This window comes from Myotis nattereri (assembly GCF_964212035.1).
Source record: "Myotis nattereri genome assembly, chromosome: 17".
NCBI lineage: Eukaryota > Metazoa > Chordata > Mammalia > Chiroptera > Vespertilionidae > Myotis > Myotis nattereri.
Window position 1 is genome coordinate 25,231,859 of NC_138092.1, and position 234,423 is coordinate 25,466,281.

At 40.0% G+C, this 234,423-nt stretch overlaps 3 protein-coding genes across 4 annotated transcripts; 1 reads left to right on the forward strand and 2 right to left on the reverse strand.

Moving 5' to 3' along the window:
* Positions 1–8,669: 8,669 nt before the first annotated feature.
* Positions 8,670–64,907, reverse strand: TAF2 (TATA-box binding protein associated factor 2). Its single transcript, XM_081110999.1, has 23 exons — positions 64,771–64,907; positions 63,083–63,314; positions 59,703–59,887; positions 54,249–54,362; positions 52,753–52,852; positions 50,621–50,706; positions 47,999–48,134; positions 46,772–46,926; positions 46,010–46,124; positions 45,556–45,665; positions 43,863–43,928; positions 41,063–41,315; positions 40,627–40,767; positions 37,438–37,548; positions 35,107–35,300; positions 34,172–34,311; positions 32,829–32,898; positions 28,973–29,082; positions 21,772–22,001; positions 20,358–20,513; positions 19,771–19,876; positions 19,014–19,133; positions 8,670–10,120 (listed from the first exon to the last, which is right to left on the reverse strand). The coding sequence occupies exons 1-23, from the start codon at positions 64,821–64,823 to the stop codon at positions 9,828–9,830; spliced, it is 3,276 nt and encodes a 1,091-aa protein (XP_080967125.1). The 5' UTR covers positions 64,824–64,907; the 3' UTR covers positions 8,670–9,827.
* A 19,010-nt stretch (positions 64,908–83,917) lies between these two features.
* Positions 83,918–99,042, reverse strand: DSCC1 (DNA replication and sister chromatid cohesion 1). Its single transcript, XM_081111667.1, has 9 exons — positions 98,855–99,042; positions 95,421–95,589; positions 94,227–94,361; positions 91,269–91,359; positions 89,497–89,635; positions 88,981–89,033; positions 88,582–88,736; positions 86,373–86,521; positions 83,918–84,410 (listed from the first exon to the last, which is right to left on the reverse strand). The coding sequence occupies exons 1-9, from the start codon at positions 99,034–99,036 to the stop codon at positions 84,302–84,304; spliced, it is 1,182 nt and encodes a 393-aa protein (XP_080967793.1). The 5' UTR covers positions 99,037–99,042; the 3' UTR covers positions 83,918–84,301.
* Positions 99,043–108,919: 9,877 nt separating this feature from the next.
* On the forward strand, positions 108,920–234,215 carry DEPTOR (DEP domain containing MTOR interacting protein). 2 transcript variants are annotated; one of them, XR_013997093.1, is made up of 10 exons: positions 108,920–109,252; positions 147,333–147,511; positions 148,560–148,683; positions 171,356–171,534; positions 201,646–201,828; positions 203,757–203,891; positions 206,188–206,258; positions 208,352–208,456; positions 217,554–217,715; positions 232,572–233,936. XR_013997093.1 is itself a non-coding variant. In XM_081111509.1 (9 exons), exons 1-9 carry the CDS (start codon positions 109,134–109,136, stop codon positions 232,698–232,700), a joined length of 1,224 nt encoding a protein of 407 aa, XP_080967635.1. In that variant the 5' UTR covers positions 108,934–109,133; the 3' UTR covers positions 232,701–234,215. The 2 variants fall into 2 exon arrangements, 1 of the variants encoding a protein (XP_080967635.1); XM_081111509.1 differs by lacking the exon at positions 217,554–217,715 and having other exon boundaries at positions 108,934–109,252; positions 232,572–234,215.
* Positions 234,216–234,423: the final 208 nt, after the last annotated feature.

Sequence of the window (234,423 nt, forward strand, 5' to 3'; positions counted from 1 at the left end):
TCTGAGAAGCTCTCCCTGACTGAGATCTCCTGCCATGCTTCCTGCCCACGTTGCCTGTGCGGTGCCCTCCTCCTCATCACAGAATGCCCAGGCTTCTGTCTAATACAATACTCAATACACTGCATCGAAATTCCTTGTTTCTAGGACAACCTGTCCCTTGAAATGACAATTTCCTTGAGGACAAGGGACTGTCCTCTCTTAATCACGCTTACATCTTCCTATCTCTGGGTGTATAGTAATGATTATATTAAACCTCGTCTTGCAAATATATACACACAACTTTTTATCACCACCTCGTGGTAGAGGGTCTAAATTACTCTTCCATTTTCTTTGGGATATATCACTCAAGTAAATGAAGTCCCCTTGGAAATGGAAACCATAAAACTAAAGTAATAAATGGAAGTACAACTACTGCTCAGCTGACTCAATTAGAATAAAATTCTCAAAAACAGTAAGTGTTGAAAGGTTTCTAAGAAAAAAGCACCCCTAAATAGCAAACCAATGTCTTCAATTTTAAATCAGTTGCAACAAAGATCAAATCACTGGAATATGCTTTAGTAGATAAAGCTTGATTTATAATGATACAATTTATATTGTATCAAAGGATTTTTTTAAAAAAATTCTGGTTCATGTTTATATAAAAATGGTTTGCGGTTGCAAACTTCCAGCAGTAAACTTTCTCTCCTTGCGGTGAAAAGCAAGGTCAGGCACAATAGCAGTCTAAGCCAGCAATGATTCCAAATGGCTGCATTTTGGCATCAAAAATAAGAGACCTGGGGAGGGACAGTAGCCCCTGGCCTTCTCAGCTTGCCTCTCCTGGTTGAAATCTTCAGCCTCTGAGTCAGCTGGGGAGGGCCCGTTATTCTCAGACTGCCATGCATGTGGCAGAGCCTCCACCCTATGAGGGAGGCCGGATGGAGGAGAGAATACCCAAGCTTTTGGCTGCACTCACTAGGGACTTCCCCTCTGTCACTTAAAGTAGGAGAGGGGATTAGGAATGTTGTTGACCTGTTTTTTTTTTAAATATATTTTTATTGATTTCAGAGAGGAAGGGAGAGGGAGAGAGAGATCGATCAATGATGAGAGAGAATCATTGATTAGCTGCCTCCTGCATTGTTCCAAAAATCACAAGGTAAGTGGTAATGAACTCAGGCTCTATGTCAGCCTTGTGGGGTCTGAATTCCAGTTCCACTGATAGCTAGCTGTATAAATCAGGCAAATTATTTAACATCTCTGGCCCTCAGTTTCCTCATCTGGCGACTGGAGATAACTATGATATTTCCTGTAGCAGTCAGGAAGGTATAACAACTGCAAGTATATCTGACCCCGGTGGCTTTAAACTAAGGGTTTTTTCTTCTACATAATGGAAAGTCTCATAAATGTATCCACACATGTTGGTTTAGCATTTCAACGATGCCAGGGCTGGTATCTGTTATTCTTTCAGCATTTTCTTCAGGAGCACAAGATGGCTGCTGCAGTTCCAGATATCACATCAGTGTTTCAGGTAAAAAGACAACAGAAGAGGGTTATCAGCCACAGGGGTCCTCTTGATCAGGAAAGATGAGGCAGAACCCCAGAAGATTCCTGCCTATGTCCCCATAGTCAGAACTCTGTCATATGTGGCCACTTGAGCTACAAGGAAGCTTGAAAATATGTAGGAGACACATTTTTGTCCACACAAAATTGAGATTTATAAGCAAGGGAGCGGAAAGTGAATGTTAGAGGGTGAGCACCTAAGCTGTCCTTACCACACTGGAAGAATTGAGAGAATCCGTGCTAAGCTCTTAACACAGTCTGGATGCCCACTGTTTTCTTGTTCACTGGAGAGGTTAAAGCGTTTACCCCAACTCACACCATTTCTATACAAGAGATGAGGTTCAAGGGCAGCCTTGGACTCTAACGCCTAAGCAGTAACAATGTAAAGGGTCTAGAGGACAACTGGGTAGATAAGGGGTCCCACTGGTCCTGAATCGCTTTTTGTATTCTATGTAAGATTCACACTTCCCCTTTCATAGACATGCTGAGAGGTACGCCTCAGCTGGACCCATGCGGGGAGCAGTGGAAAAAGTGAGAAGCAGCCAGCTCTTCTGTTCAGGCTTCGGATCACCTGGCAATCACCTAAGAGGCAGCACAACGACATCTGTATTTAACAGAAAACTCTGTATTTCCTGGAAAAGTAGCTGTGGAACTCAACTGTTTGACTAAGCATGGAAACCAAATGATGGTCTCCTCAGATAATGGCTGGCTCCTCTCGGAATGGACAACAACCGCAGGAGAGTCAAAACCTGATGTGTGAAGGGACCCCTCGAAGAGAGACAGTCAATAGATGTTAGGAGCTTCTGCCAGGAAAACAGACATCTCTATTTTGCAGTTGAAAACATTTACCATTGCTAATTAAAACCACAACACGTAAAGGATAATGTCTCCCCTCCCACATGAAAGGACTTGGCTCCATATTTGCAAGGTGGAAGGAACATGTAAGGTCTGGTGACCTCATACATAATAACTCTATGCATGTAATTACTGTGCACAGGGGGTCTGGGGAGCAGATTTTTAATCAATGCCAGGACCAGTCTGTAGTACATTAATGGAAAATGTAGAACACATGGTTCCAAGTCTGGTTGCTCAACCATAAAATGAGCAGGGGATTACCGCCTTGAGTTCCCCCCACAGGGTGAGAGAGCAGAAGACACATTCCATGAAGACACCAGCTATGCTGACAAAGGACTGATGGCAGTGCTTGCCAGACCTGGGGAATTCAAGACTTCTCAACTTTGACCTTGCCAAGGTCAGAGTTAAAATGACAGTCATAACAACCAACCAACCAACCAACCAACCACCTACCAATGTCATTATTTCAAAACAGGACTTTTGAACACCAAGCAACCATAGTAGCCATATATGTTCTCAAAGTAAAAGGAATGAGCTTTAAATGGAATGAGCTTTTTTAAACTCCTCTCCTTTATCCGAATTGTGTTTGTTTGCTATGCAGAGATTAACATTCAGGAGTCACAGTGTCAATCCTAGCCTCGCTCTATCGGTCCTAGATAGACTTTTTGGACATTGGACCTCAAGGACAGGGGGCTCTTCTATAGCATTACAGGCAGGACCCAGGAGTTTCAGGATGTGGGCAACTACCAATCTCCACTAGAAATTTTTAGAGTGTATCTGTACGTAATTGGAGCAGAGAAGTTGGCAAGCTGTCCCCACTCACCTCATGGCCTGCCTTAAAGTATCTCAATAGTTTAGATTCAAGTTGCTATTATTGCTACTCATGTATTCATTTTAAGTCTACTACTGGAACCTAAACACCTTGAAGGCAGGGGCCTTAAACTGTCCTTGGAATCTCGCACTAGGGATATCTCCTGTCTCAGTGAGAGCTTGAAGAGTGTGCAGTCTGTCAAAACTCTAAAAGCCAAGCCTAGTGGCTGATGAACATCACTGTGAGCTGGTCTGGGAATGAGATGGGTCTATCCAAAGAGATTAGAAAAAATAGTGTACAGTCCATTGAAAATTTTCACCCTCATATATCTAACTTCATAATGTCTTATGCACATGCTCTGAGCATACATGGATGGTCTGAGACTGAAATATACGTTCTTTTTAGAAAATGCAAATAAACCAATCAAGGCTGTCTATATTTAAAAGCTGAAATAAAGAGTTTATAACCTAGATTTTCTTCCTCAAAGTGCAACCTTCTCTACATATTTACTGTGTAGTGGTAACAGAATAATCACAGGAGTCTGGAAACTGGCAAGAAAACTTTGAGACAATCTTATCCAGTCTTCTCATTTTTCAAAGAAATAGCCCCAGTGAGGTTGGGTGATTGATTCACTAGACACCTGTGAAATTGGGACAGAGAACCCAGGTTTACTGATTCCCAGAACTGTGATCTCTCCACAATATTATGTATTCTGTGGCTGATAAAATCACCTTCTGCTTTTATATTCAATTCAATAAAAACAGAGCCTGTAAGTGCCAACAGTGACTTGCAATGACACTAGATGGTTAACGGAGAATAAGCATCATAAACAGGATAACAGGATGACCTCCACCCTCACTTAGTGGCTCATAATCAAATGGGAAGGACTTCTCACACCCAAGCAACATGTTTTGGGGGTAAAAGTTTATCTTGAGGAATCATAAAAATTTTCTACCTTTTCAACCCGCTCAATTTGCCGAGTCCTTTCCTTCTGTACTATACTTGGAATATCTAACATTACACAGAATATCTGGTACAGGTAGCTAGATATACCTGTTGAAAAAGCAAAGTGCTCTAGAGACTGGTCCTTGATGTCTGAGAGTAGGAAAATGAAATACTATACTTTGTGCAATTCTCCTTTGTACAAACTCCTGCACATCAGTCTATACCAGCCGTGGGCAAACTACGGCCCGCGGGCCGGATTAGGCCCGTTTGAAATGAATAAAACTAAAAAAAAAAAAAAAAGACCGAACCCTTTTATGTAATGATGTTTACTTTGAATTTATATTAGTTCACACAAACACTCCATCCATGCTTTTGTTCCAGCCCTCCGGTCCAGTCTAAGAACCCATTGTGGCCCTCGAGTCAAAAAGTTTGCCCACCCCTGGTCTATACGCTGGCATGCAAACGTGTAACTGTTACACCATCCAATTATGTCACTTAATGACAGGCTCACAGATAGAGGGCAGGCTAACAGTTGTTGGCAGGGGCTGGGGTAGCTGGGTGAGATGGGGAAGGGAGAGGAGGGATTAAAGAAAAAAGAAAAAACTCATGGACACAGACAACAGCATGGTGATTGCGGGAGGTGAAGGGGGGTAGGATAAAAGGTGATGGACAGAGACTTGACTTGGGGTGCGAACACACAGTACAGTGTACAGATGATGTGTTGTAGAATTCTGCATCTGAAACCTGTATAATTCTGTTAACAGTGTCACCCCAATAAATTCAATAAAAAGGGAAGAAAAAAAGAATGTCACTTAAGTGAATGCACATCAGTATTACTCTAATTAATGTTCCAAGCAAAGGCCATCACAGTAAAACACTGAAGGACACCACCTGATGAATCCCGTGGGCACTGTGAGTGAGACATGAGAAAAGAGAAAGCACCAGTTCTCAGTGGTGTGACTTTGAGGACAGGGACTGCCTGTCTTATTGACAATATTATCATATAATAATTTAGGCTACAACAATGATCAAAATATACTCATAGCTGAGAAGGATTACAATTCTATTAGCATATTTCCTTCTCAGCAAGTATGTCCTACACCCAGTTTTCCCTACTGTTAACATGTTACATTCTCACAGGACATGAACAGACCTAAGAAAACATTGGTCCATTAACTAAGCTCCAGCATGGATCTGGATTTCCCTCGTTTTTTCACTAATGTCCTTTTTCAGTTGCTGGATTAAATCCAGGAAAACCCATGTTTCCTTCATCTCCTCTGGCCTGTGATGGTCCCTCAGTCATTCCTTAATTTTCATCAATTTAATAGTATTGAGGAATATTTTGCAGAATATCCCTCAGTTTGGGTTTGCCTGGTGTTTTTTCTCATGATTAGACTGGGTAGGCTGGGATTGTGGTTATTTATAACTACAGAGGTGCCCTTTGCATCTTGTCATATGGAGCAGGACATGATATTAACAGAACTTCTCACTGGTGATGTTTCCCATGGTCACTTGGTTAAGGCAGTGTCTGTCTTCCTGAACTGTGAAGTTACTATTTCCCCCTTCCCATACGCTCTTCTTTAGAAGTCATTTAGTCCAGCCTACACTCAAAGGCAGGGATGCCAGAGGTCAAGAGCTTTGAGAGACAATTCTGCTTGGGCTGCAGCACACTTGATAGGGAGAAAGTTCACTTGTTTACAGTAAAAAGTTGGAACAGTAGTGATGGGTTAGAACAGTGATGGCAAACCTATGACACGCGTGTCAGAGGTGACACACGAACTCATTTTTTTGGTCGATTTTTGTTAAATGGCATTTAAATATATAAAATAAATATCAAAAATATAAGTCTTTGTTTTACTATGGTTGCAAATATCAAGAAATTCCTATATGTGACACGGACCAGAGTTAAGGTTTTTCAAAATGCTGACACACCGAGCTCAAAAGGTTCGCCATCACTGGGTTAGCAGATGGGAAAACTAATTTGCTTTCTAGCTATTTACCACACAAAGATTTCAATGTAAGAATGGTACTTCGATCAAAGTATCTTTTTACATTTACAAGACATGGGTAGTAAATTCTCTCTTTAAGAATTGTCCAAAAGAAATAAGGAGAACAAGAAACAAAAATTGTAAACTTCAAATTCTAAGAAATTTGAAACTCAAACCCTCAGCACACATGGAAGGGTTGCCAAGTGCAGAGAGGAGAGGTGCAGGAAGATGTTGAGAGGAGATGCCATCCCTGCAGCTACCCGGCACACTCAGCAAGAGAAGGAAGTCAGACAAAAGACGAAATTAGAAAATTAAATGTACAAAAATTAGGAAAGAGGTAGTAAAATTACCATCGTTAGCAGATGTGATTATTTTCAAGTAAAACCCAAGAAATGCATTAACTATATTGTAAGCAATGAGAATTGAGTCAGGTAGCTGTAATGGTTAATTTTATATATCAGCTTGGCTGGTCAAGAGATGCCCAGATAGCTGGTTAGACTTTATTTCTGGGTGTGTCTGTGGGGGTGTTCCAAGGAAGACATTAGCATTTGGACTAGTGAACTCAGTAAAACCAGATGGCCCTCCCCATGCCTGAATAGAAAAACATGGAGGAAGGCTAAATTCCCTCTGCACCTGACTGTAGGAGAGCTGGGACATCAATCTTCTGCTTCAGTCTTGGTTCTCAGACCTGCAGAACCAGACTGAAATCTATTCTGTGGGCTCTTGCCCTCAGGCCTTTGGATTACACCACTAGCTTTCCTGGGTCTCTAGCTTGTAGAGAGCAGATTGTAGACCTTTTCAGCCATCATAATCACGTGAATCAATACTCTGTAACAAAGATGTGTGTTTCTGTTTTTCTGGGAACCCTGATTAATGGAGTAGCTAAGTACAAAATCAGCTTAAAGGAATATACATAATATTATAATGAAAAAAACACCATTTACAGAATGCCAAACCAAAAAATAAATCACCTTATAATGTAACTAAAAAGAAATACTATATTGATAGTAACATCAACAACACATTAGCCATTGATTTAACACACAACCAATACCTACTACAAAAACTTCAAGAAGATAGAAAAACTAATTCTAATATTTATATAAAAAAATAAACCCAGAAAAATGAAAAGTTATAGGGATGGGAAACTGATCAGTGGAAGTCAGGAACTGGGTGGTGAGAGAGTTGACTACACGGAGGGAATTCTGGAGTGGTGGTTGGATATACAAGTCCAAGTATTTGTCAAAACCCATAGAAATGTACAGCATAAGAAATGAGTATTACTGTATATAAATCAATAAGTCAACCAGAAAAAGAAAATAACCCACAAGAATAACCAAAAAAATTGACAAAGAGATTAGGGGAAGCTAGCTCTACCGTATCTGGTAGTTACAGTAATCTAAACAGTGTGGCATTGGCAGTTGAGCACACAGATCCATGAAACCAGCTACAAAGTCCAGAAATGGGCCCAACTATATTGGAAAATTTAGTACATAACATTAGAAATCTAGAGAAAAAAAGATGTTTTAAATACATAGTATTGGGTTATTGGGTAGCATTCTAGAAGGGGGGAAGAAAGTACTCTACCATCTGTCAAAATAAACTCCATACGAATTCCAGTTGAATAAAGGATATAAACCTAAAACATAAAACTTTTAAAATGGAAAAAATGGGAGAATTCTTTTATAATTATGCATTGAAGAAGACATTTGTTAGTATACTGGCACAAAATATGGTAGTCATAAAAGATAAACTACAAAAATAAAAAATTTCTCCAAGTATCATTTGCTTTAAAAATGTATATACCATATAGACTTACTCTGGAAAGATGTGTGTAATACCGGCAACAGTGACTGCCTCTGGGAAATGACAGTAGAGAGACTGACACCAGAACTTTGATTATGCATAATTACCTATTTCAAAAATATTGTTTGCTCCTAGTCATAAACATAACTGAAAGCTCACAATAAAAAAAAGTTGCTCATAAGAAACATACAATATGCTATTTAGAAATAACATAGTGCCCAATACAGTACTCAATACATAAGAGGTGCTTAAATTATGTAGGTAGCTATTATTTGTCACTGTGTTCCTACAATACAAATTATTTTGAAATGTATCATTACTATTTTCAAAGTTGGGAATCCCATATATGGTATCACTGCACACTGTAATATTCCATTTTTCCAAGAATAATTTCAATAGTCAACAAGTAATTAATTGGAATCTTTAAATCACTGCCATTTAGGTCCTTCGATGCCTGATCACATTCCCTTTTACTTAACACTCCTGGCCAACTTGTGCTGGTTTTCAATTCCTGAGCATGCCCTTGCTTTCTTCCATACTTTTGAAAATACTGTTTCTTCTGTTCAGAGAACTGTACCCCATCTCTGCCTACCAAAATCATTCTTCCTAAAAGGGCCAGTGCAAATTCCACCTATCCACGAAGCTCTACACAAACTTTGTGGGCAGGTATTCCATGTACACAGACAGAAAGGAAACAAAAGATATAAAAAGATACAAAGGCAGAATGATCCATTTAAAAAGTCATTTATTAAACAAGTTAAATACAAATAAAAGTATATTGAAACGTCTAACTATTGGATCCCTTTGAAATATCTATTCTGGGAAGAAGTATCTTCCAAACTTCTTAAGGGAAAGGATAAAAATATAACCCATATTAAAAATTTTTAAACAATAAAGTACATGGTAAATTCAGAAATAAAAACAAAAACATACAAACTATTGAAGTATGAAACCAAAATGTTCATGTCTTTTAAATGCCTGTGTATACTCACATGAAGACCAAACTGTCTATGTCCAAGTTAGTAAACAGTCTATCGATACCATTTTAACGTATCATAGCTTGTGTCACAGAGAAATAACTTTAGAATGTGTTGGGTGTGTAAATTGTTCACATTTAGCAAATATATTCTATGTATGGACATATTCACTTATACTTAATGAAAAAAGTAACATAATTTAAACATCTTGATTTAAGAACTGGATCTGATGGTTCTGTTAAATTCCAACATCATAATTGCCAAATGCATTATCAAAAGAGTTTTTAAATTTTTTTTCCTTTTTTTTTTTTTTTTCTTTGTAAAGCTGCTTCCAAAAATTTCAGGACTTTTGGGCAAAAGAAAATACCATGTAGTCTTGTTTATAAATTCTGATGCTTTGGCTCTACGGTTAACACACAAAAAAAAAAACATGCAATAGAGAGACTCCTATAGAAAAGCTTCTGTTTGCTTCAGTAGTTCCAAACGGTGTTATGTAATCTGTCACTGGAAACAGTGGTTCCACCACAGACTTGGCAGTAGCTTCTGTTTAAAACTTTGCTCGATAACATCCATCAAAGGCTTTCAAACATACTTTCTGGCAGCACGCATGGAGTCCGTAGTGTGAATGGGGACTGCCAGTGGGTACGAGGGCCTGTATGAAAAAGCGTTTGCTCTGTGTGTGTGTGTGTGTGTATGTGAGCACGCGCTAAGGAGGTAATGGGATGAAATGGTTTATTCAGAACATAAACACATTTTCCTTATCACATCCCAACTGTGTAAATAATAGAAATCAAATATTTAGAATTTAAATGGATTCTGAATTTCTCTGAGAGGCAATTTTTTTCCTTTTATCGTTCTTTACAGAGGCCAGAGATTCAGTTATACCTCTTGCGGACAGAGGCAAAGGTCTCAGTCGGAGAGAGAAGGAGAGCGAATAGACCTGCCGCTGGCAGGGCTGGAGAAGGTGAAAGGCTCCTTGTCCTTCTCTTTGCTCTCATGCTTGTGCTTGTGCTTATGCTTATGTTTGTGCTTCTTCTTCTTCTTCTTGTGCTCATGGTGGTGGTGGTGATGGTGGTCACTGTGTTTGGAGGACGTCGATTCCTTAGAAAACACCGAGAGTGGGGCTGTTGCAACCGGATGCATACTCATCTCCAGAGGTGACTGCTCTTTACCTTCAAGATTAAAAACACCCAAATGAATTCCTGTTGGTAACAAGGAAAGTGAAACGAAAGTAAGAGGGAGTATAGAAGAGAGGGATTCCTAAGTGTTTATTACTTTCATGGGAATAATTAGGAACAGAAGTATCCAAATAATTACACACAAACAAGTTTTCAGCATCGTGGCCAGGAAGTTGAATAGTTCAACTCCTGTAGTCTATACAAATTATGACATATAGCAATGTGTTACCAATCAATCTTCTAAAAATTAATATTTACTATTTTAAAGTACTATGAAGAGATAATAATGATTACACTGTTATAGGTTAAGACCCACACTGGTCAATGAAAACATAGCTCCTTTAACTACAGCTGTGCCCTAAGCTATTGGAGGTGGGGGGTGGTAGTGCTGTGTCTATGACATCGGGAGAACCACTTATATACACCTACCACATTATACTAAGTTACTGACAACAACATCCCCCAAAGCCCCAAATTTCTACAGTTCAGTAAGTTAATTTCTAGGAATGAATAGGCAAAGTGAACTCTTTAAGTATTTTCAGCATCCTTAGCTTAAGAAACCCAGAAAAGGTAGGGAGTGTATAAAGAGGATGTGTCTACTTGAAGATAAGAGTCTTGTGATTAAAAACAAAACACAACCTGAGAATCAGGAGACCTGTGCTCCAGAGCAGGCTCTGCTGTTAACCTTCAGCATGTTTATCCTTCTCTATCTCACCTAAAAAATGGATCAAATGTCTTTAAAACTTCTTTCCATTTCTACATTCTATCAGTCTAGGAATCAACAGTAGTTTTCAGACTCCAGTGTCCAAAAATTGCTTCCTCCAGGCCAGATACTCCTTGGGCCAAGCCCTAAGGAAAATTCTTTCTGTGTTATTCTAGGGTAATGTTACTGCTTACATGCAGCCAACTAAGAAAAAAGCCTAAGAATCATCTCAGATCCCCTCCCTTTGAGATCTAGTTGGCTGCCAAGTCTTGTTGATTCTCACAGTGTCTCTTAAATCTGCCCACTAACCTTGTCTGCAAGTGTATTAATTCCGACCACCGCACCTCACCTGGATTACACAGTACTAGTCTAGCCTCCTATTACCTAGTTTCTTGGCCTACAGTGTCTTATACTCAGATCCATACTTGACAAAGCTGCACAGCCATGGTTCTCAGCCTGGGCACTGTTGCCCCAAGGGGTTATTTGGCAATGACTGGACACATTTTGGTTGTTACCACTGGGATGGGTTTGGGGGAGGAAGTGTGACTGGCATCCTGTGGGTAGAGGCTAAGGATCCTGTCAAACAGCATACAATGCACAGGACAGCCCCTACAACAAAGAAATCTCATGGCCCAAATGCCAGTGGTGATCAGGTTGGGAGAACCGGTTACATAGAGAGCTTCCTAAAAACAAAGCTGATCATAATTATCTGCTGAAAAGCTCAGTTCTAGCGACAGAATAAAAGGCAAAGTCCTTGAACTCCAGTGAAACAGTTTCTGAAAAAATATTTGTTTATCCAAACTAAAAAACTAGGCTTCTCACTAAAATGGACCGAAATGCAGTCATTTATTTTCTTTTTCTTTTTTTTTTTAATATATTTTATTGATTTTTTACAGAGAGGAAGGGAGAGAGAGAGTTAGAAACATCGATGAGAGAGAGACATCGATCAGCTGCCTCCTGCACATCTCCTACTGGGGATGTGCCCGCAACCCAGGTACATGCCCTTGACCGGAATCGAACCTGGGACCCTTCAGTCCGCAGGCTGACGCTCTATCCACTGAGCCAAACCGGTTTCGGCTATTTTCTTTTTTAAAAGATAAGTTCGCAGCACTAACTCTGATTTCGGTCCCAATCTATTGTTTTTTAAAAAAATAAAAAAAAAAATAGGCATCACCACAGACATTTTCTAAAATCACTTTCAGCTCTAATTTTGTTTACAGTTTATAATGTGTCCTGAACTTCCCTTTCCAGCCTTATCAGCCGCTGTTCCTTTCTGTACACTCTAAGGTAGGCCTTCCACAACTCCATGTATTTGTAAATGTTCCTCCCTGGGCTTCGAACGCCTTTCCCTTATTTCTTGTTTAACTTGCACATTCATTTAACCAATATCAGGAATGAACCTGACAGACCAAGTCTTCTTGGAGCTGACAAATAGCAAAGAAGAAAGGGAATAACCACACCTGAGTAGTAAAAAGACCAAACATAGAGCAGGAGCAGAACAAGGGGCTTAAATTAGTTGGGGGTGGAAGTTGGAGGAAATCAGAGGCAAAATTCTCAACCGAGTAATGTTTAAGCTAACATACAGGAAGGGAAATGGAAAGAGAAAACATTTTAGGTTCTTTGATACTTTAAAATTCAGCTCAAATGTTATTGCTTTGGAAGCTTTCCCCAAAATGCCCCCCATCCTAATTAGTTCTTTTATATTCCCACAACATAACACAGATGAGAAGCTTAAGGCACAGAGGAATTAAATAATTTGCCCAAGGTTGTACTGGCAGATCTGAGCTACAAAACCAGAGCCTGACACTAGAGTCCGTGCTCTTAAGCATTCTGCATGTTGCATAGCGCACATGTAGCACATCCTTTATCTTTGGTCTCTTTCGTTAGACTCATCACTTCTTGAGGACAGAGAGCCTGTCTCTTTAATTTTTGTATCCCGGTGTGTCAACATCTAGCAGCCACCTCCTCACCCCTGCTGAAGTTTACTAAACAAATGAATATAACAGAATTATATAACTGTTGTGTTTCTTTTTAAATAAAATGTCAGATGAACTTAGTCCGACTAAATGCAACTGAAGGTAACTAAATTTGAAGGCAGAGGGATAAAGCACAGAAACTGTGACAGATCCTCCAACTGGTGTTGACTACTGCACTTCCTTTGTGTCTGGCACTGTTCCAATTTTTAGAGCAAGTGAACAAGTCAGATAAAGTTCCTGATACCACAACATGACATTTTTTATATTCATAAGTTTTTAGTAAAGCTAACACTGATTATATTGCAAAAGCTACATAAAGAGATTACTTAAATATCGAAGTTTGGGGATCTGTATCCTTTGTAATAATTGATATACAAATATTCTTCAGAAAAAGAAAAAAATTTGAGAGATATCTGATTCACAGTATCAGCGAAATATGCCACTATATCAGTGATTTTCATCCGGTATGCTGCAGCATACTTGGTGTGCCACAAGAATTTTAAAAACATGCAGTACCTGACTATTTATTTAGTCAGGGGCATGTTTTCCCTTATACTGTCAAATAAAAAAATGACAACAGCCAACACAACAATAGCCATCCAGTGTGAATGAATCAAAATTATACAGGTTTTTTCAGATCAGCAAAAAATAGAATATAATTTTTGGTGTGCTAAGAATTTTAGTTATTAGTTTATGTATGCCATGAGATGAAAGAGGTTGAAAATCGCTGCACTTTATGATTTTAATTTAGACTTTAAATGAATTACATGAATATGGTCACAATTCTGTAAATGCAGTATAAGTAAGTAGTTGCATATCAAACGGAATACAGTCAGGTGATGAGGAGTATAATAAGAAACATGAAAACCTCATGAGTAAATTCCTTTAGCACCTATCTCATTATTTAGTCAGTCTCTATTAACAGACTTTGCAGCTTTCCAATTGGCTGTCTGCAATACTGGGAGTCTGTGGTCTTTTCTGCACTGAGGGAAGTCTCATCATGTAATCCTAAACACTTGCCAAGTTACTTGGGTTGCAGAAAAACTAATAGTTATATTGGAAAATGCACTTCCCAGCAGAGGCAACTGCCCAATGGACAACTGAGTGTATGTGAGTGTACACTTTTCCAAGGCATACTTATAACCACTTCAAAAGTACAGATTTCTTGTCTAAGGGCCTTATACTTTGCATTAAAAATATAATGATTAATTATAAATCTTAAATTTCTCTTGATTTGTATTAAGTCTTATTATGAAGACAATGGAGTAGCTAGATCCAAGGATAAAGGTGTTGGGAACCAGGGCTCCTAAGTACAAATGGCTGATCGCAGGTCTGGGTAGATAATTCACAAGATGAATATGAAACACCTAGTACAACAGCAAGGAAGTCAAAGCCTTCTCAATGGACTCAACTTAAGAGGCTCTCACTGTCCAAAGATGGGGCAATCTGAGTACTGATAATGGACCGGAACTGACTGATCCCCACACTGAAGGGGGCTAGACAGCCAATTCACTGTTTTGAAAATTAAGCAAATAAATAGAGAGAATCAAGCATTTATCTTATTCCTAAATGACCTACACTACTGGGAAATAAGAGACGAGGAGGAATATAGCTTTATAAGAATAATCCAGTTTCTAAGTAACAATGGAAAGATCAATTAGAACATCACCATCTACAACCCTCAGAGTTAATGAATCTAAGCCTTGGACCTCATAAAAAAGTCAGACAGATACTGCATGCTTACAGATTGAAGAACACACCACCACCTATAAACCTGAATCCAGTTAAACTTCTAGATACAAATATAAATGTACAGGAAACACAGAGGACTCTAACATGTTAATTATACCAGAGGTACATACAATGAGCAAAATACAGACTTAAAAATACAGATTAAAAACCTGGTTTCTGGTCAACTGAAAATCTTAAATTTAAAAAGATGTAAAGGGCAATTCAGCCAATTGCAATGTGCAGACCTTATGTGAATGCAGTTTCAAACAAATTAATTGTTAAAAATAAAATAATGGCAGCTATGAATCAATTAAAATTTAAACAGTGACTAATTAGTAATACAAAAACTCAATTTTTTAAAGCATAAGACTATTACTGTGACTATGGCTTTTTAAAATGCTTATCTTTTAGAGATACATACTAAATTATTTAAAATATGTGGGATTTGTTTCAAAATAACTCAGAAGGGTGGAAATGGGTAAGGGTATGGATTAAATAAGACTGACCATGAGCTGATCACTGTTGAAGCTGAGTAATGAATTCCTGGGGTTCACTATATGCATCTGACTACTTCAGTTTTCCGTACAAAGCGTTTTTTTAAAAAGGAGAAGTTAAGGCAATTTGGCTTTATCCAAGAAAACATTACTCTTCGATTGAAATAGTTCATTTCCAGAAATTTATCCCACAAATGTGCAAAGACATATTCTAATATTTATCAGACTAGTATATGTAACAACAGCACGTCTGATAAAACTAATGTTACTCTTATCACTACCATCAACATTTACATTTTTATTTAACCTTTAGCTCTTAAGTTTCATTTATTATAGACAATATATTTTTTGTTTACTTAATCTCTATCTTTCCTAATTTTTACCAGGGCTAATCCAACATGATAAGAAAATGCAATTTCCTTCCTATGTGGAATTGTATATATAACAGTCAGATTTGGGACACATATGAGATTACTTTCACTAGTATAAGAAGGTCATCTATAGAATTCCTACTGAAAAAAATGCATACAGTACCACTCCTACCACACACATTTTCACACATTATTTCAGGCATTTATAAAATGGCTGGGAACTTGAAGTCCACCCAAAGCTGAGCACCACTCATTTTTAAGTTAATGAATGCCCTTTTAGTGACTTGAAATATATGTCTCTATTGTAAAATAGCAGATATATCAGAAAAAGGAGATATCTATATCTATCTATCTATAAAATTTACATTATGGTTTTCTACTTCATGTTATACAGAAAGAACCAAACAGATGTTCAGTTTTGTTATTCTACCCAACATAACCTCTTTCTTAGAGACCAAATAAAATGCATTATGGGTAAGAGTTTGCTGCAGTCAATTTAACAAATGCAAAACAAACAGAAAACCTAATGTGGAAGCTTTTCAGCCCATCACAAAAGTGCTGGTAACAGACAGTGAATAACCTGCTAATTCTATTCAATTCATTCACATTAGATATATGTTTATATTTAACACAAAACCTGCAGTTTCTATTAGGAGAATTGTAAAGTCTGTTCTTTGGTTTCTTTAGATCACTGTAAAAAAATACAGAATTATGTCATTATAATTTAAGAAAAAGACCAAAGTCTGTTTTTCATATTAGAGTTTCAAAAGCAAGAACTGTAGGGCTCTCAGCTTTTTGATTTTTTTGTTTCAAAGGGTTTCATGCATCAGAATAGTGCTTTGCTAACTTATGCCAGAAGGAATCACATAATGCAGCAGCCCTAACTAGGAACTCTCTTCTCCTTCCCCACAGAAACCACTAGGGTTTCCCTTGGCTCCTGCTCCCGTCCCTCCTCTCTGCTTCCATCACAGCAATGCCTGCCGCAGACCAGGCTGCAGTGGTGGGAGAGAGGGCCTGGTATGCATAACTAGTCACCATGGGAACCATAAACCTATTTTTACAAATCCCATTCCTGACCTTAGGAGAGAGGGAACAGTATAAAGTAACGAAGGTATTGAAAATACCCCTGCTGCTGCTTCTTTCTTACCCCAAATGGCTTAACCTCCCACATATGTATCACCCCACCCCTAAAATATTATTCTCACTATCATATGCAAGGAAAGAAAATTGGGGAAAAGGTTAAACCATGACCTTTCCTCTAAACCAGTGGTTCTCAACCTGTGCGTTGCGACCCCTTTGGCGACCCTTTCACAGGGGTTGCCTAAGACCATCCTGCATATCAGATATTTACATTACGATTCATAACAGTAGCAACATTACAGTTATGAAGTAGCAACGAAAATAATTTTATGGTTGGGTCACAACATGAGGAACTGTATTTAAAGGGCCAGAAGGTTGAGAACCACTGCTCTAAACAGTTTCCAGTTCTTCTTTATCTGACCTAAACCCCCATTCTCTTTCCCTCCTCCCACATAACATCTGCAACACATTGCAGTTCTCAGTTACCATCTGGCTGGCTCTGAAGGACCTAAACAGGGGTCCCAAACTGAAAAGCCTCGGCCCTGAGGAGACAGCATAAATGAGCACAGACTTCCAGGTGCAAACAAATGGAATCGGTGTAATAGCACATCCCTGCCTGAGAGGGCCTCTCAGTTCTTCACGAGGAGCTGGAAACCCAGATTTTTATGTGCAATCTCTTCATTTTCAGTCAACTACAAAAAACCTTATAAGACTTCTGGAGATCAAATAAAAGTTGCCTCAGCTGAGTGAACTGAGTAAGGCCCCCAAACCCATTTGTGAACTTGAGGATCCCTAGAGACTTAAGAACACAGCTTCCCTTACCACTGTGTTCTATGCCTCCTTTTCTGAACCCCCACTCCCAATCCCAGGCCAAGATCAGAAAAGGAGACCCCTGGCTCCCGCGGGGGGCGGGGCGGGGGAGGAGGGTGCAGGAAGAGGGAAGTTCCTGTTTCACTGCCAGCTTTACTAGGTTAGGTTAAAGGTGTGCTTCTGACATTCCAAAAGGTGGAGCTGAAAGTGCCCCTTCTCTCAGAAACACTGTTACACACAGTGCTGAGGTTCCATACGTCTGTTCTTCAGGTATAAGTTAAAAGGGTTTTTGTTGGGTAGTTTGGGAAAGTTATGTATCAAATATAATAATGTATCTATAGGAAAACTGTATTTAGATCCCCAAATAAATACATGTAGAAATAAACCTTTGGAACACTATCATTTTTAAAATGATACGACTTACTCATTGGTCATAGGGCACTGAACAGCATAAATGTTTGAAGAAATTACAAAGGCACATTAAAGACTATATTCAAAATTAAGTTCTATCGATCAGTCTATATGTAATATGCTGGTATACAAGAGATTTGAAACTAAGTTTTATAATTTTTAAAAATGCAGAAAATTTTTCATGTCTAGTAAAATTTTAGTAAGTATAATGATAATAAAGCAAACTTACATCAAAATAACAACAACAACAAATCCCCTAAAAAGCCAAGAGAATACAAAACTAGCAAGGGTCAAAAAATGTCAAAATCCCCTTGTGCTAAAGTCTCCAACTGGTTTCCTTCTGAAATATATTTTATGAACCTACCACAATGAATGCATAAAGCACACAAAGAGATATAAGCACCCAACAGCCTGGGGTCACAATACCAAAATATTTTGAGGTGTTGCTTTTGTTTGAAGTCTCCCCTTAATCACAGTTGGTTTCCTACGCTCCTCAAATCAATAAACAGTAACTCTTTTGTTTATATCATAAAAGCAGAGTTTATATAAGCAAACCCATCCCTTGAAATTTTAAAGCCAGATTAATGACTTTTGGAAAAACTATTAATTAAAAGTGATTTTGCTTATGTATCTAGTTTTTCACTCTCTGTTCCTCCAAAACTTGAAGACTGGACTTTTTCAGCAGTTTTGACTGTTTACTCTTATTTGGATTATAATCTTCTCTTTGCAAGAAACAGAAGAACAGGGTAAGCAGAAGACAATGTAAAATAGTACAATAGTTAATAAACATATCTGAACTAAATTACCTTTCATAAACTTAAGCCCAATTAGTATGAAATAATTTAAAAGTCAAAACATGTGAGTTCTCTAGGCATAGCATTAAGGGTCTCATTACTGAAGCAATTGTAAAACTTTCAGGGGCAAGGAGAGAGGAGAAGTAAGTGGTTGATTTGTGTATTTTATGAAAGTACAGAGGTACAGATTTGATGATTTGTACTGAAGCTGGAATTTTCATATTATAATATTCTTAAAAAAAGCACTAAAAGAGCAAAATGTTAACTTTAAATGACATGAAATTATTTCCCTCCTTCCTTTCTACTTTTCTGATATTTCTGAGTCTTACAAAATAGTAGTACATTCATTTATGTTAGATACTATAAATTCAATGTGTTGCAAGAAAAGCAAGTCCTCAGATCTATATTTTTTATGTATTTTGAAGTTAATAACGAAATTTTATGTTGTATACCTGAAACAAATGTAATATTTAATGCAAAAAAAGAAAAAAAGACACTTTATGAAATTTATAGATTTGTTCTTAAGCAAGAAAAACAATGATTTCACCTGTTCCCTTCCGTGCAAGTTCCATCCCCCACTGGGGCTTTGTGACAGGTGTGCCATCACCCCCTGGTGAATGCTGGGGCATTAAAGCCCGCGAGCTAGCTGGCCGATATTTAGAGAGCCCTAAAATGGCAAAGGAGAAGGAGAAGATGAATTAATCCCTTTGTTTCCCCAAAGAAAGAAAGAAAGAAAAAAGCATGGCAGGTTTTTATAAGCTAGCCTTTAAACCAGAAGCAATTTAACAGAAGACTCTAAAAATAAAAATAATACATTTTTGCCCTGCCGGTGTGGCTCAGTGGCTGAGCATTGACCCATGAACCAAGAAGTCAAGATTTGATTCCTGGTCAGGGCACATGCCTAGACTGCAGACTCAATCCCCAATTTAGAGCATGCAGGAGGCAGCCAATCAATGATTCTCTCTCATCACTGTGCTTCTATCTCTCTCTCCCTCTCCCTTCCTCTCTGAAATCAATAAAAATATATTAAAGATATATGTATATTTTTAAGTAAAAATAAATAAATAACAAATCTAGAAGTATAAGCATGCCAAATATTAAAAAAAATGAAATGGAAAAAGAAGACTTTTTGTATTTATTCTTTTACTCATGTGTTAAATCTGATACAATCTAATATTTCATTTTATACTGGCTACTTTCAAGCTTTACAGTTGTTCACTTGAAGATAAAGCAACACACCCTAGAACAGTGGTAACTTGTGAACTCTCTCGATCGGCTCAGTAACTGCAATACACTAATCTTACCTGGAGTAGACGGCCTTTCAAGCATGTTCAAATGATGAGAAATGAATGCCTGGCTGTCATGAACAGTATCCATATCAATCTCCTCTTCGTCTTGAGAACTTGAAAACTAAAACACACACATGGAACAAAAGAGAAAAAGGGCCATTATATCACTTTATGTTTGGATCTTAGCTCTTAGGAAAAGTAGCAGAGAGGTCACAGGATATACCCCCAAATAATCTTAAAAGGAAAAGTAGGCTCTTTTTCTCAAAACGTATAAGAGAGAGAAAAGATTATGTGGTCCAGCCTCCAAAAGGAGCTGAATGGAAATTACTGGAAATTTAACAGCAACTAAAATCTATTCCTATGTTATGGGAGAGTAGTGAGCTGAGGTAGATCGTGCACACATAGTTCCTCCCCAAACAGAGAAGAAGTATGTGACAACAGAAATTAAATAATCGGTTGAAATGTTTTAGAGATGGACACTTGGGTTCTTTTATAATTCAGTCTGTCCCATCTGTTCCTAAGGAAAAACCAAGTATTCATAAAGATTTATAAGAAGGTGAATATCCTACACTGTTAATACAGGTTTAACCTGTATTTCTTACTCTGATTTTGAGTTTGACTTTACTGCTATCCTCATTCTTCTCCAGTATTTGACCAGGTTCTAGTGGGGACCCCAGTGGTGTATCAGACTTCCTCTTCACTCCCTGCTGATGAGCTGATATATTACATGATGCTTCCTTGGCAAGATGATCAACTTCCTGCGGCAATATTTAAGATCAAAATTAGTTTCTGAAGACAAGTAGCTCATATTATAGCTGAAAACTAATAGCTATTGCAACCATGCAGATTAGAGCATGCCCAGTGCCTGTAAGTTATCAGCAATGGGCTTAAAATAAATTTCATCTTTTCTTGTCTGCTAGTTTTTTTGGGGAAGAAATAAGTTATTTAAGTGAACTTTCAGAGTTTTCCCAAAAGAATATATCTTTTGGTGTCATTTTCTCCTCTTATCCTAAAGAGTCAAAGTATGAATGTGGATAAATTAACATATATGTGCAAGAATTATAAACATATTCATTTCCATAGATTTATAACTATTCAGATCTGAAAGAGCTCTTTAATGAGACTTAGCCCTATGTCTTACTTTTTCATAACCCAAACTCTAGGATATATTTTAAATTTACAATAAGTAAAATTGTATTTAAGAAAATCTCGGTGATAAGTAATTTGAAATGACTAGTTCTAACGGGCATAGACAGAATCTGAATGTTAAAGTGCCAAAACACCAGTAGGGAATTGCTAGGCAAGTAATCTGGTCTAAATATTGGTGAAAAATGAAGTTTGAAGTATTGGGAACATTTTATCATCAATAAGAAAATCATTTCTGAAAAATGTCCTTTAAATTATAGTAAAATGGTTGATACGTATCCTAAAGGTCTTTCTACAAAATTCTGGTAATTTTATAATACATAGCTAGAAATAAAACTTTGCAAAAGGCAAGCATAATATATATAAAATTTTAAAATGTAATGCATAATCTCCTCCCAAATCAGATTACTCATTTCCGTGATCATTTATTATCTTTCTACTTATTTAATTCAAGAAGCTTTTCATTTGCCAGGCACTCATTATGTTTAGAACTATGCTAGGTATTACACAGAGTAGGGAAAAAAAAGTCAGGGCCCCTTGTGTTCAGTGTTCCATACCATATATGGACAAGAAGGTTAACATATAACAGGCTAAATATTCATGTCAATTTTCTACTACTCAACGAAGAAATTGTATGCTCATTATAAACAATCATTATGTCATCATAAAAGGAGTAAAGGGACTGGCAGCACTATGTAGTTGTCAGTAGCACTTTGTAAACTACACAGTGCTAAATGAATGCCAGCAGTTTCTCAAAAGGTACAAAAAAACTGTCTGAGGCTTTAAAACTTGCCAGTTCAAAAGAAACAATTCTCTTCTCTAGAGAGCTCAATATAATAAAATTACATCTGTAACACATGCAATTCTTACAGGGTTCTGAAATCCAACTAGCTGTGTGTGGCTACTTGGATTAACTGCAGTTTCTTGGTTGCCTGTGATGACCTCTGGAATTATGGTTGGATTCAAGACAGCTTTTTTCTCTTTTAGATTAAGAACCAACCCAAGCTCTGGCAAGGGTAAGCAGGAAGGTCTACTGAGGCCAAAAAGTGTGAAGTACAAGTCCACAGCACCACACCGTAGCCTCCAGTCATGTGAAGTACCTAAAAAGTAAATAAAGAAAGAAAAATATACACATTTAACTGTACATTTTTATCTGTTCCAGAACTTATGCAGAGGGATGAAAGGATTATCATGCTTAAAAAGAACCATCCCTTGAGCTAGGCCCCACTGGCAAACCCTATACCCTAAAGATGCATCTTATCCTAACACGGATACTTATAAATTGTTACAGGAACAATCAATGTTTGTGAATGAACGAGTGAATGTTATAATTGGAAAAGTGTTTTTATCGTCACACCATTCTTCTTTACAAAATGAATTTTTAAAAAGTATTGTTTTCTGCCTTTAAATTTTCTTCCATATTCGTTCATCCTCTGTTCATCTTGTCTGATTTTCTTCTTTAATAATCTGTTAGAAAGACAGTGCACCATGAGCCTTCATGAACCCTAGCATTTGAAACATATTTTTTTAAATATATTTTATTGATTTTTTACAGAGAGGAAGGGAGAGAGAGAGAAACATCGATGAGAGAGAAACATCGATCAGCTGCCTCCTGCACATCTCCTACTGGGGATGTGCCCGCAACCAAGGTACATGCCCTTGACCGGAATCAAACCTGGGACCTTTCAGTCCGCAGGCCGACGCTCTATCCACTGAGCCAAACCGGTTTCAGCGAAACATATTCTCCTAACTCTCAAATTTATTATGTTCAGGTTTTAAATATAAGAAACCCGACAACTACTTGAAATAACATAATTCTAAAATTGGACTTATTGTAGAGGAAAATATTTTGCTAAACACCTTTATATTAGTGTTGCTATACTAGGTGTTTGTTTTAAAAAAATAAATAATAGCAATAATAATAACAATACTAAGCAAACCCCAGAGGTGGCTACAGATAGTACAACATGTATGGAGGAGAAGACTGCCTGAGTAGAAATTCAGCTTAAAGTAGCTGAGAGACTAGAGGCAAGTTCTTTCAATTCCTCCAGAATAGGGGTTTGATCTCAGATTGGCCCAAATCAATGACAGGCCAGATACCAGAGTTCTTTCTCACTTTCCTTTTTTTCCCCCCAGTAGAGCACTCCAGGTAGGTACTGCCATCAAATAGAACTGGCTAAGATAAAAATTGCACCTAGGGTTAGGTAATTTATATGGTTTCCAGGCCAAATTTAAAATGATCTAGAGAATTTAAAACAAGTGAGAAGAAGAAATATATAAATTCTTCCAGATAAGAAAATAAACCTTATAAATATTAAAATTAGACTGTGGTTTTAAAAGAGTAGCATAATATTTAAAAAGAAGAAACAAAAAAGAAAGAAGCATTTACAGCAAATTTTGGACAGCATAAATATTAAGCTTTGTGATTTTCAAGAACAAATATTAGAATAAGAAAATAAATTATAATCGACTAGTGATTCTGATGAGATTTATTCTAGTAGATAAGTAAATATTATATTAACTAGAAGCCCGTTGCATGAAGATTCGCGCAATAGGCCTTCCTTCCCCTGGCTGCCGGCACCGGTTTTCCTCCAGCACCCGGGACCCAGGCCTTTGGTCCAACCGCAGCGGAGGCTTGGCTTCTCCCCTCCGGCCACAGCGAGAAGCCAAGCCTCTTTAGTCTTAAGTCTTCACTCCGGCCAGAGCCTTCAGTCTTCACTCCGCACCCGTGTATGCAAATTAACTGGCATCTTTGTTGGGTTAATTTGCATAGTCGCTCTGATTGGCTGGTGGGCGTAGCGGAGTGACACCAATTTGCATGTTTCTTTTATTAGTGTAGATTATATGCAAAGGTAATCCATACAAAAGGAATTATAATTTTATGGAGTTCATACTACACTACACTGTGCTGAGGACTCTGCATGCCACACTGCTGCCTGTGAAGGAGCTACCGTGAATCCCATCTGAGACATCTTCATTCTGACATTGTGTTTAAAGGTAGCAGAAACATAGCATAGCACTGTTAGAAGCAAAAAAAAGGTAGGAGGATAAGGTTTTTATGCCCTAAAAACTATAAAAAAAAAAAACCCAAAAAACACAGAAATGGGAAGAACAGTACAAAATGAAAGAATTTACACTGGAAATCCATTCCCTTCTCTGGAATATGCATATCTGGACACCTTACTGGCCTGGCATTGCTTCATTTTTGTAGGCCTTCATTATTATTCTCCTCAAAGCATCAGAATCGTGGGCCTTTCACACAGAGGATGGAGGGGCTCAACCTCTAAGACAGTGGTTCTCAACCTTCCTAATGCCCGCAGCCCTTTAATACAGTTGTGGTGACCCCCAATTTCACTGTTACAAATTGAACATAATTAAAGCATAGTGATTAATCACAAAAACAATATGTAATTATATGTGTTTCCCGATGGTCTTAGGTGACCCCTGTGAAAGGGTCGTTTGACCCCCAAAGGGGTCGCGACCCACAGGTTGAGAACCGCTGCTCTAAAAGAAGGGAGGGATCCTGACAGAGCAGCTAGCCCTGTGTCTATATATCCGTGGGTGTAGCAAGAAAAGGAGTAAATCTTAGGCACTGTATCAGTTAGAAAAACAAGAATGGTTTAGGGTACATTTGTAATGGAAGAAAACCCTGAAGAACAATATCACCTTATTATTTATCTCTGCTGCCATCCTGACCATTTTGTTACAGATGTCATTGAAACCAGTTAAACAACTGAATTATTTTAATTTAAAAAACTATTATTTTAATTTTTAAAAGCAAATGGAAATGTATTTTCATAAGCTAGGATGTTCAGTTTTGTGTTTTAAAGTCAGATTAAGGATAATTAGGCAGCATAGCGAAGGCTGCTAAATTTCACTAAACCACTACACTACAGCTTTTTACTTTTTTTTATATGATTCTACTCTTTCTTTTTTTTTTTTTTTTTTTTTTGAGAGGAAGGGAGATAGGCAGGAGCATCGATGAGAGAGAGAAACATCGATCGGCTGCCTCCATCTCCTACTGGGGATCAAGCCCACAACCTGGGAATGTGCCCTGATCGGGAATCGTACTAGTAACCTCTTAGTTCATAGGTTGAAGCTCAACCACTGAGCCACATTGGCTGGGCTATGGTTTTTACTTTTTATTTCTATGTGGGCTTTTTGGTTTGGGTTTACCTTTAGTTTGTATGGAGGAATGAACATTATTGTTTTGTTTCTGAGGGAGTTCCAGATGGTGTGTTTTCCTTCAAATAATTGACTTATAAATATTAAAATTTAAGGCTACAAGAGAGCTAAAAAATGGAATAGTGGTGCTTCTGTTAAAATTACAACAAAAAAAAAGATAAAAGATAAAAAATCAGAACTGCCCTATATTTCAAAACCATGGAATAAAATCTTAAAATGGTTGTCATTATAGTGGAATTTAAGTTGAACAGCATAGTGGGAAAAATCACTTCTGCATAATTCCAGTTAGCTGTGTGATCTTGGGCAAGTCAATTGCCTGGGCCCTAAATGAGAGCAATTAATTTAGCTGGTCATTAGATCCTCCAAGATCTAAAATGCTAGGATTCCAAATCAATCAATTCCACTAGACCCGTGGTCAGCAAACTGCAGCTCGCGAGCCACTTGCAGCTCTTTGGCCCCTTGAGTGCGGCTCTTCCTAAGCCTTAGGAGTACCCTAATTAAGTTAATAACAATGTACCTACCTATATAGTTTAAGTTTAAAAAATTTGGCTCGAGAAACTAAGATGGCGGCATAGATAAACACCGGGAAATAGTCGCCTCCCACAACAATTGAAAATTAGCCCAAAGGACGGAGCAAACATCGTCCAAAACAACAGGAAGGCTGGCTGAGTGTAATTTCTACAACTAGAAGAAAAGAAAAGCACGCTGAGAGCCAGAGGAGCTGCGGAGGCTGAGTGCAGAGGTATGCGGCGGCTCGCGCGCGCGCGGAAAGGGGGTGGCACCTGAGGACGCGGCTGTCTTTTTGAATCACAAGCTCCCGACTGCTCTGATCTCCGGTTCCGGGAAGTCTCTGGGGACCCAGGTCTCATACGGGGAGAGGCTGCTCTCTCAGGCGGCAGCGGGCGAACTTGGGGGCAGATTTCCCTCGGAGGTGCTTGCAGCCATTGCCGGGACACTGAGACGCGTGACTCCGGGCGCGGAGAATCAGCCATTGCTTCTTTCTACGCCCTTTGACTCCCTGAGACCCCGCCCCACCCGGGCTGCGGCAGAGGCTTTTGCATGTGAATGCCCCAGAACTTTGCAACCTGATAATTACCTAACTGCAGCCGGGCCAGCCAGACCCGGAACTTCCAAGAGAAGGCCCAAGGCCCCGCAGCGGCTTGCATTGCTTCACAGCTGAGCCTCTTCGTAGTTCCTGCTGTGTGGCCTCAGGCAGGGGCTGAATTAGCACCTCCTTAGAACCAGGAGCCACTGTACCCAGTGGTCAGAGGGGGTCCATTCTCCCACTTCAGACACAGCTGCTTCCCACAGCCAATTGGCCTGGAGGTCAATTCCTCCCAGTGATCCTACAACAAGCGAGGCACCAACAGTGCACCAAGAGTGTCCACCCCAGGTAACTGGGGAGGCTGAGCCACTGGGCCCTACAGGACACCTGGCGCGCAGGGCCACTCTATCAACACAGGGAAGCAGCCAAAATGCGGAGACAAAGAAACAGGTCACAATTGGCAGAAACGGAGGAGGCCAGACGACTGGATATAGAGTTCAAAGCCACGTTTATAAGGTTTGTCAAGAATTTTATGGAAACCGCCGATAAATTTAATGAATCCCTCAAGGAGTATGGTGAGACCATGGAGGTCATGAAAAAGGACCAATTAGAAATTATGCATACACTGACTGAAATAAAGAATACTTTACAGAGCTCCAACAGCAGACAAGAGGATCCCAAGAATCAAGTCAAAGATTTGAAATGCAAAGAAACAAAAAATACCCAACCGAAAAAGAAAAAAGAAAAGAGATTCAAAAAATATGAAGATAGTGTAAGGAACCTCTGGGACAACTTCAAGCGTACCAACATCAGAATTATAGGGGTACCAGAAGGAGAGAGAGGGCAAGATATTGAAAACCTTTTTGAAGAAATAATGACAGAAAACTTCCCCCACCTGGTGAAAGAAATGGACTTACAAGTCCAGGAAGCGCAGAGAACCCCAAACAAAAGGAATCCAAAGAGGACCACACCAAGACACATCATAATTAAATTGCCAAGAGCAAAAGATAAAGAGAGAATCTTAAAAGCAGCAAGAGAAAGACAGTCAGTTACCTACAAGGGAGTACCCATCCGACTGTCAGCTGATTTCTCAACAGAAACCATGCAGGCCAGAAGAGAGTGGCAAGAAATATTCAAAGAGATGAATAGCAAGAACCTGCAACCAAGATTACTTTATCCAGCAAAGCTATCATTCAGAATGGAAGGTGAGATAAAGAGCTTCACGGATAAGAATAAGCTAAAGGAGTTCATCACCACCAAACCAGCATTATATGAAAAGCTGAAAGGTATTCTTTAAGAAGAGGAAGAAGAAAAAGGAACTCTTACCATTTGCCACAGCATGGATGGAACTGGAGAGCGGATAAATACCACAAGATCTCACTTATTTGTGGAATATAATGAACAACATAAACTGATGAACAAGGACTGATCCAGAGACGGAGAGGCATTGATTGGACTGTCGGGCCTTGGAGGGAAGGTAGGGGAGGGTGGGGGCAAGGGGGAAAGATCAACCAAAGGACTTATATGCAAGCATATAGGCCTAACCAATGGACACGGACAACGGGGGGGTGAGGGGGTGAGCGGGGAGAGGGGGGGTAGAGGGTACACATATGTAATATCTTAATCAATAAAAAATATTAAAAAAAAAAAAATTTGGCTCTTAAAATAAATTTCAGTCATGGTACTGTTGATATTTGGCTCTGTTGACTAATGAGTTTGCTGACCACTGCGCTAGACAGAGGCCTTGGAACAGCTGCCAATGTCTGTGACAGCATTTTGAAGACCCTCTCACCCCAATCACTGACATGGCAAGGAATGCTCATCTATGAATATAAAAGGCTAATATGCAAATTGTCCACTTGGGAGTTTGACCAGGAGAGCGGGAGTTCTATCGCTCGCTATGACATGCACTGACCACCAAGGGGCAGCGTGGAAAATAGCAGGCTACCTGTGGCGATGGCAGGGCACTGAGGGAGCGAGGGGAGGAGGGGGAGGGGAAGCCAGGCCTAAGGACCCTACCCTATATGAATTTCGTGCACAGGCCTCTAGTATATTGATAAAACAGTCATCACTTTCTTAATGCATCCATTCTGTCTTCATTGGCAGTGAAACTTGGAGACCAACCCTGCTTACCTGGAATACAACAGCACTCAAGAAGAAAGGAGGAAACCCAGTACTGATGTTCTCTATTCAAATCAGAAATAATATGAAGACAAACCACTAAGTAGCAAATCCAGTCCTAAAAAAGATCATCTCTTCGTTTTCTGAAGTAATTGCTATTAAAGCCTATCAAGTGAAAAAGCTGCTAAGAAGAAAGTTCACTTTGAAAGTCACTTTTTCAAGACATTTTTTCAATAATGTCCTTATAGATAGAAGCTTGAAAACGTGTACGAAGTGGGAACAAAGGGCAGTTCTGTCCCATCTTTCTGTCCATCTTACACTAAGTAAAAAACAGCAAATTTCATTTTTATTTGTATGTGTATACATATGTAATTTCCTAAGAATAAAGGGAAAAGACTTATTTTCAACCCTTTGTAACCTTATGAAATAAAAACAACAATAATACTTTGCAGGTTAATATTTAAAGCTCTTTAAACATCTGAGACACTTTCCCATAAATTAATATTTTTGTTTCTTCAATTACCCTTTGGGGCAAAGTGAGTAAATATATCCTTAGCAAACCTTATCACATCCACCACTGTGAAGGTAGATGTGTTAAGTAACCTACCTAAAAAAAAAAAAAAAAGAAAGAAAAGAAAAGAAAAAAGTATTGAAAACCTGTTATAAAATGAAAATAATCCAGTCATAATTTTGTTTTTTTGAAAGCTACTATTTTCTTACCTGAATTCATAAGTTTCCAAAGTTGATCTACCAGGGCTTCATTGCATAAGGGAGACTCCATGTTCTTAGTAAATGGTGGGTTCTTAGTCAACATGTGTAGAATCTTATGTCTGGAGGAAAAAAAATAAAATTTTGCCTATCATTAAATTAAAAAATTTGAAAATTACCTGCAGTTCCTTCTTCCTATTTTATCATCTCCCTTCTTTAGATCTAGCTTTGTGCCTGAGTTTCATTTCAAAAGGTGTATATTACTATATACCTTTTATACTGTTTTTTGTTTTTTCCCCCTCTAAATTCTGGTGGGTTTTCTTTCTAAAATTGCCTTACTGTACAATGAGATCTTCTAAAACCTGACTCTGTGTATTCTTAACCAATCATTCCCTGCTTGCTTCTAAAATGAATGTATTACTCTCCTTAGAAAAGTTTTAAGAAAAAACTGATCAGAAAATATAAAAATCTTAAAATGGAACAAAAAAAAATCACATATAGGCCAAGAAGTCTACATTTGAGATAATACAAATGAATATAAACTTTGTTAATATAGTTTCTTTGTCAAGCATGGAAATGTGCAGAAGCATTTCAAATATGGAGATTGCAAAACGTTTCCTCAAAATAAGCTGAGATTTAGAAGAGACAGTTATAATAACAAAGATCCATACAGATGGCAACAGTTATACTCTGCTATTGGGAGTTTTTACCTGAACATATGGAGTCTTCTGAAAAACACCATAAAAAGAAGATAGAGAAAGAAAAGAAGCAAGGAGGCTTTGACAGTAATTTAACATTTAGTGAAGGGATAAAAGCCAGGCCTATGACGAGGTCTGAGAAATTCAAACCTCAGAGTAATGGCATGCTTGGATATAATGGAGGAAAAAAGAAACTGAGGTTATATTTTTTATTGATGCTAGCAAAACTTTAAAAAAGGTGGTGAACCTGGGAAATTTTTATATTTAATTGTTGGTGGAAAGATATCAAATCAGATTAGTACTTGAGAAAGAGATGGGAGAAAAATGGACTAGTAAGTTGTAATTAAGTCACTTAATCCCTTTCGGATTCAATTTTATGTCTGTAAAACCGAAATATGTGGACTCTCACTGTTAACATCCTTTTGTGCTTTGAAATTTTAAGACCATATGAAAGACTACTGAAAGGCTATGAGAACAAATAAAACTTTATGGTATTTATGCAGATCAGTGAACTCTTTAAAGCCATGCCAAAGAATTGTAAAGGGTACTCTGGGGATAACTTTGAAATTATTACTAAAAGAGCAGTAATGATTAATATATGCATTACTTTTAACAATTAAATGTTTATTTAAATACTCAAAAGGAGATAAAATTTAAGGAAAGACAATGAGAATCTTATGTTTAATTTTTGCAGAGATTAAATATCAAAACTCACCATATGTTTCAGACATCTGGAACAAACCAGAAGCAAATCCTAAGAAAGTCATGGGTTTATGTCATATTGACAGCAGCCAAAACATCTTATTATTTCCCTAGACAATTGAACAGTTTTTTGGTGGGCTAGTCAAATACCATTGTCAATCACTATCTATAGAAATGGAGTCAAACCAAAACCAAAAAAATATTCAAAAACTCCCATGAAAAAAAGCATAGGATGTACGTCCCTTGAATTGATACACTGTGATCATATGCATGCTTGATTCCAAAATGAGAAGATAATTCCATGTCATTTTTAAAAATAGCCTACTTAACCTAATGCAATATAACTAATAGATACTATGTTATTTGTCAATTACACCTCAATAGAGAAAGAAAAAAAGAAAAAGAAAAGATGGAACAAAGAAAAAAAGACTTGAGTTCCTATTGAAAGTATAAAATGCAGAGAAATAAAAATAGAGATAGATGTCCCAACACACCAAAAAGTACACATAAAGTAATTGCTGTGTTAACACTTATTGCCATTAAATATTTTTAAAGATGTGTTGAGTTTTTTAATTGATTTTAGAGAGAGGGGAAGGAAGAGGGGTAGGGAGATAGAAACATTGATGACAGAGAAACATTGATCACCTGCCTCCTGCAAGCCCTCTACTGGGGACCGAGCAACCCTGGCACATGCCCCGACCGGGAATCAAACTGGCAACCTCTTGGTTCATGGGTCAAAGCTCAACCACTGAGCCATCCTGGCTGGACAACATGTTGAATTTTTTAAACTATGAGTAAACTATGGGTTAGATGATTTTAAGTAAAGCCTATTGGTGCTCTAAGTGAACCACATGAATTAAAAAGAAAACATGTCAAAAATAATCATGAAATATATCCTTAAAGAGATTTTCATCTCAGATTATAAATATTAGAGCTCTTGAAATTTGAATGATATTAACAGTTCTACAACAGTATTTCAAAAGCAATTATTTAGACTGTACAGCATATAATTCAGAAATATAAAAATTTCAAATATTACAGAATTCAAAACCTGCTTAAAATGGTTTTCAAAACACAATTCTAAGATCTCAGAAATATGAATCTTTAAAAAAATATATTTTTATTTATTTCAGAGAGGAATGGAGAGGGAGAGAGAGATAGAAACATCAATGATGAGAATCATTGATCGGCTGCCTCCTGCACGCCCTCTACTGGGGATCAAACCAGCAACCCAGGCATGTGCCCTTGACTGGAATCAAACCCAGAACCTTTTAGTCCGCAGGCTGATACTCTATCCACTGAGCAAACCGGCTAGGGCAGAAATATGCATTTTAATGTTAGTTCTATTGATGTGTATTGAAAACAAATGAATACATGGTAAGTTTCATTTATTCTGTATTTATACTTTCTGTTCCTACCTGCTATCAGTAGGATATAAACTTTCAAATGCATGAGCTCTTCCAGATAAGAGATATAGGCAGGTCTTTTGCATATCATCTTTTATATAAATATGTATTTTAGAATGAATGATTATAAGATTTTTGTCCATGTAACCTTTATCCTTATTATATAACAATCACAAGACAAATTATTTAAAATACAATTTAGATCACAAATGAAGAACTATAAAATATTAACAGCAAAACTTTGTATAAAGAAGATTTACATAATAAGCATCATTTAAAACACTTAAATATAAGGTGACTTATGTGAATACCTCATGCCCAGATACATTTCAGTGAGGTTAGAAGGCAGAGTTTGTTTGACTTTTTAGAAGAAAATAACTACCTGCCAACTGGTGTGTAAAGTTGAGCCACACAATTAATATCTAGCTCTATGTTCTTGTTTCCAGTTGGAATGGCTACAACCTAAGTGACTTTCCAGCTGCCAAAATTTATTTTATGAAATCATGTTAAAATGAATAAAAATTTTTAAGTGTTTTATATGTGCAAAGAAAGACAAAAATGATTTTAAAAAATCCTATTTGATTAAACCATAAACATCCTACTTTGCAAAAGAAAGCAGAAAAGAAGATTAGAAGGAAATACAAAAACACACATAATCACGCCTACTTAGGAAAAATTAAGATTTTATATGCGATAGAAAAGAACAAATGGAATATACCAAAAGGTTGCTCTTAATTATTTTTAAAGTAAGTTCAGCCAATCAGTAGAGGTTTCATAATTTTGGGTACATAAGGGATCCTCTAGATGCACTACAAAAGCTTTCCTTTAAGTTACAATAGAAATCATATGTAAAGTTACAGAAAATGAGTTTTATTTATTAACAACGTATTTTTAAACGTCTTCTCAAAGCCACATCAAATTAATAAATTTAGAAAGGGCGTGATAAAAGCCTAACATATTCCTATGTTTTCAAAAATAACAAAGACTTTTGCATGTATAATCTTCTGAAATTATTCAATTTACTTTAGGACTTTAAAAAATAATTATAGCACAAAAACTAACCTTACATAGGGTACAGGGTCATTCTGAATCATATTAAGGAGCCACTGCAGTTCTTCATAACTCCTGTCCACTGAAAATAAAAATAAATATATTTGTTGCAATTATAACCAATTAAACAAGTGACAGGCAAGGAGTTCACACTTAGTATTAGGACTCTTCCTTGGCTGGATTTAAATCAGAGTCAAAAGCTGCAGACAACTTCTTTACATTTTTTCCCCATGTAATAGACCACTTCATAAATTTTATAAGTATTGTGCTCTATGCAGCCAAAACATAAAACAGGACCAAGTGTATATTTTTCACTATAGCTCAAATCAATGGCAAATACAACATAAAGCAAATTAAAATTTATTGAGCCCTAAATTATAATTTAGTGAGCCCTAAACTCTAAATGGACAGAATGTACTTAAATAAAATTGTGTTTCTAGAAGCGTAAATCAAATTATAGAGAAGTCTGATACTCAATGGTATCTCAACTATATTATTTTTTTAAATACTGAACTGTTTTTGCCCAAGTGGTTTCTTTCATCTAAGACTAAAGAGCAGCCTTAACTTTTCAACATCACATAAAAAGTAATTACAAAAAAAAGTGCTGTAACTATATTAACCAATAAAATAACTCATTAGCTATTCCCATTCACCTTTCCAACAAGTTTTGCTATTATGACTTGAAAAGCTTTATTTTAATCATTTTATTTCTAATAGTTTCCATTTTCAAATGATCTTCAATTCATGGATCACCTTTAGACACCTCTCAATAGCTTAGTTCAATTTCACTGACACCCTATCACAGTATTCTATTACTTCTTGGATTATTTCTTTTCTGCCACCTGCTCCTTTCTTCATGACTTACATTTCATTTCTTTATATTTCTCCTCTGCATTTCTGAAAATGTTTTGACTCTGTAGTTTTCTCTTAATTATTTTTGGCCTTATTTTCCCCCAACTTTATAAGCCTTGCTTAATCCCTGTACTGAAGCTCCTGATGATGTCTCTTGCTCTACTTTCAGATACAAATCTGAGATAGGAGCATGATGTCTTCTTGAATCCTTATATAGTTAAAAATTTACAAAAATCTCCTATTTCTTAAAATAACTCATAATTAAAAATATAAGAATGGTATACTGACTTCTTAAGACCAAAGATATCTACTTATAATTTTATTCTTTTCCCTCACTTACTAATTCTTATAAGAATTCTACATTGACCACAAAATCAGTGAATTAAGAATTCAAAGTTAAAACTGTATTTTACATAATAAGAAAACCACAATATCTACAACTGACTTTAAATAGTAAACATTTCTTTCTAAAATGATATGAACAAATATTTCTAAAGCATTACCTTTAGTATAATCAACAACTGCTTCCAGAGCTGCTATCCTAATGTCCACAAAGTGGCCATATTCTGCGTAGGATTTAAAAAGAGTTGGATCGCTCGGAACATGACCATTCTTCTGAAGCACTCGTATGGCTCTCAAACAACTAGGAAAATAGTATTTACAGTGAAATTCTTTTGTTAAAGTAGTCTGAATCAAATTTGTTTGCTAGGCATTAGAAATTTATCTGTAACAGTGAACTAAAAAAATTGACCTGATTTGAATCCACCTTTTAATTACATAACATTAAGTTTTTGCAACAATCATAACAATTTTAAACATCTAAATCCTATGAAAGGAAAATAAATTTTAAAACTTATTTGTAAATCCAATTTCAGGTATTAATATACTTATTATTTTCACCATAAGTTTTAGTAGTTTTATAGTTTAATAAATAATAAATGTGAAAGGTTAAATTGTTCACAATATTTGAAACAGTGAATCAACTCTTTTTAGCAAACTCCTAAGGAAATAGAGCTTTTTGATAATTACATACAAAAAAGTTGAAAAAAGCAAAAAGTTATCTTAAAAGAGTCTAATAGAAAAATGCTTATATTATATCCAATGAGATAAAATATTTTGCAGACATAAAAAATAATGCTTTTGAAGAATTCCTGATGACATGAGAAAGTATTTATGATATAAACAGAATGCAAAAATTATATATACAATATATGTCCAGTAATTAAACATTTATATTGTTACAAGAGGAAAAAAATTAGAAGGCTACTCTCCAAAACAGTATAGTAATAATTTATCTGTGGATGATAGAACCATAGGATTTTAATCTTCTCCTTTATCTTTACTGTATTTCCCAGTTTTCTATAATGAAAATAAATTTGCTTGTAATTATAAAACAAGTAACTTTAAAGAATAAAGAAAATGTAAAGAATCATCATACCTCACAGTGATGGTGTGTCTATAACTTGGAAGAAGTTTTTCCATATTCAAAAACCTGGTGATTTCTTCAAGAATGAGTCGCACATCTGGATTTAAATTATCTAAAGTTCGAACTTCATTATTCACACTGACTGCAGGTGTAACAGAGTTGGCAAGGGCATCAATCATTTCTGCACGATAATAGTTATCTGAAAACTAAGCCAAAAAAATTATTATATAAAGATAAAATTCACGCTTCTATTAAAAAATTAATAAAATAAAATATTTACAACCTAAGACCATAATTTATCTAAAAACATAAATTGGTAAGTACTCAACTCTGTGTTTTGCACAGAGTCACACATAGAAAAAAAAGAGTGATTCATAACTAGTAATATAGTAGTTAACACAATAAATACTTACTATATGAAAGGCACTCTTAGAGTAACCTAGCCAGATTTCTCGAAAAGGAAAACCAAAGACCATAAATCCTGCTGGTAATGCAGAGCTTCAAGTCAGCTCCTTGGTGCTTTCCTCTCACATATAAACATGTAACCAAAGATCACCAGCTATTTCAGAAAAGTATCAACATAAAAAAGACCAGAACAAACAAAGGGGAAAGCGCAACTTGAAGGAAATAGAGTATTCAAGGGGGAAAAAACATGCAGGTGGAAAAAAAATCCTAAACTATCATTAATATTGTCTGAGAAATAACCAAAGAGATGCCTCCCAATAGTAAAACATTTTAAAAAGAAATATGCAGAGAATCAGGTTCAAAATTAAACTGAAATATTAAGTTTTTTTAAAAAACTAAAGTTTTTGAGCAGAAGTAAACTGAGAAAAAATAGGAAGGAAAGCATAAGGAAATTGGAGGGTTGGTGTAGAAGACATAGCACAGGAATAATAGGAGTTTCTAGCAAAAACACAGAAAATGGAAGAGGAAACCATAAAAAAAGCTAATTCCTAAACCCATATCGCAGTCAATTCTCAGAGAAACAATTTACTGAAAGGCAATCTGGGTGTGACTTGATTTAAACTCAGGAAATCAGATACTCTAGCCTGGGAATCTCAACATGGAGCAAGTGAGTTAATTCTACCACAAACTGCCAGGGACAGAAGAGGAATACCTACCCCCTTTTGACTTACATTGCGGAGGCAGAAACTCACATGGTTACACATGACAATAGAGTCCCTAAAGCCAAAGCCGGTTTGGCTCAGCGGACAGAGCGTCAGCCTGCGGACTGAAAGGTCCCAGGTTCGATTCCGGTCAAGGGCATGTACCTGGGTTGCAGGCACTTCCCCAGTGGGGGATGTGCAGGAAGCAGCTGATCGATGTTTCTCTCTCATCGATGTTTCTAACTCTCTATCTCTCTCCCTTCCTCTCTGTAAAAAATCAATAAAATATATTAAAAAAAAAAAAATAGAGTCCCTAAAGAGTCCTATGTTCAGATACTGAGCAGAAAAAAGAATATGGCACACAACAACAAACAAACAGAACCAAGTGTACACTATGGGAAAAGTTTTGTTTTCAAACCACTTACAGATTGTTTTCTTCAAGTATTTTTATAGTTTCATTGTTACCTCTGGGAACTCCTTTGCCCACAAAGCCCATTTATTTAACCACTATTTCTGACTTAAGTGTTTAGATCACAGAATGAACCCACAAATTAAAAATGAGGAGGGGGGTGTAGGTAAAGCAGGAAAACCAAAAGACTTTAAATTTATCCCTCAGACCCAGGTGATCGGTGTTTCTCTCTCATCAATGTTTCTAACTCTCTATCCCTCTCCCTTCCTTTCTGTAAAAAATCAATACAATATATTTTTAAAAAATAATAAAAATAAATAAATTTATCCCTCAGACCACATCCAATTCTCACAGATACTAGAATCCTAATTGGACAAGCTAGATTATCTGGTAACAAGTAAGGTGAAATAACTTGAACCATCATGGCATCCAGTAGCTTTTTGATAAATAAATGAATAAACACACATGATGGTTTTTAAAAAATCAAATTATCAATGAACAAATTATCCCAAAAGGGAACTGTTTTCTAGTAAAATAAAAAAGGAGCAAAAATAAAGTTGGGCTGTCAGACTTTACCAAAACAAGTTTTAAATGGCTCTCCAAAATCTGAGGCACTGCTATATCCACATTACAACAGGTATGAGGAACATTTAAAAACCAACTAATCTTGGTTTTCATCCACTGGTTATTATAATAAATCATGTTTACATGCTTCTAATGCTAGAAATTTCAAGTACCAGGGAGTCAAAAATGATTTCACAGTCTAAATATTTCTTTAAAAACAAAATATCACTGGATAGTTTCATAATAATCATTAAGATTCCTTACCTTATTTTTTCTGTTGTCATTGTACTTGATTAAGTCTAAAATAAACGTTAAGACTTCTTTGGGACAAAGGTTGTGAACATCTCTCAATAGAGCCATTGCAACTGGCATAGTCTACAAAAATAATATTTTTAAGTATTATAACTCAATTCATTACTATAATTTATTGAATTCAGTGCATGTTAAAAAAAGGGCTATTTTAGTGCAGACACAGGTTTCTGGATGGAGCCTAAACCCCCCGTAACTCCCAGCCCTTCCCACTAAGAACATGTGCCAAACATTCTAACAAAAGAGCTGAGCAGGAACCAAGGGTGCTGAGAACTGGATGCACTCTCTAGCCCATATGCCTCTGTCTTCATTTGTCAGAGGAAATATACATCATGTAAATGATATACTCAGCTCTGGGTTTTACAGTCGAAAAGGTATGGGTTTTAACATTAGATAAACCATTGTTCAACTCCTACTCTACTGCCTACTAAGATGGGTTATTTTAGCGAGTTGCTTACTAAAAAGCCTCACAACCACACAACTATTTTCAGGATTAAATGAAATAGTGACTGAGGCATATAGTTCAATCATCAGTCTGAGAAGACATTGATTCTCCAATACTACCCCATCTCAGCTTAAGGAAAAAGGTAAATTATCTGAAATCCAGCCTAACATTCTCCTTCTCAAATTTTCACAGGCAACTTTTCTAAGAAGGTGGAAGCCTGGCTCACACAGTAAAAATAAATAAATCAATAATAAAATAAAATAACTGGATGCCACCGACTTCTCTAATCATACCACTATAGGCTTTCCCCAAACTGTCCTGAATCTGTTTTACTGACGAAATTCACTATAAATAATATATTATGACTTCCACTCTTAGCAGGTCTCTCAATGTTTCCAAGTAATCCTTTTACTTTTCCCTCTATTATATATATAACTAGGGGACCGGTGCACGAAATTCGTGCACTGGGTGTGTGTGTGTGGGGGGGGGGGCGAGTGTCCCTCAGCCCAGCCTGCCCCCTCTCACATACTGGGAGCCCTCAGGCGTTGACCCCCATCACCCTCCAATCGCCTGATCGGCCCCTTGCCCAGGCCTGACGCCTCCGCCAGAGGTGTCAGGCTTGGACAGGGGACCCCCATCTTCCCCCGATCACTGGCTCTGGCCCCCGCCCAGGCCTGAGGCCTCTGGCCCAGGAATCATGCCTGGGCAGGGGACCCCCATCTCCCTCTGATCGCTTGCTCCACCCCCCGCCCAAGCCTGACGCCTCTGACCCAGGCTTCAGGCCTGGGCAAGGGGACCATCATATCCCCCCAATCCCCGGCTCCGCCCCCCACCTAGGCCTGATGCCTCAGCCAGAGGAGGTGACCCTCATCACCCTCCGATCACCAATCACCAGATCGGCCCCTTGACCAGGCCTGAGGCCTCCGGCAGAGGTGTCAGGCCTGGGCAGGGGACCCCCAGCTCCCCGCGGTTGCAGGCTCCGCCCCTGCCCAGGCCTAACGCCTCTGGCCTAGGCGTCCGGCCCAGGCAGCGGGGACCTGCAGTGGCAGCGGGGGACGCCGCAATCGTGGGCTTCGCTTTAGTCCCAGGCAAGGGACCCCTAGCTCCTGGGACTGCCAGCTTCGACCGTGCCCAGCTCCCATCGCTGGCTCCACCCCTACTTCCTGCTATCACTGGCCAGGGCGGCAAAGGCGCCTGATTCTCTGATCATGGCTGGGGGGCAGGGCAAAGGCGGCCCCAGGGCTGCCTTTGCCCTGCCCCCCAGCTCTTAGCTCCCCCCTGGGTTTCAGATCACTGTCAGTGGCAGGGGGCTTCTTCCTGATTTCCCTTTCGCCTCCCTACATTGTGCCTACATATGCAAATTAGCCGCCATCTTGTTGGCAGTTAACTGCCAATCTTAGTTGGCAGTTAATTTGCATATAGCCCTGATTAGCCAATGAAAACGGTATCGCCGTACACCAATTACCATTTTTCTCTTTTATTAGTGTAGATGCTTAACATCTCCTTCAACAGCTATCATTTCACCTACTTTTCAAAAAATATTTTTTAAAGATATGTTTTTATTGATTTCAGAAACAGGCAGAGGGAGGGAGAGAGAGAGACAGAAACATCAATGATGAGAATCATTGATCGGCTACCTCCTGCACATCCCCAACTAGGGATTGAGTCAGATAGGGAAACGAACTGTGACTCCTTAATTCATGGTTGGCAATCAACCACTGAACCATACCGGCCTGGCTCATTTCACTTACTTTTAATCTGCTTTCCACCTGCCTCAGAAAAGAGGGAGCTTCTTACCTTTTCTTAAATTAACCTCCCAACTGTGTCCCACACCTTAACACCTTCAGAATTCTCTGCATCTCTCTAGTATTTACTGGCTCCCACTGAATATTTCATCCCTCTATCCAAAATAAACCAAACCCATAAGTAATGTCCTTTACTCAGGCCTGCTTTATCCTCAACATGTCTCCATTCTCATACTCTTCACCCCCAAACCAAGAAAGATTTTTCTATTTCAATTTCACTTTTCCTTCTAGTCCAATCTAGTTCATCTAATCTCTGCCTTCATTATTAAATTACTCAAAAAATTTTACAAATGACTTCCAAATTGCCCAAATGTTGACCACTCTGCCATCCTCACATTCCCTCCCAAAACAGTGACTCCATCACATCCCCACTTTCTAAATTATCATTTATAAAAGACTTACTGTGTGATAAATATAATCTAAAACATTTTATATGCTTGATATTAATTAATTCTAAAAAAGATAAATTTTACAATTGAGTAGACTGAGGCTTAGAGGGTTAAGGAACTTGTCCACAGGCAAACTGTCAGTGAGTAACAGGGCTGGGACTGACGCTAGTGTGGTGTGCTGCTTGTCTCTTACTCAGATATACTGTCCACATCCTAGGGATTACCCATTCCTCCAACCTCAACGTAACCAGCCCCAAATTCAAACTATCCATTTCTATTTATTTTAGTATTAATGTGGATTTTGAGTTACTTTCCACCGCTCATAAAATCAATGAGCAATCACTTAATTAAAATTTTGGAAAAAATTTTAGAAACAAAAAGAACAAAGGCAAAACCTTTTAGAATAAAGTAAACACATCTATTATTTGAATAGTCTCCAAGTTAAACTGAGATATACAGATAGTGGCATAAAACAATCATAGGAAATTTGGAAAGTAAACTGTACCTTTTGTAGAAAATAACTTTGAAAGCTCATAAAGTTGTTTGTTTTCACAATGTTTGGACAAGTTTTACAACAAAACATTCTAGTAAAGAGTGACTTCATGGCTGGTGGTCCTGTCCATGTGCTCACCATTGAATTTGCAATCTGCAAATAATTAGAAAACAAAGTAATTTCCATCACCACAGCAAACATATTTTTAAATAAATAAAACAGCTTTCCAAAAGTTAGCAATGCAATTGATTTAGTTTTTAATAACTTCAATTCTTAGAAATTTAATACATTTTAGCCTTCCATTATCATTTCTAAGAAAATACACAAACTTACCCCCCAAATTCTTATGTACACACCAACCACTGATCCACACTGGCCAGGGCAGAGTTCTATTTTTTTTCATATGCAGTATTCAATCTTGTTTTCTTTCTACTGTATGTAATCTCACCTTCGCAAGGCAGAAGCAAGCTGACATTCTTACTCGGTAGAAACACTGCTCTTGTTCTAGAATGTCAGTGAGGGCAAGCCGCGATGCTGGTGTGGGGAACTTTTCCAAGGCCAAGATGGACTCTTGCTGTGCAACCACATCCCTCTCGTAGCGGAGCTGGTACTGCCACATGAAATCCGCTTGCTCAAATTCTACTTTCCTCAGGACTGACATATCGGGGTCTATCCTTATCCACAGCAAAGGGGAATCAGCACTGAAAGAAAATACAACTTTCCTTTTTATTTACTTTTTAATTTTACATATTCATAAAATAGAAACAAAGCGTTTATTAATCAGATTCTCTTCTACATGCAGTATTCAAGTCTTCCTGGAGTTTAATGTATCCATTTTTTAAAAATCACATTGACAGCTTTCCCATTATGTTTAACTTCAACACAATGTCTATCTATACCAATCATGTTGAAAAGATCTCCAAGGATAGTAAGACAGTTAGCTGTCACAAAGAAATCCATCTGAAATTATTAATTTGGGACTTTGATTTGTGATTACATAATGTAAAAAGGGGAATAAGAACAAGTTTTTTCATTTCACTTCCTGTCACCAAATAATTGACTATGGCTTTAAGGGCCACCCCTTACTAGAAATCAATCTGTGACTAAGAAATGAATTATTTTACTAAGTTATTTGTTTAACTTTTAGTATTTTATTTTTTTAAAATGCTAGACTCATAATCACCTTTTTCAAACAGTAAGTTATAAAGTCATAGTTTGGAAATGCATCCAATACCACTGATTGCTTACTATAGCCAAGGCATGTGATACGGAAAAAATATAAAAACAGTATATAAACAGCAGTGATATTTGGCAACCAAGTTAGTAAATAACTGATGTTTTATAAAAAAATATGCAGGCACAATATGGATGGACAAAAAGTTTAAAATTTTAAAATAATGATATTTAAATTGTGTTTTGCAAGCACACAGATCCTTAAAGTACCCTGAAGCCTTGTCCAAAGACATAGAATCAATACCACCTGAGAACTCATTAAGAATGTAAACACTCAGAACCCACTAGCACAGCAGCGCTCAGTCAGAAACTGCATTTCCAGAAGATCCCCAGAAGTGTTGACATGCATGTTATAGCTTGAGAAGCACTGGTCTCAAGGCCAGCAAGAGAGCAAGGAAGCTGCCTAAACCAAGACTGTGCCCACCTCACCACCACCCTGTATCTCCCCAGGTTAGATTTACTTTTCCCTCTTTCATTATTTTTTTAATTTTATTTTTAAAATTAAATTTATTGGGATAACATCCTATCTAATAAAAGACAAAAAGGGTAATTAACCGTACCTCGGCTATGCTTCCCATTGGCTAATCAGGGTGATATGCAAATTAACTGCCAACCAAGATGGCGGCCGGCAGCCACGCAGCTGAAGCGAACATGAGGCTTGCTTGCTCCAGTGATGGAGGAAGCCAAGATTCCCTGCCTGCCGCGGCCCGGCTCTGAGCCCGAAACTGTTTCAATTATAGACGCTAAACAAACCCCAGATACCTGCTTTCAGCCAGCCTCGGCCTCAGAGCTGGGAGCACCAGTGACAGCAACAATGTTTCAATTATAGAAGGTAAATAAATCCCAGAATAAAAAAGAAAAAGAAAAAAGGAGAGGCTGGGAGCTTCAGTCGCTGGCCAGCCTGAAAACGGCCCTCAGCCCTTCACCCAAACTGGCCAGGCACCCCAGTGGGGATCCCCACCCTAAAGTGGGTGTGGCCAGTCTGAAAACAGCCCTCAGCCCCTCACCCAGGCTGGCCAGGCACACCAGCGGGGACCCCAACCCTGATTCGGGACACCTTTAAGGGCAAACCAGCCGGCCCCCACCCATGCACCAGGCCTCTATCCTATACAGTAAAACGGTAATATGCAAACTGACCCTAACAGCAGAAAGACTGGGAATAACTGGTCACTATGACACACACTGACCACCAGGGGGAAGACATTCAATGCAGGAGCTGCCCTCTGGTGGTCAGTGTGCTCCCACATGGGGGAGCTTTGCTCAGCCACAAGCCAGGCTGATGGCTGCCAGTATAGAGGTGGTGGTGGGAGCCTCTCCCGCCTCCTCAGCAGCGCTAAGAATATCCGACTGCAGTTTAGGCCTGCTCCCCGCTGGCAAGTGGACATCCCCCGAGGGCTGCCGAGCTGCCAGAGGGATGTCTGATTGTCATCTTAGGCCCAATCTCCCAGGGAGCAGGCCTAAACCAGCAGGTGGTCATCCCCCAAGGGGTCCCAGACTGCGAGAGGGCACAGGCCAGCCTGAGGGACCCCCCCAACCCCCAAGTGCACAAATTTTTGTGCACCGGGCCTCTAGTTGGTTAATAACATAAGTTTCACTACCTAGTCTAATCTCCTTCTTGACCCCCTTTACCCTCTTCATCCTCGTCCCCTCTAGTAATGACCATATTGATTGTGTCTATGAGTTTGTTTTGTTTGTTCACTTGTTACTTTTTGTTTTATATCTCATGAGTAAAATCATATGATTCTTGTCCTTTTTCACCTGACTTATTTCACTTAGCATGATACTCTCAAGATCCTTCCATATTGACACAAATGGCAATATTTCATCTTTTTTTATGGCTGAGAAGTATCCCACTGTATATGATTTTACCTAAGATTTGTTTTAGCATAAGGTTCCATTGCCTTTCAAAAGTTTTCAAAGCACTAGTTTCAGGACATTTATATACTTTAAAATGTATATAACAAGACAAATGAGAATGCAGAAAATATATCCTTAAACTTAAGTAACTAACTTACTCCATTGCAGAAAGATCCATATCAACTTCCTCTCCATTCATCAGTGGAATTTTCTTCTTCTTATTCCTACATTTAAGAAAAATTAAGTTTGAAATTGTGACATTTCCAGTTCTGAGAAGAGATAAAGAACAGCCGAAAATCAAGGATTTCATGGAACATTGAAAGATAGCCTAAGGAAGAAGGAATAGGAAATGTAATGGAATTTAATCACAACAAAACTGATTTTAAAGCTGAAGGAATGAAGTAAATGAAATTGAGATGTCACTGTGATTAAAGTTTAATGAAAAGAAGAAATATAATTAAATGTCAAATTTAAACATATTCCCAAGAACTGGCAGCTACAGTTTTATGTAGAAAAGATAAGAAAGCTATCAATAAAGAAATCCTTTGTTTAAAATTTTTTTGAAAAAAAGAAAGAAAAGAAAATGCAGTACTGGCTGGTGTGGTTTAGTTGGTTGAGTGCCATCCCATGCACCGCAAGGTCAGTTGATTCCCCTTTAGGGCACATGCCCAGGTTGTGGGTTCAATCTCCAGTGGAGATGTGTATGGGAGGCAACTGATCGATGTCAAAGGTAGAGAGCATAGGAGGGCCTGGCCAGTATAGCTCAATGATTGAGCATTGACCTATGAACCAGGAGGTCATAATTCAATTCCCAGTCAGGGTACATGCCTGGGTTGTGGGCTCGATCCTCTGGCATGCAAGAGGCAGCAGATCAATGTTTTTCTCTCATCATTGATATCTCTCTCTCTCTCTCTCTCTCTCTCTCTCTCTCTCTCTCTCTCTCTCTCTCTCTTCCTCTCTGAAATAAAAAAAAAAAAACACATTTTTTTAAAAAGGGGGAAATTTCCCTTTGAACTAAGAAAGAATTTTCAGAGAAAGAATAATTACAGATTCAAGGAAATGATTGGGGGAAATTCCTGAATCAAGTTCCCTGAAAGCTGTCAAAATCAACTGACACGCTCACGTCTGAGATGACCTAAATGTAGACATGAGTATAGACTTCTGTTCCTGGAATTTTGATATTACTACACATTACTACAGCAAAGCACAAAAGTATGCTCATCTTTCACTGTTCAGAGTACATGCTACTGGCCGAGTTTAAAAAAAATAAAGAAAAATACATTAAATAAAACATGAACTGCTGGACATCTCTAAGTAAACTGGTATTGTGCCTTTGAGACAGTAAGATTGTTCTGTAAGGGCATGGTGATGCAGGGACAGGGGAGAAAGCCACATGGTGTAGACGATGTAGGGGCTTTCATGACATATGTATTCAGCTCCTTCCCTTTTACCCAATGATCATTTCCCCAATATTTCCTCTAGATATTAATCCATTGAAACTAATAAAAATAAAACTAAGCAATTTATCTTGAATTTTTCCTTGCTCCAAAAACTCAAACTTCTATTCCACATCCTCCTGTCCCTACAAAAATAAGGATTCTCAAACCTAAATTGGAAAATTAATTATTTAATTCTAAGGTAAAAAAATGTTGTCAAAAAGAAAAAGCAAATAAAGAATGTTTGGTAATACTAACTTGAATTAAAATGGCGGAGGGGGGGGGGGAGATACTAGATAACATGTTCTCTACCTAAAAAATATGTACACATTAGGATTTTTATTTTGGCATTTTAATCTGTGAAACTTACAATTTAATTATAAACTTCAACTTATAAGTATGATTCAATGCCTACCTTCTGCTTTTGGAATGGCAGGGTATATCATGTTTAAGGCTGTTTTCTTCAATTTGCAATGTATGATTGAAGGATCCATCTAACTCCTGCACTGTCACTTTAAGTGGTCCCTTTAAATTAAAGAAACATAATGTTCATAGATAGTGCTAGAAAAATACCAATATGTACTCTTACATGTGTAGGTATATGTATCAAAATATAAAATAATACTATCCAAGATATGTATCTGAAGACCAAGAAAAGCAATTAGTGCCAGAGGGGAGAATTTGTATCCCCTGAAATCTCCATTTGTAATCTGTCTTCCATTCAGCAACACTTGGTTTTTGATCAATTTCATTCTTTGTAAACAAAATCACATTATGAAACTTCGAATCAGATCCCCACTCAAAAGCCCTTCCTATATTGTAACTGGGGAGGAAGTAATACAAAAAGTAATTTTAGAAAAAAAACTTACCACATATTTCTGAGTTCCAGGTGATGTATAATCTTGTTTTATTTCCAATTCCAAGACATTTCGTTTTCTATTAAATGCAAAACTTCCATAAAATTTTACCACACCACTCTGGTCTCTGAAGAATCGTGAAGGAATTTTTGCATACTGAAATGAATATGTACTAAACAAATTATTCACTGTGGTAATAATTTTCAAATGCATTACCACCAGTTCAAAGCTTGAGAGCATGCTTCATTGTAAAGCAGGTGGTAAAGTATTCAGAATTCTTGTGGAAAATGTTTCCCCAGATTTAAACAGAATTTCTGAAACATTAAGAAATTTGTGTTTTGAAAGAAGTAAAACCACTCTACTGGGTTGCTAATATAATCAATGAGAAAATGTAAAAACTAAAAAGTTCCAAGATACTACTCAGGTTGTGCCAACTTCTAACCATATCCATAAGTCACCAGAACATTGCATCTTACAAGTAACTGTACAGTCCTGTCTGAATAATTTACCTCCCCTCCCATCAAGCCTGTTGCTGTACTCACACTAAAAACTACTTCAAAATATACCAAATTTTACAAATAGTACAGATGTGTGTATGAGAGAGAGAGAGAGGTATGATTTATAGTTCTTGGTTATTTTTACTATTCTTTAGAAATATAGTTTTTATCTCTCCTTTCATCCCCCAAATCCCTCCTCTTCCTCCCTACCCTCACACATACAATCTTCTCCCCCTGCCCCCACCACCACTTGTTGAACTGCTATTTAAAAGGATACACCCACTGCTTTATTAAAGGCTGAATGTCTTTGCCAGAGACATTCGAGATGGATTTCAAAAACCCAAACGTGGAAACCAACATTTGACTCCACATATGGGACTGGAACTTCTGAGATGAAGCAGTACTAGCCAAACTTAGCAGTTTATTGAAAACCTGTAAGGATAAAAGTATCATTTAGTAACATAATATACATTGCTTTCAATTATCTACGAAACCACTTTGCAACAGAACTTTATTACAGTCAATTATAGAAGACAGCAATTTCACATCTTACTTTATAAATTGTTCTAGTTAAAGACTACCAATAGAAATTATGCAAAGAATTAAACAGCCAGAATAAAAACCATTTTTCTTTTAAATAAAATTGAATTTTAATGTCTTGGCCAACACTGAATATTGTTTTTAAGATTTATAATAATATATAATATCTATAATTTGTTATGCTATGAGCTTTACATAGAAACTAAACATTACTTAAGAAGTTGAGAACACTCAAAAGGTTTTATAGTACTCCAAAAAGCTAAATGGCTCTTGATGGACCACCTTTCATTTAATATCTGTGTTCTTTACTCTAAAGGCAAGCTGAAGAACAGAAGCCTTAAAGAAACTTAATTTTAGGGCAAACTTTAAAAGTTTTTTTAAAAAGTTTACTAAAAAGTTATTTTTTACTTACCTCTAAGAATGTTATTAATGAGGAAAAAATACAGTTTTTTCCTCATTATAATACATCTGGTCTCTACTTCCTCAACTACTATCTATATAATAGAGGAATATGCAAATTAGTCTGGAAGCCGTAATATCACGACCGGACAGCAGGGACCTGAGGCTTTATGGCACCTGGCCAGGGTGAGGGACCTCAGGCTGTGCCCCTTGCCCGGCGGGGCTTGACGGTGGACCTCAGGCTGCACCCCCACCCCAGCACCAGGCCGGGAGACCTCAGGCCGTGGGGCTTATACAAAACCATATGTATAAATTGGTTTTACTTTCATCCTCACATTCTAATTTTATCTTAGCAAAATCCTGCACTAAGTGTGAAGTATTGATACCCATTCTATATCTGAGGAAACAAACAAAAAGCATAGGTCTAAGTGGGCTAACAGCTAACAACTAATAGAACTCCACCTCATAAACCCAGATACCCTGACCCTATTTACAGAATAGTATTCATATTATACACATACAGATCTTTCTTTATAATTGGTCAATTCTTAACTTTAATACTTACTTGTAGCATAAATTCCATACTGATCCTATTTTCAATCAATCTCATTACAAGGTGAGCTTTACACTGGAACATAGTGTAGTACTCCCAAGACAGCGTATGTGGATGCTTTATTGAAAAGTATAGATGGGATGCCGGACTAAACAAATAAACAGATTTACTTAACAATTTTAAATATTTAGTAAACAGTACATTTCATGGCCACATCAAGATAATAAACATAAAACTTGGGAATACCTTAGTATGAGAGCAACAAAGACTAGGATACATACACTCACAAAAAAATTTTAAGCCCAGCCTGTGTGGCTCATGGTTGAGTGTCCACCTATGATCCATGAGCTAAGGGTTTGATTCCTGGTCAGGGCACATGCCCGGGTTATGGGCTCAATCCCATGCAGGAGGCAGCCGATCAATGATTCTCTCTCATCACTGATGTTTCTGTCTCTCTTTCCTTCTCCCTCCCTCTCTGAAATCAATAAAAAATATTTTTAAAAATTCAAGATGAACTGCATATCTAAAACAAAAACAATTATAAAAGTACTAAAATAAAAAAAAGGAAAACATTTATTTCCGTAATTTAGGGGTGGAAAAAATCTTAGATAGATAGATAGATAGATAGATAGATAGATAGATAGATAGATAGACAGATATAGATATAGATATATTTACTGATTTCAGAGAGAAGTGAGAGATAGAAACATCAATGATGACAGAAAATTATTGATCAGCTGCCTCCTGCACACCCCACATGGGATCAAGCCTACAAACCAGTAAATGCCCTGACCAGGAATCGAACCATGACCTCCTGGTTCATAGGTTGATGCTCAACCACTGAGCCACGCCAGCCGGGTGGGGAAAAATCTTCCAAAAAACATAAAATCCAGAGGACAGTAAGACCAGATTGACTAAGTAAAAATTTAAGAGATCAGGAGTAAATTAAAAGAAAGGTACAGTCTAGTAGAATTATTGAATACTATTTTGTAAATGTCATATATACATAAATAAAGGCAAAAAAATCAAAGGCTTCAAATATATCTGAAAGACAATATAGCAAATTTATAATCGTGGTTAATCTCCACGGAGAGGTTTTGTAGGAGTGAGGGGTGATAAAAAAAACGGGGGTGGGGGGGGTGGCTAAAAAGGATCTTTATGTTTTATGTTTTACTCCACATACTTTTACACTGTCCTGTTTTATATTTCTTAAAAGAGAATGTATTCATGTGCTGCTTTTATATACACATTTTTAAAATTAAACATACAACAAGAACTAAATAAATGGGCAAAACCAAGGTATTTTCACACAATGGGAATGCTCTAATTATATACTGGGAAACAGCCATATGGCAGGCAGCCAAGAGAAGAAAGTGAAAGAATTAATGAGTGAATGTGCACTATGTATAAAGATTTATAAAGATTTATCTCAAATAATTTCACAACCAACATGGTTAAGACAGATTATGAATCATCACTGTCACTTTACACATTAAAACACACACACACACTTTCTCTGCAACAATATGCAAAATTTTCTTAGATCACCAACAATGATAAAAAAAAAATCCAAGTTTGTCTTACTTCAAAATTTCTATGCTTTTCCACTGACTTAATCTTGTCTCAGTGACCATAACATAAAAGGGTTCCTGGTTATACAATTTCAAGTTTCTTAACTTTTGTTGTGTTTTCAGGCACTTGGGCAGTTTGGTTAATTCTATGGGCCCCATATAAGAAACGAGTTCAAAATGCACAAAATAAAATTTACAGAATTATAAAGAAAACCAATTATAGTGAAATGATCAAAATATAAAAAAATTATGATATACCAATATGTGAGTGAGCTTATCAATGCATTAAATAATAAGATCTAGCAGAGGTCTACTCTAGTAATTTTGAGTTATAAGTGCAAAGAATATCTCAAATTAGCGACTAACAATTATAATGTGACAGGAAAATATCTTGTAGGCAAAGTCACAGCATTGTCTGTTGCCTACCTTCATAATTAAAGAAAATGTAAAATTTCACTTTATGGTTAGTGAAAATATTTAAAAATTCCCATCCAATTCAATTCAAATAATTATTAGTGTTTCCATTATTTTAAAACTTCTATGAAAACAGTATGCTATAGCCCTAACTGGTTTGGCTCCGTGGATAGAGCGTCGGCCTACGGACTAAGGGGTCCCAGGTTCGATTCCGATCAAGGGCATGTACCTTGGTTGCGGGCACATCCTCAGTGGGGAGTGTGCAGGAGGCAGCTGAATTGATGTTTCTCTCTCATCAATGTTTCTGACTTTCTATTCCTCTCCCTTCCTCTCTGTAAAAAATCAATAAAATATATTAAAACAAAACAAAACAGTATGCTATAGTAGCAATAGAAAATTAACATGGAAAAAAAGAAAAGCATTACATTTTTAAGTCTGTTTTAAATGTTTAAATCCATTTGTAGCCATCATATGCAATAAAAATAGTAATGAAAAGAGTAATGTGGTTACCAGGGTTTGTGGCCTCAATATTATTACCTGTTAATATTACCCTTTGGTCTCTGTGGGCCTAAACACCCATACAAATGATCATCAAAGAGTGATCCCATAAAAGAAGTTTTATAATATCATATCTGAACAATAAACATACTTATCCTTCTCTTTTCCTCCACCAAATATGGGATGTAGTAAAACTCCACCAGTTTTCAGCTCATACGCCACGATTTTGTCCAGCTCCTAAAAAAAATATGAAAATCGGAGCCAGTGAAAATTTTTTTACATATAAATTTAAAATTGAACTGTGATTTCTCATTTTCTGGAATTAGAATGTAAATTTCTTAAATAAACTAAATGAATTTGAAAAGTAATTTATGTTCTTATAAAAAAAGCAAATTATACCACTGGCTAAAAGACAGCACCTAAAAGCCTTGTCTACTTTGTGACTTTAGAGCTGGCCAGTATCCTGGTAACTTTCCTAATGGCTCTTCCCAACCTTTCTAGCTGGTTTTCCAAGTTTACGTCTTCCTTCTCTGTATTTGGCTTTGATGGAGAATTTAGGAAAGTAAAAACAAATGGGGATAAAATGATGTCAGGAATCAACATTTTAAAACACATTGTCTTCTCTAATATGACATACATCAAAGTAAAAAAATAAAAGCTTAAGTGAAAAAAGGACAACATAACTGTGCTAGCAATTCATAACTAGTTAAATAATATACAAGCAGAATCGAGAAGTGGTAAAAATCATAATGAAGTGGTTAAAAGCCAGGTCTAAATCCTGGCTCTACTACTTACTAGCTGTGTAACTTTGGCCAAATAACTTAACCTCTCTGTGCCTCAGTTTCCTCATCTATAAAATGGGGATAATAACAGAGTAGTTAGGAATATTAAGATGGCTAACATTTATAAAATGCTTATAACAGTGCCCAAAACATGGTAAGTGCTGCATGTCATTTCCCCTTCATTAGTTTCTGAAATGAAGAAAGGACTCTTCAGTTCTAGATGCAGGAATTCTTCTATAGTTCTAAATGTCTGAAATCTTTTACAATTACCTTTTGGCTTACTTAAGTTCTAGTTGGGGTGATGAAGATAGATAAAATGAGAAAAGGGGGGAAATGAAGGGCTCTATTTAATAAGAATATTAAAGGCTAATCTTCTTCCACCTTAGAAGAAATAAGCTAAGCATGATATGATTTAAATGTATATTTACATGAGTGGGCTAGGGGTCCTCAAACTTTTTAAACAGGGGGCCAGTTCACTATCCCTCAGACCATTGGAGGGCCGGACCATAGTTTAAAAAAAAAAACTATGAACAAATTCCTATGCACACTGCACATATCTTATTTTGAAGGAAAAAAACCAAAACGGGAACAAATACAATATTGTATTTGCATGTGGGCCACGGGCCGTAGTTTGAGGACCCCTGGGCTAGGCAAAATACTAGTACAGTTGATTTTTGTCTTTTGGGCCAAATCTTTAAATTACAGGAAAAAGACTAACAATGACAGGAGCATAAATGCACTGAAGGGCTAGCCAGCATATAATAAGCACTTACTATGTATAAGGCACCATGCATGTTACATGTATGATGTCTCATATTCCCCACCCATGGGGTAGATACTAATACTACTCTCCTTATACAGATGAGGCTTGGAAAGATTAACCAAAGTAACAAAGCTTGTAAATGTATGAGGCCAACTGCAAAGCAATCTGACTCCAGAACCTGGACTCTAAGTCTAAACAAATTTAGGAAGCAGAGAGATACATTAAAAATGACTATTATGAGAATTTGAAATATATCTGATAACTAACTTGTTTAAGGAGCTTAAATATTCTCTTCCTTAGGAAAAAAAGTTTTTAGAGGCCAACACTGATGATGGAAATGGGATAAAATAGACCATTAGTCTTTCGCATTATAGTCATTCTCAGTTTACTGGAAAAAAATTAGAGACTTTTGAATGACAATAAGTATTTTACAATTATTTTTCTAAAAATGGAAATGTGTCTGGCCAGTGTGGCTCAATAGTTGAGCACTGACCCATGCACCAGGAGGTCGCCGATTCCTGGTCAGAGCACATGCCTAGGTTGTAGGCTCGATCCCCAGCAGGGGATGTACAGGATGTTTCTCTCATTCATATTTCTTTATCGGTCTCCAACTCCCTTTCTTTTTCTCTAAAATCAATAAAAATAAAATAAAATAAAAAATAAAGGACATGCAACTTTGAAATCATGAAAACATGTCTTACTGACTTGTAAGTGGATAATGGATCTAGGTATTTTTACCTCTTTAATCCAATGGCGGTATTCATTAACTCCAAAAGTTTTTTTCATCCAAAGTCCATAAATATAGCCTGAAATTCCCTTCAGTACCCATTCATCAGACCTAAGCAAAAAGTAAAAATATGAACTTTTAATCATAGAAATTCTTCAGATAAAACAGAAGATTACAGGTATAGTGTATACTTCTCTGCCTTCTTAAAGAAAATGAAAGTTATTAATAAATTATTTGTTTTTTTCCACTTCCAGCTGAGTTCTACTTGACCATTCCTTGTGTCTTTTCACATCTGGCTTCACCTTTAACTGCAGGACTGCTGCAGTCTTAGTTCAAGTACAATGTGCCTATGTGTGTTCTCTGGCAGTGCTGCTTCCCTCTCGCCCAACTCTGTCCACACAGTCAGCCTCTAAAATAACAGCCGCATTCAGTTATTAGCAACCCATGCATAATTATCGATGGGATTCCAAGACCTGAAGTTTAATTACTTAATTTTTTAGTTTCTCAAGAGGAAAGGCAATTGATATAATTCATTCATTTATTCATTCATTTGTTCATTCAAACATTTGGTTTACCATGTTCCAGGCTCTATTCTTTAGTGAAACTATGTAATTTCAGAAAGTCAAGAGGCTTTACCCTCTGCCCTCTCTTCTCCAACAAGGGGGGGAAAAATAATATTTATAGCACAGAATGGTCACTTATGAATTACAATCTTTTTTTTTTTAATATATTTTATTGATTTTTTTACAGAGAGAAAGGGAGAGAGATAGAGAGTTAGAAACATCGATGAGAGAGAGACATCGATCAGCTGCCTCCTGCACACCTCCTACTGGGGATGTGCCCGCAACCCAGGTACATGCCCTTGACCGGAATCGAACCTGGGACCTTTCAGTCCGCAGGCCGACGCTCTATCCACTGAGCCAAACTGGTTTTGGCATGAATTACAATCTTAAGGGAGTTTCCTGTGTTTCTTCAAATGCATCTTAAATTAATCAAAAAGAAAATAAAAACTGGTGTCTCTTACATCATTCAAATAAATTAGCACAGAGCTAGGCACCAGCAGGAAAATTCCTGCATCACTATCACTATTGTAGAAGACCGTTATTTTGCCTTAAAAATTATCTTGAACATTACCAATTGCACTGAGTACTGACATTAGAATTCTAACTATAGATTGCTGTTCATTCAATTCCCTTTATCTATTCATTCAGTTTAAGAAATTGTTGCTATCAAAATTCTTGCCTTATTCTTATCGCAAATTGCAAAACTAATTATACTGAATTCATGACCAAAAATTTAGGAAATAAATTTACATTCATTCTTTTTCTTTAAATATATATATATATATATAGATAGATAGATAGAGAGAGAGAGAGAGAGAGAGAGAGAATACTGTCTTTTAACTACTGCAGTTAGCACAAAGGTGAGTTTACATTGCAAGAAAATAAAATAAAAACAAAATTTCTTGATTCTTCTGCTCAGTATTGTAAACTTTGATATTACTCACCAAGACATTCTGGATATGAAACATCCAAAAAACTGCTGGGCCAAGGACTGTGCTAAACACCTTCTAGTCAAAGGTGTCTCATCAATAATCATGGCACTGTGTAACAGATTTGTGCTGGAATTTTAAAAAGATAACTATTTATAACCAGGAAAAAAACAATTATTGAGTCAAAATAAGATAATCCCACATCTAATCTAATAAAAGAAAAACATGCAAATTGACTGCACCTCCGCTATGCCCAAGCCACGCCCACCAGCCAATCAGAGCGACTATATGCAAATTAACCCAATCAAGATGGCGGCCGGCAGCCATGGAGCTGGAGCAAGCAGGAGGCTTGGTTGCCCCGGTGATGAAGGAAACCAAGCTTCCTGCCTGCCCTGGCCAGCTGTGGCCTCCACTCAAGGCAACAAAGTTTCAATTATCTATAATAATAAAAGCATAATATGCTAATTAAACAGGACATCCTTCTGGACGTCCTTCTGGGATGAAGCCGGGGCTGCAGCTGCTGGATTGAGGCAGCCACGGCGGCTGTGAGGGAGGTATCTAGGCAGCCTCTCCCACCCTGCCCCTGTGGCAGCAATGAAGGGATCCAGGCAGCTGCCCATGGCTGCAATGGAGGGATCCAGGCAGCTGCCTATGGCTGAGATGGAGTGATTCAAGCAACCGCCCCCAGCTGCAAGGGAGGATCGAGGCAGTTGCCTCACCGAGGGAGGGACTGAGGCAGCCATGGCTGCGAAGGCCTACTCTTGCACGAATTTCGTGCATCGGGCCTCTAGTAGAAGATAAATAAATCCCAGATACCTGCTTCCAGCCAGCCTCCACTGGGAGCTTGGGTGGATGGGGGCCGTGGCCAGCCTGCACACAGCCATCAGCCCTTCACCCAGGCTGGCCAGGCACCCCAGCAAGATCCCCCTCCCTGAAGGGGGTGTGGCCAGCCTGAAAATGGCTCTCAGCCCCTTACCCAGGCTGGCCAGGCACTCCAGCGGGGACCCCCACCCTGAAGGGTGTGTGGCCAGTCTGAAAACAGCCCTCAGCCCCTCACCCAGGCTGGCCAGGCACCCCAGCAGGACCCCCACCCTGATTCAGGACACTCTTCAGGGCAAACCAGCCGGCCCCCACCCATGCACCAGGTCTCTATACTATATAGTAAAAGGGTAATATGCAAATTGACCCTAACAGCAGAACGACTGGGAATGACTGGTCACTATGACACACACTGACCACCAGGGGGAAGACGCTCAATGCAGGAGCTGCCCCCTGGTGGTCAGTGTGCTCCCACAGGGGAGCTCTGCTCAGCCACAAGCCAGGCTGACAGCTGCCAGTACAGCAGTGGTGGTGGGATCCTCTCCCGCCTCCGCAGCAGCACTAAGGATGTCTGACTGCAGCTTAGGCCTGCTCCCCGCTGGCAAGTGGACATCCCCCGAGGGCTCCCGGGCTGCCAGAGGGATGTCTGTCTGTCAGCTTAGGCGTGATCCCCTGGGGAGCGGGCCTAAGCCAGCAGGTTGTCATCCCCCGAGGGGTCCCAGACTGCGAGAGGGCACAGGCCGGGCTGAAGGACCACCTCCCCCGCGAGCGCACAAATTTTTGTGTACCGAGCCTCTACTTTAAAATAATAGAATTGAAGTTAGGCAAAAAAGAGAAAAATCAGAATAGTCTCCCAAAGAGCTTTCGCATTTTTTCGAAATATAGCTGAAATCCATAATCTTGATGTGTTTTGCTTAAAGCAAAGACTACAATGTTTCCCACTGAGTTCCATGAAAAGCATATATACCTTTTGCAGGGGTAAAGGGAAGGGAAGCATATGTTAATAAAAAAACTAATCCTCCTATGAAGGGCTCTTGTAATATTTTCCAAGTAATAACTATTAATTTTTTGTGCTCTATTATTTACTTTCATATACACTGACCCATAGGAACCTTCTAACAACCCTCTGGAAAATGCAAGGGCAGTATTATTATCCCCTTTTTGTTTTTTACTTTATTTTTAATATTTTTATTGATTTCAGAGGGAGAGAGAGGTAGAAACATCAATGATGAGAGAGAATCACTGATTGGCTGCTTCCTGCATGCCCCCTACTGGAGACTGAGCCTGCAACCCAGGCATGTGCCCTTGACCAGAATCAAAACCAGGACCCTTTAGTCCGCAGGCCAACACTCTATCCACTGAGCCAAACCAGCAAGGGCAGTGGTCGGCAAACTACGGCTCGTGAGCCATATGCAGTTCTTTGGCTCCTTGAGTGTGACCACAAAGTTTCAATCGCACTGTATGTGCGCACCCACACGTGGTATTTTGTGGAAGAGCCACACTCAAGGGGCCGCAATTTGCCGACCACTGAGCTAGGGCAAACCCCTTTATAGAGATGAGAAAATTTAGGTCCAGATAGGGTAAAATGATTGACCTTGACACACAAAACTTCTAAATTTAAAACTTTTCAAAGAATGAAACAGAGAAGGGAGAGAGGTAAAGAGAATACAAAAGGAAAGAAAATAAAGTTCTCTTTTCCTTTTTTCTTACAAAATAATTTCTGAAAATATAAATGAATTTTGAATAGTGCTAAGAAAAATCTCTCACTAGTTATTCACAAAATAACTTAAATGATTTTTAACTGCATAAGCAGAAAAGACTTTCAAAAAATAAGTAAGATATTCCCTCTTCTGTAATAATTTCAAGATTATGTGCCTATAGAATAAAACAAAATATTTAAAGCCAGAAAAAAAATCTGCCATTTTCAAGAATTAAACATCTATAAGTGCACTGAAGTTAAATGAGAAATTTAGGACACTTTTATTTCCTTCTTTGCCTTTCCTTCATCTTAAATTTTTGTCAAATAATTATACATTTTAAGATTTACTTTTTTCTCTTAAAGAATTACTTTTTTCTCTTAAAGACATTTGCATTTTGTTTCATAATCATGTTCCAAAAAATGATTTAAACATTAACTGTTCTTTTTTTTTTTTTTTTGACATTAACTATTCTTTACTGGCTTAATTATTTACCAATGGTAGTAAATAGGCATTAACTATTCTTTAATAATTAATGGTTGTTCCTTTTGTACCCTCTTCCATTTTTGGTTTCTTCCTTTAGACTCATCTCAATTGACTGATGGACCTTTGGGGGCATTGTTTGTCAGGCTGATTATGTGAGTTCTTACATGTCGAGAAGGTCTTTCTCTTAACCCATCTATACTAATAAAAGGGTTATATGCTAATTAGACCGGACATCTTCCAGACATCCATCCGAACAGAGCCACAGTGGCAGGGGCCAAGGCAGAGGTGGTTAGGGGTGACCAGGCTGACAGGGGAGGGCAGTTAGGGGTGACCAGGCTGGCAGGGGAGGGAAGTTAGGGGCAACCAGAACAGCAGGGGAGGGCGGTTAGGGGCAACCAGGCCAGCAGGCATAGGCGGTTAAGGGTGACCAGGCCAGCAGGCAGAGGTGGTTAAGAGCAACCAGGCAGGTAGGGGAGCAGTTAGGGGCGGTCAGGCAGGCAGGCAGGTGAGTGGTTAGGAACCAGCGGTCCGGGATTGTGAGAGGGGTCCCAGAATAGAGAGGGTGCAGGCCGGGCTGAGGGACCACCCCCCACCTCCAATGCACGAATTTCGTGCACCGGCCTCTAGTATATGAATAGTATGGTAACTATGTACAGAATTCTTTGTAATTATTGCTCCTAAAAATTCAATAGGCATTGCTTCATTGTAGAATTTAGTTACATAAATAAAGTTTGGGAAAAGTCCACTTTTTTCTTTGTGTGTAACTTGTTTCCTTCCTATTTAGATATTGAAATGTTTTTCCTTTATCCTTGAAACTTGAGATTTCATAAAGATGTACAGTCCCTTTATATTCATTTTATCCCTTAAATCTGATGGCTTGCAGTTTCCTTCATGTCAGAGAAATGTTCTTCTATTATTTTTTTGATTTTAAAAGTAGATTACAGAAAATAGTTAAACAAAATCTTTAACTAGAATCTTTAAAAAAAAATTTCGTTCGGTTTTATTGAGATAGAACTGACATACAGCACTGTATAAGTTTAAAGTGTATAGCATAATGACTTGATTTACATAATTCCAAAATGATTATCACAATAACTTTAGTTAAAATTTATTACCTGGTAGATAGGGTTACAAGAAAAAAAAAAGAGAGAGAGAGAAAAGTTATTTTCCTTGTGATAAGAACTTTTAATATTTACTACCTTCACAACTTTCAAGTACACATTACATCCTCAATACTTACTTATCTTATAACAGAAAGTTTATACCTTTTAACCACCTTTATCCAATGCCCCCACTTCCCACCCCACCACTGATAACCACAAGCTTGATGTCTTTTTCCATAAGTTTTATTTTGTTATAGATTCCACATCTAAGTGAAATTATACAGCCTTTGTCTTTCTCTGGCTTAACTAGAAACTTTAAATGAGTATATAAAATGTTCATTAGTGGTTGGCTCATAATGGGCTCAGTAAATATATGTAGAGTGAGTAATGAATGAATGAATCTTTTTGCTCCTTCTCTTTTTGTGCTCATCTTCTTCCTGTTAAACAAATGTTGTATCACTTATATTCTCTGTCTCTTATGTTTTCCCTCATCTCTCTAGCCTTTTCCTCTGATATCTAATAGAAATTTTCAAGCTAGTTTTCGAATATCATTTGGTTTTATGCTATTCATGGCTTATACTTTCTACATTTTTAATAGTGATTTTTCATATAAAAGGAATTTTTATAATTGAAATGTCATACATTCTTTTCTCATACATGCAATAAAAATTGTAGAAACTGCCCAGCTCCCAGCTCAGTGGTTGAGCATCGACCTATGAACCAGGAGGTCAGGGTTCGATTCCTGATCAGGGCACATGCCCGGGTTGCAGGCTTGATCCCCAGTGTGGGGCATGTAGGAGGCAGCTGATCAATGATATTCTCTCATCATTGAGGTTTCTATCTCTCTATTCCTTTCCTTTCCTCTTTGAAATCAATAAATATATATTTTTGCCCTAGCCAGCTTGGCTCAGTGGATATAGCGTCAACCTGAGGACTGAAGGGTCTCGGGTTTGATTCCGGTCAAGGGTATACGCCTGGGTTGCAAGCTTGATCCCCAGTAGGGGGAGTGCAGGAGGCAGCCAATCAATGATTCTCTCATCATTGATGTTTCTATCTCTCTCTCCCTCTCCCTTCCTCTCTGAAATCAAGAAAAATATATTTAAAAATAAATAAATAATTATTTTTAACAATTGTAGAAACTAAAAAAATATATGTAAAACATTATTATCAGTTAATTCTGGATGAAAACAGTATGAGTCTTTTGGGTTATTCTAAAAGTTTTCTTTATGCTTTTTTATGTTAATTTTAAAAACACTAGATTTTTCTACAAAGCCAATCATGTCTAAATTAAAGAAAAAATACAGAACACATCTTAAAATTGATCATATAATAAATAACTATTTCAAATTTAAAGAAATACCAACCTAAAAATGCTCATAGAAGCATAAGCAGCCACTTCAACATAAGCCTCATCGATGAATACAGTCTTAAAGCAGGAGTATGGGTATCGACATGTAAGAATTTCTTCATAAAATTCAAAAACTTCATGAAGATATGATGTGGTATGTTTAAGCAATGGAAGAAGTTGGGGTAAACAAAAATGAGTGACCTGAAAATAAAAGCAAGAAAGAATATCCTAAATAAGCTAATTTTATATTTTAAATTTCCTAAATATGTCAATTGTAGATAAACTAGAGGCCTGGTGCACAAATTTGTGCATGGAGTGGGGGGGGGGGGGGGGGGGAGACTGTGGGAGGTTGGCCAGCTGGGGGAAAGGGACTGCGGGAGGTTGGCTGCTGGCCCCAAGGAGGGAGCTGGCCCTTGGCCCCTCTGGGAAAGGGGCCGCGTCCGTCGTCACCCACCCCTGCTTCCCTGTCCCAGTCCAGCCTGAAGACCCCAACAGGTTGGGAGAGGAGGCAATGGTTGCCAGGCGTGGAAGGAACAGATGCTAGACACTGATGTCACCACCGGTGCCCTGCCACCGTGTGGTTCCCTGCCTCCCCCTCTCCTTCTTCCCTCGCAACTGTGCCACTGTGGCAAGCAGGCAGCCCCCAGGGAAGAAAGAGGACAGAGGACGGGAGCGAGACAAACCCTTGTGTCGAGGGCTGACTTTCAATAGATTGCAGCGAGGGAGCTGCTCTGCTATGTATGAAATCCTGACCCAGAAGTACGTCTCTACGAATGGTTTAGCACCAGGGGCCAATGGGGGCTGGCCAGCCAGGGGGAGGGGCCGTGGGAGGTTGGCTGTGGGAGCGCACTGACCACCAGGGGGCAGCTCCTGTGCTGAGCGTCTGCCCCCTGGTGGTCAGTGCATGTCATAGCGACTGGTCGACCAGTTGTTTTGGTCGTTCATTTGTAACAGTCACTTAGGCTTTTATATATATATAGATGTTCATACAGGTCCTTTTTTCTTTTTTACAAATTCATGGTACTGAAAGAAAATGCTTGTGTGAAATTAGAGATTACTTTTACTATATGTATAAAATATTTATTGTACTTAAAAATCAAATTCATGATGGATTATAAGTCTATAAAATGCTTAGAACGAATGAAAATAAAACTTTGTTTTTAAATTAAGTAAAAAATTCTCCTGCATACAAAACAAAAAAGATATGCATTTCAAAGACTTACAGATCTACCAGTAATTCAGAAATACCTAACCCAGTCAACACTGGACATGTCATAGTATTATCTTAATAATTAATAGTCAATGTTAATCATACTATCTTTACTGCCCATAGAATGTCCTCCTCGACTATCTCAACTACATATTGAAAGCTGCAGGGAGCTTATTGCTTGCTAGGAAATAAGAAATGCCTGCAATAGAAATTCTGTTTTCCTTATTAGGCTACATCACACCTTGGACATGACACACAAATATCACATTCCATCTTGTCTCAATTTATGATTCTGTGCCAAATGAATGGCATCAACAGTGACAGAGATCACCCTTGATAGAATGAGCTGGCAATGTTTCAGGCAGGAGACTGAATATAAGCTAATCTTTTTGAATTGGACAAAAGTCTGATAGGTAAGGAGAGGAAAAGAGGACATTCCAGACAGTGTCAGAAATAGGGTATGATTAGGAAAATCTAAGTAAACTATCTATATTGAATAAAACAAACACAAATAGGAATGTATTAGAAAAAAGCTAGAAATGAATATTAAGGTCAAATTTTAGAAGATCTTGAAAGCCATGCTAACAAGTTCTGATTATTGCAGGAATGTGGAGGTAAAGAAAGTTTCAACGTGTGATAAAAATTATTCTTCTGATAGCATTATAAAAAAATAGAGTAGAGACTACCATAATAATGAGGGATGAATATCCATATATTATTAATGGACAGGGCCCAAAATGCATCCTGATCAACACTCCTATTGGTACACAAACAAAAAAAAATACTACTCACCAAAAAAAGAATTCACTTTCAGACAAATCTACATGATAGCAAAGCTACTGATATTGAGGCAAAAATTAAAACTATTTGAGCCTAGCTGGTATGGCTCAGTGGTTGAGCATCAACCCTTGAACCAGGAGGTCAGGGTTCGATTCCTAGTAGGGGGCATGCAGGAGGCAGCCGATCAATGATTCTCTCTCATCATTGATGTTTCTCTCCCCCTTTCCCTTCCTCTCTCTGAAATCAATAACACACACACACACACACACACACACACACACACAAACTATTTGAGATAAAAAGACTAAGACGTGAGCTCTAAGTATTTGAGAAAAATACCTGACTGTCATTTTCCTTTCTCTCATCCAATGGCTCAGCGTGAGAAAAAATTCTTCCAAAATACAAAGTAGGTACTAATCAAATGTTGATTTTAAAGTTGATCATTTACCAACGATAATAAAATTCATTGCCAATCTAATCAGCAAATACGCTTTTAAGAGACATTGTCAAGACAGTTTTTAAAAGTAAAACTATTCCCAAAATATTTTGAATATTTTCCATGAGTGATTTCAAAAATCCTGTGAATTTCAGAAAAGCAAACAAGAGCAGAGCAAGGAGCTAACAGTCTAATTCTAATTGCCCCCATTTTTGCTCACATAACTCAAGAAATGCTATTGAGATATACATGGTCACAGTATAAGCCTTATATTAAAAATAATAACTAAAATTAAAAACATAAAGAACTAATAGATTTTGGATTTTGGTAAATAATAGGTTCATTCAAATGTTACTTTAAAAGTGTACTGTAGCCAGAGGATCAACAGCCAGTGAATTACTTTCTAACTACAAGCAGTCTCATGCTTGGGGAGACCTAAAAGCACTATTTGGCCTCTCAATTGACAAATGATTTGTTACAAAATATGGGATGGGGGAAAACTGGAAGAAGCCTTCATGAGTTTGTTGAGCAGAATTCTAACCCTGTCTCATCCTTTTCTCTTTTCCTCTGTATACTGAAGTGAGAACCAAATCTTGCTCTTTAATTTTGAATTGCAATTTTTCAGGTCCAGAGATGTTTATAACATGCATAAACATATGCCAAACAAAAAGATGACATTATTAATGCGCATAATTAGTTACCAAAATTAGCCTATATACTCTAATCAATATATAATTGAAGCTCTTTTGAATGTGAAGACCTCTGTTGGAAAAAATCTGAAACTTTATTATGACAATATTTTGAAAGGAATTCACATCATTAAATATATATCAGACAAGTAAACCTTTTCTCTAGAATGATATTCTTGACAGTTAAAAGAAGAGTTAAGAAAAACTTAATATTTCATTTATATCCTTCTTTTTCTCAAGAGTGAAAGGGCAAAAGGGGAGAAAGGAGCAAGAAGCCATACCTCATGCATATATGGATCTACAAGTATTTCAAAAGGTCCAATGGCCAAGGCGATATTTGATGCAGCTGTTGGAATGGTAAGCATGTAATGGAAGGTCTTCTTCCTCATATCATGGGTATACACTGTCTCCACCAAATCACCATTGGAAACAGCCACCATCGCAGCATCTACTGTAAATTCTAATTTCCATGTACATAATTCAGAGTATGAGTCAACACATGGGAACCAAAATCTAGAAAAAAGATCAACAATATAAGAAATATGTTGAAAGTGTAACCAAAATTGCTTTACCCACGTATAAATTACTTTTACAATTCATAGAATAACTACAATAAGCAACTGTAGCTATTTGAATACTGAAGTTTTTTTTTACTGTGTAATGTGGAAGAATTTTATTAAAGACAGAAACTTGTCTCCAAATATTATCTGCCAATATTAAGTAAATGTATCTTGTGGTACCTTCAGTTTAAACCCTAATAAGAGGTAAGCAATTCTCAGTTTGCAATTTTAAAAATGAAAATAAATTTCGTTTGTATATTCATATAAGTTAGTTTTGATGTAGCACTCATTTCCAGAAACTAAAAATACTGATAATAAATTTTTAAAAATACAATTAATATTCAGAATCTATTTCACAAGTTAGAAAATCGCTTTTGTGGAGTATGTGATGCACTGTATAAATTCAAACAGGGCTGGTAAAGCCATACATAAATTTCTAGATGACTTTCTATCAATTCAGGTCAGGTTTTATTATGTGCCAGGGTCTATAAGTAGCACTGAAACACAAAGAAATATAAGATATCATCCCTGGTTTTGAGGAGTTAATAACCTCAGAAGAAAATGCATACCATAAACTAGTATTTCAACAACATGTAGTGAACTACAGAACTACAATTACAATTACACACAATCAAACTAAATCTCACTATCATAGTGTTCAACAAAAAAAGCCAGATATAAAGAACATAATGCATATGCTTCCATGTATATCAAGTTCAAAAACAGGTGTAATTAATCGTGGTATTTTAGAAATCAGAACAGTGATTACCCTTCGGCAGGAGAATTTCAGGTAGGGAAGCAGTGAATGGAAATGGGTGGGAAAGAGACTCCGAGATGCTGGTAATGTTCTTTTTCTTGATGTGAGTGTGGATTACATAGGTTTGTTCACCTGGGCAAATTTATTGAACTTTTTATATACAACTTGTGTAATTTTTTGTTTACTTCAATATATAGTTAAAAAATAAAAGACTTTCCAAAACTGTTTTGGTTCAGTGGATAGAGCGTCGGCCTGCGGACTGAAGGGTCCCAGGTTCGATTCCGGTCAAGGGCATGTGCCTGGGTTGCGGGGACATCCCCAGTAGGAGATGTGCGGGAGGCAGCTGATCGATGTTTCTCTCTCATTGATGTTTCTAGCTCTCTGTCTCTCTCCCTTCCTCTCTGTAAAAGATCAATAAAATATATTTTAAAAAAAGTAATAATAAAAAAAATAAAAGACCTGAGATTATTTTAGAACAATATACTTACAAATGAGAGAGAAGACATATTGAGAAGGAATGACTAATAGAACAAGAAAGAGGTAGAAGAGATTGGGGGAATCAAGCTGGTACTTCTCATTTTATTCTAAAAACATGTATTGTATTTACATTGAAAATGAAATTAACTAAAATATATAAGAATGAGTAATCTACCTTGTGGAATTCTGATACCCACAAGAGAAAACATGAGCACCTCTCTCTGCCATACTTCCCTCTACACTGGGTACCACAAAATGAAGACCTCCTTTTGGCTGATCCAAAGAAAAATTGATGTGTATCTTTAGGACCTTTAATTCTGCAACAAATAAATACACACATGCATTGATACATAAATATGTAAATTAGTGGTCTATGTAATAAGAGCAAACTTACACTGAACATAAAAAGGCTCATGAAAAACCACACTCCTTAACCAAGTTCAGGTTTCACCATCTCTCCACCTAGGTTAAATCCATAGCCTGCCTTCACAGGTGTCCTTGGCTCCATTCAATTCTAGTCACTGCTGTGTTCTTGGAAATGTAGCTTTGGCTATGCCATGTCCTCATGTCAACATTCCTGGAAATGCTACACTGCCTAAAGAAAAAAATTCACAACTCCCACATCGGACGCTTAAGTCCTCCTCTTCTAGATCCAATTGAAGACATACTTTTCAGGTTAAATATATGGTGATGGAAGATTTGACTCTGGGTGCTGGGCATACAATGCAACATACAGATGATATATCATAGAACTGTACACTTGAAACCTATGTAATTTTATTAACTAATGTCAGCCTAATAAATTTAATAAAAGTTAAAATACATAGAAACCCCCCGCAAAAATTTAAAAAAAAAAAAATACAAAAAGCAGGCAAAAAAGAAAAAAAAGTTTGTTCTATTATTACATTTCCCCACAGATAGTTAACCATAGTTGACTTTGGGAGTAGATGAAGAAATGAAGGGTAGGGTAGATGGGAAAGCTTACCCAAGAATTTACATTATGCATTATTTATTATGTGGTTTTTTTTGTCTCACTTGATTTCTACAAAATGTGTTGCTTTCATATTAAGTTTAAAAGTTGTTTCTTTTAATTTCCCCAAAACATTATAACCATATGCACTATCCCCAATCTCTGAAAATACAATGATGACTTTCCAAGTCTGTACCCTAAATTAAGCAAAACTCTCCCCTCAAAATAATCCCCACACACAAAAAAACTAGCAATATGCAAAATCAAAACAAAATGTGTTTTACTTCCTTATCATGTTTAATTTTTATAAGGCCAAATAAAGGTAGGCAAAAAGTTATATATAATAATTATAATGGCTATAAATATATTCAAGAAAATAAAAATTTAGAAATAAAACTATGCTCAAAAGTATGCAGAGTGGGTGTCATAAACCCTATGTTCTAGCCTTGACTCTACTATTACTTAATGACCTTCAGCAGGTCACTTACTCTCTTTCAACTTCAGATGACTCTTCTGTAAAAGGAATGATGATTTTTTAGGATTCTTCCTGCTATAAAATGCTAAAATCCTAAACTGATTTGATATTGTGTGGAATCTCAAATCTCGACAAACTGTTCCAGTCATCTGATTCTTTTTTCTAACTTTCACTTTAAAAACAACAGTGAAATTAGTTGATTTCTGTCACACCCCTTCATTGCTATTTTCCTGTTAGCCTGTGATCCTTAAGGGAAAAAAAAGATTCCAACTTGCGATTATTTAAATTTATAATTTTGACATTGTTTTCATGTCAAGGTTCTAGTCACTGAACCTAACATGATTGTACTGCACAGTCAATATCATCTTGGTATTTTACCATCAACGTGTTTCCATAACTCTGATGGAACCTTAATGCAAAGTTCTCCATTTCCTGCATCAGGATCCACAGCACTCACCGCAGCTGCATAAGCATTGGAAAAATAATTGAGATTTCTCCTGGGGGCAAAAAAAAAAAAGGAATTTTAACAATACGCCATATAGTTCACCAAGCATTTTTTTAAATATTTGACAGCATTTGTTTGTAAGCATTATATAGTCTTAAATAATTCATAAGAACGCTTTTTAGCCATGTAACTATTACTCTACTCACCAAGACAAAAACTACTGAACTACAAATTCAGTGACACATACAGTCCACTCACCAATGCTATATGATTATGATTATCACATTATCCAATAATTCTGGAATGCCAAAGCCAATACACTTTCCTGATATAAATGTAGAGAATACCAGTATATGTAGAATTTAAGAAATAATTATTCTTTATCAATCTGGTAAAAATTTGAATAGATTAAACAGGCCTTATAATCTGACAGGTATTTAAGTGATTAAAACATATGAGGGAGCCCAGTTGGTTTGGGTCAGTGGATAGAGCGTTGGCATGGGGACTGAAAGGTCCTGGTTCAATTCTGGTCAAGGGCACAATATTTTTTAAAAAATCAAACCACCTGATGGTCTTGATACACAAAACATATGAGGATGGAAATCAACTCCTCAAAATGTAATACTGCTCCTCATCACTCCCCAGTGGATGACAATGTAAGCTTAATGAGTAAGGAGAACTCTGGGCTGGTTCACTGTTATATCCCCTGTATGCCAGGGGTACTTGATAAGTTTATTTGTCCAACGGTTACTTGATTTTACCTCCCACTGGATGAAAACAATACACAGAAATCTTGTGGAAATATGAAAACATTGTTCTCATCTGATTTTCTAATTTTATTCCATAAAAAAAACTTACATGTACACATATTACACTTCCTCCCTGAAATCACTTAAAGGAATATGGAAGAAATGGAAAAAAGGCAGACAATGAATAGCAAGAGCAAGAAAACAAGATGAAAGGGCAACACCATGAGCCATATTCTCCCTGTCACCTTTATGTGTCTCACCTGCTATTAGATGAATGCATAAGGTAAAGTTAGTGGCATTTTCACTAGTTTGGTAAATTTTTAATCTACAAAATGATTACAAGGAAAAGCCATTAAAGAAAACATTCAGTTATACATTCTTAACTTGACAGAGGCCATTCTTCCCCCATCTTCACTTCTCTACTAACTAGGAAAGATGTAGTATTAACTATGCTTTTAACAAGTACATAACTTAAAGCTCTGGAATTAAACAGACTGCTCAATAATTTTAATAATTTCTATTAGATAAATATATAAAATAAAAGGTGTAAAAACTCCAGGATCACAACAAAAACTCGGTTCTCACATACTACCCATTCTTAAAATTATCAGACAGTAAAAGTAACTTTCTTCTTTGGTATGCAACTCTATAAATATTTTTTTAAAATATGTTTGTTTTTTTAAAAATATATTTTATTGATCTTTTACAGAGAGGAAGGGAGAGAAACATCGATGAGAGAGAAACATCGATCAGCTGCCTCCTGCACATCTCCTACTAGGGATGTGCCCGCAATTAAGGTACATACCCTTGACCGGAATCGAACCTGGGACCTTTCAGTCCGCAGGCCGACGCTCTATCCACTGAGCCAAACTGGTTTTGGCAAAATATGTTTTTATTGATTTTAGAGAGATAGAAACATTAATGCATCAACACTGATCGGCTACCTCCTGCACCCCCGCAACCTGGGCATGTGCCCTGACCAGGAATCGAACTGTGGACCTCTTGATGAATAGGACTACGTTCAACCAACTGAGCTACCCTGGCCGGGCTACAACTCTATACATTTTAACACATGTGTAACTATCACCACAATCAGGATAGAGAACAGCTTCATCATCCCAAAAGGTCTCTCTTGTGCTATGCCTTGTGTAAAAAAAATGGAACAACAGCCCAGCCAGCGTGGCTCAGTGATTAAGGGTTGACCTATGAACCAGGTGGTCAGGGTTTGATTCCTGGTCAGGGCACATGCCTGGGTTGTGGGCTTGATCCCCAGTGTGGGGTGTGCAGGAGGTAGCCGATCAATGATTCTCTCTTATCAGTGATGTTTCTCTCTCTCCCTCTCCCTTCCTCTCTGAAATCAATAAATATTTATAGATTTTTTTAAGTTTTTTTTTTTTTTTAATGAAACAACAGAATGTAACCTCTTGAGGCTGGCTTGTCCCACTCATTATGTTTCTGAAATTCGAGAAAAGTGTTACATGTATCTCCACTGTTGCTTTTTACATTGAATAGTATTCCACTGAATAGATTGTGCCACAGATTCTTTATTCATTCACCCACTGAAAGGCATCTGGGTTGTTTCCAGCTTGTGGCTATCACAAATAAAGCTGTTATTAACAAATGAGTATCAGTTTCTCTGTGACTTTAATTTTCATTTCAGGAGTACAAATACCCAGGAGTGGGGCTCCAGAGTGATATGGTAAACATACGTTAAGTTTATAAGAATCTGCCGAACTGTGTTCCTCTGTGTTCCCATCAGCAGAATATGAAACTGCCAGTTGCTCCTCATCTTTGCCAGCACTTACTTAATGTAACATCTAATTTTAAAGACTACTTAATACATCTATAGATTACAATTTATTTTCAATAAGATTTCAAAAATAAGAAATTTGAAAGACAGTTAAAGAACTTGTAATTTCCCCATTATCTGTGAAATGCAAAATTAAAAAATAATTGTTACACAAAATGCCAAATTTAAATATCACATATTAGGCTGCTCAGTTTCTTTATGGGAAATTATTCTCTTAATGTCCTCATTTCTTCAGAAAAGGTAAAGTGATCCAAATAAAATGGTGAGTCATTAGAAATGAAATCTAATAGGAAGTCAGTTATAAGAAATACTTTTCTCATGTTTTGGATTTCAGTGTTTGCTTTCATAATAAGAATCAAATGTTTTCTTTCATAATAACCTCATAAAAGCCAAAAACTACAAGGCAAGATTATAATAAATGTTTTCAATTTTCAGAATAATGACTACAAAATATTAATGTGCTCTTGCCCTATAATCAGCCCACCCCACCCCACCAACTCCCAGTCCTCGTCAAGGAAATAAAGTGAAAGATGAGTAATGCTGTAGGGGATACTGAAAAACTGGAAAATTAAGGTGATGGAATCCTATATAATAAAGAGCTAATATGCTAATTAGATCGAACAGCAGAATGACCATCCAGACGACCTTCCGGATGATCTTCTGGACGAAGCCAGGGCTGTGAGGGCCCAGGCAGCCGGGGCTGCGAGAGTGGAGTCCCTTGCATGAATTTCGTGCATTAGGCTTGTAGTCTATTATAATCACTCACATTATATTAAAATAACCTGTTAATTCTTTGTCAAATAAAGAACGTGTGCTTCTTAAAACTATAGGTGCAGTCCTGGCCGGTTTGCTCAGAGGTTAGAGCATTGGCCCACAAACCAAAGAGTGTCAGGTTCGATTCCTGGTCAAGGGCATGTACCTGGGTTGCAGGCTCGATCCCCAGGCCTGGTTGGGGTTTGTCCGGGAGGCAACCAATCAATGTATCTCTCTCACATCCATGTTTCTCTCTCTCTCTTTCTCTCTCCCTCTCTCTCTCTCTCTCTCCCCTCCTTCTCTTTTACTCTCTCTAAAAACCAATGGAAAAAATATCCTCAGGTGAGGATTAATAACATAAACTATAGGTGCAGATTTTGCAAGCCTTAAGATTCAATTATTTTTCTTTTTTTAAAATATTTCATGGAAGCACAATTTACATCAGAAAAGTATATATACTCTAAGTATATAGCTCGATGAACTTTCACAAAACCAAAGCCAGTATACAGAACAAGAACAGAACTTTGCAAGCCTCTAGAAGCCGTCATTCTTATTACCGTTTAGAATTCCAATAGTGTGAGAATACACCAGAATCTACTATTCTACCATTGATGCATCTTTAAGTAATTTCCACTGTTGACTATTATAAATGTTGCTGTGAATGTTGCTGTGTGAATTTGTTGGTGAACACATGAACATGCTTCTACTGGGTGTATGCCTAGGAGTGAGACTGTCAATCATAGAGTATGCATATATTCAAACTCAATTTACTTTTCTACTAGCAGTCTTTGAGAGTTTTAATTACTCTACATCTGTGTCAACACTCAAATTTTTTCCTTGCCTTTAGTTTTGACAGTTTACATACAGGGGGAAAAAATGCCAGCCAACAGAAATTGATTGTTGAAACTTTGAAAAGTTGAGACCTTTCAAGCAAAATAAAAAAGGTCTTCTCAAAGTGGCAATGCCTATCTAGGAAAGGAAAAGAAACACAGATGAAGGAAAGAAGTCAGCTACTGTAGGCTACCTATCTATAGAAACAGGTTATCTGACACAAAGTCTACATTTATTTTATTCTAAGAAGAAATACAGAAAAAGCAGGAAAAAAAAGAAAGAAAAGAAAAAGAACACACCAAAGAGTCCTACCACCTATGGAGGCAAACTATAATCTATCTATAATACATAAGGTTCAAACACAAAATATATTTGAAGAAACTTCAAGTGTTGCAATTATTTTATTTTTCTAGCAGACAATAAGCTGGGGGTGGGGTGGGGAGGGGGCGAGAAAAAGAGAGAAAAGCCTTAAAGATGTTACATAAGCCATTGGGTTTTTAGTTGCTAACAACTTATGGGTAAGTTAACATTCAGTTGGTTAAAATAGGCAGAAATGCCTTTTAGTCTCTATGTTTCCCTTTCTTACAATCCTCCTATAGTTCAAAGGTGCTGAATCTCAACCAAGGTAAGTAAGCACATTCTTTCCATTAAAAATATGAGGGCCTGGCATCTCAACTTTAAAACAAATAAGAAAATGTGATGAAGTAGTATATTACTTCTTTGAAAGTTAGGACATTCTTGTATGTATTAAAGATCACATTTACCACCAATAATTTTAAATATAATTTTCAATTTCAAAACTGTCATATATTTTTTTTAACTATAGTGGAAATTTTATTGGCTTATTGAAAAAAGTAAGTGATTTCAGAAACAGGAAAGATTACAGAAGTATCTAAGGATATGCTAATTACCTTACCTATCTGCCTTTCCAAAAGTCCCCTTCAAAAATGTCACCCATGGGAATATTTTTCATATCTAATTGCAAAAAAAAAAAAAAAAAAAAGCAGCAATATTTCTTCTGGATAACTGGTATGTTTCTGTCTTGTATCTTATGAATCTTACAAGTAATAAATAATAGTGTTTATAAGTCATAGTGCTTCCCTCTCTGGGATGATAATCAGAAATATCAAAACCAAATCTAGCTTTCCTTGAGGAATTGTGCAGTAACTTAATAATGTATACATACCATCCTATATTTTTTTATCCTACAACCAAATAAAAAAAAAAAGTCTACAGGCTAATTTCATTAGGAACTTAAAAAAAACTATTGTCTAATAAAATTCTAAAAGGAATCTGAAATCTCTTATGAACAGTCAGAGAACAGACATTAGCAAAAATAATTAATGTCATCTTTCTTAAAAGGTATTCAAGCCCTAGCCAGTTTGGCTCAGTGGATAGAGCGTCGGCCTGCGGCCTGAAGGGTCCCAGGTTTGATTCCGGCCAAGGGCACATGCCTGGGTTGCAGGCTCGATCCCCAGTGGGGGGCGTGCAGGAGGCAGCTGATCAATGATTCTCTCTCATTATTAATGTTTGTATCTCTCCCTCTTCTTTTCTCTCTGAAATCAATAAAGAAATATATATATATATATATATATATATATATATATATATTTTTTTTTTTTTTAAAAAGGTACTCAAGCTCTGGCTGGTATGGCTCAGTTGGTTGGAGCCTCATTCCATGCACTGAAGGGTCATGGGTTGATTCCTGGTCAGGGCACATATCCAGATTGATGTTTCTCTCACATTGACGTTTCTGTTTCTCTCTCTAAAAAACATATCCTCAGGTGAGGATTTTTAAAAAAGCAATCACGATTCTAGAGCTAGGGAGCATCTGAGATCTTGTTTCCCAGGATACAGTTAGTTTGGCTCAAACAAACTCTTATAAAAATTTTTATAAAAAATTCTAGAGCTAGGCAGAAAAACAGATGTAGTAAGCAAAGATTTATTAAGTGACCATGACTGAGCTCTGGCTCTTGCTGAAAAGAAAATTTTAGGTATATTCTATCTTCCCCAAATTCCTAACCTTGGAAAAAAATTCTCCTTCATGACTTCCTTCTCTTTACTTATAACACTAAAATTCATGAGGCACCTTCCCTATCACTAGGGGAAATTTTTAAGGGATATCAACACCTCACAATAACCATAGCAAAGTAAAGCTTGCTCCCTCAACATATTTGGAGTCATTGTTCTTGTCATTGTAATGCCACAGGTTATCTTCTTTGAGACCTGACTGGCAGATGGAGAGGCTTCTTAACCCTGTCATCAAATTCAGAGTTCTAGGCTCGACAGGGTAGCACTTTGGCCTCTGGCAAGGCAATGGCTCATCCACTTGCCCTGTTACAGCTGCCTTTTCCATTCACTAGTTTCCATATATAGTTACTACTCCAAAGGCAGATGGCTTTTTTCTGGGGAAAAGAGGATGCAGATGATTTTGTAGTAAGTCCTTTTATGTCAGTTCTACAAGTATGGCTGTAAAAGCAATGTAATTTCAACAACCGATCACTGTTATGAAATGGGAAGGCACAGGAGCAATTCAGAGATCCCCTGAATTTTCCCAGTACCATTTTCTCTTCTCTTCTCTGAGTTAGAAAGATTCTAAACCAGTGATTACTTGGATCACAAGTATCTAGAGATAAACTTCCTTTCTCAACCCTCCCAATCCCTTTAGATCAGTGGTTCCGAACATGGGGCACACGCCCGAATTTGATTTTTAAGGGGGGCAATTCAAGAATGAGTTATTAACAGTGAATTTTTAGCTTTTCTTGTGGTTCTAGGGGCCTCATATACAGTATACAAATATATATTGTGACATATTTATGCATTTCAGTTCTCTATTATATGTTCTGAAACTTTACTTGCGATTTTTTCATATCACTTCACATTATTTTTTAAAAACAATTTCTTAGTGATTTCTTCCTCAGTACCTCAACTGTCCTTTCATTCTTTTATATTTCTTTTTCATGGAAGCCATGTTCTTTGGAAGCTTATTTAGACCAAGTTAATGGCCTTTTAGGCTTCTTCCACGTGAATAGTTTACATATATATATATATATATATATATATATATATATATATTTTATTGATTTTTTACAGAGAAGAAGGGAGAGGGATAGAGTTAGAAACATCGATGAGAGAGAAACATCGATCAGCTGCCTCCTGCACATCTCCTACTGGGGATGTGCCCGCAACCCAGGTACATGCCCTTGACCGGAATCGAACCTGGGACCTTTCAGTCCACAGGCCGACGCTCTATCCACTGAGCCAAACCGGTTTCGGCAAATTTTTTAAACTGAATGTGCAGAGTGGTAAAAGCAACAGAAATTATAATTAGGAAAAAAGCAAACAAGCCTAGGAACCAGAGTCTAATAATAATCTTGGAAAACTAAACTGAAAAAATTAATCAAATCATGTGAAAAAAAGGACTGTTAGAAATAGCAACTTTTATAGTGTATAACTTACTGTTTTGATTCATTGTGACAAACTTCCAATGTCGGATCATTATAAATAAAAGCAGCTTCTAAATCATTGATCCTTACTCGGTATATTCTACACTGCTTGCTGTTCAACTTGATTCTATTCAAGTTTGCAACTGTGGGAAATATAGTCAGTTCCACAAATCCCTGTAAAGATAAATAATAATAATTTCATTATAATTAAGATTGGTATGCTTTAGAACATATTTCTCTGATTTCACACAGTACACTCCATAATCCCAAATAGCTATATATAGTACATACAAGTGCTCTCCAACTGTCTTCATTTCAAACATGTCCTAGTGCAGTGATGGTGAACCTATGACACGCGTGTCAGAGGTGACACGTGAACTCATTTTTTTGGTTGATTTTTCTTTGTTAAATAGCATTTAAATACATAAAATAAATATCAAAAATATAAGTCTCTGTTTTACTATGGTTGCAAAGATAAAAAAATTTCTATATGTGACATGGCACCAGAGTTAAGTTAGGGTTTTTCAAAATGCTGACACGCCGAGTTCAAAAGGTTCGCCATCACTGTCCTAGTGACTGAGTGGAAATAAATTATGTATGCTTTATCATCCTGGTGGTTCACATTCACTACCAGTGAATATTAAACCATCTGCTAGGAAAAAGTAAAAGGACTCACTACTCTCAAATGTAATAATTTCTAATCAGACTGGAACCCAAACAGAAAGGAAGGAAAAAAGAATGACAGAGCAGAAAGAAAATCAAAACCATGTCAGTGAGTGAAAAAATCTTCCCCCCCTCCCCAAATAAGATAAAAAAAAACTACATCAATGAAGCTAACAAGTATGAGTCACTACTAATGAGAGATAAATCAGAAATGTGAAGAGGCAAGAGCTACAAGGGACACTCAGAAAAGTAGGGGAAATCTGTTGCTGCCTCTTAGAGCAGCAGATACTTCAAGATGCTGGATGAGTTCCAACCAAGGAGACCCAGAGACCATACACATGTAGTTCTACCATGTTAGCTGTGTGGTGAGCAATCTATCTGAAAAACGTACCTAAGACATGAGAGACAGCTAAATACACTGACTGACCACCACCCTCTTGTGTTCAAATGGGAAAGACAGACCAATGAAACATGGAATATCTGTCCAGTAAGTTAGATATCTTAGGGTTGAACACTGATGTTCTCAAACACAAAATATGGGAGGGCATATAACAGTAACATTTCAGGGGCTGCAAAGTGAAGAGAAAAATCTCAAAGGCTGCAACAGGAATAGCTAAAATGAAATGTAGGCAATAAACATAGAAGGCTAGATTATAACAATTATAATGGCTACTGTTTAATGAGCACCACTATACACCAGATATTATACTACTTTTCTATGTTTTAATTCCAATAACAACTTTAAAAGATAAGGACTATGTTATACATTTACAGATAACAGTTTAGAAATTATATTAACAAATGGAAAATTAAGATTCAAATCCACTTCTAAATGATTCCAACTGATTTCCATCCATTATGCCATGTCTCAGTGTAAAGCTTTTAAAATACATGCAAGAATTTTTAGATAACATCCAACCCAACTGCTCAAAAACCTAGAGATCCAGTAGCTTTTTCCCCTCCTTCCAAAATAAGAGAAAAGCCATACATCCTTAACTAAACCATCTGGACAGACCTACGAGAAAGCCAATGAGAACAGAAAGAGCAAATGCAAAAACAGTGTTGATGAAGTCTCTGTGTTTAAAGGTGATTTTAGAGTATGTAGTAAATGAGCAAGGGGAGTACAGTGTCACTGTCAAATTAAATGTACATGTTCTGGAGACAGACTGCCTGCATTCAAATCCCAGCTCCACTACTAATCTTGGGCTAAGTTACTCTAGCTCTCTGTGCCTCAGTTTCCTCATCTGTAAAACAAGAATAATGACACTACCTACCTTTTAGTGTTATGACAATGGAGCAATTTAATACATAAAAAGCACTTAAAATCATAGCTGGCATCTAATGTATGCCTAATAAATGTTTTTATTATTCTTTTTTTACTTCTTTTCCTTTGTGTTTATGCCACACAAGTTATATTATCCTCCCAAATTCCCCAACATTCACTGAAGGTTCAGACTCTCCCTTTCTAACCCAGCTCTGCCATCACTCTAAGTTACCTGACTGAAGGTATATCTGATCCATTGAGTAACAGCTTCAAAATTCCTTTACTTCAATTCCTATGACCTTCACTTCCATGAAGGGACAACAATCAAGATCACACTCTTGAAGACACCTCATCGCTGCTCAGAATGCCTACAATTTCTATCCTTTGCCCTTAATACTTCTCTCCTAGTCTTCCTGTTCAGCCACATTAAATTCTCCTGCTCCTCAATCTCCTCCAGTTTCTCACTACAATCCTTTTAGAGCTACTTTCTTCTTCATTCTCCCAAGATTCTTAACTTCAACCCCTCTTCCACCATCCATCAATTATCTTCCCGCTCTGTTACATGTACCTATCATTCCCTCCTGCTTAAGAATTCTTCTACTAGTGGTGATTCTCCGTAGTATCTTCAGAAATCCTGCTCTAGCTGAACCGGTTTGGCTCAGTGGCTAGAGCGTCGGCCTGCGGACTCAGGGGCCCCAGGTTCGATTCCCGTCAAGGGCATGTACCTTGGTTGCGGGCACATCCACACTGGGGGGGGGGGGGGGGGGGGGGGCGTGTGTGCAGGAGGCAGCTGATCGATCTCTCTCATCGATGTTTCTGGCTCTCTATCCCTCTCCCTTCTTCTCTGTAAAAAAATCAATAAAATATTTAAAAAAAAAAGAAGAAAGAAATCCTGCTCTATTAATTACCCTCTCCTACAACTGCAATCTCCCCTTGATATAGAATTTTTCCCCCTGCCTACAAACATGTTAAAATGTCATATATCTTGCTTTTAAAATCTTGAAATCTATGTCAAGCTCAAATGAATTAATTTTTGCCCTTTTCCTAGGGTTATTATATCTTGTTTCTGAACTGACACGAATCCCTGGATTCCCAGACCATACTCTATTAGTCAGACTAGAAGTCTTTGCAGGTCAAGTATTAAAGTCATGGCTCAAGTCTATCTCAGAGTAGGACTAGTGCTTATTTTCCCAGTCCCAGAACATACAGTACATACTTCAGTACTCGGCAAATCCTATATTCATTCTCTGACCAAGGAATGAAGATTACAATAGGACTAAAACCACCAATGGACCACCTGTTTCACTTCCCTAAGACAGCAAATCAAAGCAACTAAACATGCCTGGGGAACTGCAGAGATTACTGACCAGATATTTGAAAGATGCCGACTACGTCTTCATTTAACTCAATTATTGGCCAGTACAAGTCAAGTAGGTTTTGGAGAATGATAATGAAGTATCACAAACTTGCCAACCTTGTTTGCAGATGGAGAATTTTTACTACAGGAAATCAGCACAGCTGATTTGGTAACTAGTGGTGCAGCTAATTATCAAGCAAATGCTCCCCCACCCCCAATTCTTAAAAAAAAAATCAGAGGCAAGTTGCCTCCAAGATAGAAGAAGCCCTTCACTGTCACCTAGCAATTAATGTCAACTCTCCTTCTCAGTCAAGCATACTCCAAAAGTCCCTTAATTGCCGGATAGCCCATGGAGAGCTACACTGCTTTTTAACAACATTATGCTAACTGGACCTGGTGAGAAAGAAATAACAAGTTTTCTAAATGCCTTAATAAAAAAATACAGATGGCAGAGGGTAAGAGTTAAATCACGTGAAAGTTCAGGGACTTGTCACATCAATGAAGCTTCTAAGGTTCCAGTGGTCTGAGGCATATAAAAATAGACCTAAAGTGAAGAGAAGTTGCTTCATTTTACACTGCCCACTAAGGGGGAAAAAAGAGGCATGAAACTTGGTGGGTTTCTTCAGATTCTGGGCATACTGCTTACTAGATAACCAATAAGGCTTACAGAGGGGTCCAAAGTAAGAAAGGGTTCAAGCAGGCTGTGGCTCAAGCTGCCCTGCCACCTGCGCCTTATGACTCAGCATATCCAATGGTACTGGAAATGTCCATACCAGATAGACATCTAGCTTCCAATAGAATGATGGCGCACATTCCAGGGAGTATGGGCATGACCTCTTCTGCCAACAACTATTTTCCATTTGCAAAGCAACTACTGGTTTACTACTAGACCCTGCAGCAGAGACTGAACACATGACCGTGGGACTCCGAAAGACTACGTTACCTGAAAGGACCATCATGAACTGAGTACAGTATGAAGCTCTGAAGAATAAAACTGGACATGTGCAGCAGCTTTCCACTTTTAAACGGAAACAACACATCTGGACTAGGTCAAGCAGATTTATAAAGCACAAAAAAACAGCATGAACATGTGACTCAGAATCCAATGGGACTTGCTCCCACTGCTTCTCCACCTCTCCCTCATTCCACACCTATAGCCTCATAGAGTTCCCCATGTTCAAGCAAAATAGGACAAAGCACAAATCTGAACTATAAATAATTCTAGCACCACTGAAGTGTGACCCTGAAAGACAATGCAAGAAAATCCTACAGTGGAAAGAACATTGAGAAAAAAAAAATATCTGGTTGTACATTCTTTGTAGCAGCAGAGATGACCTCAAGTACACGTCTACACTGATCCACAGGCAGTTAGATACTCATGGGTTGGCTGGCTGGTCGGGGACTTGTAAAGCACAAGATTAAAACACTGAAAATTAGAAAATGGTGTGAGAAGTTAAGTATAAGAATACATTTCTTAGGCTAGGGATAACAAGAAAATATTCATGTTGTTATCACATAAATGACCATCAGAGGGCACCCACTGCAGAAGGAGCCCTCAAAAATCAACTGGCAAGATCATCTATCCAGTAGATGTCACAGACACTTTCCCTGCCCACCTTGCTCAATATACACAGCGGTCATGGTGGCAAGAATGGAGGCTGTGCATGGGTCTAATGACATGGTCTTCCTCCCATCAAGGCACTGCTGAGTGCCACCTCCCAGTAGCAGAAGATGACATTAAACTTCTAATATGGGACTTTCCCAGAAAGGACCAGTCACTTGGTAGAAAAATAACATTAGAGAGTACATATCATACATGGGGGACAGTGATTTGTCCTTACAAGAACAGACATGTATTCTAGATTTTCCTTCCCTAACTACAATATACAATTGACCCTTAAACAACTCAGGGGTTAGGGGCACCAACCATCCACAGTCAAAAATCCATGTATCACTTAAGTCAGCCATCTGCATCTGCAGATTTCCAGCTGCAGATGAAAAATACAGTTGACCCCTGAACAACAAGCCAGTCCACTTATACACAGAAACCCACATGAGTGGACCCACACAGTTTAAACCTGTGTTTCAATAACCCGTACATATTTCCAATCAAGTGTATAGGGAAGTGTGGCAATGGACTCTTTAAACACACAAAATGTATTGGTTTTGTGCTATGCCCTACCATTCAGATGCAGCTGGCATGATCAATTACTAAAGGCTCAGTTATAGCAACAATTGAAAGGCCTCCAATAGGATGCTAGTGGACAATATACAGGGTCACTTCTCTACAGCTCAAAGAGAGCTGGGAACCAAGGGGTAAAGCGAGAGTGACTATTTTCACTATTGCACCAAAAAGGCCACTGAAAGGGTTTTTGCTTCCCGTCCTTGTGACCTTAGGTTCAATGTTTTCAGAGGTCCTAGTGGTCAAGGGAGCAATGCAACCACCAGGGCACATAGTCATGGTTCCCATTAAACTGGAAGCTGAGACTGTCCCTTGACCACTTCAGGCTCCTTATACCACTGAACCAAGAGGCAGAGAAAGAGGTCACTGTACTGGCTGGAATGACTAATCCCAATGATCAAACAGGAATTGAGGTTCTGCTATACCAGTGATGGCGAACCTATGACACGCGTGTCAGAGGTGACACACGAACTCATTTTTTTTGGTTGATTTTTCTTTGTTAAATGGCATTTAAATATATAAAATAAATATCAAAAATATAAGTCTTTGTTTTACTATGGTTGCAAATATCAAAAAATTTCTATATGTGACACGGCACCAGAGTTAAGTTAGGGTTTTTCAAAATGCTGACACGCCAAGCTCAAAAGGTTCGCCATCACTGTGCTATACAATAGGACAAAAATTACATGTGGAATCCAGGGCATTCACCAGATTGCGTCTAAGCTCTCACTTGGCCATCCTAGTCAATGGAAAACTACAACAGCTCAAACACAGAGCAAGCAAGGATGCAGATCCTACAGGAATGAACGTCTAGATCAGACCAAAAGAAATGCTAGCAAAAGGAAAGGGGGAAATGGAATGGGTGGAGGAATAAGGAAATTGTGTATATCAACTTTCGCCTTGACACCAGTGAGAGAAAGCAAGACTGTAGCAATTCAGTTCTACATTCTACCCAGTTTTCTTTCCACTACCTAGATTAGTTCAGGAACCTCTTAACTAGACTCCCTAATTCTTGTATCCTCTCTGCCCAATTCATACAACACAACACATCTAAAGTATCCTTCCATAAGGTATAAGGTAAATAATCATATGCAAGGAACATTGAAAAAGAAATTCCTTAAATGAGGAAATTGGACCTAATGAATCTTTAAGGATTCTTCTAAATCCAAGATTCTATGATTCTTAGTAAAATATGACATTTTAAAAATCTATACAGCTCACCTCAAGTAAGTTGGAGAGGAAAGTTCATGCCATACCTCAAAGAAAACCAACTCTCACTACATTTTTGGTCTATTTAATACAGGTTCCCCTGAGAGAGTAAATTAAGTTCTTGGGTTGTCAAGGACTTTCCTAGAATGGAAACGTATTCGAAATCTATACATCTAAATGCGGGCGGGGGGGGCACTAGATTTCAAACACCTTATCTAAAATTTCATTAGCCACCGATGTCACATAAACCAGGTCAGCCAAGAAACAAAAAATAAAACTGGGCCCTGGCTGGTTTTGCTCAGTGGGTAGAGCATTGGACTGGGGACTGGAAGGTCCCGGGGTTTGATTCCGTCAAGGGCACATGCTCAATCCCCCAGTAGGGGGCGTGCAGGAGGCAGCCGATCAATGATACTCTCACCAATGTTTCTCTCTCTCCCTCTCTGAAATCAATAAAATGTATTTTTAAAAAAACAAACCCAAAAACTGGCCTCTTAGTAGCCAAGTTAAGCCAGTGTGTGCTCTGGTGGATTTTTTACTGCTTACAATTGTTGACAATGTACTTACCACAACAGATTTTCTCTGGAAGTTTATGTTGTTGATGCAGACGACCTGATGGGTTGTATATTAAAAAAAAAATACAAAAATATTTCTATTATTAAAATGAAGCATAATTCTATCTAAGTATAAGCAAAGACTATGCCCTAAGCAGCTCAAAAATCACTTTATCTTTCATTTTAAAATACTACAAATTTGGGTAACTTGCTTTTCAATTTAGCAACAGCCATGAAAATAAACTTCTTCGGACAAATACAGTTTTGCATTTTAAGAAAAGAAGGTTTATTAACCTGCAGGGGGCATTAAATCTGTTGAATTGCACTGTCGGGCAAAGCGTTTCGCCCTACAAATGGCATTTCCGTCGCAGAGAGTGGGTTCTCGTTTCCCACTAGGTTTCCCAAGCCCGGGTCAGTTTCACGCAAAACCCAAAACAGAACGGATGAGAGCCAAACCCCGAAGAGGAAAGGGCGATGGAAAAAATACTTATAATTTATACGGCCTTGGGCTTTCAAAGCCCTTGTCTCCTTTCTTCCTGTTCATTCTGGCGGGCTCCAAGCCGGTGGGCGGCATGAAGCGATCCCGCGGAGCTGGGCTGCCCGGCTTCCCCGAGGGCGGCGGGCATCACCCGGCGCCGGCCCCGCCGCTCCCGCTCCCCGCAGTCACGCCCCCGGCCGGGCTCCCGGGCGCCCACGGCCGGCCCCGCCGCCTCCGCCTCCAACTCGCTCCCCAACGTAGGATCCCTTCAGCCGCCCTCGCCAAGCTCGGGTCATGGAGATGCTGCTCTCAGCCACCGCTCAACACCACCGCCACTCGACATCCTGCCTGTCACCTGTGACCTCCGACGTCAGCGGAAATGCGACGGCGCCGGAAGTGTTGGTGAGTCTCGGGCGGGGCTTGCGCGTTACTGGCGGGTTCCGTATTTGCCATTCAGTGTCTATGTAGTGAATGAGAGCTGCTTAAGTTTAGGAAAGCGAACGCAAGTAGCTGTGGTGTGAGCTGAGAAGAGCAGGAAGGAAAAGAAGCGGCATTTAAATGTTAGCGGAGCGAAGGTCTGGCGCATGCGCATTGAGAAGTGGGGCGGGGGGCAGGTGTGAGATGAGCCCGGGGACTAGGAACTGGGGAGTCACTGACACCAGGAGGGCTGTGCCTCTGGTTTGCTGTGTGAACAGACACCATCAACTCACTGGGCCCCTGGAGATTAAGTTGTTATAAAACATGTAATTCGACCCGTGATACGCTGACTCAAATTCCAGAGCACTGCTGACTCCGTATTTTAAAAAATAGAACAGAAGATCCACACAGATGCAGAAAAACTTGTTGAAAGACAGGCAAGATGCTGTTGAAGCATCGCATCTATATTTCATGTGCATGAGAATAAAAACTTTGTAAATTTAAACAACAGTTAAATCTTGGTTGTGAAATACCCATTAATATTATTTTTAACCTTGGACCAGACTTAACTTTGGCCTATCCCCTCCAACTGTCCCCATGGTAAGTTCATTAGTTAAGATGAATTTGAAATTTGGTCTAAACAAAAGCAAATTAGGGAAGTAAAGCTATAAAAAAAAATTTGTCAAGCATTCCAAAACCAACTAGATACTGTAGTTTTCTAGTGAGTATTGCCTGTGTGAGTTTCTCCCTTACAGGATTGTTGGCAGAGGTGAGAAGACACTGGGTGTTAGACCAATGGGGTCAGACCAGACCTGGGTTCAGCAACCTCCAGACTTGAGTTCTGGCTAGGAAAGAATTCAGTCAAGACTCAAAACTCTAAGAGAGCATTTATTTAGAACTTCACAGAGGTAGGAGTAATTTGTAAAAGAAATGGACTTGGGAAACAAGTTATAGAGGCAAACGATGGGCCCTTGGAGCTTAGAAGTGCGGAAGGTAAAGGTGATGCACCTGAGGGGAGGGGGAAAGGGAAGACGCCCATTCTCCAGGAGCGGGGAGGGAGCTGGGTCCTCTGTCCTGAGGACTTTAAGGGTGGAGATTTTAGCGGAGGCCCCAAGGGAAGATCTCAGTAGAATATTCAGCAGTTTCCCGGGTGTGTCCTTTCTGGGTAGGGGTCTCCACTGATTGGTCTAAGCCAGCGCAGGGGGTCATTATTCAATGCAACTGGTCCTGAGGTAGCCTCTATTGTCTAGTTTTGCTGCTTTTCTGGGCCTGGAGTTGAAATACAACTGAGGCCTAGATGTTATCTCCAGGGAGGAAAGGTCAGGGGGTCTCAACTAATGACCAGCGATATGCTAGGGGAGGAAAAATCACCTTGGGGACAAGTACCTACCCTACAACTGTCCATTGCTAGGAACCTGGGTGATCTTCTGTCCCTGGCCTATCATCCTTGCTCTGCTCATGTCTGTCTACCTGCCTACCACAGGATTATAAACTGCTGTATTATTATTCTTCACATCGAATTGAGGATCATATCCATTTCATCCCATTGCAGCTAGACAAATGGAGGAGCAATTATCAAGTCAATTTCATCAATGAAAATGAGTAATGTAGATAACTGATAGCATTTAGTGACTTCCTGTTTTGGTGGGAGGTTGAAACTAGATGGGAACCCACTTGCTTGAGAAGTGGCATTTAAGTGCATAAATAATTCTCTTGGCTATTTAGTTCTCCAAAAAAATTTAAATTTATTAATGATTACAATGTCAAATCCTAATGAAAGAAATACAATATTAAATATTTAAAAAGCAAATATTTTCAATAAATAAAACCAAATGAACTATAGAGATATACTAAACATAAGAAATAACACTTTCTTATTTATACTATGTACCTAATACAAACATAACTTGAAAGACAGGAATAGCCTATTACATTTAAGAAAAAAGAAGAGCAGTAGTTTCAAAATGCTTAAGATGAAAAGAAAAATGCCTTGTAGTACAAGGTTTTTAAAAGTCTGAAATACAAATGCATAAAAGCATATTTTTCCTATAATAACCAGCAACTTTATAAAGGAACTTTAGTTGCAAAGAAAAGACTGTTGTTCTTTTAAGAAATGGGTCTTCTTGAGTTATAAACTTTAACACCATTTTGCATCGAAGATCGAGAATATTTAGTGAGTAATGCACCTATGGTTTGCTTCTCTCCACACAAATCTCTGTAGGAACAATAAATAAATAAATAAATAAATAAATAAATAAATAAATAAATAGCATAAATATTTTAGGGGACATAATATTCACAGTACTATTTATTTATATCTTTCTCTCCTAAATCTCTTAGGGTATGTGTGTGTAGGAGAGACAGGGTAGGGACCAGCTACTAAGCCTTAATTGACCAGGTGCATTGAATGTATTATCTTCAAACTGCACAAGATGAGTATGAGTAATGTATTATTTAACCCCATACTAGATATGAGGAAACTGAGGCTCAGGAAGTAAAGGACAATCCACATTTTGCAGCCTGCTCTCTATGTCTTCAAAGTTTTTGTTTTCCATTTTATCACACAACCTCCAAGTAGAAATACAAGCAAGCAATATGATACAGTGGGGTCTAGACTCAGAGAACCTGGATACTAGGCTACCTGTGTGAGCTTGTCAAGGTTACCTGCCCTCCCTGAACTTTAGCTTCCTCTTCTGTACCCCAAAAAAGAGAATATTAGGACGGACACATAATGAGGAAAGGAAAGAATAGGAAGAGAGCAAGAGTTAGATCACGTAGGGCCTTGAAAACCATGGAAAGAAGTAGTGATTTAATTCTAAGCATTATGGGAAGCCACTAAGAGAGTTTCAATTAGTGGAAAAGTATAATCCATCTAAGTTTTAAATAATGGAGGCAACGAGTGATGATTATGGAAAGTAGGTGTTGAGTTCATGGAGCATTCATTATACTATACAGTATATTCACAAAAAGTGAAAAAGAGGGAGAAGGTAAGGGGGCAAAATAGAAGTAGGGAGACCAATTCAGAGTCACGTACAAGATGACCCATCAGGATTTGCTCATAGCGTGAACCAAGAGGGGAGAGAAGAAAAAGACAAAGTTGATTCCTAGACTTTTTGCTTGAGTAACTGGGACTAATGGTAGTGCTATTAACTGAGATAAGGAAGATGGGATTAGGACAAGGGGGTATCAACAGTTCTGTTATGAGCATGTTAGGTTTGAAATTCCTATTAGATATTCAAGTGGAAATGTTAATTAGGCAGCTTGATGTAAGTACCACTTGCCAGGCCCCATTGTGTATTTCTCTCCAGGAAATTTTAGCTGCCCGGGTGAAGGCACAGAGCAAGCAGAAAGTTGGGTTTAATCTTTGTATATTTTTGCCCGGGAGATATGAGAAGACAGAGAGAAGGGACCAAAGGAGTGGAGGGTATAGAATAATAGTTGGAGAAATTGACCAGGGAATCCAATCTGGGTGAAAAGAGAGGACCTAAGAGGTGAGACACAGCGAAGAGGGGGAAATGTTAGTGGCTTCTGGGCTAACTTGTTCTTCTGCAATCGGGCTTCTACAAGATGTTAAAGCAAGGCCGCAGGAAAGGTAACAGGTGTCACTCAGAGATGGGTATATAGTCTGACTACCTCTAAGAGCCGCAATTTTGCAGGGAGGAGGGCAGAAAAGTGATTTCAGAAGAAGTAGTAAGTGCCCGGCTGGTGTGGCTCAGTGGTTGAACATCAACCTATGAACCAGGAGGTCAGGGTTCAATTCCCGTTCAGGGCACATGCCCAGGTTGTGGACTCCACAGTAGGGGGCATGCAGGAGGCAGCCAATCAATGATTCTCTTTCATCATTGATGTTTCTATCTCTCTCTCCCTCTCCCTTCTTCTCTGAATCAATAAAAAATATTAATATATATGTGTGTGTGTGTGTGTGTATATATATATATATATATATATATATATATATATATATGAATTAATAAGGAAGAAAGATAACACATACCCTACCTTCAGGATCAGTGGTTATGAGGATAATATAGAAGACAGCCTCCACTTGAGAAAGGAAGCAGTGTCCTTGGGAAATACTCAAAAATAAAAGTGTTCTAATAAAAATCCAAAACACTATGCCACTCTTTATTAAAAGAACAGCCCTCAAAATTGATATTTAATTTAATAAAGTACTTACTGAATATATGGAGCAATATCTTCTTCTGTCCATTTCTCCCTTAGAGAGAATAGACTATTAAAACGTTCCTGATTATCTTCAGGTAAATCATCTACTTTTAGCAAAAATATGATTTCTGGTCTTGACTGTCTATCCACCAAGGCCAAACCCTATGAAGAAATGAGAAAAAGAGTAAAGCAATGGTCTAATGTTTAAATACAGCTTATTCTTTTATGTTTAGGTTTAGCTTAGTCCAGGGCATTTAAAATGTCAGCTACATGAAACACAAGCTGCTGAAACCTAATAATTTTTTTTTTTCATAGAAATGCTTCTTTAAAAAAAAAAAGAAAGAAAAAAAAATGCTTCTTTAAATTTTGACTTCTTTGACTTCTCCTTTTTCCTCTGTAACCTGGCTTCTACCACACCAATTTATAAAGACAGCTCTAGTTCAAGGTTATCCGTAACCAGTCATTGCCACTGGGCCCTTGGATTCATCACATTAGCTGTTTTCTTTGTTAATGTTGATTATTCCTTCCTCTTTGAATCTTTATCTCTGACATCACCATCTCATTATTTCCCTCCTAACTTGATGTCACAGTTCCTTGGGCCTCTATCCTGTCCCTCTACTCATCTCACTGTCAGTTCTGTATAACCTCAACTAAACCATGATTTCAACGACCGATTACTTGCTAATACCTGTAAGATTTATCTGCAATTCAAATGTCTCTTCGACTGAGCACCTGATCTGTATATACAAACCTATATATGAACTTACAGTATCTGTCACCTAAACCTGCTCTAGTCTCACTGTCCTAGGAAGCCAAGAAACCGAGGCATCACCTTAGATTCCATTATTCGAACTCCACACCTAAGTGGTCACTATCCTATAGGTTTTAAGCCCTCAACATTTCTCTATCCATTCTGTATCACTTATTTCTTTAGCTAGTACTGTCTTAGGAATATTTAAGTGTTGAGAGCCTGGATAGTCTCCTTTTCATCATCTAGCCAACCTTCATCCATCCATCCATCCATCTATCCATCTATGCATCCATCTTCATTACCGTCATAGTGTTCTTTCCAAAAGGCAAAACTCATCAGGTTACTTTCCTTGCTACTATACTGAATGAGCCCAAATACTTTCTAGATAGTTTAGGACGTTGATGGCACCTCAGGATCTAGCACAGTGCCTAAGACTTAAAAGGACTTCTGCAAATATTGAGCAAACCCTTTCTCTTATTTTACAAATACTTATTGAGTATACACTACATGCCAAGCAGGATGCTAAATATTGGCAAGCAACAGTGAACAAAATTCTATCAAAGTGGAGGTGGGCAGCCACATAATTAACACTTTTAAAGCAAAGTGATAAGTGCCATGAAGGAAAAATACAGGGTGTTATGGAAGAGTAAAAGAGAGGCATTTTTTTTTAGCGTGAAGGAAGGCCTCTTTGATGAAGTTACTCAAAGATGAGTAGGAGGTAGCCAGATGATATTAGGGAGATCATTCTGGAACAAAAAGCCTTGAGTGACAGCCCTAAGCTAGAAGCCAGCTTGATGATCTTGAAAATTTGAAAGAACACTGGGTATGTATTGAGTAGGACAGAAATTATGAAGGGGAGATTATGGAAGGCCTTGTAGGCCAAAATATGAATTCTGGATTTTATATCTCAAGTGCATTGGGCAACCATTAAAGTGATTTAAGCAAGACATTCATCTAATCTGACTGGCATTTTTTTAAAGGTCATTCCAGTAGCACCACAGAGAATGGACCGGAGCAGGGCAAAATTAAAAGTATGGAAGGCCTGGTTAGGGATATTACTGTTATTTATAGCCAAATGAATATGATAGTTTGAGCTAAGATGGTGCTGGTGGAAACTGAGAAAAACCAATGGAGTGGGAATCAGGATTAACTATTTATGGGCCTGAGGGATTTCATCGAGGTGATACTGTTCTAGAACTAGATTGTGGTGATGGCTGTGTAACTCACTAAATTTACCCAAAACCCTTTTTAAAGAAATAAATTTTGTGATATGTAAATTATACTTCAATAAAGTGTTGGGTTTGGGGTTTTTTTTTAAGAGGATTTTGTGATAGACTGAGAGTATAGTATACACTTAACGGGTAGCTAGGAAAATAAATTGGTTCCAGATTCAGTGCCAACATAAATTTCGTTTCACCTAGTAACTAATGATGATCTGTTGTCATGGTAGCCATCATCATCGCTAGCTCACCTTAAGCTGCTCAAGCCTGGTTATCATTCCTTCAGGGACGCTCTGCTGCCACACTTCCTGAAACTCGGCGAGGTTGAACTTCACTGCATTCTGAAGTAGCATTTGTGCTGTTGCTCTACAGATTTTATCAGCGCTCAAGTCAAAATATATTTCACCTGGGGAAAATAAAGAACTAAACTTCACCTTAAGAAAAGGCTTCCAATGCTTTCATATTATCTTCACCATGTGATACACTCCTATTGTTTCTTTTTCCTCCATGAAATCCCCAGAAGGAATTCTACACAACTCACCTCCCATGATCCATGGAGTCCTTATTTTGGACAGAAACACACCTCAGGAAAGCATACCAATTTTAACATACAAGATTTTATACCCATTAAAATACTTTTCAAATCTTACCTTCCTCTGTATATCTTCTTCCATAACACTTAAGACAGTGTTCAATCATTTCTCTGAAAAATTTAAAACACTCATTTGAAAAGTTATCACATTTTTATACATTATATTTTATATACCACTGTTAACTAGAAACTAAGATATACATTTGTGATTTGAAATAGTAAAAGTGATTTTAGCTGCCAAGTAAAACTTTACATTAGGAACTAACTAATATATACTAGGAAGCTACTATGTACCAGATCCCATGCTAACTATTTTTACATGAATTATATGAGCACAATTCTATTATAAAATAGTTAGCATCATTATTTATTTGTATTTTTAATGCAAAAATAACATAATGCACATTTATTCACCCCAGTAATCAAAATTCCAAGCCCTTCTTGGTTGTGTAATTTTTAAATTTCTATAAACTATCAAAATATAAGTAGTCTATGCCCTGGGTTTAGTTCCACCCTGGAAAATAATTTCCTTCACTTTAAGGAAATCTGGTGTGACAGGGATTAAAATACTTACTCTGGCTCTAATGGTCCAAGTTCCTGAAGGCATATATTCAAAGGAACTTTAGTAAAAGACCATGATTCAGAATCCACAAGCTGAGTTACATGATTGAGAAGTTTCATCTCATAATCAAATTCAAGAATCCTCCAATAACCTACAAATTCAAAGTTATATTTCTCAAAGAACATATTAAGCAAATTAACTGGCTAATAAACTGATAAAGTAGCAGCATGCTCTTGCCCACCACAAAAAAAAAAGAGACACTAAAAGTCTTTACTTTAAAAAAAAAAGTCTTCACTTTCCTAATAAACAATACTTCATTTTATGCTTTCCTCACATTACAAATTGTGGTTTTTAAAGAGTAGTTCAAATATGACTAACACTGATATTTTTTTCAAGTGCTTTAATATTCAAATCAATATCTCACAATAATCTTGTTGTTCTAAATGGACGTGGCTGGTATAGTCATTTCATTAGAATGTCATACTAATGAGGTGAAGGCCATGGGCTCGCTCTCCCACACCACAACCTCCACTGGGGGCACTGCCATGGGCATCACTCTCACCACAGCTAGCCTGCAAGGGGGTTCTCACGCTCAAAAGGAAGTCTAGCTCATTCCAGAGACAACAGACTCAGAGGTACAATGTGGACCAGTGGCAAAATAAAGGCTGGGCATCAAGATACCTTCCCCTAGTCCCATGAAAAATGAAAAGCCATCTTATAATTGAAGGCACTACCATCACCCATGGAGAAACAAATCAAGTACACATCCACCACTTGCAAAGGAGAATGTTGCTATTCTTAATCTGAAACATAAAGGCAACATTAAAAATGGAGTTGTGATGTAACACTGAGAAAGAAAGCATTTCCCATGCTTAGGACCCAGTGAGCCAAGTGTTTCTAGTTCTCAAGTCATGCGCAGTTGCTTTACTCAGCAGAATCTGCCACACATTCAAGTTAAGGTTTCACAAAAGTTCATCTTGCTTGAAAGATTGTGAGCAAATTGAATAGTGAATCTATCAACCCGTGCCGATTTCCTCCTTCTTCACACATGAGTTAAGCTGCTTCTCTGGGCTAGCTTAAAAGGGCTGACAAATGCACATAAACGCCTACTCTTACTGCAGGCCCAGACGCTGGGGGAAAAAACTCCAACTGCAGACCGGAAACCAGTCAAAACACTTAAGGAAGATACTACTGGGCTTCTTCCTCAACCCCTGAGACCAACACACACTATTCTATCTTTTACATAGGTTTACTATAAAACCATTTCTATTCAAAAACATGTTACATGTTATCACAAAAAGAAACAAAGTCTTATCTTCCAAGCAATTTGGAAATACAATGAGGTTATTAAATTAATTCCGAACCAGGAATTCAAGTTCAAGTTCACCTGGGTTCTATGCCTTATCACTAACTCAATAGGTAGCCCTGGCCAAGTTAGTTTCCCTTAAAAATAGGCCTTAGTTCCTCCACCTAAGAAACTAAGAAAAACAAAGAAGGGATTAGACTACCTGATACCTAAGACCTTTCTTAAGCTAACATGGTTCTCCTACCTCTTAATCCAAAGCAAAAGGTTAAAGTACTGGTCATGGACTGACCTCTTCATGTAAAGAAAATCACATGTATTCTCTACCCATTCCCCAAAATACAAATATCATCATCTGTGAGCCTCCAAAAAGAATAAACAAAATATAATAGGGTGAAGATGTCCAAAAACTTGTCTCTTTTTCTCTTATAGGATGCTCAATTCCATCATCATTATTAATAACAATGATAAGTAAAGCTACCTCCAATCTCACAGGCATTTAGAACTTGTAATTGGGCCATTATTTCTTCCTCACTTGCCTGAATTTGGTCAAGCAAATCTTCAGTTGTATACTGAAACAAGAGAAAACGAACAAACAACATTTTAAGACCTTTGAATAATATTTTTTAAGATTCTTGAATTTGGGAGAATACATAAAGTAGATTAAGGCAATATTTAAACACTAGCTCAATTCTTTTGTTAATGTGTAATGATGACTACACAAAATCAGTAGATATCTTTTAAAATATATATTTTTTATTGATTTTTTACAGAGAGGAAGGGAGAGGAATAGAGAGTTAGAAACATCGATGAGAGAGAAACATCGATCAGCTGCCTCCTGCACACCCCCTACTGGGGATGTGCCCACAACCAAGGTACATGCCCTTGACTGGAATCGAACCTGGGACCCTTCAGTCCTAAGGTCGACACTCTATCCACTGAGTCAAACCGGTCAGGGCATCAGTAGATATCTTAGAAGAAAGCATAAGTGATGTTGGATTTAATAATGGTTTCTTAGATAGGACACCAAAACACAAGCAACAAAAGGAAAAATAGATAAATTGGACGTCATCAAAATGAAAAATTTTTATACTCTGTTCTTTAAAACATCATCAACACAAAAGGACAACTATTGCATGATTCCACTTACATGGGATAGTCAGAGTAGTCAAATTCATAGAAACAGTAAGTAAAATGTTGGTCACGAGAGGCTGGGTGGCAGGGGAATCTAGGGATTTAGTGTATAATAGGTATAGAATTTCAGCTTGGGGAAAATAAAAAATTTCTGTAGATGGATGGTGGTGATGGTCACAAAATAAGGTGAATATACTTAATGCCACAGAACTAACCACATAAGATTAAAATGGTAAATGTTATGTTATGTATATTTACAATTCTTAAAAAAATCAAGAAAGTGAAAAAACAACCCACAGAATAGGGGAAAATATTTGCATATCATCTATCTGGTAGGAACTTGCATTTAGACTGTATAATGAACTCTCCTACAATTTAGGAACAAAAAGACAAATAACCCGATTAAAAATTGGACAAAGGAGTTCCTAAATAGACATTCTCCAAAAATATATAGTCAATAAGCACATGAAAAAAATGCTCAAAATCATTAGTCATTAGGGGAATGCACATCAAAACCACAATGATACCATTTCAAACCCACTAGCATGGGTATTAAAAAGACAGAAAAAAAACAAGTTTTGTCAAAGATCTGAAGGAATTGGAACCCTCATATGATGGGAATGTAAAATGGTGCAGCCACTGTCTGGCAGTTCTTCGAAAGATTATGCAGAATAAGCACATGACCCGTTAATTCTACTCTTAGATATATACCCAAGAGAAATGAAAACATAGTGGCTCAGTTGATTGAGCATTCTCCTGTGCATCTAAAGGTTGCCAGTTTGATTTCCATTCAAAGCACATACCTAGGTTTCAGGTTCCATCCCCAGTCAGGGAGCCTAGGGAAAGCAACCAATCCATGTCTCTCTGTTTGCTGCCCCCGCCCCCCGCCCCACTTCCTCTAAGCATGGCCTCTGATGGATTATTTAAAAAAAAAAAATGTTTAGAAAACTTAAGTGCAACAGAAACTTGTATATGAGTGCACACAGCACAGCAGTGTTGCTAATCTCAATTAAAAATGCCCATCGCCCTAATCGGTTTGGCTCAGTGGATAGAGCATCGGCCTGCGGACTGAAGGGTCCCGGGTTCGATTCCGGTCAAGGGCATGTACCTTGGTTGCGGGCACATCCCCAGTAGGGAGTGTGCAGGAAGCAGCCAATCGATGTTTCTCTCTCATCGATGTTTCTAACTCTCTATCCCTCTCCCTTCCTCTTTGTAAAAAACCAATAAAATATTTAAAAAAATTTTTTAAAAAAATGCCCATCAACTGATGAATGGATGGATGAAATGTGGATATAGCCATAAAGTAGGGTAATATTCAGCAATAAAAAGGAATTAACTACTGATACATGCTATAATATGAATGAAACTTGAAAACATCATGCTAAGTCAAACAAGAAGCCAATCAGAGAAGGCCACAAATGATATAATTCCATTCATGTGAAATGTCCAGAAGAGGCAAATCAATAGAAATAGAAAGTAGATTAGTGGTGGCCTAGGGCTGAGGTGGAAGAGGGAAACTGGGAAAAATAGAATTGGAAGGTAATAGCTGAAGGGTACAAGGTTTCTTTTGAGGCTGATGAAAATTTTCTAAATTTCATCAGGGTGATGATTGCACACCACTGTAAATATACTAAAAAACATTGAATTATATATACACTTTAAAAATAAGTGAATTGTTTGGTATATGAGTTATATCTAAATAAAGGTGTAACCCCCCCCTCCCCCCCAAAAAAAAATCAATGGAGAAAAAGAGAACTTCTAATACAAATATGGTCTTCAGAATACCAGTAGAGTTCTATAATTTTGAATTACATTAAAAACTCTTAAAAACATTTTTACTTGGTTTATATTTTTCCATATTTCCAAGAATTAGTCAATTTTGACATTAGAGTAAGAATACTTTTCATAATGTATTACAATACTTATCATAATGTCTTTTCTAAAGAGCCCCTAATTATAACTTTCAATTAAATAAAAATTAATCTAACTTGTAAAAAACTATTTTTGCATAGTTAGGAATATGAGCTTTCAGCCAGGTAAATGTCACATATGTAGAATTTGCTTTAAAATACTCCAGAAAAAGGAAAACAAGGTAGGAGGAAGCAGGGGATAGAAAAAAGCAAGACTGACAAAATATTGTTAAATGTTCAACTGAGTGATGAATACACGGTACTCTTTCTGCTTCTGGGTAGGTCTGAAATTTTCATAATATAAAGTTTAAAATGTAAAAATGTCACCAGTAAGTACCTGTAATTATAGTTCTATTTTTTTAATTCCAAATAAAAAGTGAAAATAATAGTCTTACTTTTGAGCAATTGGAATCCTTTTCCTTTTGACTGTCAGGTCCTTCATAGGTATTTGCCATTAAAAGTCTCTTTAGCTTCTTTAATTTAGGTCTACATCTTCTTAGTTCCCAATAATTATTAGAAAAACCAAAGATCTAAAAATTATAAATACATTATAACTTTTTAGGGTTCATTCTAAAAGAAAAGTCTCAAACAATTTCAACCCACCCATCTGCCCTCAATAAGAAGCAAAGGGAAATGGTTGTTCTGCTTTCTGTTGGGAAGGCATCGATCCAGCACCTCAAACAGGTGGATAGGCATCTTCAGGAATCTTTTCAAACCCCATTTCAGAAGCTACTGCCAACACAGTGAGAACCAATAATTGAGCTCCGTATCTCACGTGTACTTTGGAAACCAGAGTATGCCCAGAGAAGAATAACCAGAAAGGTGACAATTTTACAAACAAAATAGAAACAACTGAAAATGAATACTTTTAGACTTAACAACAGAAAATAAAGAAGAGACATTAGCATAGTCTTCAAATAATGAAGAAACGTTAAAGAGGAGAGGGAACCTTTGTTCTGTGTTATTCATGATGTCAAAATTAAGCCGACGATAAGGGAGAAAAACTTCAAGAACGCTGTACTATTTAGAATTGCAGCTAGCTCCTTATTGGACTGGTGAACCAGTGAGAGACCTACCACTCAAGGAAATCCAGTTGATAGAGGCTAAATGATGCATAAAGAACTGTTATTCCTCTCTGTATCGCCAGAACCTGCCTGGCGTCTAACACTTAGCAGGGGCCCAATAAGTGTTTCACATGAGAGGAGAAAAGGCTGAAGTGGATCATCTCCAGGTGCCTTCCAATTCTAAAATGGAAGGTCAGGGGATGTTTCTGCTCTCGAATTAGTTCAAAGTGTGATTGACAAGACAAGGCCCAGGGCCTGATGTTTGCTGCTGAATTTAATGCCTTCAAAAGAGGAGTGTAAGGACTAAAACAGAAAGACAGATGTCATCCATAGCCCACAAACTGGCAAACAAAGACAACTTCACAAGACAACAAAAACAATGCTGAGAGCTTTCAAATATCATTAGAGAACTTTTCAGAGTTCCTGTGGTTATACATTACATATCTAAAGTTTTTAATTAAAGGCAAGATTAGACATGTGTTGTCACTCTCATACTTTATATAATCAGGAGACAAACTACAGTACCTCGGTGTGAATAATGTTACAGCGGGTTTCTTCCATCTTCAGCTGGTCTGGAGTTTTACAACCAGGAATTAAAAGCAACATATTGGAAGTATCTGCTATCTTCAAGTCATAGGTCTTGTCTTTACTGCACAGCACAGCCTGTTCATCTTTATCACCACGAATCACCATACTACAGGAAAATGGAAAAAGAAAATGCATGATTTATTGATATGCCAATGGACATCTTCATTATAAACTGTTCCCCGAATCCTCTAGGCCAGTGGTCGGCAAACTGCGGCTCTTTGGCCCCTTGAGTGTGGCTCTTCCACAAAATACCACGTGCAGGCGTGCACGTACAGTGCGATTGAAACTTCGTGGCCCATGCGCAGAAGTCGGTATTTTGTGGAAGAGCCACACTTAAGGGGCCAAAGAGCCGCATGTGGCTCGTGAGCCGCAGTTTTCCGACCATTGCTCTAGGCTGACAGAATTCAAAATTTGTCATGATGCTCCCATAGGCCTCACACAATGATGGGCTCCACAGAGCAAGAACTGGGCCAACTGAGAGCCAGCAGGGCAGCAGGTGCCTCACTAGGGAAAAATAACATGGGCAAGAAAAAGCCAAAGAGGCCACATGTTGCCCTAGCTGGTTTGACTCAGTGGCTAGAGCGGCAGCCTGTGGACTCAAGGGTCCCAGGTTTGATTCCAGTCAAGGGCACATGTCTAGGTTGTGGGCTCAATCCCGAGTAGGAGGCGTGCAGGAGGCAGCCGATCAATGATTCTTTCTCATCATTGATGTTTCTATCTCTCTCCCTCTCCCTTCCTCTCTGAAATCAATAAAAATATATTTTTAAAAAGGAGGCCAAAAAATATATATGTAAAAAATTTTTTAAAAAAGGAGGCCTAATGTCTCCATATGGCATCATTGTGCAAACTAAGGGAAGAGCAAAAGACAAAGCATCCAGAAGCTTCAGTCAAGATGTTACAATTTTCTAAAACATGCGCAAGCAGTACTCCTCAAACTTATGTAGGAGTATCTTTGGGAATCCTGCTAAAAAGCAGATGGGGATTCAATAGGTCTGGGGATGGGACCTAGAACTCTGCATTTGTAACAAGCTCCCAGATGATGTCCACGCTGCTGGTCCCGGATCCCATCCAAGAGTGGTCCTTCTTGTTTTGTTCCAAACAATCAAAGGGGCACATCTTGGCCTAGCCATCAGCTATGTCACAAAGAAATTGGGACCCTGTGAAAAGAAGGCTACGATGCTGAATACAAAATATGAAGATATGTTTACAAACTGGTCTAAATAAAGTCTCTGATAAAGGGTCACAGGTAGAAAAAAGCAGCAGGAAGGGAGAGGGAAAGGATAAAAGTGAGGAGGAGGAAAAAGAAAGACCAAACACAAAGATGCTGAAATGGCAACAAGAGAATTGGTTCTAGCAGGGTTCCTCGTCTGTAAAGCATTTAACCCTCCTGCATACAATCCACTTCTTTTAAAGAATTTAAAAACCTGAAATAGAAGCCTGTATAAATATTTTTAAACTAAGCCTCTGTTTAAGTGAAAAGAATAAAAGGTTTCTATAGCCTCCTGGTGCTAATAACATTTAATACTCCCAAGTACCTATTCTGTTTATTTCTACACTAGAGGCCCAGTGCATGAATTCGTGCATGGGTGGGGTCCGGTCAGTGGATCAGTGGATCGGCCTGCAGACCAAAGGGTCCCTGATCGGGGTGTTGGGGGCCGGGTTGACCGTGGAGGGGGAGGGGGATTGGGGCCTGGATCAGGCTGGTTGGCTGCCGCAGTGCGTGTCATAGCCACCAGTCCTTCTGGTCATTCTGGTTATTCACAGTTCCAGTCGCTGGGCTCTTATATATATGGATTGCACTAGCCCTGCTTTGTAATATTTTGTTTAGAACTATTTCCCCCCCCCCCTCACATGCACACACAAATTTTAAAATCCACATTTTCAGGTTTCTGTTTTTCTGGGTTTTGCCAGGTAGGTTAATTATAACTGGGCAAAGAGAAGGTCCTTACATCTGAAGTCCTTTCTCAAATCCCTGCCAACTCAGTGGGGATGAAAACACATGAGTGAAGTTCTCCATCAGGTCCCTTAAAGAAACTTAGTGGCCAGCATCTGGAGACTGTCCATCTATACTAATCTATAATAATAAAAGCATAATATGCTAATTAGACCAGACAGCTGAACAACCTTCCGGACATCCCTCCTGACAACCTCCTGGACGAAGCTAGGACTGCGAGGGCCGAGCCCCTTGCATGAATTTCATGCATCGGCCTCTAGTTTAACTATAATATTGCTTGATGGGTGAAGCATGAGAACTGAAGGACAGCTAAAGGATTCAATTTAAAGGAACCTACAAGAGAACAAACTAATATAATAAAATACAGGTATTGGAGGAACCTATAATGCAGAAGAGATTCAAGCCACAGCTTGTAATCCTAACTTGCAGGAGTTGGGACTGCACAAAATTGAGCGATAAAGAAAGAAAAAAGGGATTAAAAAAAAAACTAAAGAAAAAGGCCCTAGCTGATTGGCTCAGTGGATCCGCCTGCAGACCAAAGAGTCCCGGGTTCGATTCTGGTCAAGGGCATTTAAGTTGGTTGCAGGCTCCTCCCTGGCCCTGATCAGGGCTGATGAAGGAGGCAATATCCTTGTGTCTCTTTCACATCAATATTTCTCTCTGTCTTTCCCTCTCTCTTCCACTTTTTCTAAAAATCAATGGAAAAATATCCTTGGGTGAGGATTAAAAAGAAAAAAGAAAAAAAACTAAAGGAAAAGAATAATTCTCTAGACTTCTCCTTTAAAAAAAAATTTATCGATTTCAGAGAGGAAGGGAAAGGGAGAGAGAGATAGAAACATCAGTGATGAGAGAATCATTGATCGGCTGCCTTCTGCATGCCTCCTACTGGGAATCGAGCCTGCAACCCAGGCATGTGCCCTGACCTGACCTTCTGGTTCATGGTCGATGCTCAACCACTGAGCGACACCAGCCGGGCTGTTAAAATGGCTTTAGATGTATTCCCTACAGTCCCACCTATTGTCTGAATAAAATATATATAAGTAGAAGGGAGGAAGAACTCTATAGACATTAGCTATTACCATCAGATTTCAAGGTAGAATGTCCAAAGGTTCTCTGCAGTCCCTGGCATCACAGTTAATATTGTCAAAACCTCACTTAGGTTCTACATGTTTCCTGGGCTGTTTCCGCTGACACAGGCCTGCAAGAGCAGCTGGAGCAGTCCTATGGGTCACACCATCCAGCTCACTGCACGGCCTAGCAGTGGCGTGGAACCCTAGGGAAAAGACAGCGAGCTGGGGATCCGGCCACCAATCTGCTGTGAGCCCTCCCCCCCCCCACCCCCCCCGCAAATAAATGCACCTCCCTGGCCAAGATCCCCATCAGAGAAAATCAGAAGGAGGCGCGGCGCCCGGCTCACCTGCACCCCGCCTCCAGCTGCTGGCACAGCGCGGGCTCCAGCTCCAGGAGGCAGAAGTCCCCTGCGGCGGCCGCGCTGGCCCCCGGGCCGAAGCCCAGGCACTGCACGGCGGGCAGCAGCTCCGCGGGGTTCAGCTTGGCGATCTGCAGCGTCGCGTCCACCTCGTCGCGGGTCCTCCTCATGGCTGCGCGGGGTTGGGAGGCCGCAGGCTTAGAAACTAGAACTAAATCTCCCGAGCTGCCGCGACTCGGAAATTTACACGGAACCAAGCTGTTTCTAAAGCGCGCCAAAGTGGCTGGGGGCGTGCTTCCGGGGCGGAGCGCGCTGCGGGCGCATCCCCGGGGAGGTCCCAAAGCCGCTGCGTGCGTGAGCCCGGCTGCTGCCAGGTCTCTGCTGGGCGAGCCCGCGATGTTGCAAAGAAACACTTTAGTTTTTCCGGGGTCATCTCTGTGGAAGCTTTGGCGGCAGAGCTGCGACCCCGCGGCGTGCCACGCGGAACCCTTACCCACCCCTCCCGATGCCCCCTCTTATTTACCGACAATACTCCGTTTCCTCCCCTGCAAAATAGTCTCATCTTCTGCTAGTGGTGGGCCTTGAAATAGCACTTTGCACGCATAATTTCATGAACCACAATCCTGTAAAATGGGCCCTCAGTCATCCCGTTTTGCAAATGAGGGAGCAAGCTCCTTGCCTGTGGTTGTACAGCCAAGAGGTGGCAAAGTCTGCTTCCAGCCCAGGCTATGGCTCTAAAACCATCCTGCTGGGTTTGGTGCAAACCCTGTGGACGAGGAGCTAGGCCCTGGTGGAATTTATTTGGATCTGGGGACCTTCATATCATATCTAGGAGACACCATCCGTTGGTTGAGTACCTAGTCTGTGCTGGATGGCAAGTTGGGACCAGTGTCAAGAGGAAGCCAACATTTCTGGGAGTCAGAAGGCCCTGCATTTGCCTGCAGTAGACAGGCAAACTCACCCTGTAAGATGTGTAAACCTCCCACTATGTGTTCTCTAAGGCAAGATCTTACAGTAACCCGAATACAAACTTTTAAGAGAAGAGCTCATCATCCTATACAGTAAAAGGCTAATAAGCAAATAGATCGAATGGCGGAATGACCAGTTGCTATGGCGCACACTGACCACCAGGGAGCAGATCTGGGCTCATGGCTGGCAAGCACAGGGGCGGCAGTGCTAAGGACCCCTCAGGGAATGTCTGCCTGCCTGCTTAGGCCTGTCCCCTAAGCCAGCAGGCGGACATCCCCCGAGGGGTCCTGGACTGTGAGAGAGTGCAGGCAAGCTGAGGGACCCCCCTTCCAGTGCACAAATGTCGTGCACCAGGCCTCTAGTATGCATATAAGTTCCCCGATTAATCTCTCCTCCACATCCCCAAACCCCCACAGCACCCACATCCCCACCTTCCCTCTGAAATTCCTCAGTCTGTTCCATGGTTCTATGTCTCTGTATCTATTTTGTTCATCCATTTATTTTGTTCATTAGTTTCCACATATGAGTGAGATGTGATACTTATCTTTCTCTGACTGGCTTATTTCACTTAGCACAATATTCTCCAGGTCCATCCATGCTATTGCAAATGGTAAGAGTTCATTCTTTTTTTACTGCCACATAGTATTCCATTGTGTAAATGTACCACAGCTTTTTTATCCACTCATCTGCTGATGGGCACTTGGGCTGTTTCCAAATCTTAGCTACTGTAAATTGTGCAGATATGCTTTTATTGTTTCTAAGACTGTAAAGCTATAAAGTTTACTAGGATATGATTTAGGTCATCATTAAGCAGAGCACCCAGCATATAATGGATCTTCATATATATGTTTGCTGAACAATTGAATGAATGAATTGTAATAAAGTTTACTTCTAAGAAGGGGAGTGGAAGAGGACATCAAAAGAGATTTTTGATTTATCTTTAATGTATAGGTTTTAACCCTGAGCATATTCATGCATTAAATGTGTAATTAAACACATTAAAAATATTTTCCTCAGTATTACAAAACCCAATGTTCAGACAAACAACTTCAAATGCACAGATGATAAATCATTCATGAATAGAGTAGAGAGAGAAAGGGAGGGAAAAGGGAGAAAGCAAGAGTTGCTCATTTTATTTTGTGGCACATATTTAAGGGAAACAAGAGTAAAAGGAGACCGGTAAGAGCCCAAATGAATGATGAAGGTGGCTGGGTATGAGAAATAATTTTTTAAATAGAATGGGCAACAGTGGCTATTTGATTCGGCATGAGGATTAGGAGAGGGGAAAGAGGCAATGATGAATTCTAGATTCCTGTATGGGCATTTCCTGCCATGTACAACATAGTATAAGAAGGATAGGAACAGATTGGGGTGAGATGGAATGAGTTCTGGTTTTGATATGTGGAGATGGAGAGGCCATGGGAATATACAGGTGAGGACATGCCTTGGACTTCGATCTAGAGATGATGCAGGTTTTCTGGGGCTCCAAGGACCTGAGGGTCTGTGACCCGCTGTGGGTTCTTGACTTCTCACAGGAAAGAATTCAAATATGAGCCAGCATAGAGTTTAAAGTGAAAGTGAGTTTATTAGTGAAGCAGTGAGACTGAGAACAGGCCACTCCACAGACAGAGTAGCCCCCTTTAGCGGAATTTGCTTCCTTTATTGAGGTTCATTTAATCAAGAGTAGAGTATTCAATAAAGGGAAGGAATATGCAGGATATGCCTGGGAAAGAGGCAGTGATTTCGCAGAGGAGCTCTGCAGGCCATTTTGTGTCCTTATATGGGCTTTTCATTTCTGATCATGGCTGAGAGGGGTGTGTCATTTAGCATGCTAATATATTAAGTGGGTGTATAATGAGGCTAGGGGTTACCATGAGGTGAAATCAGTCACCACGTTGGATTGAACTTCTGGTTTTAGGTTATAAATTGGTGTTCTGGGGGTGGTCTTACTTCTTGATAGTTCCAGTAGCTTTTATTGATTGCAGCTGTTCTGCCACAGACCCTATCTCAGAGCTTGGAATTTGAATAAAGGTGTGGCCAGGAACTAGAAGATAAAGCTTTTATTTTATTTTTAACATTTTCACATTCCTAGAAAATCCTTTTTCTTTTTCTTTTTTGTTAATTCTCACTAGAGGATATTTTTTTCCATTAATTTTAGAAAGAGTAGAAGGGATGGGGAGAGACAGAGAGAAAGAAACATCCATGTGAGAGACACATTCATTGGTTGCCTCCTGCATGCACATCGAATCCTAGACCCTCCCAACCACTGTGCCAAACCGGCTGAGGCTACAGATAAAGGTTTTAAATGCTTGTATAGGGTAGTAATAATTGTGCCTATGAATGAGATCACCCAGGAAGAGGATGAGGTACAACTGAACACTGGGCTGAAAATGAAGGTTTACCAACATTTGAGGTGGGAGGAAAAATAGAATAAAGTAGCGTCTTGGAAACTATATTACCTTATGTTTACATAAATTACTCTGGATAAAGAAGTTCTGATTTACAAGATTTATTTAATTCTATGGGAAATAAGTTAAATTCTAACTTCCTTTGTTAAATAAGCCTTAAAGGCGTTGCTTACAAAACAAGCAGAATTTTCTCCACTAGATGGTGGTATTGTTTTGTTTCACAGAAACACTGCCCTAGAAAAGTGAAGGAATATCAAATATTTACTGAACTTCGTACCCTATATATATTATCTCATCCAATCCCTACAATAGTATAAGTCAGATCATGACAATCTTTGTTCAAAATCCCCCAGTGGATTCATATCTTTAGAGTAAAAAGAAAAGTCCTTACTAAGGCCCTTAAAACCTTATACAATCTCTATTATAAATCCCTCCCCCACATTCTCTAAATTCATTGGCTACACTTCTGCCTCAAGGCTCTTCTGTTTTTAAAACAACCTGATTGAGATATAAATTAAGTAAAATAAACTGCACCTATTTAAAGGGTATAATTTAATGACTTGACAAATGCAGAACATTCTCATTGAGGCAGGATAGGGAGAAGCCAGGAAAATTCCTTGGCAGGTGGAATGGGGAAACAGACAGATAGCTTATTCAAACTGGCTTCAGGCAGCACCCTACTCACCTGCCTTCTATACCCTTGCATGGCCACTCCCTTAAGCATCAAGCCCTCAGCACAATGAGGTTCTGATCAGCATCAAATAATCTTAGGAACAAAGCCTTTGATCTGTTGACCCCAGACACAGATCTGTTGACCTCAAACTACAAATAATATCTAGGCCTTGTGTTTCAGATCCAGGCCCAGAAAAGCAGCAAAACCGGATGAAGCGATGCTGTGGTTGACCTCAGGACCAGATGCATTTACCAATGACTAGCGCCAACCAATCAGTAGGGACCACACCCTGACTCAATACACTCATTTTGGTGAATCAGCGTATTAAAGGACACACCTGTAAAGCTGATGAATATTCTATTGAGATCCTACCTTGAGGCTCCCCTAAAATTCTAGCCTTTAGGAAACTGATAAAAACCCTAAGACAATGGACACTGCACATGCTCTCCCTGAAGCATGCCCCTGCCTTCTTTCTCCTAAGCTCTAAAGTTCCCACAAGACTTAAAACCAGGGGAGCAGTGGGCAGCTCCAACTTGTCACTGGCTAACCCCCCTGAACCTGGCTCCAAGGTCTCTTCTTTGCCCCTGTAACTTGATTCCTGAGACCACATAGGCCAGCTGTCTCACTTCTGCCTCTGAGACTTTCTTTCTGAGCAGTCCACTTGAATCTTCTCTTCCGGTGTATTTTTGCTTTGTATGTTAAGTAAACTTCTTCTTGTGTTACAGTTATTGGCTCTGAATTCTTTCTTTGCCACACTCAAGAAATGAGAGCCAACATCAGCAGTTACACTCATCACCCCAGAAAGTTTTCTTATGTCCCTTAGAAAAAGAAGGAATATTTATTAAATATAAACTGCTAGGTACTTTGGGTTTGCTTTACTTTTTTTTCTAGTTTTTTTTTAATCGTTGATTTTAGGCCTTTCTTCTTTTCTAATATAAACAGTTAAAACTATAAATAAATTGCCAAAACCGGTTTGTCTCGGTGGATAGAGCATCGGCCTGCGGACTGAAGGGTCCCGGGTTCGATTCCGGTCGGGGGCATGTGCCTTGGTTGTGGGCACATCCCCAGTGGGAGGTGTGCGGGAGGCGGCTGATCGATGTTTCTCTCTCATCGGTGTTTCTGACTCTCTATCCCTCTCCCTTCCTCTCTGTAAAAAATCAATAAAAATATATTTAAAAAACAAACAACAACAACAAAAATCTTCCTCTAATCTCTGTTTTAGTGGTATCCCACAAATTTTGCAACATTATCTTTAATTATCACCCGTTTGAAATATTTCCTAATTCTGTTTGTAATTACTTTTCCCCCTGAGTTGTTTAGGAGTGAGTTGTATTTCCAGATATTTGTGATTTCCTAGGTTGTTTCTGAGGGGCAGTAGAGTGTATCATCCAAAAATATGACTCTTTCGGATATTAATTATTTTAAGCTGATTACTTTTAAGAAACAAAATACTCAGAAAGAACCTTTGATCTTCCCCCTAAAAAGAATTTAGATAAAGGATGAGGACCTGCTTAATGAAGGGAGATATCATAGATAACTATCCAGGGGTGAGCAAACTTTTTGACTCGAGGGCCACAATGGGTTCTTAAACTGGACCTGAGGGCCGGGAACAAAAGCATGGATGGAGTGTTTGTGTGAACTAATATAAATTCAAAGTAAACATCATTACATAAAAGGGTACGGCCTTTTTTTTTTTTTAGTTTTATTTATTTCAAACTGGCCGGATCCGGCCCGCAGGGCGTAGTTTGCCCAAGGCTGGCTTAACCTGAACTAGTGTGTGATAAACAGGGAGGAACCTAGCAAAGCCTTTTATCAAAGTCTTCTCTGTGTCCCATTGTTTCAAAATGACCCAACAAACATTTGTTTACTAAACTTTAACTCTTTACTCATCTCCTTTTTAATTGACTTCCTTTTGAAGTCCTAGACCCCTATCGTCCCCCTCTTTAGTTCAGAATGACAGATATACCTCATTATGCTTCACTTTCTGGTGAATTTTAATGTGAAGTCCTTGTGATTTTCTCCTGTTAATACGCCTTATTTGACCAGCCAGCAGAACAAAGAGGAAATGGGCAAAGTTCTCCTATCATTGCTTTGTTTGTTATTTTTTAGAAATTTATTAATTATTAGAGAGAGACAGGAAGAGAAGGAGAGAGAGAGGGGGAAAAAACATTGATTTGTTATGCAGTCATCATTGGTTGAATCTTGTATGTGTTCTGACCTGGGATCCAACCTGAAACCTAGGCATGTGCCCTGGCTGGGAATTGAACCCAAGACCCTTTAACGTATGGGCCAACACTCCATCCAAATGAACCACATCAGCCAGGGCAGCTTTGTGTGTTATTTTATTTTATTTGTTTTTTATTGTATGTGTGCGTGTGTGTGTGATTTTAAAATTTCATTTTTATTTTATTTTGCTAGTATCAGTCTTTAATGGATTGAATACACACACACACATGCACACACACACACACGCACACACACACACATATACTCCTGGTCCCTCCCCACCAAAGTTTGAGAAGCACTGGTTCCAGAGCACAGAAACTGCCAGAAGGCATGAAGGAGATAAGTCAGGTGAGCTGGAAGAGAAGGCATACATTTAATAGTTTCTACCTGTAACAAGTGCACTCATTAAGTGGTACTTAATAATCTCAGCAACCCCATGGGATTGGTGGTATAGTCCCTTTATTTAAAATATTTTTTTATTGATTTCAGAGAGGAAGGGAGGAGAGAGAAAGAGAGAGAAACATTAATGATGAGAGAGAGAGAGAGTCATTGATCAGCTGCCTCCTGCACGTCTGCCACCAGGGATCAAGCCCGCAACCCAGGGCATGTGCCCTTGACCGGAATTGAGCCTGGGACCCTTCAGTCTGCAGGCTGGCGCTCTATCCACTGAGCAAAAGTGGCTAGAGCCGTGGTATAGTCTTGACTTTACAAAGGAGGACAAAAAAAACTCAGAGAAGATAATGAACTCGCCCCAATGGAGCCAGGAATCAAACCGGGCTGTCCTTGAATTTTCAGTCCCTCTAAGATCTTCACATTGGATCAATTGTCCTGTCAGTGTCCTTCTCTTGTCTATCAATACCTATGATCATAGTTCATTCTGGGACCAGCTGTTCCAGAGCCCACGGTCCTGCATTGCTTCTCACATGTCCTCAGCAGTCAGTTCACTCATCTTTTACTAAGAAAAAGAGTCTGTTTTCTAACCCAATGGAGCATGGTGTGTCTCATATGTCAAAAAGAAAGGTTAAAACAATATCAGCAACCACTTCCCCATTTCCCATACACACACACACACACACACACACACATAAAGTTTGCAAACATGTAAAATAAGTTCTGCTCTCTCCCTCTCACTGGAGTAATCAGGTATTTTCCTGACTTGAATTGCTTTCCCTTTTGTTAATGTGCTTTTAAAAAAATAATAGTTTATTTTTATCATAAACTTTTATGATGAGTTTTCTTTATCAAAAACTTTTTCTCAGAAACTATTAATCAAGAAAGCATTTTACAAGACATTTTTTATTTTTATTTTTCAAATAAAGAAAGATGCCCGAATTCAAATGAAAACACGAGTAGATTTAAAAGGGAGAAAAAAATCAAAGATATTCATGATAGTGATATGATTTACAATGGGAGGCAGAGCTTTTGGATAAAACAAAGTGTTGCTTGAACAATGAATACTCAGACATGTGTACCAATTTAATGCCTCTTCATTCTGCAATTTCAAAAAGCTTAAAATCATTAAATTAAATAGAGATTTAGTGGGGCCAGGTCTTCTCTTTTCTTCATTTTGAAGGACTAATAATTAAAAAATTAATTAGAGGTAACTTGAGAAAAAAGGTTTTGTCTAGCATCATAAAGAGAACAGCTATTGAACATGTTTAGTATACATGAAAACTTTACATAATGTTATTTAATTTAAGCCACATAACATCCCAAAAGGTAGGAATTTTTTTTATCCTGCTTAATTGATAGGAAATAGAGGTCCAGGGGAGTTAAGTAACTAGCATAAGGCTTCGAAGTTAGTAATGACGAGATCAGAAGAGAAACTGCATGTGTGAGTGTGAAGCCCATGCAAACTCTTGATATTCTATTTTACAGGATTAAAATATAAGCAAAAAACAGCTGTTAAACTCATTAACTCTGGGATGTCTACTTTGTTAAATTACTTTATTTGATGCAGAATGAGGCTCTTAGAATCACATTCACTGGGAACTTTTTCTCACTTTGTTTACATGTTTGCATTGGACTATTTAAAAAGTTAAGAAATGTAGATAATTTCTTTTGGCAAAAGAGTTGCCTAATACTCATTGTTGAATTCAGGAGGCAATTGGACAATTGTTCTTCTTCTGCAGTGTGGTTGAGGATGGGAATCTACAGAAGTAGGGTTTGAGGGCTGTGCAACTTTTTAGGTGTGATATTTAGGCAAACTAGTTCATCTTTCTATGCCTAAGCCTTTCCTTTGTAAATTGACATTATAAATACCTAACTCTCAGGCTTTTTGTGAGAACAAATTAAATAATATAAACAAAGTGCTTAGCACCATATAAAGCACAGAATAAATGTTCAATGAATTGTTGCAAATTTTAAGTTAATTTAAGTAGTGATCTTGCAACATGTTGGAAAAGGCTTTAGTGATCTTTAAAAACAAAATGCTAATAACAAAACCAAACAATAAAAGCAGTAAGCTTTCAACACAAGAGTACAAATACTTGAATAGCAGAACTGATATAAAATATACCAAAGAAGAGCAGTTGATTTTTAGCAGCCCTCTCATTTTCATTTTTATCTTGTAGACTTCTACTACATATAGGCAACTGAGAGATCATGTTTTGCAAGATATTGCTAATTTAAAAAAATAGTTTCACATTTATTTGTTGTAAGGGTGCAGAGATTTGTATTTATGCAAATACTGTAACAAACTGCACAAACCTTCAATACACAGATAGTCTTTTACTACAACAATGACTGCTGCCATTACCATTACTCGGGTTTTCCTGTAGACCAGGCTCTGACCCTGCATGAGATATGAAAACAGGACGCTTGGCATTAGTCAAAGTTCCTTCCCTATTCCCTGAAAGGTTGACAATACCATTAAATCCCTATTTTAAGAGGCAATCTTTTTTTTAAAAAAAATATTTTTAATTGATTTTATAGAGGAAGAGGAAGGGAGGGAAGATAGAAACATCAATGATGAGAGAGAATCATTGATCGGTTGCCTCCTGCATGCTCCACAATGGGGATAGAGCCTGCAACCCGGGCATATGGCCTTGACCGGAATCGAAGCTGGGACACTTCAATCCGCAGGCCTACTCTCTATCCACTGAGGCAAACCAGCTAGGACTAAGAGGCAATCTTTTAAGCACACAACTTTGAAGCCAGAATGTCCTGGGTTTGATTCTTATTTCCTGCACTTAGCTGCTAGCCTTGGACAAGTTTCTCGATTTCTCTGAGCCTGCTTCCGGATATAAAATGAAGACAATATCCATTTTATGGCTTTTTTTGCATTAATTAAGGAAGGTAACAATTACCTGAAGCATCTTTAATGCAGCACCTCTCAACAAGTGGTACCCACAATTGTTTTTGTTTTGTAAAAGAGGAAACTGAGAATTATTTGTAGGCGTGGAGCTGGATCCCAGATCTGTCTGATTCTTAGGTCCAGCGTTCTTTATTGATTACAACATAAGATAAGTAAATTGTCTTTGATAAAGGGGATTAGGGCGAAAAAATACTTAATTTCTCCATGCCCTGCAGTGACCTGTAGATTCTTTATCGTTCACTATTTAGCTATACTGTTAATTTTTTTTTTCTTTTTAGCAATTTGGGGCATGGAAAGTATAGTCAAAATACCTTCACACTTGTTTAGTAACCTCCCAGCCTGTCCTCAGGGTCCCACAGCAGAAGCTCACCTAATTCAACCCTCACCAGTGCACAAAACGCACCAACAGTGCTCCGCCTAGATGTTTATATTTTCCTCTCTCGGCCACGCCCCCCGACCACGCGGGGCTCCGGCCACGCCCCCAAGCTGGAGTTCCAGGAACAGACTTGCCTAGCACCTCAGCCTGCCCACAGGGATTCCCTTTCCAGCCAATCGCACGTGAGCAACGGGATTGCCCCTAACAAATATGGCGGGCGAGGCCTCGCTGAGGGCAGACTGATTTAACACCCAAACCCGGCGGCCAGCGAAGACAGTGGTAGCGACGCGGCCCCGAGCATGGAGGGCGGCAGCGCGGGCAGCGGCGGCAGCGACAGCAGCCCCAGCGGGAGTGGCGGGGCGCAGCAGAGGGAGCTGGAGCGCATGGCTGAGGTCCTGGTCACCGGGGAGCAACTACGGTAAGGCGTGGGGCAGTGCCGGTGGGCTCGCGGGGGCAGTGCCAACCTGTGCCCGCAGCAGTCCCGCGCGCACGCGCCGTGGCTCGTGGCTTGTGACTCGCGTGGGGCTCCGGCGCGGCTGCGGGCGCGTGGATCGTCCCGCGTGGCGCCCTGCGGCACCGGCACCGGGTTCTAGAGGCGGACGCAGGCGAGCGGGTGGTGCGCCCTGCGCCCTCAGACGCGCTGTTGCCCACTGCGCGCGCTCCCTCTTCCCAGCCTCCTGGGCGCTGCCAGGCCTCCCGGTTGACAGCCGGTACCCAATCCGCCTAGAGAGCCAGAGGGGTCAATGTGGGGCCCCCCAGCGGCCCCAGCCCCATCTCTTCACTCCTAGGAAAAAGGAACCTGTCCAACGATCGTCTCCATTTAAGGTTTTCTTTTTTTGCTGGCAAGTCTTGCTTCACTTCCCCGAGCCTCAGCATTTCGTCTGTAAAATGGAGCTGATCACGGCGACTCTCTTGAAAGGTGGTGTGAGGGTTAAACTGAGAACATTTTTGAGAGACTGTACCTATCCTGAAGTAGGCAAGTCCTCCTCAGCCGTCATTTAGGTCCGCAAGGGGGCGTGGAGACACCTTGTCCCGCTGCCCTGCTGCGGAGTCAGCTCCCCCAGCGCGCACATTTTGGGCTGCTGAGTCCATTGGCCTGGCTGCTGCAAGAACTAGGATTTGAAGGGTCTCACCCAGGACAGGCAGTTTCCCCCCAGAACTAACCCCACCTTACCATTCCCATCTCATCCTGGACCTTCTTCTTGGATGCATGTTTGAGAATTGCACTTATGGTCTGACCGGTTCTGCAGCTGCCCTTCTTGGGGTCATAAATCAGTTTGCTGGGGAAAAAAACCCTGGTTCTGCAGCATTTGAGCCACAAGTTGCCTGCCGGTCTCTAGCCCCGGGGGAACGACGCGCACACTGGTTCCTTCTAGTTCTTGATTTGAATCTCCAGGCTCCTTATGGTTTTCTAAATGCTGGGTTTCAGATTTGAAGGAGAGAAAATCTTGCAGAGATTCCTAAGGTTTGGAAATCACCCTGCTTGCAGCACTTAGATTGAGGAAGTAAATATTGGAAGTCAGAATTGAGTTTAACGTTACAAAAACTGCCCATTTCTATTCCTTGATGTTTTTTTAATGTATAGCCAAATCGAAGTGAACAAAACCTTGTTTCCCTTCATCAAGAATATTTCTCCTGGAAAAATTAAAACACAGTAAAGATTTTATAATTCAATCTGAAACTACATAGTCTTTTTAAAGTCCTCAATTGGATACATGTACTTTCCTTTAAAATAATAAATTGCAAAAAAATAAAGAAAAGAAAATGATAAATTGCATGGTGCCTGCCTTCATCCAATACTTACTTTGACCTTCAAAATGTAGCTTAAATGCTCCTTTCTGGAGGGTCCCCAGAAGTCTTTACTCCCATCCTCCCTAGCACCACTCCATACTACAGCAGGTAGGAGGGCCATGCTTAGCATGTTGGTAAGAAGATAGAGGGTTCTCTCTCACTCAAGAGTTAGACTGGGTTTGAATTTTGCTCTGCTACTTCTTAGCCAAGAGACAGCATTTTGTTTTGATAATGACTTTAAGCCAGTGTGAGTCCTGGGTTTGCCACTTACTAGAGTGGGATCCTGGACCAGTTTCTTAACTAAGAATGATGAGTAATAATGGAACCTACCTCATAGTGCTGTTTGGGGATTAGATAAATTAGTGCTTAGAACAGTGCCTGGTACATATGTAGTAAGCACCTGAACTGCATTAACTATTATAGCTCTGCAACCGTGGACAAGTTAATTTACTTCTTTGAAACTCTTTCCTCCTCTGAAATGGTAATGAAGGTAAGTACTTCTTGGACTTGTGAGAATTTGCCCCTGGGCTCCAAGTATTAATGAACATTCAACAAATGGTTGCTGGAATTAATTAGTATTATTAGTCTCTGTGTGTCACCACATATGACTTCCAGCCAAACAAGGTCTGGCAGGGAGGACTGGGTGGTGGTGAAGATCGCAGGTATAGAAACAGGCTGCCTAGGCTCTTATTCTGCCTCTGCCTTTTACTAGTGACTTTGGGACAATGTACTTCACTTCTCCATGCCTCAATTTCCACTCCTTTTGCAAGAATTTTGTGGGGATTAAATGAGATGCTATATATAAAAGGCTTAGTAAATGTTAGCTATTTATAGTCATTGCTTTTTCAAAAATCTCACCTGAAGATATAGTTTCACTGATTTTTTTTTTTTTTTTTTTTTAGAGCAAGTGGAAGTGGGTGGAGAGAGAGAGCAAAAGAGAGAGATAAACATCAGTGTGAGAGAGAAACATCCATAGGTTGCCTCCTGTATGCGCCCTGACTGGGCATGGAACCTCAACCTAGGTATGTGCCCTGCCCTGGAATTGTCCTGCAACCTTTTGGTGTATGGGATAACGTTCCAACCAACTGAGCCACCTGACCAGGCCTATAGTCATTGCTTTTTAAAATCTCATCTTAGTACTGTGCCTGGAACATAATAATTACTCAATAAACATTTGAATGACTAGTGTGTGTAATTAAATATACTACTGTAAATACAGTTAATATTATATCCAGCCCAGCTGGCATGGCTCAGTGGTTGAGCGTGGACCTATGAACCAGGAGGTCACGGTTCAGTCCCTGGTCAGGGCACATGCCGGGGTTTCAGGCTCAATCCCCAGTGCGGGGCGTGCAAGAGGCAGCCGATCAATGGTTCTCTGTCATCATTGATGTTTTTATCTCTCCCTCTCCCTTCCTCTCTGAAATCCAGAATTTAGGGATTTAAGTGGCCTTTGGCCCTGGCTTCTTGCCTCATAAAGGAGTGGGCATGCAGCCATCCTTGCTGTCACTGTCACACTTGATGTTACGCCCCTGGCTGCTCTCTCACCGTCTGATTGTGGGGACTTTGTGATGTGCAGCTTTCCGACCTCAAATTGCTTCACACATACACAAATTCTTCTTTGCCTTTTTGCTTATTCATTACTCTCTGTGTCACCAAAGATGAGGTAAATGAAGATAAGAAAAGAGGAAACTAAGGGATTTGAAATACAACTAGTTTGAAATACAAACTATTGGGATTTGAAATACAACAATTGGTTTCCTCTCTGGCCAGTGTGGCTCGGTTGGAGCATCATTCTCTACAAGAGAAGGTGGTGGATTTGATTCCTAGTCAGAGCACATGCCCAATTTGTGGGTTCGATCCCTGGTTGGGCACATGTGGGAGGCAACTGATCAATGTTTTCCACATCAATGTTTCTCTTTCTTTCTCTCTGAAGTCAATAAAAAGTTGGCTTCCAGGCCCAGCTCTGTGAGTTTTATTTATTTAATATTTATGTATGTATGTACATATTATTTTTAATTATCTTTCTGGGGGACAAGTCAATTAGGCATTCTGAGTCTTAGTGCTCTTACCTGAAGAATGGGAATAATGATATCCTCCCATATAAGGTTTGTGGTATTGGATCCAATGGAATATAACATGGAAAGGAACATAGCGAAATAAATCAATACACTGATTAGTTGTTATGATTATTATAAGCTCCATAGGTGAAATGAGGACTGTCCACACTCCTGACCCTTTGGATAGAGCAGGTGGTTGCCCGAGGACATGCAATCAAGTAACAGACTTAAAATCATTTCCTGCTTCCTTTCCCAGCCTGACCAAGGGCTTCTTTCCTAATTTCTTCATGCTTCCCCTTGTCTAAAATGCTGTCTTCCTCACCCAATGTATTTTCATGTTTTTACATCTAAAAAATGCATTTGGATACCACTTCACATTGCCAGGATGGCGATAATAAAAAAACACAAAAACACATAATAATAAGTGTTGGCAAGGATATGGGGAAATTGGAACCCTTGTACAGTGCTGGTGGGAAGGTAAAATGATGCAACCACTTTGAAAAATAGCCTGGAATTTTCTTAAAGATTAAACACGGAGTTACAACATGACTCAGAAGTTTTACTCATATATATATATATATATTCAAGAGAAATGAAAATCTGCATAAAAATTTGTAAACAAATTTTCACAGCAGCATCTATATATGTAAAAGCCTAAGTGACCAAATGACCGGTTGACTGATTGTTATGATGCGCACTGACCACCAGGGGACAGAGGCTCAATGCACAGGATTGGCCTCTCTCCTGTCTGGATTGGGCCTGCAGGGATGGAGCCTGTGGAGATTTGGCCTGCAGGGATCAGGCTCCTCCTGTTTGGATCAGGCCTGTGGGGATTGGCCAAAACCGGCTATTCGAACATCCCGAGGGGTCCCAGATTGCGAGAGGATGCAGGCCAGGTCAAGGGACCCTACCCTGTGCACCAGGCCTCTGGTTGTACATAATAGCCAATCATAGAAATAACTCAAATGTCCATCAATTGATGAATGGATAAACAATGTGTGGTATATCCACTCAATGAGATAGCTTCTATACTAATAAAAGGGTAATATGCTAATTAGACCAGGGGAGACCTTCTGGGAGACATTCTGGATGTCCTTCTGGACAAAGTCATGGTGGCAGGGCTGAGGCAGAGGTGGTTAGGGACTATCAGGCCAGGAGGGGAGGGCAGTTGGGGGTGAGCAGGCCTGCAAGCAGGTAAGCAGTTAGAAGCCAGTGGTCCCAGATTGCGAGAGGGATGTCCGACTGCCAGTTTAGGGATCAGGCCTAAACCGGCAGTTGGACATCTCCTGAAGGGCTCCAGATTGGAGAGGGTGCAGGCTGGGCTGAGGGACACCACCCCCCCCCGCCCCCCCCCCCCCCCACACACACAAATTTTGTCACCAGGCCACTAGTCCAATATAATAAAAGGGTAATATGCAAATTGTCCCCTCTACCAGGAGTTCCACTAGGAGTTCGACCAGGGGGTGGGGCCCCCAGGCCAACTGTCCATACCCCCTCCCCCCAGCCGGCCCTGCCCATGATCCCACCATCTGTGCATGAATTTGTGCACCAGGCCTCTAGTTTGACAATAAAAAAAGTGCTGATATAATGCTACAACATGGAGGCCCTTGAAAACATTATGCTAAATGAAAGGACTTAGACACAAAAGGACACATACCATTTATATGGAACTTTCAGATCAGGTGAATCTATAGAGATAAAAAGTGGTTGCCTGTGGCAGTAGGAGGGTGATGGAGAATGATTGCTAATGGGTAATAGAATTTCTTTTTAGAATGATGAAAGTTCTAAGCTTGATTGAGGTGATGATTTACATCACTGTGGATATACTTAAAACCATCGAAATATCACATTAAATTGATGGAGTGTGTGGTATGTGAATTATATCTCAATGAAACTATTACAAAAATGCATTTGGGTAACACATTAGAGTGATGAAAGCTAAAATATTTAAACTTGTTAAATAACCTTTTTGTTTTCTTTTTTGATTGGCCAAAGAATGCAGTGATATTTATCATTAATTCAGTAACGCATTATTACCACACCAGAAGGGACTAACATTTTACATATATATTTTTACAGTATTATCCTTGATACAAAACAAAGTTACCACAAATAGTTAAGAAAACCTTCTCAGAACATTCTTAATTTGAAAACCATATATAAATCCTTCGTATTAGTGGGATTTTATACTATGACTTTTCAAATCATTAGTTTTTTTTATATTTTATGTAGAAATCTTTTCTCTGGAAATTTGCCCATGCAATCATAAGATTCTAAGTATGACATCCAAAATCCACCTCTTGTTTATTCTATAAGCTAGTCTTGAAGATATTTGACAAGAAAGTAATTTATAATAGAGCAGTTAGATAAAGAAGCCCAACAATATCACTGTTCTTTTTGTGCTAATGGTAAGCATGATAATAACTATAACACTTATATGGCATTTATTACCTGCCAAGGACTCTTGTAACTGTGTATCTATCTATCTATCTATCTATCTATCTATCTATCTATCTATCTATCATCTATCTATCTTTAATTCTTCTAGCAACTTTTATTGCCATCATTTTACAGATGAGAAAACTGAGGAATGGAGCATTTAAACTAACTAGCCATAGGTTATTCAGCCAGAAAGTGATAGAGCTGGGAGTCCCTGCTTATCAGCAGCACGCTAGACTGCAATTTAATGGTGTCCTCAACTAGTGATTTAAAGGATTACAAATGTAATGGCAAGACAGATGTAAAACAGAATTATACAACTATCACATTCTACTGTGACAACTCTTGCAAACAAACAAGCAGGCAAATGTTTTTTTTTCCATTCTGTTGGGAAAAATAGAATTTGTTCCTAGAAGGGTTTATGTTTTGACAAGATAGAATGGCCACTTTACTCACTATTAGCCAGGTCTTCCTTGTCATGTGGTTTTGAAAACTTAATTGATCTATATATTCCTTCTCATTTTGTAATCATTATAATGGGAAGATAAATTGCAGTTCACTATTTTGCCAGCTGTGAAGTGGGAAAGAATATTAAGAATGTAATGAGGAATGCTTAATTAAGAGAAAATGTTTCAAGCATTTCAGTTATTGCAGAGCTATCTAGTCTAAATATGCTAACTGCCACAATCTCATCCAATCACTAGAGCTGGTTCCCTAAAAGCAATTTACTAAGCAAAGAGTTTTAGCTAAGTTGTAGGAAATTGCAGTTCCTTCAGATGGTTAGATTTTTTGTTATAACAGACTGCCTTTCCAGACTCTTACAGCCATGCTAGTGCCTTTTTCATAGAAACTCATTGAATAAATGTTGAGTTGCTTTTCAGAGTTTGCTTTGCATGTGTTAATGCAGTATGCAGATAAAAGGTAAAAGCCAACTCATTGAACCAAAGACCAAGCTACAATAAAATAAATCTAAGATGCGGAATTTAGAGCATACAGAATAGAAAGAAAGAGAAGCAGTTCATTTTACTGCACTTTGAATTTTAGGAGCTTTAGGTTGGCATAGAGCAGTGGTTCTCAATCTTCTGGCCCTTTAAATACAGTTCCTCATGTTGTGACCCAACCATAAAATTATTTTTGTTGCTGTTTCATAACTGTAATGTTGCTACTGTTAGGAATCGTAATGTAAATATCTGATATGCAGGATGGTCTTAGGTGACCCCTGTGAAAGGGTCGTTCAATCGCCAAAAGGGTCGCGACCCACAGGTTGAGAACCGCTGGCATAGAGAATGTCTTAGGGGACAGCCCCTACTGGTGACTTTTAATATGAAAGCTCAGCTCTACCAGACTCTGTAACTGCCTAGAAATAGCAGGAAATATCTGGAAAGCTACTGCCCAGAGCAATCACTGAAATCTGAGGATCGAAATGGAAGGAATACACCTTATTCTTCTAAACAGGAGAGAATGTCTATTCTGGAGTCGGGAAATTACTGCCTGTTCAGATTAAAGCGGAGGGGGGGGCGGGGGGAGGGGGGGGGACGGGGCGCTTTAGAAAATGGACAGTCACTGTATTTGGAGTCAATGCAGAGAAGTCTGGTGTAGAGTGTTGAATTGCCTTTGAACTAGAGGCTTTTCCAACATACATACCTGCTCCTGTGCCTATCTATTCTGTTTTGCAAATTGGAATTGAGGCCAGCGAGCACAGTTCTGGCACAGAGCAAGCCCACAGTGGATTCTTGTTAGCTGGAGAGAGAGCATGTGGAAGTGCTTTGTCTCTTGCAAAAAACATTATGCAAATGGAAGACAGTAAGTGCTCAATAAATGACTGTTTATACCCATATGCACTTATTCTTATGTAAAGTCATCACACTTTTCTTTATTCCTCTCATTATCTACCAAGGAGGGTAGGGCTCCGTATCTGAGATCCTTGTTCCACTATTTATCAGCCTTAACCAGACTTGGAAGCCTATGTCAGTGATTGTTTTCATGGGTTATTAGGTACTTGGAGAACAACATTGGAGAGAGGGTGGGGACAGAGGGCTTAGTGGGTCAGACAGCATGCTTGCAAGCAGCTGTTCCCAGTGGCACTGCCAGGAGGGGCAATAGGAGCTATTTTCATCAGGGCTGTCTGGGATGGTGCCATCCTGGAAGAGTTCAGAGAGAATACCAACTACTCAGGTCTGCCGAGAGTCATTATTTTTTTTCCGGGGATTTGAAAATATTTTTTAGGTTGGATAGGAGAAGTGAGATGAAGAGAGAGAACACACCGGCAGTGTGGGACAAGATAGTGTTTCCTATGTACGGTTTTCAGATCCTCAGCTTGTGCTAGGGTGTGGCAAGAGGGGACAAATGCCAGGGCCCCCAGCTCAGGGAAGCCCATGGCAGCTGCAGAGGAGGAGATAGTTAGCAGCTAGTGTCATCGGGAAAGGCTCAAAGTTTGCCACTTTTAAGCCTCAGCTGCTACTTGTGGTTCTATTATTGCTGTTTGATTTTTTTTTTGTGCTTGTTTATTTGTTTCAATCCTGCTGCAAATACATTAAAGGGTCATTTTTTTTTAATGTTAAAGAAAGATTTAGCATGTTCTTCCACAATATTAGGACCTACAGATTCTGGTTCTGATATTTGCCCAGAGATTCCAAGCCATGGCTCAATATCAATTGAGGTCTTGGCCTTATTTAGTTCATCCAGCTCTGGGGGGCTCTCCGTTGGGTGGCAAAATTACCACGTATTACAGCTACAGAGAACTGAACCGTGTGTTTTGTGACAGATCAGGCAGGATTCAGAAGAACCAGTTTTAGCCCAGAATGCTCATTAGCTACTCTGATCTTGATTTAAGGTAAGGTAAACAAATTGACATTCTGATGTACAATCTTTCATTAAGAAAGTCTCATTTCATGCTGTCCTAGTTTCATTAGGCTTAGGTTAGTTGCTGCATTTTTATTATCTGTGAAGTTTGGCCATTTTCTAACAACTTGTGAAATTCTGGAAGAATACACTATGAGTGGCATCTTGGCAGAAAAAGCAAGGAGGATTTGGAAGAAGGTAGTGTAGAGATATATACGCAATTATGGGCTGGTCAAGAACAACCAATATATGAAAAGACAAATTTATAAAGCAAATATATTAAGAAAGGATCGTTTTTTTTCCATGTTGAAAAAAATTTAGTATGTATTTTATTGAAAACCTTGGGTTAATTTGCTATTTAAAGTGCAATTCTCGCCCAGTCGTTGTGGCTCAGTGGATTGAGTGTCCATCCATGGACCAAGAGGTTCCTGGGAGTCCCCAGTTTGATTCTCAGTCTTCAATGGATAAATTTTAATAATGGATTAGACATAGCCAAAAAGAGAATTAGTGAATCAGAAGGTAGAACAGAAAAATATCTAGGCTGAAACATTGCTCGGGGTGGGCTTAATCCCCAGTAGGCTGTGTGTACAGCCCATTGATGTTTCTATATCTCTCTCTCCCTCTCTCTTCCTCTCTATCTAACCTTAATAAAAACATATTTAAAAAAGTAATTCTATTTATAAATTTTGCACACTATTTTCAGGCACATATATTGAGTCCAGAATAGCATGAATTTCTTGAATTGTAGAAATTCTGTTTTGCTTCCCAATTCCTTTCCTCTTCCACAGGAGGAAGGAGAATGGAGTAAACTTAGGTCCTGTCTTCATTGAATGTATTTCTTTTTAATTCTACTTACCCTTGCTTTTTAACTTTTCCATTAAAAAAAGTGACTTTCACAGAATATATTCCCTGAAAAAAAGCAAGTGTTTATTCCTTGTGGTGATATATGGCTATTTTACATTGAGGTATAAAGTGCCCCTTGTATCATCTTTAGTTAAGCAGTAATAAGGTTGATGAAATATAACTTTATCAGCCTTGGCTGGGTAGCTCAGTTGGTTAGAGCATCATTCCAATATGGCAAGGTTGTGGTTTTGATTCCCAGTAAGGGCACATACAAGAATAAACCAATGAATGCATGGCTAGATGGAACAACAAACTCATGTTTCTCTCTCTCTGAAAAAGTACTAAAATAAAATAAAATAGATCTTTACCAAAGCTCCTACTTAATGTACTACTTTCTTCTTTTTTAAAAATAAGAGTTGATTTGAGCCTAACTGACATATTCCAGGGAGGAATATCTCAAATGCTCCTCTATTTTCTTCTTAAGAACTGACATAACAAAGTTTAGATCTGAGGTGTTAAGACAATAATCTAATGCATGCCCATGACTCATTTTCCTTCACAGTTGTTAGATTTTATCTTATTAATGACTGGCTTGTAGAATCCAACCATCAAACATAACAATAGATGTAACCTAAGTCATCATGAAAGAGGATGAATAGGCCTTGGCTGCCATGATAAAGAACATTTATCCTGATGCCATATTTATCAGAGCCATAAGTTACCACAAAGTATTTAAGGATATCCATATACAAGGAATAAGAGTGAACTCGTGCTTTTTCCTCCAACATTTTACTATGAAAAGTTTAAAGGATTTTATAGTGATCAGTCATCCGCCAATAGATTCCACAATTATCATATTACCATGCTTGCTCTAGATATCCTTATAGCCCTTCTTCTATTCACTTATCAGGTCATCTTATTATTTTTTCTTTTTTAGGCATTTGAAGTAAATTGCAGACAATAATAAACTTCTAAAACCATTAACATACAGCCCAGCCAGTGTGGCTCAGTAGTTGAGTGTCAACCCCTGAACCAAGAGGTCACTGGTTCGATTCCTGGTCAGGGCACATGCCCGGGTTGCAGGCTCAATCCCCAGTGGGGGGCATGCAGGAGGCAGCTAATTTATGATGTTTCTCTCTCCTCAATGTTTCTCTCTATCCCTCTCCCTTCCTCTTTCCCTACAATCAATACAAAAATTAAAAGCTTTAACATACAGTTTACTAGTTTGTATTCACTTATTTGTTAATGGTTCTTTAAGAGATAAAACTTATGTACAATGAAATGCACCATTTGGTGAGTATTGACAAAGATATACATCTATGAAACCAAAACCCCTATCTGGATATCTTTGAATGCTTTGGGGTCAAGAAACAGAAAATCAACCTAAACAACTTGACCCCCATATTTGAAATCCAGGAGACTCATTCTTGGTAGTTCTGTTGGGTCTCTCTCATATAGCTCCTTTATGTATCAGCTCTTTCTTTGGTTGGCTTCATCCTTAAGCCTGTGATGGAATAGGAACTTTAGGCCTCACGTGGCCCATAATAATGTCCAGGGGAAGAGAGGGAACATTTCCACCTAGGATCTCAAACAGAATTCCTAAAATTCGTGCTCAGGTAACATGCCTGCTCATGAACCAATGAGATTATGGCTAGGGAAGTGGATTACACAAGCCAAATAGGCATCTCCCCGCAAAACACACACATTCTCTATTTCTGTCTCTACCTCTATCTCTCAAGGATCATTCTACAGTTCACACATTCCATTTCTACCATTTCCAGAAATTTTTTGCTTGCTCATATAATTTTCTTTTACTTTGAGAAAGGGGAAAAAAATCCATTAGTATAGGTTGTTTTGAGAAAATGAATAGTGTAACATATTATAAAATACTCCAATAAAAACAAAAATCATTTATTCCTCTGCAAGTGTGAAATTTTGGTGCAGGAAGTCAAAACTGTGAGTCTTAAATTCTTTTTCACACAACTATACATCAACTTACTTTACAAGAATTTCTTTAAACAAACCTTATTTTAGGTGGGTGCTACCATTTTTCATTTGCTCATCTCATAATCATGGAGTGTCTATTATATGTAAAGCATTACAGTACTGGCTATGAGTGACACAAAGTGAAATATGAGAAACTTCTTCCTCTTGAGGAGACCAAACTATATTCTATCCAGCGTGTGTGCAAAGTAGAATTCATGACCTAAAACCACATTATATTAAAGACAGCCATTCTGTTTATCAGTAAGGAAAAAACTAAAAGCTGGAGAGAAATGGCCATGTATTTTGCAAGTTGTCTTAAAGTCATGATAGCATTTATTTTTAAATGTTATGTGTTTGGAAAGAGAACACAAAAATCACATTTTTTCCTATATAGGCGAGAGAAGCGACTCTTCCAGATAGAATAACCAAATGATACCATGTACATATATTCTTACACTTTTTCTGAAACAATACTGTCTCCTTAGAACTATGATAGTCTACTTATTTTGTCATATTCCCTTGCCTTCTTTTCCTTTTCAGAAATCAGCGGAAGTGTTGCAAAGCTGAAGGAAAGGTGGGATTTATGTTTTGAAGCCAAAAGGTGACTCAGCAGTGGCATGAGGAGCTCCGCCACCCTGCATATTCCCTGCAGGGGCCTTCTCAGTGCTGCTTCACTAGTTCTATAATCAATCCCTCCCCCCTCCTTGATGCTAGACACTGGCTTGGGTGCTGGGAACAGGAGGAGGACCTTTATTTCAAAGACTGCCTTCTGTGATTACTTGTATCTCTCTGAGTTTCAAGACCACACTTTTGACCTTCTGTGGATCAGGGACTTTACAGTCACTTTCCTGGTTCAAGATTTCCAAAACTGTTAAGATAAACCATCTGCAAAATAATGAAAAGAATGTAAATTTTTAAATAGCATATCTGGGCTTGCTCAAGGCAAGAGTCCTTTGTTCACTTCTATTTGTCCAGAGGCAACATTAATTTCATAAAGGTATGGGTACCTCAAAGGAGTGGGTGCCAAGGTGGGGAAGGGCAAATATATTACATGTATCTCATGTCTCATATATCCTTGTATAACATTTTATTTTAAAATTTACAAAATAGCCCTGACCGGTTTGGCTCAGTGGATAGAGCGTTGGCCTGCGGACCAAAAGGTCTCAGGCTCGATTCCAGTCAAGGGCATGTACCTTGGTTGCAGGCATATCCCCAGTGGGGGGTGTGCAGGAGGCAGCTGATTGATGTTTCTCTCTCATTGATGTTTCTAACTCTCTATCCCTCACCCTTCCTCTCTGTAAAAAAATCAATAAAATATATATTTAAAAAAATAAAAAAAATAAAATTACAAAATATATACAATATAGTTCAATAAATTCATATGTTCATAATTCAATAAATATAAACATTGAGAGACATTGAAAAGAAATTATTGAAAATCTACAGCTGGGAAGTGTTGAAGGTGCTGTCAGGCATTATAGCTAAGAAGGATACTTAGAAAAGGAGGCTATGCTTCTAGAAAAATGGAAGACGGCTGCCTCAGAAACCCCCGCAAGACAAGAGGGCTCAATGACAAAAGTGGGACACAGGCCATATACCCAGGATAACAACTGTGAATCCATGAGGTGACAAACAGCCTACAGTGTGGGAAACTGGTCAGAAGTGGGCCCTCCAGTGCTGGGTTGCTACTCCTCTCTAATGAGCTTGTGGTTCAATACAGAGATCTTCTTATAACTTGTAGAGACACTGGGGACAACAGAGTTAGAGATGATAATCATCGCAGAGGAGGGTGATCAAGGCATATATTTTTATATGTGGGTTGTAAAGATGTACAGTTGGGCAATTCAGTAATAAAATAATAATAAATAGTGAAGTGTTAGGTCCTGTTCTGTGCATTTACATGTATTTTATTTTATTGAGTCCTGATAATGGTAGAAACTAAGGCATATAGAGTGGTTTAAGTAATAAAGGGGATTCCTTGGCTTATGTAATATTACATTTAAGAACTAGGTAGAAACCTCGTGGATTCATAGTTCTTATCCTAAGTATATGGCCTGTGTCCCTCTTTTGTCATTAAGCTCTCTTGTCCTGCCAGGAGTTTCTGAGGCAGCCATCTTCCATTATACTAGAAGCATGAAGTTTGATCAGGATTCCAGGTCTATTTCCCTTAAGTTCTCTTGATTCTCTCCTTTTCTGTGCATTAGCTTTGCCTTCACAAAGGCTTCCTTTGTAGTTATATTTCATAACTACCAGCATCAATCAAGACTGAAGAGAGTCCAGCTGGCATGCTCAATGATTGGGCATCGACCTATGAATGAGGAGGTCACAGTTAGATTCCTGGTCAGGGCACATGCCGGGGTTGGGGGCTTGATCCCCAGTAGGGGGTGTGCAGGAGGCAGCCAATCAATGGTTCTTTCTCATCATTGATGCTTCTATCTCTCTCTTCCTCTCCCTCTCTGAAATCAATAAAAAAATAAAATAAAATAAAAAGACTGAAGAGAAAGGGCTGGCTGCCATCAATGATCAACAAACATCTTGAACTTTCATGTTTTTGGACTATCTTTACTCCCAGACTCACAAGATATGAAAGCAGAGCAGTCCTTCACTAGTTGTCTTGGGCTTACCCATCTGCAATGTTGTGGCAAGGAGGATGGCATTACCCTGACTGTCTTAGGTCAGTCAGCATCCCTTTGTGGATAGAGGTGGGACTGTAGCTGCTACTATGGAGAAGTGTTCATTGAGTGCTGAGGACAAGCACCATGTCCTCCACAAAAAGATAATTTGGGCTCAGTGATGAGAAACCATTGAAAGTTTTTTGAGCAGGGCACGATGGGATTAAGGCAATCTTTTAGGAGAAATAAAATTGGGAGGGGGAGCTTATACAGAGAAGAAAGTACCCACAGAAAAACCACAAGAAAGATACAACTTGGAAAAGGTTAGGAGACATTGGCATACATGTGGGACTCTGCTGTTTTCAATGTGATTTTCCCTGTAAACCTCCCCACCATGCCTATCACCTATTCAGCACCCATATGCACCCTCCCTTAACTCTCACCCCCCACTGCCCTCTGATTTGGGAGTTATGCCCTGAATACCAGGATTCAGGATTTGCTCAGTAATAGAAATAAAATAGAACTCTCAACTAAAATGGCAAGTGGCTCAGGCTCAAATGGCGAGGAATGCTTTTTGTATTACTTGGGTTTTGATGTCTTTCCAAGGAACACCTCCACTCAGATATCGTCCCAGCCAAAGCTGGAAAAAAGTTATCTCTGTGTTGAAACAAAGCTGTTTTAGGGATAATTAAGATGCAGACCTTCTGGGAATGTTAGCAGATGTTCTTTACTTACATAATGCAACTAAGAAAGGTCTTTCAGGTCATGTGTTCTGTTTTATTGACTTCCTCCTTCCCTTCTGCAAAAATTGGAAATGGGAGCTGCTTTGATTTTCAAGGAGGCAGGTTTTTCTCTACTGTTAATAAGAATTATGCTTGCCCAGCCAGTGTGGCTCAGTGGTTGAGTGTCGGCCTGTGGGCCAGGAGGTCGAGGCTCAATTCCTGGTCAGGGCACATGCCCAGCTGCAGGCTGGAGCCCCAGGGGGCTGGGGGAGGGGGTGCAGGATGCAGCCGATCAATGATTCTCTCTTATCATTGATGTTTTTCTCTCTCCATTCCTCTCTGAAATAAAAAAAAATATGTATTAAAAAATAATTAAACTTATATCTCAGTGCACCTTCATGAGTTTAGTTTTCTATTCTTTGAAATGGGTGACGTGTACAAATGTATCAGATTGTTTGTACGCAAGTACTGACAAGGAACTGTGATGTAAAAAGTGTGATTTTTCTGATGTCTGTGTTGAGTACAAAAGGGAGAAGCTCCAGTTAAACCCATTGAGAAGCATCTGTGAAATCGAAGAAGCCGGGCTTGGAGCCAACACTTCTGTCTACATGTTTGCTGTTTGCTGACTTTGCATTAATGTGGGCTTTAAGCCAAGAAGAGCGGTTCGATCACTCAAGAGTTTCTTATAACTTACAATCACATCTTTCCAGGGAAGGGTGTAGGGTTTAGGGCCAGGGATTCCTTAGAAAACACCCTTCCAATGCACCAGGATTGGTTGAGCCACTTAGTTTATCATGGGACAAAATGATTCAATGAATTACATGCTTAATTAACAGGCGGGAATCTCTTTGTCCTCCCCTTTAGCTTCACATTGGGTGCTTGTTTTGCTGTTAGATAATTTCATATTCGAAAGGGGAACATGGAGGAGGGGAAGTTGGTTTGGCTACACGTCAGCAGTTCTGGAGAATGTTTACTCAGGGAGGAGTTTGAAAACTGTGAGAATTTGGGGATTATCAGGACATTTTCACTTCTTTCATGTTGTTCCCACCCTACCAAAGCTGACCTAGCCCCTGCCAGAGAAAACTTCTAGAGGCCAGGACTCAAGCCATTCCTCAGTCCGTATGTGTGGTGGTGGGGAAGGCCACAGCAGGCATACTTAAGAATCTAATCTACATTTGGGGAAATCATTGCAATTCTTATTGGTTGCTTATGTGAAAAGAAATTTTAATATGAAATTTAGCCTAGCAGTCCTTAGATAAAATACGACAGGGTTTTTTTGGTTTTGTTTTTGTTTTTAACTTTGTAGTCAAAAATTCTAACCTTGATAAAGCATTGGAACTGTTGTTTAGTTTCTTTGTCTGGGGAGTCCTGGGAAAGGGCCTTCCAGGAGATTTTTTTGTACACTATCTTTAAAGAAAAACACTTACTTGTAGTCTATTTGTTCGAAGGTTAGATTTGAGAAATTTAGTTAGTCTCTTAAAACTGCATTTATTAGAATTCTTCAGTATTGCGCCATGAGGCCTTGAGAACCCTATCTTATCTATGTGACCTGAAGTGCCGCCCATGGCAGAAGGATTGTTAAACTGAAGCATGTGGTTCTCACAGAGAAAATGTTTTCTTCTAAACATTTTTAAAAGATAGCACCTCTTTTCTATTTGCGCCTCTTCAAGGGTTCAAAATGGGAAGAATGCTTCCCATGCTAGTGTGGGCTCAACGGGGCTCAGCCCTGAGCCCCTATGTCTGTTTGATAATTCTCTTGGGGGAGGGTCAAGGTGATTGCAGGCCTGTCTCCCCTTCAGACTTTTAGGAATGGGAGATATAAGCAAAAGGGGACACCTTCTAAAAGGGAGGTCCAGCTCTGGTTGCCAAACTTATTCTAGTGACTTAAAAGAATGGGTGCTCCTCCCACTTGGCACCTTCCTCTCCTTTGTACAGACTTCCATCAGGGCCTCTGCAATGCTTTCCCTTTTTGTCCCTGTGGGTGTGAGTGGGGTAAAGGTAAATTGAAATACCAGGTTTTATGGCCTGGCTTAAGGAACACCTTTAATGGGGACCCATAAATACAAAGGGTCAGCAAGAAGGACCCATGGTCCTGTATCCTCTCATTATTCTACAAAGAGTTGGGCAGAAGCCCAAAGCTGCCAGACCCTGTCCCCCTGCTAATCGGCCTTCTATAGGGCAGTATGAGGATGGCCTCATCTCTGGTCACAAATAATGTGAACTTGGGCACTGAAAGGACTGAGCTGGGAAATGCCAGGTGTGTAGCACCTGGAGACTTTGGGGCCTTGTTTGAAATCACAGCTGCTCCTGCTTGGGGAAGGGAGCCATGAATCCTAGGGGAAGCTGGGTTTGGGTACAGCCCCTCCTGCTGGGGAAAGGCTGGGCTTCCAGTCCCAGGCAGCTCACTGCCTGGCAAGTCAAGCTGGGTCACATCCACAAATCCTGTGTGTGCCCCCCACAGTGGGCAGGTCTGCACACTCTCTAAGGTGAGGTACGGGCTTATTCATTCTTAGGTCTGGAGCTTCCCTGCCTAAAATCCCGGAAGAGGCAGTCCATCTTTCAACGCTCTAAGTGCATTTTGACTCACCCTGAAGTTTTGAAATGAGGACTTTAAACTTTACCTTATTTGATAAATGAGGGTGTTTAATTCAAAGGTTAAACTAGGTTAAGTCTTTTAACCTCTGACTCTGTTTTTAATTGCTTAACACTGAGCTTTCATTATTCTTTGGCAATAGACTGTAAGTTTTATTACTATGCTCTTTATTGTGATATTCATTGGTTTGGTGTTACTCTGATTTTCTTTTAGCCTTCTCAATAAATAATAACAATAATATAATAATAATTAGTGTTTATTGATACTATTGGATATTATTGACAATAACCAGTATTATTACTAGTATGCCAAGTAGTGCGAGGAGCATTTTACATGAATTGTATCATTTAATTCTCAAATAAGTATCATTAGTCCCATTTTGAAGATGGGGACACAAAGGATTAGACTAGAGAGTTTAAGAAACTTGCCCAACCAAATGGAAGAGTTGGGCTTTGCAGTTCCACAATGTCCCATTAAAATCATGCTCTTAGAGTTTACAGGTTGAGGACACAGCTGGGCTCAGCCCTGAGCCATGGGTGCCTGGGGTCAGAGGTGAGAATGCCTCTGCTACCGTGGACATGGAGCCTAGGAAGACTTGTCACTGAATATTCGTGTCCATGTTGAGCAAAATTTAAACTTTCTCACATAATAATATATCAACTACATACATCAAAATGATGAATAGCAACATTAATATATATAAGAATTAATTAAGAAATACTTAAAAGCTACAAAAACTGGGCTTAGTTGGGTGAAAAATTAGCTATTTGTACTATTTCATATACCTAATCAGTAGGAAGCATTCTGTGTATATATATACAGGAAATGTGTCAGATTAGCTTTTGTGTGTCTTTTTTTGTTGTTGCTGCAAAGAGCTTTGTTGTTTCATTTGGCCCAATGCATGGGAGAGGGCTTCAGGGTAGTTAAAGAATAGCTAGTAGTTTCAGGGAGAGGCTCAGGAAAAAGCCAGACACCAGGGGGATGAAGAGGGGTCCCTCAAAGGCCTCTGGGCTCTAAAGGCTTCTAGTTCTGCTTGAGGGTGAGCCTTTCAAAGAGATACTCGCCCAGCCCAGCCTGGGGGCCGCCAGCCTGCAGAGGTGAGTCAGGTGATCACCCATCTTCTTGATGAGTTTCACCTCCTCACCCAGGAAGTGGTTCTCCAGGAAGTCACAGAGCTGAGGGTCTGTGCAGGTAGAACCAGGGCCTGCAGCTCCACAAGGGCCTGGTTCAGGTTCCTCTCCAAGGCCAGGGCGGCTTCCATGGTGCCCTGAGTTTTGCCCACTCTTCTTAGGGAGGCTTCAGCACACCCTGGAAGAGAATGCGGCCACTGCACTTGCTATGCAACTTTAAGAGATGCTTAGCGCCCTTTTCTCCACCAACTTGTGGAAGAAGTGACCCACGTCCTCGAGAACCATGTCGTCGCGGTGGAAATAGAAGCCCAGAGAGAGGTAGGAGTAGGAGAGTGGCAGATGCAGGCTGGCCAGGCGTTTCCCATAGCCTCCACCTCGGTGGAATAATTCTGACGAATTAGAGAGCTCATGGTTGTTTGACAATAAGGAGTTAAGGTAGAAACAAACAAACAAACAGTGCTTTGCTGGTCCCGGAGATGGTTCTGAAGGTGGTGACTGGATAAGACGAAGGAGAGTAGCCAGAGGCTGGAGGAAGGGGCATCCCTGGGTCTGTGCTGTCCAAACACTGTTGTAGCAAGAGACAGATCTGGGACCGCCAAGGGCACTGCCTGTGTGTCTTCATTGAAGATAATAATAATAATAATAATAATAAATACTCTTCACCCATGGACTTTCATTAACTAAAACTATTAGGATTTCTGGACTGTGAGCACAGCTGTTACATCTTAAGCTCTAGGAAACTTTCTTGTTGTTGCTTCTCAGTGACATGAAACTGTAGGAAAATGTGTATTGCCAGAATTATGTTTTATACATAAAGAGTAAGTTAGTCAGTAAACTCTCATTCCATAAACATGAAAAAATGTTCTAAATATTATCGGTACATTGTAGATGAGGAGTTTTTCAAGGTATTGCTCAATTTCTGGTTAGAGCTAGAAGAAATGTTTTACTTGGTTAACTGTAGATTCTTACTATAGACTGTAATATAGAGCTTTTGACTCATTGTTCTCAAAGAGTGTACGTTGAAATAACAAATAAGCACTGGATATTCAGTTCAAGACCCTCTTACTTCCTCTATAGGAGTGGATAAGGCAATAATTGTATAATTATAGCTGAACTTTTCACACTAAACCTTGAAATTTCATGGAAAATAGGTCCTGTAATTTAGGTGTTGATTTTAGGATTAGGAGAATTCAGAATTCTAAGGGTTGGGGAATCTTGGATTCAAGACAGTAAATAGATCAACATGGCTCAGTTACCATTCTGGAAGCACTTTTTCTTCAGTTATGAGAGTGTCCACATTTATTTTTTAAGTTGAAAATATGAATTTTAAAATGACATATGAGAATCAATTATGTATGTTGGGAATAGGCAAAAACTATGGCTGGTGGGCTGTATCTGGCCCACTACTTGTTTTTATAAAAAAAGTTTTATTGGAACACAGCCATGCCCACTCATTGACCTATGGTCTATGGCTGCTTTCATGCAAAAACAGCAGAGTTAAGTAGTTCCACCCAAGACTCTATGGCCTACAAAGTCAAAAATATTTGCTATGTGGTCCTTTTCAGAAAAAGTTTGCCAACTTTTGATGTATAGGAGAGAAAGAGAGAGAGGGGAGGGAGGAATGGAGAGAGATTTGTTTGTGCAGGGTTATATTAAGGAATACCTACAAGAAATTGATGACATTCTTCTAAAGATGAATAGTTGGCAAATTTATAAATTGATTTTGAGAAGCTTTGGTGTTATTATTATTTCTATTTTAAAAGACAACTTTAGAAAACAAGTTTAGAAATATTCTAATTTTGATCAAGGGTAAAGTCTTATAAGTCATATTATCCTTTAATTTCTCTCTGTCCTATGATATAAAGCTTTCTTCATTATGTCACACGTTGAGCAGCTGCTTGTGTGTGTTTATGTTTTCAGTCTTCTTTGCATCACTAGACAAGAAATTACACCAAAAATCTGTTATTACTTAGCTGGTTTGCACTTTAATCATGCACATGGGAGTCTCTTCCCACCTCTATGAATTCTTGCTCTTAGTCTCAGGAACTGAATGAAGCCTGAAGAAGGAATTACCTACTGTTTTTATTCATTACCATGTCTTTTTTTTTTTCTTTTTAAGGGAAAAGTTGTCTATCAGATGGACTAAGAAAGCTGCATGCATTCAAGACACTTAACATGGGCTTATAGAAGTTAACGCTTTAAATCTGTGTAAGAATCTGTGTATGTTTAAATTGTTAGTCAAGAATGTTAGTTCAGGAACATTTGAGATCTTGCTCCCTGGCATATGTTGTCAGTTTGGCTCAAATAAACTCATAAAAATAATTTAAAAAAAAAAGAATCTCAGTTCAATAAAATATCCGCTTTCAGAGACAAGTCTGTTATTGGCAATTAGAATGGCCTTTGCTTTGTAAAACCTTTTCTTTTGGCAAAATCACAAGTCTGTTATGAAACAACCAACATTTGTATTCCCTGAGTCACAATATAGCTCAAAGAGACTTGCTAGCCTACTTCAAGGTCTTGCAGGCATCATTATCTAGAAGCTCTGCAAGTCTCTGAGAATTTCTTGCCTAATTTTAATTCCTTCTAGCATTCCCTGATTCAGAGGTACACCTGTGTTTTCTAAGCTTCTTTTTCAGCCTTTCCTTGATTTTGTAAGAGCCTGTAGGTCCTTTCAGTGAAAACCCCTTTTGCTTAAATCAGCCAGAATTAGTTTTGTTTCTTTTTTAAAAAAATATTTTTATTGATTTCAGAGAGGAAGGGAGAGGGAGAGTTAGAAACATCAATGATGAGAGAGAATCATCAATCGGCTCCCTCCTGCACGCCCCCTACTGGGGACCGAGCCCACAACCTCAATCAGAATCGAACTAGGGACCCTTTGGTTCACAGGCCAACGCTCTATCCACTGAGCCAAACCAGCTAGGGCTTTGTTTCTTATTAGTACCAGGAATTTGGTATATAAATATTCGGTGACAAAAATTAGATACCTGTTACACTCTTTTCGTTCCTAAAACACAGACTCTGAGTTATTTATAAAAAATTGTTGCCTGTTACAAAGTGTAAAAAAAAAAAAGGGCCAATTCTGGCTTGGTATGGCATAATCATCTTATGATCCCTCACATTTGTCTGAGCTTTAATACATAAAAAACATTGGCCTTGTAACCAGTTGTTGTATAGAGGGCTGTGTGTTATTTATATAACTCTCATGGTCTCTCCACTGTTCTAGGAAAAGGGTATTAATGCTTGTTGACTGATCCCATATGGAAAATGAAATTGCTTTTAGTTTCCAAGAAATTAAATTTTATTTGTCCCTTTCCTCCTTTAAAAATAGGAAAAGTGAGGTTTGGGGAATTGGTCTTCTCTGTGCTTTGGAGTTTGCATTGGGAGTAAGATGCAGAGAGTGTCCTATTTAATTGATTTCATGTGGTGGTTTGCAGTTTTACATCTCTTCATGGACAAGGATACTTACCCAGTTCTATCATGAGTTAGTTAACATTTTTTTTTTGTCTTTTTGAAGTTTAGTCTGTCACTTCGGTGTGCTGTTTAAATTGCTAAATATTTAGGTACAGACATTAAAATCCCACTTTAGAGTCAGCTAATTACATAATCGCAGGTAAGATGACACATGAGCATATTAATATTTTTAGCTTTCACAGATGCTATTAGGAAGATATGTAATTACAGCCTCATGGAGTTTCAACAACTGTTAGTTGATGGCCTAGATGCCTTCAGAAAAAATGGGAGGAGGTCAAACTGTGAGGCTTTGGTCTGTAAAACCACAGTTACTTCCTAGGTGAGATGAATATATAAGAAAGTTCCATTATTTCTATAGTCATTTTCCTTTCTTCTATCTTAGTTCTGTGATCAGTATTTGAGTTGCAAATTATGATCACCAGTTAATATTTAAACAACATCTTGTCTTTTAGAGATTTTCTATGTATTATTCTATTGATTCTTATCATTTCAGTGATCCTTAGCCTGTGATCTAAGAGGAATCAGTGATTATTTTGATTCCCAGTATAGAGCTGAAGTGCTTTCCTAAAGTTCTCTGATACTTTTTTGGTTCATTGTTATGTTCCCAGTGTTCAGGTCAAGATGGGTACATAGTGGACATGTAATAAAAATTTGCCAAGTGGCAAAAGAAATGCAGCTCAGTGACAGAGGAAATAGCCTGGCCAGGGACACACAGTTTCTAAGTGATGGAAGCAGAGGTCAGATTTAGGATTTTTGATTCCAAATCCCACACTCAGCTCTGTAGCGCTGATACCCCAACGGGGGCAGCTGAGATAAAGAAATACATTTGAATTCTTTAAATGCAGATCTCTTAACTTGGATGAGGGATTATTTTAGAGCTAAAGTTAAATTCTACAATTCTGAAGTGTTTAAATGGAATTTTTAAAAATATATGAAATTGGAGAGGAAATCTTGAGGGCCAAGTCAGTTTGGAGTTCACGCTGAATCATCACATTTCAGAGGTTTAGATATGAAAGCTTCTTTGCATGTTGAAGACAAGGAAAGTAAAGTTTACCAAGGTGCATAGTCCATGAGGATGGTCTATGTTGCTTGGCACCAGGCTTATACACACTAGGTGTTCAGTTAATATTTGTTGACCGGGTGAGGTCCAGGCTACTAAAGTAGTTGCTCCAAGTTACACCTTAGTAAAGGTCTTCCTTAAGGGTTCATACCACACTGATCAACATACTGGTATTCGTGGGGTGTCCTTTGTGCCCCCATCTGTCACTTGTGTAAGTGAGCTTCTGGGGGTGCCATGGGAACAAGAATTTCCTGAGGCCTCGATGAAAGGATGAGGTCTAATGGAAAGCATTTTTGAAGAGGTAGCAGTAAGGGAGTTCCCCTCCAAAGTCCCATCTCCCTCTGTCCCACCATGGAAAAAGTCCCATTTTGTCTTCAGCAGGCGTAAGATCAAAGCTACTGCCCAGAGTTTCTGCTCCATATTTGCATAGTCCAGTCCAGCATCTGGCTAGCTTAGCTTGTATTCCCAGCTGCAGTCCATTGTGTGTGATGAGCCATGCAGCTTTTAGGACCACAGGTTAGTGTAGGCCAAGGAGCAAGCTAGTGCAAGGAAGCAGGAGCAAAGCAAGAGGAATGAGAGGAAGAATTTCTGTCTGCCAATTGTAATTGTGAGCTTAACCAATGATTTTGTGCACTTGCATTGGCTTCACCCTTCTAGCCAATGATCTTTGTTTCCCAGGCTAGACTGACAGGCAAGCACCTTCTGTACCATCACCCTCATGTCACTGTGCATGCGTTCATCTCCTTTTGTTGAAACCCTTCCCCCTGTGATCTGCGGGGAATGGACCAGTGGTTCCCTGGGAGTATGAAGTTGCAGCTTCCTGGTGAAGCTGCCCAGATGCTTATACTGTTTGACCTTTCCTTTGCTTTCTTCCTATTATTAATACTCATAACTGGCTAGTTACAATGGTAATAACACTGTCTCCATGTCATCGACATAATCAAGTTGTTGATCTCAGGCTGAAGGGACCTTAGTGGTAATCTAATCCAGCCCTTTAAATGACTCTTGCTTGGCCATTTGACTTGGTACCAGAGCAAGAATAGAACTGACAGTCTTGTTTCCTCCCTACTTTCTACTTCCTCATGCCAACTCTGAAAGTATTTATGAGGACTCAACATGATCTCTTCCTCTGGAGACCAAATGGCCCTGGAGTAGGTAGTGTATATACAGCTGAGACAGGCCATGAGGCTCCTAACTCAGCCCTGCTCTCCTTTCCCTCTCAATCTCACAGGCATTGTCACAGACTATTCTACCCAAATACAGCATATCTCTGCATTTCTGACTTGTTCTTCCCAGATTTAGCAGTACTTGGTCTCCATCTCTAATGCAAGATTGAAACTGGCCAGCCTGCACTGGTGAATTTAAAATGTATACTTTCTTATATCCCAGCTCTAAATTTTCTACTTAACTGGATGTTTAGGGTTATACTTCAATACCTTGAGCATGAACACTCTTCCCCACCCCAAAAGCATCTCAGGCCTGCTACAAGGACAGACAGGAGGAAGTGAAACACACTCTGATTGCTCATGTGCAGCTTGTGTCTTTGAGTCAATTGCCATTGGAAAGAGAAAATTGTGCATACATTTCTTACTTAAACTGTGAGTGTCTCCTATGTGCCAGACACCAATGCTAGAACAATAGGTAGACCACAGGAACCCTTCCCTCAGGGAACTCACAGACAGAGATTCCAGCCAGCTAGTTCCAGGAATGGAAATGTGGACAATTACACAATGTGATAATTTCTGCGATAGAAGGATGTAGAAGGTGCAGTAGGAGCACCAGGTGGAACTGATTGACTCTGTCTTGGGGAGAGGGATAATGAAGACTTCTTTGGACAGGTGACAGCTAAGCTGGGCTTTGAAAGAGTTGACTCAGGGTACAGTGCAGGAGAGGGGAGGTGCATTAAAGGCAGAGAAAATAAGTAGAAAGACCTGAAGATGTGAAACATTATGGTGTGTTCAGGAAAGTCCACATAATCCTTCAGTTCATTGGTTTTTCAAATTGTTCTGCTTGTCCATCCTTATTTATAAACGTATTTTGAGCATAGATGCTCCCCATCATAAGCACATTAATTTAACAGTTGTACACATGCACTACTATGCTGATGCATTATAGACATTATAGACACACACAAATAGAAATTTTAAAATCACTTTTGCCTGGCCAGCATGGCTTAGTGGTTGAGTGTTGACCTATGAGGAGGTCATAGGTCAGGGCACATGCATAAGTTTTGGGCTTGATCCCCAGTGTGGGCATGCAGGAGGTAGCCGATCAATGATTCTCTCTCATCATTGATGTTTCTATCTCACTCCTTCTCCCTTCCACTCTGAAATCAATACAAATATATTAAAAAAATAAATTTTAAAATCTCTTTAAAGGTGAGATAAAATTAATGTAGACATTCTGACTTTTCTGGTTGCACCCTGAAGGATGGTCTTTGGCCCCCTCCTCTGTAAGCCGCTCTCTAGACTCTAAGCCCCCATGAGGGAGACCAGGTGGCTGTGTCAGATTCACTGCTGTGTGCCCCTGGTTAGCACAGTGTCTGGCATTACTAGACACCTGATAAATGTTTGTTGGCTTGAGTTGGTTTCCAGTGTTGTCAGAGAGTTAGCCTAAAGTGATGAGCTGGTGACAAGTGTTTCTCAGTTTTATTGAGGGAAGACTTTTGTAGATTTTCCCAGGGGTTAAGCAGAACACCAGAGCTTTGAGTGTAAGCTCTGACTCGCACTCTTTGTCTTGGGATGGGGGCAAGTCCTTCACATAATTTCTCTGTGTTTCATGAGGGCATTCGCGCTGTTCAACAGGGCAGTAATATTCCTGCACGTCACATGGTGCTCGTGGCAAGTGACTAATAAAAGTGATATTGTGAAGCACTTGGCACTGGTGAAAGGCCTATCAAAATGGTAAATAGCCCTTGTATAAGCAGCTGGAGAGAATGAGGCCATTCTTCCTCCCACCATGGCTCTTACTGGGAGTGATAACAACATCAAAAGCATATTTTTCTGTTGGACTTTTTGAATCCAGGGGTCTATGATGTTGTGGCAACAGAACTGTCCTTTCCACATGGCAGCAAACAGTGCCTTGCAATTAATAGATGGATTTGAACATGATTTAAGGCAGTGTATGTGAACTTGTTTTAAAGTGCAATTAACATTTGCTTATAGATTAGTTAAGCTTATAAACCTTCAGGTATATATAGAGGACAGATTTCTTCCACAAATTTCAGAGAAACTAGGAGATATATACATATATATGTCATTTTTAAAATCTTTTTCTCTCAGAATAACTTTGTATACATAGGCCTGCTGATAATATTTTATCTTTAGTTACTCAGCCTGCAAATATTTGTAGAGAGCCCATGGGGCCAGCTTTTGTTTGTATTAAGCGAGATAGCAAGAAATAAACAGCATGCCCTGGCCCATGTGGCTCAGTTGGTTAGGCGTTGCCCAGTGCACCTATGGGTTGCTGGTTCCATTCCAAGTCAGAGCACATGCCCAGATTGCGGACTCAAACCCCAGTGGGGGGGCATGCAGGAAGCAGCCGATCTACATCGATGTTTCTCTCTCTCTCTCTCTCCCTCTCCCTTTCTCTTTACAATCAATATAAACATTTTTAAAAAGCGAAATAAACAGCATGATTTGTGCCCTCAGGACGATGACTTTCAGGTGGAAAATAGAATGAGAATCCATGGATAAATGGAGGGCAATTGAACAAAACATTTCAAAGACCCTTGGAGAACTGAAGCAGTGGTTGTAGAAAAGAGAAATCCTTGTGACCTAGAAAAGAAGGAGATGGCTTCCTGGGGAGGTGGGACAGGAGAAAAGATGGAAGTCGAAGGGAGGAAGGATGGATTCCTGGGGGTGCGGGGGGGGGGGGGGGGGGGAGATAGCAGGAGCAAAGGCACAGAGATGGGGTAGACAGAGGAGCTGTGCCTGCTTGTTGAGAGCTGGGCCTAGGGTTGGGACCAGGGGTCAACACCCTTGATAAGGGGAGAGGCAGAGTGAGGAAGCTTTTATTGCTGCACAGAGGACCCAGAGCCTGTGGCACATCAAAATGAAAAGAGAGCCTCTGGATGTCCTTACAGAGGAGAGTGAGTTTTGTGCCAGGTATATATTGGAAGAGTGGAGATCCAGAGGCTAAAGGAGGAGACACTAGACTTGAGTGGTTGAGAGTTGAAGGCAAATCAAGGGAAATTTCCAAGGGGTCAACAACAGAACTTGCTGACAACTTAAATGTAGGGGATGAAAGAAATTGAGTACAAAAAAGAGCTTCTGTCAGCACTGTACGGAGTGCTGGGAATACAAAAGAACTGAACCCTAATTCCTCTCTTTAAGGAGTTCTTAGTTCAAGGTGGCTGAGAATGTTATCTGGCTGGCTGGAATATTTGAGGAATCATTCCTAGAAACCAGATGTTTGGGAAGAGAAACTAGTTAAGTAGGGAATAATGATAAGAGAATGTGTGGGGGGAGGCAGTTGGATAGATTTGTTGTTTAACATATTATGGAGATTTTGACTGGGTGTGTATGTGTCTCCTGTACAGATAGAAGACAACATTTTTATTTTGAAAAAACAATACCCATTTCAGTTGCATGGTCCTCAAGCTACAAAAACTGGTTCACCAGGATCAGTTACTTAAGCTATGCCTGGTATGCATTTGGGGCTCAATAGATGTATATCGGTTGAGAAATCTTTTACCAGCTTCTTAGCTGGAAGCAGCCACCACTCTAGCTGCAGATGTCACTGAGAACACTTTTGAGGGCTCTCGAAATATTTTTAAACACTGAGAAATCTTGTTTTTTTCTCATGTTCCAGACCTGTACGCCCAAACCTCTGGCAGCTTCAGCATCTGTCCTAAGCTGAAAATAGATGATTGTAACCCTACACGGTATTTGTACAGCATGCTTAGCACAAGATTCTCTTTGATATATTTGTACTCATTCGGGAGCCCAAAGGAAATGAAATTTGCTGTTTCGCGCTCCCTGGCGCTGTGGTTTGTGGCAGATCTTTTCAGTACAAAATGTGCCTTAGAAACAGCCTATTCTGTTTTGATCTCTGAGTAAGGGTTTACCCTGGAGGCTCTTCAGGGTGTCCATAAAAACAGAGAAGTTATAGAGTTGAAAGAGATTTTAGAGATAAATCTGGTCAGCTTCCTCATTTTCCAGATTAGAAACTCAGGTCCTAATTGGACAAGAGCCCTCACTCGGGCCATGTTACCTAGACAGAAACTTCAAGAACTAGAGTTCAGGTGGCCTGATTCCTTCCAGAGACAACCCAGTACCGGGCTTCTGTTGGCCAACCAGCCTGGGATGAAGTGATGAAGTGAAGTCCACTTTCTCATCCCGGTTTATGCTTTGGGCATCCTTTCCCACCAGTGGGACCAATGCTTTCCTCTTCTTTCCTTCCTCTTAATCAAATGAGAACAGATTTAATAGCATCCTTTATACTTGCTGCTGAACTGATTATATTTAATACACATGAGCTTGTCACCTATTTCTCAGCTAAGACCTGTCTTAAAAAGAGCCAGTGTGGCTCAGTGGTTCAGCATAGATCTATGAACCAGGAGATCATGGTTCGATTCCCGGTCAGGGAATATGCCCGAGTTGCGGGCTTGATCCCCAGTGTGGGGTATACAGTAGGCAGCCGATCAATGATTCTCTCTCATCATTGATATTTCTTTCTCTCTCTCTCTCTCTCTCTCTCTCTCTCTCTCTCTCTCTCTCTCCCTTTCTCTCTGAAATCAATAAAAAAATATTTTTTTAAAAAGACTTGTATGACTTCTTATTGGATGGAAAGCTGTGCTCCTGCTCTGGGAGAGTGAGCAGATGGGGATACATTTAAAGAAGAAAAGGCCCTAAAAATCACACGCCAAGTCTGGCTGGAAGTTAGTTCACTTGTCAGCTTTGTAGGGTTTTTGCAAGCGTGGGCCATAGACTCACAGGTTCCTGAGGCCCCGGGAGGGCACTATAGTGTCTGGAAACTTACTCCCTGAGAGTAAGCCTCACCTTGACCACACCCTGACCCACAAAGGTCTGCTTGATCAGCACACACCTGATGGGCCGCTCTCCTCCTGCCTCCTCCCACCACCCTTTTCTTCTTTTTACTCCATAACACACTGCGGGTTCTGTCTCACTGCAACCCAGTGGTTTGCAAAGTGTGCTCCCTAAGGAGCCACAGCAGCATCCCTAGGCATTTGTTAGGAATGCACATCACTGGGCCCAGCCATGAATGGTCTAACACGCCCTCCGGGTGATCTTCCTGCTGGCTGTCTTTGCGCATCACTGCTCTCACTTCTCTAACTTGAATCTCTGCCTCCGGCTACAGATCACCTGGCATGTATTTTTCATATTCCATCATTTTAGTTATCATTTCATGATCTTCTGTACTTCATCTTCCTCTCTATACTTTTTCCCCTTTGTCTAAAAATTAGCTCTGAGATGTTTTTCTCAGGGAAGACGTTTTTAGTTTCCAACACTGGATTGCGGTGTCTTTCTCAAGACCTTAGTACCGCCTGGATGTTACCGGCAGTGACTTGCTAGGCTGTTGCAGCGTCCAGGCCAGATCTGTCGTCAGCGGGCCACTCCTCGATTAACTGCTAGATTAGCAGCAGCCTCTGTTCCCAGGTTGCCCCACGGTGGAGTTCAGCAGACGGTCCAGCCAGAGTGAGGAGGCCAAGGTTGATGTTCTGGCGGGGAGAAGTGGGCAAGTCCCCTAACTTCTCCAAGCCTTGGTTTTCCCGTGTGCAAAACAGTGATGTCAGGGAGGGCATGAACTACCGATCCTGAAGTTAAAACTAGATATTCCAGTTAAAATGTTCAGTGATCGTAGTCATCTGTTTGGCTCTAGCAGCTCCCGCAGGAAGCAAGGACTCAGGAGTGTTTCCAGGCAGAGACTTGAGCGTTCTCTCACCTTCCATTCTCTCTGCTTGTACCTGCCACTCCCCCTCAGGGCCCTGGTGCTTATCCTTTAACAAAAGGGAGCAGCCGAGTCTGTCCGGAAGTTGCCAGCCCACCCTGTTGTTCCTGATTCACTTCCAGAAACATTAAGCAAATTTAGTGCAAAATCCTGTATCCGTGCTGGAAAACAACTCAACAACTGAGGACTGCATTGTTCTACAAAGTAACTGAAATGGCTGTTTTGTGGCTTCTTGATGGTGCGTCTATCAAAACCTCACAAGGAAATATGTTACATAACAATGACAGCAGTAAGAGTTGACATTGAGAGCTTATCATCTGCTAGGCACTTTACATAGTTTTCCATTCAATGCTCCCACTATAAGACATATGTTATCATTCCCATTTTGTAGATGACAAGATCGAGGCACTGAGAAGTTGAATGCTTTGTCCAAAGTTACACAGCGAATAATGGATGGAACTTGAATGTGAACTCAGGCTCCACAGCTCTTCTAGGACTGACTGATGAATAGTGAATGAGGAAGGCAGGAAGTTAATGTGCTAACTAATGCCTCTGAGTTCCTATTCCTCCCTGAGAGCTATACTCTCTTATCCCCCACTTGTGGCCACCTGAACAGGGACATAAAGGGAGGGACAGAATATATGTCCCAGTTTGAGAACCACCGTTCTCAGTGAAGAGCAAACGCCTGTGTGTTGGGAGGAAGGAGTCAGGACACAGCATCCTGGATTACAGAGGGGCAGGATGTGGTGTGGGGGCCGAGGCTGGAAACAGCAGCCAAGCTGTAAGAGCCCTGCCCAGGCCTTTACCGGGACAGCAAGAACCTTTATGTACCTGTGCTGAGTCACTGTGTCCTCGGTGAGTTCCACGAACCATGCCGGGCTTGTTCCTGCACCTGTAAAACGGCAATTAGAGGCCTGCTACTCCTGGGTGTGGCGTGTAAACAAATAATGACTTGTTTGAAAAAAAAAAAAAAGATTCTGGAGTTTCTTGGAAAGGTGCTGTGCAAGCAGGGAGAGCACCGTTCTTCTGAGTCTCAGAGGACGAGATCAGAGCTGGAGATGTCGATACATTGCTCTGTGTTCCTTTAGAGCAGGAGACCTCTGAGGGGAAAGGCCCACGTGAAAGAATGCAGTGAAAATCTCAGGTCTAATGAGATAAGGAAGGCTGCCTTAGGGACCTTCCTGTCTCGGCCCTATCCTTACCCTTATCTCCGGGATGAGATGAAAGAGTTATTTATTTATTTAAAATTTTAAAATTACAGCTGACATACACTATTAGTTTCAGGCGTTCCACATAGTGATTAGACATTTCTATACCTTACAAAGTGATCACCCTGGTAAGTTCTGGCACCACACATAGTTATGAGGCATGAGAGATTAGTGAGGGGTTCCCGGACTCTTCTATTCGCATCCCATTAAAAAGTATTTGTTATTTGTCTCGTGTGGACTGATGCTGCCTCCCTGGGATGGTGTCACTCATTAGGCCCATCCTCTGTCTCCCAGGAGTGTCATCCTCAATTAGTGCCAACATGAAGACAATATGATGACTGCTTTGGTAGACACTTCTGCGCACCCTGTTGGTATTTGCATTGGCAGCAGGATCTGTGTGGTGTGTAGATTGCATACATTTTTACTTTACCATGGCACCCTAGCATAACTGAAATAGTGTTTCCTTCTTAGCCTGTCTGAGCAGAAAATAGGCAGAAAACAGATGCTCCTGTCATTTAAAATGTGATGTGATGGAAACCTCTCTCCACATAAAAATCAGAAGATCTGGGTTCAAATCCCGACTCTCTTTCTTTGAAAATGTGGCTTGATCACATCACTTTAATTTTGCTGAGCTCCCTTCCTTATCCATCAAATGAGTTAGCCACTGTTTTCCTGGGTCACAGGGGTACTTTTCATCCATCTCAACTCTGACAGTCTATGGTTTCATCTAGATGTAAGGTACTCCTGTTACTATCTCTGCTAATACTGCTTCATCATGGTTTTAAATAGTGAATGATAGATGGGACCAGGAATTAAACATGCTTCTTGCCTGGGTGTATTTACCATCTCCTTTCGTTGTGGCAACAAGACACACAGCATACATGGGACTTTGCTTTGGACTTGAGAGGAGGCCTGGAAGGGCCCTAGACAGAACTTACAGCTCTGACTTTCCGATTCACAGAGCCATTGTTTACAGCCCCCCTGAAAAGGAGCCTTGCATATTATGTGTGTGTGTCTTTGTGTGTTTCCAAGACCTATTCCTTCTGGCTCTCGAGGATCACATATGCTCTTTTAACATTAACCAGTTCCATTCTCTTTCCTGCCTGTTGCTGTCTGTATTTGTTCTGTTGTTCTGATGAGGCTGGGAGAGTTCAGACATCTTCTTGAAGCAACACTATATGAAATGTGTATTAGGATCTTATCTCACATAACACACACATATATATATGTGTATGTAATCATGCAAGGATACATACACAACTATTAATATTGGGTCCCTTTGGGGTCAATGAAAATGTCAAACACATCCCAAGGTAAATACAATAGTCTAGCAAACTCCTGTGCATCTGTCTCCTAGCGTCAACAATGATGAGTTCATCACCACTTATACAACTTGGTATTACACATATTTGAATTTTTTTCTCTACTATGAACATGTATTATTTTGATCATTTGAAATTTGCATTATGAAATAAATGCACATGTTGAAAAGAAATGCAGCAGGTTAGATTTCACTTATTCCTGTCTTTCCTCTCATCATTGTAGGGTGGGTGATGAACAGTGATTTTCTCTAAGTCCTCGAATCCTCAGGGACAGATATTGGCTGTTGCTGCAGAACATCTGGAAAGGACAATAGCTTTGGTTTAAAGAACATTTATGTCAGGGCTCTGGCCCAAATCACAAGGCTCACACTGTCAGCCCCACTGTTTGACTTGCTGTGTTTCTTAATAAACCGTTTACTTTGGCTGAGATTTATGACGCTGTTTTTAAATGAGAATCTGTAGTTTCTGCCTCCCCTTTGTTCCCTGGGTTCCACAACCTGCTGCAGTTCTCTGCAAGCTATTTTTTTAAAAAACAACGCACAAAAAAAACCACACAATAATTTCTCCTTCCCTTATCAGATGGACGGTAATTTTGCAGGGATTATTAACACCCTGCACCGAGTAGTGTTTGTTCTGCTCGGGCGGGAAGAGGAAATTGTCTGATGCAATTTCGGCAGCTGGTTAGCTGGACAGGAATAGAACATTACAAAATCACCTTGAATCTTAAGCCTGCGCACCAGTTGTCTGAGATGAATGATGGGAAGGTGTTTTTTGTACTGAAATTCCTTAGCCAGTGGGATTGAAAAGGCAGCTGAAAGAGAGATGATTCGTTATTCTCCCCAGTGGCGCAGTGTGGATTGACTTGGCTGATGTGGATTGATCCTGAGTACATAGTAGGCATCAATGTTTTTCATATCATTGAAGATCTGTTTTCTACTATGCACCAGGCACTAAAATTCTAAAACTAAATAAACAACCCTCTCTTCGTATCCCTGACCTCATTTAATTGCAATACCGTGGGATGAATGCTTTATTAGTGTCATTAAAATATTATGAAAAAACAGAGGAGAGGTTGTTTCCTGGCTTTGGAAGGCTGGGAGATGTCCACTGAGGAGGTGTCTTTCAGACTGAAGAACAAGCAGAATTTTTTGAATTAATGAAGCCCAGAGAAGGGTGCATTCTAAGCAGAGGCTGTCTGTCTGGGTCAGAGGCATGGTGGGCGATGACATGTTCAGGGGATGGAGAAGAGCCCAGTGTGTCCAGACTGCAGGGCAGGTGTGCTTGTGCTGGGAGAGAGAGAGAGAGAGAGAGAGAGAGAGAGAGAGAGAGAGACCAGGAAGCTTGGGAGGGAGGAGGCCTGGGGTCAGGGTGGAAGGTCTTTGGAAGGAATGATTCCAGGACACGCTCCTTAGAACCTGGGTAGGGGAGGTTCTTTGGATCCAGGGAATCGAGGCTTACACAGCCATGGAAGGGGTTGGTCCTGTTCTGGTTATTGCCGTGTGTGCACAGCTGGAAGAAGACTGGAAAACTCTACAGGGCCAAGGCGCTTCAGGTTGCTTCTTGCCATCTCTCATTTCCAGCTTCACGGGCTCCTTTCTCTGTCCTCAGCCTCGCTGTGCTGTCTCGCCCACTCCCCCTCACTCCTCAGTGTCCTTCAGTGCTGCAGACTTTTGACCTTTGTTCTAGGATTCCATGGGGACAGTATGAAGATGTGGAGGGTGTATGTGGGAGAACTGAATGGGGAAATCAGGAAAACTCCGGACGTGGCAGCTGAACCCCTTTAGCCAGAGCACCCCACGTTGCTCTGCTTTACACATTGACATCTGGGCAACTTCTGCTTCAACAAAGTGTCCTATGGCACAACTAAAGCTTGAAAACTTCACTCTAGTTTAATTCCCAGCGGGAGCCATTCTGCTTGGCTTAGCTGATCATTGTCACTTCACTCGGGCAGAGCCTTATGCTCCTGGTCTCCCTGTGACCTGCCCGTGGGCATGGGCAGGGATGCCCCACGCAGAGACAGCAGGCAGGGGGTTTGAACCCTGTGTGGGTGGGTAAGGTGTGGAAGGTAGTTTAACACAAATGGGATGTTGGACATGGCAGACAATGTGACTGACATGTCCAGGCAAAATGCTGGGTTTAAAAGTGTGGCTTTTAGCCCCGAGCTCAGCATTTTGCAGTCTTTCTAGAGAATGCGATTCCATGAGAGGTTGAGCTATGCAAAATTGTTGTTTTTCAATGAAACTTGAAAATATTGCTTATCCAGAATTCTTTTCCCTCCATCATATTTCTGCTCAGTTTTCTAAACATGAAAATGTATCAGGCCCTGGTGGGCTGAGGGGTGTTGTCTAGTGCTTTCCCACTGAGCAGGGCGGGAATCAAATATGCTCAATAATTAGAACCAAGCTTGGGGTTCGTCAAGGAGTAGTAACTGAAAGGTTCTATTCTGGAATATTTAAAGATAAACATTATCTAATATATATATTAAAGCTGGAAAGTTTACAGAAGCTAAAACTCCTCTTTTGGCTCATAACCTATTTCTCCCTCTACCAAATTATATGGTAGCGTATTCCACATTTCAACTTCTAAGTAAATTGGTCTTCTTTATTCTTGAATTCCTGGCAGACATCATGTCTAAGAATTAATGTTTCGCATTCTGCCACTTTGAGCCTGTTAAGTGTCATTGTCACTGAATTCATTAGAAGGATTCGTGTGAGGACGTTAGTGCCTCTGTGAACATGTTTTTGTTTTGTTTTTAAATTAGGGCTCATTTATACTTTACTAATAATTACACCTTTACATGGGTATCATTTGTGGTTTTTACATGACCCGCCTTGGGAGTTGACATGAGGATTAATACCAATAAAGCCATTAAAACTGTGGCTGGCACATGCTCAGGGCTCAAATGCTAACTCGATCCCGGTTAGTGAGCATTGTGACAGTGTGATCGGGCAGATGCCCTTTTACCAATGGGACTCTCATGCTCAGAAGTTTGATCGCCTGGAATTACAGGCAGAGTCAGGACCAGAGCCGGGTCTTCATAGCCCCAGTCTTATGCTCCTGACTGTTCTCATAACTCACATTTGGGGGTTTAGTATTTCTTTCTAAAATTAATTTAAAATTTTTATTTTCAAATTTTAAATTACTATTGACTTTCAATATTATATTAGCTTCAGGTGCACAGCATAGTGGTTAGACATTTGGGGTTCAGTATTTTAACCCAGGAATGTTGGGGGGATGCAGACATCAGGTCAATGGCAGTTTCTATGCAGTTAACAGATGTCTCCCTTTCCCCCTGCTGATGCCCCAGCTGAGCCCTTCATCCCCAGGCTACTCAGGAACCTCCTGTCTTCCACAATTGGTTGTCTTAGGTCAGGCTGCCATAACAAAGTATCATAGATAGAGTGGCTTACATAGCTAAAGTTTACTCTCTCCCAGTTCTGGAAGCTAGAAATCTGAGATCAAGGTATTGGCATGGCCCTGACCCAGCAACTCAATTGGTTAGAGCCATTGTCCGGATACACCAAGGTTCTTTGTTCAATCCCCGGTCAGGGCACATACAAGATGCAAACAACGAATGCAGAAATAAGTGAAACAACAAGTCGATGTTTCTCTCTTCCTCTCTCTCTAAAATTAATATTTTTTTTAAAAAAGGCATTGGCAGGTTGGTTTTCCTAAGGCCTCTCTTTGACTTATAGATGGCCTCCTTCTCTGTGTCTTCATGTGGTCTTCCATCTGTGCATGTCTGTGTCCTCATCTCCTCCTCTGATAAGGACACCAATCATATTGGATTAGGGCCCGCCCCCTATTGACCTCATTGTAATTTAATTGCCTTTTAAAAGACTCTATCTCCAAATACAGCCACATTCTGGGGTACCAGGTTTTAGGGCCTCAACATATGAATTTTAGGGGACCACTACTTGGCCTATAATAGTGTCTAGCAAGGAAGAGCAGCTTAGCCTCAGAGCTCCAGCCCAGTATACTCCCAACTCCTAATCATGACCCTTGGGATATCAAAACCCATTAAATACCACTTAGTGCACTTTGTTAAAAAACACACACACACACACACACAAAAACCAGTGAGAGTATGATTCAGTTCCTTCCTTAGGGAGTGGGAGAAAGGAGGGTGAGACATGCAGTGTGTCAGGCACTATGCTGGGTTGCTGGTGCTTCTCAGACATTATATCCCCAAATCTCAACTAGTGCACGCCATAACTGCCTCCATTTTACAGAGAAAGGAAGAGACATTACGCTACTTGCCCAGGTCACACAGTTGCTGTGATTTTCTCATGTGGCATTCCTCTTTCTCAGCAATGTTGAGGATTGACGGAAGGAGCATAGGAGCCATGTGGGTGAAGAAAGAGGAAAGTGATCTCATGGTTCACCCAACTCAGACCCTTCCCTTGAGAATTAAAAAATGCAAGGCTGATCAAAGAAGGGAAGATAAATGGGAGAAACTGTTTTTTCCAGACTGGTTTAAAACTTTTGGAAAACAGTTACTGAGTTCTGAAGGGAATAAGGGAATGCTCTGTGTCAACCGCTTACTGCCACACTCATCCATCAGCCTATACAAATTGAATTTATTCAACAGCTTTAATCCATCTGCTGGATTTTTGATTACTCCTCCCCAGCTAGAGGCAGCATGATGTGCCCTTTGAAAAGCTGGACTCTGAAATGAGGCCATCAGGGTCCAAATCTTAGTTAGGCAAGTGGTCGTAGGCAAGTCTCAGTTCTCTCTGCTGGAAGGAAGGAAGGAAGGCAGGAAGGAAGGAAGGAAGGAAGGAAGGAAGGAAGGAAGGAAGGAAGAAAGGGAGGGAGGGAGGGAGGGAGGGAGGAAAAAGGATAGCAAAAATAACTTCTGATTAGATTGTTGTTGTGAACATTGAGTCAATCTATGTAAAGTGCTCAAATCAACACCTGGAACCTAATAAACCTCATGAAAGGATTAACTGTTGCTTGTATAGAAAACAAGGCCCATAAAGGCAAGAATCTGTGTATTTTCTGATGTATATCTCTAATGCCCTGAAGTGCCTAATGGGCAGGTAATAGACATTGTCATAAATTCATATTCTATGAATGACTGGGAATGCAAATATGGTGGACCCTGAGCAATCTGCAATGAAGTGGAAATACCCAGTTTCAGCAAGTTTGTAGAGTTTTTGTTGGTTGGCTGGTTGAAGCTGTAAGCCCCCTGGTGAAGACATAAATAGAAGGGAGTGTGGCAGGGGAGGGATGGGAGAGCTTTTTTCAGCCTCCTGAGTGGCAGGAGAGCTCTAGGTTGTCTGGTTGTATTTCCCTCCCATTTACCTGTATCACCTGTAGATCTGGGGATGGAATCACTCGCTAGGGCCTCAGGACTTGACAGTGTGGCAGTCACTCACTGACACTGAAATAGTTGGATGCCACTCTGGTACCTTCAGAGCTTCCATCCTGTCACTGCTCTCTGGGATGGGTTTAATAATTTGTGTTGTCATCAAAATTTCTAAAATGATTGCCAAATTTTCTTTCCAGGCTCAGGTTGCATGAGGAAAAGGTTATTAAAGATAGGCGACATCATCTCAAAACCTACCCAAACTGCTTTGTCGCCAAAGAACTGATTGACTGGCTGATTGAGCACAAAGAGGCTTCTGACCGAGCGACAGCAATTAAACTCATGCAGAAATTAGCAGACCGCGGCATCATTCATCATGGTGAGTGAGGCGACCCTAAAGGAGAAATGAAGGACTACATCTTTATTCCAGATATGAACCTACCCATTTACAAAATAAAACATTTGACTTTAATTGCCTCCTGTGAACCTTTCCCCAGCTTCTCTTCCTTCCTCTCTCTAAGAGGCATTTGGGTTTATTTCCATGAACTTCTTTATACTTTTTCTTCCTGTATGTGCATCTTTTTGCAACATATCATATTGTTTTTAAATCATTATAGAGATGGGTATTTATTCGTTTGCAGCTTGATCAATGTGCTTTTGGGGAGGCTCATCTATACTGATAGCGTATCTCCTGTTTTCCTATTTTCACTGCTATATGTATAATTGTGCCATCATGCATTTATCCATGGACACTGAGGTTATTTCTAACTTTTTGCTGTTACGCTCAATGGTGAAATGAATATTCATGAACATGTCTCCTTAAAATCGCTAACCCTGGCCAAGGTCTTGCACATGCTGGTATTCTCTCGGGCTAGAATTCCCTTTCTCTTCATTTTTGCTTAATTGCTACTCATTGTTCACATCTCCACTTACATGCAAACTCTTCAGAGAAGCATCCAGTCCCCAAAGCTAGGTTCCTGGGATACTGGGTACTCCTCCTTTGGGCCCCCATATCTCCTCACCTCCTTCATAATCTTATCACATCCTATTTTAATTACATGTTGATATTTCTCTTTCGCTAAATTTCATTCTTTATGGTTGATGCCTTCCCCGATATCATGCTCAAGCAGAGTTTGTGGAATGAATTATGAATTGAATTTTGTGACCTTTTTTTGTTGTTGTTTTTGTTTGTTTGTTTTTGTGTGACCTTTTTAATAGGTAATGATGATGATGATGATATAATAGCTAATAATACTGAGCACTCACTCTGTTCCAGGTACTACACTAAATACTCTACATGTATTAAGTAGCATGCTTGAGAAATTAGGTAGTAGAACAAATCTTAATTAGCATTATAATTCATTTGAGTAAATAAATAAGAATTATCTGTTTTTCTTATTTGCCCCTCTCTGTATATTGTGTTTCAGTGTGTGATGAACACAAGGAATTCAAGGATGTCAAACTCTTCTACCGCTTTAGAAAGGATGATGGCACCTTCCCATTGGACAACGAAGTGAAGGCCTTCATGAGAGGACAGAGGCTATATGAGAAGTATGTTGCACATGAAATCCCCCACTGTAACCTTAACTTTTGGAGAGAAGCAAGGCTATTTTAGTCTTTTATCATTTTGACTTCAGCCTGGCTCTTCCATGTGGGATGGTTACATAACTGTTCCTTTAATAATGAGAAAACTTTCTCACTCACTTGCTTTGCTCTTTGCCAGAAATTACATCACTTTCATAAGATTCTTAATAAAGAATTTGTTTAAATAGTGTTTTCTATATTTAGGTCAATTTAACAAAACCCCAGAAGTAAAAACAGAAGGTTGGAGCTTGATGTTTGCAATCAAAAGATGCAGCTGCCCATTCTCTCTCTAAAACACTGTTGTGTAACTTGGAGGTTTAGTCTTGTAAATGGCTAGAGATGCAGTGTCAAGTGCACTGGAAGTCTAAGTTCAGGTTGAGAAATGAGTAGTGAGAGAACTTCAGGCAGAGGAAGAATCTCAGAGCATTTTGAGAAATGAATATACTGTAGCCCAGGAGTATTTGGTTGGTGGATCTTGAATCTCCCCAGTCATCTCTGAGCTGATCTGCTGTTTCTATGGTTCCTAGTCCACCCTACCTTCCTTGTTTTTGTTTCCCCGCATCCTCCCAGGCAACCATAAGAGAAAGGAGTGCAGCAGCGATGGCAGCCCCCCTTCCCCGCCCTTTACTCTGTTTGCCTTTCAAGGTTCAGGGAGTTGAACATATTTCTTTATCACATAAAAGAGCTTACTCTGTGATGGGTGGGTTGGTGCATGGGGGAGAGGGCCTGGGTGGTCAAATAATGGTTAAGAGCCAGAAAGGACTGAGTTCTAGCCCTGTCACCTTACCTTTATAAACCTCAGTGTCCTCTTCTATGACATGGAAGTAATGATAGCACTCACCTCCTAGATGTATAATTCTGTGTGGGAATTAACAGAATAAGCTGTGTCAAATACTTAAGTATTTAGCTGAGTAACTCTGGTATGTCATTAGACTCCATCAATGAAAACCATTTTGGATATTAACATGACAGTGATGGCCATCTATGAACCTCCTATGTCCTGCGTCTGTTCCAGTTCTGTTCACCTTTGTTTCAAGCTGGGATTGTCCAGCCACTTAATGCCCAATATGTACTAGTTTGCCTGTCATCTGCTTCCGATATTGAAGAATTGAAAAGCCCTCATCTCTCTGACTCACATGAATTTGAATGGAAGGGATCCCTCAACACCTCCATTGTCTACCTGAGTGTGTCTATATGTTTTGTTGCTGTTTTATTTTACTTTCTTAGTTCCTTTAGGACAATCCTAGCAGGTGTTGGGTATTTAGATTACCATCTTGATCACTTCAAGCTATAAGATTCCAGGTTGTCAAAAACATACATGTCATTTCCAAGGAAGGAAGCCAGGGGTTTTGTGACACTCTTCTCTAGCTACAGTTGATCTCTCGGGATCTGGGTAACCATACTGAGGGAATTGGGATTAGCAATAACTGAAAATGTCTGATACAGAACTATTCTTGCCAATGGGATGAGTATGATGGGTATAGGACCAAAATAAGAAAAGTAAAAGAGAGTTGTCATAGCTTCTAGAAAACAGACTTACTCTAGCTCCTTATATCCTATGTGCCATTCACACTGAACTGTGTGTCTCTGGACTAGCCTCAGGCCATTTATTAATTCAGTAATGATTCAACAAAAGTTTCATTGAGCTCTTACCACATGCAAGTACAGTTATGGGCACTGGAAATGTGCCCTGAACCAGAGACAGACGAAGCCCTTGGCCCCATTTAATTAAAGAGATAGACACTAAATGGATATCGCATGAAGAGGAGTGTAGTGGAATACATGGTTTTCAGTGCTAGAAAGAAAAAGAGACTTACTGAGAGTGGTGAGGTATGGCAGATAGGAGGGTCACGGAAGACTTCCCTGAAAAGACTGCATTTGAATAAAGTGAGCCTTGCAGATATCTGGTAGAAGAGCATCCCAGACAGAGGGTACAGCAAGAATAAAGGCTTGGAAGCAGGAATGTGCATGGTGTATCTTATGTCAGTAAGGAGGCCAGAGTGTTCAGAGGGCAGGAAGTAAGGGAAGAATAGTAGGAGATGAGTTGAGGTCAGATCATATAGGATCCTTTAGGCCATGATGTGCACTGAGGATTTTAAGCATAGTGGGAAGCCTTTGGAGAGCAGGGAGGAGAGAAGTGGCATATGATGTACTTTTTGTATAGGCTGTTCCCGCTGCCTGGAAGACTCTTGAGACTATTCTTACCTCCTTTCGTAGTTCACTCTCACTCCTCCTGGCTGCATGTTCACTATTACTTTCTCTGCGAATCCTTCCATATCGCCTTATGACTGAATTAGGTGCTGTAACTGTGTTTTACCCATCAAAGAGCTATATTAAAATTTCATCTGTGTTTACTGTGTTACATTATGAAACATAAGGGTAGGGAATGCTTTATTTTTCTTTGTATGTCTTATGGTTTCACATGTGCCTCGCCAGATGTAGATGGTAAATATTTGCTGAAAAGTATGAATAAACTCTTCGATCCCTGGATGAATTGATCAATATTGCTGTACTTTCCCTGTGTGCAGTTGGCTTTCCAGTCATTAGTGTTCACCGTCTCAATTTCCAAGTAGATTTATTTCTTTAAACTGCTTGTGAAATTAGCACTAGGAAAAGTAATTTAATAAGTACTTAACCTTGCATGAACTGGCTGCCACCTCGCAAAGCTTGGCTCCTACTTTTGGTTGCTGGGTCATGCATGGAACAAACGTTAGGCTCTTTGGAATTGATGGCGTACTTTATCTATTTGATCAGTTTTGTTTAGTGTAGTTCTATGGTATGCATTTTTCTTGTTTCCCTGGACTACTTTTCCATGATTCTCAGCATGTACTATTATTTTGTAACTTTTGGGGTACTTTAAAAAATAACATTAAGAAATGCATTGCTGCTTTTGTTCATAGCTCATCTTTTCAAGTATTTTTTGATATTATTTTAGGATCCTCTAACATTTGTGAAAGAAGGTCTTGCAAAATACAAGGGGGGGGGGAGAATAGATTTACAGGTGTTCATATGGAAAATAATACAATAAATAATTATACAAGAATACACTCTGTGTTTCATGTACTCACAATTGTAAATTTTGCCCCACCCTGTATGTTCCTTTTAAGAAAATGAAAACTGATAATATTTGTTGATTGCTAACTCTGTATTGGATATCCTGACAGATCCATTTTATTTAATCACCATAACAACCTCTATGCTATCATTGTCTCCATTTTATGGATGAGAAAAATGCGGTAGGGAAAGGTTAAGTCTCATACCCAAGGTCACCTCCCTAGTAAAAATCAGCTGGGATTTGAACCCAAGAGCTCAGAGTCCAAACTTATTGCTACTAGGCTATTAATAAATTTTTTCCTTTAGTGGAGATCATATGAATAAAATCAATTTTCACTTCAAAATGTAATTTATCTTAAAATGTATGTCAGAGTTTGTAAATATGCGGGTATGGAACTTTCTATAAAATTTTATTGAAAATATTCCAGGATTCTAAAGCAGACACTGGCAAAAGAGAGTGAAATGATTTTCCTTCCTGGTAAATCTTTGTGGTCAATGTGATCAAAACAATGCCTTTTTTGGGGTAACTTAAGTTCTTCAAAGCATTTCCATTAGATTATTTTCTCTGAACTTCCTTAATAGAGTAATAATAGAGTAGTAAATGATGTTGATGATAATGATGATGATGTAAATAATGACATAAAATAGATGGGGCATTACGTTATGGCCCTAGAAGGAGGAGCCCGCAGGACCCGAAGCAGTTAAGTCATTTCTGGGTGGTGACTGCAACTGAAGAGGGACAGAGAGACACCTGACCCCGGGGTGCCAGGTGTGTAGACCACTACTCTTCCACAACCGCCCACCAGCTCAGAGGGGCTGGCTGTGTTGTCAGGATTTCCTTTATGCTCTGCTTTTGCTTGCTTGTTCTGTGCTATGAATAGACGTGGTGAAACTTAGTGGTTTCTGGCTGCAGTTTTGCTGAGCCTTGCTGATTTGGGGGCACCCTGGCTTTCTCACCCTCCGTGGTATTTCTCAGTCAGATATTTCATAAGACAAATCTTGGAGGGTATCAAAACTAAAATGTAGTGACTCTGTTACCTCTTTAAAAAAAAAAAATACACACACACACACACACACACTCTCTCTCTCTCTCTAGATGCCCAGTGCATGAAATTCGTGCACTGGTAGGGTCCCTAGCAGCTGCTGCCAGATCCTCCCTCCCTTCCCCTGGCCAGCCCTGCCCCTTGGTTGAATTCCTGGACAAATTCCTGGTTGAGGGGACAATTTGCACACTATGCTTTTATTTTATAGGATTTGTTGATTTCAGAGAGGAAGGAAGAGGGAGAGAGAAATAGAAACATTAATGATGAGAGAGAATCATTGATCTGCTGCCTCCTGCACACCCCACACTGGGGATTGGGCCCACAACCCGGGCATGTGCCCTGACCAGGAATCAAACCGTGACCTCCTGGTTCATAGGTTGATGCTCAACCACTGAGCCAAGCCGGCCGGGCTCTACTACTTCTTAATGTCTTTGTCACTCCAATTACCTTCATTCAGAGGTACTTGAACACATGCCAAGGGGCAGACGCTGGCCCTTTCAAGTTGTCTCACTGTGAGAAAAGTTATCGGTGAGCTGGTGACATGAATCCTCCTGTGCAGTGAGTGACAGCAGGTGTGGGCTTCAGAGTCACACAGTCCTGGTCTCCAGTCTCAGCCTCACAGCTTGCTTGCTCTGTGACCTTGAGTAGGGTGCTGAGCCTCTCTGATCTGCAGCCTTAAATGGAGATAAGGCCAGGACCCACATGCACAGGCTATTGGGAAGAATAAATGAAATATGGTTGTACAATGCTAAGCACAGTGCTTGACTCACAGAAATGTTAGCGGCTGCTATTAGAGTAGTAAATAATAATATAGATGAATGATACCTCTTAGTCTTACATTATTTCAAAATTTAGCCTAGCATAGTACTTAGGAGTCCAGGAGTCAGGCTACCTGGGTGTGAATCCTGGCTCTGATCCTTTGGGCTTGTGGTTTCACCTCTCTGTGCCTCCACTTGCCCATCTAGTAAATGGAGATATGGATCATATTGACCTCAGAGATTTCTTGTGGGCATTAAATGAATTACTATGTATAAGCCCACAGAACAGGGCTGAGCTCAGTGTGATTGCTCAGCTCTTGCTGCCAGCTTGAAGGGAGTGTGAGAGAGAGGGTGTGTGCTCCTGGATCAGTGCCCAGACTTTGTCATTTTGAGGAATCCGTCTGAGCACATCAGGAGCACAATGCATTTTTCATCAACAAGGTTTCATTAAACCTTCCTTTCACTGTGGACTAAAGATGCAAAAAGTAAGGCATGGCATCTCTCCAGGAGGGGCTGACAATTTCCCACTTAATTTCCCATGAGCACAGACACCCCTAGACGCACAGCACATGAACAGGGCTCACACTCTCCCCAAAGAGTATAATTTTTCGTTTTTGAGTAAAACCTTTATAAGCAGGATCAGTATCTGTAACTTCAAAGAATGACATCGCATCTGGGTGCACTTCCTTTCACATGCTAGAAGATATTTGGGATGCATGCACCAAACTACAAAACGTGATTATCTTTCAGCAGTTAGCAAAATAGATCTCTTTAAGAAAAAGTCGAACTCTGGGTTATGAAGTGTTCTATAGGCTGATAAACAGAATTAGCTCTAAAAGAGAATATGAGTCGGAGATACAGTTTGGACTTTCCCTTACTCAAACGAATAGTTGAACCGCACATTTTTAACTAAGCATGATTTTATCTTCAGACCTGGAGGAGACTTCTCAGCTCTAATTCAACCTCAGTCTTACATGGAGTTAAATTCCTTCTAGGTCTGGTTCATAGAAACATTGGTTTAGTTTTTTTATCTAAAGGGCTTTTGGTTTTCTCAGCAGCAGGTGTTTCTCTCTCCATCCCCTGGTAGTCTCTGTATTCTGCCCAGGAGTGGAGACCTGCTGGAAGAATTGGTTTAAATGCCTGTATGCCATTCAATCTCTGTTGAGTCCCTACTGTTTCCTTTATATTCTCTCCTCCACAGACGGAAAAGAAATATAAGGGAGAAAGTGTGTCCAAAGGGGAAAAGCCCTTTTGTGTGTTTTATCTTATCAGAGGTTTCTCTACCAAGTGCCCCTGGGACCTTTTTCCTGTCCCCTCCCAGTGCCTGGCACGGTAAGTATTTGCTGAATGAACAAAGGACGCTGCAGGCTGGGATGGCTGTGAGCTGCCAAGCTTGTACCACGAAGGGGCTCCGGAGAGCTTGCTTTTAATGACAAGCAGGGATCTCCAGACGTTGACCTTGTCTTGCCTCTTCAGAGTTTAATAGCATCTTATACATTAACATGCTTGATCCTCATATAACTCTGTGAGTCAGTTATGCCCAGTAGGCACACTAATCCCATGGTCGGGATGGGGGGAAGGGGTGTGAGCTAGAGAGAGATTTAATGAATGATGTCACCCTAAATCATGAAGTGGGAATTAAAAAAAAAAAAAAGTCTCCAGGCTTTTGACTCCATCTTGTTCTAACTCTGGTATAGATGTACTTTTCAGACTGAGATCCACTCTCTGCAAATTGATTCAAATTATGGAAATATGTTTGAATTATTTTGCAAACTTTAATAGAAATACTTTCTAATATGTTATGGACAACATTTTCACAGTTTACCTGTGCTGCCCAATTAATTAGTAACCTCATAGAATCTCGCAATAAACGATTTCTGCCCTCTTGGTTTATTTGAAGAGTGTCCAAAGATTGCAAAGAAAGTGGGTTAGAAGTTGTTACCTTTTGCAACCTCTTATCTGGGATGTCAGGGGTTGATTATGATTCAGTATATGTAATGCCAAGAACTGTTAAGTGTCTGGACATTTTACCCTACTTGCAAGCAAGTTTGCTGGCCATCATTTCATGGATCCTGAAAGAAGACATAAGACTCCTGTGTTAGGGACAAAGGGTGGTTTATTACCTTCAGCAGTAATAATAATAGAGTATCATCATTTTTTCGGAACCAGTTCACCAAGCCTTGTTCCCACAGAACAGCACAACCAGGGCCAGATGGCACCTGCCTGGGTTGGGTTACAAAAAAGGAATCCCCAGCTTGAGGAACCTGAATCTTTTGTAATAGTCTTCAAGCAGACCTGCTCTCTGGTCTGCTTGAAGGAGGAGACATTATCTGTATTATATTGGACCATAGCAGATCTGCCCCTTTGTTCCAGAGGGAAGACACTACCTTTATCGTCCAAGCCTGTTCATTACACAAACATTCTTGAAAAGCTAGTCTGGGACACAAGTTGTCAATGCTTCTGCTTGCAAGATAGGAAGCGGTGTGAGCCCCATCTCTCAACAACTAAAACAAAAGGCACAAATTAAAGGGCCATCATCTCTTCTCATGCCATCTCTTCTGTGTATTTACCCCTAACTTAAGAAGAAAATGTTAAGTGGTTTCATTCTATGTACAGAGGAATGTTAAAAAAACAAAATTCGACGCAGTAAACTGGAAAAATTGGCTTTATTAAGCAAATCATGACTTGGGCAGCATCCCGTCTAACAACTGGAAGTGTTGTGGAAAATGGAAGGTTTTTGTTGTAAGAAGGGTGGAGCCAGGGAGCTATTAGTGAAAGAAAAGAAAGGATTATTTGGGGGCAGGACATCTTTGGGGAAAGAGGAAGGTTTTCATTATAGGTTGCCTCTCCTTTCTGTGGGGGATGGAGAGGGCCCATGTGACAGATAACTGATGCTTGACCAGAAAATTCCATACTAGTTGATTAAGATGATATTTCTGGGAGAGGTTGAAACCGCAATTAGATCAGCTATTTAATCTAGTTTGGGGCCTGTGGTTTTTTTCTTCAACCAGAGTTGAAGAGATAGTGGAATAAACCTGGAGTTTCTGATGATAAAGACGAAAGCAGCAAACATAGGGCATCATTGATGTTTATTGTGCACCAAGTGCTTTACATGTGTTGTTTTATAAAAGCCTCATTCTGAACCAGTGGGACAAATACTGCTATTCTCCCTTTGGCAAATAAGAAAATTGAGATGGCAGAGGTGAACTAACTTGCTTACCTTCACACAGCTAGAAAGCATGGGCAACATTTTAAAAAAATATATTTTTATTGATTTCAGAAAGGAAAGGAGAGGGAGATATAAATAGAAACATCAATGATGAAAGAAAATCACTGATTGGCTGCCTCCTGCATACTCCACACTGGGATCTAGCCCGCAACCCAGGCATGTGCCCTGACCAGGAATCAAACTCTGACCTCCTAGTTCATAGGCCAATGCTCAACCACTGAGCAACACTGGCCAGGTATGGGCAACATTTTGAAGCCTGATTTCCAGCTCCAGAGACCATGATCTTAACTGGTTTTCAGTCTGTAGCTCCCATTTTGCAAAGATTCTACAGCTTCAATACAGGCGATAGTGATAATGAACACCGCTAAATAGTGGCAAACAGGACACAACTTGATAGATTTGTAAATGGGCCTGAAAGAAGTGTGTCTCCTATCTCTTACCAAGTCAAGGTTTTGGAAATTGCATTCTCCCTGCTGTCTCTTGACAATGCCACCCTCCCCCTCCTACACAATATGTAGCAATGATATTAGAGCTTTGGTTATATGCCCAGCAGGTAGTAGGTCAGCTGTGCTTGTCAGAAGTCATCAGCCAAGGGGGGGGGGGAGGGTAGGAGTTGGGAGGAGGAGGGGAAAAGGGAAGAAAATGGGAGATATCTGTAATACTATCAACAATACAAAAGAGGCCCAGTGCACAAAAATTTGTGCACTCAGCGGGGGTCCCCTCAGCCCAGCCTGTGCCCTCTCACAGTCTGGGACCCCTCGGGGGATGACCATCTGCTGGCTGAGGCCTGCTCCCCAGGGGATTGGGCCTAAGCTGGCAGTCAGACATCCCTCTGGCAGCCCGGCAGCCCTCGGGGGATGTCCACTTGCTAGCAGGGAGCAGATCTAAGCTGCAGTCAGACATCCTTAGTGCTGCTGAGGAGGCAGGAGAGGCTCCCACCACCACCGCTGTACTGGCAGCCATCAGCCTGGCTTGTGGCTGAGCAGAGCTCCTCCTTGTGGGAGCTCACTGACCACCAGAGGGCAGCTCCTGCATTGAGCGTCTGCCCCCTGGTGGTCAGTGTGTGTCATAGTGACCAGTCATTCCAAGTCTTTCTGCTGTTAGGGTCAGTTTGCATATTACCCTTTTACTATATAGGATAGAGGCCTAGTGCATGGGTTGGGGCCGGCTGGTTTGCCCTGAATGGTGTCCCGGACCAGGGTGGGGTTCCCCACTGGGGTGCCTGGCCAGCCTGGGTGAGGGACTGAGGGCTGTTTTCAGGCTGCCCGCACACCCTTCAGGGTGGGGGTCCCCACTGGGGTGCCTGGCCAGCCTGGGTGAGGGGCTGAGGGCTGTTTTCAGGCTGCCCACACCCCCTTCAGGGTGGGGGTCCCCACTGGGGTACCTGGCCAGCCTGGATGAGGGGCTGAGGGCTGTTTTCAGGCAGGCCAAGCCTGCAACTGAAGCTCCCAGTCTCTCCTTTTTTTCTTTTTTTCTTTTATTCTGGGATTTATTTACCTTCTGTAATTGTAACTTTATTGCGGCTCCAGCTCCAAGGCCGGCTGGATGAAAGCAGGTATCTGGGGTTTGTTTAGCTTCTATAATTGAAACTTTGTTGCTTTGAGTGTAGCTTAGAGCCGGGGAGCCTTGGCTTCCTCCATCGCCAGGGCAACCAAGCCTCATGTTCGCTTCAGCTGCGTGGATGCCTGCTGCGATCTTGGTTGGCAGTTAATTTGCATATCACCCTGATTAGCCAATGGGAATCAGGGTGATAGCAGAGGTATGGTTAATTACCATGTTTGTCTATTATTAGATAGGATACATACAGAAGTCATCAGCCCTCAATTGTCATCTACAGATTTCAAGTTCCGATTGATTATTTAGAAACTAGGGGCCCGGTGCACGAAATTCGTGCACTGGGTGTGTGTGTGTGGGGGGGGGAGAGTGTCCCTCAGCCCAGCCTGCCCCCTCTCACATACTGGGAGCCCTCAGGCGTTGACCCCCATCACCCTCCGATCGCCTGATTGGCCCCTTGCCCAGGCCTGACGCCTCCGCCAGAGGTGTCAGGCTTGGACAGGAGACCTCCATCTCCCCCCGATCACTGGCTCTGGCCCCCGCCCAGGCCTGAGGCCTCTGGCCCAGGAATCATGCCTGGGCAGGGGACCCCCATCTCCCTCTGATCGCTTGCTCCACCCCCCGCCCAAGCCTGACGCCTCTGACCCAGGCTTCAGGCCTGGGCAAGGGGACCATCATATCCCCCCAATCCCCGGCTCCGCCCCCCACCCAGGCCTGATGCCTCAGCCAGAGGAGTTGACCATTATCACCCTCCAATCACCAATCACCGGATCGGCCCCTTGACCAGGCCTGAGGCCTCCGGCAGAGGTGTCAGGCCTGGGCAGGGGACCCCCAGCTCCCCGCGGTTGCAGGCTCCGCCCCTGCCCAGGCCTAACGCCTCTGGCCTAGGCGTCTGGCCCAGGCAGCGGGGACCTGCAGTGGCAGCGGGGGGCGCCGCGATCGTGGGCTTCGCTTTAGGCCCAGGCAAGGGACCCCTAGCTCCTGGGACTGCCAGCTTCGACCGTGCCCAGCTCCCATCGCTGGCTCCACCCCTACTTCCTGCTATCACTGGCCAGAGCGGCAAAGGCGCCTGATTCTCCGATCATGGCTGCCCCCCAGCTCTTAGCTCCCCCCTGGGTTTCCGATCACTGTCAGTGGCAGGGGGCTTCTTCCTGCTTTCCCTTTCGCCTCCCTGCATTGTGCCTACATATGCAAATTAGCTGCCATCTTGTTGGCAGTTAACTGCCAATCTTAGTTGGCAGTTAATTTGCATATAGCCCTGATTAGCCAATGAAAAAGGTATCGCCGTACGCCAATTACCATTTTTCTCTTTTATTAGTGTAGATGATTTGATTTAAAGGTAAACATGTTGCTTCAATAGTAGACTAGGTTCATTGATCAAGGTCTACTGTACTGGTGACTTCTGCCAAGTTTTCCTAATCCTGTGTGATTGCAAGGCTATGAACCTAGTCTCCATAGCATCGATTTTTGTCCATCTATCTCTGTAGTTACTTTTCAACTTGGCAGACTGGAAAAACCATTTAAGATTTCTGGAGTTGGAGAGGCGTGGGTCAGAGTTCTTTCCCAGCCACTGACTGAGACAGTCAACCTTTCTGAGTCCTTTTTTTGTCTTTGGAGCCTCCATGTCCAGGACATAGCATGTGCCCAATAAATGTTTGGTAAAAAGATGAATATATAAATGGATGAATGGTCTTCGTATTTAGGAAAGAAGTCAATGGACAGCCCCCCCCCCCCGTTTTTTTCCCTAGCCTGTGGAACATTCAAATTTGAGTGAAACCAGGAGTATATGTTTGCTATTGTAAGATCACTCTGATTGTATTTACTCATGGTAGCTTCTGATGATAAATATTCAAAGGATAAGAATTATAATCATAGCCATTATTTACTGAGCACTTCTCTGCTCCAGCCACCACCCCAAGTACTTTTCATACATTATTTCTTTAAATTCTTTCTATACCTACATCCCTGAGTGGGAGAAATTTTCACCATCAATTTATAGGTGAGGAAGGAGAACTTGAGATGGGCCAAGTACATGGCTTACATCTCTGGTTGCTGAAGAGCAATTCTGGCCAAAAGTTGCTCATAGTGCAGGCTCTTTACTTTCCCACAATTGGCATTAAAAATTAAACATTTAAATTCAGAGTGAACCTGTAGAAACAGAATACTATCTCTAGCAGTCTTGGAATCCAATGACCAGTTTACCGGTAAGTCAGTGGTCATTTCCTTCCATGTGGTAGAGATTAGGAACCCAGAGTCTTTCTGGAGGAAATAGCTCTTGTTGGTTTTTAAGTTTTGAGATTCTAGCCTGAGGGGATCAAGGCGGATGGAACTGGGTGAGGCTTCCCCAAACATTCTGCAACAAATGGGGGAGGGGGAGAGATAACACACACAGAGTAGAAGAGGGGGACGTCCTTCTGCAAGAAGAGGCAGGTATTGAAGCAACGTAAAAGTGGGTCTTTTTGAATGATACACATGGGAGATGGGCCTGCAGGTTTTTAAGGGAGGTGGGTATTGGTCCATTTTCTCAGGTTCTGTGTGGAGGCTCCCTGGAGTAGGTGGCTTTGTCTTTAACACAGAGATTCCAAGAGGTGAAGTGTCTGTGTTGCTTTCCTTGCTTTATTTGCTAAATGAAAACACCCCTGCTTAATTATATATATTTTTTTCACGCAAAGCTGGGGAGTATAAGCAAAGGCATTGTGCCACCAAATGAACAAAAAGCACCAAAGTGACAAAAGCACTGAGTAATTGCAGAGCCCCTAACAAAAGAGTCAACCAGAAAGAAAGAAAAAAAAATCCAGATAACATTTTTAACTTTATTACAGTTACATTTGTAGTAAAACTTTAGCTATAAAGTTAAATTTATTGAAGTGTAATACATATAAAATACCCATATCATAAATGTTCTGTTCAATACATTTTCATAAACTGAACACACTTATGGAACCACCGCTCAAACTTTTTTTTTTAGAGTACATATGTGTCCTTATCTTGCCATTACCCCCCCCCCAACCCCCCACTTGTGCCTCACCCTCCTAGTGTCTGTGTCCATTGGTTAGGCTTATATGCATGCATAAAGTCCTTTGGTTGATCTCTCCACCTTCCCCCCACCCTCCCCTGTCGTCCCTCTGAGATTTGATGGTCTGATCGATGCTTCTCTGTCTCTGGATCTGTCTTTGTTCATCAGTTTATGTTGTTCACAATATTCCACAAATGATTGAGATCATGTGATATTTATCTTTCTCTGACTGACTTATTTCGCTTAGCATAATGCACTTTTGCATTAGTGTTAGCATTCTCTAGAATATAAACTATCCTTTTAAGAAACTGAACTTGTTTGGCTTTTTTATGTTTCACCCATCACTTGAATGGCACCTCCTCTCCCAGAGTCTTGGAATTGGTTCTTCTGGCTGGTTTGGACTATTGCCCAAACTGACAAGGATTGACAAAAGTTGACAAGTCTCAGAAGTGTGGTGTGGTGTGTGTGTGTGTGTGTGTGTGTGTGTGTGTGTGTGCGCGCACATCTTTTGTTCACTGCTATTTTGTGCCAGGTAATACCCTACATGCTTTATACAGATTAGCTCTACTGTTTACAATTCTGTTGAGGTAAGCATTATTATCCTTATTACATATAAGAACAAACTCTATAAAGAGCCCAACAACAGCTTGGACATTACAGTTCAGAGATTCAACCCCAGGACTGCTTCCCATTGCCACTCTCTCTCTGGAACTCTTCGTGCTAATAAGCAAGAGAGGAAGAGATGGTAATCAACAAGCTCACTCCCAGATTCCTCTTGCGTGGCATTGGGGTTTTGTACTCCTTAGAGTTCCTTCCTGCACCAGGGCAGACAGATTCAGAAAGACTGAGTCTATCGTTTCATCACATTTCCCTTTAGCAGACCATTCCCTCCCCTCCGGTCTGTGCTAAGAGACCACTGAGAGGTGGTTAGCATATACGTCATTGATTTTCAACCAGTGTGCCGCAAGAATTTTTAAAACATGCAATACCTGACCATTTAGTCAGGCACACTGACCTCTTGTCAAGCAAGAAAATGACAACAGCCAACACAACAATAGCTGTCTGGTGTGAATTAATCAAAATTATACCAATTTTTTTTTTATCAGATCAGCATAAAAATATAACTTTTTTTTGGAGTGCTGCAGATTTTAGTAATTAATTTATGTGCACCATGAGATAAAAAAGGTTGAAAATTGCTGATCTATGTGAAGGTCACTGGCTCCAGTTTGTTGAGTGTTTCTTCATGCCATTTCCTCTAGACCAGTGGTTCTCAACTTTCCTAATGCCGCGACTCTTTAATACAGTTCCTCATGTTGTGGTGACCCCCAATTTCATTGTTACAAATTGAACATAATTAAAGCATAGTGATTAATCACAAAAACAATATGTAATTGTATATGTGTTTTCCGATGGTCTTAGGTGGCCCCTGTGAAAGGGTCGTTCGACCCCCAAAGGGGTCGAGACCCACAGGTTGAGAACCACTAAGGTTAGCAGTGGTCCTTTGGTACTGATAACTTTATACTGGTTTCCATCAGGTGGGCAAAATCAAAGTGTATAAGAGTAGTTTCAAGCTTTCAAGAACTTTGTTTACCTTGTTTCCTCCTGGTCTTCCAGAGTAGGAACCTTGACTTATTTGTGTATATCCAGTAACCAGCCCAGGGTGGGGTCTTCATTAAGTGCTGATACAGTTGTTGAGTTGAAAGCACTGTTGCCATAAAAAAAAGCCAAACGGGGACTGAACTTCATCATACCAAAGAGCCATTATGTGTCATCTTTGTCATCCTCATTGACACGCCTGAGCTCAGAGTTTATCTACTCTGTCCCTGATAGGATCTGAAGCCTTTCTGACTGAATGGCTGCCTATCTCTCAAGCTTATCTCCATCTACTTTGTGGCCACAACCACCCCCACCCCTGCCCCATCCTGACCCTACTCAACACTGAGCTGCTTGTCCTGATCTCTCCTTACACAATGCATTTGTACTGGCTGTGCCTTGAGCCTGTATCCTTTCACTGTCTCAAAGCCAACTTTCATTTCTGCTTAACCTGGAGCTTTAAAGCTCCCTCTGGTAGATTTAGGTATTTCATTCCTTTCCTCTCTCTGAAATCAATAAAAACGTATTTTAAAAAAATCAGTTGACCATAAACATCTCAAGGCCATGATTTTAAATCTGCTTTGAGAGAGGTAGACTTATGATTATACAACTTGAAATCTTGATTTAAAAAATAGCAGAGACTGTTTCCCTTCCTCTTTCACACCATTTCCACAAACATGCAGGACAGAGCTGTTCTGCTGTCACCAGCCCTTTAACCTGTCCCTACTTGTCATTATGTTCAGTTTTTTTTTACCTTTTTAAAATATATTCATATGTATATATTCATATTTTCCCTAGGTAGTGTTGTCTTCAATTTTTCTTCATTACTTCATCTTACTCCCCCCTAAAGTTTTTCTTCAACCTCCTTTCTTTCTTTGTTTCTGGCAACAAATCCTTCTATTTTCTAATAATTATGGAAGCTTCCAAAATAAATAATAACCACTTCCTTAAAAAGAGCTTTTGTAATATGTTTTAGAACCCAGCTTCCCTTGACAGATGTTTGAAAAGGCTCACAGGGATTTGAATTCATCATGAAAGTGCTTGGTGTCTCCCCTTCTTGTGTAATTTGATGGTTATGAAACCAGAGTTGAATGCAGCCTTTTAGGAGAGCCGTGGACTTGGGCTCTGCACTCAGCTTCTATCTGAAGCTAATTCAAGTTCTGAAAATGTTTAACAAGACAACACTCAAAACCATGGAGAATGTGAAAATCACAACTTAGATTCCAGAACCTCAGTCACTTCAGGGCATAAGACCAGCACTAAAAAGTTCTGGCTTCTAGCAAATTTAAAATAGCAAGCAAAGAGGAAGGGTTTTACCTTCAAAGACATCTGGCACTCTCCAGGACTCTTGCTTATAGTAGTCTTAGTTTCCAGTTAGTTGCTGAACAAATATTTATTAAACACCGAATATATACTCCCTCCCTGGGCTGGGTTTTCTGAGAAATAAAAAGCATTTAATATGAGGTGTCTATCCTTCAGAAGTTTCTAGTTTAGCTGGAGGGGTCAATATAGTGCATTAAAAATGGAGAGGATATAGAAACCATGGTACTGTCTTTAAGTTAAAAAAAAGAGAGAGAGAGAGAGATCTGTATTGATTGGGTTTTTGTTGTTGTTGTTTTAGTTAATCCTCACCCAGAGATATTTTTTCCATTGATTTTTAGAGAGTAGAAGGGGGAGGGAGGTTGTGGGAGAGAAAGAGAGAAAGATCGATGTGTATCTTGACTGGGAATTGAACCTGTAATAATTTGGTGCTGGGGCTGACACCCTATCCACTGAACCATACAGGCCAGGTCTGTATTGATTGCTCTTTAGTTGGAGTACTTTCTTTTTCTTTTTAAAAAAATATTTTTATTGATTTCAGGGAGGAAGGGAGAGGGAGAGAGAGAGAGATAGAAACAATGATGAGAGAGAATCATTGATTGGTTGTCTCCGGCATGCCCCCTACTAGGGATCCAGCCTGCAACCCGGGGAATATACCCTGATGGGAAATCAAACCATGACCTCTTGGTTCATAGATCGACGCTTAACCATGGAGCCACTCAAGCAGGGCTAGTTGGAGTACTTTCAAATTGGGGTTAATAATTGATCTAGCCTTTTAACACAGAACCCCACTCTCTCATTTAGTGCCTTTATGCAAATGAGAGCCAGGTTCCTTTTGACCTTGCCTTCAAGCTGGTGCAGCCTCTCATGTCCACACAGAGCTGCCCTTGAGGAACTGGGGCTGGATTTTGGCTCTTGTGTTTCCCTGAAGTCAGGTTCCCTGGTGCAGTGAACAGCCTGTATCACTGTACAATGAGCCCAGCCTTTTTTTTAAAAGAATAGTTTGGATTTCCCCAAGAAAAAGAAGGAGGGAGGATGTGAGGGAATAGCCTTAGTAAGGAATGAAGATGAAATGAGTGTGTTTCATTCAGTGTATAATGTGGAGATAAGTGAAGGAAAGTAAAGGATATGTTGGCAAAAAGTGTAAAATGCTATTTTTCCTCCCTTTCCCTTACCTTTTCGAGTATGTAATATTTTTACTCATAAATATTACCCGGACAGCTTTCTGTTTACTAGTTTCAAACCTAATTATTATGAAAATTATGTCAATCTGTATTACGTCTGTTTTATAGCTAATAGTGTAGTGCTCCTAAATACCAGTGCTCATGTAAGTATTTCTCCCTAATTAATACTTTCTTGCTAATCATATGAGTCAACATTATACATTCAAAGCGTATGTTGGAAGCATACATATAAATACATAATCTGTACTTTGGGAGCTACTTTATTTAGGGAATTAATGTAAGTATTTTGTGAGGAACAAGTCATCTGGTTAAACATAAACTTAACCTTAACATTACTTTTTTATTGATAACATTTCCCTAGTGTACTTCATACACTCTCTCTGGGGAATAATTTGAGTAATAGAGAACTCTATTAAGAGAGAAGAGAAAAATTATTCATACTTTACCCCCAGGGGTGAGTAGCACTTTTACTATTTGGATGAATGCGTTTTTAATTTTTAATAGTTATTATGTATATAGAGTTGTGTGCTTTGCTTTAAAAATAACATATCATTACATTAACACATGACTTTTCTAAAAGCATTTTCTCTAAGATCTAAAACATGTTTTTGGCGTTATAGCCCATGGGTCATTTTGACTCCATCTCTAGCTTGTGCCCTTGTATACCATTCACAAATGTTCCCACGTTATATAGGGCCTTTTCAGCTCTTTTGAAATTTTTTTTCAATGTACAAGGAGATCGCTATCAGCTTCTTTCTATTCCTGTACTGGCCCCTAAATGTAGCAGTTCCTTCTATTGTAATGCTGCCTTCCCCCGGGGTAAAGAGAGTCTGGGAAATCTGAGTCACATATAACCAGGAAAGGTTGCAGTCAGCTCACATGCACGCTCAACATCTGGTGAGTACTTGCATGAGGTGAGTAGTGTTCATGCCTGACACCTTGAAAAGTCTGTGGCTTTATGTCCTGATTATAGGCCAGCACCGGACAATTTTGACTAAAGATGAATTTGTTTCATTATATCTAAGAGTTTCAGAGCATCATACGCATTTCTGATGACTAATTAAAATGGAACTGTTATTCTTATCTGTGGAAATACACACACAATCAATTCATTTTGCCACAAAGAAAGGTGTTTGGCTTTCTTGAATAATGGCTCCATCTAGAAAACTTTTTATCATCATCATCACCATCATCATCATCATCATCATCACCATCTTCATCATGGCTGAAGTGTATTCAGTGTTTATGGTGTACTGGGACCATGACTGAAGCCTTTCCTGCACTATCACACTTAGCTACACAACTGCTCAAGGATGCACCATTATTATCCCCATCTTACACTTGGAGACGAGAGTCATCTAGCTAACAAGTGTGCAGAATTAGGATTTGAAGCTATGTTTGCCTTTAGATTGCATGCCTTTAAAACTATCCCACACTTTAAGTAAAGTAAAAAAATATTAAATAAATGAGGAAGAGACAATATAAAACTGTGAATGAGTTATACATACCGAAATTGCCTTTCAGTTGACAAATTAAAATAAAGCCATATAGTAGCTAGTCTCCAGAGATGGCCCCAAACATTTCCACCTTTTGCTATCTGTGCATATTGTTCTTTCCATGAAGAGATGGTATATGTGTCCCCTCTCCATGTGTCTGATGGCTTTAACAAATATACTAGTAATTCAGGGCAGTTGACATCTGTGTCCTTTGAACTTAGGCATTAAGAAGGCCTGGCATGGTTGACTGATATTGACGAGAGTGCCAAGATAATTCAATGGGGAATGAATGGTCATTTCAACAAATGGTACTGGGACAAGAGAATAGCTACATATAAAGGAATGAGGTTGGACTCTTACCTCATGTCTTATAGAAACATTAACTCAAAATGGATTGTAGAACTAAATGCAAGAGCTAAAACTATGAAATAATTAGATAAAAACTTAGGAGTAAATCTTTATGGGCTTCCAAAAGGTGACACCAAAAACACATGTGACAAAAGAGAGAAATGGATAAAATAGATGATATCAAAATTAGAAACTTTTGGACTAAGGCAATACCACCAAGAAAGTGAAAAGCAACCCACAAAATGGACGAAAGTATTCGCAAATCATGTCTGATAAAAGACTTGCATCTTGAATATTCAAAGACCACTTAAAATTTAATAATAAAAAGACAAGCAATCTAATTTAAAAGTGGGGAAGGGTCTGAATAGACATTTTTTCACAAATGGACAAATAAGCACATGAAAACATGCTCAACATCATTAATTATTAGGAAAATGCAAATCAAAACCACATTGAGATTCCACACCTACTAGTATGGCCATAATAAAAAAAGAAAAAAAGTGATAACAAATGTTGGTGAGGATGTGGAGAAATTAGAACTCATACTTTACTGGAGGAATGTAAAATGGAACAACTACTTTGGGAAATAGTTTGGTAGTTTCTCCAAAAACTGTATAGAGCTACAATATGATCCAGCAATTCTACTTCTAGGTTTCTATCCAAGAGAAATGAAATGTACATCCACACAAAAATTTGTATGTGAATGTGGTATATCCAACTCTCTTTATATACCAAATACCATTGAATTGTACATATGAAATCTTAATTGCATGGTAAGTGAATTATAACCACAATAAAACTACAAAAATGTCCTGGCAGTAACTGCGTCCTCTCTCTTCAACTCTACCTCAGCATTCAGCCTGCCTCACCGGAAAGAAAAACTATGTTGACTTAGGAGTAACATAGGGCCAGACAGCCCTGTCCTGGCCACCGTGTGCCTGCAATTGCATGAGTTACCTCCAGAGAGACTGATAGCGGAACTGCCCAGTTGAGCCCCAGGCAACCCACAGAATCTAGAGATATAATTAAATGGTGGTTGTTTAAAATCACCAAGTTTAGGAATAGCTTGTTACATAGCAAAACATAATTGGAACAAATACTAAATCAAATTCTTACATTTACCACTGTGACTACATATGAATACTAAAATCAAATCCCATGAAAGGCTTTGTCTTAAAGAGAGGAACCTGACTTGATTTTAAGAGGAAATGAAATAAGGAAGAGCGAAGGGTGGTGGTGCATGTTTTAATAACGTGGCAAGCTGAGCTAATGCAGGCAGGCCTGCCAACTGGTCTCTTTTCTTGGCAGCAGCAGCTGACCAACCACTTGCCTGCGGGCCACCAGCTACTTAGCAGGAGCTCTAGGGGACTGACAGGTCATGTTTCTGATTATAAGAAATGACACCAGTAAACTTGCATCCACTTGTCCCCCCACCACCCTGAAAGGAAAATCTCTGAGCTGGAAGAGTGGTTAGAAACAGAGATAAAGGCCAGGCGTCTGTGTCTGCATCTTAAATCGCTAAGGTGGAGACTCTTGATTCATCTCACCTCCAAATGGGGTCATCCTAAGGGGGTCGTTTTTAATTATTCTCTTAGAGAATGACGCATAGCATGGCAATGCATAAAAATGAGCTTCATTCGTTCATTCAGGAAATACTTTTTGAGCACCTATTGTGCTAGAAACATCTGTAAACCTTTTTGTCTGAAAGCTTACAATTATGAGTAGGCTATTCCCCTAGGGCTCTGAAAAGGGACATGGAAGGGGCACGTGGTCCATATTTGTGGAACTGGAGACAGCTTCTTAGAGGAAATAATGTACGAAACTGGAAATCTTAGGAGGCTAATTTTAGTTTATTTTCACCCCAAAATACCTTATTTGAGGGTCAAAAGAAATGAAGAAATGGTGGTATTCCTATTTGGGCATATAAATGGGCTCTTCAGTTCTCCTTTCTAGAGTCCCATTACCAATGTAGGCTCCCAGGTCTACCTCTATGTGGCTTTATTCCATGCAGTTTATATCTAGAACCTTCAGTATTTTCTTCTTTTCTTTAAAATTTATCATTATTGTTGAAAGTATTACAGGTGTCCCCCTTGTGCGTTTTTTCCCCCCATTGACCCCCTCTACCCTGCACCTGCCCCTCCCAGGCCTTCACCACACTATTGTCTGTGTCCATGGGTTATGCATATATGCATATATGCATATAAATTCCCAGGTTAATCTCTCCCCACCTCACCCAGCCTTCCCTCTGAGATTCCACAGTCTGTTCCAAGCTTCTATGTCTCTGGATCTATTTTGTTCATCAGTTTATTTTGTTCATTAGATTCCACATCTGAGTGAGATCATGTGATATTTACCTTTCTCAAAATGCTTTAATTTGCTTAGCATAATACTCTCCAGGTCCATCCATGCTGTTGCAAATGGTAAGAGTTTCTTCTTTTTTTACAGCTGTGTAGTTTTCCTTTGTGTAAATGTACCACAGCTTTTTTATCCACTCATCTGCTGATGGGCACTCAGGCTGTTTCCAAACCTTAGCTATTGTAAATTGTGCTGCTATGAACATAGGGGTGCATAGATTATTTTTGATTGCTGCAGAACCTTCCAGTATTTGTTCATTGTTCCTTCAGTACTTTCCGTGTGGTGTGACGTGACTCTTTTTCTGGATTTTGACATCTTTTTGCCATTGCCCATTCGTATGAATGTTATCTCTTCCTGTAAAACAATCCCCCCCCCCCAAACTTAGTAGTTTAAGGCAACAATGATGTATTATTTCTCTGGATTCTGTGGGTTGTGTGGAGTTTCCCTTATTGGTTTCATCTTGGGCTCGTTCATATGGTTGTTGGAGAGTCACCGGGGCAGGAAGGTCCGGATGGCCTCATTCACATGTCCGAGAATTGGCGCTGGCTATTGCCTGAGCATCTCAGTTCTCTCTGTGACCTCTTTACCTCCACTAGGTGGGATTTGCTTTCTTACATGGCTATCTCATCATGGCATTACAAGGGGGTGAAGGTGGGAGCTGCAAGTCTCATATGTCATTTCTGCTGCATGCAGCTGGTCAGTGCAGTTCACAAAGCCAGCCCAGGTTCAAGGGAAGAAGAAGTAGACTCAATTTCTTGATGGGAGAAACAGTGAAGTCGTATTGGGAAGAAGCATGAGACTAGAGAATGTCTTATGATTTTGTCACTAGTGTTGATGTATATGTAGCAGCTGTCCTTTCCATCTTCTAAGAAGGGCTTAGTCATTATTATATCAAATATAATCCTTATTGCTCACACCAACTCAGTTGTTACTAACCCTGGGAAAGCAGCCTTGTAGCTATTTCTTGTGTGTGTGTGTGTGTGTGTGTGAGAGAGAGAGAGAGAGAGAGAGAGAGAGAGATTGATTTGTTGTTCCATTTATTTATGCATTCCCTGGTTGATTCTTGAATGTGCCCTGACCAGGGATTGAACCCACAACTATGGTTTATTGAGACGGTGCTCTAACCAACTGAGCTATCTGGTGGCCAGGCTCTTGTAGCTCTTCTTGTAAGTGTGGTAATCTCATCATGGGAGCCCCGACTTCATGAAATAATCACCTCCCAAAAGCCCCATCTCTAAATACCATCACATTGGGCATTACCATTTGAGTATATGAATTTTGGAAAGACACAGACCTTCAGTCCACAGCAAAATAGAACAGCAATTTGGGAAATGGACTAATGCCTTTGGGAAAGAAATATTAGCCTTTGTAGACAGGTAGGGTGGGAATTAGTCAGTAAATTGTAACTCCTTTTCAAGATGGCTAAACCAAATGCAGTCTGCTAATGCTAAAGTTTCCATGGCATTTTCAGTTTTTGTTTTTTTCTCTAATTACTAGGAGAAAAAGCATCTTGTTCACATCTGAAGCAGATCCTTCTCTTAAAAATTACATTTGTGGCAGCACATGACAGCCATATCTGTCTGTCTGACAACTTTGCTGTGATGCCACCCAGAAGCCTATGATGTAGGATTTCAGATGAGCTCTTTTCCTTTTGTATAGGTTTATTTTTTGTCCCTTTTTCCCTCCCAGGCTGATGAGCCCTGAACACACACTCCTGCAGCCCCGGGAAGAGGAGGGAGTCAAGTATGAGCGCACCTTCATGGCATCTGAATTCCTGGATTGGCTGGTTCAGGAAGGTGAGGCCACCACAAGGAAAGAGGCAGAGCAACTGTGCCACCGGCTTATGGAGTATGGCATCATACAGCATGGTGAGTGTATGGGTCAGTTTTTGCTGTGGTAACAAGCAAACCTGAAATCTTGTGGATTACCACCATAAACATTTACTTCTCACTCATAGGTCTATAAGTCAACTGTGCCTCTGCTTGGGCTCAGCTTAGCTAGAGGTCAAGTTCCATGCCTTCTCATTTTGGGACCCAGGCTAAAGGAACTTCCACTCTTTGGGATATATTATTTTTACAAATGAGGGAAGAAGCTAAAGAGGGCAGGCAGATCCTTGTAGCATCTCTAAAAAGTTATATTTGATATGATTTAACATTACTCCCATACCCAGCTGACTACAGGAACTAATCTGGTCAGGTCTGAAGGGGAATTAATGCCTCTCACAATGTTGGTTGTGGGAGAATGAAAATTTGCTGAAACGGAGAAGGGACTTAGGGGAACTGGGTGGAAAATGTGAAGTACAAATTGATAATTGCAAAATATTCACAGGGGTACAGCCTAGGGAATATAGTTAATAATATTGCAATAACTATGCATGATACCAGGTGGGTACTGGAAATATCAGGGGGGAACACTTTGTAAAGTATATGATTGTCTAACCACTATGCTGTATACCTGAAATTAATGCAAAATAATATGAATGTAAACTTTAATTGAAAAATACATTTTAAATTAAAAAAGAAAGAAAATTTGCTGAACCATGCATGGTATGAGCTGCCACAGTGAAGGAGTAATCCAAATGACCTTCATAAAACTTTCACTTTCCTTTTTGGGCTGAATCATAATGATGCAATATAACCTATGGCTAAGAACTATATTAGTTATCTATTGCATAGGAAATGACACTAAAACTTAATGGCAGAAAATAATAAGAAATAATATTTTCTCACACAGTTTCTGTGGGTCAGGAATTTGGGAGTGACTTAGCTGGATGGATCTCTCTTGAGGTCTTCATGAGGTTGTAGTCAAGATGTCAGTGGGCTGTGGGACATTTACACTATGAAATACTATGCAGCTATAAAAAAGAGGGATTTCTTACCCTTTGGGACAGTATGGATGGACCTGGAAAAAATTATGCTAAGTGAAATAAGCCAATCTGAGAAAGACAAATATCACATGATCTCACTTATTTGTGGAATCTAACGAACAAAATGAATTGACCACCAAGATAAGATCCAAAGTATGGAAGCATGAAACAGACTGACATACCTTGATGTGGGGGTTAAGGGGACAAGAAGACATAAACCAAAGAACTTATATACTTATATGCATAGCCCATGGACATGGGCGATAGGGTAGTGAAGACCTGGGCAGGGCCGGGGAGGGGAGTAGGGGCTGAGAGGAGGGTGTTAAAAGAGCGGACAATGGGAGATATCTGTAATACTATCAACTATATATATATATATATATATATATATATATATATATATATATTATCAGTGGAGCTACCTAAAAGCTTGACAGACTGGATGGAGGATCTACTTCCACAGTGGCTCACTTGTGTGCCTAACAAGTTGGTGCTGGTTGTTGGCAGGAAGTGTCAGATCATTGCTGTGTAGACTTCTTCATAAGGCTGCTTGAGAATTCTCATGACATGGCAGCTTGGCTTCTTCTAGAGGGAGTTGTCCAACAGAGTGCAAGACAGAAGCCACAGTGTTTTCTAACTGAGCCTAGAAAGTCACACACTGTCACTTCCTCAGTACTCTATTGCTTACCAGGTCAGCTCTATTCAGTGTGAACACCAGGAGGCAAGGATCATTGGAACCATCTTGGAGGCTGGCTGTCACAAGAACATAATCTCTGGAACACCAGCTCTACCAGTTATTAGTTAATTACCTCCTGTCATCTGTGAAATGGGAATCCCTGCATAGAGTGGTTGCAGGAGTATATGGGATTAGATATAAAATACTTGGTTCAGTGTTCTGTTTTTAATAAGTGCTCAAAAATTTATTAACATAACGGCAAGGTGTAGGCTCAGAATGGTGAGAAAAGGGCTGGGAATCAGACAGGAATTTCAGCCTAAGACAAGTTGAAAGGTAATACTTGAGACATTCTTCCTTTGAACTCCCTGCCCCCTCTTCTGTGTAGACCTAAGACTTCTCTTCCCAAGGCTAGGAAGATAACAGCGGAATTATAGAGAGAGATGAAAGAAACTTTTGAAATTACTTGGAGCTGTGTTTTACAAACAGCAGATTGCAACTCTTTCTTTATTGGGCTATGAAATAAATTTAGAAAGCCATTTCAGCAATAAAAATTATTTTAAATAGACTAGACTAGACTCTTACTACTCAAAGTGTGGTCCATGGACCCAGAGTGTCACTGGGAGCATGATAGAAATTCAGACTCTCTGATCCTGCCCACGTTCTGCTGAATCCGACTTATATTTTATTTATTTATTTAATTTTAAATTATTTATTGCTTAATGTATTACAAAGAGTATTACATATGTCTCCTTTTTCCCCCCCGCCCTTGACAATCCCCTGGCCTCCCCTACCCCCCAGTGTCTTATGTCCATTGGTTATGCTTATATGCATGCATACAAGTCCTTTGGTTGATCGCTTACCCCACCCCCCGTCCTGCCCCTCAACCCTCCCGGCCTTCCCGCTGTAGTTTGACAGACTGTTTGAGGCAGCTCTGCCTCTGTATCTATTTTTGTTCATAAGTTTATAATGGTCTTTATTATCCATAAGTGAGTGAGATTATGTGGTATTTTCCTTCATTGACTGGCTTATTTCACTTAGCATAATGCTCTCCAGTTCCATCCATGCTGTTGCAAATGGTAAGAATTCCTTCTTTTTTACAGCAGCATAATATTCCATCGTGTAGATGTACCACAGTTTTCTAATCCATTCATCTACAGATGGGCACTTAGGCTGTTTCCAGATCTTAGCTATGGTGAATTGTGCTGCTATGAACATAGGGGTGCATATATCCTTTCTGATTGGTGTTTCTGTTTTCTTGGGATATATTCCTAGAAGTGGGATCACAGGGTCAAATAGAAGTTCCATTTTTTGTTTTTTTAGGAAACTCCATACTGTCTTCCATAGTGGCTGCACCAGTCTGCATTCCCACCAGCAGTGCTTGAGTGTTTCTTTTTCTCCACATCCTCTCCAGCACTTGTCGTTTGTGGATTTGTTGATGATAGCCATTCTGACAGGTGTGAGATGGTACCTCATTGTTGTTTTGATTTGCATCTCTCAGATGATTAGTGACTTTGAGCATGTTTTCATATGTCTCTTGGCTTTCTGAATGTCCTCTTTTGAAAGGTGTCTATTTAGGTCCTTTGCCCATTTTTTGATTGGATTGTTTATCTTCCTTTTGTTAAGTTGTATGAGTTCCCTATAAATGTTGGAGATTAAACCCTTATCAGTGATAACATTGGCAAATATGTTCTCCCATGCAGTGGGCTTTCTTGTTGTTTTGTTAATGGTTTCTTTTGCTGTGCAGAAGCTTTTTATTTTGATGTAGTCCCATTTGTTTATTTTCTCTTTAGTTTCCAATGCCCTAGGAGCTGTATCAGTGAAGAAATTGCTTCGGCATATGTCTGAGATTTTGTTGCTTTTGGATTCTTCTAGAATTTTTATGGTTTCCCGTCGTACATTTAAGTCCTTTATCCATTTTGAGTTTATTTTTGTGTATGTTGTAAGTTGGTGGTCTAGTTTCATTTTCTTGCATGTATCCGTCCAATTTTCCCAACACCATTTATTGAAGAGACTATCTTGACTCCATTGTATGTTCTTGCCTCCTTTGTCAAATATTAATTGAGCATATTGGTTCGGGCCGATTTCTGGGCTCTCTATTCTATTCCATTGATCTATATGCCTGTTCTTGTGCCAGTACCAGGCAGTTTTGAGAACAGTGGCTTTGGAATACAACTTGATATATGGTATTGAGATCCCACCTACTTTGTTCTTTCTCAGGATCGCTGCAGCTGTTCGGGGTCGTTTTTTATTCCAGATGAATTTTTGGAGAGTACGTTCTAGGTCTGTGAAATATGCCGTTGGTATTTTAATGGGAAGTGCGTTGAATTTATAGATTGCTTTGGGTAGTATGGACATTTTAATGATGTTGATTATACCAATCCAAGAACATGGTATGTTCTTCCATCTGTTTATGTCTTCCTCTATCTCTTTTTTCAATGTCCTATAGTTTTCTGAGTAGAGGTCTTTTGCCTCTTTAGGTAAGTTTATCCTAGGTATCTTAATTTTTTTGGTGCAATGGTAAATGGGATTGTTTTTTTAGTCTCTCTTTCTGTAAGTTCACTATTGGTGTATAGAAATGCCACAGATTTCTTGGCATTAATTTTGTATCCTGCTACATTGCCGAATTCATTTATTAAGTCTAATAGTTTTTTTATGGAGTCTTTAGGGTTTTTTATGTATAATATCATGTCATCTGCAAATAAGGACAGTTTTACTTCTTCTATTCCAATTTGGATGCCTTTTATTTCTTTTTCTTGTCTAATTGCAATGTCTAATACTTGGATTGTTGTGTTTTCATTGTCATTAGTTTCCAGGATGTTTTTAATTTCTTCTTTGATCTCATTGGTAACCCAATCAATATTTAATAACATGCTATTCAGCTTCCAAGTGTTAGAGTATTTTGGGTTGTTTTTATTGTAGTTTATTTCTAATAGTATGACCTTGTGGTCTGAGAAGATACTTGGTATGATTTCAATCTTGAAATTGGGGAGACTTTGTTTGTGACCCAATATGTGGTCTATTTTTGAAAATGTCCCATGAGCACTTGAGAAGAGCATATATTCCATGGCTTTGGGGTGAAATGTTCTGAAGATATCAATTAAGTCCATCTGATCTAGTGAGTCATTTAGGATTGCTGTTTCTTTGCCGATAGAGGATTTATCCAGTGATGCCAGTGGTGTATTAAAGTCCCCTACTATGATTGTATTGTTGTCGATCTCTCCCTTGATATCTTCCAGGAGTTTCTTTATGTATTTGGGTGCTCCTGCATTGGGTGCATATATGTTTATCAGGGTTATATCCTCTTGTTGTATTGATCCCTTTAGTATTATGAAGTGGCCTTCCTTATCTCTTGTTATGGACTTCACTCTGAGGTCTATTTTGTCAGATATAAGTATTGCTACCCCAGTTTTTTTTTTCATTTCCATTTGCCCGAAAGATATTTTTCCATCCCTTCACTTTCAGTCTGTGTGAGTCCCTTATTCTGAGATGGGTCTCTTGTAGACAGCAAATGTATGGGTCATGTTTTTTTTATCCATTCATCCACTCGATGTCTTTTGGTTGGAGCATTTAGGCTGTTTACGTTTAAAGTTATTATTGAAAGGTACTTGTTTGTAGCCATTTCTATTTTTTGTGGCTGTTTTCTTTCTGAGCTTTTTATTTCTTCTTTTTACACCAGTACCTTTAGCATTTCTTGCATTGCTGGCTTGGTGGTGATAAACTCCCTTAGCCTTTTTGTCTGTGAAGCTTCTTATTTCCCCTTCAATTTTGAATGATAGCCTTGCTGGATAGAGTATTCTTGGATTCAGTCCTTTGCTTTGCATCACTTTGTAAATTTCCGTCCATTCTTTTCTGGCCTGATGTGTTTCTGTTGAGAAATCATTTGATAATCTAATGGGAGATCCCTTGTATGTAACTTTCTGTCTCTCTCTTGCAGCCTTTAAGATTCTCTCTTTGTCCTGAACATTTGCCATGATAATTATGATGTGTCTTGCTGTGGGTCTTTTCGGGTTCACCTTGTTTGGGACTCTTTGTGCTTGTGTGACTTTTTTCTTCCCCACCTCAGGGAAGTTTTCTGATATTTCTTCAAATAGGTTTTCTAAACCTTGTTCCTCTTTCTGTTGTTCTGGCACCCCTATTATTCGTATGTTGTTTCGTTTCATGTTGTACCATAGCTCCCTTAGGCTCTCCTCCTGTCTTTTAATTTTTTTCTCCAATTGCAGTTCAGTTTGGGTGTGTTTTGTTTCCATGTCTTCTAATTCGCTAATTCGGTCCTCCGCTTCTTTTAGTCTACTGTTGAAACTTTCAATGATGTTTTTTATTGCAGCTATATCACTCTTCATTTCTTCTTGGTTCTTACATAGTTTATTGATTTTTTCATCCGTTTCTTCTTGATTCTTGCATAAGTTGTTGATTTTTTCCTCCATCCGGTTTATGCATTCTAGGACCCTTAATCTGAATTCTTTTTCTGTCATGCTGCATGCCTCTGTTTCACTTAGCTGCTTTTCTGGTGAGTCCTCCTTTTCTTTCCTTTGGGGGTTTCTTTGTCTACCCATGTTTGATCTCACCGACATATCTAGATGTTGAGTTGTTCAGGGGCTGCTCCTTAATGTGGCAGTGGCTCCTCGGGCTGTGGTTGCTTCTCAGGTGGTTGTGGTAGCAACTGCTCCTCAGTTGGCAGCAGCTCCTCTGGTGGGTGCTGTTCACAACTGTGGTGGGTCCTCTGGCTGGTGCGGGGAGGCTTCACACACAGCTGCTGTTCCTCAGACAGAGGATGTGCTGATCACGAGGCTTCTGTTCCTTGGATGGGGGCAGGCTACACACACAGCTGCTACTTCTTGAACTGGGGCGGACTGCTCACATGGCTGCTGATTCTTGAATGGGGGCTGGCACATGCTGCTGTTGTTCCTCTGATGTGGTGGGCTGCTTGTGGGGCTACTGCTCCTAGGACCAGCTGCTGCTCGTCGGACAGGTGCAGGCTGTTGTGGCTCTGCTCCTTGGACCGGTGCGTACTGCGTAGGGCTGCCGCTCCTCGGAAGTGGGCGGTCTGCTTGTATGGCTGCTACTCCTCAGACCAGGGTGGGCTGCCACTGTTCCTCGAATGGGGCCGGGCCGCTCGCAGAACTGCTGCTCCTCGGAAGGGGGCAGGCTGCTCACACAGCTACTGCTCCTTGGACAGGGGCAGGCCACATGAGGCTGCTGCTCTTAGGCTCAAGGCAGGCTTCTCACAGGGCTGATGCTCCCTGGACAAGAGCGCGCCGCTCACGTGTCTGCTGCTCACGTGGTTGAAAAAATAATGTGAAGAGAAGTAGGATATAAAGGAACAAACAAAAATAAGGAGAACAAAGAAAGAAGCAAAAAAAAAAAGCAACAAAAAAAGGGAAAACAAAGAAAAAAGAAAAAAAAGCTAACAAAATAATAATAAAAAAATAAAAATGAAAAATAGATATTTCATTCCTTTGGCTGGCTTAAGATCCCAGTTTTCTGGAATGTCTGTGATTTTGTTTTTGTTGTTTTGTTGCTGGGACTGAAAGGCCCTCTATAGGCCAGACACTGTTAACTCCCAGGGACTAATCAGATGATCTTAATCCTTCATCTCATTCAGGTGGAATCTGGGTGTGGCTGTATTCCTTGCCTGGGGCCTTGTAGGGAGGAGTTATAGCCTCAGGAGAAAATGGCTGCCTAAGTCTTGGGCTCAATTTGCTGCCACCTCTCCTGGCCCCCCTTCTCTCCCCAGATTCCACTCGTCCGCACCTTCTCCTGCTCTTCAGCAGAGGTGAGTGTCTGTATCTGAAATGTCCTATGTACAGGGTTCAGTGAAAACAAACAAACGCTGGCCACGGAAACGGGGAAGGCTGAGTCTCTGTAAACTCCTCTCTTACCGGCACTGCATGGTCTGGTCAGCACTTCAGGCTGCCCCTTTTAGGCTCAGTCCTCCGTAATTACAGAACCCAGATCTCAAATGCCCCGGCGCCAACAGTCCCGCGGATCTCCTTTCCACAGCCAGGGGCTGTGTCTGTCCCAAGAGACGCGGCTGTGTGCCGCGCACGGTCTCCCTCTGACCCTCTGGGCTCAGAGGTCTGGCAAACTTTCCTGCTCAGATCCCTGGTTTTTACCTTTCCAGGGGAACTCTGCCCTTCCCGGCTGCAAACTGTCTCACCAGCTGAGTATACTTCACCAATTCAGGGTGGGTGTTATTAGTTTCAGCTGCTCACTCCATTTGCTCCGGGACAAGACCTGGGACGTGTCTGCCTATTCCGCCGCCATCTTGTTTCCTGACTTATATTTTAGCATGAACTCCAAGTGATTTGAATGCCCATGAAAGTTTGAGATGCCCTGGACTGGATTTAACTAGAAAATATCAGAGCCTATTTTATGTATTAAGGTTAAGTATTGTTTTGCAAAACTTTAATTTTAGTTAAATACACACTCTATAAGCATATAGACATGTTCATGTGTGTATTGATTAGCAGCATAAAAACTGTGTTGGTGTCAAGTATTTTTAAAGCCATTGATCTAGAGGCATTGGTTAGAAAGGCACTTGGTGTATTCCGGGGGGTTTTCTCCTATTCAACATTGCTTGGTCAAATTCATAACTGTTTATTATGGCCTAATATGTCTACTACTGAGTTAAGTTCACTGTGAGTGGAAGGTAGATAGAAAAGTATAGTGCCAGTGTGGTACCTGGCCTTAAACAGTTTATAGTCTTTTGGGGGATAATAAGATGAATATAGAAGCGATTAGAGAACAGTGGAAGATGTATTATATATTTTTCACTCATTCATTCATTCATTCATTCATTCACTCATTCAATACTATGTCAGTCACTATTCTAATAATTTTTACACATATTAACTTATTTAAGCCTATTAAACTCTTTGAGGCAGATATTATTTTTGTTGTTGTTAAATGTAAGTGTGTGTGTGTGTGTGTGTGTGTGTGTGTGTTAAGAACACCTAACATGAAGCCAATCCTCTTAACAAGTTTTTAAATGCACAACATAGTACTCTTAACTATAGGGCAAGTATTCTATCATCTCCATTTTGCAGATAAGGAAACAAAGACACCAATAGGTTACATAATTTGTATGAGGCCAATTGGGTAGGAATTTCCAAATGGATATTACTGCTAATACGTGTGAATGCAGAGTTGGTTGGGATGACGGAGGTTTTCGACAGTGAAAAATGGTGTGTTTGGGTTGGAGTTAGTTCTGTTGTTTTAGCTCCAGAAAGAAAACTTAGTGGCACCAAATTCTAGGAGAAAACCAACCCCTTCTGCTACAATTTACTGACTGATACTGCACATCTCAACTTCAGAGAGAAGATAGAGGATGCCATGAATTGTTTCTAAATGATTTCCAAAGAGTGAGTAATTATACTTCAATTACAGCATAAGTGTGTAATGCTATAAACATAAATGCCGTAAAATCGCAATGGAAAGAATAAAATCCAGCATTATTGGTAGCAGATCTTAAGCCACAGAAGTTTGCTTTCCTTGGTTTTAGGAGGATTGAATATTCTCTCCATATAGAATTCAGAGTTTCTAAGGGAGTTCCAGTTTTCCAGAAGTTCATTGCTAGATCTCAAGTTCTAACCGTAAGCTAGGCAAATATGGCCACCACTTATGTGTATGTTAGAGCTAATGATTAATGCTATGTAATGTCTTAAGCAAAGCTCTGAATTGTCTATCTAATGATTAATTTCACAGGTTAAGCATTAAAGAGAGTCATCCTTCATACTTTGAGTAGATTTCTGAGTAAGAGTGGTTCCCTAGATTGAAACCGGTAGACGTAAAATCAGGCCCACTTATTAAACCGTAACTAGCTTCATTTATAAATACTGAATTATGCTCTATAATTAAGGCAGCACCAGTTAGATGAATAATTAACTGGTATGCACATGTGTGTATCTATCGATATATATGAATGTATATATATATATGTACATATTTATGCTAATATATGTATGTTGGCCATGTATGTACATATTTATCTAGCTGTTTCATTCATTGAGGTTTACCTTTACCAGGCACTGGACTAAATACTTTATAGATTTTAATATATTATGTATTTAATATGTATATGCTTCACATATATGACATATATAATCATATTAAATCTTCAAAGCAATTCTATGATGTTGGTATCATTATTATAGTTTTACAGTAATATAACTGAAGTTCAAAAACCTTCTAGATATTTACCCAAGGTTGCATAGCCACCCGTAATTACCAGTCATTGTGCCTTAGAAATTTTCTTTGGCCCAGAATGTGTATAATCAGGTGTGGCTGCCTGACACACTGGAATGAACATGATCTTTGGAGGGAGACAGGCAGGATTTAGGTCCCAGCTCTTTCACCTATTGAGTGGTCATGTCAACATCTCAACCCTTCCATTCCTCAGGTTATTAAATTTATGAAATTAGAGTCACACTGTATACCTCTACGAATTTTTTGTTTTGTTTTTGGAGAGCCTATGACCACCCACATGTACTGGAAGGACTCAACATATAGTTGGGCTCATGGCTAAGATTTATGACAGTTAAAGGATACAAAGAAGGATCCACAAGGGAGAAAGACATACCAGGGGTTGTCTGGAGAATCCAGGCCCACACTTCCTCTGTTCTCCCTCCCAGGGCCACACTGATCTTGTTCCTTCCTTCAGCAGGGACATGTCTGCCAGCATTCCAGACTTTCAGAAGAAAGCACATAAATCATGGTGTTTGCACAAACCTGCTAGGCAGGCTGGTACAACAGAACCCAATGCCCCAGGTGGACAAAGTTGCCTTGTCAGGTAGTAACTTAGGGACTCTGCGGGAGGCCAAGTTCTCAGATGCTAGTGTCGGGCCAGCTCCACAAGCAGGCCCTTCTGATTCCGGGCAGCTGTGGTAACTCTTTCTTGCATAGACTTGCTGTCAGGATTAATGATAGTAGTTGGTAAAGCTTTTAGCACAGTGTCTACCTCTATGGCCCTCCAATGCGAACATTGCATGTAATCTGATCAATTCTGAATAACAGTTAAAATTTATACAGCTACTTATACACCAGCTTCTGTTCTAACCACTTTACTCATTTACTCATTTATTCCACTCAATAACTCTGGGAGTTAGATATCACAATTCTCATGTTTAAGATGAGGTTAAGTAACTTGCTGAAGACAAGCGTTTATAAATGGTAGATTGAAGATTCAAATTACTAAAGAAGACTGGGTGCTAATTATGAGCTGCACTAACCAGGAAAAAAAAAATCTCAACTTGTATTGCATCAGCTCACACAGTCTGGCAGATATTGCACCTATAAAACTGTTAGCCCGTAAAACATACAAGATTCTTTCTGCAAGCAGTCATCCCTAGGTACCTTGAGAATTTTGTGTAACTGTTGCAAATGTGATGGACATATTTCTGTATTTACATAAACTCTCTCCTTCAACTGTGTTAGCTGCTATGCAGCTATCTTATCCTTAAATGGAGGGAGATGGAAACCAGATAGTCACGTGGGGAAATTGCTCACAGCTGCAGCAGCTGACCCTGAATAATCGGGCTACTGCTGCTGTGTCCAGGCGTATAATTTCCTCTTTCAAAGATTTAGTCAGAGCACTTCAACAATTTCAACACTTCATCAAGCCGTCTTTCTTTTTCTTTTGTTTAAAAAATATATTTATATAACATTTTGCAAGACGCAAAGCTGTTTTACACATATTACCTTTTTAGTCCTCCCAGCTGCTTGAGGGTGGTTGTGATGGTCCCATTCTCCCTTGGAAGACAGTAGCTGAGACATTGGCTGTGGTGGCCATGAAGAAACATGGGGCTATAAAGAGAGCGAGATGCTGGGTCCAGACAGGAATTACCCATCTTTCCAGTTATGGAAATCATGGACAGAGTTCTACCTAAGCCTGGAATAGCCAGGCCAAAGAAAGAAAGAAAGGGAGAGAGGGGGAAGGAGGGATGAGAGGAAGGAAAAAGGGAAAGAAAGAAAAAGCACAGATGTTTGAGGCTAAAGTAAAAATTGCAGCTTGCCCAATTTGAAAAAAAAATATTCTGACACTTCTTAAAACAGTAAGGAAGGCTTTGTTCAAGACTGTTGCAATACGAGTATTGCAGAAAGGGAGGTGAATACAAGAATAGGTGGGGATTCATAGCTGCATAGCAGGGTGAGGTGGTCAGTGGATGGAATTTATTAATAGGAGGCAGCATGGGTAGGGGGATTCTTGCTAAAGGCAGATCAAGGACTTAGACATCAAAGATGGAAGGTAAGGAACCTGATCAAGAATGCTCAGATATCCATGGTGGGGGATTCTCATAAACTGACTTAGCAGAATTCTTTGCTAACACTGACCTTGAGGATCCAGGTGCCAGAAACTAGTGACCAAGGGGAAACCATTTGTAGCCACCTACAGCCAGATAAATGAGCTCTAGCTGTTTTCTGCTTCTACAGTGGCTATCTCCGGGATTAAATTCTAGAGAGTGACTCTGATTGGCTGAGCCTGGGCAGGTAGGTGTTGTTCTACATATATATATTTGGAGGAAATTCTGTTACAACAGAGAAATGAGTGCTTAGCAGACTAAAACAACAGACAGATGACAGACTTTTTTTTTTAACTGCTATTAGTTTATTTAGTCCTCCTCCCAAATTAGTGCACTTGGTATTGTTACCCCTGTTTTAGATGACAATGTTGAGGCTTTTGCAACTAGCATAATCATTCTTAGCTCCCACATGTTAGACTCTGAATAGAAAAAAAAATATTAAGACTAGGTAGAATATATTTTCTTAATCTGCCTTCAGTGATGTTTTAAACACAATCTTATGTTGGCAGCCTTAATCTAAATATATATATTAGTAGCCCTACGCACGAATCCGTGCGCCAGTAGCTTGCTGCCACCCTCCTGTAGCTCTCCGCCCGCTGCCCCGCCCTCCTTAGCTCCCCCCACCCCCTTCCCCCTGCTCCCCACTTGTAGCTTGCTGCCCCACCCCCCTGCTGATCCGTGATCCGGTTGTTATGCAGTCAGTCGTTACATAGCAACCATTTGCATATTACATCTTTATTATATAGGATATATATATATATATATATATATATATTTTTTTTTTTTTTTCTTCTCAATTTAGAATTTCTGGGAATTTTCCTACTGTGCCCTGGGATATGGTTTGACTCTGTTTTACTTTTTTGTTATAGCTGAATCCAAAGCAGCAAGGCAAATGCACACAGCCAGAAAGCTGTTGCAATGTAAACATAAGGGAACAAGGTTGCTTGTTAGTCAAGGGCTCCCATGTTGGCACACAGTATGGTGTTGATTTTGGTTAAAGTAAAACAGGTCTGTAGCTGCACCAAGCTTTACCTTATAGAAAGTGTGAAGGGAATGAGAGATGCCTTATCTGATGTAATCTGCCAAGATAAAGAAGTATTATGCATAGAGAACAAAGGTCTTTTGTGAACAGTGTCAATATTTCTCTTCTTACTTGCCATCCTATAATTCTTTGCACGTGTACAGAAACCGATCTAATAGATACAGACCGTGTGTGTCTGTGAAGCCTGGGCTCCTACTCACCCCTGCCTCACTCCCGTCAGCTTGTAGCTCAGTGTTCCCTGTCGTACGTCATCCTCAGTTTGTCCACACACTAAGTTTTTACAACACAATGGGAAGTTTTAAAACACCAGCCCACAATCTATGCGATTGAAGTGTATCTAAGGTATGCAATTGTGTCTTTTAAAAAATATATTTTTATTGATTTCAGAGAGGAAAGGAGAGGGAGAGAGAGATAGAGGCATTAATGATGAGAGAGAATCACTGATTGGCTGCCTCCTGCATGCCCCACACTGGGGATCAAGCCCACAACCCAGGCATGTACCATGACCGGGAATCGAACTGTGACCTCTTGGTCCATAGGTCAATGCTTAACCACTGAGCCATGGCAGCCAGGCCCCAATTGTGTCTTAAGTGCCCTGTTTGACTTTCTGTGGTCATGTAAGGACTCAGTGGGATTTCAGTGGTCATTTTTAGTGGGACATAGAGGCTATGGTCTCAGGTTTAGTAGAACCTATCAGGTGGATTGGACAGTTCAGACTGCTGATTCTGACATGCCTTTCCCTTTCTCCTCCTGGTTGAGAAGCACTGTGGTGGTATCAGTTCTGGTTATTTATGGGTATGAGCTTGACCATAACACTCAGGGTGGGACTGGAAAGTGGGACAAAAAGTTAAGAAACTCTCCTTTAAGAAATGAAACATCTCCATTCTGTTCCTATCACAGAAGATTTTTCCTAGCTCTGACCTTGTGCCATTCTTGAGTGAGCCTCTTGCATCGGCCCCTTCCCTCTTGGAAGCTGGGAAGTTTGGTCCTGAATTCCTGTCTTGGCCCCAGGCTCTCCTTGGGCAGTTACAACGATTATTTTTACAACCATTTCACCCTCGCTGTACTGCTGTCTCTCTTGGTTCTTCCTCTTGCAATTCTCCCACCAGCCACTTCCGGCTCCAGAGTCTTCTCTGCTCTCTTTAACTCAGTTTCTCTTAGCCAATGTGCCCACCAGGACCTGCTATATTTCATTTCTCACTCTCTTATCTCAGAAATCTTTGTTCCCCTGTGGCCAAGATTCCTGAAAGTTTATGGAGGAAGCACCTTGTTAGTATATTTGCCGGTGCCAGTTGGGGACCCCAATAAAGCTGGGTGCTACCCACACACATGTCCGGAATGGTGACAGTTCTCCCTTCACCAGTGATTTCACCGTTGTGTCTTCTTTCTCTTCTGATTTTTTAAATATTTCCTTTGATTTTTAAAATATTTTCACAAGTCAGAAATCGCTGACTGCCATCATTGGCTGTTCTTTTGCCCAGAAAGGAGTTACTTATTACATTGCCCCAAATTCAGGAGCAATAAAGTCCTGGTCTTCCCCATGGGATCCTTTGGATTTGTGCTGGCAAAGGATGGATATTATTCATGGTGCATTGGCATGATTGCAACCCTGTCTTCCAGAGAGTTCTGGGTCCCCATATGTTGATTGATTTTACTTATTTGGATAAAATAAGTTATTGTAATTTATTTTCCACAGGTAGGAAAGTGAGGCCCAGGGACTGTCCAGAACCAGTTCTGTCAGGGGAGAAAGAGCTGAGTTGCCGGAAGGCATATTCTCCCCGCGTGACTTTCAGCGTAAGCATTCTTGGCCTCTGAGTCAAGCATGTTTTTCTAACAAGTTGTGGTCTGCAAATGAATAGAAAGTATTTGTCTTTTAAACCTTTGATTTCCTATCTCTCAACCTGAGTTTGGAACAGTGTCAGGACTGTGTTTTGCTACAAATAACAGAAAGCGTAGTAATGGCTGTAATGACTACTGTGGGGAATCCTGGGCTGACAATGAGGTGGGCATGGGCTCCATCCACCTCTCTGTCCTGCTGTTCTTTGTGGACTTAGTGTTCTGAGTGTGCCTCATGGCTGTGCTTAGGGCAGAAAGAAGATGGAATGACAAAGAGATAAAGGGTAAAGGGCATCACTTAGCAAGACTTTGCTTTTTATCTAGGAAGGGATGCCCACCTACATGGCATGGGCCAGAGCTATGTCTCTGCTGGAAGGCAGTCAATGAATCAGATGCTCTTTGGCAAGTATTGGCTGCTCTGAACACATTATAATGGAGGAAGAAAGGGAGAGTGGGTTCTGGACAAGCAGTTGCCTTGTTGGCCACAAGGACAAATGTCTTTTTTGTTAAGTAACTTAGTGGCCTTCCCTATGAAACATGAGCTTCCAAGGAACGGTTTTCTTCCTGCACACACTGAGTTCCTGGTACCTCTAAGCTAGATTTAAAATAGGCAGGTGTAATAATGTGAATATCTTAGGTTTGACCATGCTTATATTAACATCAGAGGGTGCTGGGTGAAGGGTCTATGGGAATTATCTATACTATCTTTGCAGCTTTTCTATAAAGCTAAAATTATTCCAAAAGTAGAAAGCTCACTGAAAAAAAAAGGGAGGTGAGATTTTTCCTATATTTTCTATTTTCATTTTTGGTTTTAAAAGAAGGTGAATATATATATATATATATATATATATATATATATATATGCCTAAGTGACTGAACGACCATTGGATTGGTTGCTATGTTGTTCACTGACCACGGGAGGAAGACTCTCAATGCAGGAGCCATCCGTCCCCTGATGGTCAGTGCACTCCCACAGTCAACCTCCCAGGACTGGCCAACCTTCCGCAATCCCTCCCCTTGGCTGGCCAACCTCCTGTGGCCCTTCCCCTCAGCCAGCCGGCCCCCCTTTCCCCAATCATCCCTGATCACTGGTCAGATGGAGAGACCTCACCTGTGCATGAATTTGTGCACCAGGTCTCTAGTAAATAATATTTCTGAATGTCTGCTTCTTTCTTCTTTGAGGATCTAGTTACTTCATTTCCTAAGGAACTCCTGATAAATTACTGTGCAGTAAAAGCACCAACAGGATAATGCACTGGTTCTCAACCTTGGCTGCACATTAGAATCACCTGGGAATCTTTTTAAAATCCTGATTTCTGGACCTCATCCTCCGGAAATTCTGTTTCTTTGTTACTAATGTTGTGGCCCCACCCCATAACAAAGAAACAGAATTTTTGGAGGATAAGACCCAGAAATCAGGATTTTAAAAAGATTCCCAGGTGATTCTAATGTGCAGCCAAGGTTGAGCACCACTGGGTTAATATGATAACCTTTCTGGGAACAATACGCATCCTGGAATGAGCCTTTGCTGGGCTTTCACACCCAGTGGTTCCTGGGTAGCCTTTTACTCCAATACCCCATCATCACATTGTGTATCTTTCTCTGAGTTATTCGCCCTGCTGAATTTATCTGGTTTGGGTAGGATGCCTCCCCCCCCCCCCCACCCCCCTACCCAGACCACCTAGAATTGCTTCCAGACCCTTCCCCGACATAGTCTGTAAAGGCATGTACTTTGGAAAGGAATCCTTTGGGCATGGACACCCTGGGCCCTTGACTGGAAGCCCATATATGGCTAACCTTAATTATCTCTGTGAACCAGAAATTCTCATGGGCTCTATGTTGTTGCCTTGTTCCTTCATTCGTTTTACAGTGAGTTAAATTGAAGTTCAGGGCAGTTAGGTAACTTAGTAAAGAGTGAAGCTGGTGTTCCACCCAGGGCCATCAGAGGCCATGGTGGTGTTTGCTGTGTTATCGCTATGTTCTTGTAATAAGCAATTCCACAGTAATAAACATTTTGCTCTGGTGAAGAGTTTTGTAGAAAACATGCCCAGCCAAATCACCTTCTGTTACATGGAGACAATAATAAACGAAGGAAAAGCAGACTCCGTTTTCTTGTGTTTGTAAGCTCATCTGCCTCCACATTTGGCATTATTACATCTTTGGCTGGGAGACGGTATAGTGAGGCATTAAGGGATGAGATTCCAGAGTTAATTTGTCAGTATTTCTGTCTTGGATCTTTCAGTTTATGACTTTGGGAACTTGGGCAAGTTTACGTTGTATAATCCCTAGTTTCTCACCTGTAAAATGGGAATAGTTAGATAGCTCTCTCATTGCATTGCCATGAGAACTAAATGATATAATCATGCAGTGTGCTTAGCACAGGGCCTGGCACAAAGTATCCCTCAATAAATAGTAGCTGATTACTATTTTCATTATTATCATCAACATCCTCATCATCAGATGCTGTGGCGGCTAGAGCTTAATATAAGTTGGATGAACTCACCCATTATTGGTCTTAGACAGTACATGCTCTCTGCTGAATATATGCTTGTTATATAAACCAACACAGAAGTGCTTTAATTAGGCCCTTGGATTCATGCCAACAACTCCAAAAGATCTAGAATAGAGTCATAGATTTCTTTTTTTAAAATATATTTTTATTGATTTCAGAGAGGAAGGAAGAGGGAGAGATAGAAAGAAACATCAGTGATGAGAGAGAATCATTGATTGGCTGCCTCCTGCACGTTCCCCACTGGGGATCGAGCCTACCACCCAGGCATGTGCCCTTAACTGCAATCGAACCTGGGACCCTTCAATCCACAGGCTGACACTCTACCCACTGAGCCAAACCAGTTAGGGCAGACTTCTTTATTTGAATTATGTATCTGAGGTATTCCATTTGCCAGACAACGTAAGTTTATTTTTAGAACTCTCTGCACTTACATTCTGAGCTAGTCTCTGAAAAACAGTCCTATCTCTGCAGAAACATGCCCTTTGTTCTGAATTTCATCACTAATGACAAAGGTTCTAGTCTTTGGCATGCACCCAGCTGTTATTTCATGATGTACAGAGAAGAATAAAATATAATCTGACCTTCCTTCTGTTTATTACCTTTATATTCTAAACTGTGTAATCATGTCGTGTTTTGATTTTCTTCCTGCTATCTTTTTTAAAACAAAACATTTGTATCTTTCAGTTACATTTGACATGAAATATTATATTAGTTTCAGGTGTACAACACAGTGATTAGACATTTATATAATTTACAAAGTGATCACCCCACTAAGTCTACTATCCAGCTGACACCATACATAGTTATTACAATATTATTGATCATATTCCTTATGCTGTACTTTACATCCCCACCTGCTATCTTTACTGAAGTTACTTTGAATCCTTTTCCTCTTTTCCTCATCCTGTCAACTCTCTTCAATCAATTAAAAAAGTGTAATTAGGTTCTAACTTTCTAAATGTGAAGTGTTTAGTAATATCAGTTAATAAGACTTTTTACCTTAAAAATAATTTCCTGCTTTCATATCCTCTTTTTAATGTTGTCAGTGCTCAGGAAGTAATTATTTTAGTTCTCTGACTCACTGTTGACATTGCCTTTTGAAGAGTTTAGTCCCAAGCCCTCTCCTTAAGTGGCATAGGCACTTAAACATAATTGCTTAATGTTCTTGAATCAAGGACTTTTGTTGATTTAGGAAACTGGGCTCTTTCAACTTCTGCATCCCTTTAGGATGGTTTGAGATGGGTGGTTATGGCCTTAAGTTCAGCTCAGATTTTCTTTGTGTGTGTGTGTTAATCCTCACCCGAGGATACTTTTTCCATTGATTTTTTTTCTTTTCTTTTCTCTTTTCTTTTCTTTTCTTTTCTTTTCTTTTCTTTTCTTTTCTTTTCTTTTCTTTTCTTTTCCTTTTCTTTCTTTCTTTCTTTCTTTCTTTCTTTCTTTCTTTCTTTCTTTCTTTCTTTCTTTCTTTCTTTCTTTTTGGAGAGAGTGGAAGGGAAGGAGGGAGGGGGAAAGAGATAGAGAGAAAGAGAAACATCCATGTGAGAGAGACATATCGATCAGAGATATATTGATGGGTTGCCTCCTGCATGTGCCTGACCAGGCTGGGGAATAAACCTGCAACCTAATTACATGCCCTTGACTGAGAATCGAACCCGAGACCCTTCAGTATGCAGGCTGAGACTCTATCCACCAAGCAATACTGGCCAGGGCTCAGATTTTCTTTTAAAAAGTTTTAACCTTCTGTTGTAGTTAATTCTCAATTCATGTTTTCCATCCAACACAGGATTCAAAAGCATAATATTAGTGTTTTTTAGTCTTGATGCTATTTTTCATATGCAACATACTAAATGATATCCGAGACTCGAACTCTCTAGAAACTGTGATCTAGCAGGAGCAGGGAGGCCAAGGAGTGCGCATCGTCCCTGGACGGGTGAAACAACTGAACACTTTTATGTTGTTGGCGGGGAAGTTGCAGCATTTTCACTGCATTATTTGCCTTTTAGAAACACTAAGTTAGAGAACTAGGTCTTATCCTGGAAGTTTGTTGGTACTCTTACTAGTAAGTAATGTCTATAGTTCTTAAGTTGTCCTTTTAGGAGGAGTTACAGGGATCAGGAGGAGATAAGAAAGAAAGCAAGACAGCAAAGCAAGTGGTAGCTTGGAGTGACATCCTTGGTGGCCCAGAATGATCCTTCAACCACCACTGTTCACTGGGTGAGGTGGTGAGCCACACCCACCTCTGCTGCTGTGGAATGTGGTGATGTTAGGATGCGAATCATGGCAGCTAGTGAGGATCTTCTCTCTAAGGTGACCTTGAAGATGTTTTAGCTTTTTTTTTTTTTTTTTACCTTAATAATAATTGCTAACATTTATTGAGCTCTTACTGTATGCCAGATTTGTGCAAAGTATTTTTCTTGTATTATCTCATTGGAACTTCACAATAACACTATAAATAGGTAATATTATTCTCTTCATTTTACAGAGGCAGAAACTAAGGTATAGAGGGTTAGTTAACCCAAAGTCACACAGCTAAGGTTTTAGTTTCTTAAGGCCATTGTAACAAATTTCATAAATTGAAATTTTCTCTTGTATAGTTCTGGAGATTAGAGTCCCAAAATCATGATGTCAGCACAGTTGGTTCCCTCTGGAAGCTCTGAGGGGCAATCAATTCCGTGCCTTTTTCTTAGCTTCTTGTGGCTGCCTGCAACCCTTAATGTTTTTTGGCTTGGAGTTGCATAACTCCCATCCCTACCTCCATTTTCACATGGCTTCTTGACAGTACTTAGCAGTTGTAGTCATGACCCCATCGGCCTCATCCTTGATGACCTTTCTTCTTCCTCTTTATAATAGTGATTATCCTTGTTCCCCTGTCTGTTTCAGCCCTCCTTTTACTCTACTAAATTGTTTATGTGCTTCCCAAATCTGAGACCACTTTTTTTTTTTAAAGTTTTCATGATGTGCTAAGGAACTGCTGATGTCTGAACTTTCTCTACCCCCCAACCCCCACCCCAGCCTTATCACACTGTTGGATTCAGTCTGCTTGTTTCATGATGCCCGTTGTGTTATGTCATTTGCCAGAAAACATTTCAAGGATGGATGAAAGAATGTGACCTTCCTGCCTCTAACTAGATAAGTAGCCTAAAATGTCTTTTATATTCAGCTAAGCTTGTAGGCTCAAGATGATAAGTTTTCATCCTTGGACTATATGTGTGAGTGGAACCGAAGCCAATTTCCTCCCTTTTAGATAATCAGCTTAAAAAATGTCTTTGTGTTTGCTAAAAATCACCCGAATAATTTTTAAGAGAAAAATGTAGCTACATTATCCACAAGAAGAAGAAGATATCTGAGCTTTATCCCTTTATTATTTTGGTAGATTCTATGACATTTCCCTCATGCTTTCTGAAAAGTAAAGGCACACAGTGAATAAGGATCTGGTTTCTTTTACCAAATAGCAACAACATTGGGAGTGTAGTGCTTCTAGAGCCCCTATTTTCCTAAACAATAAGATCCTTCTATATTTACATTCTTCAGCTTTCAGGCTATGTCTGTTTTTCTTCCTACATTATGTCTCATTTAATAGCAAGACAAGCCCCTAGAGAATTCCCCCCAATGCAGCAGGGAAGGCTTGGAAAGTCCCAGAAAATTAGAAATTGGATGAGTACAAAATTTGTCAGTTTTCAATTACAGCTGATGATAAGAGTTCAACTAGAATATTAGATATTAAATGCCAGCTTTGAACATTATCTGTTCTTACTTATGTCTTCCTGTTTAGAGATTAAAATTCTCAAGGAACAAAGACTGAAATTTGTTAAATTATATATGTCACAACGTTTACTACAATATAAAGGTCCTGTTTAGCATTGAGATCTGAGAAATGAAGAATTGGAGCAAGCAAAATTTAGAGACAACAATTACTGTTCTCCTTAGTTTTTATTTCCTTCTCTTTAATCCCTCCCCACCCCCAGAGCTTAGGTTATTTTTTCTGTGTTTTACTAAGACCAAGTTGACTATGCAACAAAAGATTTTTGTATTTAATGTGGAGAATGCCATGTTGAAGTGTAGAAAGAATCAACTCTTTTCTCTCTTTGGAATATAAATGGTATATCATTTAGCCATTGTTTTGTTCTTGAGACTCTACATATGTAATTTATGGCTATGTAAAAAAAGTCTTTGGCTTTCTTAATGTAGTTACTTTCTAAAATTTCTTGTGTCTTAACTCATTCCTTTAATTCTTGCTTTCTTTTGACTTCTGAGATTTAAATATCTTCTAGTGGGATACTTGCCAGACTTGGATATCTGGTTAAAATTTCATATTTTTCACGACTGAAGAGGTGACAGAAATACTCATGGGAGATGGACAAAGTGTTCTTTGGAAGAAAGGCAAAAAAACAAAAAAAACAAAAACAAAAAAAACAAAACAACCAGAAGAAATAGGTTCTATGCAGGAACTTAAATGGCCAAAGGCTGAAATCAATTTTTAGGAGCCTAAGAAGAATACTGTTTATGTCAGATGTCATTTAGAATCTCTTTCATAAATTATCCCATCCACAGCAAAACTATACCAAAAAAAAAAAAAGAAAGAAAGAAAGAAAAGAGAGAGAGAGAGAGAGAGAGAGAGAGAGAGAGAGAGAGAGAGAGAGAGAAAATGTGAGGCTTAAAATGGTTAGTAATTTGCCAAATAACAGCTAGTAAAAATGGCAAAAATGGGATCAAACTGAAGTGGTCTAAGGCTAGAAACTTTGCTTCCCATTGGGTGATATTATTTTATAACAGTTATTTGGCACAAGAAAGTTTTCAATAAAGTCCCAATCTAATTGGTTTGATCTTGTATGAAATAAAGTGTTTTTTAGCAGACATGGTTATTGATGAGCCTGAAAGGATGAACAAATGAAAGTGTCACATTCCAATCATCCTGCTAAAATAGATAGCTGAATCATGTGCACTTAGTAGGTGTTCAGATTATTGAATAAAGGAATGGGCGTTAAGCGTGACTGATTGATGCTATAAAAAGATATCTCCCTGCACTTTTTCAACTTTTGTAATTACAGTGATCTATGTTATACCTAGGGCTATCTTCAGAGCTAATGTTGAAACTCAATGTTTTTGTCATTAAACTTTTAATGGAGGGGGGGGGGGAGGACATTTTTAAAAACAAAATGATTCAGTGAAAACAATGCAAGTGATGTAGGCAATTGTCACCTGGAGCCCTTTGTTTCACAGAGTGTGGCTGTTCCCTGGGCACCAAAATCTAGATAAGTCCTTGAAATTTAAGTGGGGCACTAAATATAAAATTGAATTCCCATAAACCAAATGGAAGTCTATCATCAATAGATGATAACAGTACAAACAACAACAGCGGTTATAAAAGCTACAACTTATTTTACTTTTAAAATGTAATTTTATATTTATGAAAATATAGTTAATATACAATATTATATTAGTTTCAGGTGTATGACACAGTTATTCAAAATATATATCTCTAACAAAGTAATCACCACAATAAGTGTAGTAACTACCATCTGACATACTGGTAAAGGTACAAATTATTGAGTTTTTATAGTCTGCTTGACAGTTTGCTTAACAAGTAGAGTATAGTATCTCACAGTCCTTGTTTTTTCTGATCTGGTCACCAGTTAAGGTTAAATACACTATTGTGGAGAGAATGTGATGAATAAGGACTACTTAAATATAATTCTTATTCTTTTTTTTTTTTTTTTTTTTTTTGCTGCCTGCCTTCCTCCCTCCCTCCTTTCCTCCTTCCCTCCCTCCCTCCTAAATATAATTCTTGTATCTTATCTCAAATGGTATGTTTACTCTGTTAGCTATCAGGGGTGTAGAGCTGAGGAGGCAGACAATGGAGAAAGGGTATGAATGAAACTCTAAGTGGGTAATTAAAACCTGAGGAGGTTAAATTAGTAGACAGATTTCTACTTTAATTAAAAATATTTTTAAAGCCCTTTTATATGTTATGGAGTTTGGATTTAGAGTGCTTTTCTGGATTTATTTATACCAGAGTTAATGTTTTGTGCAATTTACTGTACAAAGAAAAAACAGTAGATGTCAATAAATGTATACAGTGCTATGTATTTTCAGGCAATAATTTAAGATACTGTTGCCTGACTCAACTTTTTAAAAAATCACAATAAACCCAGCAATGGTTACTAGAAATAAAAACTTAACCAGAAAATTTTATTATAGCATTATTGAATGTAGTGATGTGGAAAATTTATGTACAACTTTGACTATCCACAACAAGCCATTATTTGTAGAGATCATATCAAAATGTAATTGGCTTATCTTTGATCCAGGGTGCACTCATTATCCCCTGAATCCAAGAATGTATTACTTCCTGAGAACATGCAGAACTACCAATGAATTAAGTGTATTTATCTTTGTGGCCAATGTTATTCATTTAGCCAAAATGAATAGCTTATCACCATTTAAAACCTATCAAACACCCATATGAATCATTAGGTTAAATATGGTATACTCTCTTAATAGGGACCACCCTTTCTGAGACTCTAATATTCATGTAATCAGAAGACTTATTCATTAGCAAATGTGGGTGATAAATACAGTCACAATCCTAGATTGCATTTGCTGGTGTAAACTTAGAAGGGAAATTGTTTGTGAAATACCCAAGGAGGCTGCTGAATCAGTTAGTATTATTGACAAAGGAGTTAATATGACACTTGATGGGTTGCATTAGATTATCTTCCTAGTGGTTTGTAGAATTTTGAATTTCACAGTCCAAAAATGATTGCCAAGAATGAGTACTTAAAAAACAACAACCCTTCTATCTTTTGTAATTTTTCTGTGTTTTACCATCATTTCATAAAATACTGGACAAGAAAAGTACCTGGCATGTGGTCCAACTAAGTAAGTGTTAGTTGAATAGATGGATGAATGAATGAACAACAAAGTTGTTATGATATCATTTCAGAAGAAAGTCTTTAAATGAAATATGCTTAGTTATAGAAAAGAAACCTAAATGCATTATTCTTAATGTTCCAATTTCTCATGCCCCAGCAAACTCTTCATGACCTACCGTCAGCCTACAAATTGGTTTGGGGGAACTGCTATATAGACTAGCAACTAAGTAGTCCACAATTCACTGTATTCTGGGCATGCTGCTCATTCCTCTGGCCACCCACCATGACAATTCCCTTCCAGCCATTTACTGAGCACCTCAGCCAAACACATAGTAGTCTAGGATTTGAGATGCCAGAATGATGAAGACAGAATCTGGGCTCCCAAGTGACCTCCTTGGGGAAAGAGATGTGCTCCCCTATCATCAACATCCCCGCCCCCCCCAACCTCCCATATTACCTACAATGTGGTGTCCCAAGAAGATTGCCCATTGCTAGGTGTGTGGGTCACAGAAAAAAAAAAAAAAGGTAAATTCTATGATGAATCTGGGAGTGTTTCATAACATTTTACTCTAACTTTAGAGTCTTAATCCATTCTCCTGTGGCCTATGTTTCTAGGTAAATATATTGCTTTGGGTTCAGAAGTCTTAGCTATGTGGCCTTGGGCAAGTTACCAAACTAACTTAAGTCTTAATTGTTGCACTGTAAAATGAAAATAACAGTAATACCCATGCTACGGAGTTATTGTGCAGATAATGTAACATTTATAAAGTGCTTAATACAGTGGTAAATAATGAGCTGCTCACTTTATTATTATGACTAAAGTTCAGCAGAATGGGCTAGAGAAGGCAATGAGTGGACATTGGGCTTTCATGGGACATTGGTGGGCTGAGATGACAGAGCACCTGTCACAGAAACCAAGAGGAAACTACATGTGACCACCTGGGTTGTGTCGCAGGGTAATGGAAAGAGCATTTGATTTGGTGTTGAGAGCCGAGTGCTAACAGTGTCTCTTCCACTAACCAGTTGGGCATATTGTCTCACTGTCTTTACCTTTTTTTTTTCTTTTTTTTCCAAAAAAAGGAATTATATGATATTTAATGGAATATTTAAAAAATGAAATGATCTTTATGATGCAAAAAAAAAAATACTGAAAGCAATCTAAAGACTCAGTAATGGAGGATCACAGTACATCTTTAAAAAAATTATTCAAAACTTTCACCGTGTAAGACATAGGAGTCTGAGCCATCTTTTCTACCAGAAGGAATCTTTTAAGGTTCTTTGTTAAGTTGCTGAACTTTTAGCTTTTCATTCTTTGGAGTTGATTGTTGATTTGGGTTTTTCTTCAATGCTCCCAAACAAGCTTCTTATATGTGTGCATTTATTTTTCAGTTAGTGACAATTTTTAATGAATCTTGTTTCACCCATAGGTGAATTTCCATAGCACTTTATGTATAATTTCCTTAGGACACTTGAAATTTCTATCTTGTACTATACTAGTAGTTACACATGAGCATGTTTTATTTTCTGCTAGACTTTAAGCTTAACTAGAGCAAGAATTTGTTATGTATTCCTAGCTCTTTGAGTAATGATGATTTTTTTTTACATGATTGGCCTCTAGGTATTCTGACTATAAATGGATAAGAATGCATCAATATTTAAATACTGGAAAAGGGTGGAGAATGTTCCTCTCCATCAAGTTTGGTATTTGCCAGCCCTGTTTTTTTTGCTCAACATAATTAGGTAGGTAGATAGAAAGTTAGATAATTCTGTTTTGTTCAAAACGGAAGCTTTTCTATATTTTTTAGTTTTAAAAAATGAACATGTAAAACTTTTTTTTTATTAGAAAACTAAACTATTTTCAAAACTGGAACTGGATTTAAAGGTGCTAATAAATTCCTTCATCCCAATTTTCATTTATCTTCCACATTTAAGCTCTAAATAAATAATATGCATAAGACATTCAGGCATGCATCTATATTTACGAAGTGTTGCCATTTTGCCAGTTCATACAAAGTGCACTTTTCCTCATGTTTATATAAAGAACTGTTTTAAAAATTGTTATTTTAAAATGCATATAAAATGGTTTCTTAGACACGACACCAAAAGCACAAGTGGCACAAGAAAAAATAAATTTAAAAAGATAAAAATAAACATCATCAGAATTAAAAAGCTTTGTGCTTCAGAGAGTACCATCAAGAAAGTGAAAAGACAACTCACAGAATGGGAGAAAATATTTTGAAACAATATACCCAATAAATGGCTCGTATCTAGAATACATGAAGAACTATTACAACTTAATAATAAAAAGACAACCCATGAAGAGAATGAGGAGCCAAGTCACAGAATGGGGGAAAATATTTGCAAAAGACATACTTGAAAGAGGACTGTTATTAAAAATATACAAAGAACTCAAAACTCAACAATTAGAAAATGAACAACCTGATTTAAAAAAAATAGGCCAAAGACTTGAACAGACATGTCACCAAAGTAAAAATACAGATGGAAAACAAATATATGAAAAGACGCTCAACATCATATGTGAAGCAAATCAAAAAGATTTGATCACTATACACCTATTAGAATGGCCCAAATCCAGAACACAGATGATGCCAAGTGCTGGAGAGGATTGGAGCAGCAGAGGCTCTCATTCACTGCTGGGGGAATTGAAAGCCTTACAGCCACTTTGGAAGATGGTTTGGCAGTTTCTGATAAAACTAAACAGACTCTAACCATATGATCCAGCAGTCATGCTTCTTGATATTTACCCAGAGGATTTGAAAACTTATGTTCACACAAAAGTCTGCACATGGATGTTTATAGCAGCTTTATTTATACTTACCCAAACTTGGAAGCAACCAAATATCCTTCAGAGGGTGAATGGTTAAATAAACACTGATACATCCGTACAATGGTACATTATTCAATGCTAAAAATAAATGAGCTATCAAGCCATGGAAAGACATGGAGGAACCTTAAATGCGTATTACTATGTGAAAGAAGCCAATCCAAAAAGGCCTCTATAACTATATGTCAACTGCATGAGATTCTGGAAAAGATAAAACTATGGAGACAATAAAAAGATCGGTGGTTGCCAAGGTTAGGGAGGGTGGAGGGATGAATAGGCAAAGCATGGAAGATTTTTTTGGACAGTGAAACTATTCTGTCTGATACTATAATGGTAGATATATATCATTCTACACTTATTGAAATTAATAGAATGTACAACACCAAACGTGAGCCCTAATGTCAACTACGGACTTTGGATGACAGTGTGTCGATGTGGGTTCATCAGTTGTAACTAACTGCAATTATTTTTGATAATTGATTGGGGAGGCTGTATTAGAGGGGCAGAGAGTATATGAGAACTCTGTACTTTCTGCCCAATTTTGCTGTGAACGTAAAACTTCTTTAAAAAAAAATAATCTATTAAATCTTACCATTTGTGACCGTGTGATGGACCTAGAGGTTATTATGCTAAGGAAATAAGTCAGCAGAGATAAGTAAATACCATACGATTTTGCTTATATGTAGACTCTAAAGAACAAAATAAATGAATATATGAAATAGAAACAGGCTCGTGGATGCACAAAACAAACTGATTGTTGCCAGATAGGAAGGGATTTGAGGGACTAAGTGAAAAGGGTGAAGGGATTAAGAAGTACAAATTGGTAGTTACAGAATAGTCACAGGGTTGTAGAGTGCAGCATAGAGCATACAGTCCATAATATTGTAATAACTATGTACAGTGCCAGGTGGGTACTGGAAATATCAGAAGGAACACTTTGTAAAGTATATGATTGTCTAATCACCATGGTGTACTCCTGAAGCTAATACAAAATAATATTGAATGTAAACTGTAATTGAAAATGCAATTAAAAAAATAAAATCTATTATTAAAAAGACAACTCAATTTAAAAAATGAATAAAAAATCTGGATAGACAATTCTTAAAGAATATATATAAATGGACAGTAAGCACATAAAAACATGCTCAACATCATTAACCATCAGAGAAATGCAAATCAAAACCACAGTCAGCTACCACTTCACACCCATTAGGATAAGTATAATAAAAAAGATGAACAATGACATTTATATGGATGTGGAGAAACTGGAACCTCCTACACTGCTGTAAATGAGAATGTAAAATGGGGTATTCTAATTGGAGAAGAGTCCAGCAGTTCCTCAAATCATTAAATATAGAGTTACCATATAATCTTCTCGTTCCATTCCTAGCTATAAACCCAAGGGAAATGATGATGTATGTCCACACAGAAAAGTGTACATGAATGTTAATAGCAGCATTATTCATAACCACTAAGTGGAAACATGTTCACCAACTGATGCACGGGTAAACAAATGTGGTGTCTCCATACAATGGAATATTATTTATTATTTGACAATAAAAAGGAGTGAAGTACTGTCACATGCTACAACATAGATGAACGTGGATGAACTTTGTAAACATTATACTAAGGGAAAGAAGCCAGTCACACTGAACCTTATATTGTATGATTCTTTTTATATGAAATGCCCAGAATACTCCAATCCATAGAGACAGATGGTAGGCTAGTGTGTTTGCCTAGCACTAGGGGATATGGGCAGATTGGAAGTGATTCCTAAGGAGTGTGGGGTTTCTTTTTTGGGGTGCTGAAGATGTAAAAATTGATGTGGTGATGGGATGCACAACTCTGGTAATATACTAAAAGCCATGGAACTGTAATATTAAATGGGTGAATTATATGGTATGTGAAGTATATCTTAGTAAAACTATTACAAAATGCATATAGAATCTCTAAAAAAATAAAACCATGTTTTGACCTGTCTTGCTGAAAATGCAAGCAAAATAAACAAATGAACCCTCTCCATTTATTTCAAAGATGCAGGAGTTCTGACTGCCTTTAGCTATTAAATAGTAGAAAAGAACTTTGTTACAGCATAGATAACATGAAGTTGGAAAAACACACACACAGAAAAACAGGCTTAACTCCACATTTCATAACTTCAGGCATGTGGAATGGGACTACTTTTTGAGATCGTGTACCCAGTGTTTAATATCCAAATAATTATTTTGGTATTAACACAAATGTAGATCTTATATTGGCAATGTGCTATGTTGCTTTTGTCTATTTAGTTCACAGTGTAAAGACTGTTGCTATTTCAATTCTCCATGAGAACCTAAGCAAGCACAGGAATTACTTATCATAGAGGGAGTGCAGAGTAGTGGTTTGGAACTTGAACTTTGGAGTCATATACTGTGGTCCTATTTCTACCTCTGCCATTAACTGGGGTCTTCTCTGGGTTTATCTTTATCCTAATTTTTTTTATAATTTAAAAAATTAATACATATAAAGCACTTAAACCAGTACTAAATTCATAGTTTCTTTGTTTTCTTATTTTGGCAGCCTTCCTATATATGTATTAAGTAGAGCTGCTACATCTCGCGGGCTTGGTAAAGTGGCCTAATGTAGTAGGTGTCCTACAGAGTCCAGTGGCACAGCCTTCTTGTTCACCTGAGCTGGGCACTCCAGGTGTGCCCCCTGCCATGTGGGCTATGTTTCTATCCACCCCATGTGGGTGTGGGACCAGCCCGTTTTGTGTCTCCATCCCTCCTACCAGTCTCTATGTGGCTTATTCATATCTTTGGTTGTAGGACTTCTGTTCAGCTAGACTTCAGGTGGTTTCAGTTAGATTGTTCTGTATTCTAGTTGTATTTTTGATTGGTTGTGGGAGGATGTGAGTATCGCATTTACCTATGCCACCATCTTGAGCAGAAGCTCTCAATTCTGTCTTTAAGACTTTTGGTTGGAGTCTTCTGGCTGCAGTACTCAGTGGCCAGGACGTCAGACAATCCTCATCTGTTGTTTCTTCTCCCCAGTGTCCAACAAGCACCCATTCGTGGACAGCAATCTTCTCTATCAGTTCAGAATGAACTTCCGGCGGAGGCGAAGACTCATGGAGCTGCTCAATGAAAAATCCCCTTCCCAGGAAATGCATGACAGTCCCTTCTGCCTGAGGAAGCAGAGCCACGACAACCGGAAATCTACCAGTTTTATGTCAGGTAGGTGAGTTCCATTGTTAATTCGACCATATGTTTTTGTCTTTTGAGAAATTATGTTCTCTAGCAAATTTTTATTTATTCATAACCCAGAAGTATGCAAAAAGAAAACAACAACAACCAAATTGTTCCTGGGAAGTCAAATTAGATTATCATGAAGTCTGTTTTATAAAATTATCTATTTGAGTTATAGAAGAACTCTGAAGACCTGAAACCTATATGTTCATGTTGACCAATGTCACCCCAATACATTTAATAAATAAAAAAAGAAGACCTCTCAAGCTGTTACTCACACCTTATTTACTTTTCATTTGTAAAAAATTGTTATCGCCCTAATCGGTTTGGCTCAGTGGATAGAGCGTCGGCCTGCAGACACAAGGGTCCCGGGTTCGATTTCGGTCAGGGGCATGTACCTTGGTTGTGGGCACATACCCAGTGGGGAGTGTGCGGGAGGCAGCTGATCGATGTTTCTCTCTCGTCGATGTTTCTAACTCTCTATCCCTATCCCTTCCTCTCTATAGAAAATCAATAAAATATATTTTTAAAAAAAATTGTTATCATTAGTTGTACAGTGTTCTAAATTACAGCACTGAAAAGCTATATATTTTAAGAACGAATAAAGACTTCGGAGGGCATATGCAACTAAAAGGCAACTGGTTATCAATCAATTATGAAAGGGTGACACAGAACAAAGAAAAACTATGGAAAGCAGAAATCAGCTCATAAAGCACAATAGCTTGGGATATTACATGTAAGATTAAACAGTCTCATATTGACAGTTAAGCCTGACAGAAATGATGGTGACTGATGTTTTCAAATATAATTGCATTCATCCAGAAGATGTTAGCCTGATGTGTCATTCTGTGTAAGAGGCTGAGGAGCTTAAACGGGTATCAGATCCTCTGAAAACTTGGCATTGACTGTGTTTGGCCTAAGGTCTGAATGCTCTGGGCTTAACCTGAGGGCAAAATGTCCATGGGTGTCTTGGCTGTGTATAGGGAGTGATGATGAGGACATGTGCAACTGTATTGAGAATTTTTTGTGCCCCTGTCAGTGAGTCAAGCTTGATTGCTCACTTAATTCTCACAATAACTTGAAGAGGGAAGATTTTTCTTTTCTCTATTTTATGGGCGCCCTACAGTGTGGTCATCTGTAAATTCAGAATAACTATTCACAAAACTAGTGCTAAGTTTTGTCTTTTTTTTTTTTAATGGGCCCAACAGAATAAGTAATGATGATGATAAGGAGGATATAGTAACCATGGTCACCATAAAAACAGCTTTTATTTTGTGTTTCTCATGTGACAGGCACTAAGCTGAGTTCTCTCCACGGCCTCTTTCACTCATCATATATACCTGGATTTCCTCTCCCTTGTTGAGAGCCAGCCAACTTCGTGGCAGAGAGAACCAGATCAGATCATTGAAGCCTCTGTCTCACATACACTTTCAAAGCCTAAATATGTGCTGTGTATTTTAATCTCCTCTTCCATGGCTCTGGGTGATTCATGATTTCATATGAAAGCAGGAGGCATTTATCAGTATTGTTAATTGGCTAAGTGTATACCAACACTTAATTTACTTCCTTCCAGGGACTGCTCAGCATGCGTTTAGTGGTTCTTCAAATAATATTTTATGTAGTTGAGGACTTGCACATACATTATATAATCCACTTTATGCACCAATCCTTGATATAGTATTATTCTCACTTTATAATTGGATAAGTTGAGGCTCAGAGAACTGAAGGAAATGGCCTCAAGTTATGCAGTTGGTAAATGGCAGAGTTGCTACTCAAATCCTTGCTTTTCTCACTCTGAAGCCAGAATGCTTTTCCCGGCACAGGTAACTGGCCTCTGTACCTGGCGGCTGAAAGCCCACGTCCTCTAGGGAACCAAAACCACCACCCTCAGTGACCTTGTGTTTTCCCACCCGCAGTCAGCCCCAGCAAGGAGATCAAGATTGTGTCTGCCGTGAGGAGGAGCAGCATGAGCAGCTGTGGCAGCAGTGGCTACTTCAGCAGCAGCCCCACCCTCAGCAGCAGCCCCCCTGTGCTCTGCAACCCCAAATCTGGTGAGTGGTCTGACTATGACCTGGGGGACTTGGGCAGGTATGCGGGCTGGGTTCCCTGGGGACTGGCTTCCCTGAGGGCTGGGTTCCCTGGGAAGCAGATTCTCAGACTGAAGGAGACTAGTATGTGGGGATCTTATTATTGTGTGTCCTTAGGGTCAAGAACTGTTGATTAGAAAGGAGGAACGTAGGACTGGGCAGAGGAAAACAGAGCTGCAAGCGCTCTTGGTAGAGGCTGCAGCTAACCCAAGGGGAGCTCTGGATTTGGGATAGTCCTTCACAATTGTCCAAATTTCAGGCGAGATGGCCAGGCCTTTGTACCTTTATGTTGATTAGTCATTAAGTGTTGGCTGCCCCTGGGAAGAGGGTGTGACCTTAAGCAAGAGAGATAGTTGCAAAAACTATTGAGAGCATTGGCATCTGAGGGCTGTCTGCCATTAGCAGTCCTGGCAGCTGGGAGGAGCCCCTCAGTCAGTCCTGAAGGAGGGTTTGAGCAGCACATCAGTCTTCCACAGAGCAGGGGAACTAGGGATTCCCCAGACTGCAACCAATGCAAAGAGCTGTGGGTCCCTAGCACCCCTAAGGAAGAAGCATGGTCTATGCAAACCCAACTGTACCTGTAATTGATTCTTGGTGCCTGGTGGTTTCCAACTCTATTCATCAACCTCTTGGCCTTTACATTACAGAAAAAAATCTAGGCATAAAGATTGTTAATAAGCCCTAGCTGGGTAGCTCAGTTGGTTAGAGCATTGTCCCGATAAATGAAGTGCAGGCTTGATCCTCGGTCAGGGCACATACAGGTATCAACCAATGAAAGCATAAATAAGTGGAACAACAAATCAATTTTTCTATAAATAAACAAATAAATAAATAAAATGTTTTTTAAAAAAACTTTTGATGAACTTGGACTTAGAAGCAATCCTTCCTTGGCCTAATTAGTTCTTCAGTCCCACAGGAGCCTGTAACCCATTGATACTACCACCTTCTCATGGCCCCTTACCCACCTACTTCTCAGGATTAGATTGCATGGTCCTTCATGATAATCATTGCCTTGAAAATACCCTCAACTCCATTTGTTTAGTGCTTTGTCCATCCTAGTTCAATATATTACCTTCAGGGAAAAGACTTTGTTTCTTTGGTCATGTTTCCTTATCACCAGATGTTGGGGATACAAAGATGAGAAGTCATGACCCCTACCCTCAGTGAATACATCTCTTTAGAGAAAAACAAATCATTATGCATTAGTGAGAATAAGGACAAATAGATGTTGGTCGAAGGGCTTTAAGAGAAAACTCTGTCATGTAATGCTATTATGTAGGCAATTGGGTATATAAAAATATACTTTATTGATTTTGAAAGAGAGAGGAAGGGAAAGAGGGAGAAACATCGATGCAATCGGAACATTGATTGGCTGCCCCCTGCATGCTCCCTACCAGAAATCAAGCCTGCAACCCAGACATGTGCCCTAACCTGGAATCACACCAGTAACCTTTCAGTGCATGGGATGACACCCAACCAAGTGAGCCATACTGGCCAGGGCGGATATATATATATATTTTAATCTAACCTTTCCCTCCCCCTCCCTCCCCTCTTTCTTTGGGAGCATTAGCTCTAAGAATAAAGTTGTAACTTGCAAGGGAGTGAAGAAACTTGCTTCCACACTGACTCTCACTGGGAAATCAGGGAGCACTCATAAACTACTGCAATAACATGGATGGTATTATACTAAGTGGGATAAGTCAGACAGAGAAAGACAAATACTATATGATCTTACTTATATGTGGAATCTAAAAAACAAACTCATAGACATAGGGAACAGTTTGGTGGTTGCCAGAGATGGTGGATGGGTTGGGCAAAATGGGAGAAGGTGGTCAAAAGGTGCAAACTTCTAGTCATAAAATAAATAAGTACTGGGGATATAATGTAGAGCATGGTGACTATATTCAATAACATTGCATTGTGTATTTGAAAATTGCTAGGAGAGTAGGTCTTAAAAGTTCTCATCACAAGAAAATAACACTTGTTACTGCATGTGGGGATGGATGTTAGCCCACTCTTAGCCTACTCCTTGCTTCTCTTCACCTGCTCCATTTCCTCTTCTTTCCATAGCTCTGCAAGTTAGGTGTGGGCTGATTTGTTTGCTAATATTTTCTGTCTTTACTCGGCTAGGGTATAACTGTGAGGCAGGGATTTTTCTTTCCCCCTTTTGTTCCCTGATGGTCACAAATGAGGCATTCAGTAAAGTATCTGCTGAGTGAATGAATGAAGGGTGCACCTTGATTTTGTGTCTGTCTTACAGTGTTAAAGAGGCCCGTCACTTCTGAGGAACTCCTGACTCCCGGAGCACCATATGCCAGGAAGACATTCACAGTAGGCTCATTATTTGGTTTTTCTCCTGTGCTGCTCGTTTTTCTGGGCCTTGTCAACATGTCAGTGTGCCAATGGGTATTTTACAGATGGAATGGAAGAACCTCTTAATTTTCCTTTTTGTTTTTGGCATAATTATAATAGTTGGGCTTTCTTGATCCTTAGGCACTAAAATGACATTTATTATTAATACAGCATTGTAAACTCCTTTGATGTGTCCTTTAAAAAAAATCTTTCTATTGTGTAATATAATTACAGACTTTAGGGCAAATGGTAGTACAATAGTCAATAATTCCTCCTGGGTTACAGTTAGTTCTACTTAAATTGTTTAAGACATTAGGGAGTCTTTAGACAGAGAAAGAAAACTGTGGGATAAATTGTTCTACAATAAAGAATGGTGCTTTTGACCATGTTAATATGTCTTGAGTTATACACACACCTGATTGGGGAGTACTTGGTACCTGTGAGCATCTCCAGACCACATGTCTCTTCTTGGAGGTCCCTCAGCCTTCTCCCCACTCTGCTTGACAGCACCTCACCCCTCTCCATCCCCTGGCCTCTTCCTTCAGTCTCTTCACACCTCCATCAACTGCCTCTTTTAAACACTTCTCCTTTTCTAACTTTTATTTTATGGACTCAGGGGGAGAAACTCTTTGCACACTCATTTACACTGCAAGCATCTATCAAGGACTACTTCCCATTCTGGACACTGAGGAGCTAAAATAGGATGGTCCAAGTCATAGCCAGTCAATATGAAAAGACACTGCTAATACCACTGCCTCAGGGGAAAAGTTAAACTGCATTTGGGGGTGAAACTAGGTATTCTGGACTAATAACAGAAAACCCTAAAATCAATCATGTGCCTAAAAGTCTTTTTGAGAATATGCACAGAAATTTCATTGGTTTCCCTGCCTTTCCTCCGTGTCTAGCATTCAAGAGACAATTGATTGCATTTTTTAAAAAATATATATTTTTTTATTGGTTTCAGAGAGGACAGAAGAGGGAGAGAGAGTTAGAAACATCAGTGAAGAGAGAGAATCATTGATTGGCTGCCTCCTGCATGCCCCATACTGAGGATAGAGCCAGCAACCTAGGCCATGTGCCCTGACTGGGAATGGAACTGTGACCTCCTAGTTCATAGGTCAATGCTCAATCACTGAGTTGTGCCAGCCAGGCTTGATTGTATTTTTAAAGTATTAAAGTATTTATTTTTGGTTTTATTTTTTTGGTCTTATTCCTGATTTTTTAAATTATTATTTTTTAAAATCTTTATTGTTGAAAGTATTACATATCGTCCCTCCCCCCCCCCCCGGCACCCCCCTCTTCCCACACCCCCATTGACCCCCTCCAACCTGTCCCTGTCCCCGGTGGTTTTAAATTTCAGTGCCAGCCTTGCTACGAATTGATTAATGTGTTTCATCTGTACTTTAGTCGAAGGCATGACTGGGAGCCACCCAGGGACGTAACTGCCATTTCTAACAATGATTCTATAGGAAAAGGCACTCTCTGGCTTCAAACAACTTTTAGACCAGCATCTACTTGTAAATTGTGAGCTTTGTGTACTTTATCACTTTCTTTTGTTGGTAGAAAATTGTGTTTCTGGAAAGCCAAGATTCTTCCTATTTCTTACCATTAGTAATTTAAATTATTATTTTAGACTACAGTGACATAGCAGATCATCAAGAAAGTATCATTTGAATTTAGGGGGAAAGAGCAAAGCCAGTCAAAATTGGATCTGGAGAGAAGATTCAAGCATGTGTTTAAGACCCTCTAACCTTCCTATCTGCTGAAATTGTATAGCAACCTGAGAGAGAGGCAACCTGCCCGGTAGTTACTGATCAGTGCCTTCACAGAAGCTGTTTTCTGCCAAACAAGTGTTTCCCGACCACAGTTTCTGCATCGATATACCTGTGTTATAACAGAAGCAGAGTGTTCCTTTTACTCCTGACAGGGTAGAGATGAGACAGAAGAGATCTGCCACTGCTCGAACTTCATCCTGGGCTGGCTCTCTCTCTCTCTCTCTCTTTCTCTCTCTCAAGGTCGGGAGAATTGCCAGGGGCTGTCTGATGATTGCTCACTGTGGTTTTCCTCTCTAGATTGTTGGTGATGCTGTTGGCTGGGGCTTTGTGGTGCGAGGAAGCAAGCCATGCCACATCCAGGCCGTGGACCCCAGTGGCCCTGCGGCTGCAGCGGGAATGAAGGTACCTCCGAGAGAGTGGTGTCTGAATACCTCTCGCTTTATTTCATTGTTGGTGCCATCTGTATGTACTTTGTCACCCTAAGTGTTTGGTCCCATTTTTTTCAAGTTTCCCTTTCCCTTTCTGAATGGGGTTGAAATGAAGCCCAAAGGGTATGATGTAGCAACAAGGAGGAAAAGTTGTCCTGTCCCTCTCACTGTGCCTCCTGGGGCTCCAAACCTTCCTTGGTTTTTCACATTTCTTCCCTTAACCAACACCGAGATTGAAAAACTGTTTCTTTTTGCATAAATCTTATCTAATAACTCTGCTACTTCTGTCTTATACGAAGTCTGTTCCTCTAGGAAGAGAGCTGGATTGACATTTTGGTTCTGCTGGTTGTTAGCTCGTTGACTTGGAATACATTCCATAACATCGCAGAGCTAGTCCTTCCTGTCTGGAATGATGACCAGATTCTTTCTGCAGTTTTAGGGATTAAATATGTAGAAACTCTAGATGAAGCACAAAGAACTACACAAACATAAAAAAAATCGAACGAATTATATAAGATTTTTTGAAAATAATTTTTACATGTTTTTAGTACAAAAGTAGTCCATACATCATCAAGAAAATTTGGAAAATGCAGAAAAGCAGGAAAAAATTATAATTGCCTATAATCTTTCCTCAGAGACAACCACTGTTAAATTTTAAACAACTTTATTGAAGTATAATTGACATGCGGTAAAGTGTAGCACTTTAACATTTTGATTTATATGCTTCCAGACTTCTTGTATGTATGCACATATATGTACATACATATATATACACATGTACATATATACATATGCATATACATATATACACACATATGTATATACACACACATACACAAATTGCTTTTTATTTATACCAAAATATGCTATAAAGGGATGTTGAGTGCATTGGCTTTCTGCTTCAAAACACCTTTATCTAGCATCGTGGTTCCTTCTTCTGTCATCTGCAAAACATTCCACAGAGGTCATTTATCTCATGATTATCTGGGGCATGGAAGGTTGCGGAAGGCTTGAAGGCCACAGCTCATTGCCCTGCTCATTTCTTCACCACTTTCATCCTCTCCCATCAATCCTTTCCCCAGAGCAGTACACCAGTGACGCAACAGGCATGACTTGCATCTGCGCAGCTCTGATTTCCAGCACCTTCCCTCTGGCGCTGCTTTTTCCTCTGGAAAAGGTGGGCGCAGAGACTGGCTCCCTGGAGCACAGAGTACGGATTCCCACCAGTCTGGGTAATCAGTGCTGTTTTGCTTAGGGCTTGACTCTGCCCCCCAGACCCTCCATTTGAACACCCTGTTCATACCAGGAAGTGCCAGCTCCCAGGTCCTGTGCTCTGCAAGTCACGGAAGCCTTGTTGGCTCAGGTGGCCTGTGTTAGACGCCCTTCCCAGCTCCTCAGTACTGCAGTGGGCACAGCACCAAAGGAACCCAGAGCCGGAAAGTTGGCTGGGAGCATAAAGGGCGAGCGTTTGTATTTGTGCCGAGGCTGATTTTTTCATTTTCTAATGGAACTCTTGGCTGTGGGAAGAGTTTTATATTTTATTTCCACAGTAAAGTGCTAGTATGAATTATTTTTGGCAGGGTGCTTTAGTCCTGAGCGTGCACTCACTTGCCACAGGGCTTTGACTTAAGCTCGTTTCCTTTGGGGAAAGCAAGGGATTTATATTGAAGCTAAAGACCTTGTTTTGCTTGGCCAAGTGTTTTAAATTGATTTTAGTGCATCTTCATTGATTAACATGAATAACTTTTCTAGGCATTGTCTACTGATTAGTTAATTAACTCCTTAATGTATATACCCTGGTAGATCGGTAACCTGGTATATTTTTTTCAATTCCATATGCTCATATTTCACATGGTTTATATTCTTAGCTTCTCAGGGGCTGCACATAGTTCTCATATGCTGTAGAGCAGTATAGAATTCACTAGAGCAGTATTGCCAAAATCGTGCTACACAGCTCTCTGGTCCAACAAAATCTCCTGTGCTGCGGTTCTGAGATCAAAACAGTTTGAAGCTGCTGTATACTTTATTTTTCTCCTGGGAATTCACAAAGCACATTAGCATGTTATACATTCTGTTGCATCCAGCAGGGGAAAAACCTATCTAGATTGCCTATCACAACATTTTATCACTTAATAGAAACACACCAGTGGAATCTTAAGATTGTTAAGATATAGCACAATAACTGCTCTAATATGCTTTTGGTCAAACTCTGATTGGAATGACTAGATAGATAGATAGATAGATAGATAGAGATAGAATAGATAGAATTGCAGTTAAGTGAAAATGACAGGGAATACCCTGCCCTTCATATAACTTACTTGTGTGCATTCATTATAATTGCCTAGTACATTATTTTCTTACAGAAAATACCGAGGAAATTATTTCCGATTTCATCATATGTATTAGTTGTAGAATAACTCCACTTACTTAAAGAGCCATTTGTATTACCCATGACCTGTCACATCATCATGGCCCTTGTGTGGGAAACTGCAGGCTGGCATGTCTGGTTGTGCTGGGAGGGGATGTGAGTGCCTTCCCTGACCTGGGCCATGATTGAGCTGCTTGGTCTAGCTGGTAGCCTTTGTCCAAAAATCTCTCCAGAAACTTCCTCTTGGCACCTCTGACTGGCCCAGGACAGTGCAAAGGGCCCCCCTTGCCTTTGTTGTCACTCTCTACACTGAACACAACCCCTCAGGTCATGGTCCGGGTTTCTTCTGCTTTCCAGAGTGAACAAGGCCGGACAGGTGGGCCTTTGGGAACTTTGCATCAGCGGGATTTTTATACTTCCGCTGTGGCATTTTAACTTCCAAAAGCAGATGATTTTATAACTGAGTGTCTCATGTGTACCATTTCTCTCTCTTTTATTCCACCTACTTATGGGATAGGAAAGTTTTCAGATGTGGGCTACCGGTATGCGAGAAGGACAGGCCTCAGACTAAAGAGACTGGGTGCCATTCCCCCGTTAACACTGTCAGACCTTTCCAGACCCTAAGGAGAGCTCTTTGCCTGGTTTGGATGGAGCCCTTTGTCCATGATGAGGGGAGACCCTGACGTGAATATTCAGATTTACATCTCTGAAAAGTCTGGAAGAACTCCAGAGAACATGTGTCCGTAGGGAGTGATAAGGTCTATCTCAATTCTTTTCTGGGTTGGAATAGAGAAATCTGTGGCCTTTGTGCCTCAGCCACCTAGCCCCAGTGCCTCCCAGCAGTTCCTGCCTGCCGCCTCTGCACAGCTGACTGGGGCTGGCGGGCTGGCCAGGCAGTCAAGCTGCAGGCTGGGGCTGCTGAGATGCAATAAAGATGTAGAGCAGGAGGGTTCCAGCTTAACTTCAGTTGTAAATGGAATTGAGTTTTAGATGATTTGGTCAAATACTAGACTTTTACACTCTCACAAGCTTATTTGAAAATCTTGCCTTTGGGCTTGGCTGGGTGGCTCCGTTGGTTAGAGCCTCGTCCCTGGTGTGGATTCGATCCTGGTCAGGGCACAAGAATCAACCAATAAATGCATAAATAAGTGGAGCAACAGATTGATCTCTCTCTCTCTCTCTCTCTCTCTCTCTCTCTCTCTCAAAATAAATTAATTTTTTTTTAAAAAAAGAAAGGAAATTTTGCCTTTAATCCACTCTGTTTTTCTTCTTCCCTTCCGATGACCTCCTCTTCATCAGTAGTAGCATATTTGTTCCCAGAGACCAAAAAGGAAGCAGATGTTACAAGATATAACATGAGATAAAAGAGAGAGCAATTCATTACAGTTCTAATAAGATGTTGTTTTATTTCATATTGTTCTGCTCCCCTCCCATGCCAGAAAACAATGATTGTAATGTTCATTGAAATTCTCACTTGAGTCAGCAACTTTGAATTTGGAGTTATTCTTATTTGGCAGGTTCTTTTACTTAAACAATGAAGTCTGTAAACCTCTGGTGGAGAAACCTTTCATTGGCATTACAACCAGAACGGAGCATGAGATATGAAATCCTCAAAAGTTTAGTCAACCCCTTCAGTGCATTTTATCTAGAAGAGGGTTGTTTCCTATAGTTTGTCTCTGGCAACTCTTCATCCATTCCAAAAGGAATTCCATTTGGACTGGTGGCTTCTGGTCCAAAGGGGAAAGGAGGAAAGAAGAGAAAGAACTATAATGTACTGAGTGTCTTCTGCATGCCTGACCCTGCACCATGCAGGCCCTTTCTGTCTAAACACTAAACTCCTGGAGGAAGTCATCTGTTCCAGGAGGACTAATTCTGTTTCTTACCTCTTTTATCTGCTTTGAAAAGATAAAAAGGCTACAGTCTAATGCCTATCACTCACTTAAATGTGACCTCATATCACAACCTTTAATGATATTTTCTTTTTTTTTTTATCACATCAATTCTAAAACCATTTCTGGACCACACTGTCATAACTTTATTTTACATGATCCTCTAGTAGCTATTCTTCAATCTAATGAGGGCAGATTTTTTTTTTTTTATTTCACAAATACATCATCATTGTGCCTATATCTGCCCCTCAAGCAAATCTAATTAAGTGACTCTGGCACTTAAAGTCCTCTAATGGCTTCCCATTACAATAAGTTCCAGACTCTCTCTATGGCCTACAGGGTCCGTGATCTGGGCCCTGCTACCCTGTTTTGCTTACAGCTCCATTGACCTTGCCTCTATCTCTCCCAAATACCATGTTGTTCCTGCCCAAGGTTGGATGACTGGTTCTGTTTTGTCATTCAAGTCTCAAGATTAATTTTGTAGAGAAGCCTTTCTTAAATACTCTGATATTCTCCCTGTCTTCTTCAAGTTACTCTTTATCATATTGTCCTGTCTTATTAAAAAAAAAAAACATACTATTTATCAGAGTCTGAATATAGTACTGAGATGTTTAATATCTATCTGTCTCCAGGAGCTCCATAAATGTAGGGACCTTGTTTGCCTTGACTACTATATTCCTAGAATTTAGCCCAATTCCTGGCATTCAGTAAATGCTGGAAGCAAATCTGTTGAGTGAGCCAATGAATGGGTGTTTTCATAGAAAGGCTAAGGAGTTCACTCACTGAACACCTGCGTTGTGTCCCACGTACTTCACACGCGTCACCTCTTGTTGTTCTTACAGCTCGTGAAGGTGAGAGGGTTGTGTTTTCTCTACTTTGCAAATGAGGAAACCAAAACCCAGTTCATCGCTTTCTCAAGGTCACCCGGCTTGAAAATGTCAGAGCTAGATTCCACCCTGGTCTCTACCCCAAAGCCCAATCATGCTTCCTATTGCATTCTTTCAAAAAGTGCAAGCCCATGAGGCAGAACACAATAGAAGGTATATGCCAAGTAAACCTCAAACCCCTTGTAAACTGCCCAGGGATGTATGACCTCTCATGTCTCTTTCCAGGAGAATTGTTAGGGCGGTCACATGGTCACCTGAGCCAGCTTGAAGAAGATCAAATAAATAATTTTTATTCTTGGCTTCAGCCCCTTACTTAGGTCAGGACTAGAACTTGCAGGGTCATCCAAGTGAAAGATACAAAATATTCACTTTTGTTAGTTTAATCCAACACTTGTCAGAGCAAACCATTCAGCCTTCAGCTGTGAAGGAATTTGAGCTGCATTTACAAATACGGAACAAAAGACACCCTTGCTCTTTTCTGGAAAGTTTATTTTTTTTCTGGTGGGAATAATTAAATTCTGTGAGAAACACTATTCAAGTTTTCGGGCAACCCCATGCCAACTCTCCGAGGGATTTTGTAACTCCTGGCTTCTTCTCTTGTTTCCTGCTGTGATGAATTGATGGATGTGGATCCATGGGGCCTCTTCTCTCTCTTTGTTTCTTTGCATATTTAATGTATTTTATTGATTTTTTACAGAGAGGAAGGGAGAGAGATAGAGAGTTAGAAACATCGATGAGAGAGAAACATTGATCAACTGCCTCCTGCACACTCCCCACTGGGGATGTGCCCACAACCAAGGTACATACCCTTGACCGGAATCAAACCCAGAACCCTTGAGTCTGCAGGCTGATGCTCTATCCACTGAGCCAAACCGGTTAGGGCTTCTTTGCATATTTACATAGAAGCAGAACTACCTGAGTCAGAGAATAAATTAGTGGTCATTGTGTTTTGCCTCCCACCCTCTGCCCCGTCCTTTCAAAATTTTTGTTTCTCATATTGAAGAAAATGTCAAAATCCTGCTCCTTGGTCTTTCTTCCCCATGGCAACAAACCTTTATATGTCATGGAATTTTCTTCTTGAACCAGGAGAGCCCAGGTTGGGCAAACAACCTGTAGTTTCTAACTGATTAGCCAAGACAGTGTAGGCACTGAAATAGCAAATTGTGGGATGATGATCACAACTCCGCACTCTCTAGTGGAGTGGTTGCTGCTTAGTCAACAGAAAGTGGTAGGGTCAGTGTTCCTTTGCTCCCCATCTGACATGCCTGGGAGGGGACAAATGGCCACTTCTCAGGGCCTCAGCTCAGGTCCCCTTCCTGCTCTGTGCCCTTCCTTAGTCATCCTTCAAGTCTGACTCAGACAGCCTGGGAGAAGACTGGCAACTCTGCACAGCTCTGCTTAATCAGTACTTATTAACCATCTACCATGTATGTGCCAGACTTTATGTTAGGCCTTTGTGGCATTTACAGTCTAGAGAAGGAAAGAGGCATTAATCAAATAACTTCACTCTTAAAATATATATATCCTATCTAATAAAAGAGAAACATGGTAATTAGCCGTACCTCTGCTACCCTTCCCATTGGCTAATCAGGACGATATGCAAATTAACTGCCAGCCAAGATGGCGACCAGCAGCCAGGCAGCTTGAAGCGAACATGAGGCTTGCTTGCTTCAGTGACGGAGGACTCCAACGTTCCCTGCCTGCCGCTGCCGGCCTCTGAGCTTGCAGTTTGAAACATTGTTACAAATATAGAAGCTAAACAAAACCCCCGAAACCTGCTTTCAGCCAGCCGGGATCTCAGAGCTGGAGTTGAAACAGTGTTTCGATTATAGAACCCAAACAAACCAGATACCTGCTTTTAGCAGCTGAGGCCTAAGAGCTGGAGCCAAGCCTCAGAGCTAAAGCTGGCCCAGAATAAAAGAAAAAAGAAAAAAAGGACAGGTTGGGAGCTTCAGTCACCCGCCAGCCTGAAAACAGCCATCATCCCCTCATCCAGGCTGGCCAGGCACCCCAGTGGGGACCCCCATCCTGATCCAGGACACCCTTCAGGGCAAACCAACCGGCCCCCGCCCGTGCACCAGGCCTCTATCCTATATAGTAAAAGGGTAATATGCCTCCTGGCACTGGGATCAGCGTGACAGGGGGCAGCACCCAAACCCCCTGATCGCCCGGCGGCTCTGTGTGTGACAGGGGGTGGGGTCACAACCTCCCTATCCGCCCTGCTCTGTTTGTTACAGGGGAAGGCGCCCCAACCCCCTGATCAGCCCTGCTCTGTGCCTGATAGGGGGGAGCTCCCCAACCCCCTGATCACCCTGCAGCTCTGTGTGTGACAGGGTGCAGTGCCCCAAGCCCCCCCGCCCCCATGGGCCCTGCTCTGTGTGTGACAGGGTGCGGCGCCCCAACCCGCCCCCCACGGACCCTGCTCTGTGTGTGACGGGGTAGAGCCATAGCCTCCCCATCGTCCCTGCCCTGAGTGTGACAGAGTGCGGCGCCCCAACCCCCTGATCGGCCCTGCTCTGTGCATGACGGGGGAGCTCCCCAACCCCCTGATCGGCCCTGCTCTCTGTGTGACGGGGGGAGCTCCCCAACCTCCTGATCGACCCTGCTCTGTGCGTGATAGGGTACAGAGCCCCAACCCCCCTGATGGGCCCTGCTCTGTGCGTGACAGGGTGTGGAGCCACAACCTCCCCATCGACCCTGCCTTGAGTGTGACAGGCGGCGGTGCCCCAACCCCCCAATCGGCCCTACCCTGAGTGTGACTGAGGGTAGCATTGCAACCTCTGGATCCACCCTGCTCTGTGCATGACAGGGGGCGGCACCCCAACTCCCCAGTCAGCCCAGCTCTGAGCCCGACCAGAGGCTGCACCTAGGGATTGGGCCTGCCCTCTGCCACCCGGGAGCAGGCCTAAGCCAGCAGGTCGTTATCTCCCGAGCGGTCTCAGACTGTGAGAGGGCACAGGCCGGGCTGAGGGACCCCCCTCCCCCCCGAGTGCACAAATTTTTGTGCTCCGGGCCTCTAGTATATATATATATTGATTTCAGAGAGGAAGAGAGGAGAGGGATAGACACATCAATGATGAGAGAGCATCACTGATCAGTTGCCTCCTGCACACCCTCCTCTACCCCGCCCCCCTCCTGGGAGAACAGCCTGCAACCCGGGCCTGTGCCCTTGACCAGAATCAAACCTGGGACTCTTCAGGTCGCAGGCCGATGCTCTATCCACTGAGCAAAACTGACTAGGGCCAAATAACTTCACTCTTAAACATAGAAGTATAAACTGAGGTAAGAGCTAGGAAGAAAAGCACCAGTGCTTCTAATTTTATATAAAAATGTTTTATTTTAGAGAGGAAGAGAGGAGAGAGAGATAGAAACATCAATGATGAGCGACAATCATTGATCAGCTGTCTCCTGCACGCCTCCTACTGGGGATCAGACTTGAAACCTGGGCATGTGCCCTGACCTTGAATTGAACCATGACCTCCTGGTTAATAGGTTGACACTCAACTGCTGGACTACACTGGCTGAGTCAGTGTTTTCAATTTTTGCAGGACAGTGGGAGGGATGACAGGAAGCACCTCCCCAAGAAAAGGATGTCCGAGCTGAGATCTGAAGGGGGGAATGGGAGACAACTGTAGTACTATCAACAATAGAAAAATATATATTACTGAAATAAATAAATGTCTGCTTGATCCCCAGAAAAAAGAAAAAGAATGAATAGAAATGAATGTTTTTGCTTACTACCAAGCTTGTTTAGCACTGAGTTGAAACTAAACACTTCTATTCACAATTGTAGAAAAACTCACCTTTTACAAAGCAAAGACATGGAAAGTTTTAGAAACATATTGATATAATCCTGGGATTATGCCAGGATCCTCCTAAATTGATCTGCCCTGGGCTCTAATACTGGCGTTCTTTGTGCTGGATCAGGTGTGAAGTCAAGGAACCACTCTCCCCATACCCACCCCCCACCCCTCGCCATCAACACCATCAGACTGACATATACCTGAAATAAACTCAAAGTTGTCCAAACCAAGGCTGGACATCTCCTTCCAAAGCTGTACTCCTGGATTTACCCACGGCCAAACAAAAGTAAATATAATCAGCTACTAATACTAATTATTCACACAAATATTTAATTATAAACTGTGATATGTATGTTTGGTAGGAACATTACTGGATGCAAGACTTGGGTCTCAAACAAAAAATGTTTTACATTTGCACAGTTCATTGATTTTCAAAATTCCATGATGAAAACTGTCAAGTCATATGCTGAGTCTATCATTTTGCTTTTAGTAACAAAAAAAAGATAGGTTGAAGTCCTAATCCCTACCACGTGAGTTCCACCACTGTTTTCCTACCAGATGAAACCAAATATTGTTGATATTACAGTTACAGTTGTGGTTCTCAGAAGACAACCTTTGGGGAAAAGTGAAATGATGGCAAAATGGAAACGCATTCTTTCGGTAGAGTCAGATCACTGGGCCAGGAATTTTGGATGTTGAGTTGATTGAATGCTTTGTTTTGCACATTCCTGCTCCTTCCCCAGTTTCTTCCACTTTGTAAATAATCATTACCATCCTCCCAGTTGTTTGGGCCAGAAACCTAGAAGTTATGCTTGCTTTTCTCTTCTCCCTCCAATTCAAGATACTTCCAAAATGTATTTCAAATGCATCTGTTTTTCTTTGTTTCCCTTATCCAAACCACTGTCGTCTCACCAGGACTACAGTGGTTCTAACTGGGCTCTTCACATCTATTCTTGCAGCCTCATAATCCATTCCCCCACCTAGCAGCCAAAGGAAATCAGGTTTGCCACCCTCTTGTTTGAGGTCCTGCATTGGTTTCACATATCCATTTAGGATGAACTCTAAAAGCCTTACCATGGCCTTCACAGTCCCACATGCTCAATAAATGTTTGTTGAGTCAATAAATTAATTCCTGTGGCCAGGAGCAGTGGATATTCTGGTGTAGGCACTATTTTTGCTTTACTAGAGTAAAACGGCTTGTTAGAGTAGGAGGTAGCCAGTAGAATTTCATTCTGGCACCTTCCAAACCACATGACAGTTAATAGGTATTCAAAACATTTTTTTGGTAAGAGTTCAAGGAATTGATTCCATTTATTCTTGTTCAAGTTTACTATTTCTAAGATATTAAATAAATTCTTGGAAGTTGATTCCCAAAGCCCCATCATTATATTCTAAAACAGACTGGGCAAATATAAAATATACTGCAGCCCTAGTTAGTTTGCTCAGTGGATAGAGCATCAGCCTGTGGACCAAAGGGTCGCAGGTTCGATTCCGGTCAAGGGCGCATACCTCGATTGCAGGTGGGAGGCAACTAATTGATGTGTCTCTCTCACATCGATGTTTCTCTTTCTTTGTCTCTCCCCCTCTTTCCACTCTCTTTAAAAATCAATGGAAAAATATCCTCGGGTGAGGAATAACAAAGAATAAAAAAATAAAATAAATAAATAAAATGTACATGTACTACAGCCTAGCTGGAACAAGATAATTCACATGAAAATCCCTAGCATTTTGCCTGGTCCAAAATTGGTACGCATTTTTATTTTTTAAAAGAATTTGAGCATGTCCATGGGTGTCCAGACCATGTATTATTTCAGTCAGATAGAGAGGCAGACAGCACTGAACGTATTTGCATAAAAAGATAGTCTTTTTTATTTAATGTTTTTAGGCACATGTGCTACCCTTTCAGTAGATTTAGTGTAGAACTAGTGAAAACGAGTCTAAGATAAATTGAATCAATATTTGTTTAATGAAAGTACTGCTAGGCACCATGCTAGGTGCATTAGCTCTGCTTTATCATTTATAATAACAATCCTGGGACATAGGTATTTTCTCCATTTTTCTCTTCAGAGAGGTTAAGAATTTTGCCTAAGGTTAATACTTGTTTATGAATTCAGATATGCCTGGATCTAGATCCTGTGCTTTGGAGCCATTATTGTATGTGCCTGTGGGCAGAAGCATAGTATTGCATTTTGGACTATGCTGCATTGGCTCTCAGTGTATTGCTATGTCCTCCAAGAACATAATACTGATAGATGGCATTCTTGCTTGGTAAGAAATTCAAATCCATAAAATGTTTAAAAGTGGAAGGACTGAACTTGGGAAACTAGGAAGAATATGTCCTTGTCTCTGAACTTTCTGTCTCCCAAGGATCTGAGCAGCCCTAATCTGTTGATCTTTAGGATGTAATATGAGACTCTGCATTTGAGCTGTGCTCCTGACTATTTTCTATTGGCAGGAAGCCCAAAAGCATGGACCTTAGTTTGTCATGAGACCAAGTGGAGATTCTGATGATGTGGGCCTTCAGCAAAGTCGCTACTGAGCATCGTCAGACACCAGATTCACTCAGGGCTTTAGTTGTGGGGTTTTCCTTATTCTGTGTTTTGTCTGACTTTGGATCAAGTTCTTATTCTGACAGAGTCTCATTTATAGACTTGTCTCTCTTTGTGCTAAGAGTTTATTTTCTGCTCCGTCTGTCTTTCAGCCCCCATGCACGAGCATACTCCTTTCACTGGTGCTATAGGGGAACCAGAGTGCAGGTCTGCAGAGACCTGCAGATTGGCAGGGACCCAAAGATGCTTTGATCACCACAGGACCTCTCTGGGTCTTTTGACATCACCTTCAAACTAGTTTGACTTCTGGGAGGTAAAGGAAGCCATAGACAATTTTTATTTTTTTCATTCATTTCTTTTTTTAAAAAAATATAGTTTTATTGATTTCAGAGAGGAAGGAGAGGGAGAGAGAGACTGAAACATCAAGGATGGAGAAAGAATCCTGCATGCCCCATACTGGGGTCAGGCCTGCAACCTGGGCATGTACCCTGACCAGGAATCAAACCGTGACCTCCTGGTTCATAGGTCGATGCTCAACCACTGAGCTATGCCAGCTGGGCACCATGGACAATTTTAATGGTTGTTAGTTAGTTATTCTTGGCTCTTATCCAGGATTTTGCACTAGGTAGAATTATAAATAAATATGTCTGAAACTAACTCATATATAAATATCTGTTGAATTGCCAATTATAGTATTATTTACATTACCAATAATCAGATACTTCGAGCCAGAAAGATTCTGCTGGTTCTTATCATGATTTGAGGATCAATGAATATGAGATCCTTCCAGGAAGGGAGAGTAGAGGCTACCCTGATACAGGGGTAGAGAACCTTCCTTGAGTATTGTGCCTTGTATGGAATTATATTATATTATCTAGAATTTTCTACCAATGTCTCTATAAGCAGAAAGCGTCTCTTTCTTGTATCCTCTTTCTTGCTTTTTGGATCAGGGACCCCAAATGGATGAAGTGTTCAAGTAGGAGTCCTCTGGCCTTTTCCCTGCAAACTTCTGAAAAGAACTGGTTCTAGTGAACTCTTGTTATGGATACAACATGGCTTATTTCAGCTACTTTATAAAAGACAGAAGAAATATGACCAGGCTAAATGTGGCCATCTGGGAAACTTTCCTGGAAGCATTTTTCAGTGCCCAGAATGGAAGTCAATTTTCCAGGCTTAGCCTATAAATTAATCACTTTCTTGTGTAAAGACTGAGCAAGGCAGTTTGGTCCTGGCTAAGAATCCAGTGGTTTGGCATTAGAAGTAAACATTCACAGGGTAGGGAGCTGGCCTAGAGGGTAGACTGCTGAATGTAACTTAATGTCTACAGGGATCATGGGGAGAAGGAATTCACTTTTGTTGAACAGCATGCTGGGGACAGCGCTAGTTGCTTAATATGTGCCATCATCCCCTCCAATCTTTGTCCCAACACTTTGATCTTGATATTAGCTATATTTCACAGTTCAGTTGGAAAGAGTTTGAGTCATAGCCTCTGCAACTACATGTCGGAATCAGGAGCCAAACTAGCCCTGGTCTGTCTGGACCCAGTGCCCTTGGTCTTGCCATTATATCATGGTGCCCTTCAAATGTGTTCAAATTATTTCATTTTTTCTTGTCCTCAATTTTTCTCCATTTGGCTAATGTTGGCAAAATATGTTAGCAACTCTGCCAGAGGTTAGGTGTTTCTCTACAAATAGAGTTCTTGGAGGGAACCCCAATTTTCAAATCCATGCAGTTCTCAGACTGATGTGTGAGGCACCTCAAGATGAGGTGATCTAGAATATGACACACTGGCCATGCCCACTGTTTATTGCTAGACCGTGGGATGTGGGAGATGGGAGGTGGGAAGCTTTACTTCCAATCTTTAGCCAAGTCATTGTGAAACTCTTGACCTTTCAGCAAAAGTTCTTGAACCGAGACAGTATTGAACAACCTGATTGGGAGCCCATGGTGCTGGCCCACAGATTGCTTGGTCCTGGATCTGCATACAGCCCAGGTACTGGGAGAATAAGGAAGAGGTTATAGAGCAGAAACCAGAGCTTGGCTTCTTCCCCTGGAGACACTCAGCTCCCATTATCTTAGCAAAGAATGTGTAAAGTAGCTTACAAATCATCACACCCAGGATCAGTTCTATTTATAATCCTTTAATTTTTTTACTTTTCCCACCAAAATACTATCAATGAGATGGTGGTCTGTGTGTCTCTACCAAGGTACATGCACACACACACACAAACACACACATACATACAATATTTCTTGGTCTGGCTCAGAGAAGCACCGTTCTGGAGGTGGAATAAGGAGACTGAGACGTCAGCTCACTTTAGAGGTTAGATCATGTCCCCCTTTATGAATGGGATAATAGATGAAGCATGCATTGCATTTGTGGAAGCAAAGTTATAATGCAGTTATTTGATGAATTATGTTGATGTGTGCCGAATCTCATTGAGTAATCTTTTAAAATCTTTGACACATTAATTTTGCATTTTTAGCATAATCCAGAAAAAAAGTATAATAACTTATGGGTATTAAGTGACAGATAGTAAACATTCCTAAGGGCAAACAGCTAATTGGGTAAGAGATTCTTGTGAAGGAAAGAATTTGTGGTTGGATGAAAGTCTGACCTTCTGGGGCCTCTTTCCTTTTAGCTGAAAGCTTTTGTGAGAGTTGTCTATATATGTGTTGAGAGTGTGTTTCCTGTGTTGGAAGCCCCAAGGGGTAACGACAGGGAATTCTAAAGAACTTTGTATCCACAGTGTAAGCCAACTTTGTGTGGATAGCCGCAGAGGGGGTGGGGTTGATAATTGCATATCCCTTGTGGAATACAGGCCCCCAGGGTACCATGGCTCTTGTTATAATGTGCAGATGTTACTTCTCTTCAGTGCCCAAACACTTCTTATAAGCTTGGAGGTCACCGGCTCCAGAGCATGCACAGGCAGACCTTGGAAGTGGCCCTAGTGCAATCATGAGCTGCTGTGGGAAAGTGATAGGAACCGCCAGGTTAAGCCACAGATCCTCCAGTCAGCCTTATACACGACTTTAGAGAGAATCCCCAGGAAGCAAGTTTTCTTCCTAATTTTGGGTATTCACGTACAATGGGCTGGACCAGGGTTCCCCATATTGCCCCCATGCTTTAAGTGCACCCCAGTTTCCCCTTGGCTGCCTCCTCCCACCCACCCCGCCCCCACCACCACCACCACCACTACCACTACCAACAACTGGGCAAAGAGAACCAAAGGCAAGCTAGATCTGAAATAGACCTTTGATCCATTGGGGCTGGAGGTAGCAGTCTCTGTTTGAAACCAGCAGACACTCTGAAATGTTCAATTTGAAACAGAAAAATTTTAAGAGTTGCTTTTGTTATTGTTGTTGTTTTATTGTGAAAGAAAGTCATTCTTGCATAGGGTTGGCTTTCCTTCAAGGCTAAGTGTGCAGTCTGCTCTTTGGGGAGCCACACTGCCATACAAGATGCTCCAAATGCATAAAGCTTAGAGGAAGACTGGAATTCTCTGGAGAGAGAATCCTGTGTTTGTCCAAGGACTGGCTCTCCGCCGCCTCCCACAGCAGTCACTCCCCAACCAGTTGCATATTTGGTGGAGAGATTTATGGGACCGAACCCGCAGCTGCAAATTTTCTGTTCTTTATTTTCCAAGAACCGTTTTCTGCTGTGAGAGCTATTACGCACTAAACACAATTTATTTACCACTGCAGTGTCCAGAACTCCTAAGTAGTATCTGTGCTGACTGTGAACGTTTTTGTAAACATTAAGCATTCTGTAGATGTAAGGACTTCATTCAGTAGATGCAACTAGCAAATTTTGACTCAACGGATGTCTCTGGCTAATGTTGTGGTGAAGGACCATCCAGGAGTCTAGTTATACTGTACAGCTCCTTCAGTTCTGAAGTGACTTTGTTTAAGTGAGTATCTTATAGACAGGACCAGAGAGAAATTCCTTAACCCAATTCCTCTGCTCTGTTTATTGTAGAATATTGTTGCTATTTTATAGTGGCTTCTGGAGTCTCTATCCTTCATGGTGCTCTTGGATGGGGAAAGTTTCTCTCTTATCATCCTACTAGAGGCTCGATGCACAGATTCATGCACCAGTGGGGTCTCTCGGCCTGGCCTGCAACCTCTTGCAATCCAGGACCCCTCGTGGGATGTTGGAGAGCTAGTTTTGGCCCAATCCCTGCAGGCCAGGCCAAGGAACCCCACTGGTATACGAATCCATGCACCGGGCCAATTTCAGCCCGATCCCCACAGGCCAGCCTGAGGGAATTCATGCACCAGGCCTCTAGTATGCATATAAGATCTTTGGTTAATCTCTTCCCGCCCTCCCCCCTACCCCCTTCCCTCTGAGATTCATCAGTCTTTTCTATGCTCACATGGGGAGCGGGCCTAAGCCGTCATTCGGGCATCCTTAGTGCTACCATAGAAGTAGGAGAGGCTCCCGCCACTGCCGCTGCACTTGCCAACCATGAGCCGGTTTCTGGCTGAGTGGCGCTCCCCCTGTGGGAGTGCACTGACCACCAGAGGGCAGCTCCTGCATTGAACATCTGTCCCCTGGTGGTCAGTGCACATCATAGTGACCAGTTGTTCCTTTGTTCAGTCAATATGCATACTACCCTTTTATTATATAGGATTTTTAAAGCCAAAACCAAAACTGGCTCTCCTGGGTCTATGCAATGATTTGTCTTTCTTTTAACAATCTGCATTCACTGGCCTGTTTGAGAGATTGTGGAGGAAGAGGGGTAGAAGGGAAAAAAAATTAAGTATTTAACATTCATTGGAATTAAACACAGGGCTTAGTAGTTAATCAGATACAATCCTCATGATAAACTTGATTCTCGTTTTACAGGTGCGTAAAATATACTCAGAGAATGTGTAACTTGCCCAATCACATCACTAATAAATTATAAAGGTGGGAGTTAAAACTATTTTTATTGCACTAAATAGAAAATGTAGAAATTATTTTTTAAAAATTATTTATGTATATCTCAAGCTATTACAAAGCAAATTATTACCCAGGAAGTCTAAGATCATATATTTCTTGTCTATTTTAAAATTTTATATAAATTAATCATGTTGTAATCACAGTATTAATGTACATCTAGGAGCAGAATTGCTGGGTCATAGATTATGCATGTATGTGGCATGGGTTATGCCTAATTGTTCTATCCTTTCTTGAAAGTGGAACAGAATAGTCTCCAACTAATATTGTTGAATTGTCTATTCCTTGAATTCTGTGAATTTAGCTTTATTTGTTTTGGACATTTTTGTTAGGCATGTACATTTGGTATATATATATGTTAGGTATAAGTGTTTATAATTTTTAAATTTCTTGATAGATTGAACCTTTTTATCATCATGAAATGCCCCTCTTTTCTGCAGTGCTGCCTTTGTCACAAGTAAATACCCGTGTGTCAGAGTGAGTTTCAGAACTTTCAATTCTGCTACATTGGTCTCTATGCCTATATCAATACTACTTAAGTTATATATATATATATATATAAAATTGATTTTTTACAGAGAAGAAGGGAGAGGGATAGAGAGTCAGAAACATCGATGAGAGAGAAACATCGATCAGCTGCCTCCTGCACACTCCCCACTGGGTATGCGCTCGCAACCAAGGTACATGCCCTTGACCGGAATCGAACCTGGGACCCCTGAGTCTGCAGGCCGACACTCTATCCACTGAGCCAAACCGGTCAGGGCACTACTTAAGTTTCTTAATAGAATATACCTCTATACTCTGTCTTTAGATGTTTTTGTTGTTATTACTTATATATCTAAAACATAGAAGTGCTTGTGAGAGATTATCATCTTACATTCTTTCATTTGTATTGTTCTGAACTTCAGTTTACAAATCTAAAAATAACGTCTCCTTCCCAAATTTAACATACTCGAACTCCTAGCTTAGTTCTTGGCACATCAATAAGCAGTAAATAAAAGTTATTAATAGAGAGTTCAATCACTCATAAATAAAAGTGGGTTTGTTTTTTTGGCATTAAATTTTAGAGCTGAAAGATATTAGGTCTGATCAAATAATTGAATCAACACTCCCTCCCCTGGGAATTGACCTTTAGACCACTTCACAACCGACATTCCCTTTTGCTTAGACCACATTTCACTTGCTAAGACCATTATCTTTTCCCTCAGTACCCGCCCAGAGAATTCACCAGAAAAAGCCTGCCTAGAGTCCTTAAAAACCTCTGACTCCCTGTCCCTGGGTGCTGGCACCATTTTGGGGCTCAGCCCATCTGGTTTTCCAGAATAAATTTATAACCCCCTTACTACTTTGGCCACCTGAGCTCCTTCATTAATGACCCTAATAAAACGTACGTTAAAGTCCCTAATAAATATAAAAAGTTTCAGCTCAACTTATCAGATGAAGAATTACCGTTTGGAGAAGTGAAGTGACTCAAAGTGATTCAAAATGACTCAGCTCCCGGGTGCAGAGCTGAGACTAGAACTTATCTCCTGGTTCCTCCTCCATTTCTCTGTGTTTAACGTTACCCTTGTGGAAATGCTCACTGGGGAGGGAGGAAGGAAGGAGAAAATCCCTGGAGAAGAACTTCTTAGGAAATCCACTTTTGCTGTGGATAAGCCAAGCTTTATAGGCAAGCAAAGGGGGTGCCTCACATTGAACCTGCTAGCACCCATGCTGTGTTGATTGTCTGATGGCAACATTCTCACCCACCTACAGAAGACAGATGGTATGTTGCATCTTCTGCTTTCCTGTTTCTGTTGTGAAGCAAAGATTGCACAACAGAAAAGGAATGTGAGTGAAATTGGAAATGCCAGTTAACTGCACAGATTACCAGGTGATGTAATCACCATGACAAATGGCGTGGTTTGGGACTTGCTGGCTGAATTATAGGCTACATTGTTACCAAGGGTGATTATGCATCCTACTTTCATGTTTTGTCTTTCCTCCTGGCATCTTTAAAATCTTCATTTAGGAGTCATTAATCTTCACCTCAGTTTAGCAGAAGATTGGGGCTGCTTATAAGAGAGGAACTTCCTCCTTTGCATGCATGTTATAAAGAAACATGGTCCTTTGGACTCTGGTTGAGGCTAATAAAATGCCATATACCCCTGCCAGGGCTGGCCCAGATATAAAGATTGGCTCAAGTTATTCTTCAAAGAGTGAAAATGCCCCCTTACTACTCCTGATCATGTTCTTCTATGCTAATGATGATGATGGTGGTGGTGACAATGATGAGCAAGTGCACATTTTTTCCATTTTCAAGGATGGCAGAAGGAAAAATCAAATGCCACATTTAAAAAAAAAAAAAAAGAAATTCAGTGTGTGAGAGGTGCTTCAATACCAGGGTGAGGTGTTCATTCATGTGGTGTCAGTGCCAATTGTAGGGGAGATGATTATCTATTACTTGGAGGAAGGGTAGCCTAGGGCTTAAGTATAGGACTTTTTAGTAAAAATCCTGCCCCCACTATTTACTAGCTCCAGTTACTTCTCTGAACCTGGACCTGTGACTGTGAAATGGGAATAATAATAATAAAATAATAATAATAGTACTTGCCTCATGGGGTATGTTGGGAATTTCAAATGAGATTACAAGTGTAAAGATCTTTGGGAAAACATTCTGTGTTCCTATTACCTATTTGGCAAGTTGTAACCTCAAAAGTTGTCTGGCTATTCACCTTAAACTTACACAATGTTATATGTCAATAAAGCTGGGGGACAAGAAAGTTACATAATGACACCCCCCCACCCCCATAAAACAAAATAAGTGTGCTCGGTGTATGGACCAAATGAATGGCTAGGCTTTCACAGGCGTGGTTAACAGGAGAAATAACAAATCATTCATAAAAGACAGTGCTTTGTTTAAATATTTATGCTTTTGCTTTCACAGTTTCATATCCAATTATGAAAACCAGGATGTATGATTTGGAGGCAGGTTTAAAGAAATGGGGACAATCAAAATATAACATTTTTCGTTCCAACTTTAAGCTTTCAAATATGTCTTAATATACTCATGACTTTCATTGCTCTGGTTCACCTTCCACCTTCTTTTTTTTATATATTTTATTGATTTTTTACAGAGAGGAAGGGAGAGAGATAGAGAGAGTCAGACACATCGATGAGAGAGAAACATCGATGATCTGCCTCCTACACACCCCCCACTGGGGATGTGCCCGAAACCAAGGCACATGCCCTTGACCAGAATTTAACCCGGGACCCCTCAGTCCACAGGCCAATGCTCTATCCACTGAGCCAAACCGGTTAGGGCCCACCTTCTTTTATTTTTGATACTTTGGCTATCGAAAGCTTCCGCCCTCATTCACAGCAGGCCTGTACATGGTATGTATTTGCCACATCAACAATTGAAAGATGGCAGCTGATATATGACTTTAAGAGCACATGTGCTCAGCCTGGCCAGCCAGTGTGGCTCAGTTGATTGAACATTGTCCCTTGCACCAGGAGGTCGCTGGTTCGATTCCAGGTCAGGGCACATGGCTGGGTTGGGTTGTGGGCTAGAACCCCAGTAGGGGGCATGCAGAAAACAGCTGTCTCATCATTGTTTCTATCTCTCTCTCCTTCTCCCTTCCTCTCTCTGAAATCAATAAAAACACATTTTAAAATAAGTACATGTGCTCTACCATGGCAGCAGTTTTGGTTGGTGTTGGTATTGAGTTTTGAGCAACTTGGATATTATCTCTGATCATAGTGCTAAACCTCAGAATTTTATACATTGTTATTAATAATTTTGAAGTCTAGAAGATAGCAAAATTTGGCTCTAAAAATAGTAGACTTTAGGCAAGTAATAATTATAATAAAAACTGAAATGCCAGTCTCCCTCTTATATACTTAAGGCTGTTAATGTTCATGGTCATAGAATGTATTATTATATTACAGGTGTGGGATGAGCATTTAAAATAACTTTTGGTAGAAAAAATTCTAGTGTATACTTTATAGCACTGCTTCTCAACATAGTGCTTTATTAAAATCACCTGATATATTCAACGAAAATGCAGATTCTTGGGACCCACCCTCATAGAGTCTGGTTTGGTAGGTCTTGGGTGAGATGAGAGTTCACATATTCAGTAAGCCCCCAAAGGTGACTCATATTTGCACTACAGTTTGAGGGCCGTTGTTTTATATTTGGCTGCACTTTTCACTTTAGCAACTGAACAATGAAAATAGTTCAAATAATGTTGACTGGAACTTTATTTTTGAGTGCTATATATATATATTTTTTTCCTCCATCACCATCTCCCCACCCCGCCCCCCATACCCTCTTCTATCTCCACCCTTTTTCCCATCTAATTGGAACTTCTAACATGCAACTGCTCCCCAACCCCAAAGCTTCCTCATTAATTGGTGCATTTCCTGTCATAAGTAGCATTCAAGTAAATAGGCTGGCTGCTTTGCATGGATTTGAAGAAGAGTTCTACTTTTAGTGGGAGCTTGATAGGATGGTCTCTAGAATACACCCAAATGTTCTGTTGGATTAAGAATGTATTAATTTGCACTTGACATCTTGGTCTGCTTTTTGTATCATTTATTAGATAGGCTTCTATACCCTGCTAACCAGGACTTAGCTCTTCCTGATTGTTTTCTGTGTCTGTATCTGTGTCTTTCTTCTTTTTATGACTCTTTCTGCCTCTGAAACTCTCTCTCTCTTGGTCTGTGTCTTGTTAAATGTTTTATTATTTTTATGGAAAGCCTGAAGCACGAGAGAGAGAGAGAGAGAGAGAGAGAGAGAGAGAGAGAGAGAGAGCCATTTCAGGGAAGTGTCTTGGCGAAGACAGATTTCCATGGCAGTGAGAAGACACTTGTGCAATCATAGGTATAGTGTTTCTCCCCAACCTCACTCCCACTTTGGATGAAACAACTGAATAATTGTGATCTGTCTCCAAACATACGAAAACCAATGTGTAATTGCACAATCCCATGGGCACTCAATCCATCCAGAGGGCTGTCTGACATCTGCCAGGACTGGTGCAGGGAAGGAATTAGAGGCAAGATTATTTGGTTGGTTTGGCTCCTTATCAGGAGGAAGGCTGGAGTTCAGCCTAGGTACTTATCCCAACTGATCACACCCTGAAATGTGCTGAGTCCTGCCTCCCTCTTCCTGTTAACTCTTTCCCGACCTACTGTGGTCAGAGACCTCACTCACCTATGCCTTAAGGAAGGTTCTGTTCTTCCTTTTCATTAAGGATGATGTCCTCTGTGTACCTTCTTTATGAATTTAAGGGACTGCATTTTTTGTAGATTGAGTTTAGAGAAGGTACATGAGCTCATGATTGACCTCTTGTCTATGAACTGGGGAAATGAGAATTGCAATCAAATATTAGAAAGCAGGAAAAAAGCATCTTTATCTCACTTGAATTTTCATTACCACCTATGGGTGGCATTTAAATCGCCTGAGCCCAGGTATGAGGTGAAATGTACCTAAGGTAGGTAGGTCTACTCAGAGGTCATCACGGTTCCTGTTTGTTTCCATGTATTTGCTTGCTAATATAGAAGAAAAATTATTTTTTTTCCCTAGGCTGTGCACTCTCTGTAGTTACTTGTAATGCGTGTTTATTTGCAGAACATAGTGTACCGCAGAGGCCAAATCAAAGTCCATTATAACTGAATATGTTACATAGTCCTACCTGTATTTCTTGATCATTTTGCACATCTTTAGTAACAGAACATTGGAACTGTTGGAACCACGGCAGCTGTTAAGACCACTTAGGGAGAGATGACATCTTTCCTAACAGCCTGGCTCTAAAAATACTACCTTGAAAATAAGCATGATAAAATGGCTCCTTTTTTCCTTTTTTTTTTTTCCTGATTCAAGGAAACAATTTGAAATAAATGTTTAAGTTTACATATTGTTGAGGGATTTTTAAGTGACACAAAAAGCAACCCAGTAAGTGAAGGTATAAGTTATAAGAATTAAAAAACCCTTCGTGTTCAATCCTAATTGTGCCTTTTTTCTTCTTATTACATTTATTCATTCAGTTCATTCAACAGGAATATTTATTAGTTTTCCTATGGCTGCGGTAACAAATTAACACTAACTTTTTGACTTAACCCAAATGTATGACCTTATAGTTCTGGAGTAGGAAGTCTAAGACAAAGGTGTCTGCAGGTGGCCTGCATTCCTTCTGAAGTTTCTGAGGGGAGAATCCATTTCCTTGCTCTTTTCAGTTTCCAGAGGCACCTTCCTTGTGTCACTCCAGCTGTTTGCTTGTCATCACCTCTCCTACTTCTGCCTCTGACTTTCTTGCCTGTGATGACACAGGGCCCACCTGAATAACCCAGGGTAATTTCCTTCTGTTAAAAACTCAGCTGAGTAGCAACCCAAATACCATCTGCAACCTTAATTCCCCATTGCCATGTAAAGTAACATATGTACAGGTTCTGGGGATTAGGACATGGACATCGTTGGGGGTGGGGTATTGTTTAGCCTACCGTAAGTACCTACCATGTGCCAGTTGATTCTGTTTTGCTCTGATCACTGACAGCTGGCGATCTATGTTCTCTCCATTGTTCTATTTGAGTGACATAACCAAATTGCTCATATCAAATATCTCCAGACGCACAACAGATACACCATCTGTTCATGCATGTCAGCTAACGAAAGGTACACAGTACCTGATGCCATCACCAAGTTCAGGAGAAGTCATTCTATTTGAGGCAGTGGCTGTGGGTCAGTATCAAGCTCTCTGTGATGTATCCACAGTGGCCTCTCAATATTGAATGATGCCCTTTTACTTTCTTATTGTAATTCTCTCTCCTCTTACAGGTTAAGTAACACTGACTTAATATAAAAGTTGACCTTTGTTGGCCTCATAAAGATGGGGAATAGGGAAATTTGTGGAATTTATTACCTCAACTGGGACACCTTTTCAAGTCAAAGGAGGCACAACTAATAATTATGCAGGAACAATAGGTATAAAACAATAGGACTGTCCTGGGAACACCAGGCCATGGGTCTCCCTATACATTGGGTCCAAATGAATAATAACAGCCATAAATACTATGATGATGATAATGTATTGAATACTTCATAGGTTCAAGCACTGCAGTATTATTGTTATTATTATTAATCATCCCGACTTTAGAGTTGAGGAAAATAAAGCTCAGAAATGTAAATACCCATAGCTTAAGCTAATGATTGCTGTGTTAGGATTTAATTCCAGTTTTGTAAAACGCTACAACAAATGCTTTTTCCATTATGTTGCCTTCCAGAAAAAGTGTAGCTTCTTAGAAATGATTGAATTGCAGTTGTCAGCTGGGTATGGTTGGGCATTTTAAGAATGATGTCGCCCAGCTGGTGTGGCTCAGTGATTGAGCTTCAACCTGTGAACCAGGAGGTCACCATTCGATTCTCAGTCAGGGCACATGCCTGGGTTGCAGGCTTGATCCCCAATGTGGGGCATACAGGATGCAGCCGATCAATGATTCTTTCGCATCATTGATGTTTCTCTCTCTCTCTCCCTCTCCTTTCCTCTCTGAAATCAATGAAATAAAAATAAAAATAAAAGAATGTTGTGACCTGGGAGAGCTATACAATGTCTTTGTTAGAGGTCTGTGAAAACCAGGAGCCATGATAGATGCTTTTTCTTGATCTTGCCTTCAGGTCTGTCAGTTTGTCGTCTCTGTCAATGGGCTCAACGTGCTGCATGTGGACTACCGGACTGTGAGCAATCTGATTCTGACGGGCCCACGGACCATTGTCATGGAAGTCATGGAGGAGTTAGAGTGCTGAGCAGGTGGCCTTCCTGGCACTTCGAGTGGCTGTGGATGAGCAAAGCCAAAACAACACAACGCAATGCAGTGACAAGACTTCCATGCACATGGATGGCTCTGGACATACAAACCTTTTCTTCGTATAGACACATCTTGATTTGAGTTTCATACACTGTTTTGAATGTGGAAGAACCGGGTAATACATCTTAAAAACAGCAACTTATGTCACTGTAGAAAATATTTGGGACAGAATTTTCTTAATGGATAGAATTGCTTTACTTGATTTCTGTTGGTAGTTCTCATTCACTGTTTCTTATTTTAATTTGCAGAAAGTTGTTGAAATGTTTCTCTAGCCAAAACAGCAACTCGCTAAAATCTCCTTCGTAGGAGTCAATAGAGGAGTTTTTACAGGCTTTAAACTGTATTCTCACCAAAATGAACATGGAACTGTTTATTAGAGAACCTAGATTTCACTGAGCTCCAAATTAAAGCAACAGTTAAAGGAATAGTACCTGTTAATTAGCATTTTGAAGGAGGATCTAAAGCTTTCAAGAGCTTACAGCCATAAAAAAAAATGACTTTTTTTTTTTCTGAATTCCTGCCTTTAGTGTCAACTTTAACTCAACATATGTTTTCAACTACAGCATTAGTTAAAAAGCAAAAACTCTGTGATGATATGGGTGCCGTAGATAGGGAGATACTACTTAAACTTGTTTGCTCCATTTTCTCTGTCTGAGCCAAAATCATTTGTTCTATCAGCTATAACAGCTTTCTGGAATCAATGCTGAATGTGTTGAATGTCAAAACAGAGACATTTGTATATACACATATACTTCAGAATCAAGCCTCTGACAAGATTTCACTTTGAGGGTGTCCCTTTTTTAAGTGAAGTGTTCTAGAACTTGGCCCATATGTGATAAAACTTGAAACTAAATTGCCTTACTGGCCTGAATCTTTACTAGCTTTCTAGTATAACATGACTAAGGACATGACATGCTACTTATTTGGCGGGAATATTTTTCACCAAAAGCAAGTCTTGTGTTGTAACTTTTCAGCTCGCTTGTATATATGCATGTTTCTCTTTTTTTGGTGTAGAAAAGAATGTATTTTGGGGCTCGGTGTATAGAGGAAATTCCTCAAAGTGCCAAATTAAGGAGCCAGGGAATGCTGAATTCTTCTTCATTTCATATAATGCATTCTGAACAATGAGATTACTTTCTTATTCTGTATTAACAAAATAAAATATGAATGATGTACCTCAGCCATTATTTTGTGATAGGGTATCATAATGTATTGGTACTGGTAGAATCGACATACCATGTTAAAGATGCTACATGTATATGTTTCTGGCAGTCCAACTTTCCTGATCTGTAGTTTTAGAGAATAGGATTTAGGAGTAAGATAGAATGGCTAACATTAATGCTGCCGATCTACATTTGGGAACTACTGTCATCTCCATGCATATGATCATACGTGCATTTATACTGTATGCCAATCTCTGTGCTGTCGCTCTTAACAAATATAATCTCTTTTCATCCTCATCACAACCCTGCCAGACAGATATTAATCATCCTCACCTTGTGGTTGTGGAAACTAAGTATGAGCAAGTTTAAAAATGGTCTCTAAGTTCACCCAGCTGCGAAAACTGCTAAGTGATAGTAGCCTGGATCCAACAACAGGTTTATTTCATGTTAAAGCCCATGTCACCACCCCCAGCCTTTCTCCCTGCAGGGACCTTCTGT

Coding starts and splice junctions, on each gene's coding strand:
- DEPTOR (XM_081111509.1), top strand. CDS start 109,134: ATGGAGGGCGGCAGCGCGGGCAGCGGCGGCAGCGACAGCAGCCCCAGC. Junction 109,253..147,332: donor GTCACCGGGGAGCAACTACG/GTAAGGCGTGGG, acceptor TTTTCTTTCCAG/GCTCAGGTTGCATGAGGAAA. Junction 147,512..148,559: donor CCGCGGCATCATTCATCATG/GTGAGTGAGGCG, acceptor ATTGTGTTTCAG/TGTGTGATGAACACAAGGAA.
- TAF2 (XM_081110999.1), bottom strand. CDS start 64,823: ATGGCAGAGAGAGGTGCTCATGTTTTCTCTTGTGGGTATCAGAATTCC. Junction 63,315..64,770: donor GGGTATCAGAATTCCACAAG/GTAGATTACTCA, acceptor TCTTTTTTCTAG/ATTTTGGTTCCCATGTGTTG. Junction 50,707..52,752: donor ACCGCCATTGGATTAAAGAG/GTAAAAATACCT, acceptor TATTTTTTTTAG/GAGCTGGACAAAATCGTGGC.
- DSCC1 (XM_081111667.1), bottom strand. CDS start 99,036: ATGAGGAGGACCCGCGACGAGGTGGACGCGACGCTGCAGATCGCCAAG. Junction 91,360..94,226: donor AGGATTCCAATTGCTCAAAA/GTAAGACTATTA, acceptor CTCTTGTTTCAG/TATACAACTGAAGATTTGCT. Junction 88,737..88,980: donor AAGAAGATATACAGAGGAAG/GTAAGATTTGAA, acceptor TATTTTCCCCAG/GTGAAATATATTTTGACTTG.